The sequence below is a fragment of the Podarcis pityusensis genome, assembly GCF_964106645.2.
Source record: "Podarcis pityusensis genome assembly, chromosome: W".
Lineage (NCBI taxonomy): Eukaryota > Metazoa > Chordata > Lepidosauria > Squamata > Lacertidae > Podarcis > Podarcis pityusensis.
In genome coordinates, this window is record NC_138045.1 from 23,491,107 (window position 1) to 23,742,623 (window position 251,517).

The 251,517-nt window shown below is 43.5% G+C and overlaps 1 protein-coding gene and 2 long non-coding RNA genes across 3 annotated transcripts; 2 read left to right on the top strand and 1 right to left on the bottom strand.

The window, feature by feature from the left end:
• Positions 1–54,703: 54,703 nt before the first annotated feature.
• On the bottom strand, positions 54,704–58,020 carry LOC308467820. Its single transcript, XR_013981315.1, has 2 exons — positions 57,920–58,020; positions 54,704–55,624 (listed from the first exon to the last, which is right to left on the bottom strand). It is a non-coding gene; the product is annotated as an uncharacterized lncRNA (long non-coding RNA).
• Positions 58,021–90,128: 32,108 nt separating this feature from the next.
• LOC308467799 lies at positions 90,129–107,816 on the top strand. Its single transcript, XR_013981293.1, has 3 exons — positions 90,129–90,285; positions 105,540–105,638; positions 107,597–107,816. It is a non-coding gene; the product is annotated as an uncharacterized lncRNA (long non-coding RNA).
• Positions 107,817–108,117: 301 nt separating this feature from the next.
• LOC308467640 (far upstream element-binding protein 3-like) lies at positions 108,118–205,688 on the top strand (the record flags this gene model as incomplete). Its single annotated transcript, XM_080989371.1, has 7 exons — positions 108,118–108,310; positions 115,361–115,461; positions 130,043–130,184; positions 153,252–153,412; positions 154,580–154,653; positions 155,351–155,427; positions 205,609–205,688. The coding sequence occupies 7 exons, from the start codon at positions 108,118–108,120 to the stop codon at positions 205,686–205,688; spliced, it is 828 nt and encodes a 275-aa protein (XP_080845497.1).
• Between the last annotated feature and the right edge of the window lie 45,829 nt (positions 205,689–251,517).

Consider the following 251,517-nt stretch of genomic DNA (forward strand, 5'->3'; position numbering starts at 1 on the left):
TGCAAGCGTATTTTGGATACTTTCCACTGGGTTTTCAGTGGTTACAATTGCATCATCCGCAAAGGCTTTAATTTTGTAGTATCGAGTTCCTAGGTTAATTCCTCTTATGTTTTTATCCTTTTTTATTGCTATTAAAAGTGGTTCCAAGGTGGCAATAAAAAGAAGTGGGGAGAGAGGGCACCCCTGTCTTGTCCCCCTTTTGATGCTGAACTCTTCAGTGATCTCGTTATTTATTAGCAATTTTGCTTTTTGGTTATCATATTGACATCTTTCCGCAGGGCCTGCAAGACAGAGCTGTTCCACCAGGCCTTTGGCCAGGGCACAGCCTGACTCCCTCCCTCGGCAATCTACGCGGAGCTCTGGCCCAATGGTTGCCAGTGGCTTGATTTGAATTAATTTTATAATGAATGATTTTAGAGTGTTGTTTGTGTTGTACTTTTGTACTGTTTTATTGTTGTTAGCCGCCCTGAGCCCGGCTTCGGCTGGGGAGGGCGGGATATAAATAAAATTTATTATTATTATTATTATTATTATTATTATTATTATTATTATTATCACCCTAATTCCATTAATTATTTTCTCCCCTATGTCCAGACCTTTGAAAGTTTCCAATAGGAAATTCCATGATACTCTATCAAAAGCTTTTTCTGCATCAACCAATAACATGGCCATCTTTTTACTTGGTTTCATTTCCACATACTCCAACAGGTCAATTATTATTCTTGTATTGTCTTTTATATGTCTATCCAGTAAGAAGCCCGCCTGGTCTCTGCTGATTATTTTGTTTAGAGTCTTTTTTAATCTATTAGCCATCACCCCAGCATAGATTTTATAGTCTGTATTCAACAGGGAGATTGGTCTATAATTTTTCATGTCTGTCAACTCCACTCCCTGTTTCGGGATTAGAGTGATCAGTGCTTCTTTCCATGATTGTGGTATATCTTTCCCTCCCAGTATATTATTCATTATTCTTTGTAATATAGGGAGGATTACTTCTTCCAGGTTCTTATAGTACATTAATGTGATTCCGTCAAGACCTGGCGATTTGCCACTCTTTTTTTATTATTATTACTTGTGCTATTTCATCTATTTCTATATTGGAGTTTAGGGCCTCAACTTCTTTTTCAATTCTTGGTAATTTATTTTGTTGTAAATACTCTTCCATTTTATTAACCTCTAATTGTTCTTGTTTATACAAATCTTTATAAAAGTTTAAGAATTTTATTTTTATTTTTACTGGGTCTGTTATTTCCTCCCCTTGGTCCAAAATTTTATTTATAACTTTTTTTGTTTGCTTTTCCTTTATCATCCATGCTAACACCTTACCGGGCTTATTGGCGGACTCAAAATACCTTTGTTTTGCCCATTTAATTTTATTTTCTACTTCCTTATTTAATATACTAGAGATATGGGATTTCAATATCTTTATTTTTTGTAATATTTCATGACTTTTTGGATTTTTGATCAACTCCTTTTCATTAATTCTTATCTGTTTAGTTAACTCTTGGATATTATTGTCTTTTATCTTCTTCAGCCTAGCCATTTGTTGTATTCCAAGACCCCTCATGTACGCTTTACTTGCGTCCCAAACTACATTTATATCTGTATTTTGTTTGCCATTTATCTCGAAAAATTCCACTAACTTGATTTTTGCTTGCGTCACCCATTGGTCATCTCTCCATATCTCCTCGTTCATCCTCCACCTTCCCTTTGTTTGCCGGGCTCCCCCTCTTATCTGGTTGCCATGGGAAATGGCCTTGGAGGCATCCTGTTCCTTGGCTCCCTTTGGGCACTGTTTACGCAGGTGGTTTCTGGAGCCACAAAGAAAACGATGACACGTTGCAAAAGCCCTGGCAGTGTCTTCAGCCTTTACTGCCCCCCCCCCAACTCTTGGAAGCAGGGCAGCCTGAGCCAGCTTGTCCCTCTCTCTGCCGGCATTCTTCCTCATCGCACAAAAGCCCGGAGACATACTGCAGCGTCAAATCCCGTGGGGGCATGGCCTCGAGGGTTAGACACAAATTGTCGTAGCTTTTGTCCAGGGAACTCAGACGAATATAAACCTTTAACTCTTCTGAAAAATTCACCTGCAGCTGCCTCAGTTTGTTGAACACTGCCAGCATCTTTGTTACATGCTGTCTGATGTTTTCACCAGGACGTAGCCTCAGCTCAAACAAACTTCTGGTGGCATGGATCTTGGCCCCTGCTGTGGTTCTATGATGAACTCTCTCTCTCTCTCTCTCTCTCGCTTTTTTTTTAAAAAAAAAACAAAGGTCGGCTAGCTCCGAAAAACCAATCATCTTCATCTGCCAATCTTCCACTGTTGGTACTTCTTGTGTTTTCCAGTTCTTCACTAACAAAATTCTTTCTGCAGTTGTGGCATACAAAAATAGCTTAACATCTTTTTGGGGGGAATTCCAAACCTGTTATTCCAAGAAGAAAGGCCTCTGGTTTCTTAATAAATGTATATTTCAACATTTTTTTCAATTCATTATAAATCTTCTCCCAGAAGTCTTTCACCTTGGGGACTGTCCACCACATATGATAAAAAGTACCCTCTTTTTCTTTGCATTTCCAACATAGATTATCACTGTTGTGGTATATCTTTGCTAATTTTACAGGAGTCAAATACCATCTATACATCATTTTCATTATATTTTCCTTTAACAGCGTACATGCAGTGAACTTGACCACAATCTTTCCCAATCTTCAAACATTATATTATGTCCCACATCTCTTGCCTAATCTATCATCACTGATTTAACTTGTTCATCCTTTGTATGCCATTCCAACAATAAATTATACATTTTAGACAAAATTTTAACTTTAGAGTCCAACAACTTCGTTTCCAACTTAGATTTTTCTGAAGCAAAACCATTTTTCTTATCTAATTTGTACAATTCATTAATCTGGTGATAATGTAACCAATTTATCTTATCTTTAATTTGATGAAATGGTTTTAATTTATAACCTTCTTTGTCCTCCAATAACAGGTCTGAATATCTCAACTACTGGATATCCATATTAAGCTTTTTCTGGGCCTTCGCCTCCATTGGCGAGAGCCATCTGGGTGTCTTCCTTTCTAAGAGAGCTTTATATTTTATCCATACATTGTACAGAGATTTCCTAATTACATAGTTTTTAAAAGCATTATGGGCCTTTACTTTATCATACCATAAATATGCATGCCATCCAAACACATTGTCAAATCCCTCCAAATCTAAAACATTGGTATCTTTTAATTGTATCCATTCCTTAATCCAGCAAAGCGCCGCTGCTTCAAAGTAGATTTTCAAATCTGGCAGGGAAAATCCCCCTCTTTCTTTAGAATCTGTTAGTAATTTATATTTAATTCTGGGTTTTTTCCCCTGCCAGATGAATCTAGATAAAGCTTTCTGAAACTCTCTTTAGGGCTTGCCAAACTTCCCGGGCCATCTAAAGACCCTCAATGATCAGCAATTGTGAGCCATCCACACTGAGCACTATAGATCTCTCCTCTGTGAGGCAGTGGCTGCTGCAACCTGTGCCGGAGTGTCTCCGCCTGCAGCTTGGAGAGGAGATGCCTGGGTGCTCTCCCACAGACCCTTGGCTGTAAGCCAGGCCTTAACTCTTCGGGACCATTCCTCCCAGTTCTGTCCATTGAGTCTCTCAAAAGGCACTGAATAGGACTCTTGGACTTCGACCATCTTCCTTCCCCGGGGCTTAGCTTACTCACGCTCAGTAGCTCCTGCACCCGACACTTGGAAGATGGGTCCTTCACCAGCGAGTTCCACTGCCTGTGTACTAGACACACAGCACACAGTACACAGTACACGTGGTGAACCAGTTCCATCTTCTGTCAGGGAAATTGATTTATTGCTCAGATAAGCCTGAGGTCCGGCACACTTCCCATCGCAGGCCTCTGCATTCCAAAGTCCACATATCTGAGCATAGCAGAGATCATCAGCAGCGGTAAGAGAAAGACTGCAAAAAACTCCAGTGCCTTCTTCAGTGTGCTTAAATAAAGTCCACTCAGGATCTTAGCAGCTAAAAGCAGTTTTATTTACAGCAGACTATCCATTATCTATCACAGCGAACAGCATCGTGAAAACACGTCCTCTCTCCTCAAAAGCGAAAGTAGAGAGAAAGAACAAAGGCTTGAGGCTCTCGGAAATGACGAAGAATTTCCCCCCTCCTCTCAACAGTAGGCGGGGCGTACACTCTGAGCTGTTTAACCCTGTAAGCTCAGGTTCTCCTCACACCCCCTCTCGCCCTGCGCTACTGTGGGGAAAGTAAGTACAGAACTTACCCCCAACTCCAAACCACCACAAAACTCCCCATGACGCTGGAAGCTTAAAGGTTTGGTAAATCCATCGGCCAGGTTACTGTGACTGGCACAGTACTTCAGTCGTATCAAACCTGACTGAACACTCTGACACACATTTTGGAAACGTATGTCCAGATGCTTGGTTCTGGCCTTAAATTGCGCAGATTCAGCCAATTTCAAACAGGGTTGATTGTCTTCCCAAACCGTGATGGGCAAGCTACAATCCCCATAGATCTCTTGCACCAAGCATCTATAGAACTCTAGTTCCTGGCACAAATCTGACAGTGCACTGAATTCAGCCTCAGTAGAAGACAGCGCAATGAGACTTTGCTTCCGGGACTTCCACCCAACTAGTGACTTCCCAAACTTTACCACCAATCCAGACACAGACTTGCGGTCCTGCGAATTCGCCCAGTCACTGTCCGCATAGCATGTGAGCTTCGCCTCACCTTCAGCTGGCAGCTTAATACAGAAGTCTTTGGTATGCTGCAGGTAGCGCAGTACCCGCTTGATACCGTGCCAAGCACTCACACTGGGCTTGGACGCTTCCCTACTTAGCAGGTTGGTAGCAAAGGCAATGTCTGGTCTGCTCCATTGGGACAGATACAACAGACTACCTAGAGCTGACTGAAAGAGCTCAGCATTCTCAAACTCAGCACTTTCTGCTTGCTGGCTATCTTTCACGAAGTTCGTCTCCATGGGTGTCCGAACTCCTGCACAATCGGACATTCTGAACTTCTCAAGCAACTGCTCAATCTTGCCTTTCTGACTGAGCAAGAAGCTACCATCCTCAGTTCTCACTATCTGGACGCCTAGGTAGATCTTTACTGCACCCAGGTTCTTGAGCTGAAACCGTTTCCCAAGCTCTTTGGCAAACTTCTGCACCTGTTTGTCTGCCTTTCCAACATGGATGATGTCATCAACGTAAAATAACACCAGTTCCTGTGAGTCTCCTGATCCTCTAAGGAACAGGCAACTGTCAGCAAGACTCTTCCTGAAACCTAGCTTCTCCAAAGCTTCATTCAGGCACAAGTTCCAATTCCTGGCCGACTGCTTCAGGCCGTAAATTGACTTGTGAAGTTTCCACACAGTACCTTGCTCATTGCCCTCAAACCCTGGAGGAGGAAGCATGTACAGATCCTCCTGGAGGTCTGAGTTCAAGTAAGCAACATCCACATCAAAGTGATGCACCAGCAAACCTCTTTGTGCAGCGATGGCCAAGACCAAGCGTAGAGACTCACTCCTGCAGGTGGGAGCATAAATTTCCGTATAATGCAACCCCCTGCGCTGTGTGAATCCTCTCGTCACTAATCTGGCCTTATACTGCGGTTCTCCTGTCGCTGTGGGCTTAAGACGGTAAACCCAGCGGCTACCCACTGTCTGTTCACCCACCAGCAACTTCGTGAGGGAGAACACACCTAGAGACTCCATTGAGTTCATCTCCTTCTGCATCGCCTCATGCCATTTCCTGGCTTCTTCCTGAGGCAGTTTCTGAACATCCTCAAAACTCTCGGGTTCACACTGTGCCATTCCGACCCACACACTAGTGACGGCAAACCTTTCAGGAGGTTTCCCCTTGGTCGTCCTCGTTGAATGGCGCAGCACTACTTCAGGAACCCCCTCTGACCCACTAGGGCCAGCCAGAACGTCCTTGGCATCAGAGAGCTCCCCCTCTGACTTACTACGCCTTTTGGACTTCTCAGCCGAACCTGTGGGGGAAGATGGAGCACTGCGTTGCTCAATCTTCACAGCCTTGGGAGAAGTTCTCCCCTCTGCCTGCACTGGGTCTGGACTCTGAGCCTCAGTAGCAGGTTCAACCTCTTCCTCTCCTTCATCAGCAGAGTCTAGCAGACACTCTGACAGGATGTCAGGGTTCCCATGTATCCTTGCCCAGCCACTCTGCTCACAGAATTCAGCACTGTTGCTGAGCAGAATCCTGGACTGATTCCCTGACGGATAAGCAAACCTCCACCCCTTGTTCCCTGGCTCATACCCACAAAAAATCATCCTTTGGGACTTGGGTTCACCTTTCTTGCGTTTGGCCTTTGGTATGAGGACCCAAGCCTCACAGCCAAAAACGCGGAAGTAGTGCACCTTTGGTTTCTTGCCATGGAGCAAGAAATACGGTGTGTCACCTACCACTGAATTGAATGACCTGTTCAGAATAAAGTTGGCCGTTCGCCAAGCCTCCCCCCAAAAGTGCTGTGGGAGCCCGGCATCAAACAAAAGAGCTGCGGACATCTCCCCTAGAGTCCTGTTTCTGCGTTCCGCGATCCCATTCTGTTGGGGACTGTGTGGAGAAGTCAACCTGTGTTGAATCCTCTTTTTGCGGAAGAAACTTTGCAGTGCAGACCCGGTGAACTCCCCACCGCGATCGCTCTGAAAGTTTTGCACCCGTGTGGAAAACTGCAGTTCCACAGCCGCAATCCAGTCTTTGATTAGCGGCGCAGCTTCATCTTTGCGCCGAAGCGTGAAGGACCAAGAGTTCCTCGTATGGTCATCAATCAGAACCAGCGCAAATTTGGCTCCGCCCATACTGCTCACAGAAAACGGCCCACACAAATCTGCATGAATTAACTGAAAAGCCCTAGTGGTCACCCTCTCAGACCTAGGGTATGTGCAAGTTTTCACCTTTGCGGACTTGCACGCTCTGCAATCTAGAAACTTAACACATGATTTCATTTTGCACCCTTGCGTATACTCTGGGATCTTCATCACTGACCCCCAGGACACGTGTGCCATGCGTCTGTGCCAGAGGTGAGGACACGCATCATGAACTGGAACATTGGCACACTGCGCTTGAGCCTCCTCCGTGTCATCTGGACCTGCAAAAGAAGCATCTATCACAAACAACCTGTCTTTACATTCAACACTGACTAGGTGCTGTCCATTCTTAGAAATAGAACACTTATTGTTCTCAAAACACACTCTGTAGTTCTCAGCAAGAAGTGCACTGACAGACAGCAACGCGCAGGACAGTCCTGGAACAACAAAAGCCTGGATTGAATCCTGCAAGAAAGAACAGAACAGTGAGCCAGTCTGCGTGAGTGGGTGTCGAGTCCCATCTGCTAAACAAACAGTCTTCCCAGATTTTACAGAGGTGCAGTTCTCCAGGAATCCTGCAGATGGCACTAGGTGATGCGATGCTCCACTGTCTATGACAAAAGCCAGCACAGCATCCTGTTGACAACTCTTGACTACAGCCATAGAGGCTGCCAAATGTTTACGTTCAGTGTCTCTGCCAGCTGCCTTCGGCTTGCCTTTCCCACGCTTTGAAGAAGAGCCCTTTATCTGGTTGCTACGGGAGACGGCCTTCGGCTGTTCCTGTGCCTCCACTGGACATTCTCTCACCAGATGGGAGGGGGAGCCACAGCGATAACAGCGGCGACGCATAGCAACAGCTCTCACAGCTCCCTCTTCAGTCATTCCTTTGTTCCCAGCACCCCCACCTTTGGGTGCACAGCCTGGGCCTGCACGCTCCCCAGCACTCTGGTTGTAGGCCTCAACATCACACGGCCCCTCGGAGACAAAGCAGCTACTCCCAGCTGTAACTTCAGGAACATGGCCAGCAGCCCCCTCTGGGCTCTCGGCTTCCTGCCTGCTCTCGGCTTTCTCCCGGCCCTGGGCTCCTGCTGAGCTCTCACACAGACTCCTCAGCACCTGCCAGGCGGCCTGAGCCGACTCAACGCCCTCCAGGTGGGGCAACAGCATAGCATCCACGCTTGCTCTCAACATGCAGAGCTCTCTTTGCATTCTCAGCTCTCTATCTTCCAGCAAAGCAGCCTCCCGGTCTGCTCCACCATCTTCAGCAGCAACTGGCATGGGTGGGGCCGGCTCCTTCTGGGCTATACTCCAGAACCCTGTGGCCAAAAACCACCCCCTGACTCTTCTAACCCAGATATCCCAGGACTGGGTTGTGAGCTTTTCAAACGGGACATCATAAAAGTCCTGGAGCTCAGCCATCTCCTCCCCCAGTGCTCCCATTGGGGCTTTGAAGTACTCACGCGTACCAGCCAGCTTCAACGGAGAGGCCTCCAGTGGCTCCTTGCAGCACACAGCTTGCAGCCAGCTTCCCTGCTTTTCTCCCAGGCGAAGCCTCAAAACAGGACTTTTGCCTTCCGGCAGCAAAACAGCAGCTTCTCAGCTTTCTCAGCCTTTTTAAGCACACAGCACATTAAAACAGGCTTCCTCTAATTGCAGTAACTGCTCACCCATAACCTGTCAGGCGTATTGATTTATTGCTCAGATAAGCCTGAGGTCCGGCACACTTCCCATCGCAGGCCTCTGCATTCCAAAGTCCACATATCTGAGCATAGCAGAGATCATCAGCAGCGGTAAGAGAAAGACTGCAAAAAACTCCAGTGCCTTCTTCAGTGTGCTTAAATAAAGTCCACTCAGGATCTTAGCAGCTAAAAGCAGTTTTATTTACAGCAGACTATCCATTATCTATCACAGCGAACAGCATCGTGAAAACACGTCCTCTCTCCTCAAAAGCGAAAGTAGAGAGAAAGAACAAAGGCTTGAGGCTCTCGGAAATGACGAAGAATTCCCCCCTCCTCTCAACAGTAGGCGGGGCGTACACTCTGAGCTGTTTAACCCTGTAAACTCAGGTTCTCCTCACATCTTCCACAAAGGTGTGCCTTTGCCTCTGCACTGGAACAGCTGGTCACCATATCTGCACAGATTGTCCTGGCCTTTGGACTCTGTCCAAACTTCTCACAGGAAAAACTTTCCACTGCTTCGAACACAGCAGCGCCACATGCTGGTTGCAGTGATGGTTGGGATGATGTGGCAGCCAACCCCCTTGCTCCTCCTGCTCTGGAGAGACCTCCCCCTGAACAGGAAACACCACCCCCGTGCACTCTTCCTCCAAATGCCTTCTCCAAATCCCATCTGTGGAGCTTCTGGTATCAGAAAAACAGCTCTGCATCTTCACATTCATGACGCATCCAGAGCTCTGCACGATCGTCTGAGATACTGCATCAGTCTCCCCCTGGGCGTGATTTATGGCCATTGCCTCCCATTGCGGCGTCGGAGAGAGCAAATCCAGCCCTCTCTGGTATCCCGGTCACCAAACCCCCGTCATCTTGAAGTGTCCAATGTGTGACGCAGCCTTAATTCCTGCAGCACACACACTGCCTGTTCGCTCAAACTGCTTTTGCAGCTTCGGGAACAAATAAAACAACTCCCCCATTCCCCTTTCTCTTCTCAGGGAATGAATCAGAAGCATCGGGGAATGTCCTCCCTCTGTAGCACATAAATCAAGGATTACATTTTTGGCAAAGGCTTGCTGTATCAAGCAGCTCTTCTCTCTCTTGAAAAGCAGCTTTTCCCATTCCCTCTACATAACTCAGGGACTGGGATTCATTCCTGCTCAATCTCCAACCCAGAGATTACTCTGAGCCAGGAAAACACAGAAGCAGCCCTTATCAAACAGCTTCTCCTGTGCGAGCCGCTGGCATCAGCACAAGACATTCCAGCCTGTCTCTGTTTTCATTTTCAAGCACAGGCAGCTTACTCACAGTCTCTTTCCATCCTGAGATTGCTTCACGCTGCCGGTTCCAGGAGACTCCAACTGGGACAAAAAGAGCTCCTGGACCTTTCTGCTGGCACTGAGCCTGCTGTCCTCTGTGGCCCCAATCCTCTGGGCCCATAACCAATTGTCAGGAGCGTCCTACATGTGAGTAGGAACCTGACAGAGACACATGCCTGACTGGCATGTTCTCTCCCTCCTGGTCGGTCATTCGGGAGACTCAAAGTCTTTCTCCAGCCTGAACATCACAGCAACTGATGCCTCAGAGACATCAGCACACTTCAGGATCAGCAGAGTGTTAGCAGTCAGTGTGACAGACTCAGTAGCGCAGCAATATTGGCTAAACTACTTTATTTACATATAATACACTCGGAGCATTCTGACTCAGCTCCTTCCTCATCAGCATCAAACAGCAAAGAGTAAGAAACAAAGGACAAGCGACCTACATCACGGAAATACAGTACTACAAACATCCTCTCTCCAACACTTCCCACAATGTGGAATGAAAACATACACCGTCATGTGAGAAAAACAATCCCATGACTGCAAGCACGGGAAAAGAATCCTAACGCACACAAGCCCAAACCTAGAGGGTGGAGGGAGGAGGCTGACCTCAGTGAGGAAGAGGAAGAAGCAGAGGAGACTGAAGGATGGTGGAGACCTGTATCAAGAGAGTCCTCCATGGCAGACAGTGAGGCCGAAGAGGACGGAGGACTTAGAAGGGGGGCGATGTCAGGGACATTCCCGTTCTGACAGAGAGCGAAGAATCCAAAGAGGAGGGAGGACAAGCTGAGGGGAGTAGAAACTTGAGTCTTTCATACAGTGAGAAGGAGATAAGCCTATCTCGCTCTGGAATGCTGCCTGTAAATTCTCAAAGCAGCACAGAGCTGACAGAGCAGGCTGCAAGAGAACGGCCGTGTTTAGACTCTACTCCAGAGGAGGAGGGGCTGGCTGTACCTGAGACTCCTAGGAGCAGTAGGAGGAGCCGGGTATCCAAGCAACTTAAGCCCAGAAGGAGGGGGGGGGGAGTGGAAAATATCCTGCCTTGGCAGGAAACAGAATCTAGTAGCGTCAACTGACTTGAGCAGTGAAGGCTGAGCTAAGAGAGCTTGAACTGCTGAGACCCTGTAATTGCTTAATAAATCTGAAAGTAATAAAGCTGCCAGCGTGCTGTGTTTTGTGTGGGAGAGACATAGTAAACCGCTTAGGTGCGATCTCATCGATGGCTGCCAGGAGCTGGATATTCCAGCCCTCAACAAGCTCAGTCAATGAGTCGCCAGGGGGAGCAAGGTCTCGCAAGGCTTGACAGAATCTATCAGGGTCCATCAGCCTCTGCGGGTGAGCCCAAATCGGCTCGCCACCTAAGCAGGGTGGGGGTGGAAAGTCAATCCTGGCTTTCAGAGCGTAGTAATCAGACTATGGCACCTTCACTGAAGGAAACATGATCACATCTATGCCTGTGCCAAAGATCAAATCCAGCGTGTGGCCTGCTTGATGTGTGGGGCCCGAAACAAACTGGGAAAGCCCTAGTGTGGCCGGTACACCAGCCAGACAGCCAAGCTCTTCTCGGAGCCCCACACTAGGCCAACACATCCAATGCCGGGGATCAATGGCAATGGCAGAGCCCTGAAAAAACAATCTTCCCAGATTAATAATGCCACCCCTCCCCCTTCGGCCCACAGTCCACAACTGGTGGAGGACGGAGAAACCCGGGGGCGCCATCTCTTGTAAGGTAACAGTTTCCCCTTCGCGCACCCAGGTCTTCGTCACACAAGCCAGCTCGACCCCCTGCGAGGTAAAGAAATCTCGCAGGGTGGCGGTTTTGTTGCCTATAGATCTGGCATTGCACAGCACCAGCGACAGAGGTGAGTAATCCTTGCTCACCCTACCCTCGTCCCTCGGGATGGGGCGCAGATTGGAAGAGGTACGAGCATATCCATATCTCAATTCCCTTCACCTATCACATTTGTCCCCACCGCCATACCTCCCTCACCCCTCCACGGTAGCAATCCCAAGCCTCATCCTAGCCTCCATTGATTGCAATTGATGTTATTCTTTCCCAGCCTAGTTATTCTGCTTATAGTATCAACAACTCGATAACTCTAATTAGTCGAGTAGAAGAAACCAGCTAATCATCAGCTACCTCTCTGATTATATGAAACTATTATATTCTTTATCAGCCTACTATTATAATATTAGACAAACCAATTAATTAAATTGGAAAATAAACCACAAAACATTCCACAGCTAAACAGAACTACCATATAACATACATTAGCCCTATACGGCCTAGGACCCTCGTATCTACGGGACCGCCTCTCCTGGTATGCCCCACAGAGGAACTTACGGTCTTCAAATAAAAACATCTTGAAGGTCCCAGGCCTCAGAGAGGATAGGCTGGCCTCAACTAGAGCCAGGGCTTTTTCGGCTGCGGCTCCAACCTGGTGGAACGCTCTGTCACAAGAGACAAGGGCCCTCCAGGACTTGACATCTTTCCGCAGGGCCTGCAAGACAGAGCTGTTCCACCAGGCCTTTGGTCAGGGCGCAGCCTGACTCCCTCCTTTGGCAATCTTTACAATACTTAGTTTATGGTTGCCATCAATTTTGATTTTAATTAATTCTTTGATGTTTTTATAATGTTGCACTATTTTAGTGTTGTTAGCCGCCCTGAGCCCGGCTTCGGCTGGGGAGGGCGGGATATAAATAAAATTTATTATTATTATTATTATTATTCAGGGAAGAAAAACCACCTAAATGGCAGGAGAACAACAATCAAACATCTAACAGTAAGCAAGCAAAACTTAAATATAATCATGAAACAATGGACTATAAAGAGTTAAAACAGATGGCAAAGGAAGGGGGGAAGGGGAAAAAGAAAGAAAAAAGGTTCTTGTAGCAGACAAAGTTCTTGTAACATCACGCGCCAGCTAGAGTCTACTTGAATGATCTCTGAATCTGCCAACCTGAACAATCAGGCGACATCAGGGGACGGGTAAAGGAAGGTGGGGCAGGCTCAGTAAATGCCCTGTTCGATGTCGATGCCGTGCCCAATGGTCTCAGGGGGCCCTCCTCTTGCTGCTGCACTAGCACTTGTAGTGGCAGAGAAAGTGTTCCTCTTGGCATCAGGAGTCCTCTGGTTTTCCCCACAGCTGGTGTTCTCAGGGCCACAGGATGATACCTTGGGGGGGGGGGAGCCTCCATTACATCATCCTTCTCCATGCCAGGGTGAGAGCCACCAGTGTTGCTACCTCCAGGACTGACCGTTCCCCAGCTGCCACCTGGGTAGGTTCAATCTTGGATGTCTCGAGACCTGAGAGGTGCAAAGTTGTCCTCATCCTAAACTCCAGCTGCCACCTGAAGAACGGATGTCAACTCACCCCCAGGTGGAAGGCCCTCACCACAAAGGCCCCTGAGAGCCTTGGCCTCATGTAAGTTCTGTTGGTTACCTCCTCTGCTACGACCAGCTGCCAGACCTGTGGCTTAAGAGTCTCTGGCATCTTGAGAGTGGAACCCCCCCCCCCCTGGCTTCCCTAGGTGCCTTTCAACTGAGTCATCTGCAGAGTAATATATCTTGACCCAGGCTCCATGCCGAGCACTCAACCAGTCTGTCTCAGTCCAGGAGCACCGCTGGCACGCAGGACAGCCAGACCCACAACTGGGAAGACAGAGCAGGCACACAGCACAGTTGGACCCACAAGCCAAGATGGCGGAGGCAAGCCCAAACGGAACACTCCTGCAACACAGCTCCACCTCCCTTAGTTCATTTAAAAAGCCGAGTCAAAGCCTGAGTAATTATATATTGTGAAATATTTATTTCTAATTACAAATAAATGAAATTTTGTCTTGAAGCATAGTGTAGCATGGATAACAGTCTTAATATAACAACAGTAAACTACATTGCTACATTTTGCAACAGTATGCATAAAAAGCCAACGTCAGTGCCGAGGTTGAGATTGCTTCTTTCTCACCAGATCAGAAATTCTCGGGGCAGCCTTTGCACAATGAAGATCATCTTACACAACAAGTCTACTTCTGTATTTAGACTTGATAACCAACAAGCTGGAAAACCCTGTTTCACAAACATATGTTGTTGAAAATGGAAGAAGAAGGCGCAACACAGTCTCAGACATAACAGGATATGACTGCAAACACATGATCCAGAATTTTGTAACTGGCATTGTAGAGAAATCAGTTGTCGCTGCATCACTGTTAATAAGTTCAATGAACTCCTCTTGTGCTGTCACAAGAACATCTTCAACTTTGACTGTGAATGGGCTTCTGGCAAATGCAAATGGGGTGTCAGGTAGATTTGGAAAGGACGATGAAATTTCGTCTGCAAGCATGTGCAAGTGTTCTTTCACAGAAATTATCATCATAATCCTTTTGTCTGGTTCAATGTCATGTTCCTCAAAGAAAGCAGATAAGGTAGGCAACATGTAAATTTTCACATGTACTGCTCTCAAGCCAGGTGTCACCCATCTTGTATTTGTGCCTCTCATTTTTTTTGCCCAAGTGCAATACTTTACATTTCTCCCTGTTAAAATTCATCTTGTTTGTTTTGGCCCAGTTCTCTAATCTGTCAAGGTCATTTTGAAGTGTGATCCTGTCCTCTGGGGTGTTAGCCACGCCTCCCAGTTTGGTGTCATCTGCAAATTTGATCAGGATGCCCTTGAGTCCATCATCCAAGTCGTTGATAAAAATGTTGAATAAGACCGGGCCCAAGACAGAACCCTGTGGCACCCCACTAGTCACTCTTCTCCAGGATGAAGAGGAAAAGGATCTAGGAGTCTTGGTTGACCACAAACTTGACATGAGCCAACAGTGTGACGCGGCAGCTAAAAAAGCCAATGCAATTCTGGGCTGCATCAATAGGAGTATAGCATCTAGATCAAGGGAAGTAATAGTGCCATTGTATTCTGCTCTGGTCAGACCTCACCTGGAGTACTGTGTCCAGTTCTGGGCACCACAGTTCAAGAAGGACACTGACAAACTGGAACGTGTCCAGAGGAGGGCAACCAAAATGGTCAAAGGCCTGGAAACGATGCCTTATGAGGAACGGCTAAGGGAGCTGGACATGTTTAGCCTGGAGAAGAGGAGGTTAAGGGGGGATATGATAGCCATGTTCAAATATATAAAAGGATGTCACATAGAGGAGGGAGAAAGGTTGTTTTCTGCTGCTCCAGAGAAGCGGACACGGAGCAATGGATCCAAACTACAAGAAAGAAGATTCCACCTAAACATTAGGAAGAACTTCCTGACAGTAAGAGCTGTTTGACAGTGGAATTTGCTGCCAAGGAGTGTGGTGGAGTCTCCTTCTTTGGAGGTCTTTAAGCAGAGGCTTGACAACCATATGTCAGGAGTGCTCTGATGGTGTTTCCTGCTTGGCAGGGGGTTGGACTCGATGGCCCTTGTGGTCTCTTCCAACTCTATGATTCTATGATTCTATGATTCTATGATTCTAAGTGGACAGGCTGCTTGGACGAGTGAAACCAACCACCTGTCTCCTTGATCCTTGCCCATCCTGGCTTATAAAAGCTAGCCGGGAAGGGCTGGGCGATGGGCTTTGTGGGGTGGTGAATGCTTCCCTCCGAGAGGGAGCCTTCCCAGACCCGCTGAAAGAGGCGGTTATCAAACCGCTTCTTAAAAAAACATCTTTAGATGCTGCCAATATGGCCAACTATTGCCCAGTCTCAAATCTTCCATTCTTGGGCAAGGTGACTGAGCGAGTGGTTGCTGAACAACTCCAGGCACGCCTGGAAGAAGCGGACCATTTGGATCCCTTCCAGTCGGGATTCAGGCCTCATCATGGGACTGAAACTGCCTTGGTTGCACTGGTTGATGATCTCCAGAGGGCTAGGGAGAAAGGTGAGAGCTGTTTCCTAGTTCTGCTGGATCTCTCAGAGGCTTTTAACACCATCGACCATAGCATCCTTCTGGACTGTCGAGAGGGGCTGGGAGCTGGGGGCACTGTTATACTGTTATACTTTCTCCTGGGCCGTGTTCAGAAAGGGGGGGGGATGAGGGTTCAGACCCCTGGGCTCTCACTTGTGGGGTGCCTCAGGGTTCTGTCCTCTCCCCCATGCTTTTCAAGATCTACATGCAGCCGCTGGGAGAGATCATCAGGGGGTTTGGGCTGGGTGTTCATCAGTATGCGGATGATACCCAGCTCTACCTCTCTTTCAAATCGGAACCAGTGAAGGCGGTGAAGGTCCTGTGTGAGTGTCTGGAGGCGGTTGGAGGATGGATGGCGGCTAGCAGATTGAGGTTGAATCCTGACAAGACAGAAGTACTGTTTTGGGGGACAGGAGGCGGGTGGGTGTAGAGGACTCCCTGGTCCTGAATGGGGTAACTGTGCCCCTGACGGACCAGGTGTGCAGCCTGGGAGTCATTTTGGACTCACAGCTGTACATGGAGGCACAGGTCAATTCTGTGTCCAGGGCAGCTGTTTATCAGCTCCATCTGGTACGCAGGCTGAGACCCTACCTACCCGCGGACTGTCTCACCAGAGTGGTGCATGGCAACTAGACTGGCGACTGGGGGCGGCCGCCGAGACCACATAACATCGGTCTTGAAAGACCTACATTGGCTCCCAGTACGTTTCCGAGCACAATTCAAAGTGCTGATGTTGACCTTTAAAGCCCTAAACGGCCTCGGCCCAGTATATCTGAAGGAGCGTCTCCACCCCCATCGTTCTGCCCGGACGCTGAGGTCCAGCGCCGAGGGCCTTCTGGCGGTTCCCTCGCTACGAGAAGCCAAGTTACAGGGAACCAGGCAGAGGGTCTTCTCGGTAGTGGCACCCGCCCTGTGGAACGCCCTCCCACCAGATGTCAAAGAGAAAAATAACTACCAAACTTTTAGAAGACATCTGAAGGCAGCCCTGGTTACGGAAGCTTTCAATGTTTAATAGGTTATTGTATTTTAGTGTTCTGTTGGAAGCCGCCCAGAGTGGCTGGGGAAACCCAGCCAGATGTGCGGGTTATAATAAATTATTATTATTATTACATCACTCTCAGCCTGTATGAGTGAGTCTGACTGAATCAAGGTAACGTCCAGATACAGGAAGTAAGGACTGGTTCTCTTCCTTAGATGGGCCACTTTTAGAACGTTGTCGGGCTTGCAGCCAATCCCTGATGCAAAGGGCAGAATTCTGCCATGTCTGGGTGGACTGCTTTGTGTTTGGATTTTTATCTCTCCAGCTGCTCAGAGAGCAGCACAATGGTTGTTTATGTCATGTGAGTGTCTGAGAGCGTGAGACAGGAAGTCTCAGCACAGTCTCAGTACTGAGAGAAAGTTACTTTTGCTTCTGTGTGAAGCGTGCTCTTCTGTACTGCTGCTCAGAGAGAGCAGACACGCTCATGGAGTCTCTGTGTATAGACAATGAATAAAGTAGTTTATAGCTACTGATGGTCTCTTTCTTCTGCAATGAGATGCCAGAAGATGAGTGTGCTCCTCTCAGGAGGGAGGGGTCGCTTATTAACGGTCTCTCTGGACTGAGGAGGGTTTACAGCCAGAGGGTGACCACCGGAGAGACGCCTCGCTGTCTTGGGAAGGTGGCGGCCTTCCTGGGCGTTTTTCCAACACTTTGTTGTGAGGCTGTGAGGCAAGGCTTACCTTTCCCCGTCTCTGTAGATAACAGCACAAAGCAAAAGCAGCCTTTTTACAGCAACAGAAAGGTTTATTAAGCACAGCACAAAATCCAGCATCCGTTCTCACCGTGCAAATGCTCCTAATTGAGTTCTTCCCACTTCACTCTAGCTACTTCCGTCCTCCCGTCTCCTAGCCACGTGATCCCTCCACCACTGAGCCTTCTTAGAGGCTACCCTATCCAATCGTCTGGTTCTAGGAATGATAGGCTGCACACTTCCTAGTGAGGGAGAGTCAGCCTGCTCTCTCTTCCCGTTCCTCTTCCCCTTGTTGTTCCCCTTCCAGTTTGGCCCAGCTATAAGTCTCCGAACTGTGTCTTTCCGCAAACCATTGCTTCAGGTTGATACTATCCTCCTGCTCCTCTGAAGCTTCAGGATCCTGGCCTTGAGCAGAGGGAGAGGGGGGCTCCCACCATTCCTCCTCAGAGCAATACTCCCCAGCTTGATCCCTGACATTTGTGGATGTAGGCCTCAGCCTGGTCCAGGGAGGTAATGAAGTCCCCCAGCCTGAGACCCTCTAGGTTGGTCTTCAGCATGTTTCTCCTGAATCTCTTTTGGGTCTTGAGAACCCGGAGGGTCCTCTGCTTTCCTGACTTGTTTGGAATTGTAAAAAGATAAAGTAGCAGCCAGATCCCTGCTGCGGTTCTGGTACAGGTTTATTGCCCTGATCTCCACTAAGTGCTGAACTGTCTGAAGCATCAGGAAAGGCATCGGATTTCCTTTTTCTTCTTTTTGGAGCATGTGGAGGAAATGGTCAAACTTTCTTCTGTAAAACCTTCCCAGATGATGCTGAGCATCCACTAATCTGTGGTCGAGGTTTCCTAGCAGCTGAGGAATTGCTGCAGCCTTTCCCCTGCACTGGGACTGGTCTAAATCAGGCCTGTTGTTGCTGGGGCTGCCTTTTGCTTCCCCTGTAGTTACTGCCCTGAGGCTGCTCAAGGACAGTAACTGGCTACGTGGGTTTCTGTTTTGGGAAACCATGCCACCCCCACAGGAGGGCTTGTGAGGGTGGCCTGGTCTCTCTGCTATTAACAAAACCCTTGTCGGGACCTTGGAATAGTAATTTTCCTTCTGAGCCTTTCTCTCTGTCCTGTGAGGAAGCACCTTCTTTTGTCCCTGGTTTCTATCAGGACATCTTCCAGCCCCTTCCCAAGCAGCTTTCCCCCTTGAAGGGATTGCTAGACATGCTGGCTTTGGCTTTGGCATTGGTAGGTCATTGCTTAGGTCAGAGCTGCCTGAGCACTGCCACATCCCCTGATCTGGCTCTTGCTGAGAATTGCAAGGCATCTGATTAGCCTCAGCCACATAGGCGGAAACCTTAGCCAGCTTGCTATTCTCTGGTGGATATGCATGGGCTCTGGTGGGGCCTCAAACATATGGGCCTGGACCAGATGTGGCTGCCCTGATCATAAAGGAGGCTGCTGCCTAATGGCGAATTCTGAAGTATCACGTTATCTGCTCAACAAACCTCTGCTCTCTTGTCCTCAGGATTCCTGGGGTAATCATGCCCATCTCTGGCAATCATAGTGGGGGGGTCACATCTCCCCTGGAGGCTCTTCTGCCAGTGGCGTAGCGTGGGTTGTCAGCACCCGGGGCAAGGCAAGTAATTTGCGCCCCCTAACTGGGAGAGAGTGAGCCAGGTAGGGGCAGAGAGCTGCGAGTGCGAGCGCCCCCCCCCAGATGTTGCGCCCGGTGTGGACGGCCCCCCCTGCACCCCCACGCTACGCCACTGTCTTCTGCTGAGCTCTTTCCCCCCTGCTCAGCACCCTGCACCCCCTGCCCCTGCCCCGCTGAGGGGCTGATGATGAATGAGGAGTCTGAGGGGAAAGGAGAGGGATCAGCCCTCTTCCTCCTCCTCCTGTGCATCTGGCTAGATGGTTTCCAGCCCTGCTGAAGCCATGGCTGCTTTCCTGAGGCCCTTCCCCCACTGCTGAACCTGGTGAAGGGGCCCTGATGGGCCTGTGGCAGGCTGAGGGAGGCTAAGGGGCTGCAGGGAGGCCCAGAGCATGTCCTGGACAGACCAGCCTTTCAAAAGCAAAAGGGGGCATCCTGCAAGGGGTGGGTAGGCATGAGCAGTCCCCTACCACCTTTTCCCGGCTTACCAGAACCTCTGGGAGTGCTGAAGGAGACTTTTCAGGTTCCCCATACCTGCATGGCTGAGGGACTTGCTGCTACTGGAGTCCTCCCCTTTTCTATGAACACCACTGGGCAGTGTGTCAGTACAATCTCAGTACAAACCCAATTTCTGTACATAGGTACAGTGTTGATCCTTCGGAACAACCTTGGACAATAAATCATCAGGAATTTCATTACCTGGCATGTTACGAGTCCTCTCTGAACACATTCTCTAGCATGTTGCAGCTTCAATTGCAAGTGCTTTGTGCTTTGCTTACAACCTTCAGAAGTCAGCAAAGCCAAACATGCTTTGTTGTCCTGATAAACCTGGATTGGACATTTGACAGGAATTCTCATGTCTTTGCACAATTGTAACAACCATTCACAATCCAGAAGTGAACAACCCACAAGCTTACTGTTGTTTGATTCTTGCACGACCAATCAAAAAGACCCTGGTTGTACATGTAGCAAACTCCAGACATGCTTTTCCTGTCTGTAGTGTTACTTCCAAAACTCGCATCTGCAAATATCTCAAGACCACCAGACTTCTGATTGTTAAATCTCAGTCTGTAATGCATAGTGCCTTTCAAATAGTTTGCTATGCGTTTCAGAGCTTTCCAATACTTAACAGTAGGATTTATTTATTTTTAATATAATATTTATTGGAGTTTGCAATAAGAATAAATGTAGCAGACAATATAACAAATATCTTGACATAGTTTCATTTTTTTTTTTTTTTTGGACTTCCTCACATCTCCCGCTCCCACTTTCATCGTTATAACTTTTTACCAGCAATTTGTTATCTTATTTACATTCTTATATCCCTTCTATATTTCATAGTCTTCTGGTTCTCAACAAGAGTTATATTTTCTCAATCTCACTTATTTTCTTAAATTATCAAAGTTAGTGGTGCTCAATTATTTATGATCTAGCATCTTAACAGTAGGATTGTTGACTTGTTTGCTTAGCAAGTTCGTGCTAACTGCAATGCCAGGTCTTGAACATCTGGCAATGAAGTTTAGTTTGCCTAGCACACTTCTGTACAGGGTAGCGTCAGAAAATGTTCCTTCAGTGTCATCTACCTGATAACCTGTTGTCATCGGTGTGTCTACAGGGTTAGCATCCATCAGGTTTCGTTTGCTTAACACATCAGCAATTTTCTGTGACTGGTGTACAAGAATATTACCATCTTGGTAACTCTCTCTGTTTCCAGAGATAGGTAGTTGGTTACCTCACCAAGATCTTTCATGTCAAAGTGCTCTTTCAGTTGAGCTAGGGCACTGTTGTAAATTTTGACATCCTTCCAAAAGAAAAAATATCATCAACATAAAACAAGCAATACAGCTTCTTTTGCCCTTCCTCTTTGACAAATACACATGGATCAGCATTACCTTGCTGAAAACCTAGAGAAAACAACACTTCAGTGAGTTTAGAGTGCCAGCATCGTGCACTTTGCTTGAGACCATATAGGGACTTCTTCAGAGAACAAACAAATCCCTGTTTTACCTGTACGCCATCAGGTGGAAGCATATAAAGTGATTCGCCTAAGGTTCCGTACAAAAATGCTGCATTCACATCGTGATGAGAAACGTGTAGATTCTCTTCTGCAGCAATTTTGAGCATAAGCCTAATGCTCTCATATCTCACGGTGGGTGAGTAGGTCTCGTGATAGTCTTCTCCTGGTACCTGTGAAAAAACCATTCTGGCTTTGTGTCTATCTTGCCATTCTGATCTGTCTTTGCTTTGAATACCCATTTGCTGTCAAGCAGTTTCATCCCTGGAACTGTTGGAACTAGCTCCCATGTTTTGTTCCTCTCTAAGGAATCAAGCTCAGCCTTCATGGCGGTTAAGCATGGCTCAGCATCCTTCAAATCCAAAGCGTGGATCTCTTGGAACCTTGAAGGTTCAAATACCTTCTTGGAGCTATTAACAGCAGTTACAGCTTTTGCTGCTTTAGCAAATTCATCAGCAAATCTCTTTGGAGGTCTACTTTTCGTGGCTCTTTCAGACCTGCAAATTAGACGTAAGTCTTCAACACTCTCCTCTTCTTTCTTAGGAGAAAAGTGGCCTATAGTAAACAGTGGTTCCTCCAATTCTCGATCAGAGCCTTCAGAGAGTCGCATAGAGGCCTTAGCACTCTTGAAATCCTCTGAACCATCTGATTCTGTTTCAGATTCAGAATCAGAACCTTCATCAGTGGGTGTGGGGTTTTGCTGCTGTTTATCCTCAGACTCCTCACTGTCATCAGGATAACATTGGAAAATTCCCACATTCTCCCCCCACTTGGCATTGTACTCAACACTTCTAGTGAGTCTAATTGTCTCAGAGTCAGTCATCATTACTCTGTAAGAACCTTTCTGATATCCTAGAAAGATACCTTGCAAACCACGTTTGCCTAACTTGGAGCTTTGTGGTGTGTGAACCCACATGTCAGAACCAAAAATTCTCATGTGCATGATGTATGGTTTCTTGCCAAACATCTTTTCATAGGGGGTACAACCAATCGGTGATAATAATCTGCGATTATAAGTGTAAACAAAACAGCTGACCGATTCTGCCCAATAACTCTCTGGAAGATTGGCATCATGCAGCAAGGTTTTCAAGCCTTGAAGCAGTGTTTGGCTTGCCCTTTCACAAAGTCCATTCATCCAAGGAGACCGTGGACTTGACAAATCATGTTGAATTTCTTTCTCAGTCAAGAAAAGCTTCAAACTGCTGAGAAGTGAATTCTCCCCCTTGATCTGTAAACAAACATTTCATCTGTTTATCATGCACATTTTTCAACCAAGCACAGAATTCCTTGAACCTAGGAAACACTTCTGATTTCTGCTGGAGATTGAACACGTAACTATACCTGGAAAATGAATCAATGAGGACCATGAAGTACCTGGCTCCACCCAAAGAGGGTGTTAGTGGACCAACGAGATCAGCGTGCACTACCTGGTATGGTTCTGTAGCTTGTCTACTAGACACCTTACCTTTTGCAGCCATTTTGTCCTTGTTTGCTGCGCATGCTGTACACTTCATGTGGTACCTGCAGGGTTTAATAGCCATACCTTCAACTAAGGCAGGCCTTTCGGAAACTGCCTTGAAGTTTAAATGACCAAACTTCCTGTGATAATCATGAATACATCCTGCATGCAAAACATTGTTAGTATCTGCAACACAAGAAGTTTCATCCTGCACAACATCAACAGAATCATCATAATGCAATACAAAGAAACGATCAATACAAAGTCATCTTTCTTGGTGATGGTGCACTTCCTCTTCTTGAAGGAAACGTCTATGTCCTGTTCAGTCAGTTCAACTCAGTAGGTTGTGTGCAGCATCTGGAACAAAAAACGTTGCGTATCGATGCAGCCAAGCTGTGAAGAACAACTGTTCCATAGCCTTGACTGGAGATCGTTTGGTCATCCGCTTGGTGAATCACACCTTCCTGCGGAGTAAAAGACACGAACAGGTGTTTGTCCCGACAAATGTGTCTGGTTGCTCCCGAGTCGACGATGAAGAAAGATCTAGACGTCTTCTGGACCTTTGGAGTGAAGCGTGAGACCATTGCCTTGTGTTGCATTGTCCTGGACATCGGACCTTTGCCTTTGCCTTTTCCACGCATTGAGCTTTCGCTGCGCTGCTCTGTTGCCTTGGCCTTGGTATGTTTGCACTCCCTCTTCACATGGCCTAGACGTCCACACGAGTAGCATTTCACTGCCTTCAAAGCTTTGGCACCATCTAGTGGTTCCACTGCATACTGGGATGATGTCTGTGAGGACTCCCCCTTAGTGATGCAGCTAGCACTGCGCCGATCCGCTTCATTCAACACCACAGCAGTAACATGCGCTACCGTTAGCTGAGCAGTAGGCAAAAGAGCAAGCTGGCTGGCAATCGCTTCCCAACTTGAACCCAAATAATGTAGAATCATGAAGGAATACACAGCCTCTGGAAAGGTGATTCCACGCTGTTGCAACTCATGCCCGAGATTCTGCATTTCCATGAGGTGAGCACGTACGTCTGCTCCTTCAACAAGTGCCATATCATGCAACTTAGCATAAAAGAACAAAGAAGCTCCTGCTTCTGTTCTCAAATGTGACTCTTGCAAACTGTCCCACATTTCTTTCTCTGAGGCCTTGTCATGCAAAAGACATAGCTCTTCAGGGGACACAATAAGCGTCAGAGTTCCCCTTGCTTTGGAATCCTTAGCCTTCCATTCATCAGTCATTGGAGCTGGGGGGAGGGGCGTCTGATATCACATTGAACAGACCCTCTTTTCATAGCAGAGCCTCTGCATACTGCACCCAGTTTTGATAATTCCCTTTTCCGAGCTTTGGAAAACCAAACACGTTCTCAAGAGCCTCTGTTACTCTTGGACTGGCCATCTCAGTGTCTTTTAAAGCAAGCTGCGTCTATTTAACAGTTGCATTCCAAAAGCACACTTCCTGAGGCCTTCTGCTGCAGCCGATCAGAGCTTTGGCTTGAAGTCCAAAGTCCACCCCTTAATGCCATCAATTAGGGACTGGCAGGCTTCCCGGGGCTCGAGCACATACCTCTCATCAATCTTCTTGACACGCAGAGAAGATAAGCTGCGTTCCGTTCTTCTGCCATTCGTCTGGGCCCATAACCAAAAATATCAGGATCTCTGCTCGGCCAAGCTGATAAAGCTCATTTTCTTCCTGAGCCTTCAGAATCGCCTCCCGACGGTTAATTGACGACCTGAACCTTTGATAAGGCCTCAGGCATGTCCTCCCAGCAGAGCATCAAAACAGCATGCGGAAGTGATGAGATTTATGGCTACATTTTAAAGAGTTTTATTTCTAAACCACGCAGAACAGAAAAGACATCCTCTCTCTATGAAAGCAGAGAGCAACTGAAACAAAGGAACAAAGGAAACAGGAAACCACTAACGTCACATTTCCGTGAGAATGTAACGTCACATCTCCCTTTCCCGTGAGACTGCCAACAGCCTGGACTGTGTCTGGAATGTAAACACAGTCCTGTGACTCCAAGCAGCTGCACAGTGAGAAACAGAAACTAACAATCACATGGCCCCTTGCACAGGTGCCCAGTGACTCCTCTGATGAGTCTGCAGAAAGATCCATCTCCAAAAGCAACTCTTCTCCTGAGCAAAGTCCTTTTTGCCTGTTTAAGCCCTTCCCAAGTCTCTTCCCCCCCTCCCCTGAACACCCAGAAAGCCTCCCAGGCTGTAAGTAGCAGAAGGGAGCAGAAGGAGGATCAAGGAGTAAACAAAGGATTAATCCCTTCCAAGATGGCCTTCCTGCCTCTTCTCTTTTGCCATACCTAGAGAAGCCAACAGGACATCCTACCAGTGGCTGGCAGGAAGTTGGAACTATAGATAAAGGGGTTATCCCTGCCCTAGGTATACATTCATTCTCTTTCTCTCTCTCTCTCTCTCTCTCTCTCTCTCTCTCTCTCGGTTACTTCCTGCCAGTGGTGAGATGGGCAGTGACAACCCACAAAGGATCATATTTCCCTCCCTACAGGAGAAGGACATACTCTTTGATGTCCTCACATACTCAAGGCTATCAAAATTCCTATGTCAAATAATACAAAATCTTGAGCTGTCTGAAGCGGCCCGTCATCAGGCTGTCATGGCACTGATGCAGAAGTTTCACTCGGATTTCTCTGGTGGTTACGTAGAGCACCTCTCCATGGTAAAGCAGGCCATTTTTCTTAGAAAACAGTTCCACCTCTGTGCTGCCTTCCCTCAGCGCTGCCAGCTTGTCTTTGGTGAAGGTGGCAGCCACCATCTGTTGTTGGAAAACAGAGACCACCATGGCTGACTCTGCTGCTAGCTGTAGCTGTCCCAGGCTCAATGTTTCGCAGCTCTAGAGTAGGGCCAACCCCTCCCCCCCAACTTGGGCTTCCAGGATAGAACATCTGCTCCCTCATTCTGCTTGCTTGGTACATATACGACTCTGAAATCGAGCCTTGCGAAGAATTGATCCCAATGGATCAGCCTCTGATTGAGATGGTGTGCTGTCTGCCAGTACTCGAGGTTCCGATGGTCAGTGCGTACCTTCACCTGGTGCTGGGCACCTTCCAGGAAATGTCTCCAGCCTGTAAAGCAGGCATGGGCAAATTCGACTCTCCAGATGTTTTGGACTACAATTCCCACAATCCCTGACCACTGGTCCTGTTGGCTAGGGATAATGGGAGTTGTAGTCCCAAAACATCTGGAGGGTCGAGTTTGCCCATGCCTGCTTTAAAGGCTTCCTTGATGGCCAGCAGTTCCTTTTCCCAGATAGTATAATTCCACTCCAAGGGATTCAACTTCCTCAAGTGGAGGGTGCAAGCAACACAGCGCCAATGGCCCTGTTGGAGGCCTCAGTCTCCACCAGGAATGGCTGAAGGGGGTCTGCATGCGCAAGATACACATCCGAGGAGAACTGTCTTAGGTGCTCAAATGCCTATTGCGTCTCTGCAGCCCACCATAATGGCTGCTTGCCTCTCAAACAGTCCTAGAGGGGAGTGGTGAGTCTCAAATAGCCGGGCAATAACTTCTGGTAGTAGTTGGTGAACCCCGGGAATCTCTGCAAATCCTTTTTTGTCCTTGGGGTCTGCCAAGTGCTCATGCTCTGCATCTTGGCTGGGTTCATCTTTACCCCCTAGGGGTTGAGACAATACCCCAGGAAATCCATGGTGGTGGCATGAAACTGGCATTTCTCCAACTTGACATACAGCTGATGCTCCTGCAGCCTTTGCAGTACTGCCTAGACATGCTGCACATGTTGAGCTTGGTTCTCAAAGTACACCAGGATGTCATCTAAATAAACTACCACATACTGATCCACAAAGTCCCCCAGCACGTGGTTGATGAAGGCTTGGAATGTTGCTGTCCCTGTCAGCATTCTGAAGGGCATGACTAGGTGCTCAAAGCTGCCATAGCGGGTGCGGAACGTAGTCTTCCACTCATCCCCCCCTGTATGCGAATGAGGTTATAGGCCCCTCTCAGGTCCAATTTTGTGTAGCACTTTGCAGACCTCAACCTCTCCAATAACTCTCCAATGAGAGGCAATGAGTAGTGAGTCGGAGCAATGATTTTACAGTGGTACCTTGGGTTACAGACGCTTCAGGTTACGCATTTTCGGGTTGCGCACCGCGCCAAACCTGGAAGTACCGGAACGGGTTACTTCAGGGTTTTGGCGCTCGCACATGCACAGAAGCACCAAATTGTGACCTGCGGGTTGCGAACGCTGCGGGTTGTGAACGTGCCTCCCGCACAGATCATGTTCGCAACCCGAGGTTCCACTGTATTTAGTTTTCAAAAATCCATGCATAGACGAAGTTCTGTCAAGGTTTTTTTTTCTTTACAAACAGGACAGGGGTGCCACCAGGCTCCTTAGAAGGACGGATGAAACCTCTTCCCAGATTCTTGTCCAGAAAATCCCTCAAGGTGGTCAGTTCTGTTTCTGACATTGGGTAGAGGGGGCTCCTGGGGAGCTGTGCCCCTGGCAGGAGGTCAATCTTGCAACCATAAGGGTCGATGATGTGGCAACCGGTCTGCTTCCTTCTCATGGAAGACATCCCTGAAGGAGCAGTATTTGGGGGGCAGCTGGCTCTACTCACCAGTGAGAGGCCCCACCAAAGCTGCTTCCACTGCAGCAATGGTCTCGGGTGAGATCTCCTAGGCAGTGGCACTGGCAATATGCCGAACCAAACACTAGGGAGCGCTGCCCCCACACAATTACAGGATTGTAAGTAATATTCATTCTCCCATTGCTGTTGGATCTCATGACCCACACTGTTTACATTCCATTCCTCTGGAAGTGTGAGAATGGAAACTCAGACACAGCATTTCTGTTCTCTGTGCTTTTGTATTTCTGTGCTTTTGCTGCAAGCATATAAGGAATACCTGTTGCCCACTCAAAAAGTGTCCAAGAATCAATAGACGCAGCAGTAGAGAAAAAGAAGGCAAAGTTTATTGCTGAGCAATAAAGACCCAGTGGAATACTTTCCAGAGCCTGAGTGCCAAAGCCCCCTGGGCATTGGGTTTATATACCTGATTACAAACAGCATTTGGGCATTACATATTCATATATTGCGGCAAAATCAAACCAATGAGCAGGGCACAAGCTCTTCCTATGCCCATGTAAAGAATACTTCTGCTTTTCTCATATTGTGCATCCTTATGCCCTTTACCCTAATTTTCAGCAATAAGGAGGAAAAGAAACCTATTTGACCATTGAAACCTGAATAACCCCCACCATCTGCTATCGGCTAGAACATTGCATTGTGGCAGACTGCTTTTTCCTGTTCCCCATCTCTTTTTTTTTTTATAAGATATTTATTAGGTTTTTTGAAATATTACAGTAAAAATGAAAAAGAAAAGAGAAAAATACAAAATAAAAACAATTAAAAACACACATATTTCCAGTTACTTATTTTCCTTTAGCTTGTTTCCCGGACCTCCTCGTACCTCCCTTTTTTGTATTCCACTTCAATTTATTGGTTCAGCAAATCCTTACCATTAGATTTTAACCCATTTATAACCCTTTTTTTTCATATTCTCTTAAAGCATTACAGCTAGAAACCACTTAGTTACTATCCAACATCATTCTATCATTCATTAATTTTACAATATTTCTGTAAGTAGTCTTTAAATTTCTTCCAATCTTCTTCCACCAACTCTTCTCTCTGGTCTTGGATTCTGCCAGTCATTTCTGCCAATTCCATATAGTCCATCACCTTCATCTGCCATTCTTCCACAGTGAGTAGATCTTGTGTCTTCCAATACTTTGCAATGAGTATTCTTGCTGCTGTTGTAGCATACATAAAAAAAGTTCTGTCCTTCTTTGGCACCGACTGGCCGACAATGCCCAGAAGAAAGGCCTCTGGTTTCTTCAAGAAAGTATATTTAAATACCTTTTTCAGTTCATTATATATCATTTCCCAGAAAGCCTTAATCCTTGGGCATGTCCACCAAAGGTGAAAGAATGTACCTGCAGTTTCTTTACATTTCCAGCATTTATTATCGGGCAAATGATAGATTTTTGCAAGCTTGACTGGGGTCATGTACCACCTGTATATCATTTTCATAATATTCTCTCTTAGGGCATTACATGCCGTAAACTTCATACCTGTGGTCCATAACTGTTCCCAGTCAGCAAACATAATATTATGTCCAACATCTTGTGCCCATTTAATCATAGCAGATTTCACCGTTTCATCCTGAGTATTCCATTTCAACAGCAAGTTATACATTCTTGACAAATTCTTAGTTTTGGGTTCTAACAGTTCTGTTTCTAGTTTTGATTTTTCCACCTGGAAGCCAATTTTCTTATCCAAATTATATGCCTCCATTATCTGATAACAATGAAGCCAATCTCTCACTTTGTTTTTTAGTTTCTCGAAACTCTGCAATTTCAATTTGTCTCCTTCTTGTTCCAAAATTTCCCAATATTTCGGCCATTTGGCCTCCATATTGAGCCTTTTCAGAGCTTTCGCTTCCATCGGTGACAACCACCTTGGGGTTTTATTTTCCAGTAAATCCTTGTATCTTATCCAAACATTAAACAGTGCTTTCCTGACAATATGATTTTTAAATGCTTTATGTGCTTTAACCTTATCATACCATAAATATGCATGCCATCCAAATACGTTGTTAAAACCTTCTAAATCCAAAATGTCTGTATTTTCAAGAAGTAGCCATTCTTTCAACCAGCAAAAAGCTGCTGGTTCATAATAAAGTTTAAAGTCTGGCAGGGCAAATCCACCTCTTTCCTTTGCGTCAGTTAATATCTTAAATTTTATTCTGGGCTTCTTGCCCTGCCAGACAAATCTAGAAATATCTCTCTGCCACTTCTTGAAACAGTCCATCTTGTCCACGATTTGCAATGTCTGAAACAAAAACAACATTCTAGGCAATACATTCATTTTTACCGCAGCAATACGGCCCAGCAGTGAAAGCTTCAAATTTGACCAGATTTCTAAATCTTTTTTCACTTCCGTCCAACATTTTTCATAATTATCTTTAAATAAGTTCCCATTTTTGGCTGTCATATTAATCCCCAGATATTTCACTTTCTTAACCACAGTCAGACCTGTCTCATTCTGAAACCTCTCTCTTTCAATCGGTGTTAAATTTTTCTCTAAAACCTTAGTTTTTAACTTGTTCAGTTTAAATCCTGCCACTTGACCAAATTCTTGAATTAATTCTAAAACCCTTTTAGTGCTAGATTCTGGCTCCTGTAACGTCAATACTAAGTCATCTGCAAATGCTCTCAGTTTGTACTGTTTGGCTCCGACCTGTATACCTTTAACCCTTCTAATCATATTCAGCAGAACCTCCAGGACCGATATAAAAAGCAGTGGGGAGATTGGGCACCCCTGTCGTGTTCCTTTTTCTATCTTAAATTCTTCCGTCACCACATTATTTACAATTAATTTAGCCTTTTGTTCAGAGTATATTGCACCTATACCATTTTCAAAACCTTGGCCTACCCCCATCCCCTGTAGGTTCTTCTTCAAAAAGCTCCAAGAGATATTGTCAAAAGCTTTCTCCGCATCCACAAATATCAGAACTGCTTTAGTGTTAATATTCACTTCTAGTTTTTCCAAAATGTCAATTATATTCCTCAAATTGTCAGACAAGTGTCTTCCCGGGAGAAAGCCCGCTTGGTCTTTATGGATCTCTTCCATCAATACTTTTTTCAATCTCTTGGCCAAGATGTCTGCAAAAATTTTGTAATCCACATTAAGTAACGATATAGGGCGGTAGTTCTTAAGCTGAGTCTTTTCAGTCTCTGTTTTAGGTATAAGTGTAATGTACGCCTCTTTCCACGACTCTGGTGCCCTTTTCCCTTCCATAATTTCATTGCAGACTTCCTTCAAAGGTTGCAATAGCCACTCTTTCAAAGATCTATAATATCTAGAAGTCAGCCCATCCGGTCCTGGAGATTTGCCCAATTGCATATTTTGAATGGCACCTTCCACTTCCTGTTCAGCATTAATTTACTTTCTTGAGAGATTTTTTGTAATCCATTTGTCTTCAAAAATCGGTCTATGTCCATTTCTTTCTGTGGCCCTTGCGTGCATAATTGTTTAAAGTACCTCTGGAAACAGTTTCTAATCTCAATTGGGTTATGTATATTCTTTCCTTCCACTTCTAAGTTTGTAATAGTATTTAATTTTTGTCTTTTTTTCATTTGCCAGGCCAACAATTTCCCACATTTATTAGCTGATTCAAATGTTTTTTGTCTCATTTGTTTAATTTTCCATTCTATTTCCTGATTCATCATTTTCATGTATTGTACTTGGTATAATTTTATTTCTCTCAGAATCTCCTGCGACTTTGGTTTTGCTCTCAATTTCTTCTCACTTTCTTTTATTTTCTCCAAAATTTTATCTTTCTTCTCATTCTGACTTCTCTTCTTTATTGCATTCTGTTGTATCAGAAACCCTCTCATGACCGCTTTACTTGCGTCCCAGATTACTCTTTTTTCTACATTAGTGTTCATGTTTATTTCAAAATAGTCTCTCAACGTTTTTTGGGCCTTTTTATATACTTCTTCATCTCTAAATAAGGTGTCATTCATCCTCCATCTGAAGGATCCGGTTGATATTTGTTTCATCTCCATCCTTACCGCATTATGGTCGGAGCAGGTTTTTGGGCAGATTTCTACTTTCTTTATCTTTGGTGCCATTCCTCTAGTTATCCATATTTGGTCAATTCTAGTCCATGTCATTTTGGCTTCAGAAAAGAAGGTTCCCTCTCTTCCCAAGGGGTTCTTTACTCTCCAGATATCCACTAAGTCTATATTGTCTGTCATCTCAAAAAATGTTTTCGGTAGTCTACCATCCTTGGTAACTACCTGTCTTTGTGCCTTATCCATGTTTGTAGATACTACTCCATTCATGTCCCCCATCAAAATCAATTTATATTCCAAATAGTCCAGAAAAGTCTCGTGCAACTTTTTAAAGAATTCAGATTCCCCCTCATTCGGTGCATAAATTCCTACTATCAGGAATTTCTCTCCTTGAACTTGAATTTCAATTGCCAAAAAACTTCCTTGGTCATCTTTAAAAATTAATTTTGGTAATAGTCTCTCCTTTGCATATATCACAACTCCTCTTTTTTTAACTTTGTCAGATGAGATAAAGTCTTGTCCCAATCTTTTATTAATCAGTAGTTTCCTGTGTAGCCTTGTTATATGTGTTTCTTGTAAACAAATCAAGTCCAATTGTTCCTTTTTTAGTAAATGAAAAACACTTTTTTCTCTTTCGAGGGGAGTTCAAGCCATTACAATTCCAGCTTAACAGTTGCAGAGCCATGATGGGGTTACTTCACTTTACCTCCAACTGCACCAAGTGTCTGTTCTTGTTCTGTAGGTAGTGTCTCTTTCTCTGGGCCGTGCAATCCAAAAGATAAGTTTGCTATGTCTAGTATGCCTTTTGGCTCTTCTCCAGATTCCACTTCTTTCTGTAAGTCTTCTTCGTGATCTTTCAAGAACCTGTCCTTGTCGTTAAGTGATCTTATTTTTATCTTTCTTCCTTTGTATTTAAAGGATAGGCCTTGAGGAAATTCCCACCTGAAAAGAATTCTATTTCTTTTCAACAGGGCAACTAGGTCTCCGTAGTTCAACCTTAAGTCCAAAAGATGTTTTGGAATGTCCTTAAATATCACCACACTTGAGTCGTAGATTTCCAAAGTCTTTTGATAGTGCAAATTCAAAATTTTGTCTCTCTCTTCTTTTGTTCGAAGGGTAATCAGGCAGTCCCTCGCCTTATTCCTGCTTTGTCCTCTTCCAAGTCTAAATGCATTCACTATCTTGAATTCTTCCTTCCCCAAGTCCTGTTGCCAAAAGTCTGTAAATTCCTGTGTAAGAAAGTCAGCCAGGTTATCTTTCTCCCGTTCTGGTACAGCCCTGATTCTTAAATTTCTTTGTCTCTCTTTCAATTCAATCATAGACAATGTCAAATCGTGGTCCTCCAATTTCTTATATACTGGTGGTATCTTCTCTTGAATAGCAGTTGCAATATCTTTTGCTTCTTCAGCTATCTTTCGGGTCGAAGCAGATTCCTGTAATAATTTTTCGATAGACTCTGTATTGGTGTTCACCTTCTGTCCCAAATTATTAATACTTGTAGTGTTCAGATCAATTTTACCTGATGCTTCAGCTACTTGTTTATTAGTCTCAGCTACCTGCTTAGCTAAATTTTCCAAAGATTCATTAATTTTTCCAAGTGCATGTGCCAAAACGTCTTCGGACGACATAACTTTTGGTTTGACCTGTGGGAGTGCAGCCCCTGATGTTCCAGATGCTCCAGATGTTGAAGCCCTTCTTTGCTGCGCAGTATCTGTCCGATAGTGTCTGCCAGACCTAGTAGTTTTTTCCTGCGCCAGCTCTATCTTTCCTTTCCCATCTGCCATAACACTCTCATGAGAATTCAAGGTCGTTCCCACAGTTGAAAGTTTGTTTTAGAATGGAATTTTCCTCTAACCCAGTTGTTATTGTAACAATGTCCAGCCTCCACTAGGGGGACACAGTAACAGCCAAAGTTTGCAACTTTTAAGAACAAAGATGGTCTTTATAAGTCCCCCAATTCACTTAAAAACAACAGTTTCAATGCACTTGAACAGTTACTTTGAAGCCAGGAGAAGTCCAGAAACACTATATCTCTTCTGCAGGATTAGCTGTCAAACATCCTCTGGTTACCGATAGGCTTTCCACTGAACAGCATTCCTTATCTAGGGGCAGTCCATTCCCAGGTTTTAAGCAGCAGATTTAAGCTTCCTTTCCCCCTTTTCTTTGCAGGTAAATACAACTCAAACCTTCCCCCCTCCTCTCCTGCAATCCGGAGGGGAGACCACTTTCCAGATGTTAAGATTTAATCTTTTTTTCCGGACGTCTCTCTATGTTTCCGCTTTACAGTCTCTTTGCTTTGAACTATCTACAAGAAAGGAAGGCAGACTTCCTGGTTATACCTTCCCGCTTCGGTACCGAATTAGCTGTTTTTTCTCCTTTTAAATCCAATTTAATCCTACTCACGGGTAGTTGCTTTCGAAGTCCAATTATCCCAGGAAAAAGTCAGCGCTCTCCAATAACGGCTGTGCGGCTTCACTCCGCGGAAGAAGCAGTCGACTCTCAGCACCACCCCGCTCACCCCGTCCCGCTCCGGAGCCCTTAAAAAGGGTCCCTTCGCAACTTGGGGGGGCGCTAATGGTGCCCGCTGAGTCCCCACGTTCACAGGCTTCCCCCGCCTGTGATTTTTAAAGGGTCCCCGCTTTGCCGCAGCGGTAAGACCCGATCCCGCGGAGCTGGTCCCTCCGAGAATCAGAGGGAATCCGCCATTAGCAATGGCGCTGACCCGGAAGTCCCTTCCTGTTCCCCATCTCAGCCCCATCTCGTGAGCATGAGAAGCAGTCTGGGGAAGGTTCCCTATAGAAAAAATGCCAATACATCAGATTTATTGTTTCCTTCAAGCACAATAGCAGGACAGAGAGAAATAGGGCAAAGGGAAACTCTGGATTCTTGAGATTCAAGCACTTTTAGCTCTGCTGAAGCCTTAGTGATTTAAACATCATTAGGATACATGGATATATAAAAATCATCATTAGGATATATGGTTATATATGGATATAGAAATCATAAAGGTAAAATTCTTCCAGGTGGTCTTGCCACATTTTGTTCTGTCTCCCGGACAGACAGGATGTTTGTGTGAGCTGCTCTTCACACTGTTGTTATTTTCTTTATTATGATTTGATTTGATGTACAGCAATAAAATTAGCAATGCTACATACTTCCACAACCTCACTTTTGTTTACTCTGCTGTTCGCATGCTCATATGAGCAGATATGAGTAGCTGAGATACAGGACTGTTGCTGAATGCTTCATGAGAGTCCTGTTACCGGAGGGAGAGGCCTCATAAGGATCGTGGCATGTCAACCAAGACATCCCCAACACCAGGGGAAACGTGGCTAGCTTGGCTAGGTAAAATACAGCCTGCTCTTGGTGTCCCGGCAGCTCAAGGGGCAATGGCACAGTAGTGTTGGAGATAGAACCTGAAAGCAGTGGGACAGACAGATATTGTGACCAATCACAGGGACTCCAGCTCCTGTGTTCCCACCCCTTGCTGCCGGGCAAAGTCACAGTCCAGAAAATTGTTGGAAGCACCAGTCCAAAGGAGCACACAGCTGCACTTTGCGCCCATCAGGGAATTGTAGCACTGCTCTCAGAGTAAGGCCAGTGGGGGAGGAAGAGGTATCGAAGGATGAGGCCCTGTGTTCTGTCTTCTTCCCAGCCCTGTGAAGAAGAGCTTGACCTTTACCAGAGATAGAATTTGGAGTTTTCCTGCTGCTGATCCTCCTGGTCTGGCCTTCTCCTCTCCATGGCAATACAGAGTGTGCTGGAAGAGCTTTTGGCCGGACAACTGCAAGCAAAATGGCTCCCTCCTCCACAGTACAGACACAATATCTCACAATATTGTATTGGGTTTACTGCCTCTGACAGTACCAGCTGTGACTGGTTTGACAGCTATGACCATTCATGGACAGGGAAAGGCCACAGTAGTTCATGCATTGGCTACTTCAAGACTGGATTGCTGCAATGTGCTCTACGTGGGGCTTCCCTCGTGCTTGATCCAGACGCTGCAGTTAGTGCAAAATGCTGCAGCCCGATTAACAGGAGCAAGGCCTTGTCAGCATATAACACCCGTGCTCAGAGATCTGCACTGGTTGCCATTTTGCTATCGGGACAGGTTCAAGGTGTTACTATTAGTATATAAAGCCCTTAACAACTAAGGACCAGTTTATTTACGAGCTCACCTTACCTTACATGTGCTCAGTTGACTGTTTAGATTGGCAGAATTTGCACTACTACAGGTGTCACATAATACCCATTCTGCATTTGTAAGAATTCAATTGTTTTGTGTGGCAGCGCCTACACTTTGAAACTCCCTGCCTATTGAGATCAAGCAGGCACTTTCAATGCACTCTTTTTGGCGCCTGCTAAAAACATTCCTTTTTAAACAATCCTACCCAGATGCTTAGAAAGTTTAGGTAATTTTAATGTGTTTTAGTGTTTTAATTTTTGTATGTTTTAAAGTAGGGTTGTATTTTTTTGTTTTACTGTTATTATCTTTTGTGAACCACTTTGAGGTATTTTTTTACAACTGAGTGGTGTATATATTGTATGAAATAAATAAATTCCACACACTGATACTGGAATAATTTCACAGCGAAAGACACAGGAAGTTTAAATATAGGGCTAAATATAGTTGTAATTTCCAGTACATACAGAGAAAGTATAGAGTGGCCTATAAAAAGTGGAGGCAGTGGTAGTGGTAGCTCAGAAGAATTCTGGTAAGGAAAAGGCATGTCACCAGATGCTGAAAGATATGGTTCTGCAAATACAAAATTGTTCAGCATTGGTTCTGAATGCCAAGTGCTCCTTTCACCATTGACTTTCCTGCAGTACTTAATGAGTGCCATAGATAAACAGATAAAAAATCAATTGCTTGATTTGGTAACGTTTCAAGCACTTAAAAGATTTCAAGCAGACACCAGTCTGCTTATGAAAAGCATGCCTTTGTGAGGCATCATTCATAATGATGGTCAAGCAAAAGTTGGTTGCCCCACCCACTTGATATTAAAAAGGAGGGGGTGGGAGGAGGAATAGGACTGCCTGAAAACTAGTTTCCATAATTTATACTATGAACATTTCCACTAGGGAGCTGCTATCTCATTTGTACTTACAGATACATTTAAGAAAATGGATCCTCCAACTCCTCTCTCCTGGACAATTGACAGGTCTTGGATCAGATGAGTCGCAATTCTCCTGTCTTCAATTAAAATACACCTTTGGGTTTATTATCACACAATTGCTCCCTGGGAAATTTATAACTCCTCTTTTCTGTTGTATACCCCTCATGTCCATCCCCTTGGGCTTTTATTCCCTTCTGCCCATGTGACTATTACCATCCCCATCTATCAATATGTGCCTCTTGATTTTCTGGAGGTGATCCTAGGGCTGCCAAATTGTGTGCCGTATGCAGCCATGTGTCTGGAAACTGGCCAAGGGCTTTTAGAAAACAAAGCATGACTCATCACTATAAAATTCTGGCTCCGCCTATATTTCAAGTCCAACCCAACTTCTTTAACTTTCTATATGCTGGCGGAATCCCACCACTCCAAATGGTTAGCTCACATTGAGAGCAAAATCAGAACCTGTGGCCTATCACTCAAGTCACTGCTGATGCTCCCACAATTGGAAGCATTCCAGACAATCAAGCATAGAATTCTAGAGATTGAATTCCAAACCACTAGCAGTGCAGCCAAAAAGCCCTGTTCCCCATTGGGGTTGGGAATTCCACCTTCGTTTGGCCAGGATACTCCATATTTAAATCACCTTTAGGATCCCCATCTACGCAGAGCTCTTTACCTTGCAAGATTCAATGTTTTGCCCTCTGCAGTTTTGCAAGGTAGGTCTTGTGCTCTTGTGACACAAAACAGGTTGAATCCCTCACACGTTCATGTGCATAAAATCCCAACAGTGGCCAGAGTAGAGGACACAAACACACAAAAAAAAGCAAAGGGAAAAAGAAGAAAGAGAAGATAAAAAGAGAAAAATTAAAAGGACTTATGATTCTCCGTCTGTCAGTTACATATAAAAAGATTATTCAAAGTATTCACTCCAGGATAACATCCAACTGTTCCTTCTTCTGCTAAGTGATATTTGGGAAACTACCGTATTTTTCGCTCTATAGGACGCACCAGACGATGACGCACCTAGGTGTTTTTTTTGGGGGGGGGGGAACAAGAAAAAAAAAATCTGAATCCCAGAAGCCAGAACAGCAGGAGGGATCTGGCTTCTGGGATAGCCCCTTGCTGTTCTGGCTTCTGGGATAGCCACTGATGCCTCTCCCGGGCAGCGGGATGAAGGCTCCCCCTGCCTGGAAGAGGCTGCACGCAGGTAAGCTGCCCTCTGTACCTTCCCCCATCTCCAGCAAGAACTGTGCGCTCTTTAAAGGGAGCGCGGTTCTTGGGGGCTTTTCTGGGAGGTGGGGGAAGGGACAGAGCCCCCCACTTCCCACAAGAGCTGCGTGAAGCCTCCCAGGGCAGCAGAAAGCTTTCGTCTCGCTGCCCTACGGAGGCTTCGCAGGGGCTATCCAAAAGCCAGAATAGCTGTGCAGCGCTCCCTCTAGCTGTTCTAGCTTCGTGCGAAGCCTCCGCAGGGCATGAGGAGCCTTCATCCCTGTGTCCTGCGGAAGCTTCTGGGATACCCCGCAAAGCCTCCGCAGGGCAGCGGGATGTGCAGCAAAGCCCGAAGCTTGAACAGCGAGACAGAGCGCTGCGCAGCGAGACGGAGCACTGTGCAGCGCTCCGTCTCGCTCTTCTGGCTTCTGGGGCAGCCCATGAAGCCTCCGCAGGGCAGTGGGATGAAGGCACCCCACTGCCCTGTGGAGGCTTTGCGCATTTAAGCCCGAAGCTAGAACAGCGAGACGGAGCGCTGCGCAGCGCTCTCTCTCCCTGTTCTGGCTTCTGGCTTAGCCGCGCAGCCTGCATTCGCTCCATAAGACGCACACACATTTTCCCTTACTTTTTAGGAGGGAAAAAGTGCGTCTTCTAGAGCGAAAAATACGGTAGTTGAAAAGTTTCTCTACTCCCAAAGACGGTAATAAAATGATATACTCAGATATTGATTGATTTTGTATTTGTAACAATCCTAGAAAGTAACAATAATTGTTACAGATATGTGATGTAACAATCACACATCCAGCAACGGAGGAGTGAAATGCTAACATCCTCCCCCTTTTCAGGTAACCGTTTCTGCATTTGCTAACGCAGCCATACACAATTAAGCATACAGTTGTCGTACACATAACAGACTCCTGCAGTGCTCCCCCCCCCAACCTGTGGTACCACTTGCAACTGGTCTGGCCTTGTGCCTGACCATCTTGCCCTTCATGGCCTTTAGCCATGCCTCAGCATCCTTTGAGGACACACTCTGTACCTCTTGGAAGCTTTTAGGTTCGGTTCAAAAATCTGTTCTGAGCTACTAACAACAGCTATATTTGCAATAGCTGTTTTGGCAAACTCCTGAGCAAACCTCTTAGGTTGTTTGGCCTATGTGGCCCTTTCACTTCTGTATATGATACGCAAGTCTTCCAGACTGGGCATCTCCTCTTTAGGAGAATAGTGACCTATTGTGAACTGTGGTTCCTCCAATTCTCGCTCAGACTGTTCAGATGGTCTGAGAGATCCTTGTGCACTTTTGGGACACGGGTGGCGCTGTGGTCTAAACCACTGAGCCTAGGGCTTGCCAATCAGAAGGTCGGCGGTTCAAATCCCTATGACGGGGTGAGCTCCCATTGTTCAGTCCCAGCTCCTGCCAACCTAGCAGTTTGGTTTGAAAGCATGTCAAAGTTCAAGTAGATAAATAGGTACTGCTCCGGCGGGAAGGTAAACGGCGTTTCCATGCACTGCTCTGGTTTCGTCAGAAGCGGCTTAGTCATGCTGGCCACATGACCCGGAAAAACTGTCTGCGGACAAACGTTGGCTCCCTCGGCCAGTAAAGCGAGATGAGCGCTGCAACCCCTGAGTCGTTCCCACGTTGCTGCATTTGCTAACACAATCAAACATACAGTTGTCATACCCATAACAGACTCCTGTAGTTCTTTTCCCGTATGTGGGACCACTTGCAACTGGTCTGGCCTTGTGCCTGGCCATCTTGCGCTTCTGCTCAGTCAGTTTTATAGACCCAACGACTATCAAGAAGCTTCATACCTGGGTTTATCGGGACTAGTTCCCAAGTCTTGTTCCTTTCTAAGGAATCGAGTTCAGCCTTCCTGGCCTTTAGCCATGGCTCAGCATCCTTTAAGGACACACTCTGTACCTCTTGGAAGCTTTTATGTTCAAAACTTGTTCTGAGTCGCTAGCAACAGCTATATTTGCAGTAGCTGTTTTAGCAAACTCCTGAGCATACCTGGTGGGTGGCTTACCCTTAGTAGCTCTTTCAGATCTGCGTATGAGACGCAAGTCTTCCAGACTAGGCTTTTCCTCTTTAGGAGAATAGTGACCTATTGTGAACAGTGGTTCCTCCAATTCTCAATCAGACTGTTCAGATGGTCTGAAAGATGCTTGTGCGCTTTTGTAGTCCACTGTATCAGTATAACTCACATCTGCGCTATCACTGTCACTGTCATCATCAGATTCAGTATCTGAACCGGCAGAAATGGGATAGCTTTGGGAAATGCCCACATTATCTCCCCATTTTGCATTGTACTCAACACTTCTGGTTAGTCTTACCACCTTGGTATCAGATATTAGTACTCTATACAACCCTTTTCATACCCTGGGAAAATACCATGCAAACCATGTTTGCTGAGCTTGTTGCTCTGTGGTGTCTGAACCCACATATCAGAACCAAAAATTCTAACCGACCACCTGTCTCCTTGATCCTTGCCCATCCTGGCTAATAAAAGCGAGCCGGGAAGGGCTGGGCGATGGGCTCTGCGGGGTGGTGAATGCTTCCCTCTGTGAGGGAGCCTTCCCAGACCCGCTGAAAGAGGCGGTCATTAAACCACTTCTTAAAAAAACATCTTTAGACCCGGTCAATATGGCCAACTATCGCCCAGTTTCAAATCTACCATTCTTGGGCGAGGTGACTGAGCGGGTGGTTGCTGAACAACTCCAAGCACGCCTGGAGGATGCGGACCATTTGGATCCCTTCCAATCAGAATTCAGGCCTCACCATGGGACTGAAACTGCCTTGGTTGCACTGGTTGATGATCTCCGGCGGGCTAGGGACAAAGGTGAGAGCTGTTTCCTAGTTCTGCTGGATCTCTCAGCGGCCTTTGACACCATCGACCATAACATCCTTTTGGACCATCTAGAGGGGCTGGAACTGGGGGCACTGTTATACGGTGGTTTCGCTCCTTTCTTCTGGGCTGTGTTCAGAAAGTGGTGGTGGGGATGAGTGTTCAGACCCCTGGGCTCTCACTTGTGGGGTGCCTCAGGGTTCCGTCCTCTCCCCCATGCTTTTTAATATCTATATGAAGACACTGGAAGAGATCATCAGGGGGTTTGGGCTGGGTGTTCATCAGTGTGCAGATGACACCCAGCTCTACCTCTCTTTTAAATCAGAACCAGTGAAGGCGGTGAAGGTCCTGTGTGAGTGCCTGGAGGCGGTTGGAGGATGGATGGCGGCTAACAGATTGAGGTTGAATCCTGACAAGACAGAAGTACTGTTTTTGGGGGACAGGGGGTGGGCGGGGGTGGGGGATTCCCTGGTCCTGAATGGGGTAACTGTGCCCCTGAAGGACCAGGTGTGCAGCCTGGGAGTCATTTTGGACTCACAGCTGTCCATGGAGGCGCAGGTTAATTCTGTGTCCAGGGCGGCTGTCTACCAGCTCCACCTGGTACGCAGGCTAAGACCCTACCTGCCCGCAGACTGTCTCACCAGAGTGGTGCATGCTCTAGTTATCTCCCACTTGGACTACTGCAATACGCTCTACGTGGGGCTACCTTTGAAGGTGACCCAGAAACTACAATTAATCCAGAACGTGGAAGCTAGACTGGTGACTGGGAGTGGCCGCCGGGACCACATAACACCGGTCCTGAGAGATCTGCATTGGCTCCCCAATACGTTTCAGAGCACAATTCAAAGTGTTGGTGCTGACCAAATTGCAGAGATGCAGCATTTTGCCTTCTGTGTGAGAGAAGAGAGAGTGATACAGTCCAGAGACAGCTTCTTCTATCTATAAGCGTTTATTTACAGCAGTAAATCACCATCAGAACTTTCAGACATTTCCTCTCCGTTCAGTCTAAAACTGAAACCAACTCACAGAACAAAGACTGTGACGATAGCATAGCATCGCGTAGATGCTCCCCCCCCCGATACAGAACACCAAGAAGGTTAACCCTATAACCACCATACTCCACAATAACTATTGTTGTTGTTGTTGTTGTTGTTGTTATATCAGGTGCTTGAGAAAAGGCTTCTTCTGGTACAATTTCTCATAGGGTGTGCTGTTTACAGCTGAGGAGTATCTCCTGCTAGAAACATACAGAAAACAATTCAGTCCTTCAGCCCAAAATGAATTTGGCAAATTTGCATCATGCAACTATGATTTCATGCCCTGTAGCAAGATCTGGTTCACCCCTTCACACAAACCATTCTGCCATGGTGATCTTGGGGTACCAACATCATGCTGAATGCCTTAGTCAGGAAACTCTCAAAACCTGTTGAACAAAAGACTCCTCCCCGATCTTGGAAAAGAGAATCAATTTGCACATTATGAACACTTTTCAACCATGCACAAAATTCCTTAAACTTGGTTAGGGCTTGATCCTTTTGTTGCAGCATATACACCCAAGTAAATCTGGAAAAAGAATCAACCAAAACCAGAAAATACTTAGCATTGCTTCTAGAGGGAGATAGAGGACCAACTAAATCAGCGTGCACCTGCTGATAAGGTTTTATAGCTTTCCCCACAGACAATTTCCCTCTGGGAGCTATCTCAACCTTTGTTTCTGCACATAACTTGCACTTCATGTGATCCTTATTTTCAGACATAACACAACATGTTTCATTTTTCACCACATCACCACCACCACCATATGATAGTAAATACAATCCATTTACATTATAGCCGTACAATATGTTCTCATTGTTCTTGCTAATGATGCACTTCTCTTTACTGAAGGCAACAGTAAAGTCTTGCGAAGTAAGCTGGGAAATGCTGAGTAGATTATCAGCCAAACCAGGAACAAAAAGTACATTTTGCACAGTTGTCCCGATGCTCTGAAGGTTAATAGTACCAACACCTTCACTCTGCAAGCGATGACCATCTGCCTGAAGTACAGTCCCTTGTTGCGCCTTAAAGGTGACAAACAGGTGTCGGTCACAGCATAGGTGTCTTGATGCCTCAAAATCTATTATGAACACATTCTGGGCTTTTGGGTTGGTGCTTTGCATGATCAAAGCCTTTGCCTGGGTAGAACTGGGCTGGGCTTGACCCTTGCCTTTGGCCCCTCTGTCCTTGAAGCTCTTGGTAGCTTCCTTGGCTTTTGGGCGCTTTCTACAATCCTTTTGCAGATGCCCCTTCTCACCGCAATTGTAGCACTGCTGTGCTTTCAAAGCTGTGGCACTTTCTGCACTCTGTGCCACCGACTGGGGTGCTTTAGAAGCAACAGCCTCCCTCTGATCATTAGCAATAGCCTTACTGCGGTCAGACTCATTGAGCAGGACAGAGCAAACACATGAAACAGATAAATCAGCAGTTGGCAGAACAGCCAACTGAGATGTGACAGCTGAGTAACTGTCGTCCAGGGAATTCAAGATCATAAAGCAAAATAAAGACTCTGGAAGTGCGACTTCCCTCTGCACCATCTGCTCCCTTAGGTACTTCATCTGTGTCAGATGCCTTTGGAGCTCTCCCCCAGGCTGTAATGCCATCTTGGACAGCCTCTGGAAATGAAGCAACGCTGATCCCGCAGCTACTCTCAGATGTGCCTCTCAAAGAGCAATCGACACATCTTGAGCTGACCTCTTCACCTGAAGATGGATCAGCTGCTGATCACGTACAGCCAGTATGAGCATAGCTCTAGCCTGTTGATCTGCCTTCCTCCACCTTTGGGAGGGCTGGGCTGGCAGACACCTGTGTGCCAAAGGTCAACCGTGTGCCAAACACCCTGTTACAGCAGCAAAGCCTCAACCTTGAGATTCCAGGTAGCATAATTATCCTTCGTTAAAAGAGGACATGAGGAAATTCCCAATCCTTGTAATAGATCCCTCTCTGGCTCTTTTACTTCAGCCGGGGAAATTCCACAGCAAACAGTCATAAATCTTGCAAGCGGCTTACCAAGCTCCACTCGCTGAACTGAGAGGTTACATACCTCATTAAATCACTGAGACAGGACTCAGGACACTCTGCAGCACACTCCAGACTCGGAACCGATACGCTGCTCCACTCTGGGCTTTGGTACTGATGCCGCAGCTCCACTCTGGCACCCATAACCATGTTGGTTTCTATTTCCCTCACTGTGCAGCAAAATGCTTGTCACAAGACAATTGTTTACATTCCACAGTCAGAGTTACTGTTGGATTCCCACGGGAATGGGAGACTGGATGTGACGTACACTGGTTTCCTGTTTTTCACTGTTCTCTCGGTGTTCTTTGTTTCCGAGATGAGGTTGCTTCTCTGCTCTCATAGAGGCAAGATGCATGTTTGTATGCTCTCAGCATAGAGTGGAAATAAAGTTAAGAATGTGGCACATACTGCTTATCCTTCTGCTGTGTGGACTACTCTGCTTGGGCTCAAGACAAGACAAGCCTGTATCAGCTTCAGATGGGCCGAAGCTGGTCAAAATCTCACATTTTTGGTTCCGGGCCCAGGAAAACGGAATCGGACTGAAGAATGGCTGCTGGCAGAGGAACAGAGGAACGGATCAGACGTTATCTGCTCTGCGCGTCAAGATGATTGATGAGAGGTATGTGCTCATTGCCCCGGGAAGCCTGCCAACTCCTAATTAATGGCTTTATGGCTGGACTTTGAACTTTTAAAGCCGTTTGCCACGGCACAGGCTCAAAGGCTTGAGAGGCTTGAAAACCGAAAGTGCTTTTACAAGTGCTTTTGGAAGCAGCTGTACTCAGACGCAGCTTGATTAATAAAGCAGCAATGCCGTGGGTACTGTACGCAGAGGCTCTTCTGCGAAAAGAAGGTCTGTTTAATGTTATTACAGACACCCCCCCCCCAGCTCCAATAACAGATGAATGGGCAGCTAAGGATTCCAAAGCAAGGGGAACTCTTACATTGATAGTCTCCCCAGAAGAGCTCTGTCTGTTGCGTGATAAGACCTCAGCCAGAGAGATTTGGGACACTTTGAGAGATGCTCATTTGAGGACAGAAGCTGGTGCTTCTTTGTTCTACTATGCCAAGTTGCATGATATGGCACTTGCTGAAGGTGCAGATGTGCACCTCCCAGAGATTTCACCCCTCCCATACCCAAGAATCTCCTGATCATCTCCTGATGGTCTCTGCTGACTCTCCAGAGAGGAGGAGGCGTGTCCTGCCTATCTACTTTTTCTGCCCAGCAACATATCAGTCTGTGTGTGTGAGAGAGAGTCAGTCAGTCAGTGTATCGGAGAGAGTGAGAGTGTTGGAGATCCTAGAGATAAGATTGCTGTTAGAGCAGCTGCAGACTCTCAGTGTAGCATTGATTTATGCTTAGAATATTCAGCTCTGTATATAGTTTTGTATCATAGTTGTAGTTATAGAATAAAAGGAAGATATTCTACAGAGCTGTTCTCCGAGTGGTTTATACTCTGCAAGACTCTGCAAAACTCTGCTGCGCAACGACTGTATTATTGAGACAGTGAATCCGGTGCTCTCAGCTCTGAGCTGTGAGTCCACAGCACTGTGACCTGTTCCTGTGAGAAAGGAGGTCTCTGGCGGTGCTACCCAGCTCGCCTAGCCCAGTCGGGGTTGAGGTGCATGAGTCCAGTTGGTGCACTGGCTCTAGGGCGATGCTGACATCGGTTATGGGCCCAGTCGTTGTTCCAGTCGTCTGACCTGGCGTTCCAGTCATCCCAGGCGTCCCAGGCGTCCCAGTCGCCAGAGGTTTCTGTTGCTGATTGCTGGACGGTGGAACGGACGCTGCATGCTGGACTGATTTGCGGTGCCCAGAAGCAGAGCTGTTTTGGAGCAGAGTGTTCAAGCTGCCGCTGTTGCTGTTGCTGCTGCTTGATTTATGGAGGTATGTTGCTGACTGCCAAAGGAAGAAGATAGCATCCCTGTTTGCCTGTTAATTGCGCTCTGAGTGGGAGAGAGAGTGGCCGAAGGAGTCAAGGCTTTATCTGTGTTGCACGAGGGAAGTGTCTTGCTCTAAGTAATAGCAGACATGGCCTGTGCACATTCTGGCCAGATGGCTCTGTCCTTTCCTCTCCTCACGCCTGAAACCTATGCAGTTTGGCAAGTAAAGATGAAAGCGCTTTTACAGAGGGAGAAGCTATTTCACACGATAGAAGATGACCCTCCAGATAAGGATGATGATGATTGGGCTGAGTGGCATGCTGCAGATATGAAAGCCCGAGGGACAATTATTTTGAGTGTTTCAGACCACTTGCTGGTGAACTTAGAGGGTCAAGAGACTGCACAAGCTGTTTGGCATAAGTTGAGAGATATGCATCTTAGACAAAATGCTGGTTCCAGTGTGATTTTCTTTAAGAAGCTGTGCAGGCTGCAGTTGGAGAAAGGTGGTGATTTGCCTAGCCATCTATCTCAATTAAAGCGTCTCAGACAGGACCTTGTTCAGCGAGACCTGGCTATTTCAGAGGCTGTGTTTGCAATGCTGATGATCAATAGCCTAGATGAGTCTTATGATGGAGTAGCTGCCCAGATTTCCACAATGCCTTCTGACCGGCTAACAGAAGATTATGTGTCTAGCGTGCTCTTGAATGAGTGGGATCGCAGACAGGCTGTTAAAGAAAGCCGGGACTGTGCTGTTAAAAATGTGCTTGAAAATGTGCCTGAGTCTTCAGCAGGGGAAAGTGAAAGTGAAACTGTTGCTGTTAAAGCTTTGAAATTGAAGCGGTGCTTTTCGTGTGGAGCACAAGGCCATTTGAGTTTCCAGTGTAAGAAGTCTTCAAAGAAGAAGGGAAACTTCAGAGGCAGAGGGGGAGGAGGACGAAATCCCCATGCACCTGCTACTTCAAAGGCCTTGATCTCTCGCTGTTCCAGTCAACGTGGGCGGAGTTTCTTCGTGGTCGACTCTGGCTGTTCAAACCACGTGGCCAAAGATAAGAATCTCTTTGTTCAGCTTGAGAAGCAAGAGAAAGAAATTCATCAAGCAGATGGGACAGTTCTCACGAGTATGGCTCAGGGAACTGTGTTCTTAAAGAGCCTGAATGCAACTATTAAGAATGTCCTGTATGCGCCTGGTATTCAGGACAATTTGTTGAGTGTTTCCCAGCTTGATCGTCAAGGGTTTAAGGTGGTGTTTGCTAAATCTCGCTGTGAAATTCTTAGAGATGGCAAGCTCATTCTGTATGCAAAATGTGTAAATGGATTGTACCAATTGCCTTTTGTTTCAGGTACAGGCACTGCAGAAGCAACTGAGAAAGAGTGTTGCAACTTGTCTGTGGATAAGAATGAGAAGTTGCATGACCAATGTATTCATTATTACCATCGCGTTTATGGTCATTTGAATTTCCAGGCTGTGGCAAAAATGCCTGATATGGTTCAGGGTATGAAGTTGAAAGAATGTCCCTACCACATGAAATGTGTTTCTTGTGCTGAGAGTAAGGCAAGGCAAGCTCCCAAAGGTACAGAGTCTGGGAGAGAGGCCAAGAAACCATATGAAGTCATTCATGCAGACTTAGTGGGGCCTCTAGCGCTCTCTAGAGGCAATTCAAGGTTTTTCATGGTTCTGATGGACTCCTATTCGAAATATGTTTGGGTCTATATGCTGCAGAAAAAGTCTGAAGCCTTTACCAAGTTTCGCCAGTTTTGTAAATGGCTCAGAAATGTACATAATGAGAACGTACGTTTTCTTTTCACAGACAAGGGTGGAGAGTTTTGTTCAGAAGAGTTTGAGAGTTTTCTTTCTGAACAGGGCATTGAGCATAGGACAGCCACGCCCAGATCACCCTGGCAGAATGGTTTATGTGAGAGAGTAAACCAGACTCTGCAGCAAGGAATCAGAACGCTGTTACATGATTCAGGGCTGCCCAATCCTTTTTGGGCTGAAGCTCTTTCGTTTTTCTGTCATGTGTATAACAGGAGATACCAGTCTAGTGTAAATTGCACCCCATATGAGATGCTTCACGGAAGAAAGCCATGTGTAAAGCATTTTAAAATTTTTGGTTTGGAGGTTTGGGTGCACACCTCGCAGGGTGACAAACTGAGCAAGCGTGGAGAACATGGTGTTTTCCTAGGATATGAGAAAGGGTCTTATCGTGCTCTGATCACAGACACGAAAACCATAAGGCTGACCAGGAGTATTGATGACAATCCACAATGGGACAGAGTTGGCGTTTTTCAGTGCCATCCCATTTGTGATGATGGTGCAAAAGGGGCAAAGAAAGTTAAGAGGGAGGCAAGTGTTGTTGGTGGTGATAATCCTGATGCCAATGTAGTTCCAGATGATGGCACAGATTATCAGAGCCCAAAAGCCTCAGGTGAGTCTGACGCTGACTCAGACTTAGCAGCTTCATATACTTTAGCTCCCCATTCTCCCAAAGAGGAGGAAGCACCAGAACAAGAGGATCAAAGAGTTCTGCGCAGGTCCGAGAGAACAACCAAGGGTGTACCACCGAAAAGGTTTTCTGAAGAGTTTGCAAAGACTGCGGTCACGAGCAACTCTGGTGGGGTTTTCAAACCTAGCATGAAGTGTGCTGAGAGTAGTAGCACAAAACGCTTTATTTATTTCCTTACCTGATATTTGAAGGAAAGCGTGTATTTGAGTTCTGAAAAATGGTTTGTTCAAATCTGCCTAATTAGAAATGTCAATTTGTATTTGAAAGGAAGAAATGTGTGTGAAGATTTTTCCAGAAGCTGCTTATTCAATGGTATTGTAAAAGTGTTTTATATGCCGGGAAAAGAGATACCTGCAGATATGTTAACCAAGGTTGTAAGCAGAGAACAACTTTTGGAGTGTGTGTGTAAATTGCAGTTATGTTAAAGATTCTTGAAATGGTCGGATGAAATGGGGAAGGATGAGGAGATTTCACCCCTCCCATACCCAAGAATCTCCTGATCATCTCCTGATGGTCTCTGCTGACTCTCCAGAGAGGAGGAGGCGTGTCCTGCCTATCTACTTTTTCTGCCCAGCAACATATCAGTCTGTGTGTGTGAGAGAGAGTCAGTCAGTCAGTGTATCGGAGAGAGTGAGAGTGTTGGAGATCCTAGAGATAAGATTGCTGTTAGAGCAGCTGCAGACTCTCAGTGTAGCATTGATTTATGCTTAGAATATTCAGCTCTGTATATAGTTTTGTATCATAGTTGTAGTTATAGAATAAAAGGAAGATATTCTACAGAGCTGCTCTCCGAGTGGTTTATACTCTGCAAGACTCTGCAAAACTCTGCTGCGCAACGACTGTATTATTGAGACAGTGAATCCGGTGCTCTCAGCTCTGAGCTGTGAGTCCACAGCACTGTGACCTGTTCCTGTGAGAAAGGAGGTCTCTGGCGGTGCTACCCAGCTCGCCTAGCCCAGTCGGGGTTGAGGTGCATGAGTCCAGTTGGTGCACTGGCTCTAGGGCGATGCTGACATACTCATCTGATGGAAATGCAGAATCTGAGACATGAGCTGCAACAGAGAGGACTCACCTTTCCAGAGGCTGTGTATTCCTTCATGATACTACATTCTTTGGGTTCAAGTTGGGAGTCCGTTGCCACTCAGATTGCTGTTCAGCCAACTGCTCAGCTCACGGTAGCCCATGTTACTGCCGTTGTTCTGAATGAAGCGGACAGGCGAGGTGCTAGCTGCATGGGTAAGGGGGAGTCTTCACAGACGTCATCCCAGAATGCAGTGGAACCACCAGATGGCGCCAAAGCTTTGAAGGCAGTGAAATGCTACTCGTGTGGACGTCTAGGCCATATGAAGAAGGAATGCAGATTTCCCAGGGCCAAGACAGAGCAGCGCAGCGAAAGCTCATCGTGTGGAAAAGGCAAAGGCAAAGGTCCGGTGTCCAGGACAACGCAACACAAGGCAATGGTCTCACGCTTCACTCCAAAGGTTGCAAAGGTCCAGAAGATGTCTAGATCTTTCTTCGTGGTGGATTCGGGCGCAACGCACCACTTATGCAACGACAAGCGACTGTTCGTGTCTTTTACACCGCAGGAAGGTGCGATTAACCAGGCGGATGACCACACGATCCCCAGTCAAGGCTACGGAACTGTTGTTCTTCACAGTTTGGACTTATCGATACAAGATGTTCTCTACGTTCCAGATGCTGCACACAATCTACTCAGTGTTGCGCAGCTGAATGAATGGAAAATTGACGTTTCCTTCAAGAACAAGAAGTGCACCATCACAAAGAAAAACGATTATGTATTGCATGCTGAATATGTTGATCGTTTGTTTGTTTTGTATTTTGATGATGATGTGCAGGATGAAACTTGTTGCATTGCATGTTCTAAAAAAGTTTGCATGCAGGATGTATTCATGATTTTCACAGGAAATTTGGTCATTTGCATTTTGAGGCAGTATCTAAAATGCCTGCCTTGGTTGAAGGTATGACTATTAAACCCTGCAGGTACCACATGAAGTGTAAGGCATGCGCAGGAAACAAAGTGAAAATGGCTGCGAAAGGTAAGGTGTCTAGTAGGCAAGCTACAGAACCATACCAGGTAGTGCATGCTGATTTGGTTGGTCCACTGTCGCCCTCTTTGGGTGGAAACAGGTACTTCATGGTTCTCATTGATGCATTTTCCAGGTATATAGAATCATAGAGTTGGAAGAGACCACAAGGGCCATCGAGTCCAACCCCCTATTTATGTGTACAATCCTATATTTATGTGTACAATCTCAAGCAGAAATCAGAGGCTTTTCCAAGGTTCAAGGAATTCTGTGCTTGGTTGGAAAATGTGCATGGTAAGAAGATAAAGATTCTTTTCACTGATCGCGGGGGGGAATTCACTTCTCAGCAGTTTGAAGCTTTTCTGACTGAGAAAGGAATTCAGCACGATTTGTCTAGTCCTCGCTCGCCATGGCAGAACGGACTTTGTGAGAGAGCAAATCAGACATTGCTTCAAGGGTTGAAAATCTTGCTGCATGATGCCAATCTTCCAGAGAGTTATTGGGCCGAATCTTTGGCCTGTTTTGTTTACAGTTATAATCGCAGGTTATCTTCAGCGATTGGTTGTACCCCCTATGAAAAGATGTTTGGCAAGAAACCATACATCAAACACATGAGAATTTTGACTCTAAGACAATTAGGCTCACAAGAAGTGTTGAGTACAATGCCAAGTGGGGGGAGAATGTGGGAATTTTCCAATGTTATTCTGATGACAGTGATGAGACTGAGGATAGGCAACAGCCACAGCAGCAGCAACAGCCACAGCTGCTGCAACCACCCACACCCACTGATGAAGGTCCTGATTCTGAGTCTGAGACTGAATCGGGTGATTCAGAGGATTTCAAGAGTGCGAAAGCCTCTATGCGACCCTCTGAAAGCTCTGATCAAGAATTGGAGGAACCATTGTTCACTATAGGCCACTTTTCTCCTAAGAAGGAAGAGGAGAGTGTTGAAGACTTAAGGCTAATTCGCAGGTCTCAGAGAGCCACAAAAGGCAGACCTCCAAAGAGATTTGCTGATGAGTTTGCTAAGACAGCAGTAGCAGCTGTTAAAAGCTCCAAGAAGGTATTTGAACCTTCAAGTTTCCAAGAAATCCAGGATTTGGATTCAAATGATGCTGAGCCATGGCTAAATGCCACGAAGGCTGAGCTTGATTCCTTAGAGAGGAACAAAACATGGGAGCTAGTTCCAGTAGTTCCAGGAATGAAACTGCTTGGAAGCAAATGGGTCTTCAAAGCGAAGACTGATCAAAATGGTAAGATAGTCAGACACAAAGCCAGATTGGTAGCCAGAGGTTTTTCACAGGTACCAGGTGAAGACTATCACGAGACCTACTCACCCACCGTGAGGTATGAGAGCATTAGGCTTATGCTCAAGCTTGCTGCAGAAGAGAATCTTCACGCTAGTCACCACGATGTGAATACAGCATTTTTGTACGGATCTCTAGGTGAATCTCTTTATATGCTTCCACCTGATGGCGTACAGGTAAAACAGGGATTTGTTTGTGCTCTGAAGAAGTCCCTTTATGGTCTCAAACAAAGTGCACGGTGTTGGCACACAAAACTCACTGAAGTATTGTTTTCTCTAGGTTTTGAGCAAGGGAAAGCTGATCCATGTGTATTTGTCAAAGAGGAGGGGCAAAAGAAGCTGTATTGCTTGTTTTATGTTGATGATATTCTGTTCTTTTGGAAGGATGTCACAATGTACAATAACGCCCTAGCTCAACTGAAAGAGCATTTTGACATGAAAGATCTTGGTGAGGTAAACAACTACCTATCTCTGGAAATAGAGAGAGATCAAGATGGTAACATTCTAGTACACCAGTCACGGAAAATTGCTGATGCGTTAAGCAAACTAAACCTGATGGATGCTAACCCTGTAGACACACCGATGACAACAGGTTATCAGGTAGATGACACTGAAGAAGCATTTTTTGACACTACACTGTACAGAAGTGTGCTAGGTAAACTGAACTTCATTGCCAGATGTTCAAGAACCGACATTGCTGTTAGCTGTAATTTGCTAAGCAGACAAGTCAACAATCCTACCGTTAAGGATTGGAAAGCTCTGAAATGCATAGCTCGCTATTTGAAAGGCACTATGCATTACAGACTGAGATTTAACAATCAGAAGTCTGGTGGTCTTGAAATATTTGCAGATGCAAGTTTTGGTGGTGACACTACAGACAGGAAAAGCACGTCTGGAGTTTGCTACATGTACAATCAGGGTCTTTTTGATTGGTCATGCAAGAAGCAAACAACAGTTAGCTTAAGTACTTGTGAAGCTGAACTGAATGCACTGTCTTATTCACTTAAAGATTGTGAATGGTTGTTACAATTGTGCAAAGACATGAAAATTCCTGTCAAATGTCCAATCCAGGTTTACCAGGACAACAAAGCATGTTTGGCTTTGCTGAATTCTGAAGGATGTAAGCAAAGGACAAAGCATTTGCAATTGAAACTGCAACATGCTAGGGAATGTGTTCAGAAGGGACTCGTAACGGTGTCCTATATGCCAGGTAATGAAATTCCTGCTGATGTATTGTCCAAGATTGTATCAAGGGATCAACACTGTACCTATGTGCAGAAGTTGGGTTTGTACAGTACTGATACTGTACGAACATGCTGCCCAGTGATGTTCACAGAAAGGGGGAGGATGTTGGTTTCTATTTCCCTCACTGTGCAGCAAAATGCTTGTCACAAGACAATTGTTTACATTCCACAGTCAGAGTTACTGTTGGATTCCCACGGGAATGGGAGACTGGATGTGACGTACACTGGTTTCCTGTTTTTCACTGTTCTCTTGGTGTTCTTTGTTTCCGAGATGAGGTTGCTTCTCTGCTCTCACAGAGGCAAGATGCATGTTTGTATGCTCTCAGCATAGAGTGGAAATAAAGTTAAGAATGTGGCACATACTGCTTATCCTTCTGCTGTGTGGACTACTCTGCTTGGGCTCAAGATAAGACGAGCCTGTATCAGCTTCAGATGGGCCGAAGCTGGTCAAAATCTCACAAACCATTGTCAGAACACGCCTGGGGGGGACACGCAGCCCCCGGAATGAGACAGACCTCTCTGGGCGTCTTCCTGATGAAGTGCAGCCCGGGACATTCACAAATCAGTCCTGGTGTGCACCAGCGACACATATCTAAAGACATATCTAAAGACGTGCACACTCTATCAGCAGAGTATAGCAGAAACGATCGTGGAGCGTGAGTGTAGCATTGTAACTGATTTATTAAGCAATATATACAGGACAAAGCAACCATGGCATCCTCTCTCTTCTCTGAGAGAAAAAAAGAAACAGTACAAAAGTACAGTACAGCGGAAGAGATAAGAATGACTTCCGTTCTCAGACTTTCCAAGCCTAGAAAGTAAACACAGACATGTGATGTAACAATCACACATCCAGCAACAAAGGAGCGAAATGCTAACAAGAGTGTCAAAGAAGAACTAATCTCCAGGAAGAAATTTTATGCTGCCAAGGATTTGGGGAAACACAGCAATATTTTGCAACGTAATCCAAACCACAATCAACTCATGGAACATGCCTATTATGTTCAATGGGGCTTACTCACAAATAAGTGGGACCAGGATTGCAGCCTTGAAGTTAGAAGAGCAACAGTTGGGATGGAGGAGAGTGAGAGTCGTAGACAGAGAAAATGCCACCCCATCCACCCTCAAGCTTGACTTGAGCAGCAGGAAATCATCAGAAGAGTTTTCTGCTTATAAAATGCTTCCTTTGAGGAGCTGTTTCTTTGCCCTGGGCCTGGGGCATTCCATAACCACTACAGCACATCGGGGGGGGGGGAGCATGGAGGAAAAGGAAAAAACATTGGTGTAACATTGAAACAGAGTTCACAAGGGATGAAAAGTACTGGTTGGGAACTATCAGCCACTACAGTATAGTTGTATAATAATAATAATAATAATAATAATAATAATAATAATAATTTATTATTTATACCCCGCCCATCTGGCTGGGCTTCCCCAGCCACTCTGGGCGGCTTCCCAAAAATATTAAAATACTATAATACATCAAACATTAAAAGCTTCCCTAAACAGGGCTGCCTTCAGATGTCTTATAAAAGACTCTCACCAGCAAGTCACACACACAAACAAAACATGTCCCACTTCCTCCGGAAAACTAAAACGGAAGATGGGGGTTACTCTTTTTAGGAAATGGAGCAGTGATCAAACAGTCTTAATACTTAACCCACAAATTGCCTTGTGGATTGGTTTTTATTATTATAGAGATTGTGAAATGCAACTGTCAGTCAAATAAAATGAACAATTTTTGTTTGTTTAAAACACATCGTGCTCAACATTCTCTAATTGTGTTTCCGTATAGTTAGACATTTCAAGTATTATAAAGAAATCAGGGGGAGGGGGAAATAACCTAGATCAATAACTTTAGTACAGTTCAAAATGAAATGTCCTGCAGGTCAATCAAAAATGTCAAGAAAAAATAGCTTTACTTTCTTTATTATTATTTTTTTCCTCCTTTAAAAATACACTTATCTGTACAAGAAAGTACTACAAGTAAACACTGGAAATCATATTATCCCCTTTATTAAATGAAAACATTATTTATTGGCATACCTGGGGTTAATACTAGATGTCACTTTTATTTTATTTCTCTAGGTAATTTTTTTGACAACTATTAAGATAACAAAATACTTAAAAACAAATAAAAATGGGGAGGGAGAAGCAACACACACCAACCCTGGAATTAAAAAATAGTTACTACTATTTTATATGACTTAATGTTCCACAGTTTTTGTTAAAGGTACTAATAATAGCAGTTTCATTTTAATATTAAAAAGAACAGTATTTATTTCTGAAATAGACAAAAGGTATTTTGTTTTTATTTTTTATTTTTTTAGACAAAGCTTGGAGGTCTTAGATACACAGATGCAACCAGAAAATGGAAAATGTGGAAAGCAAACCAGAATTGCTAAAAAAATTAAACACATCATTTTTTATATTATCCCTTTAGATTTCTAGAAATTATACAGCCGTCACTACAAAAATTTGCCCGCTGATAACCAGCTTGACAGTAAACAGTAACCATCCTGATAAGAATTCACACAATTAATTATAATAACATACTATAGTTCAGTTTTTCTTTTTCTTTTTTAAAAAAATGCAATATAATCAAAAAGAAAGCAAAGGTACAAGAAATTAGTAGTAAAATATTTAATAAATTTACATATTTAAGAATTTTTAAATACTGTTTTTTATAATTTCCCATTTTTTATTTTTAAAATTTGTTACATATCACCTAAGACTTCCAAGCCTTTTTCTGCTACAACAGAAAAGAAAGAAAGAAAAACCACTTGTTGAAATCTCACAGCTCTGGGGTAAGATTAGATGACAGTTATTCTTCTCTCCTCCCACCCCAAAATACAGATCCAAGAGTTTTGCTTGCTTGCTTTCTCTCTCTCTCTCTCTCTCTTTTTCCTTATAAATTTGGAAAATCAAAAAAGCCCCCCCCCAAAAAAAAAACAACAACCAAAAAATAAAAGATTACCCAGCAAAGTCCATAAAGTTTAGTACATTACTAATTGTTCCTGATTCTTAGAAAAAAGTTCAGTATAGATTGTCCTAACAACTAGTGTTTCACACACAAAAAACCCAAGAGTTCTTCATCAAAATGTTGCAAATCTAGAAACCCTCTGTTACAAAAAGGTTAATTTCCACAATGATTATGAGAAAGAAAGAGAGAAAGTGGTTGGGGAGGGAAATGAAGACGAGTCAAGGATGTAGTTCTACTGTTCCTGCAAAGAGTAGAAAAAGACAAAATGAAAAATCTGTGTTAAGAAGGAAAGAGAACTTTCAGGAAATAATTAAAACAAAATAACTTGTGGCTGGATCAAACCAAAGGGGCTAATTTGGATTAGAAGTAGCTAAACTGTGATGTTGAACTACAATTCCCATCAGCCTCGAGCGAGCATAGCCAGTGGTCAGGGATGATGAGAGCTGTAGTCTAGCAGCAACTAGAAGGCTACAGGGTCACCATTCCCTGATCTGAGAAGCAACATTACCTGCTGCATGCAAGAGATTAAAGAGGCATTCCCACAAGATAGAGGGGTGGCGGGGGTGGGGGAATGCCTCTTCTTAGATCAGGTTCCCAACCAATGGTCCAGGGATGGTGGGTGTTGTAGTCCAGCAGCATCTGGAAAGCCACAGGTTCTCTCCACTCTACCCCAGTTTACCATAGTGGCCTGACAGATGCCTCTAATTCCCCTACTCCAACTGTGTGCTCCCAGCAACTGGTGTTCAGAGGCAAAGCCCTCATGTTGAGAAGCATTGTTCCCTGAGCACCATTTGCATGAGTGGGCTAGCTAACAGTGGAGCAAGGCTGTGGCTTCTGTGCCTTACAATCACAGGCAGCTTTTGGATCTCGGAAGAGGTGTCTACTAATGGAAAAGGAGTTGGGGGACCCTCCATAAAAGAGTGAAAGGTGGCCCATCTAGCTCAATATAGTCTACCCTAACCAGCAGCAACTCTCCAGGGGTTACACAGGCAGGGAGTCTCTCTCTACTCTATCTAGAAATGCCGAGGATTGAACTTGGAATATTCTGCATGCAAGAAAGATGCTATAAACACTGAGTGGTGTCCTCCTCATTAAAAGGGGTAGCCTTTTACTAAATCAGATTATTGGTTCCATCTAGTTCAGTACTGTCTGCCCTGACTGGCAGCAGCTCTCCCGGCAGGAGACATTTGCAGCCCTACCTGGAGATGCCAACGGGGATCAAACATGGGGCCTTCTGCATGCAAAGCAGATGTTGTACCACTGAGCTATGGCCCCTCTCTCTAGGGGCCACAAAGAGGTGGAGAATGGGCAAAAATCATCCCCTACGCTTTTGTTAGCAGAGACCACCATTGGCTTCTCCACAGAAATGTAAGGAGCTGGTAATTATCAGTATTTCATGCTATCTCACACCACCTTAAAAGGCAAAGAGTAAGAGCAAAGCATTGACTCCAATTTTAATTCAGAAAATGTGAGCGCAAATGAACCTGAGCTCTCATAAATCTGAGAAATGCAGAATCTGCTGCTTGCCAGTATGCAGCTCATTACTTGGAAATGTACGTTACACTGTTACAGTTTTGACTTTGCTTTCACCAGATCCGGAAGAGGCTAAACTAAGTTTGGGAATCATAACCTAAGAACAATGGCCCATCTAGTCCAGCCTCCTGTTCTCACAGTGGCCACCTGGATGCCCGTGGGAAACCAGAAAACAGGGTTTCAACACAAGAGCACTCGCCCCTCTGTGGTTTTCAGCAACTGGTATTTGAAAGCACTGCTGCCTCCAACTGTGGAGGCAGAGCATAGTCATCATGGCTAGTAGCCATTGATAACCCTCTCTTCCATGAACTTGTCCAATATTATTTTAAAACCATCCAGCTTAGTGGTCATCACTTCCTCCTGTGGGAGCTAGTCCCATAGTTAAACTATGCACTGCGTGAATAAGTCATTTTCTTTTATATGCCTTGAATCTGACAACATTCCAACATTCAGCTGCACTGTTTGTCCATGAGTCCTAATGTTATGAGAGAGGAGAAAAACTTAAGTTTTAAGTTTAAATTAAGTTAAACTAAGTTTGGAATACAGTCGCCCGGTGTGACTTCAGAATCCCTTCCAAGCAACCAAGGTAGAAAATGTTGCAAAAACTTTGACTTGGTTCTCTTTTTTTAGGAGGGTGGGAGTGGCCACAAGCAACATAATAAGATACAGTGGTACCTCGGGTTACATACGCTTCAGGTTACATATGCTTCAGGTTACAGACTCTGCTAACCCAGAAATAGTACCTCGGGTTAATAACTTTGCTTCAGGATGAGAACAGAAATCGTGCGGTGGCAGCGCGGCAGCCCCCATTAGCTAAAATGGTACCTCAGGTTAAGAACAGTTTTAGGTTAAGAACAGACCTCCAGAATGAATTAAGTTCTTAACCCGAGGTACCACTGTACACAGGGCTAGGTGCTTCTGTTTAATTGTTTTCAAGGCTGAACTGAACAAGGAACAGTTGTCAGTAAGGGGGATGCAGATACGGCAGAGAAGCGAGACCCACCTGGCTGTGAGTCTGAGCTTGTCCTAATGTCTGGCTATAATAAGCAGCCTGCTGTCTGTAATACTGTGCCCAGGCCATTGTGTAGTCGGGCTGGGAGCTGGCTTGAGACACAGCAGTGACAGCATGACCTGGAGGGGAAAAAGAACAACGCACTCAGAGAAAGCCAATTGTCAGAGGTATCAAGTAAGAAAATTTCCAAATGCAGTCAACAAACCCAGATCTCCCCTGCCCCCTTTCCAAATACAGGACCCCAGGGCAGACCGTGCTTAATTGTGATTAGTTGCCCGCAACCCCTGGTTAAGATCCCAAACATTCACACTGAGAATGTCCACTGTCTGAAACCCTGGAGAGCATCTGACTCATTCTAAGGCAGCTTTCTACATTCCTTTTTAAATCATTCTCACAAGGAATAGAAATCTTTATTTTTAGGGAAAGGGCCATAGCTCAGTGGCAGAGTGCATGCTTTGCATGCAGAAGGTCCCAGGTTCATATTCCAATGACTCAGGCACCAAATACCTGTATAATAATAATAATAATAATAATTTTTATTTATATACCGCCCTCCCCAGCCGAAGCCGGGCTCAGGGCGGCTAACAACAATAAAATAGTGCAACATTCTAAAAACATTTCATTATAAAAATTAATTAAAATCCAATTGATGGCAACCATTAAGCTTAAGTTCTGTAAAGATTGCCAAAGGAGGGAGTCAGGCTGCGCCCTGACCAAAGGCCTGGTGGAACAGCTCTGTCTTGCAGGCCCTGCAAGAAAGATGTCAAATCCCGCAGGGCCCTAGTCTCTTGTGACAGAGCGTTCCACTAGATTGGAACCGCAGCCGAGAAAGCCCTGGCTCTAGTTGAGGCCAGCCAAACCTCTGTGGCCTGGGACCTTCAGGATGTTTTTATTTGAAGACCGTAAGTTCCTCTGTGGGACATACCAGGAGAGGCAGTCCCGTAGGTGCGAGGGTCCTAGGCCGTATAGGGCTTTAAAGGTTAAAACCAGCACCTTAAACCTGATCCTGTACTCCACCGGGAGCCAGTGCAGCTGGTATAGCACCGGGTGAATGTGATCTCGCAGCGAAGACCCCGTAAGGAGTCTCGCCGCGGCATTCTGCACCCGCTGGAGTTTCTGGGTCAGTCTCAAGGGCAGCCCCACGTAGAGCGAGATACAATAATCCAGTCTGGAGGTGACCGTTGCGTGGATCACAGTGGCTAGGTAAGGACGAGAGAAGTAAGGAGCCAACTGCTTAGCTTGGCGGAGATGAAAAAATGCCGCCTTTGTTATAGCTGTAATCTGTGCCTCCATGAAGAGGGAAATATCGAAGATTACACCCAAACTCTTAACGGACGGTGCTGGCACTAATTGCACCCCCGCAAGAGATGGGAGTTGCCCCCTCAATCCCATATCGTCCCGTCCCAGCCAGAGGACCTCTGTCTTCAAAGGATTTAACTTCAACCGGCTCCCACGTAACCATCCAGCCACAGCTTCCAAACATCTGATCAGCGTGTCTGGGGCTGAGTCCGGATGGCCATCCATCAACAGATAGAGTTGGGTGTCATCAGCATACTGATGGCAGCCCAGAACAAAACTCCGGACAAGCTGGGTGAGGGGGCGCATAAAGATGTTAAAAAGCATTGGGGAGAATATCGCACCCTGAGGCACTCCACACACCAAGGAGTGGCGCGATGACAATTCCCCCCAAGCGACACCCTGTCCCCGACCAGAGAGAAACGAGCACAGCCATTGAAGGACTGTGCCCTGGATCCCCACGTCGGCAAGGAGTTTGTGATCGACCATGTCGAAGGCTGCTGACAGGTCTAGAAGAAGAAGAAGAAAGATTGCCTCCTTTCCTACAGACCCTCTTGTCTCTTAAGATCCGCCGGGGGGGGGGGCTCTTAGTTGATCCACCACCCTCAGAAGTTTGGGAGGTGGGAGAAGTGGGCTAGGAGAGGGAATTATCTGTGGCAGTCTCTAAGCTGTGGAACTCCTTCCCCACAGAGGTGAATATTAAAGATGTGCCTCTTTATTCTGGCTTTTGACAACTTAAGGTGTACTGTATTTTTTGCTCTATAAGACTCACTTTTTCCCTCCTAAAAAGTAAGGGGAAATGTGTGTGCGACTTATGGAGCGAATGCAGGCTGCACAGCTATCCCAGAAGCCAGGACAGCAAGAGGGATTGCTGCTTTCGCTGCGCAGCGATCCCTCTTGCTGTTCTGGCTTCTGAGATTCAGAATATTTTTTTTCTTGTTGTCCTCCTCCAAAAACTAGGTGCGTCTTGTGGTCTGGTGCGTCTTATAGAGCGAAAAATACGGTATATTTTGGGGAGCCACATTATTCCTTTGATGGTAAGTTGTTTTAAAATGTTCTTAATATTGCTTTTATATTGCTGTAACCTGCCCTGGGACTAGTGCTATGCAATAAATCGCCATACCATTGTACTGAAATAACATTGTGATAAGTGTTTCAACAAGGCAATATACCAATGAACAAAAGGTGGAGACTTAACAGCTTCCCAGGGTGTAGCTCAGCTGTACAATACTCCAGCTTTGCTTGCTCTCTCCCTCCTCCCTGAAAATAAATGAAGATAAGCCCTCACACAAACCAGCAAACTCTTTCAGCTTCACCTGTATATTTCCACTTAGAGCTCAGTTAATTATGCAGAGCCTGCTAACAATCCAGGAGGAACGTCCCATAGCTAGACAAAAATCCAGCGGGGGGGGGGGGGAGTAAACAAAGAATGTAAACAAAGAACTGGAAAGCTCTTCTTTCTTCCCTCACACTCACTCCCACAGGTGAAAAAAAAAGAGGGGGAAGAGTTTTTATTTTTATTTTCTGTAGTGTTTATGTTGTTGGTTTCTCCTAAATTGCTCTCCTTCATATTAAAAAGGAAGGGCTAGTTAGTTAGTTAGTTAGTTAGTAAGTAAGTAAGTAAGTAAGTTAAAGGAGACTTATCTTTTTGCTTGCTTGCCCTCCCTCCCTTTGATAAAAAGGGAGAGATTGGCGGAATGAGGGCTTTTAGGGGGCCCTGGGGGGGACGGAAGGGAGAAGATTTAGCAGGCTACTTTATGCTGAAATAGGAGGTTGGATAATGTGTGAGAATGATGGGGAGGGTGCAAGCAAATGTGTGTCTACTCACAAGCAAGCCCTACTGAATTCAATGGGGCTTACTCCCAGGAAAGTAGAAGTAAGTTTAGTTGAACTCAGTGCATAGATTGTACTTAGATCTCTGAGTGGGGAAGCAGATGCAGCTTGACTAGTAAATCACTTGAACTATTCTTAAATTAGTTGAAAATATATTAAATATAATATATGGAAGTTTATTTACTATTTTTATTAAATCTACTACTTCCTTACATTTTAAGGCCCTCCACTGCCACAGGGAGCCTCGTTAAAGCCCTCGGCTGCTGCAGGAAAGTGCAGCACACCCTCCGCCACCATGGGGAAGTATGGCAGGACCCTCTGACACCACAGGGATGCCCAGCGAGGCCCCCCACCACCATAGATAGATAGATAGATAGATAGATAGATAGATAGATATAGATATAGATATAGATGTATATAGATATAGTGATATTTAGCTGGTGATATATTGTGATGTTGAAAACCTGATACCGCCCAGCCCTACCTGGGAACTTAAGGTAAAGGTGGGCAAAATAATAATAATAATAATATCACACCACCAATCCTTGAAGGAGCCCATGTTGCCACAGATGGTTCTCCCCCTTCAATCCCCACAACAACCCTGTGAGGGAGGCCCAGTTGAGAGGCAGTGACTGGCTCAAGGTCACCCAGTGAGAGACTTCCAGACTGCTACTTCGGACCCGTAGGGGAAGCTCTAAGGCTACGCGCTCCCCTGAAAAAGCCCCACAGAAGAGTGGGGTCTTGAGGGGACCAGCTGAAACGGGGGTAACTCGCCACAGCTTCTCTTTCTTCTTGCCACTGCGTCAGCAGCGAGGGGGTGGGCAGCAAGTGGCTTGAGTCCATTCACGGTGATATCGCAGTCCAGTAGCTGAAGCCACAAGTCGCCACCAAAAGCAGCAGACTTTCCAAACAAGGTAATTAATGCCAAAACGTTTTAGAATCTTATTTAATAAATTTGGACTTTTAAAGTAATTTGGTGAAGATGGAAACCAAACAGGAAGTCAACTTCCATTTTCTGACTGACAGGCTCTATAAGCAGGGATTTGTGAATGGGAGACGAGAGCCTTTCTACAGCCTTTTGAGCATCTTTTACACCATTAAGCTGCACTTTGGCAAGTAGTTAAAGATTCCTCTTCTCTTGGAATCAACTAAATTGGATGAACTATTGTCCTTTTGAATTTGGATTGAAGATTTTTGTGAATGGAAGGCTGGGTGAGCAAGTAATTAGCAGACAGGTTTGGAGATGGATTAAAACACAGACCTGGACAAACAATCTTGGAATTAAGCTAAAAGGACCCTGGAACATTGCATGAACAACCTAAGCTTGGCAGGAGAACACTCTGTTGATCTTGGGGAGAAACTGTTGGAATTCATAGTCTACGTGCAGCTTGGCAAATGAGCAATTAGTGTCTCTGCTACATGCTGGGGAGGAGGAGCACGGATAAGAGCCTAGAGATAAGAGGACACAGTAACAGCTTGGTGATTGGCTGAGGTCTCTCATATAGGCAGCATGACCACAATAATCAAGTTACTAGTCGTCAGTCTTTGTTCCTGATCGTCGTCCTGACTGGACAATCTTGAGAGTTGCCTAAGAAATGCTGCAATACTCTCTGCTAAGCTGTGCAGCAGGTGAAAGCACTTCAAAGGTCAACAGGCTTCAAAGTTTTAACAGAAACACCAGAGAGGCAGAGTACCTGGAAGAGCAGGGGTTGGATTTGGAAGAAATTACCATACTGGTTCTTTCCATATTGATATTACACGAAGACCAGGGTACCACATTTGAAAATTTAAATATTGGAACTAGCCACCCATTGGATTATAATAACAACATCTGGATTACATCTGCCATTTCTATTTGCCATCTTCTGGATTATAAACCATATTGAGCTTATTTGGAATATACTTGGAACATTATTGGAATACAACCACAAATACAAAATTGGAACCTGAAGAAAAAACGCTTAGTTCACCTACAGTACACGGATCAAAGTTCGTAAGCAGCTAATTTCAAGTAACTATTAAGTGACAGCAATATCGTGTTTATTTTCTTCTTTATTTTTTTCTTCCTCTCCTCTCTCTTTTTCTTCCTTTTATTTTCTACTTGTTGCTTTTAAACAATTTTAAATTTGCATTTTTGTTAAATACTTTAAATTTTGTGTATATAAAAGTTGTAGACTTGGTTTGTGTACAGATTAGACATTGTACCAGGGGGTGCCAGGCTTTTGGGAGGTAAAGAGGCAACTTTGCTGGTAGGCTTGGAAGTGGAACTTTCCAACTCTGAGCCTTCCAGTGAGAAAGAGATAAGACCAGGCAGCCCTAACCTTGAAGTTGGGGGGACTGAAGTAATTGTTTTGATGACAGTCATGGCGGAGAAAAGTAAACAAGAATCGACTATAGGAACAAGACAGAAAGAAGCAGAGAAAAGAAGGGCCTCTGCTCAGGAAGAAACAGAAAAAAATGGCCAAAGCAGATTTTTCAGAACTCATGGCTTTACATTTTGCAGAATTCAAATGGGAAATGGACCAGTCAATGGAGAAATTAACTAGGGAAGTAAAAGCTGACATTGAAAATAGTACTAAAGTGCTCTCACAGAAATTTGATAAACTAGATGAAAAAGTGAATTCTTTAGAAGCAAAAATTGAGAAATTGGAAAAGTCAGCAGGGGAGGTGGAAGATATTAAGACAGAACAAGGGGCGATGGCAGGGGCTATAGGGGGGTCTCACTAATAGACAGAATGAGCTAGAAGAACCAATTCTTCTACTACAATTAAAACAGAATGCTAACACGGTTCAAATAAGGGGATTACCAGAAAATGAAAAAGACCCATGTATCTAAAGATCATATACGGGAACTAAAAAACAAGAACTTGGGTCTGGAGTTTATAGCCGCAGCGGCGGAAAAGAAAAGAGGGGTGGTAATTTATGTAAAACCAGTGTTAAGTCCACAACTAATATTTCAAGATGAGGAAGGTAGAATAGTAGGAGTAGAAATACAAATAAATCAAGAAAAGATAATAGTGGTAGGAGTGTATGCTCCAAATAATAATAAATCCGAATTTTACAGAAAATTGGAAGAGAAGCTTTGGGAATTCGAGAATGGAAAGATAATTATGATGGGAGATATGAATGGAGTTATATCTATTGAAATGGATAGAACCGAGAGAGGGAAAAAATCAAACTCAGGCATGCTACCATTATCATTCTTCCAGTTGACTGATAATCTTAATTTATTCGATACCTGGAGATTGAAGCATCCCACTGAAAAGGATATTACTTATTTTTCTGAAAATAAAAAATCGGGAGGGAGAATAGACGCAATTTGGGCCTCTAAAAAATTGACATTGAGCTTGGTAAAAGCAGAGATTCTGAATAAATCTCTCTCAGACCATAATCCAGTTACTATACACATAAGATTTAAAAAACATACGAGAGGGAGGTGGAGGATGAATGATGAACTTTGGAGAGATGAGCAAAAGGTGAATAAAATGAGGGAATTGTTGAAGGAATTTTTCAAAATTAATGAGAGACATGGGACAGACAGGAAAATCATTTGGGATACCAGTAAAGCCTATATGAGAGGAATTGGAATACAACAAATGGCAAGAATAAGGAAGGATAAAGCAAAGGATACTACGGAAATAAATAAACACATAAGGGAGAAGGAAAAAGAGCTGTTGAAAAATCCAAAACAAGAGAGTATAATCCAGAATATTAAAATTTTACAATCCCAATTAAATAATTTAATAAACACAGAGGTAGAAAATAAGATTAAATGGACAAAACAAAGGTGTTTTGAATCGGCAAATAAACCCGGTAGGATGTTGTCCTGGCTAACAAAGGAGAAGCAAGTGGATAGGGTTATAAATAAGATTATTGTACAAGGAAAAGAAATTACAGACCCGGACCAAATAAAAATGATGTTTAGGAATTTTTATAAAAAATTATACGAGTTGGAAGACAAAGATGAGAATAAAATTAAAGAGTATGTAAGAGAAAACAAAATCCCTGAACTAGATGGCAAGGAATTTAGTAATTTAAACTCGTGCATAAGCTCAGAAGAAATAAGAGAGGTGATAAGGAAAATGGAAACTGGGAAATCACCAGGCCCAGACGGAATACCGATTACATATTACAAGAAACTAGAAGAAGTAATAATCCCTAGACTTAAAAAGATCATGAATGAGATAATGGAAGAAGGGAAAATTCCTGACTCTTGGCGCGAAGCATGGATAACCTTATTACCAAAACAAGGAATGGACCCAAATATTATAAAGAACTACAGGCCAATTTCACTACTGAATATTGATTACAAAATTTTCGCAGGTGTTTTAGCAAATAGATTGAAAAAATGCTTGAACTGAGTAATAGGCAGGGACCAGAATGGCTTCTTACTGGGGAGACAGATAAAAAATAATACAAGAATAGTGATTGATCTTCTAGAATATATTGATATGAAACCTAGCAAGAAGGTGGCAATGCTACTGGTAGATGCGGAGAAAGCCTTCGACAGTGTGGCCTGGAATTTTCTGGTCCACACTGTGGAAAGTTTGAAACTTGGGAACAAAATTTCTAATGGTATTAAAGCGATATATGAAAACCAGAAAGCTAAGCTAATAATTAACAATGAAATAACTGAAGAATTCCAAATTGAAAGAGGCACCAGACAAGGATGCCCTCTATCCCCACTTTTGTTTATTATGACGCTGGAAACACTCCTAATAGCGATAAGAAAGGACCCAAAAATCAAGGGGATTAGTCTAGGTAACAGACAATATAAAGTCAAAGCGTTTGCGGACGATGTAATCATTACCACAGAAAACCCAGAAGAAAGTATACCAGAAGCACTAAAGAAATTGTTTGAATATGGAGGAGTATCAGGCTTTAAGTTAAATAAAGAAAAATCTAAATTACTAACGAAAAATATGGGGGTAAAGGAACAGGAAGAACTGGAAAGAGTAACAGACCTTAAAATTACCATGAAAGTTAAGTATTTGGGGATCTGGATCACAAATAAAAATACCAATTTGTACAAGAATAACTATGTGAAGAAGTGGAAGGAAATAAAAGGACATCTAAATAAATGGAATAAATTGAACTTGTCCTTATGGGAAAGGATATCCTTGATAAAATGTCAGTTCTACCAAAAATGCTCTTCCTTTTCCAGACGATCCCAATAATTATCGGGACAAAATGTTTTAAAGGTTGGCAAAGGGATCTTTCTAATTTTATCTGGCAAGGTAAGAAACCAAGAGTAAGGTTCAAAGTTCTGATGGAGCCTAGAGAAAGGGGCGGGTTCGCAGTCCCAAACCTCAAGCTGTATTTTGAGGCTGCATGCATGACATGGCTGAAAGATTGGATGTTACTGACAGATACCAAAATCTTGGACCTGGAGGGCTGGGACAAAGTTTCCGGGTGGCATGGCTACCTGGGTCACGATAAAATAAAAGCACATAGAGGATTCACTAACCATTTGGTGAGAAAGGCCCTAAACAGAAAACTAAAGTTTTGGGGAAAAACTTAACAGATACAGAGTCAGAACGGTTTCAGAAAGAGACAGAACTTAATGTGGTTAAAAAAGTAAAATACCTAGGGGTAAACATAACATCAAAAAATCTAAGTCTATTTAAGGATAACTATGAAAAATGCTGGGCAGAAATTAAGAGAGACTTAGATAGTTGGTCAAAATTGAAACTTTCTTTGTTAGGCCGAATTGCTGCTATTAAGATGAATGTATTGCCAAAGATGTTGTTTTTGTTTCAAACACTTCAGGTTTTGGACAAGACGGAGTGCTTTCAGAAGTGGCAAAGAGATATTTCTAAGTTTGTCTGGCAGGGCAAAAAGCCCAGAATTAAGTTTAAGATATTAACCGATGCGAAAGAAAGAGGGGGCTTTGCCCTGCCAGATCTAAAGTTGTATTATGAGGCCGCAGCGTTCTGCTGGCTAAAAGACTGGCTACTTCTTGAAGACACTGACGTGTTGGATTTGGAAGGGTTTAACAATGCTTTTGGATGGCATGCATATTTATGGTATGACAAGGTTAAAGCAAATAAGGCCTTTAAGAACCATATTGTCAGAAAATCACTGTTTAATGTCTGGACAAAATATAAAGACTTGTTGGAAAATAAAACTCCAAGGTGGCTTTCACCTTTGGAAGCTAAGGCCCGAAAAAGACCCAATATGGAGGCTAAATGGCCTAAATATTGGGAAATATTAGAAAAAGACGGAGACAATTGGAAATTGCAGAGTCTGGAGAAAATGAAGGATAAAGTGCGAGACTGGTTACATTACGCTCAGATTAAAGAAGTCTTTAAAAATGACAAGAAACTAGGGTTCCAGGTGGAGAAATCGAAATTAGAAACAGAATTGTTAGAACCAAAGACTAAGGTACTTTCAAGGATGTATAACTTGCTGTTAAAATGGAATACACAAGATGAAATGGTCAAATCGGCTATGATAAGGTGGGCACAGGACATTGGGTATAATATTATGTTTGAGGACTGGGAAAGGTTGTGGAGTATTGGATTGAACTTTACTGCATGCAATGCTTTGAAAGAAAATGTAATGAAAATGATATATAGATGGTATATGACCCCAGTCAAACTTGCAAAAATTTACCACCTGTCTGATAATAAGTGTTGGAAATGTAAAGAGAGTGAAGGAACATTCTTTCACCTCTGGTGGACCTGCCCTAAAGTGAAGGCGTTCTGGGAAATGATTTATAATGAACTGAAAAAGGTATTTAAGTATACCTTCACTAAGAAACCAGAGGCCTTTCTTTTGGGCATTGTCAGCCAAGGGGTGGTAAAGAAGGACCAGACATTTTTTATGTATGCAACAACAGCAGCAAGGATACTTCTCGCAAAGCACTGGAAAACTCAAGATCTACCCACACTGGAAGAATGGCAGATGCAACTGATAGACTATATGGAACTGGCCGAGATGACCGGCAGAATCCGTGACCTGGGAGAAGAGAAGATGGAGGAGGATTGGAAGAAATTTAAGAATTATTTACAAAAACATTGTAATTTGAGTGAATGCTAAGCAGGATGCTAGATCACAAATAATTGAGCACCACTAAACTAGATGATTTAAGATAATAAGTGAAATTGAGAAAATATGAACTTTTTTGAGAATTATAAGATTATAAATATACAGATGGGATATAAGAATGCAAATAAGATAATAAATTGCTGGCAAAATGTTATAACGATGAAAGTGGGAGCGGGAGATGTGAGGAAGTCCAAAGAAAATGTGAAATTATGTTAAGACATATGTTACACTGTTTATTATGTTTATTTCTATTGTAAACCCCAATAAATATTTAAAAAATAAAAATAAAAAATGGGAACAAGATCTGGGCCACCCAATTGAATATAATGAATGGGAAAGACTATGGACAAAAAAATATAAATTTTACAGCATGTTACCTAATAAGAGAGAACTATATGAAAATGTATCACAGGTGGTAACTGGCACCAGAAAGGCTTGCAAAAATGAATAAAACATATAATAATAAGTGCTGGAGATGCAAGATACAAAAAGGAACCTTCTACCATATGTGGTGGACATGCCCCGAAATTGGGAAATTTTGGAGCATGATCCACAAAGAAATAAAGAAAATATTAAGAATATCATATAGTAAAAGGCCAGAGGCATTCCTTTTAGGAATTTTAAATGACGAGGGGGGCCGCTAGGGGCGCCTTGGAAGATGGCGGATATTAACATCTATCCAGCCCGCACGAGGTAATTAGAGGCTGATTATGGGGAGTAAATCAGTCTCCCTTCATCTCTCCAGGGGGGAGAGATGCAGTTTTCACCCGCTGTTGCCATAAATCACCCCCGAGTTCGGAAGAAGGAGGGGGTGAGGCACTGGGTGCACAACCCTCGGCGGGCCTCGGAACTCCTCCGAAGCTGCTTCCACGTGCGAAACTAGTTGCGTTACTTAAAAGGAAAAAATTGGTGAAAGATAACACACATGCTTCAAGAGAGGCAGGAGGTTCTTATCTGCTAATAATTTTACCACTGAAATGAAGAAGACTGAGACGGAAGATTACATCAAAGTACTACAGACATGGTATGTGGAATGGAATGCGACAGAACTGAAAGGGGGGGGAATGACTTTTTATTTTTTTGCTCTATGTGATTAACTAATAACCCTCCCTCTTAGAAGATCCGTCACAGCAACTAATTGCAAATGGGACTAAAAATGAATTGTGTGGGAATAATTTGAACTTAAAGGTTTTACTCTGTGAAGGATTTGGAAAGAAGGAGGGCTCTCTTGTGATGCAGTAAGAATGGAGATTTGATACGAGACCTGTGTTGCAGAGGTTTGGTCTTGGGGAGGGCGAGCCGAAGATTTATTACTTTCAAGGAGATTGAGATCTGGAAGGGGCAGCCCTCCTGGAAAAAGACTAATTTACGATGCAACAGGTCGGGAAAGTTAAAGAGCGAGCTTTTAGACTGTATTTCATCAGAACGACAAAATGGTGATTGCTTGCTCGAGCGGAAATGCCTGGATTATTGGATGAGAGCGATTTACGAGAGAGTAGTACAAAGCCCACACAGAAACACAAATAAGACTGTTTTTTTCAACCCACTTGCGGAGCAATTCGGAGGTGAATGAAAAGGAAAATGAGTAACGACAAGGATTGAGAAGAGGAGACTGGAAATATCATTCTTAAGATGAAAGCAGCACAAATATTCGAGGATTGGACTCCTGCCGATCGAGAAGCATGGGTACCCCCCCCCCCACAATTTTTTTTAATTTGGAAAACAATTGGACTACATGATATGTATTGTTATAATTTGGATTAATTGATTTGATGTGTTTAATTTGGTAATATGAAACTTAATAAAAATTATTTTAAAAAATATATTAAAAAGGAATTTTAAATGACGATATTCCAAAAGACAAAATTAATTTTTTCTTATACACAACGTCTGCAGCAAGAATCCTTGTGGCTAAGTACTGGAAAGGGAATCAGTTACCCACTAGGGGAGAGTGGCTATGTAAGCTCTCAGAATACTTAGAATTAGCCAAATTGACAGACATAATAAGACAAAAACCAAAAAGTGAAGTAAAAAAAGAATGGGAGTGCCTAAATGAATACCTCAAAAGTCAAGGTTCGAGGGCAGAAATCTGTCTGAGTCTGGAATAACCTTGTGAAGTGAAAGGATATGAAAGAAGGATTTATATCTAGATGTTAGGATAGAGATGATAAAGAAAACAGGAAGACCCAATGAGAGATAAAGGAGGTGCTGTGGGATTGGTGGAAGTCAATGTCTGGTTGTTGTTTTAGTGTTTATAATATTAACTTGTAAGATATGTGTCAGGGAACTGCCATCGGAAGGAAGGGAGGTGGAAGGGCTCACACAGGTTGGGAGAGACTCAGCAGCTGAAGAGGGAACCAGTAGGGGGAGAAGAGCTGAGCTGAGGGAAAGTGAGCAGGAGGGATGGCTCCGAGACACTTCCAGCGAAAACAGTGGGGAGGTTTCAGGACCTCCTGTAGGGACACCCACTCCTCGCCGGAAACTGTCACGCAGAGAGTCCAGAAGACGTGTTTCCGTTAAGGAGCTTTTATGTTGGAAGCGATTCCGAAAGCAACCACTGTCGGAATCTGCAAGCGACTGACAGAGCCATGTTTAAGGGGCTCCGTTACAGACAGAGGTTTGCAAACTTGACCAAACTCTGAGGGACTTGGATTTTACGCACAAGCAGCTCATCGTCCCATCACAATATGGATTTGGGGTTTTTTTGTTTTTTTGTTTTTTGTTTTTTAGTTTTCGAATGTTGATTTTTGTGTGTTGTGTATTATTATTTTTTGATATTTTTCGTGGTGTTGTTGTGTGGAAAATACTAATAAAATTCATAAAAAAAAGAACATGGGCACTTTTTAAGAGCTGAAAAGTTACCCTGCAGTTGTAGATAAGACCCCAAATAAGCATTTGACTGGCCTTCTGACATACAGCTCTTGTTATTCATGGCAGGTGGTGAGCCAAGTCACTTGGAGGAGATAATAATAATAATAATAATAAATTTTATTTATATCCCGCCCTCCCCAGCCGAAGCCGGGCTCAGGGCGGCTAACAACAATAAAATAATGCAACATTCTAAAAACATTTCATTATAAAAAATAATTAAAATCAAATCGATGGCAACCATTAAGCAAAGATTCTGTGCAGATTGCCAAAGGAGGGAGTCAGGCTGCGCCCTGACCAAAGGCCTGGTGGAACAGCTCTGTCTTGCAGGCCCTGCGGAAAGATGTCAAAGTTCCTCTGTGGGACATACCAGGAGAGGCGGTCCCGTAGGTACGAGGGTCCTAAGCCGTATAGGGCTTTAAAGGTTAAAACCAGCACCTTAAACCTGATCCTGTACTCCACCGGGAGACAGTGCAGCTGGTATAGTACCGGGTGAATGTGATCTCGCAGCGAAGACCCCGTAAGGAGTCTCGCCGTGGCATTCTGCACCCGCTGGAGTTTCTGGGTCAGTCTCAAGGGCAGCCCCACGTAGAGCGAGTTACAAAAATCCAGTCTGGAGGTGACCGTCGTGTGGATCACAGTGGCTAGGTCAGGGCGAGAGAGATAAGGAGCCAACTGCTTAGCTTGGCGGAGATGAAAAAATGCTGCCTTTGTTATAGCTGTAATCTGCGCCTCCATAGAGAGGGAGGTATCGAAGATTACACCCAAACTCTTAACGGACGGTGCTGGCACTAATTGCACCGCCGCAAGAGATGGGAGTTGCCCCCTCAATCCCATATCGTCCCGTCCCATGTTAAAAAGCATCGGGGAGAGTATCGCACCCTGAGGCACTCCACACACCAAGGAGTGGCGCGATGACAATTCCCCCCCAAGCACCAGCCTCTGTCCCCGACCAGAGAGAAACGAGCGCAGCCATTGAAGGACTGTGCCCTGGATCCCCACGTCGGCAAGGCGGTGGTCCAGGAGTTCGTGATCGACGATGTCGAAGGCTGCTGACAGGTCTAGAAGAATCAGCAGCCCCGACCCGCCTCGATCCAGCTGTCTGCGGAGATCATCTGTTAGGGCGACCAGAGCCGTCTCAGTCCCATGACCAGCGCGGAAGCCGGACTGGAATGGATCCAGAGCCGATGTTTCATCCAGAAACCCGCCAAGCTATTCAGCAACCGCTCTCTCAATCACCTTACCCAGGAATGGAAGATTCAAAACCAGGTGGTAATTGGATAGATCTAAGGGATCTAATGATGTTTTCTTTAAGAGCGGGCGCACCACTGCCTCCTTCACTTCCCTTGGGAATATCCCGGTGCCAAGGGACAAATTGATGATATCCCCCAGGGGGGCTCGCACCTCGTCTGGACACGCTCCAGTCAGCCAAGACGGGCACGGGTCGAGAGGACAGGTGGTGGGCTTTCCAGCTCAGAGGAGTCCACATCGGCTGGGGATATCTGGTCAAAGTGGTCCAATAGTGGATCCGAGGACAGTCAAGGGGCCTCCAGTTCCTTTATTGTATCCAAATTGGCAGGGAGGTCATGGCAGAGCAACAGGACCTTCTCTGCAAAAAAGCTCGCAAATGCCTCACAGCTGTGTGTCAAATTGTTATTTAAATTTGGCTGTCCCTCGAGGGACATTAAAGACCTAATTATACTAAATAATTGTGCCGGGCGAGAGCTAGCGGATGCAATGGAGGCCGAGAAGTAAGGCTTCTTAGCGGCCTTCACTGCCATCTCCTAGGTTTTCATAAAAACCCTGTAAGATGTTCTTGAAGCTCCGTCACGGGCACCCCGCCATACTCGCTCTAGCCGTCTGAGGTCCCTCTTCATTTTCCGAAGCTCCTCGGTAAACCAGGGAGCCCGGTTTCTGCGGAGTCGCAGAGGGCGCTTAGGTGCGATCTCATCGATGGCTGCCAGGAGCTGGATATTCCAGCCCTCAACAAGCTCAGTCAATGAGTCGCCAGGGGGAGCAAGGTCCCACAAGGCTTGACGGAATCTATCAGAGTCCCTCAGCCTCTGCGGGCGAGCCCAAATCGGCTCGCCACCTAAGCAGGGTGGGGATGGAAAGTCAATCCTGGCTTTCAGAGCGTAGTGATCAGACCATGGCACCTTCATCAAAGGAGACATGATCACATCTATACCGACGCCAAAGATCAAATCCAGCGTGTGGCCTGCTTGATGTGTGGGGCCCGAAACAAACTGGGAGAGCCCTAGTGTCGCCATGGAAGACACCAGGTCCAGAGCCTGTGAGGAGGGAGTGGCATCAGCATGGATGTTGAAGTCCCCCAATACCAATAGGTTAGGGAACTCCAAGGCCCAGCCGGCCACCGCCTCTAGCAGGCCTGACAGGGTGGCTGCTGGTGCACTAGGTGGCCGGTACACCAGCCAGACAGCCAAGCTCACCTCGGAGCCCCACACTAGGCCAACACATTCAATGCCGGGGATCGATGGCGATGGTAGAGCCCTGAAAGAACAATCTTCCCAGATTAATAATGCCACCCCTTCCCCCCGGCCCACAGTCCGCGACTGGTGGAGGACGGAGAAACCCGGGGGCGCCATCTCTCATAAGGTAACAGTTTCCCCTTCGCGCACCCAGGTCTCCGTCACACAAGCCAGGTCAACCCCCTGCGAGGTAAAGAAATCTCGCAGGGTGGCGGTTTTGTTGCCTATAGATCTGGCATTGCACAACATCAGTGACGGAGGTGAGTAATCCTTGCTCACCCTACCCTCATCCTTCGGGATGGGGCGCAGATTGGAAGGGGTACGAGCATATCCGTATCTCGATCCCCTTCGCCTGTGACATCTGCCCCCACCGCCATACCTCCCTCGCCCCTCCACGGTAGCAATCCCAAGCCTCATACTAGCCTCCATTTACAAAATAGAAAAACAAAACAAACCAGAAACAATTATACCAAAACAAAACCAATCCCCACCCCACTCAACATCCAACCCCAAACCAGAACAAAATAAAAATACATGAATAAAAACCACCGTTCATGATGGTACAACAAAGTAAAAAGTAAAAACACCTTTAAAACACTTTAAAATATATTTTTTAAAAATTAACATTTGCTGCAGCAGCACCAGTGTCCTTAAGCTGTGGTGGTGGTGAGTGTGGGCCCCGCCCCCTAGGCTTGATGGAGTTGGCCTGCAGGAGGGAGCGGCCTTCCCCAACACTCACAGTGGTGGCAGCAGCAGCAGCAGTGTCCCAGGGCCTGAATGAGGCCTCTTAAAGCTGTGGCGGTGGTGAGTCTGGGCCCCACCCCCTAGACCTGGTGGAATTAGCCTAAGGCGGGAGCGGCCTTCCCCAACACTCACAGTGGCGGCAGCAGCAGCAGTCATAGATAGATAGAAACTTTATTCGTGTTAGCCGATGGCCATAGCAACAATAAAACATTACAATATACACAGAAGAAAGGAAATTTAGTATAAAAGCACAGTTTAGGGTCTTGAATCAATGGTCAGATAGTGGCCCTTATTCTAATTGCCCCTGCTAAGAACCTAGCAACCTTTGCTGTTACCTGCTCTGTTTGGTCTGACAGGAGAAAGGACACTGTGGCAGTAGTGCATCCTGCGATGGTCAGTACGATTGGGGTGATGATCTCGTTCCTCAGGTCTTTGTAGAGAGTGCAAGACAGGAGGATGTGTGCCACTGTTTCGGTGCTACCGTCTCCACAGGGGCAAAGGCGTTTCTCATGCGGGATCTTTTGGAATCGGTCCTCAAGTCCAGCAGATGGCAAAACATTCAGTCTTGCGAGTGTGAAAGCACGTCTGTATTTTGGGATAGCTAGTTTGTACAGGTATGGAGCCAGAGAATCAAAATGGGTAGATGGAAATTGACAATACCATGGGCAGAATTTCCTTATAGTGGCCAGGGTGTTCTGATGCTCGATATCTTTTAGAAGTTGACAAATTAGAATGTTTGCTTTGGTTAGGCCCATAGTGAGTAGGTGTTGTGGGGATAGGCAGCAAGAGTGGAGTTTTTGGTAGATGGTTTTAAGCCATACACTTTTGTGGTAGTCTTGAAGTACTAAGGATAATAAACCGGGGGGATTTGAGTTTAGGTGGAGCCAGAAGTTAAAAGTTCTTTGCCAAGTCCGTACTTCTACTGAGGGGAAACTTGCCTCCATTCGCAGTGATGGAGAAAAAATCTGCCTTAAGAACTTTGATTGAACAGCTTCCAAAGTACCAAGGTGGTTACCAGTCCAAATCTGACCCCCGTATAATAGTTGTGCTAGGGGTTTAGCCTGGAAGACTTCTAGGACTGAGAGTATGTGTTTGCCACCCTTTGTATGGAAAAACCGTGTCAGAGTTTTGGCACTTTGGGATGCTTTTTCTTTTGCACATTTTTGGTGTGCTCCCCATGACCCCATGGACTGGAAGATAAGGCCCAAATGTTTGAAAGCTTTGACCTGTTCGATTGGCTGATTTTCCATACGCCAACTGTGGGGCCTATAGCTTCTTGAGAAAACCATAACTTTGGTTTTCTGATAATTCATGGCCAGGTGTTCTCTCTGGCAATACACTGAAAATTCTCTTATCAGTTTTTTAGGCCTACTTTTGTTTGGGATAAGAGGACCGTATCATCAGCATGTAATAGTATAGAGATTGGTTTTGAGGCCAGCTTAGGGGCATGGAACTCTGGAGATGTTAGACACTGAACCATGTTGTTTATGTATAGGTTGAACAGTGCTGGGGCTAGAATGCATCCTTGCTTAACTCCCTTTGTAGCTGGTACAGATCCTGTAAGTTGACTGTTGTAGAGCAGCGTACTTTCAGCACAGTGTCTTTATAAAGGCAGTTGATCAGGTATAATAATATTTTGTCTGTGCTTGAGGTGTTCAACTTAGCCCATAGTCTTGCTCTTGAAATTGAGTCAAAAGCAGCTTTCAAACCAATGAAATCTGCATACAGCACACCGTGTGATTGCTTGGCGTACTTATCTATGAGATGGGCTAGGACAAAGCAATGGTCTATAGTAGATCTGCCTTGCCTGAATCCTGCTTGCTCTTCAGCAAGGATAGCCTCAGCATCAATCCAGTAGGTTAGTTTGTTATGGAGATGCTTTGCATATTGTTGTTGTTTAGTCATTTAGTCGTGTCCGACTCTTCGTGACCCCATGGACCAGAGCACGCCAGGCACTTCTGATAGATCTATAGCTAGTCGGATCTGATGTAGGGCCCTTTTTGAATATTGGGATGATTACCGCAATGGCCCAGATGTCGGGGAGTAGACCAGATGAATCAATATGAGATAATATTGCTGCAAACAGGTGCCCACCAGTCAATATTGAACTTCAAAAGTTCCGGAGGCAAATGATCAATGCCTGGGGCTTTATTGTTTTTAGCTGCGTAATTAGTTTTTTTACCTCAGTTATAGATACTGGGGGCCAAGCTGGTAATTTTTCTGGAGATACTGTTTGGTGATTAGGCTGAGCATCCTGGTCTTGAAAAAGTGAGTGATAGTACTGCATCCATTCTTGGGGTTTGATAGTTCAAATTGGCCCATTGCGCTCATGCTCCAGGAGGCCTGATATGGTATGCCAGAAGCAGGATCTGTCCTTGTCATGCGAGGCCTTTATTAAGCTGTGCCAGGCGTTTCTTTTGGCTTTCTGTCTTTTCCATTTTATTACAGTGGTGCCCCGCAAGACGAATGCCTCGCAAGACGAAAAACTCGCTAGACGAAAGAGTTTTCCGTTTTTTTAGTCGTTCCGCAAGACGAATTTCCCTATGGTCTTGCGAGTTCTTGCGAGTTTGTTTCCTTTTTCTTTAAGCCGCTAAGCCGTTAATAGCCGCTAAGCCGTTAATAGCCGCTAAGCCGCTAAGCCGCTAATAGCCGTGCTTCGCAAGACGAGAAAACCGCAAGATGAAGAGACTCGCAGAACGGATTAATTTCGTATTGCGAGGCACCACTGTAGTTGTTTATACTTCTATCTAAGAGAGACATATGCAGTAAATTGAAGAAGAGACTTGGAGATTCTATATTTACAGTAAGCTCTCTTCAGGTGTCTTTGCCTGTTTGCACTCAAAGTCAAACCAGTTGGAAAATTCCGTCAACCTTTTTGTGGCGGTGTTTTTGATTACAGCTCTTAAGTGTAGTTGCAGCCAGTCAGTGTCTTGAATGATTTCATGGCCCCAGCAGCGGAGTTAGCTGATATATAGCTGAGCTGAAGGACATCCATACTGCTATTATAAGTGCTTAGCTAATGAGAGAGCCTCAGTTTTTATTTCTAGAAGCTGGTTTTCAAAATTGTGCATGACATGGAGAAAATGCATAGAGAGTTTTTCTCCCTCTCTCATAACACTGGAACTTGTAGATGCCTTACAAAGGTAAATGTTGGAAGATTTGGGACAAATAAAAGGAAGTCCTTCCATGCAGTGCATAGTTAAGCTATGGAACTCATTTCTGCAGGACACAGTAATGGCCACCAACTTGGATGGCTTTAAAAGAGGATTTGAAAAATCCACAGAGAAGTCTATTGATGGTTGTCCTCTCTGTCTCAATGGTCTGAGGCAGAAATGCTTCTGAATACCAGTTGCTAGAAACCACAGGAGTGGGGAGTGCTCTTGTGCTTGGGTCCTGCTTGCAGGTTTCCCACTGGGGCATCTGAGTTGCCAAGGTGAGAATGGGATGCTGTATGAGATGGGCCGCTTTTGGTTTGATCCAGCAGGCTCTTCTTATGTTCTCATTTATTTACTTTGCTTGCCACTAACCCCCTCCTCACCCTCCCCAAGGTCCTCTTTCATTTGCACTGGAGCATTGGCAAGGTAAACAATGGGAGAAACACCTAGGGGGCTTGAGGGGGAGACCCAGGGTCTTCACTCACTTACGCAGCAACTTGATCAAGAGAATAAAGAGTTCCGGAACATTCTGGTGTTGCTTACCGTCTTCAAGCTGCAGTATTAATGAGAGAAGACCCCCACATATCTCTTTTGACGGACAGTGTCTTGTAATAAAAAAACAAAAGCACGCAGATTCAAAAGTCCAAAAGAAAAACATTTACTAAAAGGCAAAGGCTTGTTACAAAAACTTCAGAAAATAGCTTCAGACATACAGGTACAAATGAAAGTAAAAGAAAGAGAAAGAGAGCAGCTCACTGAGTGCAGGGATTTATCTCTCCTGGCTCAGCATGACCTTGAGAATAGTCAGAATAATATTTTCATCAGAAAGGAACCTTCTAGAGTCTTCCAGAATGAAATATACTCAGAGTCGCAAAGTGATTTCATGCTCTTTATTCAGCTCATAGTGGTGAGGAGGAATGAATAAATGTCCCCTCACAGTATCTGCTTTATATACATTATTTACACAATGGGCTGCACATGATTGGCTAATTCTGGAATTCTACTGTAAGCCAATCAGGTTGTGGATTCACTTCTATCTGGAGCAGGATTGGGTGGTTCCTGCCAACCAATCATACTGCTGCATTGTTCTAGGACCAATCAGACTGCTGCATTCTGAATCCTATTGTTCTAGGACCAATCAGACTGCTGCCTTTTGGATCCTATTGTTCTAGGACCAATCAGACTGCTACAGTTTGGATCCTATTCAACTCAGTACATAACACCCCTCCCCTCTAAGTTCCAGTCCTGCCCGGGAGGTCGCATTCATAGTCCTCAAGGTATGCCGGCGGCCTACGTGTGCGTTGTGGCCTGGGGTGTTCCCTGGTCCGGGCTCCGGGTTCTGGCTCGTGTTCCAAGGATGCTGGCTGTGATGCGGCTGTTTGGTCTGGTGCAACCGGCTCGCTCAGTCGTGGTTCTGGTTCCGGTGTCCTTTCGGCCTCACGGGTCCTCTCTGTATTTACTGATTCTGCCTCTCCTGCTGGCCCCTCCTGCTCTATGGGCCTCACTGCCCCGCTGTTCCCTTGGGACTCCTCTGACCTGTCCTCCTCCTGGTTTTCTCCCGGGAATCGTCGCCGTATCTGGTCGCAGTGGCGGCGCCAGCATTGCCCCCCATCCGTTAGCACCTCGTACGACACGGGGCCAGTGACCCTGGTGATTGTGGCGGGTACCCATGCTGGGCCTGCCCCAAAATTCTTTGCGTACACTGGGTCCTGGGCCTCGAAGGTCCGGGGGTTCCTGCCTTCCCCCACCACTACCTCATCCTGAGCTCTATCGGGGTGAAGGCGGTCCAATCTGATTGCAAGGCGCCGACCCATTAGTAGTTCAGCGGGGCTCCGGCCAGTCGTTGAGCTGGGGGTGCTGTGCTGTGCTAGAAGGAATGTGGCAAGGCGGTACTCCCAGTCCCCTTGCGTCATGCGGCGAAGGGTGTCCTTGGTGGTCCGCACCATGCGTTCTGCTTGGCCATTGGTGGCAGGGTGGAACGGCGCCGAACGGATGTGGCGGATGGCGTTCTGCGCTGTGAAGGTTTGGAATTCTCCTGACGTAAATGCAGTCCCGTTGTCTGAGACGAGAGTGTCAGGGAGCCCGTGGGTTGCAAACAGCCTGCGTAGTACCCGGATGGCTGCGGACGTGGAAGTGGACGGTACCAGTGCGACTTCCAGCCATTTGGTGTAGGAGTCCACCACTATGAAGAATGTTTTCCCCTGAAAGGGGCCAGCGAAATCCACATGCAGGCGTGACCATGGTGCTCGGGCGGACTCCCAGGACTGGACTGGGGCCCTTGGGGGATCTGGGCGGGATTCTTGGCAGGCCTGGCAGTGTTTGACCCAGGCCTCTATCTCTCCATCGATCCCCGGCCACCACACATAACTCCTGGCAAGGGCCTTCATTCTTACTACCCCTGGATGTGTCTCGTGTAGGGCTGTGAGGACCCTTTTGCAGAGGGGCTGGGGAACAACGACTCTGCTTCCCCATAACAGGCACCCCTTGTGGGCCGACAGTTCATGTTTGCGGGTTGTGTAGCCGGCGAATTCTGGCCCGGGGCTGCTGCTGGGCCATCCCCTCCACACCCAGTCCAGGACCCGGGAGATGACCCTATCTTTCTTGGAATGGTGTGCAACTTCTTGTGCCTGAATGGGGCGGTCGGGAAGCAGCTCCAGGCTCATAACCTCTTGTGCAGGTGCTGGGTCAGGGCCTGTTTCCGGTAGTGGTAGCCTGCTGAGGGCGTCCGCATGGCCCATCGCCTTCCCAGGTCGGTGAATCAGTGCATACTGGTAGCTGGCAAGGAAAATTGACCACCTGAGGACGCGAGGAGACAGCACTTGGGGGGTCTGCTTTTCGGGGGCAAACAAGCCAAGCAACGGCTTGTGGTCAGTCACCACGGTGAAGGGCCGCCCGTACAAGAAATCATGGAATTTTTTTACTCCCTTTACGATTGCCAGACCCTCCTTGTCGATTTGCGAGTAGTTCCGCTCGGTTGTGTTGAGTGTCTGGGAAAAGTACGCCACCGGTACCTCTCTTCCATCCGGGAGTTGGTGCCCCAGGACAGCTCCAATGCCATAGGGTGAGGCGTCGCATGCTAGCACCACCGGCAGCCTCTCGTCGAAGTGTGCCAAGACCGAGTTTGAGACAAGCAAGTCCTTGACTGCCTGGAATGCGGCCTCCTGGCGCTGGCCCCACACCCAAGGGGCCCGCTTGTCCAGGAGTCTGTGTAGGGGCTCCGCTACCGCCGCCTTGTGGGGAAGGAAGGAATGGTAAAAGTTCAATAGTCCCAAGAAGGCCTGAAGTTCAGTCTTGCTCTTGGGCGCTGGGGCATCACAAATGGCCCGTACCTTGTCCCCAGTCGGGTGGACCCCTTCTGCGTCCACCATAAATCCCAGAAAGTCCACCTGAGGCACTCCTAGTAGACATTTTTCCCGCTTCACCTTGAGACCCGCCGTCTGGAAACGGTGCAGAACGGTGCGGAGGCGGTCCTCAAACTCCTCTGGTGTGGGGCCGGCAATCAACACATCATCGAAGAAGGGGGTGACGCCAGGAATCCCTTTAAGGAGAGAGTCCATTATATTCTGGAATATGCCTGGTGCCACGCTGACACCGAATTGCAGCCGCTTTACCCTGAACGCTCCTCTGTGCGTCACAATCGTCTGTGCCTCTGCTGTGGCCTCATCTACTGGCAGCTGTTGATATGCTTGGGCCAAGTCCAGCTTGCCAAAAATTTTCGACCCAGCCAGGGTGGCAAGGACATGGCTGACCACTGGCACTGGGTATGCGTGGGCCGTGAGGGCCTTGTTTATGGTACATTTGTAGTCTGCGCAGATGCGGACCGAACCATTAGGCTTGACGGGTGTGACGATTGGGGTTTCCCAGGGAGCATTAGGCACCGGCTCCAGCACTCCTTGCTCTACGAGTCGGTCCAATTCCTCGTCTATACGGGGTTTCAAGGCGAACGGGACCCGGCGGGCCTTGAGCCTGACCGGTCGTACTGCGGGGTCAAGCTGTAGCGCAATGGGGGGGCCCGTATACTGTCCCAATTTCCCATCGAAAACCCCTGGAAATTCCTTGCATATGGCGTCCACGTCCACTTGTAAGCTAGTGTGGTTCACCCCGGTGACAGCTAGCCCCAGTGGTCCAAACCATGCCAATCCCAGTAAGCTAATGTAGGGGCCCTTGACCACAAGCAAGTCCAGTTGCCGCGTCCGCCCTCGGTATTGCACCCTGAAGGTCCCCACCCCCATTGTGGGGACCTTACGTTTCTGGAAGTCCCGGAGGGTGAATGGGGCCGGCCTGAGTTTGGGACCCCCAGTGGGACACAGTTTCCTTAAGGTCCTTGCCGAGATTATGGATAGAGTTGAACCCGTGTCAAGCTCCATGCGGCATGGGGCCCCCTCTATCTGTACCTCTACATAAATTTTCTCTACGTTGGGGTGGGGCAACTGGTATACCTGGAAGTCCGTGAGCTCCGTCGAGTTGCCTTGGTGCGTTGGGCCCCGGGACCTGGGGCTCTTGGATTGGTCATCTGATGCCTGGTGTCGGGTGGGCCGAGCCCGACACACCCGGGCGATGTGTCCCGATTTTCTGCACTGCCTGCACTCTGCGTTGCGGAAACGGCAGGTCCTCCTCTCGTGACTCTCCCCGCAGCTTGCGCAGTTCCCTCCTTCTCGTCGAGGCAGCTGTGGTCTGTGCGCTGCTTGAGTGCGCTGCTGTACTCGGTGCACCTCCTCCCTGTCGGATCCTGAGTCGTCGGTGAGCTCTTCGTGGTGGACCCTCGGTTGGGACGGCAGGCTCGGCCGTGCCTCTTGCGTCAGCCTCTTGGCAGCTTCTGTTGCCAGGGCCTCCTCCAGAGCGACCTGGAACGTTAGGTCCTTCTTAGCGTAGAGGCGCCGTTGCAGCTTCTCATCCTTCAGGCCACCGACGAGGCGGTCACGAAGCATGTTCTCCAGCTCTGAGAAGTTGCAGAACCGGGCGGCTTGGCGGAGAGAGGTCACAAACCCAGTTATGGTTTCCCCAGGGGCTTGCCGCTTTGCGTAGAAGGCATTTCGACGAGCCACCACTGAGGGCTGCGGCGAAAAGTGCCCCTTCAGCTGTTCCATTATTGTTTTGTATGGAACAGTAGCGACGTCTTCAGGCGCAAGGAGAGCCCGGGCGATTTCAAACGTCTCCTCTCCGCAGACGCTGAAGAATATCGCCCTCTTCTTGGCGTCTTCTTCGTCGGTGACCCCTTTGGCTTCTAGGAGGAAGGTGAAACGGGAGGCGTACGCTTCCCAGTCTCCAGATGCTGGGTTGAATGGCGAGAAGCTGCTGTTGGCTGCCATTCTGAGTTCCTTGTGCCCCGGAGCTGAAGCCTGGATACACGGTGCGAGGCAGCGGTGCGGCAGTTGGCGGTGCTGCGGTGCTGTGTGTGGCAGTCAGCTCAGCGGGATCCCATCCTCGTCGCCAGTGAAATATACTCAGAGTCGCAAAGTGATTTCATGCTCTTTATTCAGCTCATAGTGGTGAGGAGGAATGAATAAATGTCCCCTCACAGTATCTGCTTTATATACATTATTTACACAATGGGCTGCACATGATTGGCTAATTCTGGAATTCTACTGTAAGCCAATCAGGTTGTGGATTCACTTCTATCTGGAGCAGGATTGGGTGGTTCCTGCCAACCAATCATACTGCTGCATTGTTCTAGGACCAATCAGACTGCTGCATTCTGAATCCTATTGTTCTAGGACCAATCAGACTGCTGCCTTTTGGATCCTATTGTTCTAGGACCAATCAGACTGCTACAGTTTGGATCCTATTCAACTCAGTACATAACACAGAATCTTCTAGAATTTTTTTGCACTTTCCAGTTTCTGCCCTCAAAGACTTTAGCCATGACATCTTTCTCTCCCTCTCTTTTTAAAATAATTTAAAGTGTATAGGCATAAACGCATACAGAATACAATAAAAATGGTGGATATGGCAAGTAAAAATAAATGTGAAAGTAGAAAAATTAAACACAGATACAGAGGAGGGGTAAAAAAACCAAGAAACTACTGAAAATACAGTGCTGCATCCAATTGTTGCATATAATAATAATAATAATAATAATAATAATAATAATAATAATTTATTATTTATACCCCGCCCATCTGGCTGGGTTTCCCCAGCCACTCTGGGCGGCTTCCAAAAGAATATTAAAATACTATGTTACATCAAACATTAAAAGCTTCCCTAAACAGGGCTGCCTTCAGATGTCTTCTAAAAGTCTGGTAGTTGTTGTTCTCTTTGACATCTGGTGGGAGGGTGTTCCACAGGGAGGGCGCCACTACCGAGAAGGCCCTCTGCCTGGTTCCCTGTAACTTGGCTTCTCGCAGTGAGGGAACCGCCAGAAGGCCCTCGGTGCTGGACCTCAGTGTCCGGGTAGAACGATGGAGGTGGAGACGCTCCTTCAGGTATACTGGACCGAGGCCGTTTAGGGCTTTAAAGGTCAGCACCAACACTTTGAATTGTGCTCAGAAACGTACTGGGAGCCAATGTAGGTCTTTCAAGACCGGTGTTATATGGTCTCGGCGGCCGCTCCCAGTCACCAGTCTGGCTGCTGCATTCTGGATTAGTTGTAGTTTCCGGGTCACCTTCAAAGGTAGCCCCACGTAGAGCGCATTGCAGTAGTCCAAGCGGGAGATAACCAGAGCATGCACCACTCTGGCGAGGCAGTCCGCGGGCAGATAGGGTCTCAGCCTACGTACCAGATGGAGCTGGTACACAGCTGCCCTGGACACGGATTTAACCTGTGCCTCCATGGACAGCTGTGAGTCCAAAATGACTCCCAGGCTGCGCACCTGGTCCTTCAGGGGCACGGTTACCCCATTCAGGACCAGGGAATCCCCCACACCTGCCCGCCTCCTGTCCCCCAGAAACAGTACTTCTGTCTTGTCAGGTTTCAATCTCAATCTGTTTGCCGCCATCCATCCTCCAACCGCCTCCAGACACTCACACAGGACTGTTACCGCCTTCACTGGTTCTGATTTGAAAGAAAGGTAGAGCTGGGTATCATCTGCATACTGATGAACACCCAGCCCAAACCCCCTGATGATCTCTCCCAGCGGCTGCATGTAGATGTTGAAAAGCATGGGGGAGAGGACAGAACCCTGAGGCACCCCACAAGTGAGAGCCCAGGGGTCTGAACACTCATCCCCCACCACCACTTTCTGAACACGGCCCAGGAGGAAGGAGCGGAACCACTGTATGACAGTGCCCCCAGCTCCCAGCCCCTCAAGATGGTCCAGAAGGATGTTATGGTCGATGGTATCAAACGCCGCTGAGAGATCCAGCAGAACTAGGAAACAGCTCTCACCTTTGTCCCTAGCCCGCCGGAGATCATCAACCAGTGCGACCAAGGCAGTTTCAGTCCCATGATGAGGCCTGAATCCCGATTGGAAGGGATCCAAATGGTCCGCTTCTTCCAGGCGTGCCTGGAGTTGTTCAGCAACCACTCGCTCAATCACCTTGCCCAAGAATGGAAGATTTGAGACTGGGCGATAGTTGGCCATCGTGGCCGCATCTAAAGATGGTTTTTTAAGAAGCGGTTTAATAACCGCCTCTTTCAGCGGGTCTGGGAAGGCTCCCTCACGGAGGGAAGCATTCACCACCCCACGAAGCCCATCGCCCAGCCCTTCCCGGCTAGCTTTTATAAGCCAGGATGGGCAAGGATCAAGGAGACAGGTGGTTGGTTTCACTCGTCCAAGCAGCCTGTCCACATCCTCGGAGGTAACAGATTGGAATTGATTCCACGCAATTTGACTAGACAGGACTCTAGCACTCTCCCGCCCCGGCCCTGCTCCCACGGTGGCGTCTACCTCTTCCCGAATCTGAGCGACTTTATCTGCAAAAAACTTTGCAAAATCATTGCAGGAGATCATGTGGCCCGTACTGGGCCCCGATGTAGCAGGTGGTTCCGCTAAATTGCGGACCACCTGAAAAAGTCTCCTGCTGCTGTTTTCTGCAGATGCAATAGAGGCGGCGAAGAAAGCCTTCTTCGCCGTCGCTACCGCCACTTGGTAGGCTCGACACTGAGCTCTAACCTGTGTCCGGTCAGCTTCAGAATGGGTCATCCGCCACCGGCGCTCTAGCCGTCTCAACGATTGTTTCATTGCCCTCAGATCCGTGGCAAACCACGGGGCTGTCCGGGCTCCATGCAATCGGAGAGGGCGCTTCGGAGCCAAACAGTCAATAGCCCTGGTTAACTCCACATTCCAGCGGGCCACCAGGGAATAAGCTGAAAGGCCATCAACATGGGATAAAGCATCCCCTACCGCTCTCTGGAAACCATTTGGATCCATTAAGTGGCGGGGGCGGACCATCCGAATCGGTCCCACCTCCCTGCAGAGGGGAAGGGTCGCGGAGAAGTCAAGTTGCACCAGGAAGTGGTCTGACCATGGCACTTCTTTTGTTTCGCTTTTACTTAGTGTCAGAACACCAACATCCATGGAGGTAAACACCAGGTCCAAGGCATGTCCGCGGCTATGGGTTGGGCCAAACTTATTCAGGGACAGCCCCATGGAGGCCATGCTTTCCACGAAGTCCCGAGCGGCCCCTTGTAAGGTCGTGTCGGCATGGATATTAAAATCCCCTAGGACGACCAAGCTAGGTGTCTCCAGGAGAACATCCGCCACGACCTGAAGCAGCTCGGGCAGGGAATCCTTGGTGCAGCAGGGAGGTCGGTACACCAAAAGGAATCCTGTACTGCCCCTATTGCCCAACTTCCAGAACATGCACTCAGAGAACTGGGTCTTCCTAATAGGACGCCTGGTGCAAACTAATGACTTCCTAAAAATCACTGCAACCCCCCCTCCCCGCCCACAAGGCCTGGGTTGCTGTCCGTAAGAGAAACCTGGTGGACAAGCAGCAGCAAGAACAGGCCCATCTGCTTCATCCAACCAAGTCTCTGTTACACAAGCCAGGTCAAATCCTCCATCCATGATCAAGTCATGGATGGCAGTGGTCTTATGAATCATTGACCTGGCATTGCACAGCAGCACCTTCAGGCTATGTGGGTATCCCTTGCTGATTCTAGTATCCGTCCGGACAGGACCAGACCCGGAGGCAGGGATAGTCCTCAGACAACGACTAAACCTGCCTCCTCTCTAATGACATGGTCTGGTCTTAGCGTAACTCCTCCTCCTACCCGTGATCACTGAGATCGGTTGTCCCAGCGCATCCCCCTCTGTGGAACATACCCCAGCCATTTTGTTGGCTGGGACCCACTCCCCGGCAGCCCTGGCCATCCCCTTAAGAACAAAATAAGACCTTAAAACAATAAAAAAACCCAGAAAACAAAAAACAATACAAATGAAAAACTATAAAAATTACAAATCCATTAAAATCAAACAAATTCCCAACTAAACATCCATCCCACCCCCATCCCCGTCCCCGCATATACAAAAAATAAAAGGAAAAGGAAAAGGAACATTTTAAAACATTTTAAAAAGAACTCTGCGCCCCTCTGGATCCCCCTGGGCCGCAGCAGCAGTGACAGCAACCGTCCCTGTGAGGCCTGTCAGGCCCTGCCCTGGGCCAGGTGGTGAGTGGCAGGAAGGAGCAGGGCCTTCAGACACCCACACAGGAGAGTCCTCCTGGGCAGCAGACGCAGCAGTGCCTGTGAGTCCTTCAGGCCCTGCCCTAGGCCAGATGGTGAGTGGCAGGAAGGAGCAGGGCCCTCAGACACTCACACAGGAGAGTCCTCCTGGGCAGCAGACGCAGCAGTCCCTGTGAGTCCTTCAGGCCCTGCCCTGGGCCAGGTGGTGAGTGGCAGGAAGGAGCAGGGCCTTCAGACACCCACACAGGAGAGTCCTCCTGGGCAGCAGACGCAGCAGTCCCTGTGAGTCCTTCAGGCCCCACCCTGGGCCAGATGGTGAGTGGCAGGAAGGAGCAGGGCCCTCAGACACTCACACAGGAGAGTCCTCCTGGGCAGCAGACGCAGCAGTCCCTGTGAGTCCTTCAGGCCCCGCCCTGGGCCAGATGGTGAGTGGCAGGAAGGAGCAGGACCCTCAGAAACCCACACAGGAGAGTCCTCCTGGGCAGCAGAGCGCAGCAGTCCCTGTGAGTCCTTCAGGCCCCGCCCTGGGCCAGATGGTGAGTGGCAGGAAGGAGCAGGGCCCTCAGACACCCACACAGGAGAGTCCTCCTGGGCAGCAGAGCGCAGCAGTCCTTATGAGGCCTCAGGCCCCGCCCTGGGCCAGGTGGTGAGTGGCAGGAAGGAGCAGGGCCCTCAGACACTCACACAGGAGAGTCCTCCTGGGCAGCAGAGCGCAGCAGTCCTTATGAGGCCTCAGGCCCCGCCCTGGGCCAGGTGGTGAGTGGCAGGAAGGAGCAGGGCCCTCAGACACCCACACAGGAGAGTCCTCCTGGGCAGCAGAGCGCAGCAGTCCTTATGAGGCCTCAGGCCCCGCCCTGGGCCAGATGGTGAGTGGCAGGAAGGAGCAGGGCCCTCAGACACCCACACAGGAGAGTCCTCCTGGGCAGCAGAGCGCAGCAGTCCCTGTGAGTCCTTCAGGCCCCGCCCTGGGCCAGATGGTGAGTGGCAGGAAGGAGCAGGGCCCTCAGACACCCACACAGGAGAGTCCTCCTGTGAGAAGAAAAAGCGGGTCAATTCAGTTCTCAATAAAACCTCTCCACATACTTGTCTGTGTAGAGCAGTGGGTTTATTGGGCTGTTAAATTGAGTTAGCATAGGAGAAAAACTTATACCATATCAAGTAAAAAAGATCCATTTTTGATGAACCATTAAGGTCTCTCCATTTATTTGTCAGGTGTTCTGACAATTCAGTGTCCCATACTTTTGTTAGCCACTCTTCCTGGGACGAAGATGATTTGGACTTCCAATGGGCAGCCAGTGTCAATCTGGCTGCGGCAAGAAGCATAAGCACAAGAGATTTATGCATGATAAATGGGTTGGTCCCACACTCCAAGGATATGTCAGGTTTGCATTTTTTGGCATAGAAAGTATTGGTTTAAAGTTTTAAGATCTTTCCTATTTTAGTTGTTTCAAGATGGTTTTGGAGGCTTCTCTGTGTGATACAAGCCGGAAGGTTCTAGCTGACATGTGAGCTTTCTATTATGCCTAGAAACAAGCAGAAGGTTCCTGATGTTTGGGTTATTCCTTCAGAGAAGCTGAACTGGTTCAGACTGGTTGTGTTATCTCTTTTTGTCAAGGTCATTCTGTCTCTTTTTCCTTATGGAGTGGTGTTCTGTACATAGTATGCTTAAGTGCTAAGTTTTAGTCTTATTGTAAGTTTAAGCTTTTTTTAATGCAACTGGATTTTTGCTAAGAGACTATGCCAATCCTGAGTTTATAGATTTGAACTGTTATGCTCATTTACCTTCAGTAAACTTTGCTGAATGAAGCTGATTGCCTCTGGCCTACTTTTTGGGAACCCTTCAATGTGTTTGTTTTTACTCTAATTATACATGGAGTGCAATATGGAGCAAAATCATGACAGGAAAGGAGTGCCAGAGCTGGGTCTGGGGGAAGTATCTGTCAGGTGATGATGGAAATGGTATCAAAAGTTTGGATCCAGAATTGAACTATGCAACAGTTCCGCCACATGTGGAGCAATGTTCCAGTGTGTCCACAGCCCCGCCAACATAAATTGGAAGAGCCTTTTGCCAACTCTGGATAGACAGAGTAGAGTCCAATGCCATCTTAATAGTGTCTTCCATGTGGCTTCCTGTATTCTTACAGAGATAGTTTTAAGTGAGGGTTAGACCATATTGCTTCCTATACTTGTTCCTCTATCCGAAGGCAAGATCACTCTCCCACACTGATCATAGCCCCTGAGAAGAGCCTGAAACTTTACTAAGTAGAATTTTGTATATATTGGAAGCCATACCTTTATTACTTAAGGTCGCATTAATACAAAGTACAGTTTGCAATCGGAATTATTGAACCCCCATTGCAAATCAAGTTTATTATCAAAAGTTGCAATTTCAGCTGAATTTGGGGGAACCACTTGAAGCATCTGTTGTGTTGAGCTATTTCAATTGTTTTTGTTTGATTGTTTGATTTACTCATTGCAAACAGCTGAAAGTCTGTAAATTTTGATAATAAACCTGATTTGCAATGGGGTTCAATAATTTTGATTGCAACTGTAGTTAATAGTTCACAGGTGGCTAACCTGTCCCACAAGGAGTGTAAGCACTAGGGGTTGAACACAGGAAACTGCGTCATACTGAGTCAGACCATTCCTTTATCTAGCTCAGTATTGTCTACTCTACACTGAATGGCAATGGCTCTTTAACCTTTCAGGTAGGACATGTCTCTCAGACATTCCTGGAGATGCCAGGATTGAACCTGGCACTTTCTGCATGCAAGGTAGATTCTACCACTTGAGCTACAAGCAGGCAAGTTAATGGTTTGTGTCAGGTAGGAGAAGCCACTGCAGTGAAAATGAAGTGTTTTGAGAAGTTAGTTGGACTTTGTGACCTCCTTTCCCCCTCTTCCCAACTCCTAAGTCAAAACGGGGTATGTCTGATAGGCGGGTGTCTGATCTAAAATAGAGAATTGCCATCATGGATGCCTGTTATTTCCTCTCTTCTACTTTCTATCATTTCTCTTTTCATGCTTACCCCACCCCTCAAACTTCCTGCATTCTCATGGTATTCCACCCTGCCCCCCCCCAAACGGTTATACCCAGCAAGATGGGAGTGTGTACAGTGTAATAGCTGTTTGCCTTGAGGTGGTTATTATTATCCCCCCCCCCCTTTTGTTCTCCCCTTTCCACCTCTTCCAAAGACAAGCAAAGCGGCTATTGGGGCAGATCGTGGACTGCTGTTGGAATGGTCCTGGCTTCCACAGTGACATGGATGGCAACAGCACGATCCAAGAGATCCTTATCCCAGCGTCCAAAGTGGGCCTCGTCATTGGCAAAGGTGGAGAAACAATCAAGCAGCTACAGGTGGGTGTGATGTGGCTTCAGACAGGTGCATGGAGGAGGAGTCAGTGTTTACTAGTTACAGTGGTCCTGGCAATTGCAAGTGGGGAGAATGTTGCTGCTGCAGTCATGTTGTGCTTATGGGCTTCCCATATTGAACATCTACTTGACCACTGTGAGTACAGGAGGCGGGACTAGATGGGCCCTTGGCCTGATCCAGCAAGGCTCTTCTTATATTCTGCCTCCATGGTTGGAGGCAGCAGGCTTCTGAATACCAGTTGCTGGAAACCACAGGGCAAGAGAGTTGCTGTTGCACTTGGTTTCTTCTTTCAGGCTTCCTGCTGGGGCACCTGGTTGGCCACTGTGAGACAGTATGCTGGACTAGATGGACCCCCTTTGGCACTTATCATTTTCTAGAGTCCTCCTCCCCTGCTCTCCTTGTTTATGAGGAATGTACATATCTCATTTGGGGAGCTTTTGGATTGCTTTGCTTGTTTTGGCCAACAAAGCCTCAGAAAACTTGAACTCTTAGAACAGAAGGCAAAAGTTTCCACGCTGCACCAGACCATGAAGTGCCCCGAGTCTGGGATTGGGTGCAAGCAAACACTGCCTTTCTTGTAAAGCTTTAGAGCCCTTCCTTCATGAAGTGAGAGTCTGTTGCCAGTGGCTGGTCTGCATTTCCATGGAATTGCTCCAGAACTGCCTTTGGGTCTCTTTCTTCAGAGGGGTCATCAATATATATTTTCATAGAATCATAGAATCATAGAGTTGGAAGAGACCACAAGGGCCATCGAGTCCAACCCCCTGCCAAGCAGGAAACACCATCAGAGCACTCCTGACATATGGTTGTCAAGCCTCTGCTTAAAGACCTCCAAAGAAGGAGACTCCACCACACTCCTTGGCAGCAAATTCCACTGTCAAACAGCTCTTACTGTCAGGAAGTTCTTCCTAATGTTTAGGTGGAATCTTCTTTCTTGTAGTTTGGATCCATTGCTCCGTGTCCGCTTCTCTGGAGCAGCAGAAAACAACCTTTCTCCCTCCTCTATGTGACATCCTTTTATATATTTGAACATGGCTATCATATCACCCCTTAACCTCCTCTTCTCCAGGCTAAACATGCCCAGCTCCCTTAGCCGTTCCTCATAAGGCATCGTTTCCAGGCCTTTGACCATTTTGGTTGCCCTCCTCTGGACACGTTCCAGTTTGTCAGTGTCCTTCTTGAACTGTGGAGCCCTGAACTGGAAACAGTACTCCAGGTGAGGTCTGACCAGAGCAGAATACAGTGGCACTATTACTTCCCTTGATCTAGATGCTATACTCCTATTGATGCGGCCCAGAATTGCATTGGCTTTTTTAGCTGCCGCGTCACACTGTTGGCTCATGTCACGTTTGTGGTCAACCAAGACTCCTAGATCCTTTTCACATGTACTGCTCTCAAGCCAGGTGTCCCCCATCTTGTATTTGTGCCTCTCATTTTTTTTGCCCAAGTGCAATACTTTACATTTCTCCCTGTTAAAATTCATCTTGTTTGTTTTGGCCCAGTTCTCTAATCTGTCAAGGTCATTTTGAAGTGTGATCCTGTCCTCTGGGGTGTTAGCCACCCCTCCCAATTTGGTGTCATCTGCAAATTTGATCAGGATGCCCTTGAGTCCATCATCCAAGTCGTTGATAAAGATGTTGAATAAGACCGGGCCCAAGACAGAACCCTGTGGCACCCCACTAGTCACTCTTCTCCAGGATGAAGAGGAACCATTGATGAAGGAGCGTCTCCACCCCCATCGTTCTACCCGGACACTGAGGTCCAGCACCGAGGGCCTTCTGGCGGTTCCCTCACTGCGAGAAGCCAAGTTACAGGGAACCAGGCAGAGGGCCTTCTCGGTAGTGGCGCCTTCCCTGTGGAACACCCTCCCACCAGATGTCAAAGAGAACAACAACTACCAGGCTTTTAGAAGACATCTGAAGGCAGCCCTGTTTCGGGAAGCTTTTAATGTTTGATGTATTATAGTATTTTAATATTCTTTTGGAAGCCGCCCAGAGTGGCCGGGGAAGCCCAGCCAGATGGGCGGGGTATAAATAATAAATTATTATTATTATTATTATTATTATTATTATTATTATTATGAGCACCCTTTGGGTTCGGTCAGTCAGCCAGTTACAAATCCACTGAGTGGTAGCATAGTCAAGACCGCATTTTACCAGCTTCTTTACAAGAATATCATGGGGCACCTTGTCAAATGCCTTGCTGAAATCAAGGTAGGCTACATCCACTGCGTTCCCTTCATCTACCAGGCTTGTAATTCTGTCAAAAAACGAGATCAGGTTAGTCTGACATGACTTATTTTTCAGAAATCCATGCTGACTATTGGTGATCACAGCATTCCTTTCTAGGTGCTCACAGACTGTTTGCTTAATGATCTGCGCCAGAATCTTCCCTGGTATTGATGTCAGACTGACTGGGCGGTAATTATTTGGGTCCTCTCTTTTCCCCTTTTTGAAAATAGGGACAACATTTGCCCTCCTCCAGTCTGCCGGGACTTCGCCTGTTCTCCAGGAATTCTCAAAGATGACTGCCAGTGGTTCTGAGATCACATCTGCCAGTTCTTTTAATACTCTTGGATGCAGTTCATCTGGCCCTGGAGACTTGAATACATCTAAACTAGCCAAGTATTCTTGTACTATCTCCTTAGTTATTCTGGGCTGTGTTTCCTTTGCTGAATCATTTGTTTCAAATTCTTCAGGTCGGGCATTGTTTTCTTTATCGGAGAAGACTGAGGCAAAGAAGGCATTGAGGAGTTCAGCCCTTTCTGTGTCCCCTGTTTGCATTTCACCATCTTCTCCTCTGAGTGACCCCACTGTTTCTTTGTTCTTCCTTTTGCTACGAACATACCCATAAAAACCTTTTTTTGTTGCTTTTAACCTCTCTAGCAAGCCTGAGTTCATTCTGTGCTTTAGCTTTTCTGACTTTGTGTCTACACTTGCTGGCTATTTGTTTGAATTCCTCTTTGGTGGTTTCCCCCCTTTTCCATTTTTTGTACACATCCTTTTTTAATCTTAACTCAGTTAAAAGTTCTTTAGATAGCCACCCTGGCTTCTTTAGGCACCTTCCATGTTTCCGTCTCATTGGTATTGCCTGACGTTGTGCTTTTACTATCTCCCTCTTAACAAACTCCCAGCCATCATGAACTCCCTTTCCTTTTAGTATTACTGTCCATGGGATCTCACCCAGCACTTCCCTAAGTTTTATGAAGTCGGCTTTCTTAAAGTCAAGAAATTGAGTCCTAGTATGCTTGGCTGCTCCTTTTCGCTGTATAGTAAACTTCAGAAGAGCATGATCACTCGCGCCTAATGATCCTTCCACTTCTACCCCACTAACCAGGTCATCAACATTGGTTAGGACCAGATCTAAAATGGCTGTTCCTGTTGTTGCTTCTCCCACTTTCTGGACAATGAAGTTGTCTGCAAGGCCAGTGAGGAATCTGTTTGACCTTATGCTCTTGGCTGAGTTTGACATCCAACAAATATCCGGGTAATTGAAGTCCCCCATTACTACGATCTCCCTTCCTTTTGCATGCTTGGCCATCTGTTCCAGGAAGGCATCATCTATGTCCTCCGTTTGGCTTGGGGATCTATAGTAAACTCCCACAATGAGGTCACTGTTATTCTTCTCTCCCTTAATTTTGACCCAAATGCTCTCACTTTGGCTTTGAGGTTCTAAATCTTGGATCTCTTCACAGGTATACACATCCCTGACATATAACGCCACTCCTCCTCCTTTCTTGTCTGGTCTGTTTCTCTGAAATAGATTGTATCCCTCCATTATTACATTCCAATCGTGGGACTTATCCCACCAGGTTTCAGTGATGCCTATTATGTCATATTTAGTTTGCTGTACCAAGAGCTCAAGCTCATCTTGTTTATTTCCCATGCTTTGCGCATTAGTGTACAGACATTGAAGTCCATTAATCATTCCCCCGTGTCTCTTATTTAAGGATTTTTTCCTCCCACCACTAGGTCTGCGTGCTGTTTGCTCCATTTGGTCTATGACATTTGGATGATCATCTTCATCAATTGATAGACTCCTACCTTCAGGAGCACTGTCTCCCTCCCCCACATTAGTCAGTTTAAAGCCCTCCTGATGAGGTTTCTGAGATTTTTGGCAAAAACATTTCTCCCAACCGTTGTGAGGTGCAGCCCATCGCTTGCCAGAAGTCCATCTTCAAGAAACTGCAGTCCGTGATCTAAGAATCCAAACCGTTCCTGTTTACACCATTTGCGAAGCCAGCTGTTCGCTTCCACTATTTTTCCCTCTCTCCCTGGGCCACGTCGTTCAACTGGGAGGACAGATGAGATGACAATTTGTGCATTTAATTGCTTCAGTTTCCTGCCCAGAGCCTCGTAGTCTCTTTTGATCTTCTGGAGGCTATTGCTTGCAGTGTCATTGGTTCCCACATGAACCAAGAGGAAGGGGTATTTGTCAGTGGGTTTTATGATTCCTTGCAGTCGTTCAGTTACATCTTGGATCTTTTATTAAACACAATATTTTTTTCTTTACAAAAGTAACTCAAAGCCACATAAGTAAGCAAACCCTTTAAAGACAGCATAAAACAAAACAAAAATCTAAGACAATCCTATTTTTAAAAGGGCAGGATTAAAACATTCTACCTAGTCCACAGATAATTTAGAAGTCAAGTCCTGACAGAAGAAGAAATGTTTTTGCCTGGCACCTAAAGGTATATAATGATGGTGCTAGGCAAATCTCCTTGGGGAGATCATTTCTACAAGCAGGGAGCCACCACTGAAAAGGCACCATTCTCATACTACCACTCTCTAGACCTCCTGTGAAGGGGGCACATGAAGAAAAGCCTCAGATGACGATTCTGGGTCAGTTCATATGGGGAGAGGTGATCCTTGAAGTATTAAAGTCCTGAGCCAGATAATGTATTAATTTAAAAAGCACTGAACAACTTAGGTTTATGGAACTTGAGTGGTCGCCTGAACCCTTCTATCCTAGCTTGATCACCGAGATCATCTGTATGAGCATCATTGGTCATTCCCCAAGTTTATGAGGCTCATTTGATGAGAAATCGAGCCTTGAGTGTAATTGGCTCAGTCTTATGGAATGCTTTCCCAACCCAACAGAGATTGGCACCTTCTGTACCAACTTTTAACTGCCTGCTGCAAACCTTTCTATTTTGCCAAGCCTTATGCAGTCAATTAAGAATGCATCCTTCTGCATTGGTTACTTGATGTCTTTTTAATTTTCTAATATAGTTTTTATTCCATAACATTATGTTTTATTTCTCTAAACTGCATATATAATGACAGCAGTGTCTATAAATATTTTTTTATAAATAAAGCTTTATAGGTTAGTGACAGCACTTTGAATTGGATATGCTTGTGGGTGGCAAAGCTCCCCCCCCCCCCAGCAACCTTCCCTGGAGCCCATAGGTGCCTGCCTCACCAAAGTGATTATCATAGCCAATAGAGGTGTGCACTTGATTGCAGGATGTGTTTGTGTTGGCAAAGTTGTCCCTGCCCCACCCACCAATTTTATCTAATTCCTGCATTATAGGGTGTTGAACTGGATGACTGTTGGGGGTCCCTTCTAATTCTATGAATACTTGTTTGAGTGTATTCTGTCCACCTGATAAATTCGGGAGCTGAAGACTCTTCTGGGATGAATTAGAAGTGGCCCTAATATATTGCAAGACAATGTATCCTAAGGCAGTCCTAATTGTGTGTGGTGACTTTAATGCATGGGTAGGCTTGAGCCCAAATGACAAGGAAAACAATCATTGCCTGGATGGCAATGAAGCTTTTTTACCTGAGCACTACTCCATGGATAAAATGATCAACAAAGAAGGTAAAAAGCTAGTTGAACTAATGTCCTGCTTGCAGCTGACATGCTTGCATGGTAGTCCATGGGACAAATAAAATGGTTACTTTACTTTCCTCAATAGCAGAACAAGAAGCGTTATTGACTACATTTTCTGTCTTTCAAAGGTATTGCCGTTAGGGCTCAGTTATATTTTAGATTGACCAGAAACTGATCACCTACCTATCTTCCTGTCCATTTCCCTTTCAGTCCCTCAGTTGCCCATTCCATCAAATTATTTGGCAGAGGGAACAGTATCTATGGGCAAACATTTAAAGTGGTCTACCTCAGTTGAACATTCAGTTCAGGCCCATTTGAACAGCTCCCATTGCTAGCATGTTCACCAGAACACGGTTAATGGACATTTAGATCCCGTTGAAGGCATCATGTCTATTTTTTGTAGATTTAAGACCACTTTTATCTAAACCAGGTCACTCATCTAGTAAGGCTTTTGGCAAACCTGGGTGGGTACACTAATGAGTGCAGGCAAGCAAAAAGGAATTTGGCTCAACTAACTAGGAGGACAGACAACAGCTACCGTATTTTTTGCTCCATAGGGTGCACCGGACCATAGGGCGCACCTAGTTTTTAGGGGGGGGGGATAAAGAAAAAAAAATTATTCCCCCCCCCCCCCCAAGCCCCAAAGAGGCTGCAAGCTGCTATCTGCAAGCCTTCAGAGTCTGGCGGGAACTCCCGCCGGGCTTCGAAGGCTTGCAGATAGCTGCCTGAAGCCTGCATTCGCTCCATAGGACGCACACACATTTCCCCTTCATTTTTTTTATATAATATTTTTATTCATTTTCAAATACAAGTTTATATAACCAATATCAAAATTTTATCACATAACCTTTTTTTTTTTACTTCCCCCAGCTTCTCTGCCAATCTTCCGTTTTGTTTATTTATTCACACATTTTCTAATTTTAATATTGCCTTTAAAATATAACCTCCCCAATCTTATTCCCTTTTTTACAATATTCCTCATATTTTCACAGAACATCTTGAAAACCTACAAGCGTTGTCTGTTCATCACATATACTTTTCAGATAATCTGTAAATTTTCCCCAGTCCTCGGTGAACTTCTGGTCTCGCAAATATCGAATCTTCCCCGTTAGTTTATCCAGTTCTGCAAAGTCCGTCAATTTCAATCTCCATTCTTCGACCGTCGGTAATTCTTCCTGTTTCCATTTTTGGGCCATGAGTATTCTCGCCACTGTTACTGCGTATTGGGAAAGTTTACAGTCTTTTTTACATATTTCATTTCCTACAATTCCTAAAAGAAAGGCCTCCGGTTTCTTAACAAATGTATATTTCAACATCTTTTTCAATTCATTATAAATCATTTCCCAGAAGCCTTTCACCTTTTTACATTCCCACCACATACGGTAAAATGTCCCTTCTTTTTCTTTACACTTCCAACACTTATTACACGTTTTGTACATTTTTGCAAGTTTTACTGGTGTGATATACCATCTATATACCATTTTCATAACATTTTCCTTTAACGCAGTACATGCCGTAAATCTTAATCTTTCATTCCATAATTTTGTCCAGTCATCAAATTGTATATTATATCCAAAATCTCTGGCCCAATGTACCATCACTGATTTAACTTCTTTGTCTTTTGTATACCATTCCAGCAGCATTTTATACATTTTTGATAAAATTTTATAATCATTACTTAGTATTTCTGTTTGGAATTTTGAATCTTTTCCCACATACCTACACTCTTTAATATCCCTTTTAAACATTTCATTAACCTGATAATAATGCAACCAATCATATACATACTCTTTTACCTCTTCATATGGTTTTATTTTCCATTTCCCTTCTTCTTTAATTATCAACTCTCCATATGTTATCCATCTCCCCCTCATATTGATCTTTTTAACACTCATCGCCTCTAATGGAGATAGCCAGTGAGGAAGTTTTGGTTCTAATAGGTTTTTATACCTATCCCATATTTATAAGAGATCTACGGAAAATGTGGTTTTTAAAACCTTTATGTATTTTCTTCTTTTCACACCATAAATATGCGTGCCAACCAAATCTGTTGTCGAAACCTTCCAAATCTAACAACTCTCCATTTTCTAATTTTATCCACTCTTTTACCCAACAGAGGCATGATGCTTCATAATATAGTTTCAGATCTGGCAGAGCGAAGCCCCCTCTTTCTTTCGCATCCGTTAATAACTTAAATTGAATTCTTGGCTTCTTACCCTGCCAGATATACCTTGAGATTACTCTTTGCCATTCTTTAAATATTGATGCCCCCTTGATTATAGGAATTGTCTGAAACAAAAATAACATCTTTGGCAGCACACTCATCTTTATCGTTGAAATTCTCCCCCAAAATGATAACTTCATCCTTCCCCACACCTCCAGATCTCTTTTTATTCCATTCCACACTGGTATATAATTATTCTGAAACAGATCAATACTCTTGGGGGTTAACCATATTCCCAAATATTTGATTTTCTTTACCACTTCTATCTCTATTTGTTGTTGCATTGTTTCTATCATCTTTTGATTCATATTTTTTGTGATTATTTTAGTCTTTTTCTTATTCAGTATAAACCCTGCCACTTGACCGAACTGCTCTATCTCTTCTAATATTTTTTTTACACTTTTCAGTGGTTCTTCCACTCTTAGTATCAGATCATCGGCAAAAGCTTTAACCTTATATTCATTTTGACCTACTGTCACCCCTTTTATTTCTCCATTTTTCCTTATTGATTTCAGAAAGACCTGCAGTACCAAGATGAATAACAATGGGGAAAGAGGACATCCCTGCCTTGTGCCCTTGGTTATTCTTATATCTTCTGTAGTAATATTATTTACTATCAACTTTGCTCTCTGTTCTGTATATATAGCCTTTATTCCGTTAAAAAATTCTTTTCCCACATCCATCAGTTCCAAATTTTTTAACATAAATTGCCATGATATATTATCGAAGGCCTTTTCTGCGTCCACAAATATTAACATAGCTTGTTTCTCATTCCTGGCAGTCAAATATTCTAAAATATCAATTGTATTTCTTATATTGTCTTTCATCTGCCTGCCCGGAAGAAAACCCGCTTGATCTTTGTGTATAATTTCTTGTAATACCTTTTTCATCCTCATTGCCAATATACTTGCAAAGATTTTATAGTCTGTATTCAACAATGAAATAGGCCTATAATTTTTAACTTGTGTTAAATCGGAATCTTGTTTTGGAATAAATGTGATAAAGGCTTCTTTCCAGGTTTCCGGGATTTCTCTTTCTTTCATAATGTTATTCATAACTTCTTTCATTGGTACAAGTAGGATGTGTTTCATTTCTTTATAGTAACTTGCCGTAAATCCATCTGGTCCTGGAGCTTTCCCTTTTTTCAATTCTTTTATTGCCTCTTTTATCTCTTCAATTTCTATTGGGGCGTTCAGTCTGTCTTTTTTTTCTGTCGGGATCTTCTGCACCTCTTTTTCTTTTAAAAATCTTTCTATTTTCCTCATATTATTCTTTTCTCTACTTTTGTATAGATGTCTGTAAAAGTCCAAGAATCCCTTTCTAATCCCTTTCGGATCATCTATTTCTGTACCTTCAATGATGATTTTATTATCAGTATTCTGTTCCTTCCTTTTCTTAATCTGCCACGCCAGCCATTTTCCTGATTTATTAGCGAATTCAAAGTTCCTTTGTCTCATTTTTTTAATATTCCATTCCACTTCTTTATTTATTATCATTGCAAATTGTGTTTGCAAAGCCTTTATACTCTGTCTTATTTTCAAATTGTTAGGTTTTTTTTATTAATTTTTGTTCATTGTCCATTATTTGCTTTAAAATTTCCTTTTTTCCTTTCTCTCTGCTTTTATTTTTCAATGAATTCTGCTGGATAAAAAATCCTCTCATCACAGCTTTGCTGGCATCCCATACTGTCTTCATTTTCGTGCCCTTGTTACAATTATTTACAAAATAGTCTGTCAAATACTTTTGTGCCCTGTTAATGATTTTTTGATCATCTAGAAGGTAATCATTAATTCTCCATCTGAAGGTTCTTTCCTCATATCCTTTTATTTCAAATTTTATTGCACTGTGATCCGAAATTACTCTTGGTTGAATTTCAATATCCAATATTCTCGGAGTTAATTCATTGGATACCCATACTTGATCTATTCTTGACATTGATTGATTTGGCTCAGAGTGAAATGTGAACTCCTTTCCCAACGGGTGTCTAAGTCTCCAAATGTCTATTAAATTACAATTCTTTGTCATCGAAAAAAAAAGTCTTAGGTAATTTTCCATCCTTACTCATCCCTGTTGCTCTCAGTCTGTCCATTTCCATTGACACCACTCCATTCATATCTCCCATTATTATAATCTTTTGGTCCATATAGTCAAACAATTTTTCTTCTAAATTTTTATAAAAATCAGTCTTATTACCATTAGGTGCATAGATCCCAACAATTATTAATTTTTCTCCTTGCCATTTGATCTGCACTGCAATAACTCTTCCCCCTTCATCTTTGAAAATTTGCTGAGTTTCAGTTTTGTTTCTTATATACAATACCACTCCTCTCTTTTTTTCTTTGTCAGAAGATATAAATTCATTTCCTAATCTTTTATTAATCAAAACTTTTCTATGTCTTCTTGCCACATGAGTTTCTTGTAAACATATAATGTCTAAGTTTTTCTTTTTCAAATATTGTTCAATTTTATTCCGTTTTTTTATTGTTAATCCCATTAATATTCCAAGTCCATAATTTCAACGCCATTTTAACCTCTTATTAAAATTTTTAATTTTTATTACAAATTTTATAATCTTTCTTCCTCTTCTTCATCTTCTTCTTCTTCTTCCTTTTTTTCTGTCTTCTTCTTCCTCCTCCAATTCCGAACCTCCTGTTCCTGCTTCTGCACCCCTTACTTCTTCTTCATCTGTTCGTAACTCCTTGTATCTTCTCAGAAATTTGTTTGTTTCCTCTGGGCTCGTATAGCTGTGTTTCTTGCTTTTATAGAAAAAGGAGATTCCTTCCGGAAATTCCCATCTAAATTCTATCTTGTTTCTCTTGAGAATTTGCACCATTGGTTTATATGGGTCTCGCCGTTTCAACAACCTGATTGGGATGTCTTTAAAGATAATTATGTAATTCCCTTCAATATTCAATCTCTTCTCTCTATTATTTTGTAATATCATATTTCTCATTTCTCTATCCCTAAATGTAATCAAACAATCACCTGGAAATTTCCTTGCCTTAGTTGTTCTTACCTTCATTCGGAATGCGTTTTGCACTGTTTTTGCCACCTCTTCTGTCTGCAGCTCCAACCATTGTGCTATCCCTTCTATCAGTTTCTCTTTAATATTTTCACCTTGCGTCTCCGGCACAGATCTTAACCTTAGGTTAACTTCTCGTTGCCTGAGTTCATTCATGGCAATCACATCCCACACCACCACCTGTGATTTATTAATTTCCGACATCCCTGTTTTAATTTTTTCCTCCTCTTTTTTCACTTCTTTCAATTCCAACTTTGTCCTTTTCACCCCCTCTTCTAAAGTTTGTGTTCTCTTAGTTACGTCCTTTAATTGCCCTTTCAATTCATTTACTGCTACATCAACTTTTTTATCCATCTGTCCAATCCTTTTATCCACTTGTTCTAAGTTAGTCTCTATATTCTTTTCACTTTGCTTTATATCATTTTTAATTTCTGCAAACATTTTCAATATCTCTCCTTTAAAATCTGGTTCCTGTTTAGAGCCTCTCCTTTCCATCGGTGTTCCTCTCTCACTCACTTTCTTCTGTACATGAGTCATTTTGATTACATTCCCTTCAAGGCCCTTCCGATTCCTTCCCAAAAATCAAACAATACAATATCAAACAATAGAAAGAGTACCCAAATACAAAGAGAGAGAAGGGGCCCAACACCACCAGAGTCAGTGGGAGCAATCTTCTTACCACTTTCATGGCTACTGACTTCCAATTCCCAACAATATTCCCAATTTTAAATTATATATTCAATTTACAACCCAAAGGACCCCAAAACAAATCTTGCCTCTTGAATGGCTAACAGTTTCCAATTTTCGACAGTATTTCAGGCAAAATCTTAAATTCTTATCGTTGAAGAAAAATAAAAACTTATCTTCTTGCCACCAATTAGGCTAATCCACCAAGTCAGCAAACCACAAAAATCAAATTATGTCCTTATGAATTTTTAAATCCAAATGTTGAGAGTATTGAAAACGTTGAAAAAGATAAACATATGCAGAAAAAGAATGGCCAAATAATATGGTAATTAAAAAATAAAAATAAAAGGTTTGCGGATAGCCGCCTGAAGCCCGGGGAGCGCAGCGGGAGTTGGCGCTGCGCTCCCCGGGCTGCAGGCTGCTTCCCGCAAGCCTTTGGGAACTCCCGCCGGGCTCCGAAGGCTTGCGGATAGCTGCCTGAAAGCCGAAAGCCTGCATTCGCTCCATAGGACGCACACACATTTCCCCTTCAATTTTGGAGGGGAAAAAGTGTGTCCTATATAGCGAAAAATACGGTAATTTGGAAACTTTGGCTTTTTATCATTCAAATTATAAGGGACTACTAAGGGGGGAGGAGGTCATTCATGATTATTCAGTGGAAAGAGTTGGGAATGGCCCCCTTGGATAGAAATGATAGACATTTCTGAAATTTGATCTCAGACACAGGTTTTAATCCTATGTTAGATGCTTGCATCTCTGCTAATACCTGGTGTATTTACTTCAGCAATATCTTTGAAAGTGATTGTGACAGCTGTCCTAATGGACCAACTACTACTCAGGACTGGTTAATGTTACCAGAATGGCCCCCAGTCTCAGAACAAGTAGTAAGCGATCTTATAGGTGCTTTAGTGAATGATAAAGCTCCTGGAGAGGACATGATCCCATCAGAGGTTTTGAAGAACAACTCTGATTGGTGGTCTCTTCTCCTAGCAAAATGATTTTTGTATATAAACTGTACTAGCACTTTCCCTGAGGGCTGGAAGCAGAGTGTAATCATTCCAATCAACAAGAAAGGTGATAAACATAGCCCCCAGAACTATCGGCCTATTAGCTTATTGGATATCAGCTCTAAGATATATAGCCACTACCTTCTTCACAAACTGACAAGTTGGGTGGAAGAAAACAATATATTGCATCAGGAACAAGCTGGGTTTAGGAAGGGCCACAGTACAATCAATTTTTTGTATTACATCATCTAATCTAAAAATACACTAGTTTTCCTTCCAAACGGCTTTTTGCTACGTTTATTGACGTATCAGCATTTGATACAATTAATAGGAATCTTCTGTGGGGTAAACTTGCAAGGACTAACATCTACAAAAGTTTGTTACAGTCAAACCTCAGTTGTTGAATGTAATCCATTCCGGCAGACCATTTGACTTGGAAACTTTTGACAACTGATCGGTTTCAAGAGCTTCTTGCGCTCAGGTGGAAGCCACGTTGGACATTCGAGTTCCAAGAAATGTTAGAAAACTGGAGCATTTACTTCTGGATTTTTGGCTTTCAGGAACCGAAATGTTTAAAAATGGAGCCATTCAAGAACCAAGGTTTGACTGTACTCCTAATACCAGAGTTACATACTAATACAACCATAAGGCTAAGGATCAGTACAGATGGAAGGTTGACGAAGGAAATCAGTACTAATAAAGGAGTCAGAAAAGGTTGTTTGCTAGCACCACTCTTATTTAACCTCTATATTAATAATATTGTAACAAAGTTAAACCACCCTGATCAATTTCCTCCTTCAATTGGGGATCATAAAACAGCAATTCTGATATATGTAGATAATATTGTATTACTATCTTTGAATAGAATAGGGATGAGGAGAAGCCTGAAAAAACTAAACAAGTTTTGCCCATCAGAGAAACTCAGAATAAATTACACAAAATCAAAGGTGACTATCTTTGGCAAACGCACCCCTAAGTTTAATTGAAATCTAGGTGGCAACAAAGTAGATCAGGTTCCCTCCTTTGATGAGAAAAATTCATGAAAACCTCAGCTACAAAACATAATAGCAACAGTACAGAAGTCAGCCTATGCTATACTGACTTTTTTTTATTCTAAAGGTGGCAGGCTGGTAATTCCAGCCCTAAAAGTCTATTTAGGGAAACTAGTAGCTCAAATGCAGTATGGTATTGAAATTTGGGGGATAAATCACAGCAACCTGAAAGACCTTGAAGTGTGCCAGAATGTGTGCTGGCAGTACCTCCAGGTACCCTGGCTGCTTTCCTCAGGACAGAGACAGGCGTGGTGTCTGTAAAAGCTAGGGCGGAGATGGCTGCTCTTTCGTAGTATAAAAAGGTCCCGGATATGTCAGAGGACCGTTTGCCTAGACACTGCCTGGAAGACCAATGGCAGAAGGGTGGTTGGGCCAAGCTAGCACAAGATTTGCTAGTCTCAAAAAACCTGACAAGACATTTTTGTATTCCCATGAGTTAAAAGACTGCTCAGGAATTGGATCTATAAGCAGGCTAATGAGCAAGATTTATCTTTAATCTATATCTCAAAATTCTCCCATTGGTACCATTTGCTGAAATCTAACCGCACCAGAGCCCAATATTTGCAGACACTTAACTTTGCCTCCCTGATAACTGTTTTTACAGCTCTCCGCTTTCAAACAATGCCCACATCAGTCTTAGATGGAAGATATAGGAAAGCTCCAAGACATTTAAGATTCTGTATTTGTGGGGTAGGTGAAGTAGAAGACCTTCCCCATTACATACCCCATTGTCAGCTCTATCAAAATCCCAGAAAGAGATTTTTGGAACAGATGTTGGCACTGCTACAGGGACAGACCCCTGAAGTGAAAATATGTTGGCTGTTATCTGACTGTGACCCACTTGTTACATATAAAACAGCCTTATTTGCAAAAGCCACTAAAAGTATTTGTGCTAGTCCCATAAAAGGCAATCCGGTAGATTGTGCAGGGGATTGATTAATTTGATTTATTGTAAATGGTTGTTTATTTCTGGATCTTTCTTAATAGGTTTTATTGGATTTGCAGGTTTTGTAACGGCTTTTAGTCAAAAATAATACGTGATTGATACACAATTATATGAATGCACCATGAGCACAAGCATTTAAATGCAAAGTGAAAGTGGGAGAGGGTGGTAGAGCAAAAAATCCTTGCCTGCTTCTTCCTCTCTCCCCACCCCACCCCCCTTTTCGTTTTACTGTCACTTGCCTTCTGCTTATGGAGTTATCAGGAAAAGCTGGCCAAGCCATGTCACTTACGGTAACTACATGAAAGTCCAAAGCTCCAGGGGAGTTCCCATTGCTTATCCCTGCTTTTTTCCACCCCCACTCCCCACCATTTTCATAGCCTTTCTGTCTGTTTTGGCATTTCCATTTATTTTTTGTGGCATTTTCTCTTTTCTCTCCCCATTGCACTGCCATTGGCACTTTTGCAGGAACGAACAGGCGTGAAAATGATTATGATCCAAGACGGTCCTTTGCCAACTGGAGTAGATAAACCTCTCCGGATTACTGGAGACGTTTTTAAAGTACAGGTATGTATCGAAGAGGATTTGCCATTATGCTGATAGAACATTAGGAGGATTTGCAATAATGGCACAGTTGGACTGCTGTCGGTCTGTCTCTCTCTCACATGTACACAATGATGGTGGCAGGGTGGAGGACCTCAAGCATATGGGCCAAGCAGTCCTTTTTCCCATTTGCATCTGCCACACACCATCTTTACATTGGTAACCCACTCAAATAGAGTTTGGTCAAGGAAAGGAAAGGAAAGGAAACCAGTGCAAATCCTTGCGCTGCTGGTGAGGAGGGGTGTTGTCAGGCTGCCAGAAAAGCCCTGCCAGCCGTTATCTGAAGCTGTAAATTAGAAGCGGGCAAGTTAATTGGCAGCAATTAAATTTTATTGCTCAACACTCAGCGTGTTGCAGTAGTAGAGCGTGTTGCAGTAGTCCAAGTGGGAGATAAGCAGAGCATGCACCACTCTGGTGAGACAGTCTGTGGGCAGGTAAGGTCTCAGCCTGTGTGCCAGATGGAGCTGGTAGACAGCTGCCCTGGACACAGAATTCACCTGTGCCTCCATGGACAGCTGTGAATCCAAAATGACTCCCAGGCTGCACACCTGCTCCTTCAAGGGCACAGTTGCCCCATTCAGGACCAAGGAGTCCCCCACACCCACCCGCTCCCTGTCCCCCAAGAACAGTACTTCTGTCTTGTCAGGATTCAACCTCAATCTGTTAGCCGCCATCCATCCTCCAACTGCCTCCAGACACTCACACAGGACCTTCACTGCCCTCACCGGTTCTAATTTAAAAGAGAGGTAGAGCTGGGTATCATCCGCATACTGATGAACACCCAGCCCAAACCCTCTCATGATCTCTCCCAGCAACTTCATATAGATATTAAAAAGCATGGGGGAGAGGACGGAACCCTGAGGCACCCCACAAGTGAGAGCCCAGGGGTCTGAACACTCACCCCCGCACAACCGCATTCTAGAAACGGCCCAGGAAGAAGGAGCAGAACCATTGTATAAGAGTGCCCCCAGCTCCCAGCCCCTCTAGACGGTCCAGAAGGATGTTATGGTCGATGGTGTCAAAGGCCGCTGAGAGATCCAGCAGAACTAGGAAGCAGCTTTCACCTTTGTCCCTAGCCCGCCGGAGACCATCAACCAACACGACCAAGGCAGTTTCAGTCCCATGATGAGGCCTGAATCCCGACTGGAAGGGATCCAAATGGTCCGCATCCTCCAGGCGTGCTTGGAGTTGTTCAGCAACCACCCGCTCAATCACCTTGCCCAAGAACGGAAGATTTGAGACTGGGCGATAGTTGGCCATATTGGCCAGGTCTAAAGATGTTTTTTTAAGAAGCGGTTTAATGACCGCCTCTTTCAGCGGGTCTGGGAAGTCTCCCTCACAGAGGGAAGCATTCAGCACCCCGCAGAGCCCATCACCCAGCCCTTCCTGGCTTGCCTTTATTAGCCAGGATGGGCAAGGATCAAGGAGACAGGTGGTTGGCTCTTCATGAAATTGCAATACAGTCGAAAGAGACCCAGTGTGGTGTGCTGGATAAAAGTGTTGGGCAAGGAGTTACCAGTTGCTGGCAACAGCAGGAGAGGAGAGTGCTCTTATGCTTGGGTTCTCCTTGCAGGCATCCACATGCATCTGGTTGGCTACTGTGAGAACAGGTTGCTGGACTAGATGGGCCATTGGCCTAATCCAGCACAGCTCTTCATATATTCTTAGGTGAGGGGAGCCCCAGGTTCAAAACACTCCCCACCCCAGCCATGAAGCTTGTTGGAGAACCTTGGGCCTGCCTAACTCCAGCAGCTATGTTCTACTTCTGCTGTCAGAGGCAGTATGCTTCTAATACCTGTTGCTGGAGACCGCAGGAGGGGCAAGTAGTATTATGCTCCCTGAAGAGGCAAGGATAATTTTTTTGTGTGGGGATCTAACAAAACTAGTCATCAACCTGTTTTCCTCCTTCTGCATTTGAACAGCAAGCAAGAGAGATGGTACTGGAGATCATTCGAGAGAAAGACCAGGCAGACTTCAGGGGCATACGCAACGAATTCACTTCCAGAATGGGCGGAGGCAGCATAGAGGTGTGGATTTATCTTATATGTTATAGACCCAAAGGGACATCTAGTCCAATTCCCTGCAATACAGGAATCTTCTCCCTAGGGAAAAAAGTGAAGTTGAGAGATGGTTTTATATTATTTTATTTATTGATTTATACATGCATACATGCATATTGTGCATATTTGCACAGCTTTAGGAGGCTGAAGTAATTACTCATTTATTTAAAATGATGCTTTCCTGGGCAACCAGCCTGGAGCCGCTGACAGTACCCTGACAGATTGTACCAATTCCTCTTTAATTGCCAGTTAAGTCATAAATCATGACAAACAGGGCAGGAGCTGCCAGGGTGCAGCCTGCCAAGACTGATAACTGAAAGTAGCAATTTCAATGCCTTTTACAACAAAATTTAACGCTGAGAGGACACGTAGAACAATTAACAATGGCCGTCAACTCTCAACATGCAGAAATGGCCAGGATGGTGGGAGAAACCCAGAGACGGTCAATGAGACACACACATACCCCGATTCCCCCATTGAAGTTCAATGGACAGACCTCTGAGTTGCTTGGGTTGAAAGCGAACATGGAAATGTTTTTGAAGGTGAGGCAAGATGACTTTTTGTCAGACCAGGAGCGTGTGTTTTTAGTTATTAGTCTTCTGGAAGGAGCCGCCAGATGCTGGGTGATTACCTTACTAATTAATCAATACCCTTTTTGTTGAGGTTGAACAGTTTTATGGCTCATCTCTATTCCATGTCCCAGGACCCGCAGCAGAAACCTGCAAATACATGAAAGCTAATTAAGCTGAAGCAGGGGTCTAACTCAGTAATGGAGTACAGTACATAGTTCAGTTTGCTGTCGAAGGAGCTAGCGTGGGATCATGATTCCTTGATAGCTATTTACCGTGCAGGGCTGAGTGAAAGCCTGCTAATAGATAATTTATTATGGTCAAAGACCAGCTCACACAACACAATAAAAACAGCGTTCATAAAGATAAAATATACAATTAGAGCAGATTGCAGCAATAGCTCATGAGTTAAAATTGAGATATATACGTACATACACCTGTACAAGTGAGATTTGGGCTACCATAAAAATTGACCCTGAGGTGCCCTAAAGGGCGACTTCAGCTTTTTCCTAGTAAGCTATTTCATTCTAGAGGATGATCTGTGCCTACAAATCTGGGCGCAGAATCTGACTACCAGCCAGGTCATCTTGTGATCTTTGCCTACCTAAGTGGAGAGAATTAAGTTTAGACTTGTCTGAAAGATTGGCAAGCCTCTTCAGCAAAGGATCAATGGTGTCTCTCTACGAATCTCAGCATAAAAAGGACATCTAAAAATATATATGTTTGGGGCTTCCTTATTTCCCCTAATGGGCAGGCGCAAAGTCTCTGTGAGTACGAGACACTTCTATAGGAGCCTTCCAGAACTGATGAGGGCAAGGCCGAGCTTCTAGGAAGAGTGAAAGCCCTTCTTGCATTTCTGGATGCAAGGAAAAATAGATATGTTGCTGGAGTGGCTACATATCTCCCGTTTTCTATGATTTTATAATTGGGGACCCTTATACAGCCCTGTTGTCTCTCTGTGTCCATGATTCTTTGCCTAACCACGGATCTAGCTTGGCCCAGGCCCATAGTTATGAGGGTTTGGGGAGCAGGGCCCAGTTTCTGAAGAGTGTTTAAGACTTCTGTCTGCCAGCCAGACTGGCTCTGAGGAGTTTGGATTGCACTCTTTCAAGGGGAATGAACGAGGAGGGAGGTGGGCCCAGAAAGGATCCGTAAAGGAGCTGTGCCAATGTTTTGGCTTTATATAATTTTAGTGCCGTGGGGACATAAAAAACCCCCTTGAGTTCTAAAAAATTTAAGGATAGCATTTGAAGATCTTTCTCCGGCACACTCATTTGAGTTAATATGAATTTTGTTGGATCCTGATGCCTGGACCACCATTCCTAAATATTTATAGTTCGAGATTTGTTCTAAATTTTGGCCTTGACGTTTCCAGTTTCTGAGCTTTGGTTTTTTCCCAAAAGCAATAATTTTGGTCTTCTGATAATTTATTTTGAGGCATTCCATCTCACAATAGGCAGCTAATTTTCTTAGTGCTCTCCTAAGCCCTAAGGGGGTTCTGGATAGTATTACCGCATCGTCTGAATAAAGCAGAGCCGTGATATGCCGGTTTGCTAACTTCGGAGGGTGGAAGTCAAGGTTATGGAGAGTGGTTACTAAGTTATTTAAATAAAAATTAAATAATAAAGGGGCCAAAAGGCATCCTTGCCTAACACCCTTAAATGTTTTGATGGGATCTGTTAAATGCCCTAGCCGGCTGCACCTGACTCTAAGGGCCGTATTTGAATGTACTACCTGAATTAAATATAGTAGCCTTCTATCGATGGTAGTGGGCCAAAGCTTGTCCCAGAGTCTGGTTCTGGGAACTGAGTCAAAGGCTGCTTCTGTGCTCTGTGGGGGCTGAACGCTCTCTGGATAGCAGTCTTTCTGGGAATGTGAGGAAGGTAGTTTTGTTTTTGTTAGCGGCAGAAAGCTGCGAACATGCAGCTAGATTCTGTAGGTTTTTCTTTTCTGTTTGTTATGCTTCTAAATAAAAAGTGATAGATTAGAAGCACTGGTGTCGAGCTGATTTATTGAAGACACCACGTTGACACAGACAAGCCATTTTATGCTGCGTGTGAACTCTGCTATTATCCGGCAACTGAGAAGAGTGGCAGCGCGTGGGCGCCATTGAAGTTTGTTAGAGTGGCAATAAATCAAATTTATTGCAGTGCCGTTGCAGCAGACTCAGTGGGTCAAAGGATTTACGACTCACAAACTTTAACAGCTATTAACCCTGTAAGCTCTGATTCTCCTCACAAGGGAAGGGGCCCACCAGTCTGCCTGTGATTTTAGCATTTCTGGAAGGATGCCATCAGGTCCAGGAGCTTTAGCCATTTCCAGTTGGTTTATATGCAGTTTCACTTCTATTTCCGAGACTGCCGGCCATTTAGCCAGCTGCTCTATTTCATGTTCCTGACTGGGATATTCAACATCCTCATACATAGCTTAAAAATAGGAGACCCAGTAGTCAGGTGGGATTTGTGTGGATAGAGGGGAAACAGCCTTGGGGGAGCCAGAGGTAACCAATTTCCAAAATAGTGACTGATTTTTTCCCTTTGCCACGCTAATTAGATTCGACGAGCATTTTCTGCTGCAGGCATATTTTTGGCGGGTTATTAGGGCTTTGTATTCTTTTTTTACAGTGCAGACAGAGAGATAGGGTTGTTGTCTAATAACGTTATCAGCTGTCCGGGCAGCTTTATAGGCAGCTTGTAACATTTTCTTGGCCTGGAAGCAGGTCTGATCAAATCAAGGTTTGTTTTCTGTTTTCTGTTAAAGAGGTGGGGTTTTAGGCGTTGAAGCAAGCACTCATATTCAACAAGGGGATCTTCTGGATAGAGGTTGCTCCAGGAGCCCTTGGTAGGTGTATATGGTTTTTCAGAAGCTAAAATCTCCTTTAGTTGGGTGTCAAGTGCGGGGGTCCATTTAGCTCGACATCCAGGGTGCTCTAAAGCGATAATCTCTACAGGGTATATTGTTTTAAGAAATATTGTCTTGTTTTTGAGGGATACCTTCAGGGGTAATGGGAAGTGATCCCCTTCTACATATGGAAGCACTTTTAATCGCTCAGTTTTTGCTAATAATTCGCTATCGACCAATATGTAGTCAATTGTACTAGGTTTTGACCCTGACAGGAATGTATATTCCACAGGGATATCGCCTCTTGTGTGGCCATTTAGAATGTGTAAACTTAGCTGCCTGGAAAATTTGAAAAGGCAGGCGCCGGCGTAGTTTGAATATTGGTCCTTAGATAGCCCTGGGGTCTGGCGGGCTTCTGGTCTAGATGTCTCAGGAAACCCAATTTTTCACCTGTATTTGGTTGCTAAACTGGAGTCATCTGGCCCTAGCCTTGCGTTTAGATCACCCACCAGGAGGACCAGCTTGCTAATGTTTTCATCTGCTTGAGGTTTCCGGCCTGATGTCATGGCCATGATGGTTGAGCTCTGCTGCCCTCTGGGCAGGGGAAAGCCAGGATTTATGAGGTAAAATTCCTGGCAATGCTCCTCAGGGGGTTCTGGTGAGTGCACAGTATCCCTCTGTGTTGCTTAAGCCAACTTGAAAGGCAGAACGGGTACGACCTGGGAAGTGTGTCCCTGTCATGGATGAACCTCCATTTCTGGCATGATCTATGATCGGTTCCTCAAGAATTTGGAATATTGGCTTTAATTAAGGGGCGCTCCTGAAACAGCATATGATAATGGGCTGCAATTAATCAGCTGCCGAAAGGACTGGACTTGAGCTATGAAGGTATTTGAATGACTTTTTACAAGCACGAAAATCCTTGCAGCTGCCGGAATGGGAGGGAGAGGCAAGGCAATGTTTGTTATAATGATTCCTAAATGATATTTTTCTCTCTTGAGCCCCCCTTGCAAAATGAAAAAATTGTGTGTAGTCACTATGTTTGCCTGATACTGAGGGAAGAAAGGGAAAACACTGATTTATACTCTACCAAGAGTTTCACAATGGTTTTATATACCTTCCCCTTTATTGAAAATATCTTTGGACTGGAGTGGAAAAGAGACTAATTTGGTAAAACGAAGGACTGCTAATTATATCTAGCAGGAGTTTATTTATGTGACCCTGTTCTCGTAACTGCGGGCTGAAGAAAATAATTCCTGGAGTTTTAATGGTGGAGCAGCCTTCTGTTGGGGAGTTATTTATAGCCCAGTAAGACCTTGAATAAAGCAGAGGAATGTGAATAGACAAAGGATGACAGCAATGAATCATCTTTACACACCAGGCTTCCAGTTTCTGCGAATGGCGAAAAGGAGTGTGAGTCCGATCATCTGACAGACTCGAGCCCCGCAGAGGTACAGGGGAAAGCGCCAAGGTGAGGCGCACCCCCTAAAATCCTTGAGAGAGTCCTCAGGGTGTCGAGAGGTCCAGCAGTCCACAAAACAGCTCTCCTGCGAACCTCAAACCCCTGTTCCGATAGGAACGGGGAGTGGGGAAGAACCGGTGATTAAGCCTGCAGATACGTTCCAAGACCCTTGCACACTCTGTCAGCCACAACGGAAGAGGCAGACAGAGAGAGCTGTGCAAGCATATGTACAGCATATATTCAGCGTGTTCAGGAACAAAGGAAAACATGACTGCTTGCCTTCGTGTCCAGCAAAACAGCCACATAGCAAAAGCAACATGTAACAGAAGTTCCCAGCGAGAGCTGGAAGTAAACAGGCATGTGATACACTAACATCATGCCAGTACCCTTTTAAGGTGGAATGGAACTATAGCCTAACATCCCCTGGGCCCAGTTTTTTCATGGTGCCTTTTCTCTGGAGACCTCGTACCCTACCGCCACACGATACATCACCCAGGACCAGTATGAAGGGCAGACCGCGTTGCCTGCTTCACTTGGCAGTATATTGCGAGTGAAACTGTGCTACTCCTGAGTCCCTCTGCCACCTGTGCCCAACGCGTCAAGGGAGAAACAAGCTGTAGCCAGGCTCTGGAGGCAGAGGGACTCGGGAGAGAGTCCAGAGGGAGAAACAAGCTGCATCGGTGAGGCGCTGATACAGCTTGTTTCTCCACTTCTTTAAACTGCTCAGCTGAGGAGTGAATGACTGTCTTTGCCTCAGCCAAGCAGTTTTACGGAGCCCCCAACCTGCCACCAGCTCATACGAGCCGGCAGCGGCAGGGGTGGCTCCGTTAAAGTGCTCCCATCCACCCCCCAGCTGAGGGAGCCCCAATCCTTCTGCTCACGTGCAAGCTGGAGAAGGATGGGGTTGATCAGCTGGGGGTGCAAAGCTGCTTCCTCTTTGGCGCTGCCAGGTGCTGGGGTGAAACCGCCTCAGCAATTTCACCCTAATTCCTTGCAGTGCTGTGGTAGGAAGCAGGGTTTTGAATATCTCAATGTACCGCCGGATTGTGATGTTGGCCTGGCGATACATTACAATGTTGAAAACCTGACATTGTCCAGCAGTATTTGCAGTATAATAGTGATCAAACTATTAAATTGGAGACACATTTTTTTTCTGTTTATTATTTCTGTTGCACTTTACAGGGTATAAAATGCTTTTCAACACATATTTATGGTAATTGAATTTTACTGTTAGGTGTCGCATTCTTGAATGACACTTTTAAGGATATGTATAGTTAGGTTTATGGAAACTGAGTGACTACTTGGAACTGTCTCCTTCCTCCTCTTCCTCCTAGCAGAATGTTCAAACACTGTTGCTGGTACACCACCTTGAGCTCCTTGGAAGATGGAAGGTGGTATATAAATGTAAGAAACAAAACAAATAAAGGACTTCTGTTTCTGCAATGGGGCTTTCTTCCCCTACTTCACAAGCACCTGAAATTGACGTGGGGAGGCGGCGGGATTGGAGTACCCACCACCTGTAGGACACCGTAAATCAATCCAAAGAAGCAGGGGCTTTAATTAAAGAATGTGTGTTGCATTTTAAAATAAAAGTATTAAATTACATAGTACAATAAAAACATTAATACAATTACAAAATAAGTGGCTAGTGCTTAGTGGGGCATTCCAGAGACTTTGCACTTGTTGTCAGAACATTGGAATACAGAAACGAATATTTTGCTTTCTGAACAATTGGGTGTGCTTTTCCTGAGAGAGGAGATTCTAGCTTAGAATATGCCTGGGGCACGGGCAGACAAAGAGGTATATTTCAAGGTACTGGTTTAATTTTTTCTCCAGTGCCAGTTTGCATAGCCTTGAATTCGTCCTGTGGCTGTCCAGAAATGGTTGGGCAGCCCTTTTCATTGGAAGAATTTGCCCTTTAGAGTTTCTTGTTGCCACCATTAAGATACTGCTTCCTCAGCTGTAGTCCTAGAGGCTTGTTGCTGCTGTTTTAATATTATTTTGATTTATTTTGTTTCTTTGTTAACAAAAAAAAAATTGCAAACATAAACATAAAAAGAAAACAAAGATTAAAAAATGTAAACAATAAAGCCTCACAGCCTGGAAGGACTAACTAACTAACTAATTTATACCCCACCCATCTGGCTGGGTTTCCCCAGACACTCTGGGCGGCTCCCAAAATAATAATAATAATAATAATAATAATAATAAAATAAAGTGATAAAAAAATAAAACATTAAAAACTTCCCTAATTAGGGCTGCCTTCAGATACCTTCTACAAGTCAGATACCGGTAGTTGTTTATTTCCTTGACATCTGATGGGAGGGCATTCCACAGATTGAGCACCACCAACGAGAAGGCCCTCTGCCTGATTCACTGTAACCTCACATCCCGCAGGGAGGGAACCACCAGAAGGCCCTTGGAGTGTCTGGGCTGAATGATGGGGGTGGAGACGCTCCCTCCAAAAGTGCAAAGATACTTAATTAGTAAACTACTAACACATACAAAGATTCCCTTTACAAATATTAAAGATTTATACAAAATTAAAGTATTTTCTATCTATGAGTTCCATCATTGTTGAGAATAAGGGTTCTATATACTCTTAAATGATCTATATATTTGCATATACTGATGACGCTAAGTGATCATGTGCTTTGTTATTTTTTTCCCTTTTCATATGAGAGGTTTATACCTCCTGCCTTTCCCCCTCTGTGTTTGTATTTAATTTAGGGTCTGTCTCCTCTTGTTCCACAGATGATGGGATTAGTCCTGAAAGGGTCGCGCAGGTTGTTGGCCTTCCAGATCGGTGTCAGCACGCAGCCCAATTCATCAATGAGCTCATTCTCACAGTGCAGGTGGGTGGGGCAACCTCCATCCAGACTGTATAAAAACATGGGGAACTGCCTGAGTTTCCAGGGGAAGGGAATTAAGTCTTACAGACCTCTCTGCACATAACCCTTTAAGATTGTGGCACATAGATGGTAAATATATAAAGACTGTGCTAGCTGTTCTCTGTCTTCTACATAGCTGTGTTGGGAATAGGGGTGGACAAATCTTCCAATTTCTTTTCTCATTTTTCCAGTCTTCAGCTCATTAGTTTCAATCTTTTTAATGTCCTGATTATAAAATTCTTATTCCAAGGGTCAGGCCAGTTCTCTTTGTCTAAAAAGATAACAGTGGTGTGAGGTTTGGGGGCAGCCATTTCAGAGTGGTCAAATCATTCTCGCTCCTCTGCATGCCACTGCTTTGGAGACAGACAACCGCCTCAAGCACCCACTGGATTTCCATGATAAACATGACAGTCTTGACAGATAGTACAGCCAGCCCCCTCTCTTGTCAAAGCTGCCTTTTAGTTCCATTTGATTAATTGCTTAGCAATTTTGCATCCAGCTGTGGGGGACGCCTCTGCTCAGGTGCTCCTGCCCTCTCCCCCACACCCACCTGTGGAAGAATGGAAGCTCTCCTGTTTTTGCCAATTATTTTTTATTAAGTTTCAAATATTTTTAACAATTTACTGTATTTTTCGCTCTATAAGACGCACCAGACCATAAGACGCAGCTAGTTTTTGGAGGAGGAAAACAAGAAAAAAAATATTCTGAATCCCAGAAGCCAGAACAGCAAGAGGGATCGCTGCGCAGCGAAAGCAGCGATCCCTCTTGCTGTTCTGGCTTCTGGGATAGCTGCGCAGCCTGCATTCGCTCCGTAAGATGCACACACATTTCCCCTTACTTTTTAGGAGGGAAAAAGAGAGTCTTATAAAGCAAAAAATATGGTAACTTCAAATTCCATACAAATTAAAAAGAACTTTTATAAGTTGAGTTCCAATCTTTCCTCCCTGGTGTTTCCATTCTCGCCCTTTCTTGCTGCATTATATAGCATACTTTTATCTATTACATTTTTCCTTCAATACAATTAATTATTCAGTTAATTTCCCCTTATTTCAATTCATTATCCATCCACTGCTATTTTGGATCTTGCTCACGCTTCCGTTAACTTTAGTATTTTCCAGATAGTCCAAAGAAGGCGCCAATCTTCTTTAATTTATTTTCAATATTTTATTTTCAATATTTTAATCACTTAATTATACTGTATTGTTTGTCATGTTCACGCAAGTCACTGATTTTAAAAAGGCTCAGTCATGATTGATCCTTTACCATCCTTTCTTCATTCTACATTTGTGAGATTATGGCTGCTGTTGTTAAATATGACAGTATTTGATCCCCTTCTTCAAAACTTTCATCCTCTATTGTCCTTGTAAGAAAAGCTTCTGAATTTCTGGGAATAAACACCTCAATCAACCTCTTAAATCCTCTCCTGAAGTCCTTTAACTTTTCCATACAGCGACTCCCACTCCATCCATTTTGATAGTTCAGCTTTAAAATCCGCAAATTAAGCCAAATTGTATCTGAGTCAGCATTGTTATGCAGATCATCATCCGCTGATTCAGTCAGATTCAACCATCTCTTGTTTACTCTTAGCCATATTCCCACAGCATAGCAGTCTGTTGTTGGCACCTTTCCAAACTTACTCTTCTCCCACAGAGTGCTTTACTTTTACCATGATAAAGTCAAATACAGTTGTAATTGAAATTTTTAATATAGTTATCTTTATATTTTTATTTGACCTATAGTTAGATATTGACTCCGGATCTCCTCCCTGTTTAGGTATTAATGTTACGTAGGCTTCCTTCCATGAGTCTGGAATCTTTCCTTTATTAAGAATGTTGTTCATTACTTCAACCAGTAGGGCTGTTAGGATTTCCTCCATTTTTTTATAGAATTCTGCTGGGAGACCATCTGAGCCAGGTGTTTTCCCTAATTTAATTTTCTTGATTGCGTTCCTAATTTCTAATGTTATCGAAGAGTCTAGCATTTGTATTTTTTATTTATTTATCTCTGGGATTTTCTGTTGGTGTTGGTAGTTGTCTACTTCTTTTGCATCTTTGTCTTTTTTATATACCGTATTTTTCACTCTATTGGACGCACCGGACCATAGGACGCACCAGACCATAGGAGGGGGAGAACAGGAAAAAAAATTTTTTTCCCTTCTTCTCCCCCTCTAAAACAAGGTGCGTTCTGTGCTTTCAAGGTGCATTCACCCAAAGCCTCCGGAGCCCAGCAGGAGTTCCCGCTGGGCTCTGGAGGCTTTGGGTTCCTTTCGACCTGCTCTTTGGGGCTGGCGGGGGGGGGGGGAAGCTGCTTTCCCCACCGCCAGTCTCCAAACCAGGTCGGGTTTAGAGGCTGCTATCCGCAAGCCTTGGGAGCCCAGTGGGAACTCCCACCCGGCTCCCAAGGCTTGCAGATATCTGCCTTAAGCCCGGGGCGTGCTGCGCAGCACGCCCCTGGCTTCGGGATGCAGGCTGCTATCCGCAAGCCTTCGGAGCATGGCAGGCACTCCGAAGGCTTGCGGATAGCTTCCTGAAGCCTGGAGAGCGAGAGGGGTCGTGTGCACCGACCCCTCTTGCTCTCCAGGCTTCAGCGAAAGCCTGCATTCGCTCCATAGGACGCACACACATTTCCCCTTCATTTTTCCCCTTCATTCCTATAGAGCAAAAAATACGATAAATTTTCATAATATTTTTTAAAAAATTGTATTATTACTTTTGGATCATCTATAATTTTCTCTTCTATTTTTATTCTGTTTATTTGTCTTTGATTTTGCCTCTTTTTCAATTGCCACGCCAGATATCTTCCGGGTTTGTTGGCAAACTCAAAATTATTTTGTTTCCACATTTTCACATTCCACTCTATTTCCTGTTCTATTTTGGACATATATTCTGTCCGTAATAACTTAATCTCTTTTTTGATTGTATCATTATTTGGTTGTTTGATTTGCTCTTTTTCTTTTTTCCTTATTTTTTCCATTAATTCTATTTTTTCCTTTTCACTTTCCTTTTTTATTCTTGCACCTTGTTGTATAAAGTATCCCCTGATCACTGCTTTATGCTTTTGTTCAATTCACAGTATTCTTCCAATGCATTTTTAGCTCCCTCTAATATTTTTTCCTTTTTCAGTAATGATTCATTCAATTTCCATCTATGTATTCCTGATTTCCAGTCTGGTTGTAGTTTTAACAGAACTGGAATGTGATCTGAGATTATTTTTGGTAAAATCTGTGATTCTTCAATCTTTCTAATCAAATCTAACGAAACCCAGATGGCATCTATCCTACTAGCTGTTTTGTTTGGTTCAGAGAAGTATTCGCTCTCAAATCTATGTTTGTATCTCCATGAGTCCTTTAGATCTAGAATTTCTATCATCTTTGCAAATGTAGAAGGTAATTTTCCATTTCCTTTACTTCCTTCCGATCTATCTATCTGTGGATCTGTTGCTCCATTAAGATCTTCAAGCAGTATTATTTTATCTTTTACATATTCCAACAGCTTTTTTTCTAGTTTCTTATAAAATACTGTTTTTTTTTCCATTCGGTGCATATATCCCCACTATTATGATGTTTTCTCCTTGACTTTTAAGCTTTACAATCACTATTCTCCTTTTGGGGTCAGAAAATAAAAACTCTGGCTCTAACACAGGTCTGACATAAATCACTACTCTTTTTTTTACTTTATCTGCAGCAATGAATTCTTTTCCTAATTTGGGGTTGATTAATACTCTTCTATGTTCGTTTGTGACATGTTTCCTGCAAACAAGTAACATAATTCATTTGTTTAGTCAGAATATGTGCTATTTTCTTTTTTTATCATTTAAATCCATTAACATTCCAAGACAAAAAAATTAAGTTCATCTTTATTCGTTAAAATGTGTTATAACACGAAGTTTATTTACAATTTTTATTTTTGGCAATTCAATATGTTGTTTCTGTGAGGTATTTACTCACTCTCTGAACCGTGATCTGAATTTGTGTTTTTTGGATTCTTTGGGCTGGACTCTTTTTCTGTAAGGTGTATATTGCCCCCTAATTCATTTTTATATGTTCTATAAAATTTTTCTGCATCTTCCACTGTTTCCAATCTTCTTCTTTTCCCTTTAAAGTTGAAGGAGATTCCTTCCGGAAACTCCCATTTAAAAAATATTGATTTCATTTTTAGGGCTCTTGTCAGGAATTGGTATTTCTCTCTCTTTTCCAGCAAACAAGGGGGATCTCTTTCAAAATTATAATTTCCTCTCCTCCAATTTTGAACAGTTTTTTTCCTTCTTTGCAGTAGTATCCTGTTCCTTAGTATATTTGATGTAAACATAATTAGACAGTCCCCTGGCCATTTATTCATCTTTGCTTTCTTTCAGGGAACTGCCATCGGAAGGAAGGGAGGTGAAAGGGCTCACACAGGTTGGGAGAGACTCAGCAGCTGAAGAGGGAACCAGTAGGGGGAGAGGAGGTGAGCTGAGGGAAAGTGAGCAGGAGGGATGGCTCAGAGACACTTCCAGCGAAAACAGTGGGGAGGTTTCAGGACCTCCTGTAGGGACACCCACTCCTCGCCGGAAACTGTCACGCAGAGAGTCCAGAAGACGTGTTTCCGTTAAGGAGCTTTTATGTTGGAAGCGATTCCGAAAGCAACCACTGTCGGAATCTGCCAGCGACTGAGGGAGCCATGTTTAAGGGGCTCCGTTACAGACAGAGGTTTGCAAACTTGACCAAACTCTGAGGGACTTGGATTTTACACACAAGCAGCTCATCGTCCCATCACACTTTCCTAGAATTTACTCTAAATATACTTTCTGTACTTTCTGCAATTTCATTTTCTTTTATTTCTAACCAGTTGGCTAATTATTTTATAATAGTGTTTTGAACATTCTCCTCCAAATTCTCTGGGACACCACGTATCCTCAGAGTTCTTTCTTTAGTTTGCATTTGAAGGATGGATAGTGCATCCCATGTTGCTTCCTGAGTGACTTTAAAGTCATCATTTTCCTTTTAAAGCTTATCCCATTCTTTTTTACTTTCTCTTAGATCTTTGGATGATTTCTTAGAAAATTCTTCTAAATGTTGTGTTTTTGCTTTAAGTCCCTGAACAGTTTTTGTTAGCTCTTTCTTTTCCTCTGCAAATTCCTTTACTTGTCCTTTTAGTTCCATAATTGATTTAGTGTTCTCATCTCTCCCCCGCATCTTGTCTAATTTGTCATCTAATCCTTTCACTTTGCTATTCATTTCCAACTTAAGGTCATTAAATTCTTTCTTCATTTCCCCTTTATCATTCTTCAAACTTAATATAAGATCTCTCAGAGCCATTTCTTGTTCGAGTCCAGAATTCCTTCTGCCTTGCTGATTGTAAATAGGACCAATATTATATTTTTTGTTTGATGACATGGGGTCTTCTTATTTTTTCTTTGGCTCTTCTGGGTTTTGAATTTAAATTTGATTGATTGGTTATCTATTTTTCTTCTAGATGAGGTATTTTGCCCCAGATTACAATTAACATATGAAGTTACAAATTTACACAACCAATTTCCTCTTCCCCACCAAGTTTTTTACACAACACATCAAAATGTCAATTAACACATAAAAATGCAGAACTACAAGTCAGCCTCCTCACTCCCATCCACTATTCCCCCTGAATTATTGGTTAAATCTATTAATCTGAAAAATAATTCCAAATTCTTTATATACCAATTCTTATCATCGTTTGGGTTCAAGTGCAGGTTTAATATAAAATGCTATGCCACGTCTGTTTGTATTGCCTGCTGAAATGAAATCCATCCCTACTTTTTTATTGATCAGAATTCTTTGGGTTTTTTTGCTGCATGTGTTTCCTGAAGGCAAATTATATCTAAGTTCTGTTTGAGAATCACATGTTCAATCCTATTTCTTTTTACCTTGTTACTCAGTCCTTTCACATTCCAATTTAGGAGTTTAAGATTTGCCATTGTCAATTTTGTTTTTAAAAATCTGTTTCTCCCCCTACTGCCCCCAGTTGTTCCAGTGCCTCCTTTTGCTGTTCTAAGGGGCTTTTCTATTTTGCCCCTTCTCTAAGTTCAAAGTCTCTTCCATGTACTTCCAGAAACTCATGGGCCTGACTCTCAGTTACCAATCTATATCTCTTCTTTCTGTAAGTAAAGGAAACTCCTTCTGGGAATTCCCATTTGTATTTTATGTCCACTTTTCTAAGGGTTGTTGTCAGGGTCCTATGCTTCTGTCTCCTAATTCTTAATTTAAAAGGAATTTCCCTAAATATGTCCACTCTTTTACCTTCAACCTGCAGACCGTCTTCATAATTTTTTTGAAGGATTGCATCCTTCACTCGTTTTGTGACAAATGTCACCAAGACGTCTGCAGGCTGTTTTCTTTCTCTGGATGCTCTTGTCCTAGCTATGTAAGCATTTTCAATTAATTCATCCATCCCAGCTTGCCCTTCCCCTATCCAGTCAGTCAGAATTTTGCTTAAGTATGTGGCCAAGCCTTGCTCTTTTTCAGAATCCAGCAATCCCCTTATTCGAACCGTATTAGCATTCTGTCATAATTGAAGAAGAATCTGTTCTTCCAGCTCATTTTGTCTATTAGAGAGACCTCCTATAGCCCCTGCCACAGCACCTTGTTCTGCCTTAAGATCCTCCACCTCCCCAGCGGACTTTTCCAATTTCTGAATTTTGGATTCTAAGGAATTCACTTTTTCATCTAATTTATCAAATGTCTGAGAGAGTACCTCAGTACTATTTTCTATGTCCGCTTTTACTTCCCTGGTTAATCTTTCCATTGATTGGTCCATTCCCCTTTTAAATTCTGCAAAATGTAGTGCCATGAGTTCTGAGAAATCTACCTTAGTCATTTTTCATGTTCCTCTTGAGCAGAGGCCCTTATTTTTGCTTCTGCTGTTTTCTATCTTGTTACGACTAGTGGTTCCTGCTTACTCTTTTCCGCCATGGCTATTATCAAAACAGTTACTTCAGTCCCCCTGACTTCAAGGTCATGGCTGTTAGCTCTTATCTCTTTCCCATTGGTAAGCTCAGGGTAGGAAAATTCCACTTCTGAGCCCACCAGTTACACACTTCTCTATACCACACATCAACCTAATACCATACCAAACAATATACAAATAAATCTGTGACTTTTGTAAATAGAGATTGAAGAAAATAAAAAGTAACTGCAAACATTAAAAAGTAAAAAGAGTGAAACAATATGTTACAGTCACTTAGGAAGATATAGTTACTTCAAGTTGATTAATGGGAAGTTCTCAATGTGGGTAAGCACAGAAAGTTTTTCCTTGGGTTCCAGATTTCTATGTAAAATTGTTTTCCACTTATAATCCAATTATAATCCAAACATCTTTGATATATTTTATAATCCAGAAATGACCATAAAAGAATGGCAGTTGTAATCCATATATTCTTATAATCCCGAGTGAGTGGCAAGGTCAGATATTCAGTATTCCAAATGCTGTGCCCTGGTCTTCATCAGATGTCAGATGTCACTATGGAAATGCTGCCTTCCGAATTAAACTCCCGCTATTCCAGGCACTCTGCCTCCCTGAGGTTACCCCCCCCCCCCAAGTTCGACAGAGTGTTCTCCTGCCAAACTTCGGTTGCAAAAGTGAAGTTCCAGGGTTCTTTAAACTTGTAGCAGTTTAAGTTGCCAGGTCTTTGTGTTTTTAATCCAACACAGAGCTTGCCTGCTGGTTGCCTGCTCACTCATCCATCCATTAACAGGATGCCTCAGTCCAAGTTAAAAAAGAGAGAGAGAGAGAAAGAAAGGGAAGTCTTTAAACACTTGTAAAAGTGCAACTTAAAATGTTAAGAGTACTCCGAGGGCTGTTTAAAAAAACAACAACTCTCCTCTCCCATTCACAAATCCCTGCTTGCAGAGCCTGTCAGTATATTGGCCAAAACATTTACAAATAATTTATAGTTGTTATTTAATAAAGAAATTGGTCTATAATTTTTAACTAAAAGTCCATATCTTGTTTTGGGATCAGAGTAATATAGGCCTCCTTCCAGGTGTCTGGTACTTTACCTGATTTTAAAATCCCATTCATTACTGTCAGGGGTTCAGGAGCAGAGGCAAGGGCAAGGGAGGAAACAGAGAGCGAGGGGGAGGAGGCAGAAGAAAAGATGAGTGATGACGACGACCCGAGATCTCCGAGTCTTTCCAGTGAATCAGAAGATTCACAGAAAGGAGCACCAGTGGCCAGGGCAAGGGGGGAGCCTAGGGGGACACCCCAGGAAGATAGAGCCAGAGGGGACTCAGAGGGGAGCAGTTGGAAATCGGGACCAGCGTCACCGCCAGAGAGCAGGGAAGAGGAAGGGCGCCAGGGATCAAGCGCTGGCAGCTCACAACAGGGGGGAGGGCACGAGTCAGGAGTGGCCACACCTCCATCGGGGAGCGAAGAAACGGTCAGACGGAAGGTGGAAGGTTGGGCGCGCGCGCCAAGTTCAAATGCACAGGAAGGTGGCGCAGTAGGCAGCCCGGAAAGGGAGCCAGGTCCTAAAGCCCGCCGAAAGGAGGGAGAAGAGTCAGGGGGGTCAGCGTCAGCGTCAGAGGAATCCCGGAAGGAAGAGACCCCGGGGGGCAGAGGGACCCAGAGAAGAACAGTCAGGCGGAAAAGGTGGAGCAAGGCTAGGATATTAAGTTGGTGTACAAGGGGCGGAGACTCAGATGGAGCTTCGCCGATCTAACCATTAGACGTAGGGTTGCACGCAGCAGCTTGAGAATGGAAACTGTAACTCAATAAAGACTTTTATTTAATGATCGCTGGCTAGCGTGATCCTCTGTGAGCTAGGATCTGGAAGCAACTCTGACAATTACTTTTTTTAATGGTTGTACCAGAAAATCCTGCAACTTTTTATAATACTTTGCTGAAAATCCATTCGGCCCTGGCGATTTACCTATCTTAGCTTGCTTAATTGCCTCTTGCACCTCAAGCATCATGGGTACAGGGATTGGGGCCACATACGGCATCCTTCGGGGGTCTAGATGCCAGCTGGCTAGCCCCCAGCTGGATCATGCCCTTCCAGCCGTGACAATCCCCCAATCTCTGGTGCGACGTAAATCAGCGACTCAGACTTCAAAAGCCTGAGCATTTTATATTATATTAAAATATAATATTAGCAGAGCATACTGTGCAAACAGAACAGGTGAGAGGCTTGTGGAAACATACTAACAGCTAAAGCTTTATTAAGCGTAAATCATGACAAAGAAAACATGTCTTCTTCCTTTCTTCTCAGAGAGACAGAGAAAAGCAAAAGCTATACACACTACGGAAGTTCCCAGCCAGCTGTGCTGGAACGTAAACAGACATGTGACACGTAACAATCCCATGTCTGCTCCTTAAGGTGGAATGGAATTTTCCAACATCCTCCGCCTTTCCATGTAACCTATGGCGCAGTATTTCAACCCAACTGCAACCGCTGTACATATACCTTAAGTTGTTCTCTGTTAACAACTTTAGACAACAGATCAGCAGGAATTTCATTTCCTGGCATATAGGACACCTGAATGAGTCCTTTCCGAACACACTCCCTTGCACAATGTAACTTTATTTGCAAGTACTTGGTTCTTTGCCTGCAACTCTCTGAAGCTAGCAAACCCAAACAGGACCTGTTGTCTTGATAAACCTGTATAGGACATTTCACATTAACCCTGATGTCCTGAAACAGTTGCAACAACCATTCACAATCTATGAGTGAATGACAGTGCATTGAGTTCAGCTTCACAAGAACTTAGGCTCACTGTTGTCTGCTTCTTTCACAGCCAGTCAAACTGACACTGGTTGTACATGTAGCACACCCCAGAAGTGCTTGTGCCATCTGTGGTGTCACTTCCAAAAATTGCATCTGCAAAAATCTCAAGACCTCCAGACTTTTGGCTAGTGAATCTCAGTCTGTAGTGCATAGTACCTTTCAGGTAACGAGCTATGCACTTGAGAGCTTTCCAATCCTGAACAGTAGGATTGTTAGCGTGTCTGCTAAGAAGATTAGTGCTCACAGCTATATCAGGTCTTGAACATCTGGCAATGAAATTCAGCTTGCCTAGAATGCATCTGTACAAGGTAGTGTCAGAAAATGCTTCACCAGTATCATCTACCTGGAAACCTGTTACCATTGGTGTGTCCACAGGATTTGCACCAACCAAATTCAGCCTGCTTAACACATCAGCAATTTTCTGAGATTGGTGTACCATAAAATCACCTGCCTGGTTTTTCTCTACTTCCAGAGAAAGATAGTTTGATACCTCACCAAGATCCTTCATGTCAAAGTGCTCTCACAGCTGAACTAGGGTGCTTTGGTACAAAGCCTGATGCTTCCAAAAGAAAAGAAGATCACCAACAAAGCATACACAATACAGTTTGTTTTGCCCCACCTCTTTGACAAACACGCATGGGTCTGCTTTGCCCTGGTGAAAACCTAGAGAAAGCAATGTCTCTGTTAGTTTTGGCACTCTGTTTGAGACCATATAGGGATTTCTGTAGCTTACAGACCATTCCCTTCTGTACCTGCACTCCATCTGGTGGAAGCATATAAATCTCCTCCCCCAGAACCCCATACAAAAAAGCTGTGTTCACGTTGTGATGCAATCTTGAGCATAAGCCTAATGCTCTCATACTTGACAGTGGGTGAGTAGGTCTTGTGGTAGTCCTGTCCTGGTACCTGTGAAAAACCTCTTGCGACCAATCTGGCTTTGTGTCTTACTACCTTGCCATTCTGATCAGTCTTGGCCTTAAAGACCCATTTGCTGTCAACCAGCTTCAACCCTTCTACTATTGGAACCAGTTCCCAGGTCTCATTCCTTTCTAAGGAATCAAGTTCAGCCTTCATGGCTTTTAGCTATGGCTCTGCATCCTTTGAGGTTAACTCCTGGACCTCTTGGAAGCTTGAAGGTTCCCATACCTTCTCTGAGCTACTAACAACAGCTGTTGCTGTTTTAGCAAACTCATCAGCATACCTCTTTGGAGATTTGCCCTTTGTGTCCCTTTCAGATCTGCATACTAGACGCAAGTCTTCAGCACTCATCTCCTCTTTCTTAGGAGAATGGCGGCCAGTGGTGAACAGTGGTTCTTCCAATTCAGTGTCAGACCCATCAGATGGTCTGAGTGAGGCCTTCGCGCTCTTGTAGTCTGCTGTGTCACTGCCACTGTCAGCAGCACTAGCACCTCCCACTGAACTGGAATCTGAACCCTGATCATCATCCTCATCTTCCTCTGCTTCCTCAGCAACTGGGTGACTCTGGAAAATCCCTACATTGTACTGAACACTCCTGGTAAACCGTACCGTCTTTGTGTAAGTCATTAGCACTCTGTATGCACCCATTATGTACCCCACAAATATGCCATGCACACCACACTTCCCGAGCTTGCTGCTCTGTGGAGTATGGACCCACATGTCAGAACCAAAAATTCTCATGTGTTTGACGTATGGCTTCTTACCAAACATCTTTTCATAGGGAGTACAGCCTATTGGTGCAGAATACCTGCGATTATAAGAATAAACAAAACAATTCAGAGATTCAGCCCAATACTCTTCAGGAAGATTGGCATCATGCAACAAGGTTTTAAGGCCTTGTAGCAAAGTTTGATTTTCCCTTTCACAAAGTCCATTCTGCCAAGGAGATCTTGGACTTGCGAGGTCATGCTGAATCCCCTTCTCAGTCAGAAAAGCCTCAAACTGCTGAGTAGTGAATTCCCCTCCATCATCAGTAAACACTGCAGTTGCTTCCCATGGACATTTTGCAACCAAGCATAGAATTCCTTGAACCTAGGAAATACTTCTGATTTCTGCTTGAGCATGAACACATGAATGTACCTGGAAAAAGCATCAATCAATACCATGAAGTACTTTGCCCCACCTAGAAAGGGTTCAAGCGGACAAACAAGGTCTGTGTGGACAATCTGGTAGGGTTTAGATGCCTGCCTGCCAGAAACCTTGCCCTTTGGTGCAACCCGTACCTTTGCTCTGCACATGACTTACACTTCATGAAAACCTGCAGGGTTTATTGGTCAGGCCTTGAACCATCTCTGGCATCTTGATCAGTGCTTGCCATCCCAAATGACCGAACCACCTGTGGTGGGAATATATGCAATTTAAATGGAGAATTTTGTTAGTATTCATAACACAACAAGATTCATCACTTTGCACACTGACACCGACATAAGTTATCAAGAAAAAACCATTTACATAATCTGCCTGTAAAATGTCTTTGTTGTTCTTCCTTATGAAGCAAACTCCCTTCTTGAAGGAAATGTCAAAGTCTTGCTCTGTCAGCTGAGCAAGTTATCAGTGGAATCAGGAACAAACAGCACTTTGCTGATTGTAGTACTCAGGCTCTGGAGCTTGACTGTCCCTTTGCCAGCAACCTGTAACAATTTACCATCCGCTTGGTGAATCGAACCCTCCTGTGGCATGAAGGAAACAAATAAATGCCGATTTCGGCATACGTGGCGAGTCGCTCCCGAGTCGACAACAAAGTGACCCTTGGCCTTTGGGGTAGCAGTGTGTGCAATCAAGGCTTTATTCTGCACTGTGGTCTTCTTGCCCCCCTTCTTCCTGCTGCCTGTAGAATTGCTGCTTTGTTTACCTTTCGCTTTTGGATGCTGTTTACAGTCCCTGTGTAGGTGATCTTGGTTCCCACAGGAAAAGCATCTCACAGCTGCCAACACTCTAGCGCCCTCTGGTGCCTGCATCACTGTCTGGGATGACTTAACAACACCTTTGATGCAGTTAAATCCTGTGCTGGCAACGCTGCCAACTGGCTAGCAATGGCACTGTAACTTTCGTCCAAGGAGTCCAGAATAAGAACAAAAAACAAGGCCTCTGGAATGGTAAAGCCTCTATGCACAAGCTCTTGTCTGAGAGATTTTAACTCCAGGACATGTGCCCTTAAATCCCCTCCAGGCTTGAGCTTCATCCTGTGCAATTTTCTGAAGGAGAGCAGCACAGATCCAGCCTCTTCTCTCAGATGAGATGTGCAGTCGTCTTGCCAGCCAGCGTTATCAGTTCCTCCTGAGAGAGAGGCAGGAGAATTAAGCCCATGGCCTTAGAATCAGCAGCAGACCATTCTGCTGTCAACGGTGCAGGGGCAGCATCTTGAACCGTGTGCCACACTGCAGCCTCCTCAACAAGGCTTCACAATAGCCAGCCCAGGTCTGATAATTCTCCCTATGGAGCTTGGGACACTGGGTGCTTCCCAGTGCATCCTGTAAAGGATCCATTTTCCTGCTCTTTGCTTCAGCCAGGAAAACAGTCAATTGCAGTCCTCTTTATCTGGCAGCTTGTAAATCAGACTGCCTGTTTTTGTTTTTTTGAATTTTTCAATTTTTCCAGAAAAAAATGGCTTTGGGAAAAATGGGAAAAAACCAGGTCCCCCCCCCCATTTTTCCATTTTTTCCCAGGCCTTCCCATCTCTAGTCGTTATGTTTTTGCGGTCCTGAGCCGTTTAAGGCTTTATATGTCAAAACCAGCTTTGAATTGGGCCCGGAAACTAATTGGTAGCCAGTGCAGTCGGACCAGGATCGGTGTAATATGCTCAAACCGTCTTGCTCCAGTGAGCAACCTGGCCGCTGAATTCTGCACCAGCTGAAGTTTCCGAAACGTCTTGAGAGGCAGCCCTACGTATAACGCATTGCAGTAATCTAACCTTGAGGTTACCAGAGCACAGACAACACTAGTTAGGCTATCCCTGTCCAGATAGTGTTGTAGCTGGGCCACCAGCTGATGGAAGGCACTCCAGGCCACTGAGGCCACCTGAGCCTCGAGCGACAGCAAAGGATCCAGGAGTACCCCCAAGCTACGAACCTGCTCCTTCAGGGGAAGTGTAACCCCATCAAGAGCAGGTGACCTCCCACCTATGCAGTCTAGGGAACCACCCACTAACAATGCCTCAGTCTTATCTGGATTGAGCTTCAGTCTGTTGGCTCTCATCCCGTCCATTACTGAGGCAAGACACTGGTCCAGCATTGCCTCACCTGCAATAGAGAAATAGAGCTGAGTGCCGTCAGCATACTGCTGACAATGAACTCTGAACCTCCAGATAACCCCACCCAGCAGTTTTGTGTAGATGTTAAACAACATGAGGGATAGGATTGAGCCCTGTGGAACCCCACATGGAAGGTTCCATGGGGCTCAAAAGCATTCCCTAAGTAACACACCCTGGGAACAACCATCCAAGTAGGACTGGAGCCACTGGAAAGCAGTGCCACCCCTAGTTTGGAGAGTCGCTCCAGAAGGATACCATGGTCGATGGTATCGAAAGCTGCCTTTGTAAAGCAAATTTCCTTAACAGACCAACCCTTTGGAGTTCTCCTTGCCCATCAAGTCAAACCAAACTTACATTTGTGTACAAGCTGCTACTGTTTCACACGCGCTTAAAAAAATCTGAGATAGTATTGTTAAGGTTTTCTTGCCAGTCTCTCATAGATGGTCTAGTTGAGATTCTTGTATTGCAAGGGATTGGACTAGATGACCCTCAGGGTCTCTTCCAACTGTACAATTCTATTATTCTGTGATTCTAAATCCCAGGATGTTAATGAGTGTGTCATTTTCTTCCCACTTCAAGGAGCGTGATGGTTTTGGAAGCCTTGTTGTGGCTCGGGGAAGGGGGCACGGACGTGGAGACTGGAGCATTGGCACCCCTGGGGGCATACAGGAAATCACCTACACAGTGCCAGCTGACAAATGTGGCTTGGTCATAGGCAAAGGTAAGCAGTGTGAATCATAGAATTGTAAAGTTGGAAGGGACCCCCAAGAGTATTCTAATCCAACCCCCTGCAATAAATATTTATATGCATGGGAATGTTAACACTTTAACTATGGGAAGGTGGTTCTGCATTGCCTGATTTTGGGAGTTTTTCCTATGTGCTGGTATCAAGTTTCGGTCTTCCATCAATACTAGAGGCACAGTCGATGGTGACACAAGAGATTGCCTTTTTGGTGGGTTTCCCCATATTGTGGAAATCCTTCCCAAGAGCGGGTAGACTAGCTCCCTTTTTTTATTATTCCATCAGCAGACTAAGCCCTTCCCATTCAGACAAGCCTTGGGAAACTATGCAGCAGAGGATTCTGCAGTTGCAATCAAAATTATTCAACCCCCATTGCAAATCAGGTTCATTATCAAAAGTTAGACTTTCAGCTGTTTGCAATGAGCAAATCAAACAAAAGCAATTGATATAGCTCAACACAACGGATGCAAAGCAGCCCCAGAGCATCACCGAGCCACCACCATGCTTCACTGTAGGCGGAGTGTTCTTTTCAGTGTATGCTTCATTCTTCTTCCTCCAGACACAGCGCTGATTCATGGGGCTGAAAAGTTCCAATTTTGTTTCATCACTCCACAGAACAGAATCCCAAAACTTCTGTAGCTTATTTATATGATCTTGAGCATATTGGAATCGACTTTCATTGTGCTTTTTGGTCAGTAGTGGTGTACGTCTTGGAGTTCTGGTGGCATGGAAACCTTATGTGTTTAGTACATGCCTTACTTTGCTCGCTGAAACCCCAGTGCCTGCTGCCACCAAGTATTGCTGCAGCTGTTTTGCAGTCACTCAAGGGGTTTTCCCAGCCTGCCTTCTCAGAAATATGGTTGTTGCCACAGAAGGCTTCATTTTTCTTCCTCTTCCAGGTACTGTAACCACTGTTCCTTTAACTTTGAACCTGTGAACTATGCTTCCAATGATGTCTTTAGGAACATTCAGTGCCTTTTGCTATCTTTTTGTATCTTGCTTCTTGTTTGTGAAGGACGATAATCTCTTCTTTTACCTTCTTGGACCATTCTCTTGACTTAGCCATATTTCTAACATGCATTCAGTTTTGACACTCAGCAACCCCATAGCCAGCTTAGGTATTTCATGTGTTCCAGCTCAAGCACACCTGGTGCAACTGACGGAACCCTTGATTAGTTGCATCAAGTGTGCTTGAGACAACACCTGTTGTATTTGTGCTGTTGTGAGGGATTCTATTCAGGGGGTTGAATAATAGTGAGACTAGAGAAGCCAGTATAAGTTGCAATTTCAGCTGAATTTGGGGAGAACACTTGAAGCATCTTATGCTCTTGTTATCTGTCGCTTGGACTACTGCAGTGCGCTCTATGTGGGGCTACCATTGAAGGTGACCCGGAAACTACAACTAATCCAGAATGTGACAGCTAGACTGGTGACTGGGAGCGGCCGCTGAGACCACGTAACACCGGTCCTGAAAGACCTACGTTGGCTCCCAGTACATTTCTGGGCACAATTCAAAGTGTTGGTGCTGACCTTTAAAGCCCTAAACAGCCTCAGTCCAATATACCTGAAGGAGCATCTCCACCCCCATCGAGAAGCCAAGTTACAGGGAACCAGGCAGAGGGCCTTCTCGGTAGTGGCACCCACCCTGTGGAACGCCCTCCCACCAGATGTCCAAGAGAACAACAACTACCAGACTTTTAGAAGACATCTGAAGGCAGCCCTGTTTAGGGAAGCTTTTAATGTTTGATGTATTACAGTATTTTAATATTTTGTTGGAAGCCGCCCAGAGTGGCTGGGGAAGCCCAGCCAGATGGGTGGGGTATAAATAAATTATTATTATTATTATTATTATTATTATTATTATTATTATTATTTCAATTGCTTTTGTTTGATTTGCTCATTGCAAACAGCTGAAAGTCTGTAATAAACATGATTTGCAATGCAGGTTGAATAATTTCGATTGCAACTGTAATCACTGGGTTGCTGTCAGGGCAAACTGGATTTTAATTGCTGGTTCAAAATGTGTTTTAATGTGTTTTACTTATTGTTTTTAACTAGTTTGTTTTTATTAAATTACATTTTACATAATGATGATTTTAAAAGTTTGAAGTTGAATTCCAACTTGGAGAAAGGATGGATATAAATATATTAAATAAATACACAGTAAATAACTAAGTAGCATCACTTTGCACCATGCAGTCATAAAACCCAGAGCAACCCAGACCCAGCAAAAAGTATTAACTCACTCCCACACCACCCCCAACAATACCAGAAAAGCAGCCCTTGAGGAAACCTGTCCCAAACAGCCTCAGCCCATTTCAACTCATTCAAGCCTTAGAAACCTTCCAGGCAGCTGAAACCTGGCAGAAAGTTTCCCACCTCCGCTCCTGGCCTCCAGGGGGAGCCTCACTCTCTGCCCTTCTGGCTGCACTGAGACTCTCCCGGTTCCTGCAGAGGGAAGTGGCTTTCCTCCGCAGAGACTTACTGTGCCAAAGCGAGCAGGCAAGGAAGGCGGAGAAGTGCAGGAGTTATTTTTGTCCCCCTCCCTTAGTGATGACACCCAGGGCAGCCCACACCCACACCTTCCTTTGCCATTGGGTGCTGCAGCACTGGCTGGGCCACAGGCCAGCGGTGAGACTGAAGAAGCATAGATACAGTGGCTAATACAACAGAATTTGGTACTCAGAGGTCATGTAGAAAGTCTGACAAACACAGTAAATCAGCAGCACCTGGCAAGCATGCAATAATTGGTGAGGCGAGCTGTGAGGACCCCCCCCCCCATCACCCCAGCTAAGTTCAGTGACAAAGTGATGGATTATCCAGGGTTCAAAGCGAATATGACGTTGCTCTTCAGAGTGCGGGGGGGGGGGACAGAATTAAAAGATGATTCTGAGCATGTTTTATTTCTGATTAACCTCTTAGAAGGAGCAGCAAGACGCTGGGTAATACCCCTAATGGTTAATCAGCACCAATGTTTGTCGGATTTGAACAGTTTTATGATGCAGCTGGATTTGATGTTCCAAGACCCTGAATGTCAATCCGCTGCCAACAGGAAAATTCTGATATTGTGTCAAGGGGACTCCTCTGTAATGCTTTACACCACGGAATTCAATTTAATCGCACAAGAATTAAATTGGAGTCAGGAGGCTCTAATGGCGGTTTATCGGGCGGGGCTAAATGGGACTCTGCTAGATGAGCTGGCTAGGATGGCCCCTCCCTCTTCCCTGGAGGAGCTTATGCACATGACGTTGAGAATGGATCAAAGGCTGCAAGAGAGGAAAGAGGAATGGAAGCCCCTTTTCTGGATGCCAGTGAAATTGGGGGGCATGCCTATCCTTCATGTCAGAGAGCCGGGGGGGGGGGAAGGGTTGCCAAGGAGCGAGCCAGAAGAAGAGCCGATGCAGCTTGGCACTGCTTGTGGGCGCCACATGTGGCCACAGAGGAGAAAGAGAGGAGGAGAAGGGAGCGGCTCTCCTGTTATTGTGGGAAAACTAACCACACGGCCAGGAATTGCCAGCCAAAACCCCAGTGAGATCTCTTTCTGGAGCTAGTGTGGAGGGAGGGCCACCCTGTGGGACAGCAGGCAGGAAACGGCCGACCCCAGTTCCAGTAAGAGGCCCAGAACTGGGAGGAAGGTCAGCTGCAGAGCCTCCATCTCCATGGGCGGTTCCCAGTCTCACAGTGCTTGCTGTGCTACAGTTCCCAAATGGGCGCAGAATGCAGTTGCGAGCTCTCATAGACTCAGGTTCCTCAGGGGATTTTGTGGATGTGGAATTTGCTAAGGAACATGGCATATCCATGCATAAATTATCCACCCCATTGAAAGTACAAACCATAGATGGGAGACCCCTGGTGTCAGGGGTGGTCTCTTGTGCAACCGTGCCTTTGAACTTGGAGCTACCTGGCCACTGTGAGCAAGCTATTTTCCACGTGGCAAAGCTGGCCACATACCTTCTAGTCTTGGGGATGACCTAGTTGTCCAGACATGATCCTGTTATCGCCTGGGGACAGAGATCCATAATGTTTGCTTCAGCGTATTGTCACCTCAATTTTTTGGGCTACAGACCCTTGGAAGTTGCAGCAGTATTGGGTGCAGGAGGGCTGGGTCCTTAATGGGTAAGGAGAGCCAACTGCCCCAAGAATACCAGTCCTTCCGAGATGTCTTTTGTGAAAAAGAAGCAGACAAGTTGCCACCCCATAAAATAGACCTTGTGCCAGGTGCGAAACTGCCCATAAGTCGCCTCTATTCAATGTCGGAAGTAGAGCTGGTGGCCTTGAGGGAGATTTTAGAGAAGAATCTGGTGAGGGGCTTCATCAGACCCTCCATGGCACCAAGTGGATCCCCTGTACTCTTAATGAAGAAAAAGGACACCACAGAACTTCGTTTATGCACCGACTATAGAAAGATTAACCGGATAATGGTGTCCAATCGCTGTCCACTACCACGTATCGGGGATCTATTGGAAAGGTTGTGGTCAGCGAAGATCTACACAAAGCTGGATTTGAGAGGGGCCTACACCTTAATCCACGTGGGAGAGGGAGATGAGTGGAAGACGATGTTCTGCACCAGGTACGGCGGCTTCAAATATCTGATCATGCCTTTTGGACTTCAGTCAGGTACAGCAATGTTCCAAGCCTTCATCAGCTACATCCTCAGTGGTCTAGTAGATAAGTTTGTGGTGGTGTATCTCGATGATGTGCTGATTTACTCAGAGAACCCAGAGCAACACGTCCGACGTGACAGGTGCTGCAACGATTGAGAGAACACCAGCTTTATGCGAAGTTGGAAAAGTCCCAATTCCATGTCTCATCTGTAGATTTCCTGGGTTACAGACTCTCGCCTGAGGGGTGTGCATGGATCCGCAAAGGTAGAGAGTGTGGTGTTGTGGCACAAACCCAAAACAAAGAAAGACTTGCAGAGATTCTAGGGGTTCGCAAACTACTACCGCAAGTTCCTGCCAGCCTATTCAAGGCTAACTACACCTCTCACAGATTGAGGGGCAAAAAGTATTTCCAGTGGACAGCTGAGGCATGACGGGCATTTGAACAGCTCAAAACCATGTTCTCTTCAGAGGTATATCTAGCACATGCAGACCCGCACAGGCCACTAATTGTGGAAATGGCTGCTTCAGACAGGGTGATGGCTGCGGTGTTGCTGCAGGCTGACCCGGGTGGCAACCTTCATCTGGTCACCTTCCACTCTAGGAAGCTGAATCCTTCTGAGCAGAACTACACCATTTGGGAGAAGGAACTTTTAGCTATCAAGGAAGCTTTTGAAGTGTGGAGACATTTCCTGGAAGGGGTGCAGCACCAGGTAGAGGTGCACACTGACCATCGTAATCTAGAGTATTGGCAGACGGCAAGGTGTTTGAAACAGAGACAGATTCGCTGGGCGCAGGTCTTTGCCAGGTTTGATTTCAGAGTCCAGTATGTGGCTGGGAGTCAGAATCAGGGGGCAGATGCCCTTTTGAGGAAGCCAGAGTACCAGGAGCTTGAACCAGTCTCAGTATATAGGCATATCTTGAAGCCAACACACCTGCAGTTGGCTGTAGGATCGGTAGGGGATAGCACAGAATTTCTACAGCGGACAAGAGATGATAATTTCGCTGGAGGCAAATTAACTGCGTTGTAAGGAGAGACTAAGAATGCTCCAACTACCGCACAATTGCACTCATTTCACACGCTAGCAAGGTTATGCTTAAAATTCAAAAGGAAGGCTTAAGCAGTATATGGACCGAGAACTCCCAGAAGTGCAAGCTGGATTTAGAAGAGGCAGAGGAACCAGAGACCAAATTGCAAACATACGCTGGATTATGGAGAAAGCTAGAGAGTTCCAGAAAGAGATCTACTTCTGCTTCATTGACTATGCAAAAGCCTTTGACTGTGTCGACCACAGCAAACTATGGCAAGTTCTTAAAGAAATGGGAGTGCCTGATTACCTCATCTGTCTCCTGAGAAATCTCTATGTGGGACAAGAAGCTACAGTTAGTACTGGATATGGAACAACTGATTGGTTCAAAATTGGGAAAGGAGTACGGCAAGGCTGTATATTGTCTCCCTGCTTATTTAACTTATATGCAGAATTCATCGTGCGAAAGGCTGGGCTGGATGAATCCCAAGCCAGAATTAAGATTGCCGGAATAAATATCAACAACCTCAGATATGCAGATGACACAACCTTGATGGCAGAAAGTGAGGAGGAATTAAAGAACCTTTTAATGAGGGTGAAAGAGGAGAGCGCAAAATATGGTCTGAAGCTCAACATCAAAAAAACGAAGATCATGGCCACTGGGCCCATCACCTCCTGGCAAATAGAAGGGGAGGAAATGGAGGCAGTGAGAGATTTTACTTTCTTGGGCTCCATGATCACTGCAGATGGTGACAGTAGCCACGAAATTAAAAGACGCCTGCTCCTTGGGAGAAAGGCGATGGCAAACCTAGACAGCATCTTAAAAAGCAGAGACATCACCTTGCCAACAAAGGTCCGCATAGTTAAAGCCATGGTTTTCCCAGTAGTGATGTATGGAAGTGAGAGCTGGACCATCAAGAAGGCTGATCGCCGAAGAATTGATGCTTTTGAATTATGGTGCTGGAGGAGACTCTTGAGAATCCCATGGACTGCAAGAAGATCAAACGCATCCATTCTTAAGGAAATCAGCCCTGAGTGTTCACTGGAAGGACAGATCGTGAAGCTGAGGCTCCAATACTTTGGCCACCTCATGAGAAGAGAAGACTCCCTGGAAAAGACCCTGATGTTGGGAAAGATGGAGGGCACAAGGAGAAGGGGACGACAGAGGATGAGATGGTTGGACAGTGTTCTCGAAGCTACAAACATGAGTCTGACCAAACTGCAGGAGACAGTGGAAGACAGAAGTGCCTGGCGTGCTCTGGTCCATGGGGTCACGAAGAGTCGGACACGACTAAACGACTAAACAACAACAAGGAGAGACTGGCGGGGCAAAGGGCTTCTCGGAGAAAGAGGGACTCTTGTACAAAGGAGAAGCTCTCTACATTCCCATGGGAGACCTTAGAGCCAAGGACTAGTGTCAATGCCAGGAGAACCCCACAGCGGGTCACTTTGGACAGTACAAGATGTTATACCAGGTGACACAGCAGTTTTGGTGGCCAAGAGTAAGAGAGGAGGTGAAGGAGTATGTGAAAGCCTGTGAGACATGTCAATGGGCCAAGGGACCCAAGGCTGCTTCAGTGGGCTTCCTACAACCGCTGCCTACCCTGCAGGGTTCTTGGGAAACCATCGCTATGGATTTCATAACAGATCGCCCTAGGTCACAGCAGCAAACAGTGATCCGGGTAGTAGTCGATTTGTTCACCAAGATGGCGCACTTCGGGCCTTGTAAAGGACTACCAACAGCACAACTTTTCGTAGATCCCATCTTCAAGTTGCATGGGCTTCCCCCTTAGAGTAATTCCAGATCGTAGAACCCAATTCACTTTGCAGTTTTGGTAAAAGCTCATGCAGTTACTCAAGGTGGAAATCTGCCTTTCTTCTGTCAGGCATCCCAAGATGAATGGAGAGTCAGAGAGGACTAACGCTACATTGCAGCAATACCTGAGGTGTTACGTAAACTACTAGCAAGATGATTGGGTAGCCAAGCTCCCCTTAGCGGATCCGGTGCGCCTACAATAACGCCCTGCACATTTCAACTCAGCAGACCCCCTTCATTAGCTACAGATGCCATCCTCACTCCCATCACCAACTGACACCTTGTCAGTGCTAGCCGCAGAAGAATTCATAGAGGAGTTGGCAGCCATCCATGAGTTACTAAAGGAGCATCTGAACTGTACCAAAGAGGCCTATAAGCAGGCAGCTGATGCTCACCACCAGCCTGGCCGTGAGATCAAGGTGGGGAATCAAGTGTGGTTGTCAACATGCGATTTGCCGCAAACAGGCAGATGCAAGAAATTAGAGCATCAGAGAGTGGGTCCGTTTGAAGTGATAGACTAGATTAATCCTGTGACTTTTAGACTCAAGTTGCCTGCATTCATGAAGATTCACCCCATGTTCCACAGATCTTTGTTATCAACGGTGGTGCCTGCACATCCGTATCAGACTCCTACGGCAGCTCCTCCACCTCCTGTCATAGTGGAAGGAGAGGAGGAATATGAGGTAGAGCAGATTTTAGACTCTCAGTGGCGACGGAAGAAGTTGTAGTACTTGATTGGGTGGAAAAGGTATGGGTCAGCAGAGCGATCATGGGAGCATGCAGAGCAGGTTCATGCACTCTAATTGCAAAGGGTGCATGCAGGTCACCCCCATAAACCCAAACTGGCTGAGTGGAGGGAGGAGGAGGAGAGCTTTAGAGGAGGGGGGGGTGTGAGACCAGACTGAGGATTACAGCTCTGAAGAGGAATGGTGGGAACCTCCACCTCTTCCTGCTCCTGACCAGGATCCTGAAGCTGCCCTGGAACAATGGAGTAGTATAGATTTAGAGAATTAGTTTGCAGAGGGACATAGTTTGGAAAACAACAGCTGGGCAAAGCTGAGTGGGGAACAGCTAGGAAAAGCAGAACAGGAAGAGAGAGAGATAACTCACTCCCCTTTGCTGGAAAGTGTCCAGCCTATATCTCCCAGGGTAAGGAGAGCTGCTATGCAGAAGGCTCAGTGGTTGCAAGATCAGGTGGCAAGAAGGGGAAGTGATGAAGATAAAGTGGGGGTAAGTAGGAGGGAAGCTTAATTGGGAGCACCTTTCCTCCAAGAATGGCTGTGTTGTTCTTTTGCTCTGATCATTAAACAATCTTAAACTGGTAAGGGACTCTAATTGCTTTGTTCTGCTGATGCATGGCCAAAGGGAGGGAGGAAGCCATTTCTCCGAAGCTTGACACTGGGTGCTTTACCAGCTCTTAAGTCCAACACTGCAACCATTGTACAGTTATTAATAAATTTATTACCTGCAGGTCCAGGGCTTCCAGGTGACACCTATACATGGGGAACTGTCTGAATTTCCAGGGAAAGGGAATCTGTGATTTACAGCTCTTTCTCCACATAACTCTGCATCCAGCTGTGGGGGACGCCCCTGCTCAGGTGCTCCTGCCCTCTCCCCCACACCCACTGTGGTCAGTGGAAGAATGGGAGCTCTCCTGTTGAATGGGTCTCTGTAGACAGGTGCCATGTGCAGAGTGGATGACCCTCATTCATGGGGGGAAAAGTGAAACTCTTCAGGCACCAGGCGGCACAACATCATGTCAGCCACCTCATACTTGCATTGTCCTCAAGGGCCATTCTTGTGAGTGTTGGGAGCTGCTCAGGGTGGTGGATGCTAGACTTTCCCAGACAGTTGAAGGCATCATGATGCATCATTGGCTATGGTGTGTTTTCATATTGCACCAAAAGCCCAAACAAGCCTGGAGGATGCAGACTAGCTGCCAAATCGTTTTTAATTATTTTCTAAATTTTACCAACTCAACCACAAATTAAAGCAAATTTAATGCAATTTTTCCAAAGATTGGTTTCCCGCACACCATCGTCAATGTGTCCATAATTTCCTCTTGTTGCTGCATTATTTTCCCAGTTATTTCTAACTCACATTCCATTCCTTGCAATTAACCTTCTTGTAGGAATAACGGAGACGACAGGAGGTTGAATGCACGTGAGCTGTGCAGGAGCAAGCTGACATGCATGCTACAAACAAGCTGCCGGCTAGCTCTGTAGAGGCTCCTTTTATTAGCAGAAGTCAACAATTGGAAACAGTAGTGAAACCACCCTGAACTTAATGTTTTCCCATCTAAGCACATTTACAGCGTTTGCAAATACACGTGTCAGCAGGTGTTTCCCTCAGATGTTCCCCATCTTGATTACGTCTGCGTTCCCGGTCATGCTCCAGCCAAGTGTTATGTCTAACAAACAAATTGTGAAAGGACAAAAGGTCGGGAAAAACCCTGTTTTCTAGCCAAGAAAGCAAAAGGTCAGGGAAAGCAGGCACAACGCTCTTTGACATACTGTTGCATGTCTGGTGTGAGGTTTGCTTTCGCAAAGTGGAGCGTTACCTCCACACTCCTATTACAATTTTTTAAAAAACTTATTATCCTTAACCATCAGCTATCCACTTGCCAATTCTTGCACATACAATATTTTAACATTTCCAGTATCTACAAGTGAGGTTACTCAACAAATTATCAATCCACAATAAATCAATAAGTATTATTTCTAAAATTAAATTCCTTTCCTTCTGCATGTATGAAAATATAGGAATTCTTATTGCCCCACATTTGAACTATAAATTGAGCCCAAAGTTAATTTTTGACAATTTAAGATGCCTTTCAGGAAAATAAAATGTCCTCCTGGGTCTTTTAAAATGTCTTCTTTTAAATGTAATATGTGGAGAGATCCAAATATTGAATTTTCAGCAGCAGAGTGCAATGTCACCTTAGATTGATTCATTAATGGCTTTGATTCTAATTGTTTTTTCATTGGGTTTCTTGTAGGAAAATACAATCTGAAGGTTTTTGTTTCAATTCATTCCAAACCCTTCTCCTTTTAATCTGATTTCCCAGGCCATACACATTCCATGAGGAGATTTTATTGCTCATGTTAACATTTGAGTATAATGCTTTTTATATTGGGCATTTATCCGCATGCAAAGTTTTTTATAACTACTGTGCATACAAAGATTACTTAGGCCTTGCACCTGGTACTCCAATGCATTATAACTTTTATCAGGTTTAAGTTTTTATTCTTTCAACAAGTTATTATCTCTTCTGAGTTTGTTTAGTCTCCTGGGTTCAAGTTGTTTAGGGCTTTGTGGATTAACACAAGAACCTTGAACTTGGCATGGTAAGAAATTGAGGAAGAGCTGTAGCTCAGCAGTAGAGCCTTGTATGCAAAAGGTCCCAGGTTCAGTTCCTGGAATCTCCAGGTAGGGTCAGGAATGTTCCCTGCCTGAAACCATGGAGAGTCGCTGCCAGTCAGTGTGGACCATACTGAGCTAGATGGACCAAGTATAACACAGTTCCCTATGTCCATAGTTAAGCCAGCCTTTAATTCAGAACCACAAGGACTGGAATCTTAGTTCATTTTTAGGGGAAGGGCACATCACAGTGCCCCATAGTGGTACAACACACACTTTGCATGCAGGAGGTCCCATGTTTAATCCCTGGTCTCTCCAGGTAGGGTTGTGTGATATCACTGCCTTAAACCACAGAGAACCACTGTCTGTCAGGGTTGACAGTACTGAGCTAGATGGACTAATGGTCTGACTCGATATGAAGAAGCTTTCTATATTACCTTTTAATTCATCTCTTTACTTTACTTTTAGGGGAAAGACCATAGTTCAGTGGTTGAACAACTGCTTTACATGAAAAAGGTCCCAGGTGCCATCCTTGGCATCTCCAGGGAGAGATGGGAAACACTGCCATCTGAAACCCTGGAGAGCTGTTGCCAGTTAGCAACACTGAGCTAGATGGAATAATGGTCTGACTTGGTGTAAGGCAGCTTCCTCCTACATTCCCAAATTGGTAACTGGTAGTGATTGAGGCAGTAATAAGACTGGAAGAGAGTAACCCATGAGGGGACTCAATCTGAAGCCTCATTTTATAAGTGCACAGCTGGGTAAACAGGTGCATGTGCAATTAACCGCTCCCTTCACAGTACACTTGTGCACCCCACCACACAATTCCTCTCAGTTAATTCCTCAAATAGGTCTTTGGTGATTAGAGAAAGAATAATAAAAGAATAGAGTTGTAGAGTTGGAAAAGACCCTGAGGTGTTGGGTGATAATGCCGAGGCCTGGTGCCTCCCCCCAACGCAGCATTGCCCGGGATTCTTCACTCCAGTCTCCCGTCACGCTGATGTGGCCCATATCCAGGGACATGAGCACACAATGAGCAGAGTTCAAAACACAAGCTCAGCCTTGAGGAGTAACATCTAAGCCAAATTATTACAAATTAAATCAAACGTAACAGAACAAAGAAAACATGGTTCCTCTCTCTGTCTTCTTCGGACAGAGAGCTGCAAAAGCTATACAGAGAGGAAACAGGGTATCTCCCTTTCTGCCCACAAGACTCCAATAATCAGTGCTGGAATGTAAACAGACATGTGACATGGAACAATCCCACACACACATCTGCAGCATGGGAGGAATGGAATTCTGAACATCCTCCCCCATTTCATGTAACCCACTGCTGCAGTATTTCAGCCTAACTGCAACCGCTGTACATAAACCTGAAGTTGTTCCCTGTCAAAACTTTTGACAACAGATCTGCTATCGGACAGATGGTCTCACATTTCACTCTAGATTACTTTGGTATACAGAGGAGTTCATGGTTGACTCAATGACTACAAGGTTCCCAGGTTCTGTGGCTGCAAACCAAGCCCAATTCATCGCCCCTTCACCAGCGTGCTTGACAGTTGGTATGAAGTGTTTGTGCTGATATGCTGTGTTTGGTTTTTGCTGAACATAGCAATGTGCATTATGGCCAAACACCTCCACTTTGGTCCCGTCTGTCCAAAGGACATTGTTCCAGAAGTCCTGTGGCTTGTTCAGATGCAACTTTGCAAACCAAAACCGTGCTGCCATGTTCTTTTTAGAAAGAAGAGGCTCTCTCCTAGCAACCCTTCCAAACAAACCATACTGGTTCTGTCTTGTTCTAATTGTACTGTCATGAACTTTGACATTTAACATGCTAATTGAGGCCTGTAGAGCCTGAGATGTAACTCTTTTGTTTCTTGAAATTTATCTAAGCATTGCACAGTCTGACATTGGGGTGAATTTGCCGGGACATCCGCTTATGGAAAGATTGGCAACTGTCTTGATTGTTTTTGTTAGGTGTGCGTGCAGGAGCCAGGCCCTGTGACCAATAGGACTTTGTAGGACTGGGGCCTTCCTAAGTTTGTTCTGAAGAGGCAAGGCGCGGCCTCACAGGTGAGGCCGATTGGTAACTCATAGCACCTGGTGGCAAGAGCTGGGAAGGCATATAAGGTCAGCATTTCCCTTCGGCTCTCTGCCACAGCAGCACGCTTCATTCCTTGCTGCGTTTGGCTTCTTGCTTCCTGACCCTCGGACCTTTGGCTTCTTGACTCCCGGCTTTCTGACACTCGGACTCTTGGCTTTCTGACTCCTGGCTTCTGGACCCCCGTTCCTGCTCCTACCCCACCATCTTGCCCTCGGTCCTGACGTCTCCTGCCGGGACTTCAATCACCCGTGAACCGGACCATGATAGTTTGCTGTGACCAACCTATGTCCTGGCCAGGGTGCAAGATGGACGGAGCCCAGCCTGTTGATCATGTCACGGTGCTGCAGAACCTCCACACGCAGGTAGCTACACTCCAGGGGGAGGTTCAAGCACTTCAAGTGGCCCCTGTTGCGGCCCCGGCCCAACATGTTCCCCCTGTCCCATCGCCGGAGAGGTTCAGGGGGGAGCATGGGGCTCTTTGAGGCTTTGTAAGGCAGTGTTGGCTGATTTTCGCCACCTGTGCAGCAGACTTTCCCACCCCACGGAGCCAGGTGTGCTTTATGGTCAGCCTACTCGCGGGCCTGGCACTTTCTTCTTTTTTTCAAATAATTTTTATTAACAGGCCAATCACATCACATTATCCAAATCACATTAGTTCCAAATTATACAGCCAAATTTTAAATTTTGTTGGGGGTACCCATACATCAAGCTCTGAACGAGTCCAAACATCACTTAAATTACTGCTTTAATTAAACAGTTCTATCCAGTTCAATCCAGATAGTTCTTTATTACTTTCTTCATCTTCTTGTTGTTATCGTATATTCCTTTCTTTGCGATCTCTGATAATTTTCACAAGCAGATTGGAAACAGGTATCCTCTGTGTGGGTTTTGTACTCTCCAAAGATCATATCGCTCAGGGACAGCCGCTGTTCCACGCTTCCATAAAAAAATTAATCTTCGGTCTGTCCTTTAATTTTCTCAGACTTGCCAAGTATATCAGGAGGCTCTGTCAGGTCAAGATTACATTCCAACAATCCTTCTCATTCCAATGGTCCTGATTCTCCTCCCCCTGTCCTTCTTTCTCCGGCAAGCCTGTCTTGGCGAGACGCCATTTTTTAACTGCGTCATAAAATTTTCCTCCGTTCTCATTGTTTACCAATCCTCTCTTTAGCTATAATCCATCCCACACAGTTCTTGAATTCCTGCTTGTGGCTAGTAAAACGCAACGATCTTATTTCTTTCTGGGGTGAAGGGTTATTAATATCACATAGTACAAAGGGGGGGGGAGTTTTTTTCCTCCACCCCCCCTTCATTCCAAACATGCAGTCTCATAATGGTAGTTCATCAGAAGATTTACTTATCCGTCCATCACTCCCGGTCACAGAGATCCATTAATCAGCAGTCTTATCTCTCGAGCGTTGCTTGATGTATGGGCTTCAGCTTCATTCCAATCATATGTTTCCAATTATAATTCCGAGCTGAAGCTAACCAGCACGCGCTGATTGGAATCGGCGTCAGGAAGAGCTGACCTCATCGAGGGCTCGTGCCAAGTGACCGGCACCCCCATCTCACGGATCCGGGGGTGCATTGTGGACACCGCTGGCAAGTCAGCCCCCCCCACCTCCTGGGGGGGGTAGGAAGACTGCATACTTCCCATAGCAGCCTCTTAATTACCTCGTATGGGTCAGAGAGATGTTATTGTCGGCCATCTTCCAATGCGCCACCTGGTGGCCCCCCGGGCCCGGCACTTTCTTAGGTCACTCCGTACCTTGAGGCCGACGACCCTCTGCTGGGGAATTTGGACGACTTCATTGCCGCCCTGGAGGGCATGTTTGGGGAGCCGAATCGCGCCCAGACGGCTGAAATGGCCCTGCAGAACCGAGTACGCCTCAGAGTTCTGTCGGTGGGCTGCGGACACCCTATGGAATGAAGCTGCCTGCCGGTTCCACTTCCATCAGGGACTTCATCCCTGCATTAAGGATGAACTGGCTCGGGTGACCCCCCCCCCCCAGCAGCCCTGACGGACTTTATCACGTTGTGTGTTAACACTGACACGCGCTTGTCTGAGAGAGATTCCAAGCGCAGATCGAGGGAGTCCCTGGGGTCCAGTGCTGCAGTGGTGTTGGAAGAGGAGCTCATGCAAGTAGGTGCGGCCCGCCGCTCCCTCTCTAGCCAAGAGAATAGTCGGAGGCGGGCCCTGGGACTGTGCTTGTATTGTGGAGAGGGGGGCCATTTCGCAGTAGAGTGTCCGGCGAAGAGGCTCGCGTCGGGAAACGCCAAGCCCCGGCTGCGCTAGGAGGGTCTCAGCCGGGGCCCAATCACTGCACACCCCATTTCCTGCTCCCTATCCGCATTCTCCTTCCCCAGGGGGGCATGCTAACCCTGGAGGCAATGACAAACAAAGCAGGGCAAAGGCTAATAGAGTTCTGCCAAGATAACAAGCTGGTCATCACAAACACGCTTTTCCAACAACACAAGAGATGACTCTGCACATGGATGTCACCAGATGGGCAGCATCAAAATCAGATTGATTATATTCTCTGCAGCCAAAGACGGAGAAGCTCTATAAAGTCAACAAAAACAAGACCTGGAGCTGTCTGTGGTTCAGATCATCAGCTTCTTACAGCAAAATTCAAGCTTAAACTGAAGAAAGTGCTGATAAGATAGGGAGCTGAATCTCTTAAAGCAGTTGTGAATAAACTTATGGTCATCAGTGTTTGGGGCATAGACATTTACTATTGCTATTTCTGTCCCTTCTGTTCTAATTACAATTATTAAGCATCGACCATCTTTCCTCTCTTATTATATCTTGTATTTCATAAGGCCAGCCTTTCCTAAAAAAAATTGTGACTCCCCTAGCATTTTCGTCTAAGTTTGTTGAAAGAACTTCTTTTACCCACTGACATTTCATGAGCCCCTTGTTCTGTCAAATGTGTTTCCTGTAATAAACCTATATCAGCCTTTAATGACTGTAGATATTTGAGTGTTAGGATTTGTTTTTTCTTTTCCTTTAACCCCTTGACATTCATACTTATAATTCTCATTATGACTTTAATCTGTAAGCTTTCTTGTCCTCTATTTTATCTTTAGCAAAATTGTTTGGAAGGCCTAATATAAACCAAATATACTAAAAATTATTATCGCTCCAACCTGAGTCATATATCAACCATGCTTATATTTAACATATGGATTACAAAATATATGAATAATTAACATTCTTACATATCTAAATATAAATAAGGCAGACTTTACCCATTATATCTATATACACACTGAAATTAACTTTAAGTATTCCCAATCAAAAAATTATTATTTGAAAATATTCAAAAAAGGAAGTAGAGAAAAAAAGGAGAAAGGTGTAAAGTAGTTCTATCAACAGTAAAAAGGATTCTGAAAGGGTAGGCTCAAATATATACCAATAGCCAACAATTAATAATATAATATTAGCACTAACGGTAAGAAAAGAAAAAGAAAACTACTTAATACACTCAACAATAAAACAGAAATAAATAACGAAAAAAGGGGGGGAACCAAATGCACGACTTCTGCTCTGTAGGAGACGCAAACGTTCACCCCTTTGAGCTCCTAGGTTCACATATATATAATAGGAGCTTTTAACTTGGCACATAAGGAGCCCTTTATATAGATAAGAAAACAACATATATTACTTAGTTTGATACTTATTAAATGGCAAATCAATATCTCCACGGATGTTCAGCTTTTATAGTAATATTTATTGTACCACTGCCATTATTAAATTGCTAATTTATCTGGGGTTTCATAGCTCTATACTAAGGAAGCTTTGTTCAGAGGGTGAATCAACATGAGTCAGTGGTTCTTCAATCAGGAAAGTCAAGTTGAAAGAGAGCTTCAAAATGGAGGGTGGCTGCCCCGCCCTTTTCCAAGTCAAGTAGGAGAGGGAGGAAGGAAAAAAATACTCCCCTTACCCTTCACCTTGGCTCTTTATCCACATTTATTGCTTGTAAATAGGATATTGCATTATCATGATTTTGAAAGCGGCGCAGTTCATCATTTATCTTTAGGCAGAAAGTAGCCGGGAATATTGTGAAATGCTGTATTTTTAATTCCCTTGCTAGCTTACGAGCAGGGGCAAATAGTCATCTCTCTTCTGCCACCATTGGACCATAATCTGGGAAAATATAGATTTTGTTTTTCCTCCATTCAAGGGCTTTAGCATTTGATTTCCCCCGGAAATTTTTAAGAATATCATCTCGCACCCTTGTGCGTGCAAATTGAATTATTGTTATATATGTTTCCCCTCTTGCTTTCTTGGTTTTCAGTGGGAAACTTTTAACACCATTTATCTCCATCCTTAAATCCAGTTGTTGTAGCTCCAACAGTTCTGTTCAACAGTTCACAGTATATTCAATTGCCTGAATTCCTTCAGGTGGATGGTTTTTAAAACCTATAAGTTTAAGGTTGTTCCTTCTAAGTTCAGATTGCAGTTGGAGTAAGCGTTTGTTGGTCTGGTTCTGAGCTGCAAATGAAACTTTCTCCAAGACATTAACACACTGTTTAATTGTATCCATGCGCGATGTTAAGACTTGTAAATCAATTCTCATTTGTGAAGTGTCTTGTTTAATCGCTGAAATTTCTGTCTTAAGCGCCCCCATGTCTTCTTTTATTTGGTTTCCCTGCTCCAGTTCCAATGCTCTGTTATCAAAGCTTTTCTTTCTTTCTGTGGCTTTAGGGGAGTTAGAACTGATGCATCTCACTTCATTTTTTTTGAGACCGTGTTATTATTTGACTTGGTCTTCTAGCCCTACGCAAGCCCACAGCGTCTTTTTGAAATTCGATATTCCCCAGCTGGTAAAGTGCCGATAAGCTCAGTTATAGTTGTTCTGAAGTTCCCTCCACAGCCTTCCTCCAGTCCATAAATCATTAAATAGGTTTTAATCACCTTTAATTTATGCTTCTCCTTGCATTCTTGCTGCGGAGCTTCTCAGTGTGTCTGCTCACACCTCCATCTCAAAAGCAGAAATGATGATTAATAGCAAATATTTAAAAAGCTACAATGGGACCAATAATAATATCAGATCATACTACAGTGGTGCCTCGCAAGACGAATGCCTCGCAAGACGAAAAACGCGCAAGACTTTGAAAGAGTTTTCCGTTTTTTGAGTCGTTCCGCAAGACGAATTTCCCTATGGGCTTGCTTCGCAAGACGAAACGTCTTGCGAGTTCTTGCGAGTTTGTTTCCTTTTTCTTAAAGCCGCTAAGCCATTAATAGCTGCTAAGCCGTTAATAGCCGCTAAGCCGCTAATAGCCGCTAAGCCGCTAATAGCCGTGCTTCGCAAGACAAAAAAAACGCAAGACGAAGAGACTCGCGGAACGGATTAATTTTGTCTTGCGAGGCACCACTGTATGCTAGAAACCACATTGCAACTCTTACCAGAAGTTAGAGAAAGGCTTACTTGGAGATTAGAATCTGCCCTTTTACACAAAAGGGATGTATTTGATAAAATTAAGGCAAGAATAGAATAATTTTATATCCATAATGATCCCGCACAATATGAAGAGGCCTTACTATGGGATACACTAAAGGCTGTTCTTACAGGTGAATTTGTAAGTACAAGCATCTGTATTAAAAAGGAAAGAACCAAAATGAGAGACACTTTAATGACAGAGATCATTAAACTTGAACTGCATAAACAAATTGGGAACAAAAAAAATCACATAGCAAATTAAATACAGAAAAGAGCTGAATTACAGACACTAGCAATTGCGAAAATATCTGTCTCTGTGCAATAGCTAAATCAAAAATTTAATGAATTTGGTGCTAAAAATTCTAAATTATTAGCATATTAGTTAAAACAGTGAAATCTCAAAAATAGAATCAGGTCTCTAAAAACAATGGCTCACAAATATTTCATTCTAAATTGTTCAGAAATCAATTCAAAACATTTTATAATAAACTATATACAAAGGAAAACTTGAACTTGGGTTCAATCCAACAATACATAGAAACTAGTATGTTAGAGAAAATTACAGATGAACAAAAGCAGTCCTTAGCAGCACCAGTAATGCTGGAAGATATAACTAAAGCAATCAAGAAACTTGAACCACATAAAGCATCAGACATGGGTGGTTTACCTGGAAAATTAAAAACAAACAAACAAAAAACAACTGAGATATTGCCCCATATGCAAAGATTGTTTTACAGTGTATTGCCTGGCAAGACAGTGCCTAAATCATGGAAAGATTCTATAATTGTTGTGATACTGAAACCAGGTAACGATCCAGAAAATCTAGAAGCATGCAGGCCTATCTCCTTAATTGGACAAGATGCAAAAGAATTAACAAGCATATTAGAAGATAGAGTGGCAAAATACTACCAAACGTAATCCACATTGCTCAAGCGAGGTTTGTAATAGACACATAGCAGATCCTATACAGAAAATACTGAATGCAGCGTAAAATGAAAAAGCCTTAGGAATACCCTGTGCAATAGCCTCTCTAGATGCCCACAAGGCTTTTGACAAATTTCATTGAAAATATTCCAGCTGCTATCTAAAGTGAACTTTGGAAATGACCTTATACTAATTTTTAAAAATCTGCAGAGCAGTAGCAGAGCAGGAATACAGGTAAATGGACAAGACTCAGAACACTTGAGCATGCAAAGAGGCACCAAACAAGGATGCTCTTATTATCTGCAGTGTCAATGGAAGCACTGGCTAGTGTTATCAGAACTAATCAGAAAATAAAAGGAATATTAAGAAATGGACGTAGAATATTATTGAACCTCTTTGTGGATGATATTGCCCTAATGATTTTGGACTCAGAGACATCCTTGTCAGAGGCCACCAGGGAAATTGAATCATTTGGGGAAATAGCTGGACTATTTATCAATAAAACAAAATCAGAACTATTACGCCTGAACGTCCCCTCAGAAATGCAAGCAAAAATACAAATCCATGCTGACACGACCTTACAAGGGGCTGCTCAGGATTTTGTGGGAAGCATGGCCTCCATGTGGCTGTCCCTGAATAAGTTTGGCCCAACTCATAGTTGCGGACATTCCTTAGACCTGGTGTTCACCTCTATGGACGTGGGTGATCTGACGTTAAGTAAAAGTGAAACGAAAGAAGTGCCATAGTGGATCTCTCATGGATCTCTCAGCAGCCGTTGATACCATCAACCATGACATCCTTCTGGACCGTCTAGAGCAGCTGGGGGCACTGCTATGCAGTGGTTCTGCTCCTTTATCCTGGGCCGTGTCCAGAAAGTGGTGTTGGGGGATGAGTGTTCATCCCCCTAGACTTTCACTTGTGGGGTGCCTCAGGGTTCCGTCCTCTTCCCCATGCTTTTTAACATCTACATGAAGCTGCTGGGAGAGATCATCGGGGTTTGGGCTGGGTGTCCACCAGTATGTGGATGATACCCAGTTCTACCTCTCCTTCAAGTCAGAAACAGTGAGGGCAGTCAAGGTCCTGTGTAAGTGCCTGGAGGTGGTTGGAGGATGGATGGCGGCTAACAGATTGAGGTTGAATCCTGACAAGACAGAAGTAGTGTTTTTGGGGGACAGGGGGCAGGCGGGTGTGGGGACTGCCTGGTCATGAAGGACCAGGTGCGCAGTCTGGGAGTCATTTTGGACTCACAGCTGTCCATGGAGGTGCAGGTCAATTCTGTGTCCAGGGCAGCTGTCTACCAGCTTCACCTGGTATGCCGGCTGAGACCCTACCTGCCCACAATCTGTCTCACCAGAGTGGTGCATGCTCTGGTTATCTCCCGCTAGGACTACTGCAATTCGCTCCATGTGGGGCTACCTTTGAAGGTGACTTGGAAACTACAATTAATCCAGAATGCAGCAGCTAGAGTGGTGACTGGGAGTAGCCACCGGGACCATATAGCACTGGTCCTAAAACATCTACATTGGCTCCCAGTGCACTCCTTGAGGGAAAGGGCTGCTTTGGGGAGAGAGAGAGAGGGAGGGAGGGAGGGAGATGGTGCTGGACATTCCAGGATCCAGCCCTCGAGGAGAGGACTGCATTTCCTCCTCCCTCCCTGCTGTAAACGGATGAGCTCTCTCACATTCAAGGGAGGGGGGGACCCTTCCTAGCTGCTGCCATCCCACCCACGCGGGAAGGTGTGTGCACTGGCTCCTCCAAGAGAGAAAGGGCTGGTTTAGGTTTACTCGAAAGGAAGGGGTGGGTTGGATCCAGGGGAAAGGGCTTCTACAGGTTTCGTCCAGTTCTTAAGGTGGTGTTTGAAGGCTGTCAACTCTGCAGTTGAGTTTACCCAATTTCTGCTTCGAACTATGGGGGAAACCACTGTGGTTGACATGTGCCCCTGACTCATTTGAAAAACAGCAAGAGTCCTGGGGCACTTTAAAGGTTTAACACATTTATTATGGCATGAGCTTTTTGTGAACAACAATCTGTGCATCATGTTCTGATTATATAGGACCCTGTCCTCAATGTTATTTTCTTATGTTATTACAAGTATACAAAGTATGTATTTTTAAAAATATATTAATTTAGGATGAACTTTTCAGGTTTTATGGAAGCGACTATCATTTGTTATTATTTTTCTCATAAGCTCAGCCAAATATAATATGTTTAAGTTGAAGAATGACAATGGGAGAGTGTGGTAGATCACTGCCAGTTTTTGATATTGGATGGTAGATCTCAGGCTACTTGTAGCTGGACCTGCCTGCTGTAAGCCACCCAGAGTGGCTGGGAAAATCCAGCCAGATGGGCAGGGTATTAGTAGTAGTAGTAGTAGTAGTAGTAGCAGCATTAGGCTACGAGTGATTGCCGAAGAAGAAAAGGCTTGCAGTGTAAGGCTTCATTTACAATAAATGAATCAACAGTCAATGTGTTTCCTAAAAAATGGCTAGCTGCTGAAGTATTGCAATTAAAGAATTTAAAGTGGATTGGTGGCATTTTCCTTCAAAACAATAGCAAGGGCTTCATATGGCAGCTTCACCATTTCCTTCCTTTGGTGCAGGTATTGTATTTTCAGTATAAACAGGACTCCATGTTTGCACCTATACACACAAACACCACTTTTAATTGTTATCCAAGACATGGTGGGAAGGAAAAAGGCCAAGCAGGACATTCTGGGATCAAATCAGAAATCAGTATGGCTTCTGTAATTCCGGAACTCTCCCTGGAAAATAGAGACACCAGGAAGGTGTCAGGCTTTGGGGAATTCTAACCCCCCCCCCCCCCAGTGGCAGCAAGAGGCACAGAAAAACAAGGGAGTTCTTACTAATGAATTTATTACTTTTTTCAAATTAAAAAAAGGTGGCCCTGAATATAGGAATCAGGCATTTAGTGTTGTGGTCCCTACCTGTCAGGAATGAGCCAGCTCCTAGTGGAACTTTTCAGCCGGCTGCAGAACAGAGCGGTTTAGATTTGATGCAGGTGGAACAGCGGCCAGTGCCGACTCCCCTGGACATTGGAATGCCGGTTGCCAAGGGAACGACTGAGAGCGGGCTGGAACACAGCCAAAGCTCTCAGGAAGCTCAAACAGGCATGAACAGACACAGAGATAGTCTATCAGAAAAGGAAGAGGCTGGAGCTGATCCAATAAGTCTGAAGAGTTGGTGAATGGGAGGGCTGCTAGACGGGAAGGAAAGCAAGAGATTAAAGGTGCAAAAGTTCAATATCTTCTGTAGGAACTGGAAGAAGTCTTCAGAAGGGTCATCTTGAGTGATAATGTCAGCGGCTTCGTTAGAGCCATCCGGAGCTATCTGTTTTTGCAATAAATCCTCCTTTTTAATTACGTACGTTACTGTATTATCAAGCTGGAACCTGGACTCCTGACACTAGCCTTTGAAATTCCCTCCCCCTTTGAATGTTAGATGGGCACAATCTCTGTTGTATTTCCAACACCTATGGAAGAGCTCCCTCATCCCAGTGTGCATCTGTATTGGAATTGTTTTTAGATATTTTGATTGGCTTATTGCTTGCATTTTTTATGCTGACCAGAGCATGATGAGAATTGCAGTCCAAAACATCTGAAGGGCATGCCAGGGTGGCAAGGACTGATCTAATCCATGTGATTGGATCTTCCTACTTCCACGCATCTTTGATAACTGCTGAAAATATAAAGTGGAAGACTGAGCAGGTTCTACCTCCCTTTTCTTCCTCCCCTCTTGCTTCCTTGCAGGTGGAGAGAATATCAAGAACATAAACCAACAGTCTGGGGCCCATGTAGAGCTCCAGAGAAACTCACCTCCCAGCACAGACCCCAGCATACGGATGTTCACCATTCGGGGTGTCCCCCAGCAGATTGAGCTTGCGAGACACCTCATAGATGAGAAAGTTGGTGTGAGTTGCTGCTCCTTCTCTTCCCTTCTGTTTGCTTCTTCCTTTTTTAAAAATAAAATAATGTTTTGCAGATTACAGTACAGTATGATCACATCTTACACACAATTAACTTGTGTGATTTCAACCTTGTGTGGTTGAAAACTAACTGGTTGAAATCCTGCAAATTAATTGCACACAAGCTTGGCACAGAAAGAGCTTTTAAACTCTCTGCCTTGCTTAGAAGGTAAAGATGGTCACGCAGGGACAGATACGCCATTCCCAGAATGTAACCCTTGCACAACACACAATCATACTATACATTAAAGACCAATGATAGCAAAACATTTACATAATTTTCTTGTGTCATCATTACACCTTTGAGAGAAGAAAATGCTAAGGAGTAAACCTACAAAAATCCAGACTGGAGTCCCTAAAATGGTTGGATGGCGCCTTGTATGCCTACTTCGGGCAACTCCTGCAGCCAAGCTGGTGCCAAATATATTGCTCTGCTTTCATTTGGACCACATCTCAAGGCAGAGAGGTGGATTTTGTTGTCTGGGTGGCCCAGGACCTCCATACACACTGCCCAGGCTTGCACCCCAGAAGAGGTCGATTTGATGCTGCTAACGCAGCGGTTTGACTTCTCGAGACAGATGGATGCCAACAACATTTTTGCCACTGTACAGACAGGAAAATTGTTCTGTGGCCCAGAGCCCCATTCAACACTCACTATGTACCTTGCATAAGAATTTTGGGGTCATTTACCAGCAAAATTAGACAGGCACCTAATGTCACAGTGTTCAGATGCCTATTTGAAGGCATTTTTTATTTAAGAAGACTTTCCCCTTTGGGTGACCTGATCACTTATGGAATATTAATTATTTGCAACTACAGTTTTATTGTTTCTTTAGGATTTGTAATACAAGAATTGATTGCTTTTAGAGGTTTGTAGGAATGATTTTATTGCTTTTTTTAGAAAGCAGGTTTTGTTGTGTTTATCCTGTTTTATCTTGTACTCTGCTTTGAATAGCCTCTGGCCATGAATCTGTTTATAAATCTGTTAAATGAAATAAAATTATTCATATTGAGAAGCCTTCCACAGCTCCTTAACTCTTAGATGCACTCTCAATTACCTTGTAGCCTGAGTGACAGAAAGGTCAATTAATTACCTGTTTGTTCCTTCTCCAGTGTACTGGTCTGGGTGGCCCTGGGGGTTTCAGCCAGAGCCCCTTCAATCAAGCACCTGCTGCACCTCACCAAAAGTACGTAGCCATCTTGCTTGCATTCCCATCACCGTTAGATCCTCCCCACTCCCCAGCCCACCAAATATAGCTGTAGTTGTGATGGTAGCATTAAGCAGCATCCTGGGTTCATGATGCTTTTACAGAAGAACAAGTCGTCTATGCTTTTCCCTGAGAAACTTAAATAAATTCTGTAATTTTGAGGTGCCTGGATTGGGAGGGGGGAGGGGCAGGCAGGGGCTGTGGCCACATGCAGCCTTGGATGGCCAATAAATATAGTTGGGACTTTCCTTCCCATCATAAAGCTCATTGGTACCTTCCAGGAAGACTCTTGGATTATTGGTTGGGCAGGGAACGTTCTTGCCATTAATTAAAATCAAGTATGGGAAACCTGTGGCCCTCATGTTGCTGAACTACAACTCTCATCATCCCTGAACATTGGCCATGCTTGCTGGGGCTCATGGGAGGTGTAGTCCAGCAACATGTGGGGGGAAGTAGCGAAAGATTCCCTACACCTGATTTTTTTTTTAAAAAAAACTCCACTGGAATCAGTGTTCTTTTTTAATATTGATGAGTTGGTAGTGAAACGAGTCCAGAGCTAATCTTGTGCATACTATGGTCTGTTTCAACCCTTTTTGACAAATTTTAATATGGACACATCATTGTGGATGGACCAGCTCCTTTTCCCTTCAATCACTAATGATCTTGTCCTCCACAGCGGTCCTCAGACCTTCATGACGCAGGGTTGGGGTGGCACTTATCAGACGTGGCAACAGCCTGGGCAGCAGGTTCCAAGTAAGTGTCTTGTAATCGTAGAGCTTCCAAAAATCACCCAGTTTAAGTTGATTGAGTTAAAGAGTGGGGGGACCTCTTGCCCTCTATATGTTTCTGGGCTACATCTCCCATTGACCATTGGCCATGCTGATGGGAGTCATAGTTCGGCTACATATGGAGGGCCACAGGTTCCCCACCACTGGACTCTTAAAGGAAACATTTCTTCAAACATGCAATATCTGGAGTTGTATATCATGCAGCACCTCAGTTTGCTACTGCTCAAGCACTGGTTAAACATGAGCATGTGAGAACTACTAGCAAGAATAATAGAATCTTAGAGCTGGAATGTACCCAAGGGTCATCTACTCCAACGCCCTGCAATGCAGGAATCTCGGCGAAAGCATTCATGACAAATGGCCATCCAAACTCTCTTTATAAACCTCCAAGGAAGGAGAGTCCACCACCTCTCATGGGAGCCTGTTCCACTGTTGAATAGCTCTTACTGTCAAAAAATTTTCCCGAATGTTTAGTTGAAATCTCCTTTCTTGTCACTTGAAGCCATTGGTTCAAGTCCTACCCTCCAGAGCAGATATTTGAAGATGGCTATTTCTTTTCAGTCTCCACTTTTCCAGGCTAAACATACCCAACTCCTTCATGCGCTCCTTGTAAGGCTTAGTTTCCAGACCCTTGATCATCTTGGTTGCCCTCCTCTTCACACGTTCCAGTTTGTGGAGCCCAGAATTGGACACAGTATTCTAGGTGGGGTCTGAGCAAGGCAGAATAGAGTGGTACTATTACTTCCCTTGATCTGGACACTATACTTCTGTTGATGCAACCTAAAATAGTGTAACCTTTTTTGCTGCTGCATCACACTGGTGGTTTTTTTAAAATGTATTTTTATTTTTTTTAAATATTGGTTTTCAAAAGTATGAGCAGTGCCGGCTTCCGGTTTGGCAGGGACACCATGAAGAAGTGCGGAATAGCCTCTCGGGGAATTCTGAGCAGCGCGGGGGCTTTTTAGAGGTCCGCAAGTACCCTGCGGACCTTGGAACCTCAAGGGGAATACCTTGAGGGACGGAGCACCCAGTGGTGCCCAGACGTGCTCTCCTGCTTCTTGGGTTTAAATAATAATCCGAGGACAGGATAGAGCTGCGGGCGCGAAGGGGAAGCACCTCGGACCTCACGCTGTGCAGTCTCAGGCTTCTGATGAAAGTGCCAAGTTTCCACGATAAAATTGAATTCCGAAAAATGGGATATTTTTAAACACTGACAATCGGGAGGAATTCAAAGAATTTGACCAGCCAAGGGATGCAAAAAGGGAGTTCGTCCTGGCTGCAGTGTAAAGATGGCGCAGAGAACAAAGACATAAGAACAAAGGCGGAAGTGAAAGTTCCTGCTGAGTAAGTGTAAAACTGAAACTCCTCAGAGGCACTGCACTGAGGCAAACGCCATTTTATAACGTTGAAAGAGGGAAAAGAGTTAAAAAGGGACTTTGTTTCTCTTCTTTTCTTGCGAAGACTTTGTGGCTCGGTGGGAGAAACAGTAACGTGTTGAGCTCCAGCCCAGAGACTCAGATACTTTGTATAAAACTTTATATAAAACAGAGGGGAATGCTGGCAACATTGGAAGGGACTGACAAGTGAAAGTGGGACAGAGCAGTAAAAGTTTTAAAGTGTGTTGCAGAGATCCCTAAGCCTCTCATCTCTGATTAAATGGACATAGAAGAGGTTTGAATTGAAACTGTGATCATTCTCATACCCCCACTGGAATGAGAAGGGAGGAATTTAATTTGGAAAAACGCTTTATACCCAAATATCCTTTGAGGATTAAGCCTGCGAGTGGCTAGAAAAATCACCTCCCTGGCTCCCTGATTGGATTACAACTCCACCTGGATCTATAAATTGGATTGAGCCAACAAGTGGCGGAAGACCAGAAAAGGACCTTTAAATTGAGACAGTAGTTGGGACAAGGTCTATATATTTCTGACTTGTATTACTTCTTTTTTCCTTTCCTTTTCTTTTGAGACAGTACTTGATGTGCATTTAAATGGGTGATCTTTAAAGTGTGTGGCTAAGACAAAGAAATTGAAAGCTATAGTGAAGAGAAGGGAAAACATCTGAGGACCCCTAAGGGTCATTGCCCAAATTACAATTTGTCATTAACTCGCTTTTCGGCTCTTTGGAGTACATGCTCCCTCTAGTGGTGAAAGTATAATATTGAGTTATATGCTTAAAAATGCCAGGGGGAAAAGGGGGGGTGGAATGGAGGAACGCCAGGGGATAGAAGACAGTCGAAACAGGAAGAAATTAAGGACTTGGACATTTTATGGTTAAAAATAAAGGAAGAATTTAAACAAAATGAACAACATGTGGAGAAAAAACTGGCAGAAGTACAAGAAACTCTGGATAAGAAAATAGAGGGGGTGGGGGGGAGTTGTCAAATAAAATTAAAGATTTAACGGTTAGATCAAAAACAACGGAAGAGCTAGCAAAACGAACTCAGAAGGAAGTTAAGGAAAATAGGAAAGAGACAGATAGAATTAAAGAGGAAATGACAGAGGTTAGTAAAATACAAGAACAGATCTGGGACAACATGGCTCTGATGGAGATGAGGCAGAAGCAAAGAAATTTATAATTTAGAGGGGTAGTAGAAGAAACAAATGAAGATATAAAAGCAAAAATGATTAAAGAATTGGCAAGATGGATGGATATGAAGGAGGCAGAAATTGAATATACAATTGAGAATGTGTTTAGAATTAAAGTGAGATCGGTAAAAGCCAAAGCCCAATAACTGCCTGGAGATTAATTTTTTAATTCATTAGAGATGAGTAATGCAATTCTGAGAATGAGTTATAATAACAAATTATTAATTGATGGAAGACCAATCATCATTTTTAAAGAGATTCCTACCAGATTTTTACGAAAAAGAGACGGATACAAACAATTGGTGACTCTACTGAAGAAAAATGGAATCCAACATAGGTGGGAGTTTCCTGAAGGAATCTTTTTATTACAAAGACAAAAGATTTAGACTAACAGATCTCCAAGAGGTAAATAAATTCTCTAGAAGATATGAGAAAGAATTAGGCAAGATGGAAGGAAGCCTTGTTGGTCCCAGATCCACCGGAGCAGACCTTTATGTCGAAGAAGAGAACAAAAAGAAGAGGAAAGACAGAAACAAAGGAGAGGGAGAGGGAGAAGAAGAAGAGGTATAAGAGGAAGAGGAGGAAAACAACACTAACAAAACCACCCAAATTTAATTCATCTCTTTGTCTCAAAAGTAGATTAAGGAAATGACGTTGAAATTGATAACCGGGAATATTAATGGGCTTAACAAGAAATCTAAACGAAATAAAGTTGAAAATGTTTTGAAAAAAAGGAATCTTGATGTAATCTGTTTACAAGAAACCCATGTTGCTAAAAAACATAGACACATTTTGATTAATAAAAGACTGGGTAGAAAGCTCATAACTTCAGATGTTAATAAAAAAAGAGGGGTGGTTTTATATATAAAGGAGAGATTAGATCCTAAACTGATTTCTAAAGATGAGGAGGAGAGAGTGATTGTGGTACAAATAACGCTGCAGGGCGAGAGGTTAATTGTAGTGGGAATATACACACCTAATGGAAACAAAGCGGAATTCTTTAAGAGATTAGAGGAAAGATTGATGGACTTTATGGATCAGAAGATAATTTTGATGGGGGATTGCAGTGGAGTGGTAATGCTGGAAATAGGTAGAATGTCAAAGAAAAAAGGTATAAAAGAGGGTAAACTTCATAAGACATTCTTTGATTTGGTTGAAAATTTTGGCTTAATAGACATTTGGGGGTTGAAACACCCAATTACAAAACAGTTCACTTTTTTCTCGGAACCCCATCAAAGCTCAAGCAGAATAGCCTATGTATGGGTATCTAAAGAATTGGCCCCAAGAGTAAGTAAAAATGAGATTATTCCACAAACCCAATCTGATCACAATTCAATATATTTGGAATTGAGAGGTAAAGAGCAATCTTCTTTCAGATGGAGGATGAATGATACATTGTTTGAGAACCCAAAAATAGTAGAGAAAGCAAAAGAGGCAATAAAGGAGTATTTTGATTGGAATTTACACAAAGAGGCTGGTTTGGATATAGTGTGGGACGTGAGTAAAGCAGTTATGAGGGGTTTCCTGATACAGCAAAACAGCTTCAAGAAAGAAAAGAAAAGAAAAGAAAAAAGAGGAAATCCTGACTCAACTCATGGAAAATGAGAAAAAATTAGTAATAAAACCAAAAGATGAACAAATTAAACAGACTATTAAAATGTTACAAACTCAGTTTTCCATGTTGGTGAACCAAGAAGTGGAATGGAAATTAAAATTAATGAGACAGAAGTATTTTGAATCAGCTAAGAAAACTGGGAAGCTACTGGCATGGCAACTAAGAAAACGTCAAAGTCAAAACACAATTAATAAAATCAAGATAGGAGAACAATTGACGGAAGACCCGAAAGAAATAAGAAGAGCCTATCAAGGATTTTATAAGGAACTTTACAGGAAAGACAAGGAAGACATAAAAAAAATAGAGAGATAGTTGGAAACACATAAAGGAAAACAGATTCCTCCAGAAGAAAGAACAACTAAACGCCCCAATAACAAAACAGGAACTCCAAAGGACAATAAAGAAGATGAAACAAGGTAAAGCCCCAGGACCGGATGGGCTTACCTCAAAGTATTACAAAACCCTTAGTGAACAGCTGTTACCGGTTCTCTGTGAAGTAATGAACTCTATCCTACAAGGAGGAAAAATACAAAATTCCTGGAAGGAGGCATATATAAGGTTGATCCCCAAACAAGACACAGACCATTTGAATGTCAAGAATTTCAGACCACTATCATTGTTAAACAATGATTACAAATTATTTGCGGACATTATGGCAAACAGATTAAAAATAATACTAAATGAACTAATTCAGAAAGACCAAGGAGGCTTCTTACCAGGCAGGCAATTAAAAGATAATGTAAGACATATTATTAATATATTGGAACACTTAGAGGTAAGAAATGACAAACCAGCTGTATTAATGTTTATTGATGCTGAAAAAGCATTCGATAACACTGGTCAACAACAAATTTGTTGTCTGCATTTTTTCAGTTGATTTAGGACGAATCTGATGCACTGAATCCAAAAATCACATTGGTTTTGCTCAATCAGGTCAAGTTTTTGAGCTATGGCCACGTCTTTTTTTACGTTTTTGTTCACATGTACACTTGTGTGGAGCATTTTAGAAGAAGTTGGTGGGGGTAAAATGCCATGTTGAATAATTGTTTTGATTGGAAATGATTATTTTAATGACAAGAAGTATTCAGGTCCGATAGTTCTGGGTGATTATGTCGAAAAGGGATCAGTTTGAAGTCATAAAACCTCGAAATCTTCTATAAATTGGTGCGGCAAAGCATAAAGTTGGGGGATCAAAACTAAGTTAATGGGGCAGCCGCCCCACGAAGTGTATAGGAAACTCCACCTGCGCATGCGCCAACTTATGACTAATTTGTAACTATTTTTGTTTGGAATTCCCATGGTTTGGAGGGAGCCAACAAACCATGTCACTGACTGCTACTTCTGCGCTGTTGATGTGACTGGGATCAACAGAAAGAACTGGAGCAGCCTCAAGTATCCTGATCTTCAATCAGCACGTCGTCTTGTAGCTCATTGTGATGAAATTCCAGTGCCTATCTTCAGAGAACTTCCTGACATTAGTGACGAAGATGCCTCCAGTATTGAAGGACATGAAGAAGAAGAAGTGGTTCTTGAAGATGATGCTCCACATCCATTTCCCCAAAAGGAGTTGAATGATCTAGTTCGCGGCCTCAGCTTGTCAAAGGACTCTGCCGAACTGTTGGCATCCAGATTGAAGGGGAAAAACCTCCTCTCTGACAGTGCTCACATCAGCTTCTTCCGCAACAGGCATCAAGAGTACCTCCGTTTTTTCTCGGAAGAGAAGGACTTGGTGTACTGTGCAGATATTGCGCAGCTTCTGCTCAAGCTTGGAGTGCCACAGTACGAACCCAAAGATTGGAGACTGTTCATTGACAGCAGCAAGCGATCACTGAAATGTGTTCTGCTACACAACGGCAACCAGTTTGCCTCTATACCCCTGGCTCACTCAAGTACACTGAAGGAGAACTATGAAGCGGTGAAGTATGTGCTGGAGAAAATTGGTTATGATCAGCATAAGTGGTTTATTTGTGTTGACCTGAAGATGGTGAACTTTTTGTTGGGACAACAGTCTGGCTTCACCAAGTACCCATGTTTTCTGTGCATGTGGGATAGTAGGGACCGTGCTCAGCATTACACGAAGAAGGACTGGCCTGTGTGGGAGGAATTGGTGCCTTGCAGAAAAAGGAACGTCATCAACGACCCTCTGGTGGACAGAGACAGAATACTCTTCCCACCGCTGCACATCAAGCTCGGCTTAATCAAGCAGTTCACCGAGGCTCTGGACAAGGATGGTTACTGCTTCACTTACTTGTGCCAGGCTTTTCCAGTATTGACCATGGAGAAGTTGAAAGCTGGCATCTTTGACGGTCCTCAGATCCGTCAGCTCATCAGAGATCCAGAGTTCGGAAACTCAATGAACAAAGTGGAACTGGAAGCGTGGAAGGCATTTGTTCTGGTAGTGAAGAACTTTCTTGGCAACAATAAGGCCAGAAACTACGCAGAACTTGTCAACAACATGCTGACTGCTTTCAGAAACCTGGGCTGCAACATGAGCGTCAAGATGCACTACCTATTTTCACATATGGACCGGTTTCCTGAGAACCTGGGTTCAATGAGTGACGAGCAGGGGGAGAGATTCCATCAGGACATGAAAGAGATGGAGACCAGGTCTCAGGGTCGCTGAGACGCAGTCATGATGGCTGACTACTGTTGGACTCTGAAGAGAGACCTCCCTGCCGCTGAGCATTCCAGGAGTTCCAAGAAACGGAAGTTCAAGCCCTGAAGTTTGAAAAATGGTGAAGCAACATGCAATTTACGTGTACTTACCTTTATCAATGCCCACCATTCAGTTTACAGAAATCGATGTTTCTATCAGGTAATCAATATATGTTGTTGGAAAAACATTTTTTTCTCTTAAAAACATATTTAGGATGATACGTGTTGACAAAAATCAGCTGATAATGCCACAAAAATGTAATCGATTTTGTCACAAGATCTGATGTTTTTCAAATCAACATAGCACAAAAACCTGACCTGATGGAGAGAAACGGATGCCATTTCCTGATTCAGCCGTGCAAAAATACAGTGGTACCTCGCAAGACGAATGCCTCACAAGACAAAAAACTCGCTAGACGAAAGGGTTTTTTGTTTTTTGAGCTGCTTCGCAAGACGATTTTCCCTATGGGCTTGCTTCGCAAGACGGAAACGTCTTGCAAGTTTGTTTCCTTTTTCTTAACACCGTTAATACAGTTGCGACTTGACTTCGAGGAGTAGCCTTTTTTGAGATTTTTAAAGACTTTGGTGATTTTTGAAGCTTTTCCAAAACTTTCCCGACACCGTGCTTCGCAAGACGAAAAAAATCGCAAGACGACAAAACTCGCGGAACGAATTAATTTCGTCTTGCGAGGCACCACTGTAACCTAAATCAATTGTAGAAATCTAGACAACATTCAAAAAGTAAAAACTTGTTGCCCAGTGTAATATATCTTGGTTATTTATGAAGAAAAGTATGGGGATGATGGGGGTTTTGTGGCTCTTTCCTGAGAGGAATTGAGGCAATTTATTCGGAACAGAGAGCGAAACTAATAGTGAATAACGCTTTGACAAAATCATTCGACATCACAAAGGGTACCAGACAGGGGTGCCCACTGTCTCCGCTATTGTTTATAATGGTATTAGAGGTATTAGCAAATAGTTTGAGAGAAACATCAGAGGTAAAAGGAGTTAAAATAGGTGTTAAAGAATTTAAACTTAAGGCCTATGCTGATGACTTAGTATAAACCTTAGAAGAACCCCAGAAAAGTGTCAAAAAAGCATTGGAAGAAATGGACAAATTTGGACAACTGGCAGGATTTAAACTGAACAAGACAAAGACGAAAATGGTGGTCAAGAATATGGAAAATAATGAGATAGAAAGGCTGGAACAAGAAAATGAAATTAAGGTGGTTAAGAAAGTAAAATACTTGGGAAATTAGATGACAGCAAAGAATATAAATTTGTTTAATGGCAATTACCAACCAGTGTAGAAAGAGATTAAAAGAGACTTGGAAATAGGGGATAGATTAAAGTTGAATGTCAGCGATCAAAATGAACCAAGGATGCTATTTTTATTTCAAACGATTCCGATAATCAGAGGCTTAGGACAATTTAGAGAATGGCAGAAGGTTCTCTCGCACTTCATATGGCAAGGGAGAAAACCGAGGATTAAATTTAAAATACTGATGGACAGAAAGGAAAGAGGGGGGGGGGTCTCGGTACCTGATTTGAAACTTTATTACGAAGCAGCCTGCTTATGTTGGATAAAGGATTGGATAACCCTGGAAAACTCAGACCTGTTAGATTTGGAGGGATACAATAACAGATATGGGTGGCACTCCTACCTCTGGTATGGTAAAGTGAAAGTGCACAGAGGTTTTACAAACCATGTGATAAGGAGTGCCCTATATTGTCGGGATCTCCGTTCGACCGAGCTGATAAAGTTCATCTTCACTTCCGGAGGTGGAGCCAACGGTAATGGCTGCTTCTCTCTAATTTGGAGAGAACTAGCTCTACGGAATTTGGGTCCTGTCGCTATGGCGCAGCGGGGACCCCCAAATAAATCACAGGCGGGTGAAGCCTGTGAACGTGGGACTCAGCGGGCACCGTTTGCGCCCCCCCAATTGCTAAAGGAGCTCGGCAACGGGCTCCGGAGCGGAGCGGGGGTGGTGTGGTGCTGTGAGCAAATTGCTTCTTCCGTGGAGTGAAGCCGCGAAGCTGTTACCGGAGAGCTCTGCCTTTTTTCCTGGGATAATTGGCACTGAAAACAACTACCCGTGAGTAGGAGTAAATTGGATTTAAAGGGGGGGGGAAAGTTAATTTGGCACGGAGCGGGGAAGGTACAACCAGGAAGTCTATCTCCCCTGAATTGTAAATAGATCAAAGCAAAGAGACTTCAAAGCAAAAACTCGGAAAGTCACTTAAATGTGCTAAATTCCAACATCTCGAAAGTGGTTCCCCCTCCGGATTGCAGGAGAGGAGGGGGGAAAAGACTTAGCTGAATTTCCCTGCAGTAAAGAAGGGGAGAGGAAGGAAGAATTTACAATTTAAGATTCGGAACGGACTGCCTTAAGATAGAGGTTTATAGTGAAAGCTTATTTCTGACAGCCAACTCTGCAAAAGTGATACAGTGTTTCCGAACCTCTTTTGGCTTGAAAGTAACTGTTTAAGTGTATTGAGACTGTGGACTCTGAAAGTAAATTGGGGGATTTATAAAGATTATTTTTGTTTCTAAAAAGTTACAAGTTCTGGCTGTTACTGTGTCCCCCTAGAGGAGATTGGACATTGTTACAACAATAGTTACAAAGAGGAAAATTCCACTCTATGTCAAAACAATTGGCTGACTGTGGGAGTGACCTTGAATGTCTATGAGACTGTTATGGCAGAGGATAAGAAGGCGGAATCGCAGGAAAAAATTACTAGGTCTGGCAGACATTATCGGATAGATACTGCGTTGCCGCGAAGGGGCTCAACATCTGGAGCATCCGGAGCATCAGGGGCCCCACTCCCACAGTCTAAATCAAAAGTTATGACGTCAGAAGAAGTTTTGGCACAGGCACTGGCAAAAATTAATGAATCTTTGGAAAGCCTAAGTAAACAGGTAACTGAGACAAATAGACAAGTAGCTGAAACAAATAGACAAGTAGTTGAGACAAATAGACAAGTTGTGGAAGCATCAAATAAAATTGATTTAAATACTGCAAGTATTAATACCTTGGGACAGAAGGTGAATGCCAATACAGAGACTATCGAAAAATTACTACAGGAATCTGCCTTGATTCGACAAACTGCACAGGAAGCAAAAGATATTGCAATTGCTACTCAAGAGAAAATTCCACCTGTATACAAGAAATTGGAGGACCATGATGTGACATTTTCTATGTTCGAATTAAAAGATAGACAGAGAAATCTGAGAATTAGGGCTGTTCCAGAGCGGGAGAAAGATAATTTGGCTGACTTTCTTACACAGGAATTTACAGATTTTTGGCAATTGGACCCGGGGAAGGAAGAATTTAAGATAGTGAATGCATTTAGGCTCGGAAGAAGACAAGGCAAGGGCAAGGTGAGAGACTGTTTGATTACCTTTCGAACAAAAGAAGAGAGAGATAAAATTCTGAATTTGCATTATCAAAAAACTTTGGAAATTGATGACTCAAGATTAGTGATTTTTAAGGACATCCCAAAGCATTTGCTGGACTTAAGGTCCAATTACGGAGACCTAGTGACCTTATTGAAAAGAAACAGAATTCTTTTCAGGTGGGAATTTCCGCAAGGCCTGTCCTTCAAATATAAAGGGAGAAAGATAAAAATAAAATCAACTGAGGAAAAAGACAGATTCTTGAAAGATCACGAGGAAGATCTACTGAAAGAAGGGGAATCTGAAGAAGAACCAAAAGGCATACTAGACATATCAAATTTATCTTTTGGACTGCACGGTCCAGAAAAAGTGATACTACCCACAGAACAAGAAGCGGCACTTGGGGCAGTTGGAGGTAAAGTGAAGTAGCCCCCCACCATGGCTCTGCAACTATTAAGCTGGAATTGTAACGGTTTGAATTCTCCTCGAAAAAGAAAAAGTGTGTTTCATTTATTAAAAAAAGAACAATTGGACTTGATTTGTCTACAAGAGACACATATAACAAGGGCACATAGGAAGTTATTGATTAATAAAAGATTAGGACAGGAGTTTGTCTCATCTGACAAAGTCAAAAAAAGAGGAGTTGTGATTTATGCAAAGGAGAGACTCTTACCGAAACTTATCTTTAAAGATGATCAAGGAAGATTTTTGGCAATTGAAATTCAACTACAAGGAGAGAAATTCTTAATTGTGGGAATTTATGCACCGAACGAGGGGAAATCTGAATTCTATAAAAAGTTGCATGAGACTTTACTGGATCATTTGGACTATAATTTGATTTTGATGGGGGACATGAATGGAGTAGTATCTACAAATATGGACAAGGCTCAAAGACAGGTAGTCACCAAGGATGGTAGACTACCGAAAACATTTTTTGAGATGACAGACAATATGGACTTAGTGGACATTTGGAGGGTAAAGAACCCCCTGGGAAGAGAAGGAACCTTCTTTTCTGAAGCCAAGATGACATGGACTAGAATTGACCAAATATGGATAACTAGAGGAATGGCACCAAAGATAAAGAAGGTAGAAATCTGCCCAAAAACTTGTTCCGACCATAATGCTGTAAGGATGGAGATGAAACAAACAACAACCGGATCCTTTAGATGGAGGATGAATGACACCTTATTTAGAGATGAAGAAGTTTACAAAAAGGCCCAAAAGACTTTGAGAGATTACTTTGAAATAAATATGAATACCAATGTAGAAAAAAGAGTAATCTGGGACGCAAGCAAAGCCGTGATGAGAGGGTTTTTGATACAACAGAATGCAATAAAGAAGAGAAGTCAAAATGAAAAGAAAGATAAAATCTTGGAAAAAATAAAAGAAGGAGAGAAGAAATTGAGAGCAAAACCAAAGTCCCAGGAGATTTTGAGAGAAATAAAATTATATCAAGTACAATATATGGAAATGATGAATCAGGAAATAGAATGGAAAATCAAACAAATGAGACAAAAAAATTTGAAACAGCTAATAAATGTGGAAAACTGTTGGCCTAGCAAATGAAAAAAAGACAAAAATTAAATACTATTATAAATTTAGAAGTGGAAGGAAAGGGTATACATAATCCAAATGAGATTAGAAATTGCTTCCAGAAGTACTTTAAACAATTATACACACAAGGGCCACAGAAGGAAATGGACATAGACCAATTTTTGAAGACAAATGGCCTACAAAAAATCTCTCAAGAAAGTAAATTAATGCTGAACTATAAAATATCTGAACAGGAAGTAGAAGGTGCCATACAAAATATGCAATTGGGCAAATCTCCAGGACCGGATGGGCTGACTTCCAGATACTATAGATCTTTGAAAGAGTGGTTATTGCAACCTTTGAAGGAAGTCTGCAATGAAATATTGGAGGGGGAAAGGGCACCAGAATCGTGGAAAGAAACGTATATCACACTTATACCGAAAACAGAGACTGAAAAGACTCAGCTTAAGAACTATCGCCCTATATCGTTACTTAATGTGGATTACAAAAATTTTGCAGACATTTTGGCCAAGAGATTGAAAAAAGTATTGATGAAAGAGATTCATAAAGACCAAGCGGGCTTTCTCCCGGGAAGACACCTGTCAGATAATTTGAGGAATATAATTGATATTTTGGAAAAATTAGAAGTGAATATAAACACCAAAGCAGTATTGATATTTGTTGACGCGGAGAAAGCTTTTGATAATATCTCTTGGAGTTTTATGAAGAAGAATCTGCATGGGATGGGGGTAGGCCAAGGTTTTGAAAATGGTATAGGTGCAATATACTTTGAACAAAAGGCTAAATTAATTGTAAATAATGTGGTTACGGAAGAATTTAAGATAGAAAAAGGGACACGACAGGGGTGCCCAATTTCCCCACTGCTTTTTATATCGGTCCTGGAGGTTTTGCTAAATATGATTAGAAAGGACCGGTTGGTTAAGGGCATACAGGTCGGAGCTAAACAGTACAAACTGAGAGCATTTGCAGATGACCTAGTATTGACGTTACAGGAGCCAGAATCTAGTACTAAAAGAGTTTTAGAATTAATTCAGGAATTTGGTCAGGTGGCAGGTTTTAAATTGAACAAGTTAAAAACTAAGGTTTTAGAGAAAAACTTAACACCGATTGAAAGAGAGAGGTTTCAGAATGAGACAGGATTGAATGTGGTAAAGAAAGTGAAATACTTGGGGATTAATATGACAGCCAAAAACGGGAACTTATTTAAAGATAATTACGAAAAATGTTGGACGGAAGTGAAAAAAGATTTAGAAATTTGGTCAAATTTGAAACTCTCGTTGCTGGGCCGTATTGCTGTGATAAAGATGAATGTATTGCCTAGAATGTTGTTTTTGTTTCAGACATTACAAATTGTAGATAAGATGGACTGTTTCAAGAAGTGGCAGAGAGATATTTCTAGATTTGTCTGGCAGGGCAAGAAGCCCAGAATAAAATTCAAGATATTAACTGATGCCAAGGAAAGAGGTGGATTTGCCCTGCCAGACTTTAAACTTTATTATGAATCAGCAGCTTTTTGCTGGCTGAAAGAATGGCTACTTCTTGAAAACACAGACATTTTGGATCTAGAAGGTTTTAACAATGTATTTGGATGGCATGCATATTTATGGTATGATAAGGTCAAAGCACACAAAGCATTCAAAAACCATATTGTTAGGAAAGCATTGTTTAATGTTTGGATAAGATACAAAGACTTATTGGAAAATAAAACCCCAAGGTGGCTATCACCAATGGAAGCAAAAGCTCTGAAAAGGCTCAATATGGAGGCCAAATGGCCGACATATTGGGAAATTTTGGAGCAAGAAGGAGATAAATTGAGATTGCAGAGTTTTGAAAAATTAAAAAATAAAGTGAGAGATTGGCTCCACTACTATCAGATAATGGAGGCATATAATTTGGATAAGAAAATAGGCTTCCAAGTGGAAAAGTCAAAATTAGAAACAGAATTGTTAGAACCCAAAACTAAAAATTTGTCAAGAATGTATAACTTGCTGTTGAAATGGAATACTCAGGATGAAACGGTGAAATCTGCTATGATTAAATGGGCACAAGATGTTGGACATAATATTATGTTCGCTGACTGGGAACAGTTATGGACCACAGGTATGAAGTTTACGGCATGTAATGCCTTAAGAGAGAATATCATGAAAATGATATACAGGTGGTACATGACCCCAGTCAAGCTTGCAAAAATTTATCATTTGCCCGATAATAAATGTTGGAAATGTAAAGAAACTGAAGGTACATTCTTTCACCTTTGGTGGACGTGCCCGAAGATTAAGGCTTTCTGGGAAATGATATATAATGAACTGAAAAAGGTATTTAAATATACCTTTCTGAAGAAACCAGAGGCCTTTCTCTTGGGCATTGTCGGCCAACTGGTGCCAAAGAAGGACAGAACTTTTTTCATGTATGCTACAACAGCAGCAAGAATACTTATTGCAAAGTATTGGAAGACACAAGATCTACCCACTTTGGAAGAATGGCAGATGAAGGTGATTGACTACATGGAATTGGCGGAAATGACCGGCAGAATCCGAGACCAGGGAGAAGAATTGGTGAAAGAAGACTGGAAAAAATTTAAGGACTATTTACAGAAATATTGCAAAATTAAGGAACTTTAGAAGGATGTTGGATAGAAACTAAGAGGTTTTTAGCTGTAATGCTTTAAGAGACATGGAAAAAAAAAGGTTAACAATTGGGTAAAAGATTAATGGTAAGGATTTGCTGAACCAACAAATGGAACTGGAATACAAAGAAGGGAGGTATGAGGAGGTCCGGGGAAATAAGAGTAAGGAAGATAGGTTATGGAACATTATTGTGTTTTTAACTGTTTTATTTTGTATGTTTTTTCTTATTTTCTACTTTTTTGCTGTAATTTAAACTTTTTTCTTTGTTTTCTGTATTTTTGTGAAACTTTAATAAATATCATTAAAAAAAAAAAAAGATAAAGTTCATCTTCCTCCGGCCAAGTCCTTCGGAATTGCCTCCGATGTGATTGACGACCTGAGCCTCTGATAAGGCTCCAGGCACATCCCCCATTCAGCAGAGTTTCCAGCACAGGGAAGAGACGAGAGGTTTGGGCTACATTCCTAGGAGTTTTATTATCTAGCTACGCAGACAGAAAAATACATCCTCTCTCTGTGAAAGCAGAGAGCAACTGAACAACAAAGGAACATGAAACCAGTTTGTCACATCCGTCTCCTGTCTCCCGTGAGACTTCCAACAGTATGGAATGTGTGGAATGTAAACAGAGTCTTGTGACTCCAAAGCACTGCACAGTGGCACAAACAGAAACTAACATCCTCCCCCTTTCTGTGAACACCACTGGGCAGTGTGTCAGTACAATCTCAGTACAAACCCAATTTCTGTACATAGGTACAGTGTTGATCCTTCGGAACAACCTTTGATAATAAATCAGCAGGAATTTCATTACCTGGCATGTAGGACACCGTTACGAATCCTTTCTGAACACATTCTCTAGCATGTTGCAGCTTCACTTGCAAGTGCTTTGTGCTTTGCTTACACCCTTCAGAAGTCAGCAAAGCCAAACATTCAGTTCGGCTTCACAAGAACTCAAGCTTACTGTTGTTTGCTTCTTGCACGACCAATCAAATAGACCCTGGTTGTACATGTAGCAAACTCCAGACATGCTTTTCCTGTCTGTAGTGTCACTTCCAAAACTCGCATCAGTAAATATCTCAAGACCACCAGACTTCTGATTGTTAAATCTCAGTCTGTAGTGCATAGTGCCTTTCAAATAGTGTGCTATGCGTTTCAGAGCTTTCCAATCCTTAACAGTAGGATTGTTGACTTGTCTGCTTAGCAAGTTCGTGCTAACTGCAATGTCAGGTCTTGAACATCTGGCAATGAAGTTTAGTTTGCCTAGTACACTTCTGTACAGTGTAGTGTCAGAAAATGCTTCTTCAGTATCATCTACCTGATAACCTGTTGTAATTGGTGTGTCTACAGGGTTAGCATCCACCAGGTTTAGTTTGGTTAACACATCAGCAATTTTCTGTGATTGGTGTACTAGAATATTACCATCTTGGTCTCTCTTTCCAGAGATAGGTAGTTGGTTACCTCACCAAGATCTTACATGTCAAAGTGCTCCTTCAGTTGAGCTAGGGCGGTATTGTACTTTTTGACATCCTTCCAAAAGAAAAAAATATCATCAACATAAAATAAGCAATACAGCTTCTTTTGTTTTGTTTTTTTTTTAATAATATTTATTCCATATTTAAAATTACAGAAAAAAAGAAAAACCATACAAAATACAAAGAAAACTTTAACCCTAACAAAGCAAAAGATAAGCAAGTAAAAAGAACAGTGTGATAGAATAAAAAAGAAAATTTAACAAAAAATATAAAAATACATTGAGTTAAAATAAAACAAAAGCAGATTAAACCTTTACATAACCTTTTCCCTTTACTTATTTCCATGACCTCCTCTCGCCTCCCAATTTTGTATTCTAGTTCAAATCGTATTTCCAGCAAATCCCTCTAACCTTATTTTCATTTACGTGTTTTAAAATTAAAATAATGTAATTAAACCTCCTCTATTTCATCAAATTCATCCACTCATTTTTGCTTATTCCATTATATCGTATCTGCCTAAACGACCTAATATTCTTTTTCCAACCTCCTTCTAACATTCTTTTATATTACAATACTTTTGAAGATATATTTTGAATTTTTTCCAATCTTCTTCCATCGACCCTTCTCCCTGGTCTCGAATTCTGCCGGTCATCTCAGCCAGTTCCATATAGTCCATCACTTTCATCTGCCTACAGCTTCTTTTGCCCTTCCTCTTTGACAAATACACATGGATCAGCTTTACCTTGCTGAAAACCTAGAGAAAACAACACTTAAGTGAGTTTAGAGTGCCAGCATCGTGCACGTTGTTTGAGACCATATAGGGACTTCTTCAGAGAGCAAACAAATCCCTGTTTTACCTGTACGCCATCAGGTGGAAGCATATAAAGTGATTCACCTAAGGTTCCGTACAAAAATGCTGTATTCACATTGTGATGAGAAACGTGTAGATTCTCTTCTGCAGCAAGTTTGAGCATAAGCCTAATGCTCTCATATCTCGTGGTGGGTGAGTAGGTCTCGTGATAGTCTTCTCCTGGTACCTGTGAAAAACCTCTGGCTACCAATCTGGCTTTGTGTCTGACTACCTTGCCATTCTGATCTGTCTTTGCTTTGAATACCCATTTGCTGTCAAGCAGTTTCATCCCTGGAACTGTTGGAACTAGCTCCCATGTTTTGTTCCTCTCTAAGGTATCAAGCTCAGTGTCAGGATGATATGTGGGTGCTAGCCGAGATAACAACCCGGGACTCCAGACAGCTTTACAAGATTTATTAAGTCCAAAAACTATGTACAATCCGGAGCTCTTAAAAGCATGTATTCCTCAGTCACTATCAGTTGCCGGATGTGGCTCCTGCCTCTTCCCTTTCCAGCATAGAAACTTCCTGAGCCCCCCCCCCTTTCCTTCTCTCTCTACGTAAAGACCGAAGCGTTGGAGGCTGTTCCTTTCTCTCTGTTTCCTGACAGCCCCTCCTCCTCTTCTCTCTCTGACGAAGTGCAGCTGCTCATTAAAGGAGGCGGCTCCCTGTACATTCCGATCTCTCCCCCCTTCTCAGCCAACAGATCCCTGACATCCACCCCCTCCTCAAAACCCCCCTTCCCATCCTCAGGACAGACGGCTACCACTTCCTCACTGATATCGCGAGGCGAGGGAGAGAATCCTAGAAAGATGTCGTCATCGTCTTCTGTGTCCACAAAACCATCCTTCCAGCCCTCCCCCAACCCCGTTGTTTCGAGGTGATCCTCGGGGTGGTCTTCTGCAGTGCAGTTCCTGTCGACCCCCCCCCCCCGGTGCCCACTCGTCACCCTCAGATGGTGTGAACCCTTCGAAGTCCTCCTCATCCTCCGTCGGCCCAAAAATCTCCCTAAAGAACCTACCCGGGGGTTTTGGCTTGTCGGGAAATAAGGCGTGGAACCTCCACCAGAAACTCCTCAGTGATACAACTCTCCGGCACCCACGTGTTTTCTCCAATCTCCCCTCCCATCTTGCTGCATCAGGACCGCTCCGATGGCCCGGTCTGACGCATCTGTCTCCACTCGCAGCGGCTTGTCAGGGTTGACGTGCAATAACTGCTCCTCCGATGCAAAAACTTTCTTCAGTTTCTCAAATCCCTTTTGTGCCTCTTCAGTCCACAGAAACTTCTTCTTCCCACTGAGGCAATCCGTTATGGGCGCTGTCAAACGTGGAAAGTTCTTGATAAACTTCCTGTAGAAGTTGCTGAAGTCCAGGAACCGCTGAACATCCTTCCTTGTCTTGGGGCTCTTCCATTCTACCACGGCCTTCACCTTCTCCGGATCCATTGCCAGACCCTTATTCGACAGCCGGTAACCCAGGAACTCGACCTCCCTCGTGTGGAACTGGCATTTTTCCAGCTTCACCCACAAGCGATGCTCCTTTAGCTTCCCCAGAACCTGACACACGTCCTCCACATGCTGCTTTTCGTTTTCGGAGTATATCAAAATGTCATCCAAAAAACAAACGCAGTTACGGTACAGTAGCGTGGTGCATGAATGCCTGGAAGCACGGGCTTCCACTTTGTAAACCGAAGGGCATAACGAGATATTCAAATGCCCCAAGGGGGGTAAACACGGTGGTTTTCCATTCGTCTCCCTTGCGCACCCTGATGAGATTGTATGCCCCCCTGAGGTCCAGTTTCGTAAAAATTTTCCCCTTCCGCACTCTCTCCGAAACGTCGTCGATTCTCGGCATGGGAAAGGCCAGGGGTTCCGTCAAGGAATTCAAAATTCTAAAGTCCACCACCAGCCTCCGTTCTTTCGTCCCTCTCTTGTCCACAAAGAACACAGGACAGCTACCCACCGCCTTGGACTCCCTGATGAACCCCCTTTTCAGGTTCTTGTCAATAAACTCCTTCAAATCCTGTATCTCTTGGTCGGACATTGAGTACAGCTTACCAGCCGGTAACTTGGCCCCCGGGACCAAGTTGATCTGGCAGTCGTAGGGCCGGTGAGGCGGTAACGCGTCGGCCTCTCTCTCACTGAACACCTCCTCCAAGTCCCTGTATTGTGGAGGGATCTTGCCTTCTCCCCCAGACACATTGTCGCCACCTGGGCCTTTCTTTCCCGGGGTTCCCCTCCTCCCAGGCAGTGCTCTAGGCAGTGGGTCGACCCGAAAGACAGGGACCACTGGTGCCATGACACCACTGGGTCATGCAAGGCCAACCAACTCATTCCTAAAATAATGGGTGGCCCTGCCAAGGTGGCCATGTGAAAGGTGATGGTCTCGGAGTGCATGGAGATCTGCATTCTCATGGGAGGAGTCTGATGTGTGACCTCCCCCCAATAGTTCCCTACCATCAATCGTGGTAACTTACAAAGGAAAATCGAGCGGCAGTAGGTGCAGCTGGTGCTGTGCAGCAAAGTCCCTGCTGAAAAAGTTTGCACTGGCCCCCGAATCAACTAGGGCGTGGACCTCCATTGTGTGGCCATTGGGGAGCTCCTGCAGCACCCTGACCACTCTGCCTACTTTGGGGTGGCCTGGTCGGCGCTCTTTGCTGCTGCTCCTGCCTGGCTGCTGCCCCGGTTTCCCACCAGCCAGGCCTTCCCGTTTCCCTGCACCTGCAGCACTTCCTCTCCCCCCTGTGGCTTGGCCCCCACCATCCCCTGCCAGTTACGACGTTCCGGACACACTCTGGCAAAGTGGCCTGGTCTTTGGCACAGAAAACACTTCTTGGCAGCTTTCCAGTACTTTCCCTCCTTTTTCTCCTGTTGCTGAACTTTTGAATGCTCCCGCATGCGGGCTGAGTTGATTTCCATGGGCTCTGGCTGACTCTGACCTTGAGAAACCCCTGCTGGTATCTCAGGAATGCGGTTGCCATGGAAACGCTCCCCTCTGTTCTCCCTCCTCTCCAGCAAACGGGTCTCCTGCCGCACCCCCACAGCTAAGGCAGCCTTAGTTAACACGTCCATGTCCTTGGGCCGGGGGCCCCTTGAAAGCTCATCCTTCACGTCTGAATTTAGCCCTGCCTTAAAAAGAGCCTGCACTGGTTCAGAGCTCAAGTCCCAGCCCAGCTTGTGGACAAGCATTGCAATTTGAGACCAGTAACTGCGAACAGTCAGACTCCCTTGCCTCAAGGCCAGTAATTGCTGCTGAGTCATATCAATTTGGCTCTCATTTGTAAACATGGCTGTTGGAAACTGGCCCCCTCGGGAAGGCTGGCTCATCTATCCACTTGTTGGAAACTGGCCCCCTCGAGAAGGCTGGCTCATCTTCCCAGGCTTGTCGGGGCCTGTTTGCCGGTGACCCACCCTGGCTGGCATCCCGGCAGACCAGGGAGATCTTGATAGGCGACACCTCCCTGATGAAAGGTGCACACCCCCTTCCCCCTTGTACAGCAGCAGGAGAAAGAAATCAGTCAGAAAGTCTTTTTCATCTCTACTTTATTTCTGACTGTACACTGTACAAAAAGCATGTCTGCTCACTCAGTCTCCTCCGAGCAACTGCGTTAGACTTCCTTGACACAAGCAACAGGAAGGTCTCATATTACACAGAGAACAAATCCCTGAGAATTGCCTGGAACATCCTGTCCCACGGTTAGACCCATCATGTGATGTAAACATCGAACTGCTTGTTCGCAGCTGCGTAGTACTCATATCCCAACATCGGCATCCATCGCCTCATAAAACTTCCCCAGATCCCGGAGTGCATCATTATCGGTGGCAATTAGGAGCCGCACCCATTCCCTCGCTGACCCTGCCAAATGACTGATTACGAAAGCCACCCTCTGCTGATCGTTGGCAAATCCACTCCTCTGGAGATCCAAGGCATATTTCATTTCAGTCTTAAAGCTCAAATATTCCTGGGGGTCCCCATCGAACCTACCGACCAATGAAGGCATTTTCCTTCCCAGCGGGGCACCCCTCAATTCCTGATCTTGCGACCTGCGTTCCTCCAGCCTAATTCGCAATTCCTGCGCATGTTGTTCCAGTTCTAGGTGTCATTGTTTCAAAGCAGCAAATTCTTTCCTCATCCCCTCCTCCATCGCTGGTTGTCTCTCCCTCCTTGCTAGCTCCTGGCAATGGACTTCCGGCAAACTGTCAGGATGATATGTGGGTGCTAGCCGAGATAACAATTCGGGACTCCAGCCAGCTTTACAAGATTTATTAAGTCCAAAAACTATGTACAATCCAGAGCTCTTAAAAGCATGTCTTCCTCAGTCACTATCAGTTGCCGGAAGTGGCTCCTGCCTCTTCCCTTTCCAGCATAGAAACTTCCTGAGCCCCCCCCTTTCCTCCTCTCCCTACGTAAAGACTGAAGCGTCGAAGGCTGTTCCTTTCTCTCTGTTTCCGTGTTTCCTGACAGCCCCTCCTCCTCTTCTCTCTCTGACGAAGTGCAGCTGCTCATTAAAGGAGGCGGCTCCCTGTACATTCCGATCTCTCCCCCCTTCTCAGCCAACAGATCCCTGACACTCAGCCTTCATGGCAGTTAACCATGGCTCAGCATCCTTCGAGTCCAAAGCCTGGATCTCTTGGAAGCTTGAAGGTTCAAATACCTTCTTGGAGCTATTAACAGCAGTTACAGCTTTGGCTGCTTTAGCAAATTCATCAGCAAATCTCTTTGGAGGTCTACCTTTTGTGGCTCTTTCAGACCTGCAAATTAGATGTAAGTCTTCAGCGCTCCCCTCTTCTTTCTTAGGAGAAAAGGGGCCTGTAGTGAACAGTGGTTCCTCCAATTCTTGATCAGAGCCTTCAGAGTGTCGCAGAGAGGCCTTAGCACTCTTGAAATCCTCTGAATCATCTGATTCAGTTTCAGAATCAGAACCTTCATCAGTGGGTGTGGGGTTTTGCTGCTGTTTATCCTCAGACTCTTCACTGTCATCAGGATAACATTGGAAAATCCCCACATTCTCCCCCCACTTGGCATTGTACTCAACACTTCTAGTGAGTCTAATTGTATTAGTGTCAGTCATCATTACTCTGTAAGAACCTTTCTGATATCCTAGAAAGATACCTTGCAAACCACGTTTGCCTAACTTGGAGCTTTGTGGTGTGTGAACCCACGTCAGAACCAAAAATTCTCATGTGCTTGATGTATGGTTTCTTGCCAAACATCTTTTCATAGTGGGTACAACCAATCGGTGATGATAATCTGCGATTGTAAGTATAAACAAAACAGCTGAGCGCTTCTACCCAATAACTCTCTGGAAGATTGGCATCATGCAGCAAGGTTTTCAAGCCTTGAAGCAAAGTTTGGCTTGCTCTTTCACAAAGTCCATTCATCCAAGGAGACCGTGGACTTGACAAATCATGTTGAATTCTTTTCTCAGTCAGAAAAGCTTCAAACTGCTGAGAAGTGAATTCTCCCCCTCGATCTGTAATTAAACATTTCACCTGTTTATCATGCACATTTTGCAACCAAGCACAGAATTCCTTGAACCTAGGAAACGCTTCTGATTTCTGCTGGAGATTGAGCACATGGAAAATGTGTTCATACCTGGAAAATGAATCAATGAGGACCATGAAGTACCTGGCTCCACCCAGAGAGGGTGCTAGAGGACTAACGAGATCAGCATGCACTACCTGATATGGTTCTGTAGCTTGTCTACTAGATACCTTACCTTTTGCAGCCATTTTAACCTTGTTTGCTGCGCATGCCTTACACTTTATGTGGTACCTGCAGGGTTTAATAATCATACCTTCAATTAAGGCAGGCATTTTGGAAACTGCCTCGAAGTTTAAGTGACCAAGTTTCCTGTGATAATCATGAATACATCCTGCATTCAAAACCTTGCTAGTATCTTGCACAACATCAACAGAATCATCATAATGCAATACAAACAAATGATCAACATAATCAGCATGCAATAGAAAGTCATCTTTCTTGGTGATGGTGCACTTCCTCTTCTTGAAGGAAACGTCTGTGTCCTGTTCAGTCAGCTGTGAGACGCTCAACAGGTTGTGTGCAGCATCTGGAACAAAAAGAATGTTGCGTATCGAAGCATCCAAGCTGTGAAGAACAACCGTTCTGTAGCCTTGACTGGAGATCGTGTGATCATCTGCTTGGTGAATCGCACCTTCCTGTGGAGTAAAGGACACGAACAGGTGTTTGTCTTTGCAGACGTGCTGGGTGGCTCCCGAGTCGACGATGAAGAAAGATCTAGACGTCTTCTGGACCTTTGGAGTGAAGCATGAGACCATAGCCTTGTGTTGTGTTGTCATGGACTTCTGACCTTTGCCTTTGCCTTTGCCTTTTCCACACGTTGAGCTTTCACTGCGCTGCTCTGTTGCTTTGGCATTGGGTTGTTTGCAATCCCTATTCACATGGCCTAGACATCCACACAAGTAGCATTTCACTGCCTTCAAAGCTTTGGTGCCATCTAGTGGTTGCACTGCATTCTGGGATGACGTCTGTGAGGACTCCCCCTTAGTGATACAGCTAGTACTACACCGATCCGCTTCATTTAACACCACAGCAGTGACATGCGCTACCGTTAGCTGAGCAGTAGGCAAAACAGCAAGCTGGCTGGCAATCGCTTCCCAACTTGAACCCAAAGAATGTAGAATCATGAAGGAATGCACAGCCTCTGGAAAGGTGATTCCACGCTGTTGCAACTCGTGCCTGAGATTCTGCATTTCCATGAGGTGAGCACGTACGTCTGCTCCTTCAACAAGTGCCATATCATGCAACTTGGCATAAAAGAACAAAGAAGCTCCCACGTCTGTTCTTAAATGTGAGTGTTGGAGACTGTCCTACATCTCTTTGGCTGAGGCCTTGTCACGCAAAAGACATAACTCTTCAGGAGACACGATAAGCGTCAGATTTCCCTTGCTTTCAAATCCTTAGCCTCCCATGCTTCGGTAACTGGAGCTGGGGGGACATCTGTTATCACATTAAACAGGCCCTCTTTTCTTAGCAGAGCTTCTGCATACTGCACCCACTCCTGATAATTCCCCTTTGAGAGCTTAGGAATTGCCATCGCATTTTGAAGGGCCTCCATTATTCTGGCATTGGCCTTCTGTGTCATTGAAGCATGCTGCGTCTGTTTACAAGCAGCTGCGTTTCAAACAGCATACTGCTTGAGGCTTTTGCATGCTCATGAACTTCTGCTGCAACCGGTCAGTGCTTTGGCTAGAAGTTCAAAGTCCACCCTAATTGCCAATTAATTAGGGACTGGCAGGCTTCCCGGGGCAATGAGCACATACCTCTCATCAGTCTTCTTGACACGCAGAGAAGATAAGCTGCATTCCGTTCTTCTGGGCTGGAAACCAAAAATGTCGGAACCTGCGTTCGACTGAGCTCCTCCAAGCTCCTCTGGAATCGCCCTCCGATGATAATTAACGACCTGAGCCTCTGATAAGGCTCCAAGCACGTTCCCATTCCGCAGCGTTTCAAAGCGGCAGAAGTGACGAGAAATATGAGCTACATGCTAAGAGTTTTATTGCTAAGCTACGCAGACAGAAAAGAAATACATCCTCTCTCTGTGAGAGCAGAGAGCAACTGAACAAACAAAGGAACAGGAAACCAGTAACGTCACATCCGTCTCACATCTCCCGTGAGACTTCCAACAGCCTGGAATGTCTCTGGAATTTAAACAGAGTCTTGTGACTCTAAGTCTTGTGACTCTAAGCAGCTGCACAGTGGCACAAACAGAAACCAACCATTTTTTTCTACATCTATTTGCTAATAGTCTGGAGTTTCCCCCTCTATAGTCATAGAAGCGTTGTTTAGAGTATAGAATGCTGATCATTGTTTTGTTGATTTCTAGGGAGTCTTCTCTGGTGACTGCTTTCATTGCGTCCCATAGGAGGGGGGTTATTATATTGTCTACATCGTTTTCCTTGAAGTAGTTTTGGTGAGACTCTCTCTAATTTGATTGTTTGAGGTTAGGATGGGACTGAAGGACCATGATGGGGTGGTTTGTGTCTCTCCTATATTAACTGTGACTTCTACTGGGGCGTGATCTGTGATTTTAATGTTACCTATGTTTGTTGATTCCACTGAGGGGATCAGACCCTGTGTGAGCAGGATGCTGTCCAGTCTGGACACTGTATTCTGGCATCTGGATTGGAATGTGTGGCTGGTGTCTCCCGAGTTTTGCTCACTCCAAATGTCGTAGAGACCTCTGGTTTTTTTTTAAGCATTTTTAGTTAGTTTAATTAACTTTTTCTCATTTTCCATTATCTGATTTAAAATTTCCTTTTTTCCTTTCTCTCTAATTTTTTTCCTGATGCTGTTTTATTGAATAAAGAAACCTCACATAACCGCTTTACTGGCGTCCCACACCATGTTCATTTTGGTTTCTTTGTTACAATTATTTACAAAATATTCCATTAGCATCTTCTGTGCCTTCTCATTTGTTTTCTGATCCTCTAATAGATTTTCATTTAACCTCCATCGAAAAGTCCTTTCCTTTAATTCTTTTATTTCACACTTAATTGCATTATGATCTGAAAGTATCTTTGGTTGTATTTCAATTTTTGTGACTCTAGGTGTTAATTCACTAGATGTCCACACGTAATCTCTTCTTGAAGCTGATTGATTTGGTTCTGAAAAGTGGGTAAACTGTTTATCTAATGGGTGTCTCAGTCTCCAGACATCTATCAAATTACAGTTCTCTATCATAGAGAAAAAGGTCCTAGGTAATTTCCCTTCCTTCGATTTTTCTTTTCTCCTTGATCTATCCAATGAGACCACTCCATTCATATCTCCCATTATTATAATTTTTTGATCCATAAATTCCAATATTTTTTCTTCCAGATCTTTATAAAATTCCACCTTATTACCATTTGGTGCATAAATTCCCACAATTATCAGTTTTTCGCCTTGCCAAGTGACTTGTACTGCAATTACCCTGCCCTCTTCATCTTTGAAGATTTGCCGAGCTTCTAGTTTGTTTTTTATATACATCATCACTCCCCTCTTCTTACTTTTATCTGATGAGATAAATTCATTTCCCAATTTTTTATTAACCAGTACTCTTCTATGTTTTCTGGCTACGTGAGTCTCTTGTAAACAAATAATGTCCCAATTATTGTTTAACAAAAAATGCTCAATTTTGTTCCTTTTATTTTTATTATTTATGCCATTCATATTCCAAGTCCATAATTTTAATGCCATTTTGGTTTCTTTTGATAAATAAAACTATAAAAGTTCTAAACCTGTTCTTCTTCCTCCTCTTCTTCCAAATTATCAATATCTTCTCCTTCCGGGGCCACTGCTGCTGCTGCTTCTCCTTTTCCCAACTCTTTATATCTCCTCAAAAATTTATATATCTCATCCACACTCTTGAATTTGAATTTCTTTTCTTTATAATAGAATGAGACTCCTTCTGGGAACTCCCATTTAAATTCAATTCCATTTTTCCCTCAATATTTGTGTCAAAGTCTTATATTGGTCACATTTTTTCAACAAACGAAGTGGAACGTCTTTAAAAATGATTGTAAATGTTCCCTCAATACATACCGTAATCTCTTCTCTATTTTTCTGCAAAATCAAATTTCTCATTTCTCTATCTTTGAATATAATCTAACAATCTCCTGGAATTTTTTTTTTTGCCTTTGTAGTCTTTGTTTTGATCCTAAATGCATTTTGTATTGTTTTTGCCACTTCCTCTACCTCCATATTTAACCATTGTGCGATTTCCGTTGTTAGTTTTTCCAAAATATTTTCCCCTTGTGATTCTGGAACTGATCTAAACCTCAAATTCATTTCTTGTTGTCTCAATTCATTCATAGCAATCACGTCCCACAACTCCTCCTGTGTTTTGTTCATTTCTGAGACTTCTCCTTTTTTTCTTCCTCCTTTTTCATATCTCTTACTTCTTGCTTTGTCTGATTCATTCTAAACTTTGTGTTCTTTTAGTTATCTCTTTCATCTGACCTCTCCGTTCAGAAACAGTCATATCATTTTTTTTATCCATTTGCTCAAGCCTTGTCTCAAGATTTTTTTCACTCTGTTTTATATCTGTTTTTATATCATTTTTTATTTCTGCAAACATTTTCAAAATACCTCCTTTATTTTTACTTTCTTGTTTCGATCTCCTCCTTTCTAATGGTGTCCGTCCTTCTCCTGCCTTTTTCTGTGCTGACATTATGCTTCTATTCTATTATAAATGTTACTTCACTCTTCACCACTAGGTGTCCCCCACCAATGTTAAGCATTCAGAAAGAAAACAAAGGAGAAAAAAGCAATATTTTCCGCCTCTTGTTTGGCTAATCCACCGTGTCAGAACAAAAGGATTAAAATCCCCAAAATGACTCAAATTATTAAAAATCAAAGATAATAAATTTCTTCTGCCACTTGCTTGGCTAATCCACCACACAGCTTTCCCCACACAATAAACACAGGAACAGCGAATCCGTTAATATCAAGGAAAAAGAAATCTTTTATTTGCCTTCAAGTGTTTTAATTTTTTAAAAAATCGCCAAATAAAAATCAAACCAATTCTTCAGCCACTTGCTGGCCTAATTCCATTTGAAATCCCACGATCCAAAAAGTAAAAAAGAAGAAGAACAGGTAATATCTATATTTAAAAAAGAAATCCAAATAAAAAACAACCCACCAATCCAATATCAATCCGTAAAGAAGAAGGCGGGGGGTAATTTAAGGTCTTATTTTCTGCTCCACTCCTCCTCAAAAATATAAAAATATACAATCCATAATTCCAAATCAGTTCCTGCTTCGGCTTAGTAGCTTTCCCCGAACACACTGCTGTCTGGCAATAACAAGAACTAAAAGAAAAAAAAAATATGAAGCTTTTTAACTTTAACTACGCAGTTCCACAAAAACAAAAGTAAAAGTTTTCCAGGAGGTTCTCCTCCTGCCGTCTCAGAGATCCTAAGATAGACAAACAATATCCACAGTAAGAGGTATTCAACCCTTTTAAATCAATATATAGACAGTTCTGTTGTTGTTGTTGTTTAGTCGTTTAGTCGTGTCCGACTCTTCGTGACCCCATGGACCAGAGCACACCAGGCACTCCTATCTTCCACTACCTCCCGCAGTTTGGTCAGACTCATGTTTGTAGCTTCATGTTTGTAGCTATATAGACAGTTCTACTTTTCAGCAAATGTGTTTGTGTTGAAGTTTATATTTCCGCTGTAGGTAAGATCATATGTTTGTTGTTCCATAGGAACGTCATGTATCTAAGTTCAAATCCCAGACAGGGCTGACCTCCTTTTTTCCACCCCGCTGCTTCCGAATTATTCTAATTATTAAAGTTTTTTATTTCTCATCGAATTAATCCGAATTTTCTTCTTCTTTTGGAATCGATCGCTGTAGTAGGTAAGCTTAAGGCTGTGCTTCTCAGGAGTAGAAAATGGCGTCCCACGCTGGTGTCTCGATCTCGCCGATCTTCCCACTCCTAAAAGGAGCGTATTTGGCAGTGGAGAGACCGCTCTTTGGCTTTGCTGGGAACCTGCCCTCAGAATCTTCCTCCTGAGGTTTTTGGGGGCTTGCAGCACCCATGCAATGCCCCCCTTTCCCCCGAAAAGCTGGATTCTCCCCTAAGGGCTGAATCCCACTTGCTCATGGCTTTGCGATCAACCACAAGTTGTTTGCTGTTGTTTCATCGTGGTCATTGCTGTCACTTGGTGTGTCTGTCAGTTGCCATTCCGGTGGAGGGTTGAGTTCAAGGTTCTTCAGTAGTTGCAGGGCTTCGGGTATGTTGGTAGCCATGTGTTGTGTTGTGTTGTGTTGGTTGTTACAGAAGGGGAAGCCCCATTGGTATTTGATCCCTGCTTGTTGGAGATGCTGGGTGCATGGGCATAGGCTTTTTCTCTGTTTTAGGGTGTCCTGAGATAAATCTTGTAAGGCCAGTATGGGTTTGTCTCCATATCGAAGGTTGATTGAGTTTCTGAGGTTATTCCATGCCTCTTCTTTATTTTTGTAGCATGTGAAGCACACAATTATGTCTCTTGGGGGGGGGGCGCTGGGTTTCGGCATAGGTTTTAGGGCTCTGTGAGCCCTCTCCAGGTCGTCTACTTCAAGTGTCAAGTTTGGGATTGTATTTTTCAGCCAGCATACAATTAGGTCTGCTGGGCTTTTCTCCTACACTTTTTCAGGAAAGTTGTGGAAGCGGATGTTGCAGCATCTACTATGGTCTTCGAGGTCCGCCTGTTTGATTTTCATGACTTTATTTTCCGTTTCTATTATTTCCAAGTGACTTTCCAGTTCAGCCAATTTATTATTCACACGTGTGTTTTCCTCTTGGTACTTCTGTAGTATTCTTTCTTGTATTTGGTTCTTGTTTTCTAGAGTTTCCACTTTAGAGGTTAGGTCACTTAATGCTTTCAGTAGTTCTTTTAGTCTCATTTTCACTTCCTTCAGTTCTCATTTTGTTGCTGGGTCATTGTCATCTTTGGGGGGGGGTTGTGTTCTCTGTGCTGTTTGCCATCTCCCTGGTTGGTGTCATCACAGTCTCACTGATGTTTTTGGTTTGAGACCTGCTTGGTGTTCTCTTGGAGAAGGGTGTGTTGTGGTTAGGAGTTGTGGTGGTGGTTCCTGGGTGTTCTTGAGCTGAACAGGCGTTGTTGACTGGTGGCTTTTACAGAGTGTCTGGATTAGGCAGCCATTAGTGTTCCGTCTGGGCTGTGCTTTAAGGGCTTCTCTGGGGTTCCTGCATGTCTCCTCAGCGGTGTTGCCAGGGCCGGGGGGGGGGGCAGACAAGCAGACAGATGAGTAAGCCAATAGACAGACAGTTCACATAAAGGGGTTGGTAGGGTGTGAGATATTGATGGGGTGGGGCCAGAGGAAGGGTGTGTGTTTGAGGGGGTTATTCGGGGGTGCACCTGTGTGTACCAGTCTGTGCAGTCATATGCAACAAGGGGGTATTGGGGTCCAGTTGAGGGTGGAGGGTGGGGTTATGGGTTCATAGAAAAGAATTAAGAATTTAAGGTTGGCAAGGGTGTGTTCAGGAACAAAGCCAAACAAAACAATATAGAGGTTAAAGATGAAAAAGAAGTGGAGGAAAGGGGGAAGAGCAGAGGATTGGAGGAATGGAAGTTAGGGTAAAATAAAAAGGAGAGAAAGAAAAAGAGGAAAGAGAAGGAAAGAAAGAAAGAAAGAAAGAAAGAAAGAAAGAAAGAAAGAAAGAAAGAAAGAAAGAAAGAAGGAAAAGTGGGAAAGAGACAAAGAAAGATGAAGATACTTGGTTGCAAGTGGTGGTTTTAGTTTTAGTAAATAATAACTTTATTAACCTCCTCCTCCTTGACTTCCCAGTCAAGGAGGAGTTGGTATGTTTTCGAGAGAGCTTTGGTTTTTGTCCTAATTAAGTCTAACTCAAATCTTGAACTTTCTTGAGCAAAGCTTTTCCCTTTGTCAACTTTGAATCTCTCAAATAATTGATAATATTGGAACCAGTCAACAACCTATTCTCTTACTTCTTCAAATTTCTTCAGCTTTAGCTGGTTCTCTTCTTCCTTCAGTAGTACTTGGTACATCGGCCAGTTTCCTTCTGTGTTTTTTCTTTTAACTCCTAGGGTTTCCATTGGTGATAATCCACCTGGGCATCTTAGGTTCCAGAAGGTCTTTATATTTTTTTCAGACCTTATACAAGGATTTCCCAGCAATATGGCTCAGGAAGTTTTGATGTACAGTGGTACCTCGGGTTAAGTACTTAATTCGTTCCGGAGGTCCGTTCTTAACCTGAAACTGTTCTTAACCTGAAGCACTACTTTAGCTAATGGGGCCTCCCGCTGCGCCGCCGGAGCACAATTTCTGTTCTTATCCTGAAGCAAAGTTCTTAACCCGAGGTACTATTTTTGGGTTAGCGGAGTCTGTAACCTGAAGTGTATGTAACCTGAAGCGTATGCAACCCGAGGTACCACTGTACTTTTACTTTCTCGTATACTAGGTACGCATGCCAGCCGTACCTATTGTTGTGTCCCTCTAAGTCAAGCAATTCTGAATTTTGGAGTGTACACCAATCTTTTAGCCACGTTAGACAGGCCACCTCATAATACAATCTTAGGTCTGGCAGGGAGAGACCCCCTCTGTTTTTAATATCAATTAAGATCTGATGCTTGATTCTGGGCCTCTTCCCCTGCCAAATGAACCTTGAAATAGATGCTGCCATTCCTTGAGGTGGCCCCTCCTGCCCAGTATTAGGATTGATTGGAATAAAAAAAGTAGTTTTGGTAGAAAACTCATTTTTATGACTGAAATTATTCCTGTAAAACATAGTTTAAGTCTGGCCCAAATATCCAAATTTATTTTGATCTTCTCCCAGGTTTTTACATAATTATCCTGAAATAAGTTACCATATCTTTCGCTCTATAAGACACACCTGACCATAAGACGCACCTAGTTTTTGAGGAGGAGAACAAGAAAAAAATATATTCTCTCCCTTTCTGCGCAGCGCCCCTTCAGTGAAGCAGCAGGAGAAGCGGAGCCCCTTCCGTTTCTCCTCCCGCTTCGCTGAAGGGGCGCTGCGCAGAGAGGGAAAGCTTCAGCGAAAGCAATGCGAAGCCTCCTGAGCACAGCGGTAGGCTCCCGCTGCACTCAGGAGGCTTTGGGTGGCTATCCCTGAAGCCAGGAGAGCAAGAGGGATCGGTGCGCTCCTGGCTTCCACGAAAGCTGCGCAGCCTGCAAATTTCCTTACTTTTTAGGAGGGGAAAAGTGCATCTTATAAAGCGAAAAATATGGTAATATTCTTTGAAGTTAGCCAGACGCCCAAGTATTTTGCTTTTTGGCAGATTTTCAAACCAAACATTTTTTCCAGTTCTTTTTCTTTTTTTTAAAATATAATTTTTATTAACAGGCCAATCAAATCACATCAATTCCAAATCACATTCGTTCCAAATTATACAGCCAAATTTTTAAAATTTTGTTGGGGGTACCCATACTTCAAGCTCCAAAAGGGATCCAAATATCACTCTTGCTGCTGCTTTAATTAAACAGTTCTATCCAGTTCTGTCCAGATAGTCTCTTTGTTATTTTCCTCATCTTCTTGTTGTTATCATATATTCCTTTCTTTGTGATATCTGATAATCTTCACAAGCGGGTTGAAAATAAACATGTCTTGTGTGGGTTTTACACTTTCCAAGAGTCCTATCACATAAAGGACAGACGCCATTTCCACACCTCCGTAAAAAACATTCCCACAGTCTGTCCGTTGATTTCACAGGCTTGCCAATCTATATCTCAGGGGGCTCTGCCAGGTCAAGATCACATTCCGATCACCATACATTCACATTCCGATGACCCTGGTCCTCCTCCCCCTCGTCCTCCTATGAGCAAGCCTGTCTTAACGAAGCTCCATTTTTAGCTGCGTCACAAAGCTTTCTTTCCAATCCCCGATGTTTCCACCAGTCCTCTCTTTAATCAATAATTCATTTCCACACAGTTTCTTATTCTCCTGCTTGTGATTAGTAATTTGCAACGATTCTTCTCTCTGGAGGGGAGGGTTATTGAATACTCACATAAGACCAAAAAAAAGAAAAGTTTTTTCCTCCCCCCCTTTCCGGTTCAGTCCAACATACCGATCTTTTAATGATGATTCTTCACTTGATTTATTGTCCAGCCCGTCGCTCCGCTCACAGAGATCCCATTATTCAGCAGTCTTTACTCCCGATCTTCACTTGATGTATGTGCATTAGCTTCTTTCCAATTATATATTTCCAATTATATATTTCGAGCTAATGCTAACCAGTGCGCAATTAGAGACAGCGTCAGGGAGAGCCGACCTCACCCGAGGGCTTCGTGCCAAGTGCCCACACCCCCTTCTTTCGAATCCGGGGGTGAATTATGGGCACAGCTGCCAAGGCAGTCCCCCCCATTCCCTTGGGGGGGCAAGGGAGGCTGCATACTCCCATATCAGCCTCTTAATTACCTCATGTGGGTTGGAGAGATGTTATTGTCGGCCATCTTCCAGTGCGCCCCCTGGTGGCCCCCTCCAGTTCTTTTTCTTGATTTGATGTGTTCTTAACCAGTATTTTTGTTTTTGTTTTATTTCGTTTGAATCCTGCTACTTTGCCAAATTTTTGTATTATTTCCATTATTTTTGATAAGCTCTCTTTTGGGTTTTCCGTCATTATAAGCAAGTCATCAGCGAATGCCTTTATTTTATAAGACCTATCTCCCTTTAATTTGGCTTTCTTCTAGTATTCTTCTATTTAAAATTTCCAAAACCAGCATAAATATTAAGGGATATAAGGGGCAGTCTTGGCATGTACCTTTATTCATTTGGCATTCCTTCGTAATATTGCCATTAATAATTATTTTAGCTTGCTGTTCAGCATATATGTCCCTTATTCCTCTACAAAAATTTTCTCCAAACTTCATTTTTACCAGTAGTTCTTTCATAAATTTCCACGAGATGTTATCAAATGCTTTCTCAGTATCTACTACCATAATCACAGCAGGTTTGTCTATTTTGAGATCCAAATATTCCAACACTTTAATAACATGTCTAATATTTTCTTGCATTTTGCGCCCTTGTAGAAATCCAGTTTGGCTTCTGTGTATCAGTTCTTGTAGAGTTATTTTGAGCCTAGAGGCTAGGACATCTGCAAAGATTTTGTAGTCATTATTTAAAAGCACAATTGGCCTGTAGTTGGCTTTGTTTGTTAGGTCAGCTCCTTGCTTTGGAATAAGCGTGATGTAACTTTCCTTCCACGAGTTTGGGAGGGATCTGTTCATCAGTATATCATTCATTAAATCTTTTAGGGGGAGAAATAGAATTTATTCCATTTGTTTGTAATATATTGCTGGGAGCCCATCTGGACCAGGGGTTTTCCCTGTTTTGGATCTTTGTATTGCTTGTTGAACCTCTAAAGGCGTAATTGGTGAGTTCAATAAAGTAATTTTATCCTCTGGGATCTACGGTAATTTGTTTTCCTCTAGGTAGTTTTTAATTTTGTCTATTCCTTCTGACCCTTCTTGGTATAGTTCTTTATAATATTTGATAAAGTTATTATTTATTTCATTTTGGTCATCAATCCATTGATCTTCTATTTTGATTTTATTAATTATCCTTTCCTCTCTCTTTCTTTAATTGCCAGGCCAGACGTTTTCCAGGCTTATTCCCAAATTCAAACTGTTTTAGGTTCAACCATTTAATTTTCCATTCCAGCTCTTCATTTATCAACATTGAGAATGACATTTGAAGAATTTTGATGTTTTGCTTAATGTTTTCATTATCTGGATGTTTGAATAATTCTCTTTCCTTTTGCTTTAGTGCTTCCCAGATTTCAATGTTTTTCCTTTCTTTCATTTTTCTTTCATATGCATTTTGTTGAATAAAGAAACCCCTAAGCGGGTGGCTTAAACCACAAAGCCTAGGACTTGCCGATCAGAAGGTCGGCGGTTTGAATCCCCGCGACGGGGTGAGCTCCCGTTGCTCGGTCCCTGCTCCTGCCAACCTAGCAGTTCGAAAGCACGTCAAAGTGCAAGTAGATGAATAGGCGGGAAGGTAAACGGCGTTTCCGTGTGCTGCTCTGGTTCGCCATGCTGGCCACATGACTCGGAAGCTGTACGCAGGCTCCCTTGGCCAATAAAGCGAGATGAGCGCCACAACCCCAGAGTCGGTCACAACTGGACCTAATGGTCAGGGGTCCCTTTACCTTTACCTAAGCTTTACTTGACTCCCAGACAGTTTTCATATCTGTTCCTTGATTTGAATTCAATTCAAAATATTATTTTAGTGTTTGTTGGGCTTTTTGTAAGATCTTTTCATCTTTTAATAGATTTTCGTTCATACGCTACCTCTTTTAACTATATTTCCACCAGGTTATGGTCTGAAATTGTGCTGGGGTGAATTTCAGCTTTTTGGAATTCACTCAACATGTCCTTTGTGATCCATATTTCGTTGAGTCTTCCCACTGAATTGTTGGGATCAGAAAAGTGGGTAAATTATTTTCCCGTTGGGTGATTAAACTGTTGGGATAATGCTCCGGGCTATCTGCAGCCCCCCCCCCCCCCCCCGGATCTGTGAGCGTCCTCTGGTGAGCATAGCTCTGGAAAAGGCATCCCCGTCTTCTCCAGGGTGCTTCAGCGACATAAACCAACTTGATTTATGCACACTAGCCTTCTCTCCTGACACAGCAAAAGAAAGAGGCATTGTAGTTCTAAACTACAGTGGTACCTCGGGTTAAGAACTTAATTCGTTCTGGAGGTCCGTTCTTAACCTGAAACTGTTCTTAACCTGAAGCACCACTTTAGCTAATGGGGCCTCCCACTGCCACCACGACACTGCCACATGATTTCTGTTCTCATCCTGAAGCAAAGTTCTTAACCCGAGGTACTATTTCTGGGTTAGCGGAGTCTGTAACCTGAAGCGTCTGTAACCTGAAGCGTCTGTAACCCGAGGTACCACTGTACTATTTATTTACACTGTATTACACAGAGAAGGAATCATGGTGCTCTCTCTCATCCAGCTCTGAGAGAGAACAGGCAGGCAAAAGTGAAAGTACAGTTTCACAGTCTTACAACGGAAGAGTGATAAGACAGACTTCCTTTCTCAGGCTTTACTCAGACAGGCTTGGGAATTATACCAATCATAAAAAAACAGCATTGGGAAGCATGAAATCCTAACATAAACCTTCAAGTGTCATTCAAACCCATTAAATCTACCAATTGGATGAACGTATTTGGTAGCTTATTTTGTTTGCTGTCTTTTTTATTCTTTGTTCTGACTAAGTAAGGGTGAGTGACTCCATTGAAGTCACCTAAAAAAAAAAATTTTCCCCTAAAAGTCCACCATAAACAAAAATTGGTTGTAGCTCGTTGTGTGGAGTGAAACAAACCATGAGCTCAGGCTGGTATGTTACTCTTAAGCCAATCCATAGCTCAGGTCCGGGTAATGTGGCAGCAAGGTGACAGGAGAGAAGCAAAGCAGCTACCATTTCTACTAGGAATGCTAGCACATTCATGCTAGGCCATGGTTAACTGAACCAGGCCCCAATGTGATAATAGACACTAGCTCAGATTGGAGGGGGATTGTGTTGGATGGTTTGTGATGATAGGTAAAAGTGTGTCTCCACAATCAGAGGCAGTTTGTCACTGGAAACCAGTTGCTGGGGATAAATGGGACAGCCACTCTCTCCTTTGTGCCCAGATTGTAAACTTCCAGCTGTCCGTTGCCAGAAGCAGAATTATGGTTTAAGAACTGTGGTGGGCTGTTAGTTTAAAGCAGAGTCTCGTGCCCAGCGGAAGGATGAGGAGTACGTGCTGCATACTCTATATTGCTTTATTTACAGTTCAAAGCTGGTATATTACAGAAAGACATCTTGCCTCTGCCGGAGCAGAAAAATGCATCCTCTCTCCTCGACAGCTCGGAGAGAATCACACAGTGAAAAACAGGAAACCAGTGTACGTCACATCCAGTCTCCCTTTCCCGTGAGAAACTCCAACAGTACAGACTGTGGAATGTAAACACCTGTCTCGTGACAAGCCCTTTCGCTGCACAGTGAAGGAAAGCAGAAACCAACATCCTCCCCCTTTCTGTGAACATCACTGGGCAGCGTATTCGTACAATATCAGTACAAACCCAACTTCTGCACATAGGTACAGTGTTGATCCCTCGATACAATCTTGGACAATACATCAGCAGGAATTTCATTACCTGGCATATAGGACACCGTTACGAGTCCCTTCTGAATACATTCCCTAGCATGCTGCAACTTTAATTGCAAGTGCTTCGTGCTTTGCTTACAACCTTCAGATTTCAGCAAAGCCAAACATGCTTTGTTGTCCTGGTAAACCTGGATTGGACATTTGACAGGAATTTTCATATCTTTGCACAATTGTATTAACCATTCACAATCCTTAAGTGAATACGATAGTGCATTCAGTTCGGCTTCACAAGTACTTAAGCTAACTGTTGTTTGCTTCTTGCATGACCAATCAAACAGACTCTGATTGTACATGTAGCAAACTCCAGACGTACTTTTCCTGTCTGTAGTGTCACTTCCAAAACTTGCATCTGCAAATATCTCAAGACCACCAGACTTCTGATTGTTAAACCTCAGTCTGTAATGCATAGTGCCTTTCAAATACCGCGCTATGCGTTTCAGAGCTTTCCAATCCTTGACACTAGGATTGTTGACTTGTCTGCTTAGCAAATTACAGCTAACAGCAATGTCTGGTCTTGAACATCTGGCAATGAAGTTTAGCTTGCCTAGCACACTTCTGTACAGTGTAGTGTCAGAAAATGCTTCTTCAGTGTCATCTACCTGATAACCTGTTGTCATCGGTGTGTCTACAGGGTTAGCATCCATCAGATTTAGTTTGCTTAACACATCAGCAATTTTCCGTGACTGGTGTACTAGAATGTTACCATCTTGACCTCTCTCTATTTCCAGAGATAGGTAGTTGTTTACCTCACCAAGATCTTTCATGTCAAAGTGCTCTTTCAGTTGAGCTAGGGCGTTATTGTACATTGCGACATCTTTCCAAAAGAATAACAAATCATCAACATAAAACAAACAGTACAGTTTCTTTTGCCCCTCCTCTTTGACAAATACACATGGATCAGCTTTCCCTTGCTGAAAACCTAGAGAAAACAATACTTCAGTGAGTTTTGTGTGCCAACACCGTGCACTTTGTTTGAGACCATAAAGGGATTTCTTCAGAGCACAAACAAATCCCTGTTTTACCTGTACGCCATCAGGTGGAAGCATATAAAGTGATTCATCCAGAGATCCGTACAGAAAAGCTGTGTTAATATCATGGTGACTAATGTGTAGATTTTCCTCTGCAGCTAGCTTGAGCATAAGCCTAATGCTTTCATATCTCACTGTGGGTGAATAGGTCTCGTGATAGTCTTCACCTGGTACCTGTGCAAAACCTCTGGCTACCAATCTGGCTTTGTGTCTGACTATCTTGCCATTTTGATCTGTCTTCGCTTTGAAGACCCATTTGCTTCCAAGCAGTTTCATTCCTGGAACTACTGGAACTAGCTCCCATGTTTTGTTCCTTTCTAAGGAATCAAGCTCAGCCTTCATGGCATTTAACCATGGCTCAGCTTCCTTTGAATCCAAACCCTGGATTTCTTGAAAACTTGAAGGTTCAAATACCTTCTTGGAGCTTTTAACAGCTGTTACTGCTATCGTAGCAAACTCATCAGCAAATCTCTTTGGAGGTCTGCCTTTTGTGGCTCTCTGTGACCTACGAATTAGCCTTAAGTCTTCAACACTCTCCTCTTCCTTCTTAGGAGAAAAACGACCTACTGTGAACAATGGTTCCTCCAATTCTTGATCAGAGCTTTCAGAGGGTCGCATAGAGGCTTTCGCACTCTTGAAATCCTCTGAATCACCCGATTCAGTTTCAGATTCAGACTCAGAACCTTCATCAGTGGGTTGTTGTGGTTGCTTTTGACTATCCTCAGTCTCATCACCGTCATCAGGATAACATTGGAAAATTCCCACATTCTCCCCCCACTTTGCATTGTACTCAACACTTCTCGTGAGCTTAATTGTCTTAGAGTCAGTCATCATTATTCTGTAAGACCCTTTCTGATAACCTAGAAAGATACCATGCAATCCACGCTTGTCTAACTTGGAGTTTTGTGGTGAGCGAACCCACATGTCAGAACCAAAAATCTTCATGTGTTTGATGTATGGCTTCTTGCCAAACATCTTCTCATAGGGGGTACAACCAATCGCTGAAGATAACCTGCGATTGTAACTGTAAACAAAACACGAGAGAGATTCGGCCCAATAACTCTCTGGAAGATTGGCATCATGCAGCAAGGTTTTTAACCCTTGAAGCAATGTCTGATTTGCCCGTTCCGCAAGTCCATTCTGCCATGGCGAGCGAGGACTAGACAAATCGTGTTGAATTCCTTTCTCAGTCAGAAAAGCTTCAAACTGCTGAGAAGTGAATTCCCCCCCGCGATCAGTGAAAAGAGTCTTTATCTTCTTACCATGCACATTTTCCAACCAAGCACAGAATTCCTTGAACCTAGGAAAAGCCTCTGATTTGTGCTTGAGATTGTACACAAAAATATATCTGGAAAATGCATCAACGAGAACCATGAAGTATCTATTTCCACCCAAAGAGGGCGCTAGTGGTCCAACTAAATCAGCATGAACAACCTGGTATGGTTCTGTAGCTTGCCTACTAGACACCTTACCTTTCGCAGCCATTTTCACCTTGTTTGCTGCGCATGCTTTGCACTTCATGTGGTACCTGCAGGGTTTAATAGTCATACCTTCAACCAAGGCAGGCATTTTAGATACTGCCTCAAAATGCAAATGACCAAATTTTCTATGAAAATCGTGAATACATTCTGCATGCAAACTTTTGTTAGAACCTGCAATGCAGCAAGTGTCATCTTGCACAACATCATCATAATACAAAACAAACAAATGATCAACATATTCTGCATGCAATACATAATCATTTTTCTTTGTGATGATGCACTTCTTGTTCTTGAATGACACGTCAATGTTCCGCTCATTCAGCTGTCCAACGCTGAGCAGATTATGTTTGGCGTCTGGCACGTAAAGCACATTCTGTATCGATAAGTCCAAACTGTGAAGAACAACAGTTCCGTAGCCTTTACTGGGAATAGTGTGGTCATCCGCCTGGTGAATCGCACCTTCCTGCGGTGTAAAAGACACAAACAGTCTCTTATCGTTGCACATGTGGTGGGTCGCCGCTGAATCAACAACGAAGAAAGATCTAGACGTCTTCTGGACCTCTGCAACCTTTGGAGTGAAGCGTGAAACCATAGCCTTGTGCTGCGTTGTCCTAGACACCGGACCTTTGCCTTTGCCTCGGCCTTTTCCGCGCGATGAGCTTTCGCTGCGCTGTTCTGTCTTGGCCCTGGGATATCTGCATTCCCTCTTCATATGGCCTAGACGTCCACACGAGTAGCATTTCACTGCCTTCAAAGCTTTGGCGCCATCTGGTGGTTCCACTGCAGTATGGGATGACGTCTGTGAAGACTCCCCCTTGCCCATGCAGCTAGCACCCCGGCGATCTGCTTCATTTAAAATCACGGCAGTTACAAAGTCCACTGTCAGCTGAGCGGTTGGTTGCACAGCAATCTGGGTTGCAACAGACTCCCAACCTGAACCCAAAGATTGTAGTATCATGAAAGAATACACAGCCTCTGGAAAGTTGAGTCCTCTCTGTTGCAGCTCATGTCTCAGATTTTGCATCTCCATCAGATGTAAACGCACATCTCCACCTTCAGCAAGAGCCATATTATGCAGCTTGTTAAAGTAAAACATAGTGGACCCAGCTTCTGTCCTTAAGTGAGCTTCTCTCAAAGCGTCCCAAATTTCTCTGGCTGAGGTCTTATCACGCAATAGACAGAGCTCTTCTGGGGATACTATCAATGTAAGAGTTCCCCTTGCTTTGGAATCCTTAGCTTCCCATGCATCTGTAACTGGAACTGGGGGGGTTTCTGTAATCACCTCAAACAAACCCTCTTTCCGCAGAATTGCCTCTGCATACAGAACCCAGTCCGCGTAATTTTTCTTGTTGAGCTTAGGAATCCCACAAGCATCCTGAAGGGCCATCATGACTCTGGCATTAGCCTTCAGCGTCATATATGCTGCTTTAAATCTTGCTGCGTCACTGCTGCAGCTGCCTTATTCCAAAAGCGCACTTAAAAGTTACTTTCGATTTCCCCAGCATAGTAACTTGTGCCTGGGAGCCTTTTGCCTATTCCCGGCAAAACGGCTTTGAAAGTTCAAAGTCCAGCCATAAAGCCATTAACTAGAAGCTGGCAGGCTGCCCGGAGCAGTAGCACATACCTCATCAATCACTTTTACGCGCAGAGCAGATTCCGTTCCGATCTGTCCCTCTGCATTCCGATCCTTTGCCGGCACTCCGATTCGACTTCTGGGCCCATAACCACGTGTTAGTTTAAAGCAGAGTCTCGTGCCCAGCGGAAGGATGAGGAGTACGTGCTGCATACTCTATATTGCTTTATTTACAGTTCAAAGCTGGTATATTACAGAAAGACATCTTGCCTCTGCCGGAGCAGAAAAATGCATCCTCTCTCCTCGACAGCTCGGAGAGAATCACACAGTGAAAAACAGGAAACCAGTGTACGTCACATCCAGTCTCCCTTTCCCGTGAGAAACTCCAACAGTACAGACTGTGGAATGTAAACACCTGTCTCGTGACAAGCCCTTTCGCTGCACAGTGAAGGAAAGCAGAAACCAACATGGGCATTATGGGAAATGAGGCAGCAAAATTCTGGATTGAGCTGCTTCAACATTGCAAATGTGGTCATTGTTTGCCTTAACTCTTCAATGCTTTCCCACATAAAAATATGGCCTAACTAGTCATTTTAAAATTAACTGCTCATGGATAAAGTACTTCTTCCAAGCATATAATTGTCATGTTTCTGCTCCATATTGATCCAGAGCAGAGCTCAACTTATGTTAGCAGAGTAAAAACTTAAACACAATGCAGGGTTCCCAAAAAAAATGACTCAGAGGGAATCCGCTTCATCCAGCAGAGCATAACAGTTACAAATCCATAAACTCAGGATTGGCATAGTCCATAAGAAATCCAGTTGCAGCAGACTTACACTTACAATAAGACTAAAACCTTAACACTTAAGCATACTACGTACAGAACACCACACCAGAAGGAGAGACAGAAAGTGAAACCCAGACTCCTTCTGACCTTACTATTATAGTCAGCATGACCTTGCATGAAAGAGATAACAAAACCAGTTTGTGTTTTTGTTTGATAACATTTTTTTTGATTTTCCAAAAATAACAAAAAGAAAAAGAAAAAAATCATAACCAAATTAAACCATAATTTTTGGGTTGACTTCACTCCCCCTCTTGGTTCCATTATAATATACTTGTTCATGCACATCCATAAAATCTTATATACTTAACAATCCCATTTCAAAACCTTCTTCATCTTATTACAAGTGACTTTTAAAAGTTATACTAATGTAAAAATCTATACACAAAGCTTAAAAAATATGCATTAAACAGTTGCCCTTTTTTGTAATAATTTGTCCTGCATAGTTCAGTAACTTATTTTGCCAATCTTCTTTATCTTCTTTGGCCAAGGCTTCTTCCTTCCATAGGGGCTAGCTGGTCTTGGCCTGGCATCCAGTCTTGCATATTGGAACAAAGTCTTTTGCTCAAACAATCCATCAAGTCCTGTACATTTCAAGATCATAACTTCAATTTTTTTAACAACAATCATTTCCCACAATTTCTTCAAATCTTTATATGTCTTTTCCCAGGCCTTTTTGATAATTTTACATTGCCACCACATAAAGTAGCCTCTTAAACCTTTTGCCCTCCCTTCTTGTTTCTTCTCTAGCACAGTCAAAGCCTCCCTAATCATTTCACACAAGGTACCATCTTTATCAGTCAGGTCCTCCCATATCATATCACATTAAATTCCATTTTTGTCTTTGACTATTCTCACTTTCCCTCGTATGTTCTTCAGACCTCGTTTGTCTACCCATCCCACCTTGGTGGTTTGTGCATTCACTTCTTTTAATTGTCTTGCAGCCTCTGAAAGTACATTAGTATTTTTTTAAAAAGCAGAGGCTGTTTTGTTAACATCTTCCTTTATCTGCTCACATTCTCTTTTAATATCTAAAAGCAAATCAAACCACTTGTGTTTTAAAATCTCTTGCCTTGCTTCCTGACTAGTTAGTTTTAGCATTGAACTTTTTCCTTTTGCCATTTCCGGTTTAGAATGAGGGGGGTCAATTCTCTCCCCTGTTCCCAGCACAGAACCAGTTTGAACTGGCTGTTCAGCTTCTCTGAAGGAATAACCCAAACATCAGGAACCTTCTGCTTGTTTCCAGGCAGAATAGAAGCTTACTTGACAGCTAGAAACTTTCAGCTTGCACTAGCTTGTATCACACAGAGAAGCTTCCAGAACCTTATTGAATTAAATAGAATAGTAAAGATCTCTACACCTTAAACCAATAGTTTCTGTACAAAAAAAATGCAAACCTGACAATAATATTTGGAGTTCTTTGCCACACCATGCCCCAGTAACACTACTCCAAACCATGGCTAAGTGTCCAACTTGGATGGCTTTAAATTAAACAAATTCATGGTGCACGAGGCTGTAAAACAAATTAAGACAAATTTAACATTTTTTTCCAAATCTGACTGACTGACTTCCCACATGCTTTCCTGGATGTGTCAATGGTTCTCAATAGTGCTGCATCATATTTCCCACTTATTTCTAGTTTATCTTCAAACATTACACATACCTTACATCACCATACAATATATTTGCTTTTCAACTTAATTTGTTTTCAAACAACTATCCATCAATCAATTCCTGCATGTATATTAAGTTAACATTTCCAACTTCAACAAGTGAGGTTACTTAATCAGATTGTCAATCCCTGCTAAATCATTAATTAATATTAATTAACATGAAATAAACTTCTCCTTCCATCTGTGTGTGTCGAGACATAACAATCTTCTTGCTGCTCAGCTCCTTTGTCCCATGTCCCATGTCCCATGTAATCTGTAGTCTTCTTTTTTTAAGATAGGAACTCCAAGGTTGACCATCTCACTTGATATATTTTCCCACCAGCAACTTCAAAGCAAACAGCCCATAATGTCAGGGGGCTAACCGCCTTCTCCTAGATATTTCATAATCCTTATTGCAGCCTCTCCCCCTGATGCTAACCGCTCAAGTGGATGTGTCCCCCCAATGGAATTTCCAATTCTTCTCTATGCAGACAAATCTGCTCCTTTCTGGCCAGTTTGCTTTTAATGTGGTGTAGTGGTTAAGAGCGGTAGTCTCGTAATCTGGGGAACCGGGTTTGCGTCTCCGCTCCTCCACATGCAGCTGCTGGGTGACCTTGGGCCAGTCACACTTCTCTGAAGTCTCTCAGCCCCACTCACCTCACAGAGTGTTTGTTGTGGGGGAGGAAGGGAAAGGAGAATGTTAGCTGCTTTGAGACTCCTTAAAGGGAGTGAAAGGCGGGATATCAAATTCAAACTCTTCTTCTTCTTCTTTTCTTCTTCATCATAGAATATCCAATGATCCAAAAGTCCAAATTTTAATTTGCTTCATTGGTAGTTCATTAATAGTTTTGTCCTCCGTAAGTCTCATCAGTCTAGGAAAGGAAAGGCATTTCTGTCTTAGCAAAACATCTTACGGCAGCCTTCGCTTCCTCCATTGTTCCAGCAGCGTCACATTACCCTGAACCACCTCTCCCTCACAAGTTTCCAATCTCTCTCTATCTTGTTTAAAAATCCTCACTTGTACTCTTATATTTCCATGGTCAAGGGAGAGGGGGCAGATTCTGAACCCTTACTTAATAAAAATAAGTTTTAAACTTTGTTATCATAAATGTTTACAAAAATAATAACAAAAGATGATCTAACCCCCCCCATCTTTAATCTAGTCTATGCAGGAATTGTCATTCAAGTCTCATACCTCATTTTTTGTGGGGATAGCCAAATAGTTTGTAGCTTGTAGTTCACATCCAGTCCTGGGTGCTCCTTTAGATTTATTCCAATGGTCCCAATTGCAAAGGTGCTCGGCTGCTTAGCATGGCGGTCTTGGAGACAGCTTTAGTGATGGAGGACTTTGCACCCAGCACCTCACTCCCCCCTGCTTCCACGGCGGCAGGAACAAGCTCAGGATATGACCATGAGTATCCTTTCCCCTCAAGGGGAAATGGAAGGCAACTCTGCCTCAGGTTACCCCCTTCTCCTACGCCAGAATCTCTCCCACGAGTGAGAGAGGCACCACCATTGCTGCAGACTGAAACAGGAAGCTGGTTGCTTATGTTCTTATACTGAGCTAGAAGGACCAATTTAGTATAAGGCAGCCTCTTGCATTCCTGGGGTACTTAGACACCACTTTTCCCAAAGGCTCAAAGAGGGTGACAAAAAAATAAGCATTGTAAACACAAAAGATAAAGTTTTGTTGTAAACCCTTATTGTTTTGAAAGATGCACATTCAAACCTACAGGCACCTGGTGACATCTCCAAAGTTAGGAGTGGGATAAGATTCCCAGTGGCACTTCTCCATGGCTAGGAAAACCGGAATAAAACAAATTAACCATGATGTTATGACTATGCAAAGCTGCCTTTCAATTTCCATGATTGACTCAGTCCATGAAAACGTGGGTTTCCTTAGCAAAGAATGGTGGTTTATCTTGTTCCTTTTGGAGTACAATCCAATCCACACATAACATATGTCATGTTGCTGCATGTGTTTCCTGATACAAAGAGCACACATAACAGAGGAAAAAACCCCCATTTCTGTAGCATCCTACAAATTTGGGCTTTCCATTTCCCCCAACTGTTGGGATACTGCCGGGGAGACAAAGTCCATCATGGCCCCCAAGCCGCCTCCGGATGTCTATCGATCTCCCGTAGACACGCAGTATCAGCAATTAGCGACACGAGCTCCAGAAATAGCCTGCCACATTCCAGAGCCGATGCACGTTCTATCAGCAGATAATGCACAGCGAAAGATGCACGCAGGAGAGCATTATTTACAAGTTTATTCAGCGTTGATCAGAACAAAGAAAAACATGACTGCCTGCATCAGTGTCTACGACACAGAGAGAGAGAAAGGAAAGCAATAGAAAACATAAACTTCCTGTGAACAGGAAATACGCAGACTCTGTGACTCAAAGCCTGCTCCCTTTTAAGGTGGAACGGAAATATCCTAACATCCTCCCCCTTTCCATGTAACCTGTGGTACCTGTGGTTCAACCCAATTGCAACCTCTGTACATAAACCTTAAGTTGTTCTCTGTTAACAACCTTAGACAACAGATCAGCAGGAATTTCATTTCCTGGCATGTAGGACACCTGAATGAGTCCTTTCTGAATACACTCTCTTGCACGATGTAGCTTAATCTGCAAGTACTTGGTTCTTTGCTTGCAACTCTCTGAGTTCAGCAAAGCCAAACAGGATCTATTGTCTTGATACACTTGTATAGGACATTTCACAGAAACTTTGATGTCCTTAAACAGTTGCATCAACCATTCACAATCCATGAGTGAAAATGACAGAGCATTGAGTTCTGCTTCACAGGAACTTAGGCTTACTGTCGTTTGCTTCTTGCACAGCCAGTCAAACAGACAGTGGTTGTACATGTAACATACTCCAGAAGTGCTTGTACCATCCGTGGTGTCGCTTCCAAAACTAGCATCTGCAAAGATTTCAAGACCTCCAGTCTTCTGACTGGTGAACTTCAGCCTGTAGTGCAAAGTCCCTTTCAAATAGCGGGCTATGTGCTTCAGAGCTTTCCAATCCTGAACAGTAGGATTGTTGGCATGTCTGCTAAGCAGGTTACAGCTTACAGCTATGTCAGGTCTTGAGCATCTAGCAATGAAATTCAACTTGCCTAGAATGCATCTGTACAGCGTTGTGTCAGAAAACGCTTCAGCAGTACTATCTACCTGGTAACCTGTCACCATCGGTGTGTCTGCTGGGTTTGCATCAACCAAATTCAACCTGGTTAATACATCAGCAATTTTCTGTGTTTGGTGTACCAGAAAATTACCTGCTTGGTCCCTCTCCACCTGCAGAGAAAGATAGTTGGATACCTCACCAAGATCCTTCATGTCAAAGTGCTCCTTCAGCTGAGCTAGGGTGCTTTGGTACAAAGCCTGATTCTTCCAAAACATCAGAAGATCATCAACAAAACATAAACAATACAGTTTGTTTTGCCCCTCCTCCTTGACAAACACACATGGATCAGCTTTGCCCTGGTGAAAACCTAGAGAAAGCAATGTCTCAGTGAGCTTTGTGTTCCAACACCTGGCACTCTGCTTGAGACCATATAAGGATTTCCGCAGTTTACAGACCATTCCCTTCTGTATCTGCATTCCATCAGGTGGAAGCATAAACAGCTCCTCCCCCAAAGTCCCGTACAAAAAAGCTGTATTAATGTAATGATGGGAAACATGCAGTTTCTCCTCTGCAGCTATCTTGAGCATCAGCCGAATGCTCTCATATTTGACGGTGGGTGAGTAGGTCTCGTGGTAATCCTGTCCTGGTACCTGTGAAAAACCTCTGGCAACCAATCTGGCTTTGTGTCTGACAACCTTGCCATTCTGGTCTGTCTTGGCCTTGAAGACCCATTTGCTGCCAACCAGTCTCATTCCTGGGACTACCGGTACCAGTTCCCAAGTTTGGTTCCTGTTCAAGGAATCAACTTCAGCCTTCATGGCATTAAGCCAAGGCTCAGCATCTTTAGAGGTTAACTCCTGAACCTCTTGTTGCTCTGTGGGGTGTGTACCCACATGTCAGAACCAAAGATTCTCATGTGCTTGACGCAAGGTTTCTTACCAAACATCTTCTCATAGGGGGTACAACCAATAGGTGATGACAGTCTGCGATTATAAGTGTAAACAAAATTCAACAGAGCCTCCCCCCAATACTTATCAGGGAGATTGGCATCATGCAACAAGGTTTTTAGGCCTTGAAGCAACGTTTGATTTGCTCGCTCCGCAAGTCCATTCATCCATGGCGATCTAGGCGTTGACAAGTCATGCTGGATTTCCTTCTCAGTCAGGAAAGCTTCAAACTGCTGAGAAGTGAACTCCCCGCCCCGATCAGTAAAGAGACAGCCGATACGTTTACTGTGAACATTCTCCAACCAAGCACAGAATGCCTTGAACTTCGGAAACGCTTGTGATTTCTGCTCTAGCATAAACACATGAATGTACCTGGAAAAAGAATCAATCAGAACCATGAAGTACCTTGCTCCACCCAAAGAGGGCGCAAGTGGACCAACCAGGTCTGCGTGGACTAGCTGGTAGGGTTTGGAAGCCTGCCTGCTAGACTCCTTGCCTTTTGGAGCAACCTTCACCTTGTTCTCTGCACAAGATACACATTTCATGTGAAACTTACAGGGTTTGATGTTCAAACCCTGAACCAATCCTGGCATCTTGGCCAGCGCCTGCCAAGACATGTGACAAAATCTTCTGTGTGCTTCATGAATGCATCCTGCATGAAGAATTTTGTTAGTTTGTGCAACACAACAAGAATCAACATTAGACACAACAGCACCATTGTCATCATAAGTTATACAGAACAATCCATCTATAAACTTTGCATGCAAAATGTCCTCTTTGCCTTTCCTGATGACACAGACGCTCCTCTTGAAGGAAATCTCAAAGCCACGCCCAGTCAGCTGTGGGACACTGAGCAAATTGTCTGCAGCACCTGGAACATAAAGTACACCTTTGATGGTTGTGTGCAGACATGCCAGTCTCACAGTCCCTTCTCCTGCGATTCGCAGCGTCTTTCCGTCAGCCAGGTGGATCTCACCATCTTGAGGTTTGAAGGAGATAAAGAGATGCCGGTCTTTTGCCAAATGGCGGGTGCATCCAGAATCTACAATAAATCTGGCCTTGGCCTTTGGAGCAGCTTTTGCAGCAAGCGAAACCTTGTTTTCCACCAGCGTGGGCTTTTGCTGCTTGCCCCCCTGCTCCTGGCCATCAAACATGCCTTTAGCCTTTGGTGAAGCTGTGCCAGCAAACAAAGCCTTGTTTTCCACTGGCGTGGGCTCTTCACCCCCCTTCTGCTTCGGGCCATCTGCAGGCATCGGTCTCTGTTTACCTCTGGCCTTCCGGCCTCTGCAAAGGCGATGACCTTGGTTCTCACGAGAAACAGAGCTCTCAGCTGCCGACTCGTTGGCTCCCCCTTGGGGCTGGAATGCTGCCTGGGATGACGTGACAGTCAGCTCCCCCTGCAGCTTGCAACCGGTGCCCTCGGCATCCCTGCATTCACTTGCATTCTGGGAAACAGCCAGGACCTCCGATGCAGTCAAACTCTGGGCTGGGATGACTGGCAGATGGCTATCTTCAAAGCATTCCACATCTTACGTGCAGTCGTCTTGCCAGCTAACGTGGCAATTTCCTCCAGAGAGACGGACAAGACTATTACGTCTATGGCCTTTGAATCTTGGGCCCTCCATCTATCTGTCAGAGGAACTGGAGGGGCTTCACACACAGTATGCCACACTCCAAACTGTCGTAGTAGGCTTTCACACCATTTTGCCCAGGTCTGATAATTGTGCCGATTTAACTTTGGGCACTCAGCAGCTTCAGAAGCTTGGGAAAACTCCATTCCAGCTCTTTACTTGAGCCGTGAGTCTTTTTCACTTCAGAGACTTCTTATCTCGGCAGCTCATAAATCTTGAGGCCTGCTTAGCTCAACTTCCAGACCAATTAGTCTGCCGGAGTTCAAAGAGACTTTGCCGCGGCAACGAAAAGCCTTGACTTTTCCACACATACCTCAGCAATCTGTCGCAGTCTTACTCTCCTGTAAGTGCCATGAATCTGGGCCCGAAACCTGTTGTTGGGATACTGCCGGGGAGACAAAATCCATCATGGCCCCCAAGCCACCTCCGGATGTCTGTCGATCTCCCGTAGACACGCAGTATCAGCAATTAGCGACACGAGCTCCAGAAATAGCCTGCCACATTCCAGAGCCGATGCACGCTCTATCAGCAGATAATGCACAGCGAAAGATGCACGCAGGAGAGCATTATTTACAAGTTTATTCAGCGTTGATCAGAACAAAGAAAACATGACTGCCTGCTTCAGTGTCTCTGGCACAGAGACAGAGACAAAAGCAAAGACACAACATAAACTTCCTGTGAACAGGAAATACGCAGACTCTGTGACTCACAAAGCCTGCTCCCTTTTAAGGTGGAACGGAAATATCCTAACACCAACCCCATAACAACAATGTTTTAAGATTGAAACTGAATCGTGCTCCAAAGTTATATGCTTAGAAGAAGTAGCCAAGTGAAGGTGGTAAATGTCCTGTGTAAGTGTCAGGAGGTGGTTGGCGAATGGATGGTGGTCAATGAATTGAGGCTGAATCCTGATAAGACAGAAGGAATGTTTCTGGGGCACGGGGCAGGTAGGTGTGGGGGACTCCTTGGTCCTGAATGGGGTAAATGTGCCCCTAAAGGACCAGGTGCACAGCCTGCGAGTCATTTTGAACTCTCAGCAGTCCATGGAGGCACAAGTCAATTCTGTGTCCAGGGCAGCTATCTACCAGCTCCATCTGGTACACTGGCTGAGACCCTACTTGCCTGTGCACTGTCTTGCCAGAGTGGTACATGCTGTAGTTATCTCCTGCTTGGACTACTGCAGTGCACTGTATGTGGGGCTTTTTTTGAAGATGACTCAGAAACTACAACTAATCCAGAATGCGGCAGCTAGAATGGTGACTGGGAGCGGCCGCCGAGACCACATAACACTGGTCCTGAAAGACCTACATTGGCTCCCAGTACGTTTCCGAGCACAATTCAAAGTGTTGGTGCTGACCTTTAAAGCCCTAAATAATAATCATCCCATCCATTCTATTTTTCCCTCTTTTTCTGTCCCACGGTGCCTTGCACAGATCAACAAAGCCAGCAACAGAACAACCAACCAGACTACAGCAAGGCATGGGAGGATTATTACAAGAAACAGAGTGAGTAAAAGTCTGTATGTGTGCATGTGCGTGTTGCATCAGTTAAATGTGTTGGGCTAGGATCTAGGAGAGGCCAGGGTTCAAATCTCCTCTCAGCCATAAAGCTCACTGGGTGACCTTTTAATTTTTATATATATAACAATTATTCAATATCATCATTTAACATCCATTTTCTAGTTTTCCCCCTCCCTGTTGACTTCCCCCAACTTCCATTTCTGGTTTGTTACACCAAATGTTACATTCTGCTGTTTATACATAATGTTCTGTTATTACTGATTATATTTCTTGTTCTCTGTAAATAAAGTTGTAAATGTTTATTTAAATCCTGACAATGATTGACAAATAGTAAATTTTGAAGTAGAAAACAATATACGGTGGATGAAACAAAGATCATTCGAGTTTGCAGATAAACCTGGAAACATGTTGGCATGGCAACTGAAGAAAAAACAGAAAGAGATGATAATCAACAGAATAATGGATGAAGGGAAACTCCTAGACAACCCTAAAGAGTTAAACAACAGTTTTGTGAGATACTTTAAAAAACTATACAAGAGGGAGACCGAGACTGAAGATGAGATAAAAGAATATCCGAAAGGGAAACAACTACCAGTGATACCAAAAGGAAGAACTGAATCTTTAAATGCCCCAGTGTCTATGATGGAAATACATGAAGCCATAAGAAAAACAAAGAAAGGAAAATCCCCTGGTCCGGACAGAATTACGGCCCTTCACTATAAAAAATTAGAATAATAATAATAATAATTTTTTTAAAAAAAATATATCCCGCCCTCCCCAGCCGAAGCCGGGCTCGGAGCAGCTAACAACAGTAAAATAATATAGCATTCTAAAATCAATTCATTATAAAATCAGTTCAAATAAAATTATTTATTTTATTTTTTTAAAACAATTTATTGGGTTTTACAATAGAAATAAACATAATAAACAATATAACATTTGTCTTAACATAGTTTCACATTTTCTTTGGACTTCCTCACATCTCCCGCTCCCACTTTCATCGTTATAACATTTTGTCAGCAATTTATCATCTTATTTAGATTCTTATATCCCTTCTATGTTTCATAATCTTATAGTTCTCGAAGGGGGTTAAATTTTCACAATCTTACTTATTTTCTTAAAAACTTCTAAATTTAGTGGTGCTCAGTTATTTTGGTCTAGCATCTTATTTAGCATTCGCTCAAATTACAATGTTTTTGTAAATAATTCTTAAATTTCTTCCAATCCTCCTCAATCCTCTCTTCTCCCAGGTCACGAATTCTGCCGGTCATTTCAGCCAGTTCCATGTAGTCTATCAGTTGCATCTGCCATTCTTCCAGTGTGGGTAGATCTTGAGTTTTCCAGTGTTTTGCGAGAAGTATCCTTGCTGCTGTTGTTGCATACATAAAAAATGTCTGGTCCTTCTTTACCACCCCTTGGCCGACAATACCCAAAAGGAAAGCCTCTGGTTTCTTAGTGAAGGTATATTTAAATACCTTTTTCAATTCATTATAAATCATTTCCCAGAACGCCTTCACTTTAGGGCAAGTCCACCAGAGGTGGAAGAACGTTCCCTCACACTCTTTACATTTCCAACACTTATTATCAGACAGGTGGTAAATTTTTGCAAGTTTGACTGGGGTCATATACCATCTATAAATCATTTTCATTACATTTTCTTTCAGAGCGTTACATGCTGTAAATTTCAATCCATTACTCCACAACCTTTCCCAGTCCTCAAACATGATATTATACCCAATGTCCTGTGCCCACCTTATCATAGCCGATTTAACCGTTTCATCTTGTGTATTCCATTTCAACAGCAAGTTATACATCCTTGAAAGTACCTTAATCTTTGGTTCTAACAATTCTGTTTCTAGTTTCGATTTCTCCACCTGGAACCCTAGTTTCTTATCATTTTTTAAAACTTCTTTAATCTGAGCGTAATGTAACCAATCTCGCACTTTGTCTTTCATTTTCTCCAAACTCTGCAATTTCCAATTATCTCCGTCCTTTTCTAGTATTTCCCAATATTTTGGCCATTTAGCCTCCATATTGGGTCTTTTTCGGGCCTTAGCTTCCAGAGGTGAAAGCCACCTTGGTGTTTTATTTTCCAGCAAGTCTTTATATTTTGTCCAGACATTAAACAGTGATTTTCTGACAATATGGTTCTTAAAGGCCTTATTTGCTTTAACCTTGTCATACCATAAATATGCATGCCATCCAAAAGTATTGTTAAACCCTTCCAGATCTAACACATCAGTGTCTTCAAGAAGTAGCCAGTCTTTTAGCCAGCAGAACGCTGCGGCTTCATAATACAACTTTAGGTCTGGCAGGGCAAAGCCCCCTCTTTGTTTTACGTCAGTTAGTATCTTAAACTTAATTCTGGGCTTTTTGCCCTGCCAGACAAACTTAGAAATATCTCTCTGCCACTTCTGAAAGCACTCCTTTTTGTCCAAAACCTGAAGTGTTTGAAATAAAAACAACATCCTTGGCAATACATTCATCTTGATAGCAGCAATTCGGCCTAACAAAGAAAGTTTCAATTTTGACCAACTATCTAAGTCTCTCTTAATTTCTGTCCAGCATTTTTCATAGTTGTCCTTAAATAGACTTAGATTTTTTGCTGTTATGTTTACCCCTAGGTATTTTACTTTCTTAACCACATTAAGTTCCGTCTCATTCTGAAACCGTTCTGACTCTGTATCAGTCAAATTTTTTCCCAAGACCTTAGTTTTCTGTTTATTTAATTTAAACCCAGCCACCCGACCAAAATCATTAATCAGTTGTAATACTCTTTTCGTACTAGGCTCTGGCTTCTGCAGGGTCAAAACCAGGTCATCTGCAAAAGCTTTTAATTTGTATTGTTTCTGTCCGACCTGAATTCCTTCCACCAACCGATCCCCTCTAATCATGTTCAATAGCACTTCCAGAACCGAAATGAATAACAAAGGGGAGATAGGGCAACCTTGTCGTGTCCCTTTTTCAATTTTGAACTCTTCTGTAACCACATTATTAACTATCAATTTAGCTTTCTGTTCTGAATATATCGCCTCAATCCCATTCTCAAAACCCCGTCCCACTCCCATCTCTTTTAAATTTCCCATCATAAATTTCCAGGAGATATTGTCAAAGGCCTTCTCCGCATCTATAAAAATTAAAACTGCTTTTGTATTTATATCTGTTTGCAAAAGTTCCAAAATGTCAATAATGTTCCTTGTATTAGCAAACAGATGTCTACCTGGGAGAAAGCCGGCCTGGTCCTTATGAATTACTTCATTTAAAACTTTTTTAAATCTACTTGCCAAAATGTCTGCAAATATTTTGTAATCCACATTTAGAAGGGAGATGGGACGATAGTTCTTAAGTTGTGTCTTTTCAGCTTCCGACTTTGGTATTAATGTGATGAACGCTTCCTTCCACGACTCCGGTGCCCTCTTCCCCTCCATAATTTCATTGCTGACCTCCATCAAAGGTTGTATCAAATAGTCTTTTAATGTCTTATAGTACTTGGAAGTCAGCCCATCTGGCCCTGGAGATTTGCCGAGTTGCATGTTCTGAATGGCTTGTTCAATCTCCTGTCGTGTTATTTTAGAATTCAGGATTGTCCTATTTTCTTGTGACAATTTAGATAGTCCATTTTTTGCCAAAAATTGTTTAATCTCAGCTTCGTCTTGCGGCCCTTGGGTGTATAGTTTTTTGAAGTATCTCTGGAAACACTTTCTAATGTCCACTGGATTCTGAATGTTTTTTCCATCAACCTCTAAGTTTGTAACCGTATTTAATCTTTGTCTTCTCTTCAACTGCCAAGCTAGCAGTTTTCCACATTTATTCGCCGACTCAAACGTTTTTTGTTTCATTAATTTAACCTTCCATTCAATTTCCTGATTTATCAGTTTAGAATATTGTGTTTGATAAAGTTTAATTTCTCTCAGAGTTGGCTGTGACTTCGGATTCACTCTTAATTTCTTCTCTAATTCTTTTATTTTATCCAAGATCTTATCTTTTTTCTCATTTTGTGTTCTTTTCTTTACTGCATTCTGTTGTATCAAGAATCCCCTCATTACAGCTTTGCTTGCGTCCCAGACGATTCTTTTTTCCACCGTAGTATTCATATTTATCTCAAAGTAATCCTTCAAAACTTTTTGGGCCTTCTTAATAATTTCCTGATCTCTGAACAAATTGTCATTCATCTTCCATCTAAAGGATCCGGTTGGAAGTAATGTCATCTCCATCTTTACTGCATTATGGTCGGAACAGGTCTTTGGGCAGATTTCCACTTTTCTGACCTTAGGTGCCAGGCCTCTAGAAATCCATATTTGGTCGATTCTTGTCCAGGTCAGTTGGGCTTCAGAAAAGAATGTTCCCTCTCTTCCTAGTGGGTTCTTTGTCCTCCAAACATCAATCAAATCCATATTGTCCATCATTTCAAAAAAAGTTTTAGGTAGTCTGCCGTCTTTTGTAACATTTTGACTTTGTGACTTGTCCATGTTAGTTGATACGACCCCATTCATATCTCCCATCATTATGATGTTGTTGTAGTCCAGATAATCCAGCATTGTCTCCTGCAGCTTCTTGTAAAATTCCGATTTCCCTTCATTAGGTGCATAGATTCCTAATATCAACAGTTTCTCTCCTTGATATTGTATCTCAATAGCCAAAATTCTTCCATGTTCATCTTTAAATAAGAATTTGGGTGACAGGCTCTCTTTTGCATATATCACCACGCCTCTCTTCTTGACTTTATCCGACGATACAAATTCCTGGCCCAATCTTTTATTTATTAACACTTTTCTGTGGAGCCTCGTCACATGTGTTTCTTGTAAACAGATAATGTCCAATTGTTCTTTTTTTAATATGTGAAATATTTTCTTCCTTTTTTCCGGAATGTTACAACCATTAATATTCCAACTCAGCAATTGCAGAGACATCCTGAATTAATCTGGTTATTTCTCCAGGGGTGGTATCTTCTCTGAATCTTCAGGTTCCCCAGGTGCTGGTGTTGATGCTGGCGTTGCCCCAGGCCCAGAGGGTAATTCAATTCCTTTTTGAAGGTCCTCTCCGTGTGTAGCCAAAAATTTGTCTCTCTCTTCCAATGTTCTAATTTTAACCTTTCTCCCTCTAAAGGTAAAAGATATTCCTTGGGGGAATTCCCACCTGAATGGAATTGCGTTGCTCCTTAGTAGTTTAGCAAGTTCAGAGTAGGCGGCTCTAAGATCCAGCAGTTGTCTTGGAATATCTTTATAAATTTCAATTCTTCTATCCAAAACCTCCAGTGACTTTCCGTAGTGTAGGCCCAAAATCTTGTCCCTTTCCTCCTTTGATCTCAATGTTATCAAACAGTCTCTGGGCCTCTCCTTCTTTGTGAATCTTCCAAGTCTGAAAGCTGACACAATTTTAAAGTCCTTTTCTTCCAAATTCCAAAACTTGGAGAATTCTTTGGTCAAAAACTCAGTTAGATTTCCTTCTTCTGCCTCTTGTAATGATCTAATCCTCAAATTATTCTCACGATTTCGCAGTTCTATCATAGAAAGATAAATCTGATGTTCCCCAACTTGTTTAGTGAGTGGTCTTACCTCTTGCTCTAAATTTTCCAATTTTTGTCTGGTATCCTCAGCCAATTTCCGATTTTCTGCTGAGGCCTCCGTTAACTGTCCGATTGCTTGTGTATTCTGTACCACTTGTATAGTTAATTTATTTAGACATTCTGTATTTTTGTCAATCTTTGCTGATTGCACATCTACTTTCTTGTCCAAAGCTTCCAATTTTTCAAAGATTTTGTCTAGAACAGAAACAGATGCTCCTGAGGCCATATCTTCCAATTGTAACTGCTCTGCTTCACCCTCTCCCTCTTTTGCCTGTGACAAGGCAACTTCTTCAACTTCTACTTCTGAGGGCAAAGTAGGTACAGATGATCTGTGTGTCTGCGAGGCTGAGGTTAGAGTTGTTAAAGTTGTTTGTCTAACTCTCCCTCTTTTTCTTGTGCCACTCATTCCAACGTTATCTATCAGTCAAGGTCACACTGAGTTATTCCCATGGGAATAGAAAGGCCCAGAGCAAGCAAACAACAAGGGAATCGAAAGTAAATGTACATGTAAAGTCACTGTTTTAATCCAATCCTCTAGAGGGAGCTTAAAATGTCTTTCAGAGTCTAATTTAATATCCAAGAACCTTCAGATACAAATGTTTAGCAGAGTTTATAAATGGTCACTTTGTTACAGACAGTGCTTATTTGTCTCCAAAAAGAATGTTTCAAATTTAAAAGGTCTCAATACCCTCAGATTGTTGCAAGTTCCAATATACAATATCCAAATCTGCAGTACTGACAGCTCAATCTCTCAATGCTCAGGCAGCTCCGGACCCTGGGTTTCACCTTCTAATTTGTAATCCAATAAAAGGAGGAAAGTCAAGTGCAAGTAATAATTCCAAATCTTTAACTTAAAGTCCTTACTTTAGGTTGCAAGTTCAGTAGATGCTTAGATCTGTAAAGTTTAAAATCTCTTTCTTTCAGCCTCCACTCCTCCAACTAGTTGCTTTTTTCAAGTTCAATGGCTGCGGAAGACGGACTTCCTGTTTCCACGTCTCTCCGCTTTCAGCCAAGTTCAAGCAAATTAAGATTTTTCATTTAAAGTCTCTAATTTCAAGTGATTCAGTCTTTACTCACGAATAAGTTGCTTTTCGTCCGGATCCGAATTTTGACAGGAAAAGGGATCAGCGCTCACCGGCAGCAGCAGCGCGGCTTCGCTCCGCAGACTGTGAAACAGCTCTCAGCGCCGCAACCCCCCTCCACGCTCCGGAGCCCCTTACGGGGTTCCTTTCGCGTTTGGAGGGTCGCTTAAGGCGCCCACCGAGCCTCAAGACCCCAGGCTCTTGCTGCCTGGGGTTTTCCGGAGTGGGTCTCCGCTTCGCCGTAGCGGACGACCCGTTGTCTGTGGAGCCTCCTCTCCCGTTCAGAAGAGGACCGCCATTGCCGTTCGCGCCGCCCCCGGAAGTCAGTTCAAATAAAATTAATGGCAACCATTGGGCTAGAGTTCTGTGAGGATTGCCAAAGGCCTGGTGGAACAGCTCTGTCTTGCAGGCCCTGCAGAAAGATGTCAAATCCCGCAGGGCCCTAGTCTCTTGTGACAGAGCGTTCCACCAGATTGGAGCCACAGCCGAAAAAGCCCTGGATCTGGTTGAGGCCAGCCTAACCTCCCTGTGGCCCGGGACCTCCAAGATGTTTTTGTTTGAAGACCGTACGTTCCTCCGTGGGACATACCAGGAGAGGCAGTCCCATAGGTATGGGGGTCCTAGGCTGTATAGGGCTTTAAAGGTTAAAACCAGCACCTTAAACCTGATCCTGTACTCCACCGGGAGCCAGCGCAGCTTGGATAGCACTGGGTGAATGTGATCCGGCAGCGAGGACCCCATAAGGAGTCTTGCCGTGGCATTCTGCACCTCCGGATGCCGGGAGTTGAGCTGATACAGGCTCGTTTTATCTTGAGCCCAAGCAGGGCGTAGTCTCGCAACGAAAGGATAAGCAGGTAATGTGCTACATGCTGAAGTTTATTTACAAGCTATGCTGAGAGCATACAAGCATGCATCCTGCCTCTGTGAGAGCAGAGAAGCAACTCTTCTCGACACAAAGAAACTGAGAGAGCACTGAAAAACAGGAAACCAGTGTACGTCACATCCAGTCTCCCATTCCCGTGGGAACCCAACAGTAACTCTGACTGTGGAATGCAAACAATGTCTTGTGACATGCAGCTGCTGCTCAGTGAGGGAAATAGAAACCAACATCCTCCCCCTTTCTGTGAACATCACTGGGCAGCATGTCCGTACAATATCAGTACAAACCCAACTTCTGCACATAGGTATAGTGTTGATCCCTTGATACAATCTTGGACAATACATCAGCAGGAATTTCATTACCTGGCATATAGGACACCGTTACAAGTCCCTTCTGAACACATTCCCTAGCATGTTGCAGTTTCAATTGCAAATGCTTCGTGCTTTGCTTACAACCTTCAGAATTCAGCAAAGCCAAACATGCTTTGTTGTCCTGGTAAACCTGGATTGGACATTTGACAGGAATTTTCATGTCTTTGCACAATTGTAGCAACCATTCACAATCTTTAAGTGAATAAGACAGTGCATTCAGTTCAGCTTCACAAGTACTTAAGCTAACTGTTGTTTGCTTCTTGCATGACCAATCAAAAAGACCCTGATTGTACATGTAGCAAACTCCAGACGTGCTTTTCCTGTCTGTAGTGTCACCACCAAAACTTGCATCTGCAAATATTTCAAGACCACCAGACTTCTGATTGTTAAATCTCAGTCTGTAATGCATAGTGCCTTTCAAATAGCGAGCTATGCATTTCAGAGCTTTCCAATCCTTAACAGTAGGATTGTTGACTTGTCTGCTTAGCAAATTACAGCTAACAGCAATGTCTGGTCTTGAACATCTGGCAATGAAGTTTAGTTTGCCTAGGACACTTCTGTACAGTGTAGTGTCAGAAAATGCTCCTTCAGTATCATCTACCTGATAACCTGTTGTCATCGGTGTGTCTACAGGGTTAGCATCCATCAGGTTTAGTTTGCTTAACACATCAGCAATTTTCCGTGACTGGTGTACTAGAATGTTACCATCTTGATCTCTCTCTATTTCTAGAGATAGGTAGTTGTTTACCTCACCAAGATCTTGTTGGGATACTGCCAGGGAGATAAAGTCCATCATGGCCCCCAAGCCGCCTGCCGGACGATCCATCGATCTCCCGTAGACACGCAGTATCAGCAATTAGCGACATGAGCTCCAGAACATTCTAGAGCCGATGCACACTCTTTATCAGCAGATAATGCACAGCAGAAGTCGCACTCAGGAGAGCATTATTTACAAGTTTTATTCAGCATTGATCAGAACAAAGAAAAACATGACTGCCTGCATCAGTGTCTACGACACAGAGAGAGAGAAACGAAAGCAATAGAAAACATAAACTTCCTGTGAACAGGAAATGCGCAGACTCTGTGACTCACAAAGCCTGCTCCCTTTTAAGGTGGAACGGAAATATCCTAACAGATCTTTCATGTCAAAGTGCTCTTTCAGTTGAGCTAGGGCGTTATTGTACATTGTGACATCCTTCCAAAAGAACAAAATATCATCAACATAAAACAAGCAATACAGCTTCTTTTGCCCCTCCTCTTTGACAAATACACATGGATCAGCTTTCCCTTGCTCAAAACCTAGAGAAAACAATACTTCAGTGAGTTTTGTGTGCCAACACCGTGCACTTTGTTTGAGACCATAAAGAGACTTCTTCAGAGAACAAACAAAACCCTGTTTTACCTGTACGCCATCAGGTGGAAGCATATAAAGTGATTCACCTAGAGATCCATACAAAAATGCTGTATTCACGTCGTGGTGAGAAACGTGAAGATTCTCTTCTGCAGCAAGCTTGAGCATAAGGCTAATGCTCTCATACCTCATGGTGGGTGAGTAGGTCTCGTGATAGTCTTCACCTGGTACCTGTGAAAAACCTCTGGCTACCAATCTGGCTTTGTGTCTGACTATCTTGCCATTTTGATCTGTCTTCGCTTTGAAGACCCATTTGCTTCCAAGCAGTTTCATTCCTAGAACTACTGGAACTAGCTCCCATGTTTTGTTCCTCTCTAAGGAATCAAGCTCAGCCTTCATGGCATTTAACCATGGCTCAGCATCCTTTCAATCCAAGTCCTGGATTTCTTGGAAGCTTGAAGGTTGAAATACCTTCTTGGAGCTTTTAACAGCTGCCACTGCTGTTTTAGCAAATTCATCAGCAAATCTCTTTGGAGATCTGCCTTTAGTGGCTCTTTGTGACCTGCGAATTAGCCGTAAGTCTTCAACACTCTCCTCTTCCTTTTTAGGAGAAAAGTGGCCAATAGTAAACAATGGTTCCTCCAATTCTTGATCAGAGCCTTCAGAGGGTCGCATAGAGGCTTTCACACTCTTGAAATCCTCTGAATCATCCGATTCAGTCTCTGATTCAGGATCAGGACCTTGATCAGTGGGTGTGGGTGGTTGCACATCCAGTCTCCCATTCCTGTGGGAACCCAACAGTAACTCTGACTGTGGAATGCAAACAATGTCTTGTGACATGCAGCTGCTGCTCAGTGAGGGAAATAGAAACCAACAGTTTCTGGGTCAGTCTCAATGAGGGCAGCCCCACGTAGAGTGAGTTACAATAATCCAATCTGGAGCTGACCGTCGCGTGGATCACAGTGGCTAGGTCAGGGCGAGAGAGGTAAGGAGCCAACTGCTTAGCTTGGCGGAGATGAAAAATGCCGCCTTTGTTATAGCTGCAATCTGCACCTCCATGGAAAGGGAGGTGTCAAAGATTACACCCAAACTCTTAAATGACAGGTGCTGGCACTAATTGCGCCCCCACAAGAGATGGGAGTTGCCCCCCCAAATCCCATATCGTCCAGACCCAGCCAAAGGACCACTGTCTTAGAAGGATTTATCTTCAACCGGCTCCCACGTAACCATCCAGCCACAGCTTCCAAACATCTGATCAGTGTGTCTGGGGCCGAGTCAGGATGGCCATCCATCAACAGATAGAGTTGGGTGTCATCAGCATACTGATGGCAGCCCAGCCCAGCCCAAAACTCCGGACAAGCTGGACGAGGGGGCCTATAAAGATGTTGAAAAGCATCGGGGAGAGTATCGCACCCTGTGGCACTCCACACACCAAGGAGTGGTGTGAGGACAGTTTCCCCCAAACGCTACCCTCTGTCCCCGACCAGAGAGAAATGAGCGCAGCCATTGAAGGACTGTGCCCTGGATCCCCACATCGACGAGGCGGTGGTCCAGGAGTTCGTGATCGACCATGTCGAAGGCTGCTGACAGGTCTAAAAGAATCAGCAGCCTCGACCCGCCTCGATGCAGCTGCCTACTGAGATCATCTGTTAGGGCGACCAGAGCCGTCTTGGTCCCATGACCACATCGGAAGCCGGATTGGAATGGATCCAGAGCCGATGTTTCATCCAGAAACCCACCAAGCTGTTCAGCAACCACTCTCTCAATCACCTTACCCAGGAACAGAAGATTCAAAACCGGGCGGTAATTGGATAGATCTAAAGGATCTAATGATGTTTTCTTTAAGAGCGGGCACACCACTGCCTCCTTCGATTACTCTGGGAATGTCCCAGTGCCAAGGGACAAATGGATTATATCCCGGGGGGGGGGCGCACCTTGTCTGGACACACTCTAATCAGCCAGGATGGGCACGGGTCAAGAGGACAGGTGGTGGGCTTTCCAGCTCGGAGGAGTCTGTCCACATTGGCTGGGGATATCCAGTCAAAGTGGTCCAATACTGGACCCGAGGTATGGTTTTCCCAGTAGTGATGTATGGAAGTGAGAGCTGGACCAAAAAAAAGGCTGATCGCCGAAGAATTGATGCTTTTGAATTATGGTGCTGGAGGAGACTCTTGAGAGTCCCATGGACTGCAAGAAGATCAAACCTATCCATTCTTAAGGAAATCAGCCCTGAGTGCTCACTGGAAGGACAGATCCTGAAGCTGAGGCTCCAATACTTTGGCCACCTCATGAGAAGAGAAGACTCGTTGGAAAAGACTCTGATGTTGGGAAAGATGGAGGGCACAAGGAGAAGGGGACGACAGAGGACGAGATGGTTGGATAGTGTTCTCGAAGCTACCAGCATGAGTTTGACTAAACTGCGGGAGGCAGTGCAAGACAGAAGTGCCTGGCGTGCTCTGGTCCATGGGGTCACAAAGAGTCGGACATGACTAAACGACTAAACAACAACAACACTGGACCCGAGGACAGTCAAGGGGCCTCCAGTTCCGTTATTGTATCCAAATTGGCAGGGAGGTCACGGTGGAGCAACAGGACGTTCTCCGCAAAAAAGCTCGCAAATGCCTCACAGCTGTGTGTCAAATTGTTATTTAAATTTGGCTGTCCCTCCAGGGATGTTAAAGACCTAATTATACTAAATAATTGCACCAGGCAAGAGCTAGCGGATGCAATGGAGGCCGAGAAGTAAGACTTCTTAGCGGCCTTCACTGCCATCTCATAGGTTTTCATAAAAACCCTATAAGATGTTATTGAAGCTCTGTCACGGGCACCCTGCCATACTCGCTCTAGCCGTCTGAGGTCCCGCTTCATTTTCCGGAGCTCCTCGGTAAACCAGGGAGCCCGGTTTCTGCGGGGTCGCAGAGGGCGCTTAGGTGCGATCTCATCGATGGCTGCCAGGAGCTGGATATTCCAGCCCTCAACAAGCTCAGTCAATGAGTCGCCAGGGGGAGCAAGGTCCCGCAAGGTTTGACGGAATCTATCAGAGTCCATCAGCCTCTGCGGGCGAGCCCAAATCGGCTCGCCACCTAAGCAGGGTGGGGGTGGAAAGGCAATCCTGGCTTTCAGAGCGTAGTGATCAGACTATGGCACCTTCATCGAAGGAAACATGATCACATCTATGCCTGCACCAAAGATCAAATCCAGCGTGTGACCTGCTTGATGTGTGGGGCCCGAAACAAACTGGGAAAGCCCTAGTGTCGCCATGGAAGACACCAGGTCCAGAGCCTGTGAGGAGGGAGTGGCATCAGCATGGATGTTGAAGTCCCCCAATACCAATAGGTTAGGGAACTCCAAGGCCCAGCTGGCCACTGCCTCCAGTAGGCCTTACAGGGTGGCTCCTGGTGTGCTAGATGGCTGGTACACCAGGCAGACAGCCAAGCTCTCCTCGGAACCCCACACTAGGCCAACACATTCAATGCCGGGGATCGATGGCGATGGTAGAGCCCTGAAAGGACAATCTTCTCGGTTTAATAATGCCACCCCTCCCCCCTCGGCCCACAGTCCGTGACTGGTGGAGGACAGAGAAACCCGGGGGTGCCATCTCTTGTAAGGTAACTGTTTCCTCTTCGCGCACCCAGGTCGACCCCCTGTGAGGTAAAGAAATCTCACAGGGTGGCAGTTTTGCTGCCTATAGAGCTGGCATTGCACAACACCAGTGACGGAGGTGAGTAATCCTTGCTCACCCTACCGTCGTCCCTCGAGATGGGGCACAGATTGGAAGGGGTATGAGCATATCCATATCTCAATCCCCTTCACCTATAAAATCTGCCCCCACCGCCATACCTTCCTCACCCCTCCACGGTAGCAATCCCAAGCCTCATACTATCCTCCATTGATGGCATTGATGTTACTCTTTCGCAGCCTAGTTATTCTGTTTATAATAGCAACAACTCGATAAACTCTAATAGTCGAGTAGGACAAGCCAGCTAATCATCAGCTACCTCTCTGATTATATGAAACTATTACATTATTTGTCAACCTTCTATTATAATATTAGACTAACCGATTAATTAAATCGGAAAATAAACCACAAAACATTCCACAGCTAAACAGAACTACCATATAACATACATTCAGGGAAGAAAAACCACCTAAATAGCAGGAGAACAACAATCAAGCATCTAACAGTAAACAAGCAAAACTTAAATATAATCATGAAACAATGGACTATAAAGAACTAAAACAGATGGCAAAGGAACGGGGGGGGGGGGAGAAAGAAAAAAGAAAAAAGTTTCTTGTAGCAGAGGAAGTTCTTGTAGCATCACATGCCAGCTCGAGAAGATTCATTAGCACTACCGATGAAGACACTAATAAACAAGATAATGGAAGAAGGAAAAACACCAGATACTTGGCAACAAGCGCACATTTTAGTGATACCTAAACAAGGACAAAACAAAGAGAACATCAATAATTATCGACCAATTTCACTACTTAATATTGATTATAAAATCTACGCAGACATACTGGTTTTAAAAGACTACATTAATGAAGAGCAAGCGGGGTTTTTACCAGAGAGGAAAATCAGCAATAACATAAGAATAGTAATAAATGTAATAGAATATCTGGAGCTGAGACCGAATAAAAAAGTGGCCTTTATATTTATAGATGGTGAAAAAGCGTTCGACAATGTATCATGGAAATTCATAGAAAAAGTTATAGAAAAAATGGGCATGGGAGAACAATTTATAAAAGGGTTAAAAGCGATATATAAGGGGCAAACAGCAAATTTAATAATTAATGGGGAAATGACCAAATATTTTGATATTGAAAAGGGGACCAGGCAGGGATGCCCTCTTTCCCCATTACTTTTCATATTAGTACTGGAAGTGCTAAATCAAGAGATAAAACTGGATCAGGATATAAAAGGAATAAATTTGGGTAACAGATCATACAAACTGCGGGCATTTGTGGATGATTTGATATTAATGGTAGAGAATCCAAAGGAAAGTATTGCAAAACTATTGGGTAAAATGAGACTTTGGCAAGGTCTCGGGCTACAAGCTGAATAAAGAAAAAAAAAATTAATGGTAAAAAACATGAGTGATCGTGAGGAAAAGGAACTTGAGGACAAGACTGGGATACAAATAGCAAAGAAAGTAAAATACCTAGGAATACAAATGATGATGGAAAACATAAGCTTATTCGAAGATAATTATAATAAAACCTGGAGAGAGGTGAAAAAAATATGGAAATTTGGTCAAGATTAAATTTATCTCTGTGGGGCAGAATATCAGCCATAAAAATGAGTATATTACCAAAATCATTGTTTCTTTTCCAAACGATACCAATAATAAGCAAAATGGACTGTTTCAACATATGGAGGAAAGACATAGTAAAATTCTTATGGCAAGGGAAAAAACCTCGTATCAAGTATAAATTATTAACTGAGAAAAAGAAAGAGGGGGCTTTGGTCTTCCTGATCTGAAGATTTATTATGAGGCAGCATGCCTCAACTGGTTAAAAGACTGGATAACATTGAAAAAGGCAGACATTCTAGACCTAGAAGGCTGGAATACGAGGTTTGGCTGGCATGCCTACTTAATTACAACAAAGTGGCATTGCGTAAGGATTCTTTAAATCATATAGTTAGAAACTCATTATATAAGGTCTGGGACAGGTATCACAGATTATTAGAGCCTAAGATGTCCTGGTGGGTATCCCCAGTAGAGACGATATCGGTAAAAAAGAAGAATATGGATACAAAATAATTCAACAAGAAACCAGAAGCGTATCTTCTGGGATTAATAACAAATGACATCCCCCATAAATAAGAAAAGGATATTCTTATACGCATCCGCTGCCGCAAGAGTTCTTATAGCAAAGAACCGGAAGGGAGACAAAATACCCACAATAATAGATTGGCAAATCAAACTTACTGAATTTCTTGAATTGGCCAAAATGATGGCAGCTATCAAGGTCAAACAAATCAAAATTTAATAAAAGAATGGAGTTGCGTGAATGAATATATGAAAAAACACTGCTCCGGTACAGAAATATTGATATGTAAAGAACAAAGTTTGTAAGGGGGAAAGGTTACAAATGCAAGTAAAATCAGAATATTTGTCAAATACAATATAACAACACAACTGTAAAGATAAGCTATAGAATTAAGGTTAAGCAACGATGGAAGGAAGTCAGATTTTAACTCACATTTTGAGTTATGTTGAACCAATGGGGGGTGAGGTGGGGGGATGCTTTGTGTTACTAACATGTACATATGTGTAAACCTTTCTTTCTGTTATTTTGTAGAGATGAAAACTTCAATAAAAATTAATTTAAATAAAGAAATAAATCCTGCCAACAAGTCCGTGTTTTTGTTGTTGTTTCTGCAAGTATGTTGTAAAGGGTTCCCATTCTTTTCCAAAGTCACTATTGTCCTTCTCACGCAGTTTGTCCATTAACTTTGCCAGTTCTGCATAGTTCATCAATTTTTCTTGCCATTGTTCTGTATATGGTGTTTCTCCAGTCTTCCAATTTTGTGCTATTAGAATTCTTGCTGCCGTAGTAGCGTTCATGAATAATGTCCAATTTTTCTTTGGCATTTCTTGTCCTAGAATACCTAACAAAAAGGCTTCTGGTTTTTTCACAAAGGTTATTTTGAACATTTTTTTCAATTCATTATATATCATTTCCCAATTTTTTAGAATAATCTTACAATCCCACCACATGTGATAAAATGTACCTTCTTCTTTAAATCTCCAACAGTTCTTCTGTTCTGTTTTATACATTTTGGTCAGTTTTAATGGTGTAATGTACCACCTGTACATCATTTTCATATAATTCTCTTTCAACAATATACAATCCGTAAATTTCAAGTTCACTTTCCAAAGCCTTATTCAATCCTCAAATTGTATGTTATGACCTATGTCCTGTGCCCACTTGATCATTACTGCTTTAACTTCCTCATCTTTAGGTTCCCATTCCAACAGAATATTATACGCCTTCTTTAACAATTTAGAATTATCATCAATTATATCCTTTTGGAATTTGGAAACTGTGTAAGTGAATCCTCTCTTATTATCTTCGTCGAAGATTTCATTTAATTGCCTATAATGCAACCAACTCTGAAGGTGTTCCTTTATCTCATCATAATCTTTCAATTTCCACTTTCCTTCTTGTTCTACTAATAAATCTCTATATGTTGGCCATATCCCTTTCATTGTTAACGTTTTAAGTGATAATGCTTCGATAGGTGACAACCACCACGGAGTTTTGGATTCCAGTAATTCTTTGTATTTTCCCCATACCCTTATCAGGGACTTTCTAATTATGTAATTGTGGAATCCTTTGTGTACTTTTACTTTTCCATACCACGGGTATGAATCTGTCAGGGAACTGCCATCAGCTCAGAGGCGAGAGGTGGAAGGGCAGTTGTGTTATAGGGAACCTCCGAAGATCTTGCGAAGCAGTTCCTCCTCCAGTGGGGAGGAGGTGCAGGGACCAGGAGATGCTAGGGAGAGCCTCAACACCGAGCCTGAGCAAAGTGGAGGGGAGGGAAGTACCCCTTTGCCAGCGCCCACTCTGCACAGTAGGTTTCGGTGCAGAGAGGGGAGGAGAAGGCTGGGGGTCATGCGACTGTTATGCTGGGGGAGGTACAAGGACCGGCCACTCCCAGATTCTGCTAGCGACTGAGCCAGACATGAACTTGCGACACTCTTCACTGTAAATAGTTTGCACTAAGAATAAAGCTTGGAAAAGACAGGTCAGAGTCTTGTCTGTTTGCTCTCGAGCAACCACACCACCACCTGACAGAATGCCAATCAAATCTGTTATCGTGTCCTTCTAACTATTGCCTCCTCTTTTTCCAATTTAATCCAATCCCGAATCCAAGTAAGGCATGCTGCTTCATAGTAAATTTTAAAATCTGGAAGAGAAAAGCCTGCTCTCTCTTTTAAATCTGTAAGTATTTTATACTTTATTCTTGGCCTTTTCCCATTCCAGATAAATTTTGAAATATCTTGCTGCCATTTTTTGAAGCAAGCATTATTATTATTTTTATTTTTATTGGTATTGTCTGAAAAACGAACAGCATTTTTGGCAATACATTCATTTTTATTGCAACAATTTGTCCTAAAAAACAGAGATTCATCCTATTCCCAAATTCCTTTTTATTTCATTCCAATTTTTTTTTTCATAATTGTCTTTATAAATATTAAGATTCTTTGTCATCAACCATATTCCTAAATATTTTACCTTTTTGTGGATTTCTATATCTATAGATTCTGATAGTTCTTTCTTTTCTGATTCTTTAAAATTTTTAACTAACAGTTTGGTTTGGTTTTTATTAAGTTTAAAACCTACCACTTGTCCAAACTTTTGAATTTTTTCTTTTACTCTCGGGAGAGAATTCTTTGGGTCTTCTACAGTAATAACCAAATCGTCCGCGAAAGCTTTCAATTTATGTTCATTTTTCTTTATTCTTATTCCTGCTACTTCTTTATCCATTCTAATATTCCTTGCCAGAACCTCCAGGACCAGAATGAACAAAAGCGGTGATAATGGACATCCTTGTCTAGTTCCTTTTTGTATTTTACATTGATTTGGTTAATAATCAACTTTGCATTCTGTTCTGAATAAATAGCTTGTATTCCCCTATTAAATTTTACTCCAAATTCCATTTCTTCAAGAACTTTTTTCATGAAGTCCCAAGAAACATTATCAAATGCTTTTTCTGCATCTATAAACATCAATGCTGCTTGTTTTTTCTCATTTTGCACTTCCAGGTTATGTTTATGTTTCAGGTGTTTCTGATATTATCTTTCATTTGTCTACCTGGAAGAAATCCTGCTTGATCTTGATGTATATGTTCCTCCAAAGAGCTTTTCTTTCTGTTAGCAGGGATATATGCAAACAGTTTTTAATCGTTGTTTAATAGTGAGATAGGCCTATAATTTTTAACTAACCTTATATCTGAATCTTGTTTTGGGTTTAATGTTATATAGGCCTCTTTCCATATTTCTGGGACTTCCCCTGTGTTTAAAATCTCATTCATCTTTTAAGGGAATCACAAGATGTTCATTTAATTTTTTATAATACTTTGCTGAAATTCCATCTGGTCCTGGGGATTTATCTGTCTTTGCTTGATTTATTGCATCTAATATTTCCTGCGATGTTATTTCGGCATTTAATCATATCTGTTTTTCATCTTTTATTTTTGGGAGATTGCTACTTTTTATATATTCTTCCATCAGTGTCTTCTTTTCAATTCCTTTTTTATAAAGTTCTGTAAAGTACTTAATGAAGGCTTCCCTTATTTCCTTTGGTTTATCAGTGACCTTACCATTATGTTTTCTCTTATTTATATAGGTTTTTTGCTCACTTTTCCTCACTTGCAATGCCAGTAATTTCCCTGGTTTGTTGGCATGTTCAAAATACTTTTGTTTCATCATTTTAATTTTCCAACTTATTTCGTCATTAATCAACACTGAATATTGACTTTGTAATAGTTTAATTGCCTGTTTGACTGTGTCTTTATTGGATTTTTTTATTAATTCTTTTTCTTTCTTTGAAATTTCATCTAAAATTTATTTCTTTTTCTTTTCTCTTGCCTTTTTCCTAATTGAGTTTTGTTGTATAAACAGTCCCCTCATGACTGCTTTGCTAGCGTCCCATACTGTTTGCAGCCTGGTTCCAATTTTAAGGTTTAATTCAAAGTAATCTCCCAGAACCCTTTTTTTTGCCTTTTCTAACAAGATTTTATCATCTAATAGATCTTCATTCATTCTCCATTGTAATGAGTATGGGTTGCTCGTGCGTAAGTTGCCGCCTCTCCTGGCTTTGTTCCCTTGTTAAACCTTTCAGTCTGGACAGCCCTTCCTTTCGTGGCTGCCTCAGTCGCTAGCAGAATCCGTCAGTGGGCGTTTCTTAAACCTTTTCCAACATAAAAGTTGTTTGACACCCAGTCTGCTCCTACTCTCTCTGCGCGGAAGTCTTCTGCACAGGGAGGGCGTGGGTAGCGGAGGACCCGTGCTCTCCCCGCTGGTGTCCGGTGAAGAGTCTGGGAGCCCTCTCGCCGATTCCCCCATCTGCCCCTCTTTATTCCTGGTGTTGCGCTGAATTGCTTCCCCATCTGCTGAGCTGCCTCTCTCCCTGCTGGGCCCTTCTCCAGCATCATTTGAGAGCCTTCCCTCCGCCTCTAGCTCCGATGTCAGTTCCCTGACATCCATCTAAAGGTGGATTGACTTTCTTTCAAAATTTCCATTATTATAGGACTATGATCCGACAATGTTCTGGGATCTATTTCAGTGGTTTTTTACTTTTGATTCTAATTCTTTTGAAATCCAAACTGGATCCAGTCAGGCACTACTGCCATGTACATGTGGAAAAAAGGTGAACTCTTTATCAAACACATGTTTTACCCTCCAGATATTTATTAAATTCAATGTCTCTGTCATATCAAAAAAGGTTTTGGGTAGTCTACCTTCTTTGGTGTCTTTTTTCCTAATTGATCTGTCGATCTCTAATGATGGTACCCCATTCAAATCTCCCATTAGTATTACCTTCTCATCTGCAAACTCCAAAAGGTTTGTTTCCAATTTTGGAGAGAATTTTGATTTATTTTCATTTGGTGCATATATTCCCACCAATACTATCTTTTCTCCTTGAACTTTAATTTATACCACTAGAATTCTCCCTTTATCATCTTTTTGGATTAGCTTGGGTTCAAGTGCAGGTTTAATGTAAAATACTACACCACGTCTTTTAGCATTGTCTGCTGAAACAAAATCCATCCCTACTTTTTTATTAATAAGAATTCTTTTGTGTTTGTTTGCTATGTGTGTTTCCTGAAGACAAACTATATCTACATTTTGTTTAAGAATTACATGTTCAATCCTTTTTTAAAAACAAAAATATTTTTTATTAAATTTTCCATTTTAACAATCCAATCAAATCACATTAAATATTCCAAATTATACAAATACATATCATATAGTCCAAATATTCCGCCAAATTATAAATTTTTATTGGGACTTCCCATGCTTCAAGTTCGGTGGGGCTCTGATCATCTTATATCTCTACTGCCTTGAGTTTCCAATAGTTCCTTTAAATCTTCCTGTTGTTACCCTTCCTTCTTTCATGGCCTCTGAGTTGTTTCCACAGGCGAGTTGAAGTAAATAATGATATGCCTCTGTGTGAAATTAGTATGCTTGACTCTCCCACTATTGCAGCTGGTAAGCCTATTGTTTGCAGTATCTCCTCACACACTGGTGTTTATGCCGAATCAATGCAAAAGTTCATTTCGCCGCTGGCAGACGCCATCTTCTCTCAGTTCTGATGAAATCAAATCTAGGCATTTACTCATTAATTTTCCCAGACCAGTTGCATCAAACAGCCTTTCCAGGGGAGATTTGCCAAGCTGGACTTGAAGTACAGATATATTAACAAATTAAGAGCTCACCTTCCCCTATGACTATTTATCTCTGCAGCCTGGTCTTTCCAAAGTTTTTTTGAAGTCTCTCCAGCGGCTAGCGAGATCCTGCTCCTTTCTAATATCCATATTTGGAGAGTCTTTTATCTTCTTCCAAGCGTTTCAAAAAACAAAAGCTTTAGTTACCGTATTTTTCGCTCTATAACACGCATCTGACCATAACACGCACGTAGTTTTTAGAGGAGGAAAACAAGAAAAAAATATTCTAAACGAAACAGTGGATGTATGATTTTTATGGTTTATGCTGTGGCCCCAGACATGTGATCTGACGGTGAGTTTGGGGTAGCCCAATGCAAAAATCCTGAGGATCCATGTGGATCCGTGCTTTGTAACCACGTTTTAAGTGGGGAGGGAAGGAAAAGCACTCAAGGGACAAGGAGCACGCGTGGAGAAGGAGCTTTTCGGCGAGCTGAGCGGGGAGGAGGGAGGGAAAGAGCACTGTTGCTTTAAAGGTATACTTAAGGTATTTGCCCTGTGCCTGGGTTTTTTTCCATTTAACAGTTTGCAGCCTTTTCCTTCCGCTCCTTGTTTTGAGGCAGAATAGATTTGAGCAAGTGAGGAGGACTTGGATTGCAGGGGATTCGCCATTAGCTGTGTAAAAGCGCTCCTCCTTGCAGCCTGAGTGATAAACAGCCACCAGCAGCAATAGAATGGAGAACATAAAAGCGGTAGGGGCACTAGGACCCAGACAATGCTTGAATCTATCCTGCCTGAAAACAAGCTGCTCCGTCCTAGCGGATCAGCTGAGACACGGGGATTTGCGAAGTTTTCCCCTCTCCCTCATCCCCAGCCTTTTTTTTTTTTTTACTTCCTGGTTTTCACTGCGTGGCTCAGAGCTCGAGGTTGGTTTTATTTTGCTGCTGGTTGCTTAAATTTTATCTTTCCTGCCGTCCCTCTGCAGCCTCATTGCTCTGTTTAGAGAGCGCGCAGACCTTTGCTAGCGTCTGTCCCTCCTCCTGTGTAAGCGGCTGCTGCCCGCTTTACTGCCATGGCTCTCCTTCCCTCCCTCCTCCCCGGGTCCAGGTCACTTTAAAGCAAAGCGAGAGCCTCGTAGAGCGTGTAAGCGGCTCCCGCTTTGCTTGACTGACAGCAGCCATGGCTCCGATCCGTGCATTCGCTCCGTAACACGCACAGGCATTTTCCCTTACTTTCTAGGAGCAAAAAAGTGTGTGTTTTGGAGCAAAAACTACGGTATATAATATTGTTATTTTCTTTTTATATATATATAAAATATTTATTAAAGTTTAAACATTGCAAAAAAGAAAAGAAAGACAAAAGAGAAATATAAACAATAAACAGTAACAAAACCTCAAAAACAAAATCAAATACAGCAGTACAAAACATCAACAATACAAAAAAACAAAAGAAAAAACAAACAAAAGCATTTAAAAAAACCCCAAAAGAAAACAAACAAACATACAAAAGAACCCCATATTTTCATATCCTTATCTTTCATTAGCTTATTTCCTCGACTTCCTCACACCTCCTTTTTTGTATTCTAGTTCAATTAAATATTCTAGCAAGTCCTTTCCCTTTCACAAATTTGGTTCCATAATTTAACTTAACGAAATTTTAGACTTAAATTTACATCTTTACCCAATGTCAATCTATTCATGCTTAATTCTTTATAATATTTCTACTAAAGTCATATAGCTTCTTTCCAGCATCTTTCTAACATTCATTAATTTTAGAATATTTCTGTAAATAAGCTTTGAATTTTTTCCAATCTTCTTCCACCGACTCTTCTCCCTGGTCTCGGATTCTGCCAGTCATTTCCGCCAGTTCCATATAATCCATCAGCTTCATCTGCCATTCTTCCCTGGTAGGTAGGTCTTGTGTCTTCCAGTGCTTTGCGATGAGTATTCTTGCTGCTGTTGTAGCATACATGAAAAAAACTCTGTCCTTCTTTGGCACTAATTGGCCCACCATGCCCAGGAGAAAGGCCTCTGGTTTCTTTAAGAAGGTATATTTAAATACCTTTTTCATTTCATTATAGATCATCTCCCAGAATGCCTTAATCTTTGGGCATGTCCACCAAAGGTGAAAGAAAATGCCTTCAGTTTTGTTGCATTTCCAACATTTATTATCGGGCAAATGATAGATTTTTGCAAGCTTGACTGGTGTTATGTACCACCTGTAAATCATTTTCATTAAATTCTCTTTTAAGGCATTACATGCCGTAAACTTCATACCTGTGGTCCATAACTGTTCCCAGTCAGCCATCATAATGTTATGTCCAACATCCTGTGCCCATTTAATCATAGGAGATTTCACCATTTCATCCTGAGTATTCCATTTCAGTAGCAAGTTGTACATTCTTGACAAATTCTTAACTTTAGGGTCTAACAATTCTGTTTCCAGCTTTGATTTTTCCACTTGAAAACCTATTTTTTTGTCCTGATTGTATGCCTCCATTATTTGATAATAATGGAGCCAATCTCGCACTCTGTTTTTTAATTTTTCAAAGCTCTGTAATTTTAATCTGTCACCCTCTTCTTCCAAAATTTCCCAATACTTCGGCCATTTGGCCTCCATATTGAGTTTTTTCTGAGCCTTTGCCTCCATAGGTGACAGCCATCTTGGGGTTTTATTTTCTAACAGATCCTTATATCTTATCCAGACATTAAACAATGCTTTTCTTACAATATGGTTTTTGAACGCTTTATGTGCTTTAACCTTATCATACCACAAATATGTATGCCAACCAAATACATTATTGAAACCTTCCAAATCCAAAATGTCTGTATTTTCAAGAAGCATCCATTCTCTCAGCTAGCAAAAAGCGGCTGATTCATAGTAAAGTTTTAAGTCTGGCAGGGCAAATCCACCTCTTTCTTTAGCATCAGTTAAAATCTTAAATTTTATACGGGGCTTCTTGCCCTGCCAGACAAATCTGGAAATATCTCTCTGCCACTTCTTGAAACAGTCCATTTTGTCCAAAATTTGCAGTGATTGGAACAGAAATAACATTCTTGGCAATACATTCATTTTTATCACAGCAATTCGGCCTAGCAGCGATAGCTTCAAATTTGACCATATTTCTAAGTCTTTTTTCACTTCAGTCCAACATTTTTCATAGTTATCCTTGTATAAATTCACATTTTTAGCAGTCATGTTAACCCCTAAGTATTTCACTTTCTTGACCAGTGTCAAGCCTGTCTCTCTCTGAAACTTCTCTCTCTCAATCACATTCAGATTTTTCTCCAGGACTTTAGTTTTCATCTTATTCAACTTAAAACCTGCTACCTGACCAAATTCTTGAATCAATTCTAATACTCTTTTCGTGCTTGATTCTGGCTCCTGTAAAGTCAGTACTAAATCATCTGCAAATGCTTTCAACTTATACTGTTTAGATCCCACTTGTATACCTTTAACCAATTGGTCCCTTCTAATCATAACCTCCAGGACCGAAATAAAAAGCAATGGAGAAATTGGGCAACCTTGTCGTGTTCCTTTCTCAATCCTAAATTCTTCCGTCACTACGTTATTCACAATTAGTTTAGCCCTTTGTTCTGAATAAATTGCACCTATACCATTTCCAAAACTTTTACCAACCCCCATACCTAATAAATTCTACTTCATAAAACTCCAGGAAATATTGTCAAAGGCTTTCTCCACGTCCACAAAAATCAAAACTGCTTTAGTATTAATCTTCACTTCTAACTTTTCTAAAATGTTAATTATATTCCTCGTATTATCAGACAAATGCCTGCCCGGGAGAAAGCCCGCTTGGTCTTTATGAATTTCTTCTGCTAACACCTTTTTTAGTCTTTTAGCCAAAATATCTGCAAAAATTTTGTAATCCACATTAAGGAGTGATATGGGACGGTAGTTTTTGAGTTGCGTCTTTTCAGACTCTGATTTTGGTATAAGTGTAATATATGCTTCTTTCCACAATTCAGGTGCCCTTTTCCCTTCCAATATTTCATTGCAGACTTCCTTTAATGGTTGTATTAACCATTCTTTCAAAATTCTATAGTATCTAGAAGTCAGTCCATCCGGTCCTGGAGATTTACCCAGTTGCATATTCTGAATGGCCCCTTCTACTTCCCGATCTGTTATTTTGTAGTCCAGCATTAATTTGTTGGAAATTTTTTGTAGTCCGTTTATTTTCAAGAATTTATCAATGTCCATTTCGTTCTGCTTTTCTTGTGTATATAATTGTTTAAAATACCTCTGGAAGCACCTTCTAATTTCAGCTGGATTCTGTATATTCTTTCCTTCCACTTCCAGATTCGTAATAGTATTTAATTTTTGTCTTTTTTCCAATTGCCAAGCCAGCAGTTCCCCACACTTATTTGCCGATTCAAATGTCTTTTGTCTCATCTGTTTAATCTTCCATTCTATTTCCTGGTTCATCAATTTCATATATTGTACTTGATAAAACTTTATTTCTTTTAAGATCTCCTGGGACTTTGGTTTCACCCTCAATTTCTTCTCTCCTTCCTTTATTTTTTCCAGAATTTTGTCTTTTTTCTCATTTTGCCTTTTCTTCTTAATTGCATTCTGTTGTATCAAAAAACCTCTCATTACGGCTTTACTTGCGTCCCAGATTACTCTTTTTTCCACTGAAGTATTCATATTTATCTCGAAATAATCTTTCAAAGTTTTGGGGGCCTTTTTAGTAAATTCATCATTCCTGAACAAAGAGTCATTCATCCTCCATCTGAAGGAACCGGTTGGCATTAATTTCATTTCCATCTTCACCGCATTGTGGTCAGAGCTAGTTTTTGGGCAAATTTCAGCCTTACTGATCTTTGGAGCCAGTCCTCTAGTTACCCAGATTTGGTCAATTCTTGTCCATGTCATTTTAGCCTCCGAGAAGAAAGTTCCCTCTCTTCCCAGAGGATTCTTCATTCTCCAAACGTCAATTAAGTCCAAGTTATCAGTCATATCAAAAAATGTTTTTGGTAGTCTTCCATCCTTGGTAATTGTTTGTCTTTGCGCCTTGTCCATATTCGTAGATACGACACCATTCATGTCTCCCATCAAAATCATGTTATAATCCATATAGTCCATCAAGATTTCATGTAACTTTTTGAAGAATTCCGATTTCCCTTCATTTGGTGCATAGATACCTATCACCAAATATCTATCTCCTTGTAATTGAATTTCAATTGCTACCAGTCTTCCTTGTTCATCTTTGAAGATAAATTTGGGTGATAGGTTCTCCTTTGCATAGAGTACCACTCCTCTTTTTTTGACTTTATCTGATGAAATAAATTCTTGACCTAATTTCTTGTTACTTAATAATTTCCTGTGTAATCTTGTCACATGCGTTTCTTGTAAACAAATGCAGCGTCATCCTGTGGTTACTTTGGTACCCCCCCCAACTGCCCCCAGCTCTTGTTCCTCTTCTGTTGGTAGTAACGTTAACTCCTTGTCGGGGGGGTCCAATCCAAAAGACAATGATGAAATGTCCAAAGTATCCAAAGTATCTTTTTTTGGTGATGCTCTCTTCCGTACTCTTTGCTCCAATCCTCTGTCTGGTGACCCTCTTTCCGGTGATGTTGTCTCTTTTCCGATTCCCTTCTGTAGGTCTTCTTCGTAGTTGTGCAATAACTTTATTTTATCCTCCAATGATCTTATCTTTATTTTTCTTCCTTTAAAGCTGAAAGATAGGCCTTGAGGAAATTCCCACCGAAAGTTAATTCTGTTCCTTCTCAGCAGATCAACCAAATCTCTATAATTAAATCTCAAATCTAAAAGATATTTGGGAATATCTTTAAATATCTCCACTCTAAATTTGTGTATTGTCAAGGCCTCCTCGTAATGCCAACTCAAAATTTTATCCCTCTCTTCCTTCGATCTGAGTGCAATCAAACAGTCTCTTATTCTGTTCTTCTCCTTCTTCCCTCCTCTTCCCAGTCTGAAGGCTCTCACAGTTTTAAACTCCTCTTTTTGTAGGTCCCGTTTCCAAAAGGTTGAGAATTCCTCTGTAAGAAAGTCTCTCAAGGAGTCTTTTTCTAGTTCAGATAATCCCCGGATTCTCAAATTTATCTGTTTCTCCTTGAGCTCAAACATAGAAAGCATCTGTTTTTGGTCATGTACTTGTTTCCACACATCCGGGACCTCTGTTTCCAATTGTGCTACTTTCGCTTCCACCGTAGCAATCTTTTCCTTAGCTTCCTCTGCAGTCTGTCTAGTTGAGTTAGATTCCTTAACTAGTGTCTCAATAGCTTCTGTATTAGAACTGACTTTTTGTTCCAAACTTTTTATACTTTGTGTGTTTTGGTCCAATTTTTGTGAATTTTGATCCAATTTTTTATTCATTTGTTCCAAAGAACTATTGATTTTGCTTAAAACAAGAGCCCAATCTTCTTCCGAGGGCATTCCTCCTTTTGATTTAGTATACATTGACACAGCTGCAGAGGGAGCAGAGGGGCCAGATGTAGAGGCTCTCCGAAAGATTCTGCCAGATCTAGTTGTCTTTTCCTGTGATAAATCTATTTTTCCCTTCCCATCTGCCATAACACTCAAGGCACTCAAGGTCAGATACAATTCCCAGGGTTTTGTCTTTAAGGCTGGAAAATTCCACTCCTTGTAACAGTTTCAAAGTCCTCCTCTAGAGGGAAGTAGTTGATGTTTATCTTATATTAGTCCAAAGTATCCTTTTCTTTTTATTTTCCTCTTTAAAGTTACTCTAACAAATTATGCCAATATATTTAATATCAAGCTTTTTAGTTCAAAAGCAAAGTTGTAACTCTTAAGCCAAGAGAAGATAGTTGAAACAATGTTTCACTCACTGACAGTTGGTTGGTCTATTCACAGTCAATGCGGAGCTCCACAATGCAGCAATTTTAATGGCTGCCGTTCCCAGGTTCCGAGCGATGAAACGTTAACTTTTACCCTCTTTTCCTGCAAGGAAGTGATGTCCAGAAGTCCCCCCCCCCTTTTTCCCCTGCGACCAAGGGGGGTTCACTAGTTTTATGCTGAAGATTTAAATGTCAAAAGCAGTCTTTCAGGCTTTAGTTTCAGGCTCCTTGCTTCCCACTGTTTACAGAAAAAGGAAGGCGGACTTCCTGTTTTACGCCTCCCCCGTTCGTGGCCGAATTCAACTTGTTAAAAGTCCAATTCCTTCACTTTACTCACAGGTAGTTGCTTTAAATCCAAATATCCACAGGAAAAAGGTCAGCGCTCCCTGGCCATGGCTGTGCGGCTTCACTCCGCGAAAGTAGCATTCAGTTCGCAGCACCGCGGCACTCACCCCACTCACTCCAGAGCCCTTAAAAAAGGATTCCCCACGAGTAGGGGGGCGCTCCAGGTGCCCTGTCGAACCCCCACGTTCTCAGGCTTCTCCCACCTGAGATTTCTGACGGGTCTCCGCTTTCGCCGTAGCGGGAGACCCAGTTTTCGCGGAGCTAGTTCCTCCGCTTAGAGGAACTCCGCCATGAGCCGCTGGCGCTGTCCCCGGAAGTCCATAGTATTGTTATTTTCACACAGTTTATTTTTTCCCCATCTCACTTGCTATAAATAATGTAAACGGTTCTTCGGGGAGGGGTTGTCAAGTATTGTAATAAATCGTGGTAAAAAAAAAAGCTTTACCCCCCCCTCCTTTTCCATTCCGTTCCAACATACCGGCTTAGATGTTATTCTTTCTTCCTCTCCATCACTCTTGGCACCTCAGTGGCTGGCTTAATTGGCAGATTAATTTTCCCCTCTTCGCTTGAAGCATGTCCAAAACTTATATCCAATTTTTCATCTTAAGAAATGGAACTTGGTGCGCTTGCGGGGACAGCGTCCAGGAGATCCGAACTCCCTCGGGGGCTTTCCATCCAGTGCCCCCACCCCCTCCTCCTTTACGAACTTGGGGGTGGTTTATTGGGCATCCGCGGATGAGACTGCATCTTCCCTTGACTTCCGGTGCAGCGCGATCTCGCCACAAGCGGGGGTTTTACCGAGAGGGAAACCCCGGGCTATTTTGGAGGGTTAGGGGGTGCTTCAGGGCGCGGAGGCCCCCCGAAAACACCTCTGGAGGATGTCCAGAGAATCTGGTTCCCGCTACGACTGAAGCGACCAACCCAGCCGTCAGGTAACTTCAAATGAAGCGAAGAGTACGGCAGCGTTGTTCAGCGGGTCGAGGGAAGCCATTACCGACCTCCATGTAGCGAAGCCCCGAACTTGTTGAGAAAGCGCTACGCTCTCATATTAAAGGACTCCGACTTTAAAACATCTTTAACTTTGCGGCGATACCAACAAGGAAGTCTGGAAGCGACATTAAGATGCAAACAGAGTTCAGCTTGAAACCGAAATCTGCTTGACGCAGCGCGACTCCAGTGCTGGGAAAGTGAAAGTGAGTTGCCTTGGCGGATACTTTGTTTTCTCCTCAGCTTTCCTCTCCCTAAAAGTAACTTTCGCGCAGAGACTTATTAACAAGAGGCTTGCGGGAGGAAAGGGGAGACCAGGGTTAAAATTGTTGCATTTGAAACTCCTTGAGGAAACGGAGGGCTGAAATAGATGAAAGGGGCACTTCTCCTTTTTTTTTGTGTGTGTCTTTAAAACGTAAGGAGAAGGGAAACCGGAAGAGAAGGCTCCGCCGCCATTAAAACTTATGAGCGTGGTGGACTGTGAGAAGGTTTAAGGAGAAAAAAAAGAAAAAAGAACAAGAAAACAACTACAACTATAACCATCTCTGTTGTGGGAAAACATATATATTTTGGACTTACTGCAAGTACTGTCTCTCCCACTATTTGCTCTTCGAGAAAAAGTCGTCGTCTGCTCCCGGCACATCTCTCTAGCTTACCTTCCCACCCCTGCTTGTTTTCTTCCTCTCCTCCCAGGAGAAGAACCTGCAAAAGGAACTGGAAAAGGTGGTTCTCCTGCCCGCAACTTCGGGCGCTGCTGTGAGGTTGGCAGGGCGGGAGAGAACTTCATTTTGCCTGGCTGTCTTGTGTGTGAATACAGCTTAAATTAGTTTGTGAAGCTGCTGGCAAGAGACTTCTGATTTATAAGAGTGACGGAACGTTGGCGAAACAGGGCATTACCATATCGCTGGAAATAGTGTAATCTTGAAGAGACGTGGGGACCTCTAGTGGCGAGAAGAAGACTAACTGATCAATAATTTTTGTTCCCCCCCCTCTTCTTTTTTTTCTCTCTCTGTCTTTCTTCTTCCACCCCACCCCACTCTTTTCCCCACCAATCTTGGCCTGTGTGCCTATCTGACCTGTGGAGTAATTTGAGTGGAGGCGAGAAGGACACACAATAAGAGTTACATATTGAATGAATGGCATATATTTGTGTAGGAAATAATAACTTTGTTTAGTATCAATAGTAAAAAGGAATTTGAGGGGGGAGGTACCAGTGAAGGGTGGCATAGGGGAACCCGGGGAATAGGAAAAGCGTAAGAATACAAAATGTCTCACACGGTGAAGAAAGGTATGAACGGGGGGACTCCTGGTGAAAGGAGGGGGTCTAAACAAGAGACAGATTCGAAGGCGGACATTGTAAAGATGCTAATGGAAATAAAACAGAGTCAAAGCAACCTAGAACATAAGTTAGAACAAGCGGATAACAAAATTGGAAATATGGATAAAAAAATAGATGAAACAGTCAGCGAACTTAAAGGTCAGATAAAAGAAGTATTTAGGAGAACGCAAAATGTAGAGGAAGGAATAAAGAAGACAAGATTAGAACTGAAGGATATTAAGCGGGATAAGGAGAAGATTAAAGTAGAAATATTAGATTTAAACAAAGCACAAGAGGAGATAAAGGACGTTATAGCAATGAATGAACTCCGACAGAGAGAGGCGAATCTCAGGTTGAGAGCCGTCCCTGAGATACAAGGTGAAAATATTAAGGAAAGATTGATAAAAGAATTGGCGGAATGGATGGATGTTCCAATACAAGAAATGGCTAGAAATGTGCAGAATGCATTTAGAATGCGTGTAAAAACAACAAAAGTGAAAAAACTCACAGGCGACTGTTTGATTACATTCAGAGACAAAGAAATGAGAAATAGGATTTTACAAAAGAATAGGGAAAAGAGGTTGAATATAGAGGGAAATTACATAATCATCTTTAAAGATATCCCAATTAGATTACTTAAACGAAGAGACTCCTATAAACCATTAGTACAGACATTGAAGAAGAATAGAATTGAATTTAGATGGGAGTTCCCTGAAGGAATATCATTTGACTATAGAGGTAAAAGACACAGGTTACTAAACCTAGAAGAAACTGGGAAATTCTTGAGGAAATATAAGGAGTTGAGATCAGAGGAAGGTGAAGTAAAAGGAGCAGAGGGAGGTTCACCAAGAGACTTAAGAACAGAGGTAGAAGAGGAAGCGAACGTAAGTAGATCGGACGAAGAGGAAGAAGGGGAAGAAGAAGACACAGCGAATTTATAAGAGAAAAGAGAGACAAGAGAAAGAAAGGAAGAAAGGGAAAGTTTAGGTGAATACCAGGCATTATGGGGTTAAAAATTTTGAGTTGGAATATTAATGGAATGAATGAGAAAAAAAAGAGGAATAAAATTGAACAATTTTTGAGAAAGAAAAACCTGGACATCATCTGCCTTCAAGAAACGCATGTGGCCAAAAGACATAAAAAATTGCTAATTAATAAAAGATTGGGAATTGAATTTGAATCCTCTGATAGAGAAAAGAAAAGAGGTGTGGTGTTGTATATTAAAAATAAGATCGAAGCTAAACAAATATTTAAAGATGAAGAGGGGAGGATGGTAGCGGTTCGAATCAACTGGCAAGGAGAGAATTTGGTTGTGATTGGAATTTACGCGCCAAATGGTAATAAGACCGATTTCTTCCAAAATTTAGAAGGGAAATTAGCAGAATATATGGATCAGAAAATCATTTTAATGGGTGACATGAACGGTGTGGTTTCCTTAGAAGCGGATAAACTTAGGGAAGGAATAAGTAAAGAAGGGAAACTACCAAAATCCTTCTTCTCAATGGTTAAAAATTGCAATCTGATAGACATTTGGCGTCTCAGACATCCACTGGATAAACAGTTTACCTTTCACTCTGAACCACATCAGTCGATGTCACGAATAGATCAGGTTTGGATCTCGAGTGAATTGTGCCCTAGAGTTAAACAAGTAGAAATAAGACCGAGAGTAATCTCTGATCACAGTCCGATAGAATGCGAACTGGAGAGTTTCGAGAGAAGAACCTTCAGATGGAGACTAAAGGAATATCTTCTAAATGATCAGGAAATCGTAGAAAATGCGCAAAAGAAGTTAAGAGACTACTTTGTGGATAATTGCGATAAAGGCACAAATATCAATGTAGTCTGGGACGCAAGCAAAGCTGTAATAAGAGGATTCTTTATTCAGCAGAATGCGATTAAAAATAAGAATAGAGAGAAAGGAAAGGAAAAATTTTAAGGCAGATAATGGACAATGAACAAAAATTAATCAAAAAACCTAATTGTCAGGAAACAAAAGAAAATATTAAAATTCTGCAAGCCCAATTTGCCATAATAATAAATAGAGAAGTAGAGTGGAATATAAAAAAATTAAGACAAAAGAACTTTGAGTTTTCAAATAAATCTGGCAAATGGCTTGCATGGCAAATAAAAAAAAGGAAAGAACAAGGCACAATAAACAGAATTATAGTAGAGGGAGGAGAAGTAACAGATCCAAAAGGAATCAGGAAGGAGTTTTTGGATTATTATAGAAGCCTTTACAAAAACAAAGACAGAAATAATTTAAGGAAGATAGAGAGGTTTCTGAAAGATAAGATGGTGCAAAAAATCCCAACAGATAAGAAACAACGACTGAACATGCCAATAGAAATAGAGGAGATAGAGGATGTAATCAAAGATTTAAAGAGAGGGAAGGCTCCGGGACCGGATGGATTCACAGCGGGTTATTATAAAGAGATGAAATCTATTCTGGTGAATCCCTTAAAGGAGATTATGAATAATATATTAAGAAAAGGTGAAATCCCGGAGACTTGGAAGGAGGCATTTATTACCTTTATCCCCAAACAAGATGCAGATCTAACTCAAGTCAAAAATTATAGACCAATCTCGTTGTTGAATACGGACTACAAAATCTTTGCAGGAATTCTGGCGAGAAGATTGAAGTCCCTACTAGTAGAAGCTATCCACAAAGACCAGGCTGGTTTTCTTCCAGGCAGGCATATGAAGGACAACATAAGACATATAATTAATATGTTAGAATTTCTATCTGCCAGGATTGACAAGCAGGCAATAATGATGTTCGTGGACGCAGAAAAAGCGTTTGATAACGTGGTATGGGACTTCATGTTGAAAAATCTAGAACATATGGAAGTGGGCAAATATTTTTTTAACGGGATAAGAGCAATATACACGGAGCAAAAAGCTAAACTGATTATAAACAACGTTGTGACAGAAGAAATAAAGATACAGAAAGGTACAAGACAGGGGTGTCCACTCTCCCCACTACTATTCATAATGGTGCTAGAAGTACTTCTAAATTCGATTAGGCGAAATGATAAGATTAAAGGAGTGACAATCGGACAAAATGCCTACAAGATCAAAGCTTTTGCAGACGACCTAGTAATAATGACTGAGGACCCAACAACTACAATAGAAGAAATCTTAAAGGAAATGGATCAATTCGGGGAAATGGCAGGCTTTAAACTAAATAAGAGGAAAACGAAGATGATAGTCAAAAATATGGACCAAAGTGTAATAGAAATAATTCAACATCAGTCACAAATAGAGGTGGTTAGGAAAGTAAAATATCTCGGGATCTGGTTAACACCTAAAAATATAGATCTGTTTAAAAATAACTATGAGCCGGTGTGGAGAGAAATAAGAAAGGACCTGGAAATATGGGGAGGATTGAGATTGTCTTTTTGGGGAAGGATTAATACTATTAAGATGAATGTTTTACCGAGGGTACTGTTCCTATTCCAGACCATACCTATAATTAAGGGGAGCCGAATGTTTAAAGAATGGCAAAGAGTGCTTTCAAGATTCATCTGGCAGGGCAAAAAACCTCGGATACAATTTAAACTCTTAACAGATAGAAAGGAAAGGGGAGGATTTGCTCTGCCAGACCTGAGATTATACTACGAGGCATCATGTCTTTGTTGGATAAAAGACTGGGTAAAACTAGTAAATAAGGAGCTACTCGATTTAGAGGGCTTCGACAATAGGTTTGGCTGGCATGCCTACCTATGGTGTGAGAAAAGGAAGGTACATAAGGGATTCGAAAATCATATTTTTAGAGGTCCACTTATTGAAATATGGGAAAGGTACAAAAATATATTAGAACCTAAAGTTCCGCACTGGCTCTCACCCCTCGAAGTGATAAGTGTGAAAAAAATTAACATGAGAAGTAATTGGGCAACATATGGACAACTGTTAACTCAAGAAGATGGGAAATGGAAATTGAAGCCATACGAGCAAGTTAAGGAGTATGTGTATGATTGGCTACATCACTTCCAAGTTAATGAAATGTTTAGAAAAGAGATAAAAGATAGAGGGTATGCAGATAAAGATTCAAAATTCCAGACGGAAATTATAAATAATGATGTGAAAATAATATCTAAAATGTATAAGATGCTCTTAGATTGGAACTTGGGAGATGAGGAAGTCAAAACAGTAATGATTCGATGGGCTAGAGATGTGGGTCATACCATACAATTTGAGGATTGGGAGAAACTATGGAAGGAGGGTCTGGATTTTACGGCATGTATAACGGTAAAAGAGAATGTTATGAAGATGTTTTACAGGTGGTATATAACACCTGTGAAGCTATCAAAAATGTACAAAGTAGGCAGTAAATGTTGGAAATGTGAAGAGAAGGAGGGCTCCTTTTACCACATGTGGTGGGAGTGTGGGAGAGTGAGAGAATTTTGGGAAAAAATATACATTGAGTTAAAGAAGGTGTTAAAGTATACGTTTACCAAAAAACCTGAAATCTTTCTGTTAGGGATATTAGGGGACGAAATAAAAAAGAAAGACCATAAATTTGTATACTATGCAGTCACAGCAGCAAGGATAATTCTGGCCCAGAAGTGGAAAAAACAGGAAATGCCTACGACGGAGGAGTGGAGACTAAAGTTATTAGACTACGCGGATTTGGACAGATTGACGGGGAAGATTAGACATCTAAGAGACCAAAAGTTTATCAAGGAATGGGGAAAATATGTAGATTATCTGGAATATATTAGTAAAGGACAAATAACGCTAAGGGGATTTAGAGAAGCACTGTGAAAGATCAAGAGTTATTGTTTAAAGAAAATAGGAGAGGAGAAATGTATAATGACAATACAAACTAGGAAATGTGCAACTTTAATTTTTATTACGAAAGATTTACGGACGAGCTGAAGGAAGTCCACAAAGAGGCAACAATGTAAAATTTTAAGTGAAAATTTTCTTTAATGTGTATATTCTTTTCTTTATTTGTATTTTGTTGTTATTTTTTCTCTTGAAAAATTAATAAATATCTATATGCAAAAAAAAGAGAGACTGCATCTTCCCTTACACCAGGAAGAATTTGGGAGGCTGATTACTCCCATCTCAGCCTCTAAATTGCCTCGTGGGAGCTGGAGAGATGGTATTGTCGGCCATCTTCCGTGGCACCTCAAGAGGAAGAATTACATGTTCAATCCTGATTCTCTTTCCTTTGTTATTCAATCCATTCACATTCCAACTTAGTACTTTAAGATTTGCCATTGTCATGTTTGTTTAAAGAATTTGTTTTTCCACCCACTGCTCCCTCCAAGTGTTCCAGTGCCTCCTTTTGCTGTTCCAGGGGGCTTTTCAGTTCTTTTGTCCCGTCTCTAAATTCAGGATCCCTGCCATGTTTTTCCAGAAACTAATGGACCTGACTCTCCATCACCAGCCTGTATCTTTTCTTTCTATAGGTTCAGGAAATTCCCATTTGTATCTTATGTCAATTTTTCTAAGGGCTGTTCTCAAGATCTTGTACCTCTGTCTCCTAACTCTTAATTTAAAGGGAATTTCCCGGAAAATGTCCACTTTTTTACCCTCAACCTGCAGACCCTCTTCATAATTTTTTTGAAGAGGGTCTGCATCCTTAACTCTTTGTGACAAAAGTTACCAAGACGTCTGCAGGCTGCTTTTTTTCTCTGGGTGCTCTTGTCCTGACTTGGTAAATGTTTTCAATTAATTTGTGCATCCCCACTTGCCCCTCCCCCATCCGACCTGCTAGAATCTTACTCAAATACGTGGTAAGGCCTTGCTCTTTTTCTTTTTTTTCTTCTTTTTTTAAAAATTAATTTGATTAGTATTTTCCACACAACATACACAACACACAAAAATCAACAATCAAAAACTTTAAAAAAAACAAAAAACCAAAACAAATCCATATCTTACAAGTTAACATTATAAACACTAAAACAACAACAAGACATTGACCAATCCCACAGCACCTCCAATCCCACAGCACCTCCTTTATCTCTCATTGTGTCTTCCTGTTTTCCTGTTTTCTTTATCATCTCTATCCTAACATCTAGATATAAATCCTTCTTTCATAGAACATAGAACATAGAATCATAGAGTTGGAAGAGACCACAAGAGCCATTGAGTCCAACCCCCTGCCAAGGAGGAAACACCATCAGAGCACTCCTGACATATGGTTATCAAGCCTCTGCTTAAAGACCTCCAAAGGAGACTCCACCACACTCCTTGGCAGCAAATTCCACTGTCGAACAGCTCTTACTGTCAGGAAGTTCTTCCTAATGTTTAGGTGGAATCTTCTTTCTTGTAGTTTGGATCCATTGCTCCGTGTCCGCTTCTCTGGAGCAGCAGAAAACAACCTTTCTCCCTCCTCTATGTGACATCCTTTTATATATTTGAACATGGCTATCATATCACCCCTTAACCTCCTCTTCTCCAGGCTAAACATGCCCAGCTCCCTTAGTCGTTCCTCATAAGGCATCGTGTCCAGGCCTTTGCCATTTTGGTTGCCCTCCTCTGGACACGTTCCAGTTTGTCAGTGTCCTTCTTGAACTGTGGTGCCCAGAACTGGACACAGTACTCCAGGTGAGGTCTGACCAGAGCAGAATACAGTGGCACTATTCCTTCCCTTGATCTAAATGCTATACTCCTATTGATGCAGCCCAGAATTGCATTGGCTTTTTTAGCTGCCGCGTCACACTGTTGGCTCATGTCAAGTTTGTGGTCAACCAAGACTCCTAGATCCTTTTCACACGTACTGCTCTCAATCCAGGTGTCACCCATCTTGTATTTGTGCCTCTCATTTTTTTTGCCCAAGTGCAATACTTTACATTTCTCCCTGTTAAAATTCATCTTGTTTGTTTTGGCCCAGTTCTCTAATCTGTCAAGGTCGTTTTGAAGTGTGATCCTGTCCTCTGGGGTGTTAGCCACCCCTCCCAGTTTGGTGTCATCTGCAAATTTGATCAGGATGCCCTTGAGTCCATCATCCAAGTCGTTGATAAAGATGTTGAATAAGACCGGGCCCAAGACAGAACCCTGTGGCACCCCACTAGTCACTCTTCTCCAGGATGAAGAGGAACCATTGATGAGCACCCTTTGGGTTCGGTCAGTCAGCCAGTTACAAATCCACTGAGTGGTAGCATAGTCAAGACCGCATTTTACCAGCTTCTTTACAAGAATATCATGGGGCACCTTGTCAAATGCCTTGCTGAAATCAAGGTAGGCTACATCCACTGCGTTCCCTTCATCTACCAGGCTTGTAATTCTGTCAAAAAACGAGATCAGGTTAGTCTGACATGACTTCTTTTTCAGAAATCCATGCTGACTATTGGTGATCACAGCATTCCTTTCTAGGTGCTCACAGACTGTTTGCTTAATGATCTGCTCCAGAATCTTCCCTGGTATTGATGTCAGACTGACTAGGCGGTAATTATTTGGGTCCTCTCTTTTCCCCTTTTTGAAAATAGGGACAACATTTGCCCTCCTCCAGTCTGCCGGGACTTCACCTGTTCTCCAGGAATTCTCAAAGATGACTGCCAGTGGTTCTGAGATCACATCTGCCAGTTCTTTTAATACTCTTGGATGCAGTTCATCTGGCCCTGGAGACTTGAATACATCTAAACTAGCCAAGTATTCTTGTACTATCTCCTTAGTTATTCTGGGCTGCGTTTCCTCTGCTGAATCATTTGCTCCAAATTCTTCAGGTCGGGCATTGTTTTCTTTATCGGAGAAGACTGAGGCAAAGAAGGCATTGAGGAGTTCAGCCCTTTCTGTGTCCCCTGTTTGCATTTCACCATCTTCTCCTCTGAGTGACCCCACTGTTTCTTTGTTCTTCCTTTTGCTACGAACATACCCATAAAAGCCTTTTTTGTTGCTTTTAACCTCTCTAGCAAGCCTGAGTTCATTCTGTGCTTTAGCTTTTCTGACTTGTGTCTACACGTGCTGGCTATTTGTTTGAATTCCTCTTTGGTGGTTTCCCCCCTTTCATATCCTTTCACTTCACAAGGTTATTCCAGACTCAGCCAGATTTCTGCCCTCGAACCTTGACTTTTGAGGTATTCATTTAGGCACTCCCATTCTTTTTTTACTTCACTTTTTGGTTTTTGTCTTATTATGTCTGTCAATTTGGCTAATTCTAAGTATTCTGAGAGCTTACATAGCCACTCTCCCCTAGTGGGTAACTGATTCCCTTTCCAGTACTTAGCCACCAGGATTCTTGCTGCAGACGTTGCGTATAAGAAAAAAATAATTTTGTCTTTTGTAAAGGGAAGTTTTCTTTCTGCAGTTCTCTTTCTGCACATAACTGTGGCATTAAATCTTGCTATGAGAACTATTGCTTCTTTTCTCTTGCATTCTGGGAAGTTTTTGCCTCTGCACATGAGTCTGAGAATGTTCTGAACAGTTCCCATTGAGTTCATGAAACAGTGTATCCTGACCTGTTCCTAATGCATTGCTGACCACATCTACGGAACGTGATTGTTGTATTCTTTCATGTTATGTTCTTTCAATATCAATCTTTAGTTATAATTTAATTAGGAGGTTTCATGCCTGTCTAGTTCCAGCTCCATTTCTCAGCCTTTGATCTATCAGTGATAAATGGTCATATGTAATTCCCGCCTTGTACCTATGTTAACCAATCAGCAACAAGTTGCTTTGTGTTTGTATCAACCAATCAGCCACAAGCACACCTGTGGCAATGTTTGTAATATTCAATAAAAGAGAGTTCCCGGGGCTTGCCCCGGCAGACGCCTCTCATATGACACCTGCCACTCGTCTGTCGTGGATTCATTCCAACATCTGGTGACCCCCGACGTGCCAGATCCTTTACGCAGCCAGCCCTCATACTTCACTCGACTGGAAAAGTCTCAGCGCGCTACTTCGTGAGTATATTTCTTTAAAAGAAATTGAACAATTGCTATGTGAGATTAATTGCCAATGTCCCTTCTATCCTGAGGCTGGTTCCTTGGAGGTAGAGACTTGGCAAAAGATCGGAAAGACCCTTTTTACAGAACCAAGGGCTCCGATTCATTGTCTGCTCACTTGGCAGAAATGTGCAGACGCTGTTGCTAAATTAGGGCCCCAATTGGGACCCCAGGCGTCTCCCCTTCTGGCCATTGCAGACAATCCCCCACCTTACCCAAAGCTTTTGCCTCCTTCTCCTTTGCAGCCCGGCCAATCCCTCCCTGCGTCTCAACCTCCTCAGCCTGCATCCTCCCCCCCATCCCTCCACCTCAGCCTGCATCCTCCCCCCCATCCCTCCTCCGCCTGCCACAGCCCCTGTTTGCTCTATAGGAGCTGTGCGCGCTGCGCTTTCTTTGGCCAGGCAGAAAGGGCTCCTGTCCTTAGAGGAGGAGTCTGAGTGGCCAGGTGAAATGCCGTCTGCTTTCCCTATCACCTATTCAAACCCTGGAACTGCTCAACAGCAGGTTTTTTATGAGGCACTTCCTTATTCTGTAATGAGAGAATTAAGGAAAGCCATCACTGATTCTGGTCTAAAATCCTCTTATGTAACAGGAATGCTAGAAGGAATAGCAACTGGTTACACAATGCTACCTCAAGACTGGAAAGACCTGATGCGCATGCTTTTATCCCCAGCTCAGTATGTGGTGTTTGAGAGTGAATTTAAACATAGCGCATCAGCCCTGTCTGATCCGCAGCATACTGCCAATCAACTTTATGGCGCTGGTCAGTATGCTGATATAACAGCCCAGGCGACGCTGACACCTGTACATTTTAGTCGCACCGCGACCTGTGTACAACGCGCCTTTCGGAAAGTCCCTGTCTCAGGGCAACCGCTGAGCTCCTTTGTTAATATTAAGCAACAGCATTCGGAGCCATACCATCAGTTTATAGATAGATTGAAAGAATCAGTCACTAGGCAGATTGATAACACTACAGCTCAAAATGAATTGATGAGAAAATTGGCCTTTGAAAACGCAAACACCGATTGCAAGAAAGCATTGCAGTCAATCATACATCGCCCTAAATATGACCTGGCCGATATGATTCAAGCTTGCGCGGATGTCGGTAGCCAGAGCCATGTGATGTCTTTGCTTGCCGGCGCAATCCAAGCTACTAATAGACCTACAGGTAATTGCTTTAATTGTAAGCGCCCAGGCCATTTTGCCAAGCAATGCAGAGCCCCTGGCGGGGGGGCAAACAAGGATGGTGCTGCCAATAAGGCTAGACCTTCTAAAAAATGCCCGAAATGTGGAAAAGGCTATCATTGGGCTAATCAATGCAGGAGTCCGGGAAACTCCATTGCGGCCCCACTCTCGGGCCAGGGCAATTAGAGAGTTTTCCACCTTTAGTTTCCGCTGCTGAAAACTTTTCTAAAAATTCACCCTCTGAATTTGCCATTGATTTGATCAATCAAGAGACCAAAGACTCTGTTTTACCTGGTGAAATCGTGCTTATGCCCACTCAATTGGCAGGCCCACTGCCTCCTAAAGTCGCAGGTTTAATTTTACCCAAATTTTCTGCAGCAAAAGAAGGAATCCAGGTTATTCCAGGAGTTCTGGATCCTGACTATGTAGGCACAATAATGGTTCAACTCTGGAGCCATATGCCCATGCAATTAAAAAAGGGTGAGTCTTGGGCGCATTTGGTGGTGCTCCCTTCTCATCCTACTGCTTCTATTATGGATACTAATTTGCACGAGCTCTCTTCTTTCCCTCCACAGCTGTTAGCTGTAGTCCAGAGGATTGGTGAAAAGAAACTTCTTCGTAAGTATAAAATCAATGGTATTGTGCTGGAAGGCTTGACTGACACAGGCGCAGACGTTTCTGTAATTTCTAGTAGTTGCTGGGACCCCACGTGGCCCCTTGAGTCTGCTTCTGCAGTCTGGGGTGTGGGTGGCCCCCAAACCTCTTCCAAAAGCCTACAGTGGCTGCCTGTTTCTCTGCCTGACAGCTCTGAAACCATTGCTTACATCCAGCCCTGTGTGCTGAAAATCCACCTCAATCTGTGGGGAAGAGATTTACTACAACAATTACAAGCTACCATTCAATTTAATGAGTAAGCTTGCACTTCCCCTCAGCTGGAAATCTACCAGTCCTGTATGGGTGGAACAATGGCCCATAACGGGAGAAAAGCTACTTGCTTTAAAACAATTAGTGAATGAACAATTATCGGCAGACCATATAGAGCCTTCAGTTAGCCCCTATAATACACCCATCTTCGTCATAAAAAAGAAGAGTGGCAAATGGAGATTTCTCCAGGATTTAAGGAAAATTAACCAGATCCTTGAACCCATGGGGCCTTTGCAGTGTGGTCTGCCTAATCCAAATGTGATTCCACATTCTTATCAATTGGCTATAATAGATCTGCAAGATTGTTTTTTCTCCATTCCCCTACAGGAGAAAGATCGTAAATTCTTTGCTTTTACCGTTCCTGTGTTAAATAACAGTCAGCCCACGGAACGGTACCAATGGAACGTCCTACCACAAGGAATGCTGAATTCCCCTACCATGTGCCAATACATCACCCTGCTGTTTAAGCCGTTTGTCCATCATTTTACCCAAGAAGCATCATTTATCCCGCTCTCGATATCGCCGCTCTGTGGAATTGACTAATGGTTGTGATGCTTTTGTCTCTCTTCTCAGTAGGTCTGAATATATCTCTTTAGTTGTTTCTCTCTTAGGAGTCCCTGGATTGGCTGTACGGAATCGTATGAACATTAATTCTTAAGCTTGTTCTGCAGCAAAAACTCTGAATTTTACTTCACAAGCTCTCCACCTTTTGAATAAAGAACAGTGAACTCCACCATGGACTTTTATGAAATCGTGCTGCTATCACTATTTGCTCATGCTTCATCATTATGGCTGTGAACAAGTGAATGACATGTGTTGTTTCAATATTACTGACAATTCTAGAGCCATTCAAAGCCAAATCTCTCATTTGCAAAATCTTACACATCACATTAAACAGGACGTTGGATTTTCTGGCCTCTGGGATTCTTTCACCCAGTGGCTTACCGCTTGGCTGCCTAACCTTACTTGGCTTCGTGGTCTTTTTCAATATGCTATTGTCATAATTTGTATACTTATTTTGCTATGCTGCTTCCTTCAATGCGTTCCTAGCCTCATAAGTCTTTTCTCTCGGCTTCTCTCTCCCCCTCAGCCACCAAGTAAACTCCTTGCTGCCTACTTTGCGAAATGGCAACACCAACAGTAAACTTTAGGGGAGATGTGGGCGGACTTATTTTGGGCATGCGCTGGCAAACCACGTATCCTGAAGTATTTTTGTCCCATCGACCCTGGCGAACTTATTTTGGGCATGCGCTGGCACACCACGTATCCCGAAGTATTTTTGCCTTATTTACCCAGAACGCCTCGCAAACAAGAAAAGAAAGTGGGAGATAAAGGGAAGTTTTCTTTCTGCAGTTCTCTTTCTGCACATAACTGTGGCATTAAGTCTTGCTATGAGAACTATTGCTTCTTTTCTCTTGCATTCTGGGAAGTTTTTGCCTCTGCACATGAGTCTGAGAATGTTCTGAACAGTTCCCATTGAGTTCATGAAACAGTGTATCCTGACCTGTTCCTAATGCATTGCTGACCACATCTACGGAACGTGATTGTTGTATTCTTTCATGTTATGTTCTTTCAATATCAATCTTTAGTTATAATTTAATTAGGAGGTTTCATGCCTGTCTAGTTCCAGTTCCATTTCTCAGCCTTTGATCTATCAATGATAAATGGTCATATGTAATTCCCGCCTTGTACCTATGTTAACCAATCAGCAACAAGTTGCTTTGTGTTTGTATCAACCAATCAGCCACAAGCACACCTGTGGCAATGTTTGTAATATTCAATAAAAGAGAGTTCCCGGGGCTTGCAGACGCCTCTCATATGACACCTGCCACTCGTCTGTCGTGGATTCATTCCAACACTTTTGGAATATTGTCATTTAAAATTCCTAAAAGGAATGCCTCTGGCCTTTTACTATATGATATTCTTAATATTTTCTTTATTTCTTTGTGGATCATGCTCCAAAATTTCCCAATTTCGGGGCATGTCCACCACATATGGTAGAAGGTTCCTTTTTGTATCTTGCATCTCCAGCACTTATTATTATATGTTATTATTTATTATTTATGTTATTATTATTATTCATTTTTGCAAGCCTTTCTGGTGCCAGGTACCACCTGTGATACATTTTCATATAGTTCTCTCTTATTAGGTAACATGCTGTAAAATTTATATTTTTTTGTCCATAGTCTTTCCCATTCATTATATTCAATTGGGTGGCCCAGATCTTGTTCCCATTTTTTAATAGCGTCTCCTTTTTCCTCCTTTTCTACTTTCCCATTTTGTAACAGTTTATATATTATTGAGAGAGTCTGTTGGTTGTTATATAAAATTTCTTTTTCCCATACCAAGATTTTTTTTATCAAACCCCTTAAGCTTACTATCCTTCTCAAATATTGTTTTTAATTGGAAATATTCTAACCAATTCACTCCCCTCTCTTTTAATTCTTCAAATTTCTTTACTGTTGGGCAATCTTTTATCTCTTCTACGAGTTCCCTATATGTTAGCCAGCTATCTTTCATATTGCTTCTATGCAAGGCTGATGACTCTATAGGTGATAGCCACCAGGGAGTTTTGGCTGTTACTATTGTTTTATTTCTTTCCCAGACTTTGAATAGGGCCTTTCTCACCAAATGGTTAGTGAATCCTCTATGTGCTTTTATTTTATCGTGACCCAGGTAGCCATGCCACCCGGAAACTTTGTCCCAGCCCTCCAGGTCCAAGATTTTGGTATCTGTCAGTAACATCCAATCTTTCAGCCATGTCATGCATGCAGCCTCAAAATACAGCTTGAGGTTTGGGACTGCGAACCCGCCCCTTTCTCTAGGCTCCATCAGAACTTTGAACCTTACTCTTGGTTTCTTACCTTGCCAGATAAAATTAGAAAGATCCCTTTGCCAACCTTTAAAACATTTTGTCCCGATAATTATTGGGATCGTCTGGAAAAGGAAGAGCATTTTTGGTAGAACTGACATTTTATCAAGGATATCCTTTCCCATAAGGACAAGTTCAATTTATTCCATTTATTTAGATGTCCTTTTATTTCCTTCCACTTCTTCACATAGTTATTCTTGTACAAATTGGTATTTTTATTTGTGATCCAGATCCCCAAATACTTAACTTTCGTGGTAATTTTAAGGTCTGTTACTCTTTCCAGTTCTTCCTGTTCCTTTACCCCCATATTTTTCGTTAGTAATTTAGATTTTTCTTTATTTAACTTGAAGCCTGATACTCCTCCATATTCAAACAATTTCTTTAGTGCTTCTGGTATACTTTCTTCTGGGTTTTCTGTGGTAATGATTACATCGTCCGCAAACGCTTTGACTTTATATTGTCTGTTACCTAGACTAATCCCCTTGATTTTTGGGTCCTTTCTTATCGCTATTAGGAGTGTTTCCAGCGTCATAATAAACAAAAGTGGGGATAGAGGGCATCCTTGTCTGGTGCCTCTTTCAATTTGGAATTCTTCAGTTATTTCATTGTTAATTATTAGCTTAGCTTTCTGGTTTTCATATATCGCTTTAATACCATTAGAAATTTTGTTCCCAAGTTTCAAACTTTCCACAGTGTGGACCAGAAAATTCCAGGCCACACTGTCGAAGGCTTTCTCCGCATCTACCAGTAGCATTGCCACCTTCTTGCTAGGTTTCATATCAATATATTCTAGAAGATCAATCACTATTCTTGTATTATTTTTTATCTGTCTCCCCAGTAAGAAGCCATTCTGGTCCCTGCCTATTACTCAGTTCAAGCATTTTTTCAATCTATTTGCTAAAACACCTGCGAAAATTTTGTAATCAATATTCAGTAGTGAAATTGGCCTGTAGTTCTTTATAATATTTGGGTCCATTCCTTGTTTTGGTAATAAGGTTATCCATGCTTCGCGCCAAGAGTCAGGAATTTTCCCTTCTTCCATTATCTCATTCATGATCTTTTTAAGTCTAGGGATTATTACTTCTTCTAGTTTCTTGTAATATGTAATCGGTATTCCGTCTGGGCCTGGTGATTTCCCAGTTTCCATTTTCCTTATCACCTCTCTTATTTCTTCTGAGCTTATGCACGAGTTTAAATTACTAAATTCCTTGCCATCTAGTTCAGGGATTTTGTTTTCTCTTACATACTCTTTAATTTTATTCTCATCTTTGTCTTCCAACTCGTATAATTTTTTATAAAAATTCCTAAACATCATTTTTATTTGGTCCGGGTCTGTAATTTCTTTTCCTTGTACAATAATCTTATTTATAACCCTATCCACTTGCTTCTCCTTTGTTAGCCAGGACAACATCCTACCGGGTTTATTTGCCGATTCAAAACACCTTTGTTTTGTCCATTTAATCTTATTTTCTACCTCTGTGTTTATTAAATTATTTAATTGGGATTGTAAAATTTTAATATTCTGGATTATACTCTCTTGTTTTGGATTTTTCAACAGCTCTTTTTCCTTCTCCCTTATGTGTTTATTTATTTCCGTAGTATCCTTTGCTTTATCCTTCCTTATTCTTGCCATTTGTTGTATTCCAATTCCTCTCATATAGGCTTTACTGGTATCCCAAATGATTTTCCTGTCTGTCCCATGTCTCTCATTAATTTTGAAAAATTCCTTCAACAATTCCCTCATTTTATTCACCTTTTGCTCATCTCTCCAAAGTTCATCATTCATCCTCCACCTCCCTCTCGTATG